At 37.5% G+C, this 288358-nt stretch overlaps 1 protein-coding gene across 10 annotated transcripts; it reads left to right on the top strand.

Moving 5' to 3' along the window:
• The first annotated feature begins 17085 nt into the window (after positions 1-17085).
• On the top strand, positions 17086-228418 carry PDLIM5 (PDZ and LIM domain 5). 10 transcript variants are annotated; one of them, XM_030914721.1, is made up of 17 exons: positions 17086-17234; positions 20499-20636; positions 84315-84466; positions 133136-133178; positions 135732-135823; positions 144834-144851; positions 145421-145593; positions 146249-146285; positions 167709-167828; positions 169385-169528; positions 170281-170412; positions 178243-178430; positions 200845-201019; positions 215052-215232; positions 218002-218122; positions 222577-222692; positions 224163-228418. In XM_030914721.1, the coding sequence occupies exons 2-17, from the start codon at positions 20541-20543 to the stop codon at positions 224250-224252; spliced, it is 1878 nt and encodes a 625-aa protein (XP_030770581.1). In that variant the 5' UTR covers positions 17086-17234; positions 20499-20540; the 3' UTR covers positions 224253-228418. The 10 variants fall into 10 exon arrangements, with proteins under 10 accessions (XP_030770581.1, XP_030770532.1, XP_030770548.1 ...); XM_030914672.1 differs by lacking the exons at positions 167709-167828; positions 169385-169528; positions 170281-170412 and adding an exon at positions 142271-142285 and having other exon boundaries at positions 135405-135823; XM_030914688.1 differs by lacking the exons at positions 167709-167828; positions 169385-169528; positions 170281-170412 and adding an exon at positions 142271-142285.
• Positions 228419-288358: the final 59940 nt, after the last annotated feature.

Genomic DNA, 288358 nt, shown 5'->3' on the forward strand with positions numbered 1-288358 from the left:
ACCATTATTGTTTATTATTTCTCTTAAGCCAGCTATGTGAAAGCTTACATAGTTACCCTGAGAAACACATATGTTTTCTTATAACATAAATATTTAGTGAATACCTACCATGTGTCCATCACTTCCTGGTGCTGGGGACATATTAGTGAACAAGACAGACAAATTCTGCCTTCACAGTGCTTATGATCTGAAAGGTAAATTGACATTAAACAATAATTACTCAAATTACCATGTATTTACTAACATAACAAGGGCTGTGAAGGAAAAGTGCAGGTGCTATAAAAGTATAAATACAGTGTGTGGAAATAAGTTTTTCTGAAAAATCAGAGAAGGCTGCCACAAGGAAATGACATTTACACTAAGATCTAAGATCAACAAGACAAATTTGTAGGGGTGGCACTGATGGAATATAGTGAAGTAATTAAAATGTGTAAATAAAACCACACAAAGGATCTCATTTTCCTGAAGACATTTTTATTTTTTGAAAATGGTAAGGATTATTTGTAAAAATTTCTAAGGGTTCTTACAGATTGAAACTATTATAGGAGTTACTGAGTTGTTAGATTCAATATAAAAATTTTAAAAATTAATCTTACTAAACTTTAGCTTCAATGATGTAACTTACGACATGGAAATGGATAAGGTGTTACTTTCTTCGGAGAGTTTTTAAAATTCATTTATATTTTTAGGCATCATTGTGAGGTGGAAAGAGCATTGAATCACATGTCAGGAGGTCTGGGTTCTATTTCTGACTATCATTGGTTCACTGGGAAATCACAGGCAAGGCATTTAAACTACAGTTTCCTGTTTCATGAAAGAGGGTATTACTTTCAAAAACCTGACTTACAGAAGCTAGGTAGAGGAGCACTGACAGCTTAGGTGACAATAGAGTGGGTTGGGGTCAGAGGGTTCCTGATACCTCATTCTTTCACCTAAATATTTGTTTGCTTTTCTTTTCCAGTTTTGTGACAAAAAAAGGACCAGGAGTCTCACTAAGATTGAAAGGAAAGAAAGGAAAAGAAAAGATCAGCAACTTTTTGTTGATAATAATGGGACAGATTAAAACCAAAATGAACAAAACAACCAAAGCAAAGATCTATCATAATAAAAGCCTTAAAAATAGCCTTAAAATTGTGATCAGTTGTTATAACAGTGTAGTGCAATAGCAAATTTACCAACAAATAACACCCAGAGTTTCTTCCTCATGTCAGTTAGTACTACTTGCAGAGTTTTCATTTGTTAGAAAGTAATATGCTAACCACTCAGATGTTTGTACTTACAATTTTTTCAATGGAAAAATTATAAAGAATGATAAGCATTGCATAGATGTTCAATGTGTAGGCCACTCTGAGCTAAATATAACATGCTATGATATTGTCAGATAATTTTATTGTCACTTTGTAGGTGGGCTCTACAAAGAAAGTACTTTTCAATTGGCTTAGCCAAAGAATTCATGACTAAGACCCCGAAAGCAAGGGCAACAAAAATAAAAATAAACAAATTGGGACCTAAATAACTTAAAAGCTTCTGCACAACAAAAGAAATAATCAGCAGAGTAAGCAGAGAACCCACAGAGTGTGAGAAAAGCTTCGCAAACTATGCATCCAACAAAGGACTAATATCCAGAATCTACAGGGAACTCAAATCATCAAGCAAAAAACAAATAATCTCATCAAAAAGTGGGCAAAGGACATGAACAGACAATTCTCAAAAGAAGATATATAAACAGCCAACAAACATATTTAAAAATGCTCAACATCATTAATTATCAGGGAACTGCAAATTAAAATCACAATGAGATACCACCTTACTTCTGCAAGAATGGCCATAATTAAAAAGTCAACAAACACTAGATGTTGGCATGGATATGGTGAAAAGGGAACACTTTTACACTGCTGATGAGAACGTAAACTGTTATAACCACTATGGAAAACAGTATGGAGATTCCTTAAAGAACTAAAAGTAGATCTACCATTTGATCCAGGAATTGCACTACTGGGTATCTACCCAAAGGAAAGAAGTTTTTATACGAAAAAGATACAGGCACATGCATGTTTATAGCAGCACAATTCACAATTGCAAAGATATAGAACCAACCTAAGTGCCCATCAACCAACAAGTGGATAAAGAAAATGTTACACACACACACACAGACACACACACACACACACACACACACACATACACACACACACCATGGAATACTACTCAGCCACAAAAACGAATGAAATAATGTATTTTGCAGCAACACGGATAGAGCTGGAGGCCATTATTCTATGTGAAGTAACTCAGGAATGGAAAACCAAATATCATATGTTCTCACTTTTAAGTGGGAGCTAAGCTATTAGGATCCAAAGGCATAAGAATGATACAATGGACTCGGGGACTCGGGGAAGGGGGAGAGGTTGGGGGGTAAGGAATAAAAAAATTACATATTGAGTACAGTGCACACTGCTCGGGTGAGGGGTACATCAAAATCTCAGAAACCATCACTAAAGAATTTATTCATGTAACCAGGCTGGGCACAGTGGCTCACCCCTGTAATCCCAGCACTTTGGGAGGCCAAAGTGGGCAGATCATTTGAGGTTAGGAGTTTGAGACCAGCCTGGCCAACATGGTGAGACCTCTATCTCTACTAAAAATACAAAAATTAGCTGGGCATGATGGCACATGCCTGTCGTCCCAGCTACTCAAGAGGTAGGAGAATTGCTTGCTGAGATTGTGCTGCTGCATTCCAGCCTTGGTGGCAGAATGAGACTCCATCTAAAAAAAAAAAAAAAAAAAAAAAAAAAAGAACTTATCCATGTAACCAAAACCACCTTCTTTAACCCCAAAAACTGTTGAAGTAAACATAAAAAATTAATTATAAAAGAAGGAAGTACTTGTCAATCCATAATGATAGTTATTACGTAGAAAAGAAAACAGGCCCGGCAGAGTGGCTTACACCTGTAATCCCAACACTTTGGGAGGCCAAGGTGGAATAACTGGAAGGATGTCCTGAGTACAGGAGTTTGAGACCAGCCTGCACAAGGTACAGAGAACTAGTCTCTATCAAAAGAAAACAAAAGAAAAGAAAAGAAATTAGCTGGACAGGACGGCCATACCTGTAATCTCAGCTATTAGGCGGAAGAGTGAGGGATTAGGGAAAGGGTATTAAGACTGGAGGATCTCTTTGAGCCCAGAAGATTAGGGCTGCAGTAGCTGTGGTATCACCACTCTGCTCCAGTCTGGGTGACAGAGCAAGACCCTGTATTAATCAATCAATCAGTCAATCAACCAACCAACAAACAGGTAAATCAGAATTAAAGAAGATTGCTATCTGAGTCTATTTTGTGCTGCTTTTATAACATATACTTATATATATATATATAAAATATAATAACAGAATATCTGAGACTGAGTAATTTATACTGAACAGATATTTATTTGGCTCACAGTTCTGGAGGCTGAGAACTCTAAGACTGAGGGGCCAGATCTGGTGAGAGCCTTCTTGCTGCATCATCGCATGGCTGAAAGCAGAAGGGCAAGAGAGCTCACGAGAGAAAGAGAAGGGAAGGGAATCATGCTCATCTTTTTATCAGGAACCCAGTCCCTTGATAATAATATTAATTCATTCATAAGAGTAGAGCCCTCATGACTTAATCATCTCTTAAGTCCCACCTCTCAGCACTGCTGGATTGGGCATTGTTTCAACATTTGGACTTCGGGGAACACATTGAAACCATAGCAATTGCCTTAGAATTTGTGGAACTAACCAGTGGATTTTTTAACTTCAAAGCTAAAAAGTGAATTATTTTTGGTGAGATTATTTATCTTCAACATTATATTTGTAAATAAGACAACCAAATGTCATTATTTCAGAGATGTTACTAATACCTAAATTCTACAGCAAGAAAATTCTTCTACATCCCCACCATTCTGTCACTACATAGTCTTCAGTCGACTGTCTTGGAACACACAAGCAGAAGAGGAAGCTATTCTTTACAAATGCGAGAATCAAAATGCGTTGGCAATCAATAAGGGTATAATAAAATGATCTGTAATATTATTCCTTTGGATAAAATTAATTTTTAAGAATTTGTGTTAGTAGACAGTGATGGGGTTCAAGACAGAGTACCCCAGTATATGGCACCTTGGCATTTAAGAAAGCAGCAGAAGCAAGAAGGACTCCTTGATCTTCTCCACACTCTTCTCCCACGAAGCAGGCCATAAAAGAATCATCTGACCTTCCTCTGAAGCAGGTTATAAGACCCTTTTGTGAGAGGTACCCTCCCTAAACCTAGAGGAAAGGAATGTCCTTATCTCTGAAGACACAGGGACACAGAGAAGAATCTGAACAAACAGGCCTTGCTAAGTTTCCCCCAGTTTATTACCATTGTATCATACCCCTTTTGTGCAGTCATCCTTCTCTACAACTATCCACTCTTTCATCAAACTTATCAAAAAAAAGTACTGATTTCCCTTTTTCTTTGGTTCTTCATTTCTGAAGGCTCTTGAGTCACATAAAACTTAAATAAATTTGAATGCTTCTCTCTTGACAATTTGCTTTTTGTTACAGGTGCTTCAGTCATATTTTAGCCACTGGTGGGAAAAGAAATCTTTTCTCCTTCAGAACAGAGTGGTTGATCAGGTCAAATTCTCATGAACTGGTGAGGGTTTGGCTAGAAAGGAAGCCACGTAGAACAAATGAAGGAAGTCATGAAACCTCCGGGCCTGTTGAAAGCTTCTCATTTATTCCTGTTCACAGTATGAGAGAGACCTAATGAAACAGAAATTTTAATACTATGAGAAGTCTTGAAATTGTTTCAATTTTCAATCCTTTGATAAAGAAAAGCTAATATATAAAAATAAATTGATAGCATATGCATGCACAAAGGCAAGACAGAATCTGTTTTTTTTTAATCTTATAGAGAAACAAATATTAATAGAGTCAACAAGCCCGGAAAAGATGAAAATGTGTTTTTCTGGTGTTCAACCTGAAAATCTAAGGAGGAAGTTTGATTCTTTGGAAGCCATCCCTTACAAATTGGGTTACAGCCTAGTCTTTCTTTAACCATCTCATTAAAAACAAACAATCAAACAAACAACTGGGATCTTTTCTCTGAAATCTGGAAAAACAGGAAAAATCTGCGTTTGTGTTTTGCCAGCGTTCAAATCTAAATGACTTGAGGTGTGGTAGATAGCACACCAGGGAGTCAATAGTTGTTCAGTCGGTTGCTTCCTAACCTTCAACAAGGGGCCTGGGAGTTTCCCTGAAGATGGACGACTTTAATTTAAAATGCTACTCGTGGAGGAAAGCTACAACCTTGGAAATGGTATCTCTGGCGGGGAGCGGAGGTTCATGCCTGTAAGCCCAGCACTTTGGGAGGCCGAGGTGGGTGGATGACCAGGTCAGGAGATGGAGACCATCCTGGCTAACACGGTGAAACCCCGTGTCTACTAAAACTACAGAAATTAGCCAGGCGTGGAGGCGGGCGCCTGTAGTCCCAGCTACTCGGGAGGCTGAGGCAGGAGAATGGAGTGAACCCGGGAGGTGGAGGTTGCAGTGAGCAGAGATCGCGCCACTGCACTCCAGCCTGGGAGACAAAGCAAGACTGTCTCACCAAAAAAAAAAAAAAAAAAAAAAAAAAAGGAAAAGAAAAAGAAATGATGTCTCCTCACAATGAGGTGTTTTATTAATAGAAATAAATAGAAATTAGGCATTTCGACAAGGAAGAGTTTGAAACTAAGCCCTTGTTAGTGCTCTCCAACTGCAGCCTGTAGAAGGTGTGTTAGCAGCATACTAAATCACTTGCTGAAGTCATCACCCTACAAGTGAATAGTCTATTTGGTTATCCAATGGGATGAGGCTTCTCCTTAACTTCTTGCGCCTCCTTTTACTCTGATTCTACACTCACCGAGCAAACTTCTGACCTAAATTTTATTTTTCAACTAGACTTCCCTCCTGGAAGTAAAATGACATGAAGGTTCAGATTGCTTCACAGGTAACCTTTTAGTGTAAATTAACAAATTCAACTTCTGGGTTTTGTTGTTGTTGTTGTTGTTGTTGTTACAGAGCCTTGCTCTGTCAGCCAGGCTGGAGTGCAGTGGTGTGATCTCGGCTCACTGCAACCTCCGCCTCCCGGGCTCAAGAAATTCTCCTGCCTCAGCCTCCCCAGTAGCTGGGATTACAGGTGTGTGCCATCACGCCTGGCTAATTTTCGTATTTTTAGTAGAGACAGGGTTTCACTATGTTGGCCAGGCTGGTCTCGAACTCCTGACCTCAGGTAATCCTCCTGCCTCAGTCACCCAATATTGTGGGATTACAGGCGTGAGCCACCGCGCCTGACCATCTCTGGGTTTTTTACAAGCTTCTATCTAGCAAGTTTGATTTTTAACGTAAATGAGTCCCTGAATGTCTGTCTATTTAGTAGTTGGAGTAATAAAAGTGAATTTCTGAGCATACTCAGTTTTAAACTGATGGAACTTCACCAAGATTTACTTGCCCTGAGAATTTCCATTTGGAAAAAAAAAAAAAAAAAAAAACCTGCCAAACATTTTTTTTTAAACCAACTTTTGAACTGCAATATGGATGAACTGAAACTCACATTCTTTCATTTAACCTGAAAAATAATTTGTGAAATCTTCACATGTGTAATATTTACGTTTGTTTAAAACTATGTTTAAAACTTTAGTTTAAAGTAATACCGGCACGATTACTTGAAGCCAGGAGTCTGAGAGTAGCCTGGGCAACCTAGTGAGACCTTGTCTCAACAACAAAAAATAAATAAAACAAAAATAGCTGGGTGTGGTGTCCCATGCCTGCAATTCTAGCTACTTGGGAGTCTGAGGTGGGAGGATTGCTTGAGCCCAGGAGATCGAGGCTGCAGTGAGCTATGATCACACCATTGCACTCCAGCCGGAGTGATAGAGCAAGATCCTGTCTCAAAAAAAAAAAAAAAAAAAAAAAAAAAGAAAAGAAAAGAAACCAAACAACAATAACAAAAACCCAAAAGTAAATTATATTAATGATGGTAATTATTGAGGCTATTCATTATATTATTCTTGAGTGTTCATTATATTATTCTATTTTGTGTACTTTTGAAAATTTAAAAAGTAAAACCAAAACAGAAAACAAACAACAAGACATACCAGGAGACTTAAAATCCATCTTCAAAATACTTTCTAAAATGGAAGTAATGTGATTTGTTCTCTGCCTGGATTTTCGGTGTATTTGTCTCCACAACAAGTAAAACTTTAGCTCCAGTTACTTGGGTAATGCTATCAGGTGTCCACCAGCTCCGCCTCTGGCTCTGAGTTCTTTCTGTGCCAGAAGGCACTATATTTGGATCTGGGTATAACAGTTGATACTTTGGCTCCAGTTGTAATGAACCAACTCATTTCTTTTCTAGGAGGGATTGTTACTCATTTGCCCTTGCTAATCATATTGAAGTATTTTTAAAGAGATAGCCTTTTTATTTTCCTACGGGGAATGTGTTTCTGCTGTATTGATGAAAGAATAAGACGCTGGATTTTTTTTTTTTTTTTTTTTTTTATGCAAGGTCTCTATCCCCTTGCATGCCAAGGGGAACTCTTCTTCAAAATTTATATATATTTCCATCTTTGGGCTAGAAACACTTTAGTGTTACAGGGTCTAAGTTCCAAAATGATAACACACTGATTTAATTGCCACTATATATACACATTTAATAATACGTTTCTAAATAACAAATTTACTAAATAATATAAATTATAAATAATATAAAACTATATTAAATATAACAAGACAACAAGAATTTGTCAAGCAATCTGACCAGATAAATATAAGGAAAACTAGAAATGTCTTTAGTTTTTTTCCCCCCTAAAGATTAAATCTTCCAGAGAGACTTACCAGTCCAATACATGTTTCAATTGATGTTAATTTGGAAAACGTGGTATTTATTTTGCCTATGTTTTTCACAGTACTCTTTTTGTATTACTTTAACTGGTGTGTTCAGGGTGTTTGTTTAAAAAATTATCAAAATTATCTTTTACCATTTAATATAACTGATTAAGACTGCTCTATGAAGACTAATTAAGGTGTGTCCATATCAAGTACTTGGGTTAAATTTTAAAATAAAATAAAATTACATAATTAAAATGTCTTGTAGTTTGGTTTTACCTAGACCAGAACTGTAAATATTTTATTTTTTAGATTTAATTCTGATGATTGGTATTAATGGAACAACCATATATATGTCCCCATATTTTCCTTCCTAGAAGAAATTCATAGGGAAAACCAAACATTCTGTGAAGATTTAAATTTGGTTTTCCTGCTTTTTCACATACTGAAAAATAAGTTATTATTATCGAGAGCCCCCTTTCTGTAGGAAAGGCTATAAATCTTAAAAGAAATAATGATTTCAGCTTAAACTATTTGAGAAAATATTTTTCACAATCAGGTTTGGGGATTTATCTCCCAATCCTGAAGTGACTTTTATTATAATTAATTTTTATAAAACCCTATTTTAGTTTACCTGATGCTGTGTGTCACTTCTGCAAAACATAAAAACAGTCAAGAAAGTTTATGATCCTGAATTAGATCCTGAATCAGCTACTCGGGAGGATGAGGCAGGAGAATCGCTTGAACCCGGGAGGCAGAGGTTGCAGTGAGCTGAGATCACGCCACTGCATTCCGGCCTGGTGACAGAGCGAGACTGCGTCTAAAAAAAAAAAAAAAAAAAAAAAAAAAAAAAAAAAAAAAAAAAAAAAGAGAGAGAGAGAGAGAGAGAATTCCAGAGATACAAACTTCCATAATATACTCTGTAACAGCAGCCATGTATTTTAGTTAAGTACATATTCATATAGGCAGATTGTCTGGCTTTAAAACCTGGCTTTGCCTATACTAGCTAGATGTACAACTGTGGGCAAGTTACATTAACCCTGTGTCTTCATTTTCTTATCTGAAGAAACTAAAATAATAAGTACCTAGGTTGCTGTTAGGATGAAATAAGTCTATATATATGAAGGATTCGGAAGAGTATTTAGCTTTTATTAAATGTTATAAGAAATTGTTATAATTCAAAATTCCCATTTGTTCCACAGGTATTTGTTATGTGTATATGAATGTATATAACCAAAGTATGTGTATATAACAACATTATGTGTATTGATATGCACTAATACTGCTACTCCTAATTTTTAGTTTATTATAAAAGTAAAATATTTTCATAGAAAATTTGGAAAGTATAAAAAGCAAATAGAAGTATAATAAAATGACAGCAAGTTTCACCACCTACAGGACAACTATTGATAACATTTATAGTTGCATTTTTCCATGAATTTTAAAATGTAAGCATTAATGAGTAAAATAATATTTAACTGAAAATGGTTATATTTTGTTATTCATACCTAGCAAAACTCCTGTTATTTTGTTCATACCTTTAAATTCTGAGAAGAAGCAGGCATCAAACTTTGGCTAGAGTATTGCTTAGAAAACATTTTGTCATGTGGAATAATCAGATCGTGAAAATATTTAGATTCCAGTTTCATATCCCATAGTTTAAAAAATTGTCTTGCTTATTTTCTTCATCTGTTAACCTTTTCACAGTTGAGAGAAAGTGGCTTTGAGAATATTCCCAGAATTAATTTTACGAAATTAAATGTTGATAGGTATGTGCATATTGCACAGACTGGCAGAATTTGCTGTGATGTGTAAATTAAATATTATCAGTGGGATAGTCTAGTTTTAGTATATGTTATTGATCCACAATCATTCTTTCATAGTACTCCTTATTTTAGAAACAATTCTATGCTTTAATCAGATTTTTAATGCATTGATTCATCACTCTTAGGACTATATCCCTTACATTTTGGCTAGGAATGACATGCCTTAATGCATTCCACTATGACTATAAATGTGGGTACCTTCCAACCAAAATATTGGTTTCCTTGCTTTCCCAGAGTATATAAATGGATTTTAAAACCAAAAATAGTAGAGTTACTATTTTTCAGGTGGAGAGATTTTCCTGTAAATAAAGCATGTTAAGATTAGGTTTCTCCAAGGATCTTTCTAATCCAAAATGCCACTTTCTTTAAGACCTATTTGTACATTTGCCTTGTTAATGATTATGTCCTCATAGCTCTACTATTGATGGAAAGATTCACGGAAAAGCTTCAGAAATTCTAAACCCAGACATGAGAAAGACTATCTAATGAATCAGCAGAGATTAGATCAGTAGTTCAGGACCAAATACCAAATTGAGATTTAAAAGCCAATTAATGGCTGGGCGTGTGGTAGCTCACGCCTTTAATCCCAGCACTTTGGGAGGGTGAGGCAGGCAGATCACAAGGTCAAGAGATCAAGACCATCCTGCCCAACATAGTGAAACCCTGTCTCTACTAAAAATACAAAAATTAGCTGGGCATGGTAGCACACATCTGTAGTCACAGCTACTTGGAAGGCTTAGGCAGGAGAATTGCTTGAACCTGGGAGGTGGAGGTTGCAGTGAGCTGAGATCCGCCACTGCACTCCAGTCTGGCGGCGGATTGAGACTGTCTCAAAAAAACACATTTGCGATTCAGAATATTCACAGTCAGTACTAGCTCTTTTATTGGTTAGAAAGTTGATGATGCAAAAAAAGAGAAGACATTTATTTCAAGATTTTAAATAATGGTGGCTTATACCATACCACTTCAATGAAAATGCTTCTAAAAACAATAAAGTGCCTAATTTTAAAAGTCAGCAATTTAAAAAATCCAAAAAGCAAAAATTTCAATATTTTTCCAAAAGATGAATTTGCTTTTGACATCACTTATATCTTTGGTGCATGATAGACATTAAATAAGAGTGCATAGCATTTTAGTGATTTATGCAAAGATGTTGATAATTAAAAGAATCACTCATAATGTGTTAGGGTCTTGAGAGGAAAGCAATGGTATACTCAAATGTGTTTAATTGAAAATAATTTAATAAAGGACTCGGTATAGTGGTATGGGCAGGGTGTTTTCTATTACTACCTTTTATAAGTGAGATCTTTCTAACTGAGCATTAGCACAGTGAGCATTCTCTCTCCTTTTTTTTTCACGTTTTCCTTAACTCCTTAGTAGAAATGACGAAGGCCTTATGATGAGTACATAATGCTAATGAGATAAATGAAAAGCTAATGATCTTTTCATTTGTCTCTTTTTGATATCCTAATACAGTGCTCCTCAACTCTTTTCACACCAAAGCAAACTTGGAAACTGGGGAAATGGATGAGGCTTCCAATTCCAGTCTGCCCCACCTCCCAGGTTGAGAAGATTAATTTCTTGGCACAACCAACTAACTGGGAAATTCTGCTCCAGGTCCATTTCTTACTTTAACATTCTTAAAATACAGTAGTCCCCCCTTATCCATGTTTTTACTTTCTGCAGTTTCAGTTACTCATAGTCAACTGCAGTCCAAAAATATTCAATGGAAAAATTCCATTAGAAAAATTCATGTTTTGGCCGGGCGCGGTGGCTCAAGCCTGTAATCCCAGCACTTTGGGAGGCCGAGACGGGCGGATCACGAGGTCAGGAGATCGAGACCATCCTGGCTAACATGGTGAAACCCCGTCTCTACTAAAAATACAAAAAAAAACTAGCCGGGCGACCTGGCGGGCGCCTGTAGTCCCAGCTACTCGGGAGGCTGAGGCAGGAGAATGGCGTCAACCCGGGAGGCGGAGCTTGCAGTGAGCTGAGATCCGGCCACTGCACTCCAGCCTGGGCAGCAGAGCGAGACTCCGTCTCAAAAAAAAAAAAAAAAAAAAAAAAAAAGAAAAATTCATGTTTTAAATTGCATCGTGTGATGAAATCTCACACCGTCCTGCTCCATCCCACCCAGGACATGAATCATTCCTTTGTCCAGCATATTCATGCTGCATAGACTACCCACCCTGTTAGTCACTTAGCAGCCATCTTGGTTATTAGTTCTACTGTCCCTGTATGGCAGTGCTTATGTTCAAGTAATCCTTATTTTACTTCACAGTGGCCCCAAAGCATAAGAGTAGTGATGCTGGCATTTCAGACATACCAAAGAGAAACCATAAATCGCTTTCTTCAAGTGAAAAGGTGAAAGTTCCCGACTTAATAAGGAAATAAAAAAATTGTATGCTGATGTTACTAAGACGCATGAAATTATGAAGGAAAAGGAAATTCATGCATAGTATATGTAGGGTTAGGTACTATTCTGGTTTTACGCGTCTACTGGGGGTCTTGAAATGTGTCTTCTGAAGATAAGGGAGGGGTTACTGTAATGTCTTCATATAACAGATTTTTACAATTATTGACACGCATGTTAGTTTCCATCTCATCTTCGAAATTACTCCCACATATTCTCTATCCTCTCAACCACTCACCAGACTTCTCAGTGAACTGACTTTGAGTAAAACATCTTATGAGGAATATTCCTTTACTTCTGAAATCTCAAGTTTGGGACTCTCTGATACCTTTTTTCAGTGTCCACCCTATCTATCCTTCTTTATTTATACCCCTCACTAACCAACCAATTGCCTTTTTTTTTTCTTACTAGAAACTGCCAGTAAAATGCATAGTTCCTTGCTCCTCTTCATTCAGTCAGTATCAGTTATGAATACCACCCACCAAACTGAGACTTAAATCCCTGAGGCTAGTTTAAACTTTGCCTTCTTCCTCAATTACACATTTACTCAGTTACCCTAGGCTTCATGGATCTGCTCTTACAGTCTTTCTCATCCATTATTCCTTTCCACTCTCTCCATGCCTGATTTAGTTCTGCCCTTCTCCCAGGATTCTTTAGTAAACTTTAGAATGACACTGTGCCTTCTGTCTTTTCTCCCTAAATTACAAAATGTGTCTTTAGTTATTAGAATAGTTAATGCTTCCTTTCCATTCCAGATTTTAAACTTTAAGTGCTCATGAGTGGTTTATTTACCTTCCAGGATTAGGACTTAAAAGATAAATTGACTCAGTAATATAGGAACTTTAAAAAGACTGGCACTTTATAGTTTATTGGGTGCAACTGTAAATCTTGTCACAGCCATGCCATGTTGTAATTAAGTTTCTGTTATTTTTGAAGTGCTACAAGAGGTTCTGAGTCATAGATTGGATAATAAAATGTTAGAGAAAACATTTATGTGCTTAAGTAAATACTGTGTTTACATGGAATATTCTTAAAAACTCGTCTTGCTAAATAAGTTAATCTTTTGATCTCCTCCCACGCCCCCCCCCCCCCAGATTTTGTTTTCCTGGTTATGATAAAATGAAACTTTTCATATGGTTTCCTTTGTGTTCAGTGCCTCATTACTTAGCCCTGTAGCATTAATGAGGCCAAGGACATTGGTTTGATTTCCCAATGAACCAGTAACTTCTGATCGTCTGTAGTTACAGGCTGTCCTTCAAACATGGCCTACCATTTCATAAATGTTAGTTATGAAGGAAACAGACAAGGGGAGTCAGAATGGCCCCGTGGCAATTCATTATAAAACAAGTTAAGGCACATGCCCTCCTGGAAGTGACTCAGGAGTTTCATCTTCCCTTATATACAAATTACTCAGCAGTTATTTTATTTCCATAATTTGCTATGGCTTACACCTCTATGGCCCTCAGCAGTGTTAGTTTCGAAAACATTCCATCTTCCCCAGGTCTTTGAGCTGGATGGCTTACTGAATTTACCAAGAGACAGTGTGTTGCGATGAAAATAACATGGTTTTTGGAATCAGACCTTTTGCTCTACTACCATCACTGATTAGTTGTGTGCCCTTGGTTAAATTTCTTAATCTCCAAGTTTCTATTTCTTCCTTTGAAAAAACATCTACTTTATATGGTTGTAAGAATTAAGTAGAATAATGTACATAGGGCACTAAGAACATAGTACTTGCATAATGAATGTCAAAGTTCTCTACTTGTTTTTTATGATACATTCATGAATCTAATCAATTGGTTAGGGAAGTTTTCATATGGCTACCATTTATTTAATCCTTACTTGGTGCCAAGCATGCTGTGCAGTGTTTTATATATATTATCTCTATTCCTCATGATAATCTCACAAGGTTATTTACAATTATCGTTTCTTTTAAGATGAGGAAACTGAGATAAGTTGCTGCCATCTGTAATGCATGGTTCTTACCTGAGCACAGTTCACAGTAAACCGGAGACATAGCACTATCTCTAGGGAAGTAGTTTTTAAGCATTGCAGTTCAATAATTACCTGGAGGTGGGGAGGGAGTGTTTGTTAAAAAGATTCCAAGGGCTCACCTACAAGGATTCTGAGTCCAGAGGGGACCCAGGAAAATGCAATTTTAACCAGCTGTCCATGTCATTTTTATGCAGTCGGTCCTTTGGAGGACACTTGGATAAATATCAGTCTATGAAAGATACTTTAATTTGGTTAATTTACTCTATAGCCCAGGATTTAAACTGCAGTAGTAGGAGGAGTTTCAGAGACAGGCTAGCAATTGTGGGGTAAAGTGGAATTTGCATAAGTAAGCAACAGTCTGCCCATTCTCAGCTCTTCCTCATCACCTCAAGAGGCTTTTCCTCCAGTGATAACTCCATAGGCTATCTGCAGTTGATGTATTTAAATTAATCTTTTTTGATCCAAGCTCAATTTAACTGTATCAACAGCAAATAGAAGAGGAGGGGCAGAGTTGGGACGCCTAGAGGTTAACTCCAGCCATGGCCCTGTGGAACTGGCGCAATCTGTAATTGCTTGCAACCTAAATTTTATTATCTATAAATGAGGATGGCATTCACTTTATAAAGTTATTATAAGGACTATCACACTTCATAGCACATGGTAGGTATTTGTAAATGGTAGCTATTGTTTTTTTTTTATTTTTGGGTGAGATGTCAAACATGATAACATATATTAGACTCTCTAAATCAGCTCTCACACTAGGAAATACTTTCCCCCAAAGCCATCTTTTGAAAAATGTGGTGAAAGCTATGAACTGGTGCTGTCCAAAGAAAATATAATGTGAAGCACATATGTAATTTTACTTATTTTATTTTATTTTTTAGAGACAGGATCTTGCTTTGTCACCCAGGCTGGAGTGCAAAGGCAAGATCATAGTTCATTGCAGCCTCGAACTTCTGGGCTCAGCAATACGAATAGCTGGGACCTGGGACTACAGGCGTATGCCCAGCTAATTTTTTGAATTTTTTGTAGAGATGGGTCTTGCTATGTTGCCCAGCGTAACCTCAAACTCCTGCCCTCAAGCCATCCTCTCACCTCAGCCTCCCAAAGTGCTGGGATTATAGGTGTCAGCCACTGCACCCTGCTTACATAAATAATTTTAAATTATCTAGTAGCCACTTTTTTTTTAAAAAAAAGGTGAAATTAATTTTAATCAAATCTTATTATTATTCCTTTTTTTGTTTTGATGCAGAGTCTTGCTCTGTCGCCCAGGCTGGAGTGCAGTGGCACAGTCTCAGCTCACTGCAACCTCCACCTCCCAGCTTCAAGTGATTCTCCTGCCTCAGCCTCCCAAGTAGCTGGGATAACAGGCATGCACCACCACCCAGCTAATTTTTGTGTTTTTAGTAGAGACAGGGTTTCGCCATGTTGGTCAGGCTGATCTCGAACTACTGCCCTCAGCTGACCCACCCGCTTCAGCCTCCCAAAGTGCTGGGATTATAGGCGTGAGCCACCGAGCCAGGTCATAATCATGTATCATTTAACCAAACATAAAATATGATGATTTCAGCATATAATCAATATAAAAATTATTGAGGCATTTTACATTTTTTTCATACCAAGTCTTCGAAATCCAGTGTGCATTTTATACTTCCAATGCATTTCAATTTGGGCATTACATTTTCAACGGTAAAGTGAAATGTAGTCCTACATTTCACATCACTTTAGTCCTTAAATGTAGTGCTTAAAGGAAATGTTAATGGCCTGGAGCGCTGGCTTACGCCCGTAATCCCAGCACTTTGGGGGGCCGAGGCAGGTTGGTCGTGTGAGGTCAGGAGTTCGAGTCAGGCTGGCCAACATGGTGAAACCCTATCTCTACTAAAAATACAAAAAATTGGCCGGGCTTGGTGGCGCAAGCCTGTAATCCCAGCTACTCAGGAGGCTGAGGCAGGGGAATCGCTTGAACCCGGGAGGTGGAGGCTGCACTGGGCCGAGATCGCACCACTGACTCCAGCCTGGGAGACAGAGCAAGACTCCGTCTCAAAAAAAAAAAAAAGTAAAGAAATGTTATCCTGCTTCAGTTGTAAATGTTAAATTACTTAAAATTACGTAAAACAAAAAAAAATTAATGGTCTCAGTTACGGTAGCTACATTTCAACTGTTCGATAGCCGCATGTGGCCAGTGGCTACCGTTAAGGAAAGAGCAGCTATGGATCTTCACCTTTAGAATTTTGCTTGCACTTCCAGAGGCCGGGGGGCTCACAGACCTCATTAAATTCATCCTTGCTTTATATGCTCCTTGGTTAGGAATTGTCCTTTTCACGTTTTATAAGCCAATTCACAGTGTAAGAGTCCAGTTACTTTCCGTATGTTCACTGAACCTTATTCAAGTTTTCTTATGAATGAATTCCTCAGGCGTATCAAGCAACCCTATAGAAGGCTGGAAGGTGGACTATTGATTTGGATTTAGAAAAATAAACTGAAGATTCAGTGGTTGAATCACTTTTGGCCGCTGTTATCACTGTCTTCTGGTATGATGGACAGGGTTGACTTCCATCTGTTAGGGTTATCGGTTTTCACCTTCCTGACACGTAAACTTCTGGGTCTGCACTTTTCAGAGCATGTAAAGCTCTTTCAAAAATAAATAAATAAATAAATAAATAAATAAATAAATAAACGCAGGCAGCAACCGCTGAACTTGTATAGATAGAGATTTATCCAAAGTCCCCTTCTATTTTTAGGCAGAACAACTGCTTGCCAATTCAAATTTCTGGAAAGAAAAATGCACCCACTACAAAACGGACGCGCGGAGCGTTAGACCTTTGCCAGGTGGCGCTCAAAATCCGCTAAGCCTACTCCCACCGAAACTCGGTAGCGCAATTGTCTTTCCGCAGCTGCTTCAGCCAGCCGTAGCAAGCCCGTGCGCCCGGCTCCGCCGCCGCCTTCCCCGCCCTCGCGCGGCTCTGCTAGGACGGGCCCAGAGGCGTGGCCGGGAGCGGAGGGGCGTGTCCCGGGCCGGGGGTGGGGCGAGGGAGAGCCAGGAGGCGGAAGTTCCCGCGGGCGGTGGGGACTGCGCTCGCACCGCGAGTCACTTGTCAGCCCTTGTCTGAGGCGGAGGCAGCTCCGCGCCGGACCCGAGGTGAGTGGCGGCCGGCCGGCGATGCGCCTCTCGGATCTCCGGAGGGAAGAGAGAATGAACCGGCCTCTGTGCGCCGAGCGCGAGGAGGGAAGCCCGGTTGGGGACGAGGAGGGAGCGCTCCTTGAGCAGGGATGGCTCCTCAGGTGCTTTCTGGGCGCGGAGCGGCTGAGGTGGGGGAGCAGCTTGGGAAAAGGAGCGCCCTGGAAAGGGCAGCGCTGGAATCCGCGTGAGGCCGGAGGGCGAGCCCTGGGGTCCCCGCAGCCCGGGCCGACCGGGACCAGCGTAGCGGAGACGGGGACGCGGGAGGGCGCCCGGAGGTAGTGAGGGCCGGCGAGGACTGGCTCCGGGGCACTGCCGCTCCCACCCACCCGGCTGCCGGCGTCGCCGGGCACCACCGTGGCGTCTGGGTGCCCCGTCCTGCGCCAGGCTCTTGGAGGGTAGGAAGCGGGACTCAACAGAAAAGGCGCGTTAGTTTTTCTTTGCTCTCAGGCTACTGAGAAGCATTTATTTCTCTCCCAGATATTTACAGTTTTGTGTAACCTGTTTGGAGAAAACTTCTGCGCTTCCAGAAATAAAGCTTGTTTAAGAAACACATCTGTCATGAACACGAGTTTTGTTAACACTTGAGTACTTGTTGGGGCTTTTGTAAGACTGTGCGTGCCTTCAGTGCGTTTGACAATAAGTGGAAAAAGGAAGGGCGTGTGGACAGGGCAGAGCTTGGAAAGAAAATTCGTGGCGGCGCTGGGCAGGGCAGATTTAGGGTGTGATCGCCAGATCCTATCCCAAGTCCGCCTTCCTGACGGGGAGGACGTCTGAACCCGCCTGCCACGGAAACGGCCCGTTCGGTAGCCTTATTTGGCAAACAAGGCTAGGCGTGAATCGCTCCTGGAAAACTGTCCTGTCGGCTGCTTTCATCCTGTGCCTGTGGCTTTAGTTCTTCAGCTCTACCTACATTCACTCTCCATTGCGGGGAAAGAGAATCTCAAGATATTTCTCTTTAATTTCAGGCCTTTTTTTGGTCACTCTCTGTAGTTCATCTTGAGTTCTCCTTTCCCCCGCTCACTAAAGAAGCTGAGATACAAGTATGGGAAATACCAAGCTTCCTTCCCTAGTACTAGAGCAAAGACATTGTTTAGACTTTCCCTAAAATAAAATCCATAACTATACAGAAATTCCAACCTTTTCTACGTGTTTGAAAGAGTATGCTGCTATTTCCTGCCTGCTTGGTATTTGAGGAAGGGCTTGGGCACTAATAACCAGATGGAGGAGTCTTGGAAAGGCCAATAAAAATATTGCCATTGCTTGGGGCACAGACTGTTTAAAGCCAAATGAATTCCAAATGAAGCTAGCAGAAGAAGAATCTAGAAATGAACGAACTAAAATGACTAAAGTGACTAAAAATGAAACGACACTGGTTTTGTAGTGTGGCTGTGACCTTGCCAGTGCTAGGAATTTTAATAACAAATAAGAGAAGTTAGGAAGGGAATTCCCAAGTAAAGGGAAGTTGCATGTACGTGGGTTGATAATCTAAATGAAATACATTTTCTTGTAGGGAAGAATGGGGTCAGAGGAAGTTGAACCTAACTTTCATATTCTTCCCCAGACACAAGTTAAAGATTAATAAAGGAGGGCAGGCTGGCTGTGAAATACCAGTTGGTTTTATACGCTTCTGATTTGTATTGTGTCAATATCAGGACAGTCCTTCTATACGTTTTCTGAAAATCTTCTCTTTTTATAGCGGGAAAGCAATTGAATGATGTGTGGCTCATTATTAGCTTCCCACTAGTAGTTTTTCACCTATATATACAGTTTGACTTCCGGTTTGGCCTTTGGCTCTTTTTTAGTGCCCTGTGCCTGTTACTTCAATGCTTAAGTAATGTGTTATTGCCTTGTAGTTCAGTATACTACCACGCCAGTAGAAAAGCTTTTTCGGTTTCTGATACAATTTTCTGTAATTTTTATTTTCCCTGACATAATTTTTCTTTAAAAACCAGGTTTATTTGGAAGATTTGCCCCATTTTCCCTTTGTGAGAAGAAGGAATGTTTGCTTTAAATATACCTATGGCTCAAATATCTACGTCTGCGACTATGAATTTGGGGTGATGGGCTAGAAATTTGAATGGGTTAAAAAAATTTTAAGACAGGTAATATTAGGTGGTGATTTGGTTGAATAGCTTAGATTTTTCCAAGGAAGGATGTTTTTAAAATTATAAAATTACATATCTTTTATGTTTTTAATACTTCTTAGAATTATTGTTTCTTAGTATTCCATTAAAACAAAATAAAACTTCATTCCTCTCTCTCCTGCCGTTATAACAACCAATAGGAAACTCGAAGTTTTTTTTTTTTTTTTTTTTTTTGCTTTTTAAAAATTATGTGAAAGTGCTACTAGGAGAGTCATCACCACACACAGCAAAACAGGCAAAAGAAAGCACCGAAGCACTGGTTCTTTTCTGAACTGCCAATTCCATTTGAATGCATTAAGGTTAACCCTGCACTTCTGCCGTATTTAGTCATAATCTTATTCACTGAGTAGCAAATGCTTACTCTCTGCCTGGTGAGGTGTGTGTATAAAACAAAAAGCAGATTGTGACTGACATATCACTGTACTAGAGTATTGCCTATCATTGACTATCTGAAGGAAAAGTAGATATCACTTTAAGTGTGGAAAATACCATGTACCTATAGGAGGAAATACAAGTTGTAGTTCTTGATTGGAGAGAATAGTTTTGTGCATTGAAAAACAGCTTCTCATTGTAAATAATTTAGTATTTGGAAAGCATGAATGGGAGCCTACTGGTTTGCAGTCTCTTTCACATATTGGAGTAACTTAGAATTTAAGTAAGTGCGGTTGAAAGACTCTTGTCAATTGCAGACACAAGAATACATGAAGTGGAAGGAGGGAGAAAATCATTTTGAATTCAACCTGAAATAAAATCTTGCTACATTAGTGAAGTATTGTAAAGTACTTTGAGTTAAAGTTTGCAGGCAAGAAGCTGCAAAATTGGATTGTAGCAGGTTGTGAAACAGGTTAAGTATCTAGAAATGTATTCTGATAGGGAATTTTTAGACCATGGAAATTGCCATGAGTGTAGAAATTTTATATTAGCTCACAGATTGCTGTTCTTAAACTGAAATTAATGAAGAACTTAATTGAGACTTATTTTCTATATCCTCTCAGCCCCCCAACAAAATACTAAACATAATTTATGTTCTAGGGTTTCAAGTAAACATTTTTGCTAATCATCTGATTTTCTTTCACAGCACATTTCATTTTCTGTCATTGGACTTTAAGCCATTAGAACCATGAGCAACTACAGTGTGTCACTGGTTGGCCCAGCTCCTTGGGGTTTCCGGCTGCAAGGCGGCAAGGATTTCAACATGCCTCTGACAATCTCTAGTGTAAGTAAACTTTACAGATTTTATTATAGATGTTCATTCAGTGCTTAGTCCTGGGGCTGAATTGTTTAATTCTCTGTTGACCTGTACTCTACTTACTGTCATTGTTCCTGGGATGTGACCTTGGCAAATTTGGTTATCTATAATAAAGGATGAGGGGAGTGGATTTAGCAAGGATAACTGATTTCAATTTAACTTCTTTTCTGTTTTCCCCCATGTTATCAATAATACAATGGAAAAAGCATTTAACTAAGAACAGACTGTAAATTTTTGAGCTGTCCCTAATTTGGGGAATTCTCTGAATCTTAGTTTTTTCAAATATAATTTTCGAAGGTCGTGCTATGGGATTTTAATAATCTCTTTCAGTTCCAAAAGCTGTTTATTAAAAACTGTTGATCAAAATTGAATAAAATGATTGTTTTGGAATTATTTCCTCAGCTCACTTTCTTGTGGAGGTGATAGCCAACGGTAAGATGGCCAAAAGCTACTTACCCTTGAAGAGGAAATGAAGGACTTAGAGCTCCAACTAGATAGTCAGCCTATGAATAATTGAGATTTGTCTTTTTACCTCATAGATTTAGTTTGAATATATTCTGTGTATATATTTTAAGGATGTGTTTTCATGATGATGAAGATAGCACTAATGAGAGGAGTAATTACAGCTTCTATTTATTGAGACTTGACTGTATGTCAGGTACGGTTTCACTTTCATCACCAGTAGGTAATTATTACTATTAATTACTTATATAAGTTTCTAAAAGGTTTGTTTTTGCATATTCACATAAATATGAATTTCCATTCTTCTTTTACTCAAATGGTAGCATATTATACACACTGTTGTTTTTGTTTTTTTTTTTGAGATGAAGTTTTGCTGTGTTGCCCACGCTGGAGTGCAATGACTTAATCTCAGGTCACCACAACCTCCACCTCCTGGGTTCAAGCAATTCTCCTGCCTCAGCATCCTGAGTAGCTGGGATTACAGGCATGTGCCACCACGCCTGGCTAATTTTGTATTTTTGATAGAGACGAGGTTTCCCTATGTTGGTCAGGGTGGTCTTGAACTCCTGACCTTAGGTAATCTGCCCACCTCGGCCTCCCAAAGTGCTAAGATTACAGGCGTGAGCCACCACACCTGGCCCACACTGTTTTATACTTTGGTTTTTTTGCAATAATTTACCCTGGAGATCATTTTCTATTAATATATAAGGAGGTGTGTGTGTTTTTTTTAAGCAATTGTATACTTTTCTTTTATAGGGAAAGTGACATTTAACCAATCCCCTACTGAAGAGTATTTATGTCATTTCCATATTACTGTTACAGTGGTGCAGTGAATACCAAATATAAGTACATACATATATATGTGAATATATGTATCTATATCATTTTGAAAGGTTGTGCCAATTTACACTTTTGTGCAATGCATGAAAATACTATTTTCGTGCCAGTCTTACCAACAAACTTTTGGATTTTTATCAAGTGTTATGAATGCATCATCTCATTTAATTATCATACCAACCTACAAAATAGTGATATTATTCCCATTGTATATAACTGTGCTGTGAGCTCACATGGCTGGTATGGAAGAGCTGGCTTTCCAGCAGTTATGCTGTGCTGCCTCTTTAATAATTCACTTTACCTTAAATTTAGTTAGGTTGTTTCTTTAATCAGATATTTAGAAGATTGTCATTTTGGTTAATAGTATACATGTATGTATAAATATATATACACACACATACTTCTGCATCTTATATGTGTATCCAACTTCATTTTGAAAGATTAAAAATAAGTTTTTAATGCCTAACTATCCTCATTAAAATACTGCAGATCCCATTTTACTAATGGGGTTTCCTTTGTTTCTTGGCTGTGGATTTTTTTAAAGGTGTCTTTAATTTATCATCAATTTCTGCCTTGATTTCAGTTAATTAGATTTTATAAGGAAACATGTATGTGTAATCCAGCCTGCAAGTTTTAACACCTTTCATGGTTGGATGAAATTTTAAATATAAAGCATCCATGTGAAAATGTGTCATGTGATTTATTCCTGTTTGAATGAGTTGGTATTTTGTTTCTTCTACTGATGATCTATTACGGGACCAGAAGCAATCTTTGAGTATTATTGGTTTTTATGTTTTGTTAGCATTTTTATGTTTTAAATATTCTACTTTAGTTATCTAAATAGAGTTATTATTTAGTTTAAATGCTTACTTTTTTGCTGAAAAAAAGTTCAGAAACAAATTGACACCTAAATGAGCCAAACTTAATTATCACTTTGTTGTGTGGTAATAGAAATGCAAATAGAGTATATATGTGAATTTCGTGGTACTGTGCCTTTAAAAAAAGTTTCATGTGCTTCAGTTTCCTGGCAGACAGTTTGAGGTACTACTCCATGTTGTGATGCTGATACAACAGAACACTGTGTACATACATACGTGCCCTCCCCTGGCACAGAAGAAATGCTTTCCTTGTGTAGACAGAGTGCTAATTAAAGGATTTTGAACATACTGATTAAAAGAGACTATGGTAACAAAGCTGCTGAGTTATTTCTGTTCTCTTACAAAAGTCTCTGCCATCTACTGTGACCTTTTTGGGCCTTGTGCAGTGGGGCATGCAATTCATTCTGGACTGGAGAGGATTGGAAGGGGAGGGGGAGGAGAGAAGGGAATGTTGGCTCAATTGGGCTGCTAGGCTCTTGGCCTTTCATTGTAGTTATTTTTAACCCCTTGTGTGGTTTAAATATGCCTGGTAACATTGCCTAATAAAGGTTTGTGTTTAATAACTAATTTATATTGTGGTAAGATTGTTAATGTTATAAATTTTTAACTTACTCTCATCTTAATTAGTTCTTTGGTTATACTTTTTCGGCCTTAATTATGTAAAATTACTGGGATATTACTGGTCATTGGGTTCTTTAATTAATAATATCAAGAAACAATTAAAACCTGAAAGTGTGCTTAAAACATGTAATTTAATGATTCACTTACTTTAATAATGCATATGAAATTCCTAGCAAGGTCTGGCAGTCTCTCAATTATCTTTTATAATATTATAAACTTTAAAAAGAAAACTATTTAGAGACTTGGAACATTAAATATTTAACCCCCATAGTTGTAGGGAACATAGCAGTTATGTTTTTTTTTTAACTTACTGTCCATTAAAATTAAGAAAGGAAAAAAAAATTAGAAGTTTGTACTTAGCTAGGAATCTGCATCTTTAGAGTTCAAAACTACAATTTTTCCTCTGATTAGGTATTATTATGTTGAACTCCAAAGGGTCATTTACATTCCTTTATAACATTGGCGCTCTGGTGTATCAAATTGTGTTTTGAGATAAATAAGCCACTAGCAGGGACTTGAACATTCCATTTTCTTTAAATTTTGTTGTATCAGCATGTGAATATGCTGAATACAACTTGTATCCTAAAACATACGAGCTATAACATTTTCACGTTGTACTCAAATTTCTTCATCATCTGTATTGTATGAATTTTGTGTACTGTTTTGTGGGTGGATTTCTAAGATAAGATTGGCAGTTCCTACTAGGTTTTTAAAAAGATCCTCAGGTTGCTGTAGCTGGATGATCACATGTCATTTAATTTCCGATCCTTAAAATGGAGTGCTGGCTACATAAGTTTGCAGGCTGTCTTTTTATGACCCTGTGTTTATGGAATTGCCCTGAAGCCGTGGAATGTGAGGATGGGTTTCAATGTAGCAGTGTGGGTTTGTTGGGTTTTGCCAGTATATTTTATAACAAGAAATAGGAGACTTGTTGGATAATTCAAGGCTATATTTTGGCCAGTTGATACTCTTCATGATGAAATTATAAGAAAGATTATGTATTTGTGAGTAACATCTTTTAAGTTGTTATATCCTAAAGTTGAAATACTCTACTGTGTGTTACTTTCTCATTATGTTTGGGCTCTTTTCTTCACTGTCAATATTTGGATTACCTGAAGATGGTCTCCCAATTCTCTGTAAATGCATTTTAGATGTTTCTTTAAGAGATAAGAATTAGGTCAAACTTTTTAACATCTAAATAACAATGACTTTGATTCTCAAGAGTTAGGGGAGGATAAATTGTTATAAGCTTGGACAGAATTCTAATTGGATTTGAAAAGCAGAAGAAACTTATCATTGCTTGGATTATGGAGTCCTGTTTGGGAGTCTAACACAGAACAAAGAAAGACAGAATTGTGAAACACTGCTGTGAATTCATTGATTCAGTAGTTATAGTAATACTTCCTAGAAGCCACTGAAGAAGATACAAAGTGGGGAGTACAAAGGTTGGATGGAAAATAAATAAGCACAGTGCTATAGAACTAGACAGTGTCGTAAGACCTGTCACAAGTCAATATTCTATGAAATGACAAATTCTGATAAGTGTTTCTCAGTTTCAGTGGGTGTAAATCTGTTGTTCGTGGGGGTTGGTTTCCTTTAGGAGAAGTTAATTGAACTGATGCTCAAAGGATGAAATTTAAACACCTCAAAGTCAGCTTTTCTCCGTGTTGTCCAGTGCATAGTGAAGATGAAGACTTTTCTTGCCATCGCTTGACTCCAAGAAAAGCTGTGAATATATTTGAGTGATTCTCCAGACCTGCCAGCTGCAGAGTTTCCCTCCTAGAGGAAGACAGAAAGACTTTGAGTCCTTTCAAGCTGAAATGAGAGAGCCATCCTACCTTGAATAAATGGGCTCATTGTTAATTTTAAGCTCAAGTATTTTCTTTTATATTCCCTCCCAGCTACCCTGTCATTATGCCAAGTTAGAAAATTAGTTTGTATAACTATATGATGTATATTTCACATGTATGTTCACTTTGCTTTAAAAATATTAATTACTTTTTGTGTGAGGTTCAGAGACCTGTCTTTTCCCATGTGGTAGTTTTATATGTTTTGTGGTCACAAATGCTAGGAATCTCAATATAATTCTGGATAAATTTTTCTGCTCTATGATTTGTAAAGAAATGAAAATCTTATATTTTTTAATTGAAAATTAGTAGTTTTAGAAAAAAAGGGGCTCATTTGATTTTAGTAAACGTTGGGCATTTTGAAAAGTTATTAAGAGAAATGTTACTGGTAGGCAGGACTTTTGTATCTTGATGGAGGAAACCGCTGTAGGGTTAGGATAAAATAAGACTAGCAGGCTGGGTGCAGTGGCTCACACGTGTAATCTCAGCATTTGGGGAGGACAAGGTGGGAGGATTACTTGATACCAAGAGTTCAAGGTTACAGTGAGCTGTAATCATGCCATTGTACTCCAGTGTGTGTGACAGAACCAGACCCCGTCTCAAAAAAAAAAAAAAGAAAGAAAAAAAATAGCACTTTAGACCTTGGGAAAGAACGTTTTCGTATGACCTATTCATCTACTCATGAGTTAGGTATATCTACCTACTTAAACTAAGAATAGATAGACTATAGATAATGTACTGCTATATATTGGAATGACCTGGATTTAAATATTAGCTTGAAAATCAGTTCATTAATTTGACCTTCTGATTTTCTTTGATGTATGGGAATGCTTTGTAAATTAAAAAGTATTATACAGGTAGATATGATTATTATTAATAATTTGGAGCCTATGGGCTTTCAATTTTTTTTAGAATTTTTGAGGCAAAGAGCTTTTCTTTATGATAGTTGCTAGTCACACTACATTTGAATACACAGTTGAGCAGTGGTCTTTGTCTGTGACATCCTGTTAGCAGTAGTTCTTACCCAGATTCCCCTGTACCCCAGGACCAGTTATGTCTTTTTCCCCCAGTTACAACTGTATGGAGGACAAATCAGTTATTATTATTTCTAGAAGCAAACATTGCTTTAGATAAGAAAGGAGTTATTACTTTGGCATCTTGTGAGAGATAATTATGTTTCAGGTTTGGTAGATGAGACTCTAGGCCTTTATCTCAGTATCTGAGATGCAAAATATATTGAGTATTTGATATAAAATTTGACAAAACTAGACATTAGCATGTGAAATAACAATATGTGGATCTGTTTGCAAATAAATGACCTAATGGGAATGAAAAGAGAAAACACTAAGTAACTAAAGAGCAGTGACCATAGTGTCTACTGATTCTTTAGGTACTCTGTGTGTTGGGCCACTCTACAGTCTTGTTGAGAGTGCAGGTTTGGTTCCTTAATTAACAGAAAGGGAAAAATCACTTTTCTAGCATACTCTGTTTTTATTAAGAGATTTTTTTAAAAGGTAATAAACTAAGAATGAACAAAGCAGAGAATATTGAATGAGTATTCCCTTATTCCATCACCTTCTTTCTTATTTTTTTCTTTCCCATTGTTTAAGTATAGTTATCTACCCTTCTGTAAATACTTAGATTTCTTTTATAGATGATGTTGTCACCCATTTTTTATGACAATTACTAGAAAAAAGTTCACCAACCTTGTTGGCATTTAGTAACTGGGCTCCCAACTGGGCTAAGCAGTTGTAGTAAATGTCCCTAATAGGTGTAAATAGAGGAGAGTAAAATGAACTGGAAAAGTTAATAGGAGGGAATGAGAAAGAAAAAGTTAGATGAGAGAAGAAAATAAAGAGGACATTTTAAAAAGTCTGCAGTGTTTCAGATTTGTTACTTAAGAAATCTTATTGATTAAGCCTTCACAAGCTCTCTTCCCTTTTAAAGTTTCTTTTCTTTTTCTTTTTCTTTCTTTTTTTTTTTTTGAGATGTAGTCTCACTGTTGGCCAGGCTGGAGTGTAGTGGTGTGATCTTGGCTCACTGCAACCTCCGCCTCCTGGGTTCAAGCAATTCTCTGCCTCAGCCTCCTGAGTAGCTGGGATTACAGGCATTCGCCACCACACCTGGCTAATTTTTTCATATTTTTAGTAGAGATGGGGTTTCACCATGTTGGCCAGGCTGGTCTCGAACTCCTGACCTTGTGATCCATCTGCTTCAGCCTCCCAAAGTGCTGGGATTATAGGCATGAGTCACTGTGCCCAGCCTAATTTTCTTTAGGTAAGACATTCATATGGTTCGAAATTTAAAAGATACACGAGCATATGGGGGAAATGTCTCCTGGTGCCCTACTGTTCATTTCCTCTTTTTGGAAGCAACCTGTGTTAGTAGTATACTTCCAGAGATAATCTATATAAGTATATCTCCTCCACACCCTCCTTTTAACACAAATAGTATGCTTAATAGAAATACTTATTTTTTTGGCGTTTTGTTCACTGAACCCAACATCAGTAAATATATCTTCATTCCTATTTTACTACTACACTATGTTTGGATTTGTCATAATTTTTTAAATCAGTTCCTATTGATAGATTTTTTTCTAGTCTTGTGCTTTCACTGACACTGAAGTGTAAGTTTTGCCCATATGTGTGTGTGTGTATATATATATGTAGACATTTAGATTTTTTTCTAGTCTTTTGCTTTAACTGACATTGAATTTAAGTTTTGCCTATATATGTGTGTATATATGTATATTTGTCACATAAATTTCTTGAAATGGAATTGCTGAGTCAGAGTGTGTGTGCATTTGTAATTTTGACTGATATTGCCATCTTTGTAGAGACACTCCTGCTCACAGTATGCTAGCCTGAGTTTCAACAGACCTTGATCATTTCCAATCAGACGGGCCGGTTTCCACCTGTTTTCTTTTTACAGAGCTCAGTCACAAGTATTTTACAAAGGATTTTCTGTGTTTTTAAGTGGTTTGTTTTCCATTTTGCAGGGGAATCTAGGAAATAAAAACATGCTGCTCTTCTTTAAATGATACCATTTAATTTCTTAGAGATGCCATTTTCTGAATTCTTTCATCCAAAGCTTTTATTAGTAATTATCTCTATCATTTGTTTCCCATTTCCAAACTAACTTCCTCTCTATCTTAACCTATTACTCCCAATTACGTGGCAAAAGATTTTGTGTTTTTGGCATAGTGCCTCGTCATAGACTTTTTGGAAAATTAAGCAAATCACATTTAATAGATTCAAAGTTGTTACCTTTGGAGTCTGCTCAGTAGGCTGATACGCAATCGACCCTTGAACAACACAGGGTTTAGGGGCACCAACCCCCTGTGCAGTCAAAAATCCATGTATAACTTTTGACTTCCCCAGAACTTAGCTACTGATAGCCTACTGTTGACCAGAAGCCTTACCCATAATATAAACAATTAAGGCATATTTTGTGTGTTATACATATTAAATACTGTATTCTTACAATAAAATAAGCTAGAGAAAACATTATTTACAAATCATAAGGAAGAGAAAATATATGTACTATTCATTAAGTGGAAGGGAGTCGTCATAAAGGTCTTCATTCTTGTCATCTTCACTTTGAGTAGGCTGAGAAAGAAGAGGGAGAGGAAGGGTTGGTCTTGCTGTCTCAGGGGATGGCAGAGGTAGAATAGGTGGAGGTGGAAGGGAAGCAGGAGAAAGCAGGAGAGGTGGGCACACTTGGTGTAACTTTTATTGAAAAAAAATCTGCCTGTAAGTAGACCCGTGCAGTTCAAATCTGTGTTGTTCAAGGGTCAACTGTATGTGTGGTTTTGAATTCCAGTCTTCTCTAGCTCCTTTTATATGATGTGACAAGGAGACTGACCATTATGAGGTGTTCACTATGGTCCGAGGAATGACAGATTTCACCCTTATGAGCCTCAGTGTGTTTTTATTATCAATCTTTATTAGCTAATGGAAGTGAACTGAAATCAGGTGGGTTTATAGAGTATTCTGTAGCATGATGAGTCAGGTATTGTGAAGGTATACTAATGTGTGGCACAAGGTAGTTACTCATTTTAGCCCAGTGTGAGCAGTAGAGTGTATGTGTTGGTAACCATAATAACAGAAAGAGTAAGGATGCCATATTATATTATATTTTTTTGTGGTAAAGGTGAGGGAAGGAGGAATTTCCCTTTAGTGTGTTGCTGTAAATGTTAAATATGGTGAGAAGAGTTTTGAATTACAGAAGAATTTGCAACACTTGTTATTTGAATTCTGTGAATTGTTAAGCATTTTTTTCCCCCAAGGTCCAGAAATTGATTTAACAATGGCCACTGTACTTCATGATAATTGTCCTGGCTAAATTTTAATTGAAGAAAAGAGAAAGTAGTTATTGTAATGACATTAACAATTCAATGCTGTTTACCATTGATTGGATCAGGAATTTAAGTGTTGTGATTCAGTTCCATTGAGATCTAATTAACAGTCTGGTATTTTTCAAATGATTTCTGGGATATTAACTTTTGGAAGTGGTAAAATTAAGAGATTTAATAAGGTTGTATAACACTAGCCAGAGCAGACTACGAGTATGTTTGTTCTGAAAGTATTTTTCTTCTGAGAAAACAGTAGTGAAGGACAAATGTCCTTTAGAAAACAAATGTTTTGTCCCTTAACTAGGACCCTTTAGAAATGTTCTGGAGAAAGAAATTGTATCTAGCTAGCTAGCTATCATGTTACACATGTAATTTTCATGATTTTGGTCATTCCTTTGAAGTATCTTTATGCTACTCACTTGCAAATATCCTACAAATGGTTGTTTTGATCTTTTTAGGGTAGACGTCTCTGTTTTGTTTATCTGTACCTCTATCTATTCTGGAAGATTCTGTTTATTTGGTGTCCAGTTCTCTGAGTGATTCTTTGATATTTTAGCAGGTGAAAGTGTTTCCAAAATTCTTGAATGGCTTATCCTTCTTCAGACTGGTTCCTTATCCTCAGGCTAGCATCTTGACGGCAATAATTTTAGAAACCGCTATTTAATATATTACTGCCTTATTTAAGAACTGTATGAGCTTCCCATTATCTTTTGAATTATTACTTAAATTTCTTTGGTTGGTTTTCAAGTTGCATATAAATGGGCCCATTTAATATAACTTGATAAGTTTATAGTCCAGAATGCCAATTTTGAACCCTGAAGTCTTTAGTCTTTTTATTCTTTTTGCATACTACTTTTGTTTATTCTTACCATCCCTAAAGCCCTATCTCTCCCTCGAGGAACACTCATGTATCCTTTGCTCTTTGAAATGTTTGACTATTCCAGTTCAATTCTGTCTCTTTTCTTTCCTGTATTAAATAATAACAATGATAATAATGAAAATATGCTAATGTTTATTGAGCCCTTGTTACTGTTTAAGTCCTGTTCTAGATGTTTTGTACATGTTCAATTATTTAATTCTCATAACAGCCCCATGGGGAAGTATGATTTTATTTTATTTTATTTTTGTTTTTTTTTTTTTTTTGAGATGAAGTCTCGCTCTGTCACCGAGGCTATAGTGCAGTGGCATGATCTCGGCTCACTGTAACCTCCACGTCCCGAGTTCAAGCGGTTCTCCTGCCTCAGCCTCACAAGTAGCTGGCACTACAGGAGTGTGCCACCACACCTGGCTAATTTTTGTATTTTTTTTTTTTTAGTAGAGACGAGGTTTCACCATGTTGGCCAGGATGGTCTCAACCTCCTGACTCCCACCTCAGCTTATCAAAGTGCTGTGATTACAGGCATGAGCCACCTTGTCCGGCCAGGAAGTAGGATTTTAAATCTCTGATTTAGAGATGAAGAAACTGAGGGGCAGAGAGGTTAAGTAACATGCCCAAAGTTACACAGCTAGTAATTGGTTAGGCTCAGGATTTGAAACCAGCCAAACTGGGTAGTAATAATGCATTTACCTATTATGCTCTTATTTCCGAGGAATAGATGACAGCTTTCACTAGGGATAGCCAAATTTGTGTGTGTGTGTGTGTGTGTGTGTGTGTGTGTCTGTCTGTCTGTCTTTTTTTTATCCCCCCTTTGTTTTAGAGATGGGGTCTTGCCCTGTGGCATGGCCTGGAGTGCAGTGGCACTATCACAGCTCACTATATCCTTGACCTTCTGGGCTCAAGTGATCCTCCTACCTCTACCTCAGCCTCCCAAGTAGCTGGGACTGCAGGTGCATGCCACCATGCCTGGCTAAATTTTTAACTTTCTGTGGAGGCAGGGTCTCATTATGTTGCCCAGGCCGGTCTCGAACTCCTGACCTCAAGTGATCCTCCCATCTCAGCCTCCCAAAGTGTTGGTATTATAGGCCTGAGCCACTGGGCCAGGTCTGTGTGTTTCTTAACCGGAGAATAGATCCTAGAGAATCGAAAACTTGTATGTATGGGGGTAACTGAGATTATTAACAAACAAACAAACAAAAAAACTGGTTTCCAGACTGACGTAGTCAGAATCATCAGTGAGACTTTAAAAGTGCAGATTATAGGACTTTGACCCAGACTTTGAATTTAGGATAATTAGGGATTCATTAGTTTCCACATTTTTAACTTGCTTTCTAGATGTTTCTCCTACACCAGTTGGGTTCCATTTTGTGTACTTATGTTTGAGGACCATATATAGCTTTGTTTTTGTAAAAACGAACAAAACAATTTTATTATAGAGCTTTTGTTACTTAGATCATTTCAGCAAAAAAGTTAAGGGTAAGTTGCTTGCAGTCTGAACTGGAGTTGACTAAATAATGTGACAGATCTGCTTTTCTCCAAATGCCAGCCTCTTCCTGGTTTTTCAGAGTTCAGTCACCATAGGTCAAATCTGTTTTAGAAGTAAATGGCAGTTTTAATAATAGATGACATCAGGTGTTAGTTATGTTTATGATGCTGTAAACACCTTTATGACAAATCAAAGATCTGGAGGACTTTGAAATTGGCATGCTATTTATAATATTTTAATGGTTTAACACTTAATACTGAATGTTAGATTTACCAAAGACTTACAGAGAAATCCTTGGCTATACTAGGTTTTGTTTTATACCTAATGATAAAGTAGTTACATTAAAGTTAAACAAGTTACAGTCTTTTAAGGCCTTAAAACAAACAAGTTACAGCCTTTTAAGGCCATTGCCAGAGAGAGCAATTCAAATATTTGTACTCTATATTAGATTTCACAGCAGTACAGTTTAAATATAATTAATAGTTCATGTATTTTGTTAGATCATGAGCCTCTCTTATCACTCAAGAAAACCCCCAAGTCTTATTTATTTGAGATTACTTTAAATTCCTAGTACATGTTCAGTAACTATTGATTAATGATCACAGTGGTAATAGAGGACGAATGGGAAGCTGGATTGTGGTTGCAATCAAGTTTCTTCTAGATTTGTTAAGGTGCCTGATTGATAGAATTAAAGTTGTCTTTTTTGTTGTTGTTGTTGTTGTTGTTTTTTTTTTGGAGATGAGGTCTTGCTCTGTTGCCCAGGTTGGAGTGTGGTGGTGCAATGTTGGCCCACTGCAACCTCCGCCTCCCGGGTTCAAGCAGTTCTCTGCCTCAGCCTCCCGAGTAGCTGGGATTACAGGCACCCGCCACCACGCCTGGCTAATTTTTGTATTTTTAGTAGGGACAGAGTTTCATCATCTTGGCCACGCTGGTCTTGAACTCTTGACCTCGTGATCCACCCACCTCAGTCTCCCAAAGTGCTGGGTTTACAGATGTGAGCCACCGCTCCTGGCCTGATGAAACATTTTAATGAAATGTTTTGGTTTTCCTTGCTTTCAATCCTAATCAGGATTTTAAGTTTCTAGGAAATACCCTGGAGGTTACATTATGTGATAGACCCTTACTTCCCAAGGTGGTCTTCCCATGTGTCAGCCAGGATTTGTTTTTTGTCTTTCTGACCCAACAGTTCTACTTCTGTTCTTTAGTGCCCTGCACAACGAACATGCCTGTTTGCACATTATAGCCTTTCAAATAGGTGAATGAGTTATATTTCCCTTTGAGTCTTGTGGATATTCTTTAAGAAGCCATTTCTTCAGATGTTTCTCTCATAACAGGTTCCCTGTCTTCACATCCCTTAGCATTTACCTTTAAGAGTAGTTTAGGTTTTAATTGTCTCTTTAAGTCAGCTCCCAGAACTGAACCTAATAACTCAGATATGTTAAGACCAATGCAAAGTTTTAGTTATAAAGTAAGGAAACTGATTTTTGTATGACTCGGTAAATGGGATTTAGAAGCTGTTCTGAGCAATGGGCTTGATGGAACTTTCACTTTTTTCCCTCTGTTCACTGTTTTTTTTTTTTTTTTGGTGATGGGGTCTTGCTCTGCCACTCAGGTTGCAGTGTGGTGGCACAATCAGAGCTCCGTGCAGCCTTGAACTCTTGGTCTCAAGTGATCCTTCTGCCTTAGCTTCCCAAGTAGCTGGAGCTACAAATGTGCGCCACTGTGCCCAGCTAATGTTTTACATTTTTTTTTGTAGAAATGAGCTCTCGCTTTGTTGCCCAGGCTGGTCTCAAACACCTGGGCTCAAGTAATCCTCTGGGATTACAGGAATGAACCATGGTACCTGGCATCTGTGCACTTTTGTACTGCTTGAAATTTTTACAATTTCTATGTCTTTTGTTTAAGAGAAGACATAAAAAGAGAAAGAAAACTAAACCTAGTCTATGCTCTGTACCTGTGCATATTGAGGCTTGTCTGGATATAATACGGAGATTAGGAGAACCTAAGAGAAGCAGGTGTTTTTGTTTGTTTTGTTTTTAGGTATGTGTGTGTGTGTGATGTGTGTTTGGATGAGAAATCAAAGGCTCATGAGAATAAATTTAGGGAAAAGATAATTGAGGTATAGTCAAACTTATTCCTTGTAGATTTTACTGTTACTACTTACTATCTTTTAGGAGAAGTGGGTAAATTCTCAGTATGGCAGGTTATGTCCTGTTGGTATGGTTTTCTGAATGACACATGTCAGAGCCTTAAGAAGGGGTGTTAGTCAACATGTATTTATTGATCTCTTACCATGTTCTGGGCCTTGGATATAGAGTATGCTTTTCTATTTTCTGACAAAGGTCACATGGAACATGATATGAAATGTAGGAAGGAGACTGGGCATAGGAGAGGACATAAATGTCATCAGATCTAGGAAAGGAAAAGATGAGCGTTGATCACACAGCCTATGTCAAGATTGCCAGGAGCTTCTAGACTAGGATTTATAGAACCCATGGGGCAGACACAGAAGTAGTAGTGGCAGACAGAATCATTTATTCTGTGTCTTTATTGAGTGTCAGCTATGTGCTCTGTATTGTTGTATGCATTGAAAATACAGCGATAAACAAAACGAAGTTATGTACCTTATAGTCTAGTAAGGGGGAGTGGTAACTCACAAGTAAAAAAAAAAAAAAAAAAAACACACAAGCAATGTAATTTAATACGGTGATGTGCCAGAGAATAACTGGAGGAAAGGGATGGGTGTTTAGGGGTAAGAGTTTCATTTTAGATTGGTCAGTCAAGACAGGCCCTCTGACGAGGCAGCATTGACCTAAGAATGAGAACTAATCATGCGAAGAGCTGGGAAAACACATTGCAGGCACAGAGATTAGCAAGTGCAGGGGCCTTGAGACAGGAAAGAGCTGAATGTGTTCAAGAAATAGAAAGGAAGCTAGTGTGGCAGGAATGCCGTGAGCAAGGAGGAAAGTGTAGTGAGAATAGGAAGTATGTCCGGTGCCAGGATGAGAGATAAAGAGGTTCCTGGTAATGAGGAGGGTAACACTGGAGGCCATGGTAGGACAACACCTGGGGATTTTAGATAGATTTTGATTCCTCTGGATTAGAGCTGGGCTAGAGAGAGTGGGTTGCTATTACTGTGATCTTACCGTATCTCCAGGCTGGCATGTTTCATAAATTGCTTTTGATAGAAATTCCAGGTCAAGAATTTAAAATTTTTTTTTGAGCAAAGGAATAACTGTGTAGCCTTTTGAGGTGACTATTTGGGAGTGAAACACTCATTTTAATATATGTTTGTCTTGAAAATTGTTATAGTTCTAATACATACATGATTATTTGTTGATTAGTTGCACACTGATTACATTTTTCCTATTTTGTGTTCTTTTAATTTTTTTCCTTTTTTTTTTTTTTTTTTTTTTTTTATGAGACAGCGTCTCACTCTGTCACCCAGGCTGGAGTGCAGTGGCATGATCTCGGCTCACTGCAACCTCCACCTCTCGGGTTCAAGCAATTGTCCTGCCTCAGCCTCCTAAGTAGCTGGTACTACAGGCGCGTGCCACCACGCCTGGCTGATTTTTTTTGTATTTTTAGTAGGGACAGGGTTTCCCTGTGTTAGCCAGGATGGTTTTGATCTCCTGACCTTGTGATCCGCCTGCCTTGGCCTCCCAAAGTGCTGGGATTACATGCATGAGCCACTGCGCCTGGCCTAAATTGTGTTATTTTTATTGTAAGATGCAGCTTGTCTCCCAGATGGCTTCTGTTTTCATTTCCTTGTGATGTTATGACCTTTTCTACTTTAATAAAGAAATGTTGCATACACATTCAGGAGTTGTTTACAAATTATGCTGGTAACACATTTATTAGAATTTGCCTCAAAGACAAAGTGAGTGTTAGGTTGTTTATTCTAGGTCAGATCTGTTGAGCTGAAAAAAGTTTTACAATATACCTATTTTAAAAAAAAATATTTTAGCCAATTGGTTGGTTAATATAGCCAATGCCAAGAGTTACATTTTGTATCTCTTTTATTATTTCTAGTGGAGGGTGTGTATAAGTTTTAATACGTTTTTCATTTCTGAACTTTCAGAGAGATCACTTGCTTAGAGTTAATGTCTGGTTTCAGTAAATTCAGATTTTCAGCCTGAAACATATTGTAATTGACAAAAATGTCATCAATATCATGTAGTTCTAGGTCCTCAGTAGTAGATAATGTCTACATTATGAAGTAGTAAATTATATAACTTCATACTTCATATTTGTATTGGTCTGTTCTCACACTTCTAATAACGTACGAGAGAGTGGGTAATTTATAAAGGAAAGAGGTTTAATTGACTCACAGTTCCACATGGCTGAGGAGGCCTCACAATCATGGTGGAAATGAAGGAGGAGCAAAGTCAATCTTACATGGCAGCAGTCAAGAGAAGAGATCATGTGCAGGGGAACTCCCCTGTATAAACCTGTCAGATTTCATGAGACTTATCCACGGTCATGAGAACAGCATGGCAAAGAACTGCCCCCATCATTCGGTTACCTCCCACTGGGTCCCTGCCGTGACGTGGGAATTACGGGAGCTGCAGTTCAAAATTTGGGTGAGAACACAACCAAGCCATATCAATATTCAAGATGAGCTTTTTATAAATTCAGGGTAGCAAGTTTTTCTGTGAGTTTTAGGGTATAGTTGCAAAATACTACTTTAAAACCAACTTATAAATTACATGTTATATTTAACATAACATAATACACCGTAAAGTCTACTTGAGCGATAGTTTTGTAAAAGATTTTATCTTAGATTTAAAGTAATCTAATAGTACTTAACTTTCTAGCCTAAAAAAAAAAAAAAAAAAAAAAAAAACTTCAGTTAACCATGATTATATAGTGATGGTCAAATATCTGTAAACATTATATTATCAAAGCTCATATATTAGTATTGTATTTTGTATTACTTTTTTCATAGCAGTCTTTTAGGATTTATATTTTCTCCCAACATACCACTTTAGGATTACATTTTTAGTGAACTATATTCTACATGCTCTTGATTGTAGTTATTACAAGTGCCAGCCCTGGAACAGAATGCCTGTGTGTGTGCATTGTGCCTCTGTAATTTACCAGCTGTAATACCACTGGTCAAATTATTGAACAGTGCCCCAAGTTCTTTACCTGTCAAATAAGGGTAAAAATATTTACACTATAGGATTGTTGAGAAAATTAAATAAATTAACACTTGTAAGGTTTTTAGAAGTGCCTGGTACATGGTAAGTATTCAGGTAAGGTTACCTAATAACAATGTAAGTTACCTTAAAAGTATTTGATTATAAAGGCCTTATAAGTGTTAATACTTATAAAGACTTTATGTAGGATTTTCTAGAACCAGTTTTTTAAACACACACACACACACACACACACACACACACACACACACCCTGTAGTTTGGATTGAATTAATTAGGAAGTCTCTTCTTTATAGTCAGTACATAGTAAATATTTGTTGAATGAGTGGTCCATTTCCTTCTTCCATCTGTCATGGTCTGGCATAAACTCTCAAAGAGATTTGAAGGAGAGTTGGCACCAGTAGTACCGCCAATTAGACATTCTTTCCACAGTGATTGCCATTCAGTGTAGTGTTTTTTTTTTTTTTAGATTCTTTTAAAGTAGCATGATATACAATATTGCTGGTGTTAGGCAGTTGCTGTAGGGAACAGTTTTCTTCTGTAGTGAAGGATGAATTCACAAGAGACAATATGTAAGTGGAAGGAGTGTAGACTATATGAACTAAGCAATGTACCTGCCATTTGTACTATTGCATTCTAGGTGTTTTTGCAACATCAGCTGCCTCTGGGTAGAGGTCACCATGCTCCTTATCTTGCCATCTTGTATCCCTGGTGGTGGCCAGCTGGACTAGGATGAGTGCCTCCCTAAATGCAGCATTTATAGATAAAGTTGGGAGATTTGTATGTTGTCACACTAGTTACAACCTCTGTGAATTTTATGAAATAAATTATAAAATTTAGCAACTCTGAACTTCAGTCATACAAATGTAAATTGTTAATGCTCGCTCATTGATTTATTTACTGATTCTGCAAATATTTATTGAACATTTATTATATGCAGGACATTGTCCTAGGAACTAAAGATGCAGCAGTGAATAAAACAAAGTCTGTATCCTCTCAAATCTATGTTTTAGGGAGGTGAAGAAGAGAAAATAAACAAATATAAATGGTGATAAAATGGTATGGAGCAAAACAAAGAGGTATAGGGAAAGAGTGGCAGTTGCATGGAGGTTACATAATTTGCAGAAGGTGAGCAAATAAGGCCTCACAGATAAGGTGACATTTGAGCAGAGATCTGGATAAAGTCCGGGAATAGTATTCAGGACAAAGGGTAAAGACCTTGAGGCTTGTTCAAGGAACAGCAAGGCTCCAATGGCTGGAGTAGACAGAATGAGGGTGAGAATGGCAAGAGATGATTTTATTTTTTGAGACGGAGTCTCACTCTGTCGCCCAGGCTGGAGTGCAATGGCAGTCTTGGCTCACTGCAAGTTCCACCTCCCGGGTTCAAGCAGTTCTCCTCCCTCAGCCTCCTGAGTAGCTGAGATTACAGGTGTGCGCCACCACGCCAGGCTAATTTTTGTATTTTTAGTAGAGACAGGGTTTCACCATGTTGGTCAAGCTGGTCTCGAACTCCTGACCTCGTGATCCGCCTGCCTCAGCCTCCCAGAGTGCTGGGATTACAGGCATGAGCCCACACCCGGCCCAGATGATTTTAGAGAGCTGAAGGTAGTTAATTCTCAAAAGTAGTTGTGTTAAAATCCTGCACTATGGTTAGTGGATGGGACAGAAGCACTTTTTTCTTGGATTAAAATAAGGTCTTGTCAACATAGTGAGTGTTTTGTTTGTTTTTGGTAAGCGGTAAATATTTTCTCTCAAGTTTGAAGTGTCTGCTGATGGCAATGTTGTTTTATTAAGGACTGATGTTAATTATTAATAGTATTTGAAGTTTTAAAAGGTAGTCAGTGGTGATACTTCCATTCTTGGTACTGTTTGATATGTAGGAAGAGTGATTATGAATGAGAAGTGGAGTCACATTAAATACATAGTTCAGTGATAATTTTTATGGAGTGGTGACTAATTTATTTTAATTGCCATCATGCTAACAATAATACTCACTTTAAAAATTAAGGTGAAATAAAATTATTTTTGTCTTTACACCAAGATTTCATCTTGAAAATGGAGGCTGAGAAATTTTACTATCTTTTGGGTAATCACCAAAGTAACAGGCAGATTATTCTAAGCATATTAGCATATCGAATGTTTTAGTCTGTTTAGGGATTTGTCAAATAACATTTGAAATTGCTTTTTAAATTTTTCTTTCAGAAGCCTTTCTTGGGAAACTCTGGTGTCATTCAACAGATGATCATTAAAACATTTCATTTACACTTTTTTTTATTGTTGTTGTTTTTCTTTTTGTTTGAGACAGATTCTTGCTCTGTCGCCCAGGGTGGAGGGCAGTGGTGTGATCACGGCTCACTGCTACCTCTGCCTCCTGGGTTCAAGTGATTCTCCTGCCTCAGCCTCCCGAGCGGCTGGGGTTACAGGCATGCACCACCACGCCTGACTAATTTTTGTATTTTTAGTAGAGACGGGGTTTCACCATGTTGGCCAGGCTGGTCTCAAACTCCTGACCTCCGGTGATCTGCCCACCTTGGCCTCCCAAAGTGCTGGGATTGCAGATGTGAGCCACCATGCCTGGCCCATTTACACCTTTTGAAGACAGCTGATTTATCTGGTGAACTGGTAGCCACAGACCAATTGTCTTGACTTCTGTGGTAGTCATTAGACTATTTTTATTAAAATTTTATTTCTTATTTTTATTTTTTAGAGACAGGGTCTTGCTCTGTCACCAAGGCAGTCATGACCACAGCTCACTGTAATCTCCATCTCTTGGACTCAAGGGATCCTCCCACTTCAGCCTCCCAGGTAGCTGGGATTACAGGCACATGCCACCATGCGCAGCTAATTTTTTTGAAATTTTTTTGTAGAGATGGGGTCTTGCTATTTTGACCAGGCTGGTATTGAACTGTTGGACTCAGACTCTTCTCCTGCTTTGACCTCTCAGAGTGCTGGGATTACAGGCATGAGCCACCAAAGCAAACTGACATTTTCAGTAAAAATAGCTAAGTATTTTCTTGGGAAGGGGCAGTTTTTCCAAATTATTTTTCTTATCAACTTTGATTCCTTAAGTTTTATTATTGTTAGACAATTATCTAAGTTATCCCATTGAAAAGGTTTATAATCAACTTTATTACCCTTTGGGTCAATGAAACTTCTGCCCTCTCCTGACTTTTTTTTTTTACCTAAAGGAGGGGCAAGAAATGCAAGAAATTTTCTCCTCAAAGGAGGTTCCTGTATAAAGGAGGGATTTATTCTAATGGAGAACTACTTTCTAAATTCAGTTTAATGGTAGTGCTCTGAATGCCATGCAGATGATATGCCTCTCTAGAGTTGGTAACAGTTTTAAAACTTAATTTTCAGTAATTCTGTTAAGGAAGTACTTTCTTCAACACAATTTGAGAGTTGATTTAGCAGGCTCTTTAAGGTCTTGCATTGGGTTTTTAGATAATTCAGGTTTTTTGCAAATAGACAATGGACTCTTGAGTTTCATGGTCAATATGCCCTTCCCTAGAAATGATGATGCGTATTTGCATTAGGGTTAGTTCTTTTCAACTTCAAGTTATAGTCTTTCTTTAAATGAAAATAAAAGTAAAAACTAGTAGGAAAAATGTAGAATGATGGTTACCAGGGTTAAGGGGCAGGGGGACACAGGGAGTTGTTTAATGAGTGTAGTTTCAGTTTTGCAAGATAAAAAGTTCTGGAGTTCTTTTGCACAACAATATGAATATACTTAACATTACTAACTATACATTTTAAAATGGCATACATCTAAAAATGGTTAAGATGGTTTAAAAAATAGGAGAAAAAGTAGTATCATATTTACCTGGAGTTTTACAAATTACCTCGGGGATTTGTTTAATTATGGTAGTATGGTTTTTTAACTAAATTGAACAGATTTACCAGGACATAGCCTCTATATTTCAAGACAGTGTAAAGTTTGTCAGAATTGGCAAATCACCTCCCAGTTCAATAACTATGAGGCAGTTGTGTTATGCCTTCTCTTAAAACATACACAATCACTGTAAAGATTTGGTATAGATTGCTCTTAGGTCATTTCAACTGTTAGGTAACTCTTAAAGTTGTATCGTTTCTAAACTAAAAACAAATATGTCATAAATATAATTCATGCCTACATGTCTCATGAGAATAAAGTATGGATGCACTTGATAATTTAGTACTAACTGTTGAACAAACACCCTGAAACCTGATTCTGCACACACATTATTTCTGATTGTGTATTATTTATAATTACATATTTTGAATATTTTATCTTGGGTGGATAGGAATGTGACTTTGTTTTTAGTTAACCCAAACCTTTCTGGCCACCTAACAGTAAAGCCTAAAGAATTGTTTTATTTTTATTAAGAGTTAGTCCCTTTCTCTTGCTGTCTTTTTTTGTAAATAATAATTTATAACTAGAGGAAGAAAATGTAAATTTACTTTTTGATTATAAAAAATTACACATGTATATATTCCAGTTGAAACTGCATAGGAAACAATGACAACAAAAATGCTGAAAACAAAACAATGAAACTCCCTGCCAAACCTGAAATCCAACTACTGAAAAAACTACTGTGGACATTTTTGTGAATATTTGTGAAAACACTTTTCTGACATTCTTTATGTAACAGTACACCTTGGATCTTCCTCCATCATGAGTATATAAAGACCTTTATCATCCCTTTTTTGGTTATATGTTGTTCTACAGTGTTGGTTTCATACCTAAATTTTTCCTGCTTATGTGTTGATAGTTTAGAGGAGAGGTAACAAATACAGTGATACAAAGGCAGGATATCCCAACTCTTGAGAGTTTGGATTCTGGAGCCAGCCATTGTGGGTTCAAATTGCAGTAATGACACTTTCTTGCTGTGTAACCTACAGTAAATTATAAAACTCAAGGTCTCAGTTTTCTTATTTCTTATTTGTTAATAGTTATTAATGGTATGCCTATATTATAGAGTTCCTGTGAATATTGAGTTCCTTTTTTTTTTTTTTTTTTTGAGATGGAGTCTCGCTCTGTCGCCCAGGCTGGAGTACAGTGGCCGGATCTCAGCTCACTGCAAGCTCTGCCTCCTGGGTTTACGCCATTCTCCTGCCTCAGCCTCCCGAGTAGCTGGGACTACAGGCGCCCGCCACCTCGCCCGGCTAGTTTTTTGTATTTTTTAGTAGAGACGGGGTTTCACCGTGTTAGCCAGGATGGTCTCGATCTCCTGACCTCGTGATCCGCCCGTCTCGGCCTCCCAAAGTGCTGGGATTACAGGCTTGAGCCACCGCGCCCGGCCTGAGTTCCTATTTTTGAAGCACTTGGAACATTATCTGACAGACTATGCAATGCAAATATAAACTGTTGTTAATGTTATTATGGATTCTGTGATTGTTAATATTTTAAGATAGAGATTTAGTGTTTACTTCAAGCATCTATACATGCCCCCTCCCAGCTTCTATGTCTTCAAAGGTTTGTGCATGATATTGTTTTGTGTCTGTTGGAAGGAGATGGGGTGAGGGAAGAGTGGTAGAAAGGAAGTATTAGGTTTAGTGATCTGGGTAGAGTTACTGTTGGCAGTTATCCATTCTCTTCTGGCCATATTGTCGTTGGGGTATCTTGGGTGGCCTTTGACTATAGCTGCTCTCAGTAGAGCCAGCCTTGCTATGTCCTGGTATTTAGGAAATAGTTTTAAAGGTTTTCAACCCAGAGGCAGTAAAAGGGCAATTTAAGTTAATATGAGTTAGTAAATTTTGGCATGCAGTCCAGCTTGGAGATACACTTCTGTAACGTTACAGAACATTTTCTTGATTTGTGTGTTTAAATGTTCTTCAAGTATTGAAAGTGACCTGTGTTATCTGAGAGACACTTCCTTTTTTGGAATTGGCCTTTTTGACTTCTCTCCATGGTTTTCTTTAAAAGTTGAAAGTTGGAGGAAAAGAGTAAGACTGTGGCTTTTATTTTAAAATAGTTTTTAAAATGGTCAGTAATACAAGAAATGTAATGAAACAAAAAAGTTAAGAAATTTTGGCTTATGGTTTTATATATACAGCTGACTCCTGAACCACGTGGGTTTGAACTGCATGGGTCCATTTATATGAGGATTTTTTACAATAAAAGTTACACCAGCTGTGTTTGCCTGTCCTGCCTCCCCTTCCACCTCCTCCACCTCTTTTGCCTCTGCTACCCCTGAGACAGTAAGACCAATCCCGGGCCGGGCGCGGTGGCTCAAGCCTGTAATCCCAGCACTTTGGGAGGCCGAGACGGGCGGATCACGAGGTCAGGAGATCGAGACCATCCTGGCTAACACGGTGAAACCCCGTCTCTACTAAAAATACAAAAAACCAGCCGGGCGAGGTGGCGGGCGCCTGTAGTCCCAGCTACTCGGGAGGCTGAGGCAGGAGAATGGCGTAAACCCGGGAGGCGGAGCTTGCAGTGAGCTGAGATCCGGCCACCGCACTCCAGCCAGGCGACAGAGCAAGACTCTGTCTCAAAAAAAAAAAAAAAAAAAAAAAGACCAATCCCTCCGTTCTTCCTTAGCCTACTCCACATGAAGAAAGATGACAAGGATGAAGACCTTTTTGATGATCCAGTTCCACTTAATGAATAGTGAATATTTTTTCTCTTCCTTATGATTTTTTAAAAATAGAATGATTTCTTTAGCTTACTTTAAGAATATAGTATCAGCTGGGCGCAGTGGCTCACGCCTGTAATCCTAGAACTTTGGGAGGCTGAGGCGCGCGGATCAAGAGGTCAGGAGTAGACCAGCCTGACCAACATGGTGAAACCCTGTCTCTACTAAAAATACAAAAATTAAACGGGCATAGTGGCTGGTGCCTGTAATCCCTACTTAGGAAGCTGAGGCAGGAGAATTGCTTGAACCTGGGAGGCGGAGGTTGCAGTGAGCCAAGATCATGCCATTGCACTCCAGCCTGGGCAACACAGCGAGACTCCGTCTCAAAAAAAAAAAAAAAAAGTATTTATATATGTAATACAAAATACATGTTAATTGACTGTTTGTGTTACCAGTAAGGCTTCTGGTCAGCAATAGGTCATTAGTGGTTAAGTTTTTAGGGAGTCAAAAGTTACACATGAATTTTCAACTGGGGTTGAAAGGTCAGCATATCCAATCCCCACATTGTTAAAGAGTCAACTGTATTTATAAAATTTTATTTTAGTATAGTCTTTCATGAACCTCCTTAAAAGTCAATGTAAAGTTATTAATCAAGGAAATCTATATTCTACTTATGGCATCAATTCTTTTGTAGTATAATTTAAAATAATATTTGATTTTGTGACTGCTAATTTTTATGTCTACTTATTTTACTTTTGATACCAAGTTAGGCACATAAGCTAAGGGAAGTTATTGTGACCAGCAGAAAATGGTTTTTTAAGCTACTATTACAAATGTACAGGTCATGGCTCAGTTAGGCTTGAATTAGGTTATTAAGCAGAAATGGTAGGCTACTTGCTGAAATATATCGAATCAGTGATTTTTTAAGACAGTGCTGTTTTTCATTAAAATTATTTTTTTGGTTTAAATGAATCTGGGTTCTATCCAGAAGAGGGTAGGTGTGCTTGATGTTTTGTTTTTGTTTTTGTTTTTTTAAGACAGGGTCTTGCTCTGTCACACAGGCTGGAGTGCAGTGGCGCTATCACAGCTCATTGCAGCCTTAACCTCCTGAGCTCAAGTGATTCTCCCTTCTCCGCCTTATGAGTAGCTGGGACCACAGGCATGTGCCACCAGGGCTGGATAATTTTTTTTTTTTTTTTTGTAAAGATGGGGGTCTCACTGTGTTGCCCAGGCTGGCCTCAAACTCCTGGGCTCAAGCAATCCTCCCACCTCGGCCTTCCAAAGTGCTGGGATTATAGGCATGAACCACTGTGCCCAGCCTGTTTTTCATTTTGTTAAACACACCAAAATCACTATTTCAGTATTTTTTTTTTCTTGCTCAATTTATTTCCTATTATTGTTTAGACAAAATGGCCCTTTTAGGAATTTTTGTAAGGAGATCTTTGAGATTTTTTTTTTTTTTTTTTTGAGTCAGGGTCTCACTCTTGCCCAGACTGGAGTGCAGTGGCACAATCATGGCTCACTGCAGCCTCTACCTTCCAGGGCTCAAGTAATCTTCCCACTTTAGCCTCTCAAGTAGTTGGGACTACAGGCACATGCCACCATGCCCAGCTGATTTTTATATATTTTTTGTAGGGCTGACATTTTGCCATGTTGCCCAGGCTGGTCTCAAACTGCTGAGCTCCAGCGATCTGCCGGTTTTGGCCTCCCAAAGTGCTAAGATTACAGGCATGAGCCACTGCACCTGGCCAGAGATCTTTGTATATTGGATTGTTTTAAGGCAAACCATGATGAGAAACGAAACCATTCTTCGATTATTCCATTTTAAGATATATGTGAAATATGGACATAGGTAAAATATTCTATCGTATCTTGTGATTTTTTTACATGCTGCTTATTTATCTCTTCTCACCCATATTGTCATCATTTTATGGTGTTTGTCTTTGCTTCAATCCTGATTTTTTATCTTGGCAGAAGTATACTGGCAAAAGTTGATGTAAATCTAAGTTTCAAGGTTCTGTGTAACAATTTCCACCGCCTTTCACCAGCTTTCAATTATTTTTGCTCCTGAAGAAAATATCACTAGGGGAAGGAGAGAGAAGGAAAAAGTTAAGGGTTTGAGAGGAACCTAGAGCTAAAGCTTATTTAATAGAAGATCACTAAATCAGCAGCTGTCTTTTTTTGATTCTTTGAAAAAATGTTTTAAATATGACTTCTCTTACCATGATTCCTTTTTAGATAAATGTGGACCATAGAGAATATACATAAGATGGTTAGCGTTAAGTAATTCTAGATCATGGTAATTTATACATCTTAATTTTCTTATTTTTTTCTAAAAAATAAGATGTGGTAAACATTACTTGAGTTGCCTGTGTTTTCTATTGAAATTTTTATAAGGAGATCTTTGAGACTTTTTCCAAATCAAGGACTTTTTCCAAACCATTAAGGTCTTGATTTGGAAATTAAATGAGTCAGAGTCCAGTTTGGAAAACAAAAACACTAGATGTCAACAGGAAATTTTATTACAAGGCGTTGGTAAAATTGGTTTTGGTAGAACAGAGAAATCAAACAGGATATATGGGTATATGGTGGGGCAATCTAGAGATGAGCAACAGCAGGTAACCACTGCCACGCTTAGGGACCCAGAGAGACGATGGGAAGAAGTGGTGTTCCCAGAGCCCAAATGCTGGGTCTTTCTGGCAGGAGTGAAAACTGCAGAGAAGGCATGGGTCTGGAACTGGGTCTACAGAGCCAGGAGCTGACTGATGAGAGGTAAAACCTTAGGGAAGATACCGAAAGGGAGAGAAATATCAAGGCTTTCCCCCTCCTTCTACCCTTCAGACCTCTGCCATTGCCTTTTATTGGTGGGACCTGTCCACAAACCAGAGAGAGGAAGGGAGCCTGGGGAATGTAGTTCTCTGTCATACAGAGAGGGCAGAGAAAAGCAGGGAAAACATGCGAGTGAGGAGACAACTGCCAGCACAGACAATACAGAAAAGGTTTCCTTCCCCCAACCCCAAAACCGATCGGCTTAGTGCTTTTATATTTTAAACACTCCTCTTCCCTCAGGGCTCAAGATCCCTTGTGTAAGAAGGAAATAATTGTACTGTATGTGGTTTTGGTTTTTATGAACCTTGATATTAAATGATATTAAGCTGTTATTATGTAGTATTTGCTGTGCATATTTCTGCTGCTCTCTGTATTTTTATTGTTTATGTATTTTTGGATATGCAAAAATTTATTGTTTTAATTTGTTCAAATCTTTTCCTTTACATTTTAAAATATCTTAAAAGATTAGGTAGTCATTTCCATTGAAATACTTAATAAATACCCTGTCATTTGCTTTTTCTAAGTTTTCAATATTTTCAAACTCTGGAATTCATCTGTAATTAATTTTTATATGGGGTTTAATGCATTATCTTGATGCGGATAAAGACAGCTTATTCCTTTTTTTTTTTTTTTTTTTTTTTTTTTTTTTTGATACGCAGTCTTTCTCTGTTGGTAGGCTGGAGTGCAGTGGCAGGATATCAGCTTACCACAACCTCTGCCTCCCTGGTTCAAGCGATTCGACTGCCTCAGCCTCCGGAGTAGCTGGGATTAAAGGCACATGCCACCATGCCCAGCTAATTTTTGTATTTTTAATAGAGATGGGGTATCACCATGTTGGCCAGGCTGGTCTTGATCTCCTCACCTTTTGATCCGCCTACGTCGCCTCCGAAAGCACTGGGATTATAGGCATGAGCCCCCGTGCCTGGCCATTATTCTAGTTGTTGTTGTTGTTGTTGTTGTTTTTGAGGCAGAGTCTCTCTCTGTCGCCCAGGCTGGAGTGCAGTGCACTCTATTTTTAATAGAGATGGGGTTTCACTGTGTTAGCCAGGATGGTCTCGATCTCCGATCTCCTAACCTCGTGATCCGCCCACCTTGGCCTCTTGTGATCCCCCTACCTTGGGCACAGGCGTGAGCCACTGTGCCCGGCCCATTATTCCAGTTTTTAAAGCTTACTTATGCTTTGAGATATCTTGGTCTTTTCTCTGTAATGCCTTGTCTGTGCTAGATTTCTTTAAATTTGGTACCAATCTATAGTAATATTCTAAATTTTATTTAAAGTGTTACATTTTCTAGTTCCTTAATAGGATACTTCTATTTTTAATAATCTGTGAAGCGGCTATCCTAAGATATTTTACCTCCTTTTTTTTAAAGTAAAAAGTCTAGCATGTCATCTTGTGATTTGGGTTATTTTTTATTTTTTTAAAGAGACAAGGTCTTGTTCTGTCACCCAGGCTGGAGTGTAGTGGTGCAATTATAGCTCACTGTAGCTTTGAACTTCCGGGGCTCAAGTGATCCTTCTGCTTCAGCCCCAAAGTGCTGGGATTACAGGTGTGAGCCACTGCACCCAGCCCAATTTTGGTGATGTTTAAGGCCTTTTGAGATTAACTAATTAACATCTCTGAGTTCAATATTGGTTCGTGCATCTCTGTTATTTGCTTTTTATGTGCAAGTCTGCAAAGAGCTGTCATCATTTTCGCTTTTTTATTTACTTTAGTTTTGGGAGAATGAAATGACTGTTGAATAATGAGTGTCTAATAATGAGTTTTGGACTTTGCCTTTTAAAATTAGTTACTGTAATTAACCTGGTAATTGTGATGTGGATCATTGTCTAAATTTAGTAGATGGGCTGGGCATAGTGGCTCGTTCCTGTAGTTCCTTGCACTGTAGAAGGTCGAGGCAAGAGAACTGCTTGAGTTTGAGACCAGCCTGAGCAACACAGTGAGACCCTGCTTCTACAAAAAATTTAAAAATTGAGAAATTTTTTGTAGAAGCTGAGCATGGTAGTGTGCGACTGTATTCCCAGCTACTCAGGAAGCTGAGGTGGGAAGATCACTTGAGCCCAGGAGGTTGAGGCTGCAGTGAGTCGTGACCGTGCCACTGCACTTGAGCCTGGGTGACAGACGAAGACCCTGTCACTAAAATAAAATAAAATAAAGAAAGAAAAAATGTACTAGACAGGGAAGTGAAAGCCAAAATGTTAAGATTAAAAATTATTAATTCTTTTTTATTCCTTGGTGAATTTATTGACTTGTGTTAAGGGTGTTAGAACTCTGAAAGGATCTAAATTAGAGAGGAAATCACTTTATTTGCTTCTAAAGTGTAGTATATTATTATAACAGAATGGTTAACTTAGCCCTTTTAAAAAGTTGAGTTGTGTGGGAGGGTGAGTGAGGAGAGAGGATGTGTTTAAAAATGGCTTATTTATCAGAAAAAGTAGCCCCTCAAAATTAGTTTCAAAATAAGAGACTTGTTTTTAATGTTCTTCTGATCATAATTTTAAATTCTGGTATAATTAGTATTAATTAAAAACATACTAAAACCAACTTAAAAATTCTAATGTGAAAATTTTCAACATTATATAAATAATATATAATAAACCCAATGTACCTATCACTGAGGTTCGAAAGTACATGGCCAGTTTTATTTTCCAACATAAGATACTCAGTGTTCTCATTTCCCTGTTTGTCATTCATAAGTATATACATGTATATGTTTATAATTATTTTTAAAAGTTTGTTTGAATCAGGACCCAAATAAGGTCCATACTTTTGGATGGTTTGTAAGTTTCTTAAATCCATTTTAATCTATAAATTTCTCTTCCATAGTACTTTATTTCTTGCAGTTTTATGTTAAAGAAACTTGGTCATTTGAATTAGATAAAATAATTTTCTGAGGGATAATTTTAATGTAGAAAAATAGAGATGGTTCGACATAATGTTTTATAGATTTGTCTTTTGTTTACTCTGTTCTTGATTATTGCCATATCCCAGATATGTCATTTGCTTACTACTTTCATGATTATTACCCTGCTTTTAAAGTTAAAATTCATACTTGATTATCTTCTAATCTTCACATTTGCAGAATCATGGATTTGATGTCTTTGTTATATTTATCTTAGTACAATTCTTTATTTATGTACCATCTAAAATAATCCTGACCACATATTAGGATACCCTGATTTAGTATTAATGTCTCCTCTTCTTTTTATTCCCTCCACTTACCTCTCATGTTGAAATTTAATCAGTTACCCCAAGAGAGACCAATTTGAAACCTTAGATACGTTTCCTGTGTGTCTCCAGAAACAAGGTACATTCTGTGCAAAGTATGGTTTTACTAGCACCCTGTTAGTGAAGTGTGTTGCCAATCTGAGATCATGGTTCAGCCAGCTCAGCATTTTTATCTTTCAGGTTCAAATTTCATTACATGTGACATGTAATTTTACAGGGGAGCAAGTAAAAACAGGACCCTGCTTCTGGATTCCCATTGAAATAATCAGTTTTTTGTTGATAAATGGAATTAAGTAATAGCTGGAAACATTTTTCTTTCTTTTTTAGGGAAAGTTAAATTTGAAGATGATAAAATTAAGAAGGAAGTGAGTTTCTAAGAAGTTTTTAAGAATTTGTGAGGAAAATACGAACTTTGGAGGCAAATAGAATTATTAATTTACTTTGCATGGATCACTATATATAACTATGTAACATATGGATTATCTTTGTTTATATGTCAAAATAAATATACTGAAAATAACTTGAGAAAACTCTTTTACATGCAGTCTTAGTTGAATCTCATATCACTCTGCAAGGAACTATCATCCTCATTTTACAAACTAGGAAACTGAGGGAAGCCCAGAGAAATCATGTGGTTTGACCATAGATATACAGCCAGTCAGAGGAGATATTAAGAACCATGTAGGAGTTTGTCTTATACTGTAGTAAAAGGACACTGGGTTTGAAGTCGGATGTTCTGGACCCAGTGCTATTTACTACCTTAGTTATATAAGCTTGGATAATTTATTTCAAATCACTGGGCTTCTGTTATGGAAATGCTATAATAAAGGATAATAGAGTACCATGGAAGTTTTGAGGAGAGTAGTTACAATTGTTTGATATTATATACAGAACAAGACCATATTCCTAATATTTGTCTTGACATGCGGAGCCTCTATATTGGAGTAATTGGACAATAAGTTGTCATGGGTAGCTTTATTGAAACCTCATGTGACTAGTCACATGACTACATAAAAGAGAGTGTAGGTGGGTATGAAGGGACTTTCCTCTATCATGTGTGTTTCTGGTATTAAGAGGAGGGGTGTTGGGAAGGAAAGGAGGGGCAGGGGAAACTAATGTCTTGCGAACAGAGTTACAAGTCAAATATATGCCTAATGGGTATCTGTTACTTGATAGACACTAATTGCAATAATCTTTATAAGAACAGAAGAAGGTACAGATCTCTACTTTTGTCTGTTTGGCTCTTGCCAAATTCTTTCCTGTTCACCCACCCTTTCTAGTTTCTAAGTTCATTTCTTTTATACTTTCACCATTTACTCATGTTAGCACTGTAGGAGTCTGACTACAGTATGTCTCTCTTTGATTATATATTTTTATTGTGCTGCAGCTATGTCATCAAGCAATATGATTAGTCTATAAATGAAAGTATTTCACACACTGCATGGCCAATGTAATATATATATATAGTTAAAAAATTATGTGAAGTGAGTGAACCACATGAAGTTCTGTTTAGTTCATAAACCTTGTTGATAAGAAATACTATCGGCTGGGCGCGGTGGCTCACGCCTATAATCCCAGCATTTGGGAGGCCAAGGCGGGCGGATCACAAGGTCAGGAATTCAAGACCAGCCTGGTCAATGTGGTGAAACCCTGTCTCTACTAAAAATAGAAAAAACAAACAAACAAACAAAAAAACCACTAGCTGGGCATGGTGGCGTGTGCCTGTAATCCCAGCTACTCAGGAGTGCGGCAGAAGAATCGCTTGAACCTGGAAGGTGGAAGTTGCAGTGAGCCAATATTGCACCACTGCACTGCAGCCTGGGTGACAGAGTAAGACTCTGTCTCAAAAAAAAAAAAAATTCTAATGTCTGCCACCAGGATATTAGTTAAAATTCTTACGTTCCCACCACTCAGTACAGACCTGTAGGTTATCATCTGCGGACATCTAGCTTAGTATTAGCATTTCTTTCCTCAAAATAGTGTATGCATTTTTTTTTGTATTTGGAGATATAACCAAATAATAAAGGATACTATTAAAAATCCTTTAGCTTTTGGTAAGTTAGGCAAGGTTTTATATGTAGCCTCTACATAAACACTCTCTTCTTATTTATAGGTTTAAGTCTTAGGAGATAAGATAAAGATCTTTTGTGAGTAGGATACATTGAAGTATTAGACTATAAGTGAGCTCTGTAGACCGAAATGCTAAAATGGCTTTTCTCATAAGAAAGTTTTGTGTGACAAACACTGCAATTTGCCAGATACTTTTTATCCACTTTTTTCTTACTAGAAGTACTGTACTTTTTTGAGGGTGGCAGTGTGCCAGCCTAGGAGGTTTGCCTTTGTAGACTCCTTGAGTGCAGTCTAAGTGGTATTTACTAAGGAATATTTCTATTTCCCTGAGTCAAGTGTTCTTCCATTCCCTTTTGATTTCCTTCTTCCTTTCTGGGAAGTGAACATGATGCTTGGAATTTCTTGCTACCATATGTGAAAATAAAAAAATAGATAAGGCCAGGCGCGATGGCTCACGCCTGCAATCCCAGCACTTTGGGAGGCTGATTCAGGAAGAATTGGTTGGGGCCAGGAATTTGAGACCAGCCTGGTCAACAGAGCAAGACCCTATCTCTACAAAAAAAATTTAAAAATTAGCCAAGTGTGGTGATTTATGCCTGTAGTCCCAGCTACTTGTGAGGCTGAGGCAGGAGGATCACTTGAGCCCAGGAGTTCAAGACTGCAGTGAGCTATAATCATGCCACTGCACTCCAGCCTGGGCAAGAGAGTAAGACCCTCTGTCTCTCTTTTTTTTTTTAATTTTATTTTTAAGTTCTAGGGTACATGTGCACAACGTGCAGGTTTGTTACATATGTATACCTGTGCCACGTTGGTGTGCTGCACCCATTAACTCGTCATTTACATTAGGTATATCTCCTAATGCTATCCCTTCCCTCTCCCCCCTCCCCACAGTAGGACCCGGTGTGTGATGTTCCCCTTCCTGTGTGCAAGTGATCTCATTGTTCATTTCCCACCTATGAGTGAGAACATGCAATATTTGGTTTTTTGTTCTTGCAATAGTTTGCTGAGAATGATGGTTTCCAGCTGCATCCTTGTCCCTACAAAGGACATGAACTCATCCTTTTTTATGGCTGCATAGTATTCCATGGTGTATATGTGCCACGTTTTCTTAATTCAGTCTGTCACTGATGGACATTTGGGTTGATTCCAAGTCTTTGTTATTGTGAATAGTGCCACAATAAACATACGTGTGCATGTGTCTTTATAGCAGCATGACTTATAATCCTTTGGGTATATCCCCAGTAATGAGATGGCTGGGTCAAATGGTATTTCTAGTTCTAGATCCATGAGGAATCGCCACACTGTTTTCCACAATGGTTGAACCAGTTTACAGTCCCACCAACAGTGTAAAAGTGTTCCTTCCTATTTCTCCACATCCTCTCCAGCACCTGTTGTTTCCTGATTTTTTAATGATTGCCATTGTAACTGGTGTGAGATGGTATCTCATTGTGGTTTTGATTTGCATTTCTCTAATGGCAAGTGATGATGAGCATTTTTTCATGTGTCTGTTGGCTGTATGAATGTCTTCTTTTGAGAAGTGTCTGTTCATATCCTTTGCCCACTTTTTGATGGGGTCGTTTGTTTTTTTCTTGTAAATTTGATTGAGTTCTTTGTAGGTTCTGGGTATTAGCCCTTTGTCAGATGAGTAGATTGCAAAAATTTTCTCCCATTCTGTAGGTTGCCTGGTCACTCTGATGGTAGTTTCTTTTGCTGTGCAGAATCTCTTTAGTTTAATTAGATCCCATTTGTCAATTTTGGCTTTTGTTGCTGTTGCTTTTGGTGTATTAGACATGAAATCCTTGCCCATGCCTATGTCCTGAATGGTATTACCTAGGTTTTCTTCCAGGGTTTTTATGGTTTTAGGTCTAATATTTAAGTCTCTAATCCATCTTGAATTAATTTTCATGTAAGAAGTAAGGAAAGGATCCAGTTTCAGCTTTCTACTTATGGCCCCAGCACCATTTATTAAATCGGGAATCCTTTCCCCATTTCTTGTTTTTGTCAGGTTTGTCAAAGATCAGATGGCTGTAGATGACCCTCTCTCTTAAAAAAAATAAAATAAAATAAAAAGTAGATGAAAGCTATGTACATGGGTGGCTGAATAGAAAGAAGGGAGTCTGTGACAATAATGTCATTGTGGAGGTGCCCTGAGCTGGTTTCTTTTATTTATACTTCTCTTTACTTGAAGAAAATTAACAACTATTCTTTTTTTGGGTTTTTTTTGCTATGGGCAGCTGAATGTAGCCCTAATTTTGCTGCCTAAAAAATTTTTTTTACATTATCTCATATCACAGCCTTGTTATTAAAAGGTATCAGTACTGCCCCTCGGCCCCCAGTATAGATTTTGTCAGTAGACTTGACCAGTGAAGAACTTGACCAGCTGGAATGAAGAAGTTATGAGGAAAAAGCATAATTTCAATGTAATCTGAGCGTAAGATATCATCAAGAATCAAGTGATTCAAGACCTCTGTCCTCCTGAGCAGTAAGTTGAGGAAAACCTTGCATCCAGATATATTCTTACATTTACAGTTAGGTTTCTGTGTATAGTTAGCAACTTTCACACCTATTGCAGCCTGGCCATTCCTTAAGAGATGGAAGGCATTGAGACAGATGGCATATTACATATATCCAAAAAGTTGCTGTGTTTCTCCTTGACAGTGTTAGCTTGCCTGTACTCCCTGTAAAATATTCATTAGTAATGGAGACTCCATTGTGCTTATTGGTAACATGTTACAAGTGTTCAAGAATTGTTTTCTTGACTTGTGTAGCACAGAATCATTCCTACAGTGGTGGTGGGAGTATTCAGGCATTTGTGTGCTTGTGGATAGGCCATTTGTGTTTCTTACGAAACTTGAGAGGGTGTAGAGGAGTCTCTGCAACAGCGTTACTTGGTTTACCTGTATCGGAATTACCTGAATATCTTAGTAAAAACACAGATTCTTGTGCTTTATTCAAGATTTACCCGATTAGCATATTTAGGACTAGGGAGTGGGTCTTAACAAGCAGTACACATGATTTAAGGACACAAATGTTTGAGAAATACTGTTTTTGAGCCTTCCTAGATTCCCTCAACTTCCCACCCAAGTTCTTTAAGTTGTGTGTTTGTGTTAATATTATGGTGTTGAATTAACCTATTCCTTTTGGTGAGTGCATCTTTCACTACAGGCGTTTGTTGTTGACACTGATGCAGTCTAGCTTGCTGAATGGCAGTTCTGCATGTGAAATCAACATTTAGATTGATTTTATGTGAGTGTTTAATGTTTGTGGAAAGTACTTTTCTTCGATTAGTTAATATTGTTGAATTGAAATGATCTGTTTTTTAATAAATAGCCAAAGAGGTGTTGTTCCCTTAGTGGTGCTTATATGACTTATAAGATTCATATTCAAGCTTTCCAGCAATTTTTATTACTTCCGTTTTATTGGGAAAATCTTTTTTTCTCCTTTCATAGGTGTTAACTTTTTAGTCACACTTTCCTAAAGCTCTTTATAAATGGAAAAATAATTTTTTAAAGTAAACTATGATATTCTTAAAATAACTTGCTTCTACTTTGAATAGATTTAAAAAAATGAGTGTCACTTCTAAACCATACCTTTGTGTTGAAATGCATACCATAAGTAGCCGTGGAACAAACATCTTTTGTTATTTTTTGTTACAAAAATTTCACTTCCAAGTAAAATACATGAGAAAACACATATTTATATTAACCTAATTCTGTACCTGTTTAAAATAGAACACTTACACATTTTAAAGTGTTTCTACTTTTCGAGTCAGTTATTTAGCAATGCCAGTTGCAGTTTAGCCTGAAGGTGTTTTTGAGGGTTCCTGGTTGAGCATGTGTTTTGCATTTTCCCTCTCCACCCTCTTTGTTTATTGGACTGTTTTAGTCATCATAAAGTGCTTCAATCTTTACTAAAGCAAATGCCATAAAGGATCTGCCTTACAGGCAATTATTTCTCCATGAGTAAGGTGAGGTAGCAGTACTACGGAAGTGAAGTCAGTGGGGAGTACAGCTCATCTCCTTTTATGGAAAGTAATTTTGCAGGAAGAATTACTTTGTACGCCACCCATTAACAGGCATTCCAGAAGATACTCTTTTTGGAATGGCCATAAAGGTGTGTTTTCTTCTTTTGATGAACTGTAAGTAGCCCTAGAAGATTTGGCACTTCTTCATTCTTGGGTAGTATATGGGCCCTCTTTAATAGTATATTGTCTCTCTTTAGTCATGGGGGAATAGAATGGCTAATTGAGACAAGTAGCTGTCTTAGCAGCTGTGAACCAGGCCTATGTCAGTCTGGAACACTCTGTCCCCAGTTCTGGAACTTTATAGGGTGTGGAAATGTCTGATGAATTATCTTAGGTTACACAACATGCAGTTCTTTGGAATGCATATACATGTATATTATAAATACTTCAGATAGACACTTGTATTTGAATACTGAGTAGTATGTAAATGATGAAGTCATTTTAGAGTTTGACTGTCAGGCAGTTAAAATTTGTTGCTTTATGGTTTTGTCATAATATGATCCTTATTCATTAGGTACAGAATATTCAGAATATTGAGTAGTATCTGGTAACATCTCTTTTATGACATATATAAAAATATAAAAATATTTATCTAAAACTTAAGGTTTAATGATATATATACAATATTAAAACAGTATAGGAGTATACAAAATATAAGGCCTGGCACAGTGGCTCACACCTATAAACCAAGCACTTTGGAAGGCCGAAGTGGAAGAATTGCTTGATCCCAGGAGTTCAAGACAAGCCTGGGCAACATAGGGAGACCCCATCTCTACAAAATTAAAAAAATAAAATAAAACAAAAACAAAACATAAAATTTCCTCAGCCTCTTCCAGCCTTCTTCCTTCCCGTATGTAATCTTTCCAGCATTTTTGTCTTCATTTGGATGCTCTGTGCGCCAACTTCCCCCACAAATACATGTTGTTCTGCAGCTTTCTTTTTTTTCTTGAATATATATCATGGGTATGTGTCCAAGTCAGTATATATAGACATTTATCATATTGATGTAACATATTTTATGCATCAGAATTTCTACTGATACTGTAATTATTCTTTAAATCCAGAAATTTTTAAATGAATGTTTTTGTGGGTTTTTTTTTTTTTGCCTAATATATATCTTTATGTGGCTGTAAATAAAAAATCAAATATGAACTGTGGTATAATCTTATTGAGTGTAATAATTTATCTGTAAATTTTAGTTAAAATTAGTAAACAATTTGAAAATAACCTAAACATTTTTGTCAACAGTGACTAAAATATTGTAAACTCTGTTTATGAATGTTTTTTATATACTTGTTTCTGCATAAAATAATATTCTAATGATTTTAGATTGCATTATAAATATTTTAGTCCTTGACATCTGCAAATGTGCTTTCTATTCAATTCTTCTCAAAGTTAAAATAAAAATAAGCTTATTAAAGACTTATAAGTAAAATAACTAGAATTATATTCCATACACTATATATTATTTATTCATATTTCTGAAAATTACTGATTATATTCTTCCATATAATAGTGGAAAAAGAATTGGTTTGGTAACTCAAAGGACTTCATGGTCAAATTAATTGATTTTGGATATTGCATGTATTACCATTTTAAAACTTTTCTTTAGTTTCTTATTTATTATCCTGTTTTATGTAGGCTGATATTAAAATAAGTCAGCATTTCTGATAATTGTGTAAATGTTAAATGATGGCAGAAGCCAATTTAGGATTAAACAAAAATTGTTGTGGCTGATCTGCTAATCACATAATCCAAATGTGAATTGAGAGATGATTCAAGAAGTTAAATAATAGTTTTAAATGATGATTTTTATAAATTGCAATGTTAAGTAATTCAATAAATTAATTTGGGTTTACCCGGAAGAGCGTAGGAGTGCTTTCTTAATATACTTTCAGTTCCATGACTGGTTATTTTTATACTGTTATGTGAATGTGAATTTTATACTATAATATAAAATGGCTGTATACCATTGTTTCTTATAAACTTTATTTGTCAAAAAACTCATTATACCCTACCTTTATCATAAAGCAACATATCTATTCCCACCGGGAATTTTCATATGCTAGTGTGGACCTTGTTTGTGTTTACTAACAGAGGGAAGTTCAGGAAGCTCGTTATGGTGGGTGAGCAGCTCAGCGCTTAGATAAGATTCCTCAGAGGTTTTAGTTGCTCTTCATTTATTTTAATCTTTGATATATTAATTGAGAGATACAGTCACTGTTTCATTGTGGGAAAACTGGTGATCATCACCTTATGCAGAGCAAAGCCAAACACTGATTCTGACTGCTAAGGGGATTGATTTAACTGGCACCTAGCATTTGTACTTTAGAGAAGAAACTTAACCTTCTTCTAAGCTTTTGAGGTATTCAGGTGTTTGATTAAATCATTTCTTTACAGAGATTTTTTAACTCTGACATTGATTATCCTTATCTAATGTTTTAGAGTTGACATTATCATATTATAGAACCTTTACTATTTCCGGTTCTATTTAACTCCCGGGACAGTTTCCTTTTCTTTTTGGACTGAGAACAAATTGAATAGTGAATAATCTCTTTGGAATGTATCTTTAGGGCCTTGTTAACTTGATGAATTCATCACTTTCATATTATATTGCTATTCTTTCATGCCTTTGAAGATTTTCAATGAAAAGTAAGTTTCACAACCTTTACAACTGAGAAGCATCAGCTGTGTTTGTTTTTTTTTTTTACAGCATTGGTAAGGTGAATGTGCATTTTATCACCTCTGACTCATTGAAGTTAGGGGTTTCTTGTGCCAGAATCAGATAAAGGAAGGAATATCATTTTTATAATATGATAGAAATCTTTAGCCTACTATAAAATATTCTCACTTTATTTTTAAGTAATATTTTTAATTGAGATATCATAATTCTATACTTATGGGGTACAATGTGATGTTTTCATATATGTAAACAATCTGGAATGATTAATGCAATCTAATTAACATATGCCTCTACCTCAGTTACATTTTTTTGTGGTGAAACATTTGAAGTTTATTCTAGTTTTTTCAAATGTACATTATTAATATTGTAGTCATCCTGCTGTGCTATAGGTCTCAAACTTACTTCTCCTGTCTGTCTGAAACTGTATCCTTTGACCAATAACTTCCTATTCTCTCCCCTCAATGTCCTCCTTTAAATGTAATTTGTATGATAGTTAATGCTGATACACTGTTTTCAGCTTTAAAATTTGTTTTTCTTTTCCTATTTCCCATTAGTTAATGGATAAGAGAGAGGACCAATTTAAATTTATGAAGCAGGATCTTCAATGTGTTTGCTAGCTTGAAAGGTGCTCCATATTTTTATTATAAGAGAATGTGTTGGAATTAACTGAGTTTGTGTTGAATTATGCTTTCCCTCTTTTTTTTTCTGTCTCCCCATCTTACTTTCTCTCTGAAATGAATTTATTAGGATCTTCCACATGCAGTGTGTACGCATTGTGGTAGTTTTTAAAATTTAGGTGAAGTTTACGTAACATAAAATTAACCATTTTAGTGTGTATAATTCGGTGGCATTTTGGGATTTTCAGTATTGTGCGACCACCTCTATCTGATTACAAAACATTTTCATTACTCCAAGAAGAAACTTGGTACCTATTGAGCATTTACTCCCCATTTCTTCTGGCCAACATCAATCTGTTTTCTGTCTTTATGGATTTACCTATTCTGGGTATTTCGTATAGATGGAATCGTAGGTGTCCTTTTATGTCTGGCCTTTTTCACTTGCCATAAGGTTTTTGTGGTTCATCTTTATTACAGCATAATACCAGTTTCTTACTCCTTTTTATTGCAGAATAATTTTCCATTGTGTTATCATATGTTTATTAATTTATCAGTTGGTGGTCATTTAGGTAGTTTCCACTTTTTTCTTGCTGCCATGAACATTTGTGCACAAATTTTTGTGTGGACAGATATTTTCATTGCTCTTAGGTATAGACCTAGGAGAGGAATTATTGGGTCATATGGTAATTCTATGTTTAACTATTTGAGGAACTGTGAGACTATTTTCCAAAGTGGATGCACCATTTTACTTCCCACCAGCAGTGTATGAGGACTGCACTTTCTCCATATAAAATGGCAACACTTGTTATGTCTGTAGTCGTCTTGGTGAGCATGAAGTGGTATCATTGTGCTTTTGTTTGCATTTTCCTGATGGCTAATGATATTGAGCATCTTTTTATGTGCTTATTGAACATTTGTATATCTTGTTTGGAGAAATTGCTATTCAGATCTTTTGCCTATTTAAAAATTATGATTTTTTAAATTATAGAGTGGTTTTTTAAAACTGTGTTGTAGATACAAGTCCCTTTTCATGTACGTCCTATGGATTTTCTTTCATCCTATGGATTATCTTTTCATTTTCTTGATGGATTTTTTTTTTTTTTTTTTTGCTTTTTGAGGTAGAGTCTCTCTCTGTCACCCAGGCTAGAATACAGTGGCAAGATCTCAGCTCACTGCAACCTCCCTCTCTGGGCTTACATGATCCTGCCACCTCAGCCTGCGAGTAGCTGGGACTACAGGTGTGTGCCACCATGCCTGGATAATTTTTTTTTTTTAACTTTTTGGTAGTGATAGAGTTTCGTCATGTTGCCCAGGTTAGTCTTAATGACCGTTTTAATCACTGAATAATAATTTCTTGAATGTATGATAATTTTTAAAACTCTATACCATAAAGATGATAATTTAGTATTATAAAAGCTGCTGCTTTAAGTATTCTGCAGTCTTATTTGTTAATTTCCTTAGGGTAAACCAAGTGGTATAACTATTGGGGCCAAAAGTGTATGTATTTTTATGTTTTTTGATAATTATTGCTAAAATGCCCTCAAGAAAGATTATACTCCAACAGTGGGAGCATTTGAGAGTCAGAAAAATGTTTAGAAGTATACATTTTTCATAGGCTACTGTAATCTGCTTTCTCACTGTATACATTAGGTTTTGACTACATACTTGATCCAGACTACTTTTTTTTTTTTTTTTTTTGAGACGGGGTCTCGCTGTGTTGCCCAGGCTGGAGTGCAGTGGCGTGATCTCGGCTCACTGCAAGCTCCGCCTCCCGGGTTCATGCCATTCTCCTGCCTCAGCCTCCTGATTAGCTGGGACTACAGGCACCCACCACCACGCCCGGCTAATTTTTTGTATTTTTAGTAGAGACGGGGTTTCACCGTGTTAGCCAGGATGGTCTCAATCTCCTGACCTTGTGATCTGCCCACTCGGCCTCCCAAAATGCTGGGATTGCAGGCATTGAGCCACCATGCCCGACCAGAATACTTTCAAATCTTGCAGGTTGGTGTAATTTTTCTCTCCCTGTAATACATGTTCCTCGTGTATTGCTAAGACTTTTTTTTTCGTTTGCGCAGACAGGATCTCACTGTGTCACCCAGGCTGGAGTGCAGTGGTGTAATTGTAGCTCATTGTAGCCTCTACTTCCTGGGTTCAAGTGATCCTCCCACTTCAGCCTCCCGAGCAGTAGGGACTATTGGCATGTACCACTATACGTGGTTAATTTTTGTTTTTGTTATTTTTTTGTGGAGATGGGGTCTTGCTCTGTTAGCCAGGCTGGTCTCCAACTCCCAGCCTCAAGCACTTCTCCCATTTCAGCCTCCCAAAGTGTTGGCATTATGGGCTTGAGGCGCTGTGCCCAGCCAAGACTTTTATAGCTGCATTTCTTCATGCTTTTCTGCACATATACCTTGAAATTTCTATTTATTTTTTAAGGCTTCAATCAATATGGCCCTTCTGAATGAAATCTTTCTCAATTTCAACATCTAAATACAAGTTTATCCTGAGCATTCACAAATTTTTTCTTTTTTTTTGGTTTGTTTTTTGAGATGGAGTTTCACTCTGGTCGCCCAGCCTGGAGTGCAATGGTATGATCTTGGCTCGCTGCAACCCCTGCCTTCTGGGTTCAAGCGATTCTCCTTCCTCAGCTTCTTGAGTAGCTGTGATTACAGGTTCCTGCCACCATGTCTGGCTAATTTTTGTATTTTTAATGGAGACAGGGTTTTACCATGTTGGCCAGGCTGGTCTCAAGCTCCTGACCTCAAGTGATCCACCTCCTTCGGCCTCCCGAAGTGCTGGGATTACAGGTGTGAGCCACTGTGCCTGACCACATTTTTTTTTGTCGTTGCTTTTTGAGATGGATTCTCATTCTCTCACCCAGGCTGGAGTGCAGTGGTGCAATCTTGGCTCACTGCAACCTCTGCTTTCCTAGTTCAAGCGATTCTCCTGACTCAGTCTCCCGAGTAGCTGGGATTACAGGTGCACGTCATCACACCTGGATAATTTTTTTTGTATTTTAGTACAGATGGGGTTTCACCGCGTTGCCCAGGCTGGTGTTGAACTCCTGAGCAATCCACCCGCCTTGGCCTCCCAAAATGTTAGGATTACAGGCATGAGCCACCGTGCCCTGCCAGACCACATTTTATATATTTGTCACTGAATTCTAGAACTGACCACTGTTTCTGACATATAATAGTGATTCTCCTTAACACTGACTTAATTATGCTTGGACCAAATCAGTTTTCCCATCAGTATTATATTCTACAGTATATCTTTCATAGTAATACTGTATTAAACTTTTAAAAGCTTATTAATTGTGATCCTGTTCCTACTAGGATTATATTAAAGGTTCTACTTGTGTTTGTGATTTTACATGACAACAACATACATATTAAAATAATTTGTTTCCGAGTTTTATAATATCTAATGACACAACTGTATAAGCATGGTATTTTACTGTTTAAAATTGTAAAGTATCCTGTTAAATTTTACTTTTAAATTTTTCTTAAGACTTTGTAAGTTGCAGTAACTGTCTATCATAAATTGACCTTAACAACATCTCCTGGTAGAATGACAAAATTAAAATGGAGCTTAGTTAAAAAAAAAAAAAGGTTTGGCCACTTTGAAGATGAAGTTGCAACAGGGATGGTATACTCTGTGGTCAGGGAAGGCCTCCCTGCAGAAGTGACTTTTGAGCTGTAACTGGAATGGTAGGAAGATCATGATGCATATTACTAAGGACAGAGCCCCACTCCCTTAAACCGTTCCAGGAAGGGAGGAGGTCCTCAGTGTGGAATGGTTCATGCTTTCCAGGGAGGTACACCCCAGAAGCAAGGCTTGCAGGTGCAGAAGTTCCTCAACTCATATGTGATGTAGTTGCAGAGAATTTCCAATTTTCATGGAGCTGTGTGAGCTTGAAAGATGACAGTCAATTTGAAAGATGACCATGGACCAATTGCCAGAGGGGTCTTCCTGAATAGCCTGCTGTGCGGAGGAACTTCAGGATTTTTGTCTGTCCTGGGGAGAGGGAAGAGAGGAAAGAAAACGCTAACAATGGCTAACATTGAATTTCCCTCAATTCAGAGGAATGGGGACTTCACAGTTAGCTTCATTAAAGAATATGTGATATTTCTTACCAAAAAAAAAAAAAAAAGGTTTGGCATTGTAGTTATTTGTCCATCTACTCTAGGTTTACAGATTCATTCATCAAGCAGCAAAAACAGATGATTTACATATAACCAGTTGTCTAGGAAATTTTTAAAAATTTGAGTCATTTGACTGTTAAGTAGAAATGAGGTGAATGTATTACTTACTTTGTAGGTAAAAACAAAAATAATTTTGGAATTCTTCTGGAAGTCTTATTAAATTGATGAATATATTAGAGGTCATTTTAATGATGATCAGTACAACTTTTTTTCCAAGTGAAATCTGGGGATTGCTTTATTCCTCTTGCACCTTGAATAGCACTAATACATTAGGTTGAATCATTTGGGGGCTGCTTTGGCTGGCAGACTAATGCCCAGGAAATATCTGGGTGAACAGTTTGCCAGATTCACACTTTATTTATTTATTTAGAGACAGGGTCTCACTCTGTTGCCCAGGCTAGGGTGCAGTGCTGGATCTCTGTTCACTGCAGCCTCTGCCTCCCAGGCTCAAGCAGTCCTCCTACCTCTACCTCCCAAGTAGCTGAGACCACAGGTATGTACTATCATGCCTGGCTAATTTTTATATTTTTTGTAGGACAGTGTTTTGCCATGTTTCCCAGGCTGGCCTAGAACTCCCAGGCTCACGTTCCAGTCTGCTCGCCTTGGCCTTCCAAAGTGCTGGGATTACAGGCATGAGCCTCCCCGCCCAGCGCAGATGCACATTTGACCTAATGAACTGACAATTCACTGCCAGTTTTAGGTTCCATTTGACTTAATCCTAAAAATGAGAGCATAAGTAGATAACAGCTTGTACGCTGAAGTAGTTCCAGAAATATTGGATTTATCTAAAGTTATTTTTTATCATAGTGTAGTTGCCCTGTAAATTTTTATTGATGATAGTACATAAAAAGGCATTAAAGTTTGAGACTTACTGATTTTAGGTTTATGCCAAGCAAGTTTGACACTTTTAAGCTCATACCAAATGGGTGAATTGTAATCTAAGAATTGCTTAAGACTGTACTTGGGTGCAGTTTTCATTTTTTGTAGGCTGTTTTATGTATGATTCTTTGTCCTATGTATTGTCTGTCTCAAAAGAAGGCATTGTAAATGGATGGAATTAAATTAACACTTTTCCTTGATGGCTTTTGTATCCCTAATGATGTTGCTCAGCATTATGAGGGCATGTCTTAACAGTAATATACTTACAATCAGTAAAATCTTTCTACTTAGTATTTTAAAGTTGAGAAGATAATTAATTGATTTTTCATCCTAATAGTAATGACTACTTTTTATTTAAAGAGGTGGAAATAATAATTCAGACACCTAATATAAGTATCCTAATAGAGGTAAAACGTAGAGGAAGGACTTATACTCACTGAACTATATAAAACATGATATGATTATTGATTTTATAATATAAAATTCATTTTGGAAAAGTAAATTGATTATGCTCATCTTTTAAGATGTCTTTTTGAGGCTTCCTTGACATTGCTATTGCAGAGAGAAAGGGAAGAAACATCTACATGAAGTATTCTATCTTAAAGCCTGTTTGTAATTTGGTTTGTCTTATGTGCATATCATCAAACAGATTTATATAGACAGAGTGAAACAGCTTCATTTAAAAAACTGAAATGTTTTGTGTTGACTGTGTGTGAACAATATATTGCCCATTAGAATGTATATCTATCTAATGGGCTATCCTGTAGTTCAAATCTTAGAAGATTTTGGGCCACTGTGAGCTACCAACATTTTTCTCTTTAAAACTGCGAGATCGAATGGGTAGCTACGTGCTGGACAGCATGTAGCTGTTGAGAAAGCTTTGGATGCTGAGAGAAGGAACTCAGGATACCTGTTTGTAAGGGAAGTTTTAACTTGTTCCATGTCCTGAGAGGAAAAGCTACACTGTTACATTTGTTGTTGGAAAGTCCTTTCTGAAGAACCAAAAGAGTTATTTTCCCACTCTTTAGCTAAACCTAGATATTCAACCAGTAATCCAAATGAGGATTGACCTGGGCTTTCGGGTCAGGGCTGAGCATTGAGAAACCAGTTATTTGTGCTTATAAAGCAGGCTCCTTTGGACTGTACCTTCTGAGGGACACAGGTGTAACATTTATTCCTCATTCAAATTCAGTGGCTAAATTTACATATACTTCCCCAGGAGTGATTGCAGAAGTCTTTCACCCATGGCTGAAAATGAAAAATAAATATATTTAATAGAGATGCTTTTGTGTTTTCATGTATTTCATTTACAAAAATTTTCCTGTCATAATGACATATTCACAATTCAGGACCTTCACACATATGGATCTTCTTTTTGAAATTCTTTCTGCCTAGCTAACACTTGGACTTTCTGAGGAACTAGACTGGTTGACTCCTAGACTAGTTGAGATATGCATGTCACTTCTCAAAATACCTTGCATTAAAGAAGTAGCACATTTATGAGAATTGTATTTATATACTGAAATTTTATTAATTCTTTCATTTACTAGTGTTATCACAGTCTAATAGAAAGGTATTTTAGTATTTTCTTTTGAAATTAAGTTTGTTATTCATTTTAATAATGTAAATCCAGGCTCCTATTAACTAGATTGAAGCTCACATTTCATTTTATAGCATTTTTTACCAAAAAGCAAAAAAATGTTTGTGATCTGATTGAAATTACTATGATGTGTAATGAGAATCAGAACTTCATGGTTGAGCGACTTTTGTTTTTTTTTTTTTTTTTTTTTTTTTTTGAGACAGAGTGTCACTCTGTCACCAGGCTGGCGTGCAGGCTCACTGCAACCTCCACCTCCCGGGTTCAAGCAATTCTCCTGCCTCTGCCTTCCGAGTAGCTGGAATTACAGGTGTGCGCCACCATGCCCGGCTAATTTTTGTATTTTTAGTAGGGTTGGGGTTTCGCCTTGTTGGCCAGGATGGTCTCCATCTCTTGACCTCATGATCTGCCTATCTCAACCTCCCAAAGTGCTGAGATTACAGGTGTGAGCCACTGCGCCCAGCCCGTTGTACTGTTTTCATGGAGTAAGACTACCATACGTAGTTGAAATTGTGTAATGGTGCTCTTGTGACTGGTCATTTATGCACCAGTAACTTGTTAAGTACATAATCTGTTTCTCATTTTCAGATTCATATGTCTCCTATTCAGTACTCAGGGCTTGTGGTTGTCTGCCTTGTGTTTAGACATAACCAGTAATCTCATTACTTTACAATGAAGACATTTTATTTTTGGAATGTTCTGAATGTTTCCAAACTCTGAACTGTGCTGAGTATTGAAATCTTCCTTTCTGGAACTTGCATTCATGGACCATTGTTCTTACCTAGAGGATTATGAGATTCCTGGATCCTCACTGAGACTTTCTAAACCAGGATTCTTGTAATGAGTTTGCATATCCATTTTATAACAGTGCCCTGAGAGATTTTAAAGAGATGGGCGGTGGGGTGGTGGGGACAGAAGCAAAATGTTTTTCCTATTTTCACACCATTCAGCACAACACTTCTGACACTAGATGTGTGGGTATATTTCCCCACACACCAAGCAGTCATTTCTCCAGTGGACACCAGCTGGGTGTGCTGCAATTCAATTCTGACACTGCCTACCTGGAGATAGCTTTAGATCTTACAGATTGAGGGTTCAGTTCCACAAGACTGCTCCACATTTCAGATGCCAGTCTTAAGTCACTTCTATTTTTTCCTTTTGGAAACAATCTTGCTCCGTCACCCAGGCTGGAGTGTGGTGGCGTGATCTCAGCTCACTGCAACCCCTGCCTCCTGGGTTTAGCCGATTCTCATGCCTCAACCACCCAAGTAGCTGGGATTACAGTTGTGCGCCACCACCATGCCCAGCTAATTTTTGAATTTTTAGTAGAAATAGGGTTTTGTCATATTGGCCGGGTTGATCTCGAACTCCTAGTCTCAAGTGATCTGCCCACCTCAGCTTCCCAAAGTGCTGGGATTACAGACAGGCATGAGCCATCATGCGTGACTGGAAGTCACCTATATTTCTGATCAACTGGCTATCAACTGGTGGATCCCACGACTCCTTCCTTGGGTTCGATTAATTTTCTAGAGATGCTCACAAAACTCAGGGAAACACTTTGTTTACATTTACCGATTTATTGTAAAAGATATTACTAAACAGTATAGACGAACAGCCAGATGGGAGAGATGCACGGGGCAGGGTGTATGAAAAGGGGAACAACGCTTATATGCCCTTTCTGGGAGCCACCCTCCAGGTACCTCCATGTGTTCAGCTGTCCAAAAGATCTCTGAATCTAGTCCTTGTGGGTTTTTAAGGAGGCTTCATTATGTAGTTATGATTGCTTCCATCATTGGCCATTGGTGATCAACTCAAACTTCAGTCCCCTTCCCTTCCTGGAGGTTGGAGGTGGGGCTGAAAGTCCTAACCTTCTCATCATGCCTTGGTCTTTCTGGTGACCAGCCTCCATCCTGAAGCTACCTGGGGCCCCCAGCCACTATCATCTCATTAGCATACAAAAGACACTTATCATTAAGGGATTTCAAGGATTTTAGGAGCTATAAGCAAGGAAAGTGGACCAAACACAGTATCACAAATTTTGATCAGCCAAGTGTGGGAAGTACTGCTCTGTAAAATACAGTATTTCAGTCTTTTCAATGCCATCATATTTAAAGTAATTCCTAGTATGATATAATTTATGGATCTTTCTGTGTTTTGATGATGATTGCTTCTCTGGTACTGAATTGCAGATAGTATTCTTGATGTCTCAGCTAAATGATTGACAAAATACCTTAGACTGGGTAATTTATACATGACATTATTTTATGGCTCACAGTTCTGGAGCCTGGGAACTCCAAGATCAATTTGCCAGCAGATTCAGTGTCTCATGAGGGCTCACTTTGCTTCAAGATGGTACCTGTTAGCTGTGCCTCACATGGAGGAAGGGCAAAGAGGCTAACAAGCTTCCTCAGGCCTCTTTTACAAAAATTACTGATTTTATTCATGGGGATGGAGCCATAATGACCTAATCACCTCCTAAAGGTCCCACGTCTAAATACCAAATTTAAGATTAAGTTTGAATTATGAATTTTGGAGGGAATAAACATTCAGAACATAGCATTCTGTCCCTGTGTTATGGTTAATATTAGGTGTCAACTTGATAGGATTGAAGGATGCCTAGATAGCTGGTAAAGCATTGTTTCTGCATATGTTTGTGAGAGTGTTGCCAGAGGAGACTGACATTTGAGTCAGTGGACTGGAAGAGGAAGACCCACCCTCATTGTAGGTGGGCACCATCCAGTCGGCTGCCAGCACCACTAGAACAAAGCAGGCAGAAGAAGATGGGATTACCTGTCTTGCTGAGGCTTCTGGCTTTCATCTTTCTCCCATGCTGGATGCTTCCTTCTGTTACTCCTGCCCTTGGACCTCAGACTTCAGGTTCTTCGACCTTTGGACTCTTGGACTTAACGCCAGTGGTTTGCTAGGGCTCTTGGGCTTTTGGCCACAGACTGAAGGCTGCTCTGTAGGCTTTTCTGCTTTTGAGGCTTTTGAACTCTGACTGAGCCACTACTGGCCTCTTTCTTCCCCAGCTTTCAGATGGCCTATCATGGGACTTCATCTTGTGATCATGTGAGCCAGTTCTCCCCAGTAAACTCCCTTTCTCTCTCTCTCTCTCTCTCTCTCTCTCTCTCTCTCTCTCTCTCTCTCTCTCTCTCTCTCACACACACACACACACACACACACACACAAATATTTTTTTTCTGTCCCTCTGGAGAACCCTGACTAATACACCCTGGTCTCCCAAAATTCATGTCCTTGTCACATGCAAAATACATTCATTTCATCCTGGTAGCCCCAAAAGTCTTAATTTGTTCCAGCATCAACTCAAAAATCTGAAATGCAGAGTCTCATTTAAATATCTAAATCGGGTATGAGTGAGACTCAAGGTATGATTCACCTTGAGGCAAATTGCTCTCCAGCTGTGAACCTGTGAGATCAAACAGGTAATGTGCTCGTATATATAATGCAGTCATTAACCATTTGCTGAAAGAATGGAATCTCATGGCAAACTAATCTAATTCAGACTTTTAAGATTACAGTAAAATATTGGTCTCAGCATTCAATAATTATCAACAGTTGGTAGTACTGATCATTTTTGGTGTACACAAGGAAAGCCCTGTATGGATTCTAGATTTACCTGCAACTTCTGGTAGTGAATTCTTGTTCTCTCTAACAGAAATGGCTTTAGCCTTATCGTTACATTTGAGTGCTTCTGGGCTGTTACTTTGAAGGGCAGAGGTGATTTGATTCATCAAAGCACTAACGTAATGAGTGGGAGAGGATGAATCAGCAGACAGTGTGCTGGAGAAATACTCTGCCAGGCAAACCAAAATCTTGCTCCTCTGCTCCTTCACTCTCTCCTTGGTATGGACTTTGCTCAACTGGGAACAGTGACATTGCTTAATAGATTTTCCCTAACTGCTGTCAGCACGCTGCCCTCTGCCAAGCCCAGCATTACCCAGAGCACAGGAACATATGGTCCACCACTTCAGTAGAACAAGAATCTTCAGTATTGCTTCAATTTATTTTACTCTTCGTTTTAAAAAAGAAAACTAAAAAAAAGGGGCACTGACATAAGAACATTTCCTTTCCATTTCTAGCTGCTGTTTGTGATTGTACATTTGATTTCTGTAGGGGAAGTAAAACAGCTAGAGTTAAATCAATGCTTTGTGGCGAGAGACCAGAGAGCTAGAAGTGATCTACTAACATTTGGTGCTGTCTTGATAAAAGCCAATTTTGTAGGCTGGCTTATTGGGCAAAAAATAAATAAGTAAACTTAGGATTGCGAAAAAAGGTACAGGAAACTTATAAGTGGTATTGGTAGAAGTTCTAACCTAAACAAAGAGCTGGAAGAAAAAGGCTTCCTTGGAGGTCAGAAACTTGGCTCCTTGGGTCAAGTGTTGATGAACCTTGGTTTTGAAAGGCTACAGCTGTATAAAGGAGTCTGATGCCATACGTCCTGGGGCTGGAATGGGCTGAAGACTTCGTCATCTTCTCTAAGGGCTAGGAGAACATACTTAGTAGAAAATGCACTGATAGGAGGAACCAGAAGTTGGGAAGCACGGAGTCTGCCTTTCCCGTACCACTGACTCAAATGTTAATCTCCTTTGGCAACACCCTCACAGATACACCTAGGATCAATACTTTGAATACTCTGTATCCTTCAGTCCAATGAAGTTGACACCCAGAATTAACCATCACACCCCACTAGTCTAATAGATCATTCTTATAGTCATCGGCATCTGGTACTTATGTAATCACTCAGTAAATATATAGTAAATGAATAAATGTGTAGTTCAGTATTAAATGTAAGAGGGCTCAACTGCTACCAGTGGAAAGAAGATTCTTGCCCTTTAGATGAATTCTTTCTAAAGCAAAAATAAGGTCTGAAAAAGTAGGAAAGCTAGATTATTTCCACTCCTAGTTTTATCTGGAATTTTCCACTCCAGTTTTTGGGTTTCTACTGGTGATGTGGTTTTAGGTTTTTGAGAAATACCCATGTTTGCTGGAAAAGACAAGAGGAAATTATTTGTAAGATCTGTATAAATATTTGCACACTTTTTTTTTTTCAAATTCTTTGATGACATCCTAGATTTTTTTTTTTTTTGTCTGTCTTCCTGTGTTTGGAATGGTTCCCCAATCTGCATTCTTAGTGATGTCTGTCTGAAACATAGTTTACCATGCCCTTTTTTTTCCTTTCTGTATATTAGATTATTATACCAAAACCTAGACCTTTTAGTAGTTTCCAGTTTTACTTCTGTATGTTCAAATTTGATTATTGTTCATCTGATAGTCCTAATTTTGTTGCTGTTTTAATCAGTTTTGCAATGATCTTGTCTTTTTCGTGTTAGACCCAGAACTGATTTTAATCATTTAATGCTAATTTCAAGAATTCTCTCAGTTATTTTAATATTTTAAAATAAAATAGGGAAATAGGCCGGCTGCGATGGCTCACACCTGTAATCCTAGCACTTTGGGAGACTGAGGCAGGGGGCTCACTTGAGGTCAGGAGTTCAAGACCAGCCTGGCCAACATGGTAAAACCCCATCTCTACTAAAAAAATATAAAAATTAACTGGGCGTGGTGGTGCAAATAAAATAAGCAAATAAAAATAATATATATGTAGCAACTGGAGAAGAGTACAAATTTATTGCCCATATGAAAAGTGAGTATTAGTGTTAATAACTGTTTAGACTAATGAAAAATTGTAAAGTCTATGTAAATATTTATCACCTCTTAGAATTGAAAAGGACGCTAGAAACATTTGATCTAACCATCTTGTACAGCTAAGCGGAATGAGGCCACAGATATAAATGGCTTGCCCAAAGTCACTAGATTTGTTAGTGGTAATAGTGCTAGAATTGCCCTCAGGTTTCCTTTATAATACTAAGGGTTGCAAGGGCATGGACTGTCAGGCACTTTCATACATAGTTTGTGAAACTATAAATGGCCACAAATATTCTGGCTAGCAACCTAGTATCATAGAACAGAAATTTTAGTGTGCATACCTTTTTATTTGTTTTTTTTTTAATTTTTAATTTTTGTGGGTACATAGTAGGTGTATATATTTATCAAGTACCTGAGATGTTTCATACAGGCATGAAATGCATAATAATCATATCATGGAGAATCGGGTCTCCATCCCCTGAAGCATTTACCCTTTGTGTTACAAACAATCCAAGAACACTCTTATTTTAAAATGTACAATTATTATTAACTATAGCTACCCTGTTGTACTATGAAGTAGTCTCATACATTCATTTAAACTGTTTTTTACCCATCAACCATCCCCCCTAACACACACACACACACACACACACACACACACACACACACTCATCCTCCACTACCTTTCCCAGCCTTTGGTAACCATCCTTCTACTCTCTCTGTCAATGAATTCAATTATTTTGGCTTTTTTCATTCCACAGATAAGTGAAAATGTGTTTATCTTTCTGTGCCTGGTTTTTTTAACTTAACATGATGATCTCCACTTCCATTCATGTGGTTGCAAATGACAGGATCTCATTCCTTTTTATGGCTGAATAGTACTCCAGAGTGTGTATGTATCACATTTTCTTTGTCCATTCACCTGTTGGTGGACACTTAGCTTGCCTCCAGATGTTGGCTGTTGTGAACACTGCTGCAACAAATGTGAAAGAGTAGCTATCTCTTCAGTATACTGATTTCCTTTCTTTTAAGTATATACCCAGCAGTGGGATTGCTGGATCATATAGTGGCTCTATTTTTTTTTTTTTTTTAGATGGAGTCTTGCTGTGTCACCCAGCCTGAAGTGCAGTGGTGTGATCTCAGCTCACTGCAACCTCCACCTCCCAGGTTCAAGCGATTCGCCTGTCTCAGCCTCCTGAGTAGCTGGGACTACAGGTGTGCCCCACCACACCGGGCTAATTTTTGTAATTTTAGTAGAGATGGGGTTTCACCATGTTGGCCCAGATGGTCTCAATCTCCTGACCTCATGATCCACCCGCCTTGGCCTCCTAAAGTTCTGGGATTACAGGCGTGACCCACTGTGCCTGGCCAGTAGCTCTATTTGTAATTTTGAGGAGCCTTCAAACTGTTCTCCATAGTGTTGTACTAATTTACATTCCCACCAACAGTGTACAAGGGTTCCCTTTTCTTGTATTTTGAAGCGTTTGTTATTGCCTGTATTTTGGATAAAAGCCATTTTAACTGGGATGAGATGATAGCTCATAGTTTTGATTTGCATTTCTCTGATGATCAGTGTTGAGCACCTTTTCATATGCTTGTTTGCCATTTGAGAAATGTCTATTCAAATCTTTTGCCAGTTTTTAAATTGGATTATTAGATTTTTTTTTTCCATACAGAGTTGTTTGTTAGAAGGGTAGGTTGCAATTTTTTTCTCTTGTTCTGTGTTTTGTCTCTTCACTTTGTTGATGGTTTCCTTTGTTGTATAGAAACTTTTAAAGTTGATGTGTCCCATTTGTCCATTTTTTGCTTTGGTTGCCTGTACTAGTCGGGTATTGCTGAAGAAATTTTTGCCCAGACCAACGTCCTGGAGAGTTTCTCCAGTGTTTTCTTGCAGTAGTTTCATAGTTTGAGGTGTTAGAGAGTTAAGTCTTTAATCCATTTTGGTTTGATTTTTGTATATGTAGGAGATAGAGGTCTAGTTTCATTCTTCTGCATGTGGATATTCAGTTTTCTCGGCACCATTTGTTAAAGAGACTCTCTTTTCCCCCAGTGTATGTTGTTGGCACTTCTGTTGAAAATGAGTTTCTTGCAGGTGTGTGGATTTCCTTCTGGATTCTCTATTCTGTTGGTTTTTATTTTTGTTTTTTATCGGTACCATGCTGTTTTGGTTACTATAACCCTATAGTGTAATTTGAAATAAGATAATGTGATTCCTCCAGTTTTGTTCTCTGTGCTAAGGATAACTTTAGCTATTATGGGTTTTTTATGGTTTCATATAAATTTTAGGATTGCTTTTTCTGTTTCTGTGAAGAATGTCATTGGTATTTTGATAGAGATTCTATTGAATTTATAGATTGCTTTGGGTAATATGGACATTTTAACAATATTGATTCTTTCAATCCATGAACATGGACTGTCTTTCCATTTGTTCCTGTCCTCTTCCTTTTCTTTCATCAGCATTTTATAGTTTTCATTGTAGAGATCTTCTTTGGATAAGTTAATTCTGAGGTACTTAATTTAATTTGTGGCTATTGTAAATGGGATTACTTTTTTGGATTGTTCATTTTTGGCATATAGAAATGCTACTGATTTTTGTATGTTGATTTTGTATCCTGCAACTTTATTGAATTTGTTTATTAGTTCTAAATGCTTTTTTTGTGTGTGTGGGTTCTTCAGGTTTTTCCAAATATAAGATCATATCATCTGCAAATAAGGATAATTTGACTTCTTCCACTCCAATTTGGATACTCTTTATATCTTTTTTGTTTGTTTGTTTGATTGTTCTAGCTAGGACTTCCAGTACTGTGTGTTGAGTAAGAGGGATGAAAATGGCCATTCTTGTTATGTTCCAGATTTTAGAGGAAAGGTTTTCAGTTTTTCCCCATTCAATATGATACTAGCTGTGGATCTGTCATATATGGCTTTTATTATGTTGTGGTATGTTCTTTCTATTCCCAGTTTTTTGAGGGTTTATATCGTGAAGGAATGTTGAATTTTATCAAAGGCTTTTTCAGCATCAATTGAAATGATCATATGGTTTTTATCCTTCATCTTGTTGATATGATGCATCACACTGATTAATTTCCATATGTTTAACCATCCTTCCATCCCAGGGATAAATCCCACTTTGTCAGGATGAATGATGTTTCTAATGTATTGTTGAATTCAGTTTGCTAGTATTTTCTTTTTCTTTTTCTTTTTTTTTTTTTTTTTGAGACGGAGTCTCGCCCGGTCGCCAAGGCTAGAGTGCAGTGGCGTGATCTCGGCTCACTGCAAGCTCCACTTCCCGGGTCCACGCCATTCTCCTGCCTCAGCCTCCCGAGTAGCTGGGACTACAGGTGCCCCCCGCCACCTCGCCCAGCTAATTTTTTGTATTTTTAGTAGAGGCGGGGTTTCACCATGTTGGCCAGGATGTTCTCAATCTCCTGACTTCGTGATCTGCCCTCCTCAGTCTCCCAAAGTGCTGGGATTACAGGCGTGAGCCAATGCACCCGGCCTCGGTTTGCTAGTATTTTCTTGAGGAGTTTTGCATCAATGTTCATCAGAGATATTGGCCTGCAGTTTTCATTTTTTGATGTGTCTTTGTCTGGTTTTGGAATCAGGGTAATACTGGCCTCACATAATGAATTTGAAAATATTCTCTCCTTTTTTACTTTTCAGAACAGTTTAAGTAGGATTGTATTAGTTCTTCAAATGTTTGGTAGACTTCAGCAGCAATGAAGCCACTGGGTCCGAGGCTTCTCTTTACTGGGAGACTTTCTGTTATGGCTTCGGTCTCATTACTTATTATTGGTCTGTTCAGGTTTTGGATTTCTTCCTGATTCAGTCTTGGTAAGTTATATGTGTCTAGGAATTTGTCCCTTCTTCTAGATTTTCCAATTTATTGGCTTACAGTTGCTCATAGTAGCCACTAATGATCCTTTGGATTTCTGCAGTATCAGTAGTAATGTCTCATTTTTAATTTCTGATTTTATTTTTAAATGTGCATACCTTTTAAGAAAGAATTTCTGAAGAAAAAGATACATATGCCAAAATAGAAGTATAATATTATTCATTACTTTATGTATAAGAACAAAAAAATTAGGAAGTAACTTAAAAGACTAAATAGTAGCCTGTTTATTAAATAACTTTGATTTGCAGTGTGATAGTTCATCAGATGTTTATTGTGTTTTGTGTTTACAGCTGTGTACAATATACCTAAATGGAAATATAAGATACAGTTAGTTTGAGGAGCATTGTCTTATGGAGAGCTGTGTACACATTTGAAAAGTGAAATAGTATAAAACAGTAGATGAGAGAAAGAACCTTGCCTCTTCTTTAATCTTTTCTTAGAATTGAAGGTAATGCCTTATTGGAATAGGCCCTTATTAAATGTTAATGATTAACATTTTGAAGATTATAGAGGTTTTTAAAAAGCGAATCCCTGTTTTTATAAGCTATACTTACCTTAGCATGTGAAATCATGATTTTGCACCATTTGGAAGAAGCATTCTGTTTTAAAAGTTCTGAAATTTTCTTGAGCTTTTGTTTCGAAAATCTTTAGCTTATGAGTTTTGAAAGGCCTGTGATTTTTCCTCCTATCATAGAAGTATGCTGGCGTGGTGGTTACCAACCACATTTAGAGAAACTCTGTTCTCACATTTCATTAAATCGTAAGTTCTTAACATTTTTTTGGTTATAGACGCCTTTGAGAATTTGTGGAAAGTTGTGGTCCCACTCAATGGAAAATACATGCATGCTTGCACAGAATTTGCATACAATTTCAGAAGATTTGTCTCATCATTGAGGGAGAGTTGAAATGTATGATTATCATTGTTAATCCATTCCCATATATAGTAGATTTGACTAATTTGCTTTTAGTCTTTATAATTATTTGTGACATTTCCTATCATTTCTCTCACTATTCCAGAGTAGACTACACAGAAACACTGATTTCTCTGTAATTAACAAATTTGATTTTCAGATGTTTATGGATGTGTTCTTTTTACGGACTATCATACTTCCACATTTCTAGTAGGATATTCACACATAAACACTTTGGATTTAGACATATATAGATTAGCTATAAGTCAAAATTGTTGATGAGGCATCTCAGTAGTAAATCGCGGTTGATGAAGACATGTTTCTCTTTGTTTGGCCTTTGGTAGAGTAGAATAAGATGCTGTTTTACTAAATAAGGGCTCATCATAGGAAAGAGACTAGTAGAGCAGACCATGCCATATCAGCAAAAGTCCAGTGTTTGAACTAGATAGCTCCATGGCTACATAAGGAAAGAGACATAATTGCCCTCTTCTGTTTGGTTTTATAAGGGATGATGACACATACTTTGAGGTATTCTCCTCATTGCTACCATATAAGGTGTATTCTCTAACTTTTGAGTAAAATTGGCATAACCAAAATAAGACCCACTGTTAAAGTAAGTACTGCTCATATGAGTCAGGATTATACATTTGCTCACAGAGAGACATCAGTGATTGCTTGTTTTATTTCCCTACCATTCTAACCTACAAAAAGGCATATCGTTTTATTTCACAGAAAAAGGTAATAAATCCAAAGCAGTCTCTTTCTCTCTGTCTCTCTCTCTCTTTCTCCTTTTTTAAAAAATTGATATGAGGTCTCACTTGTTACCCAGGCTGGAGTATGGTAGTGCAATCATGGCTCACTGCAGCCTCGATCTCCTGGGCTCAGGTCATCCTCCTACCTCAGCCTCCTGAGTAGCTGGGACTACAGCTGCACATACCATGCCCGTCTAAATTTTTAATTTTTTGTAGAGATAGGGTCTCACTGTGCTGCACAGGCTGGTCTCAAACTCCTGGGCTCAAGGGATCCTCCCACTTCAGTCTCCCAAAGTGCTAGTATTACAGGCATGAACCACTGTGCCCACCCCAGCCTTAGATTTTAAGAGGGATGTTCACATTAGACATCTAAACCACAGATTGACCTTTTAAATGTAGTTGAATAGCATTTGTAGACTGGTCAAAGTGCCAACATTATATAGCAACAAATAGTGCAGGACAGAACAATGTTCAGTGCTGAAGTATAGTATTATAAGGTAGATTAACAAGCACTAGGAAGATAATAAACCAATTAGGATTTGAAAAAAGCTTTAATGCATACATTTGGGGTGAAAATCAGGCCTTCACACATTTTCTTTACTTTTGCTCACTTCACTAGTCCCTCGTTGCTAGTAAAAATTTCACTGGGATTTTCTTTATGTGTGTTATTGAGTGGGTTGAGTAGTACCTATTGTTGGTAGGAAAGCAAGTTATGTGAAAGTTCTCTGTCATAGGTGTAATGCCCACACATTCTTATGTAGGTGTTTTGCAAGGGGATGGTGATGTAAAAAAAAGTCATATAGTCACGTTTATGGTATCCTGGGAAATATGTGGGAGAGAGGTAACTAGAAACTGTCAACTGTAGTCTCATATGTCCAGATTCAAATTTTTTATTTAACAGCAGGTACTGGAAAATACATTTTAAAACAAAATTCAAGATTGCTTATTAATTAGATTTTAAGAAAAATAACACTTTTCTCAGTACTTTTTCTGCCTCAAGAAAGTCTTGTTTTTCAGACTGATACAATTTTATTAGCATAATTCTTCAAATTTTGGTAGCAGCACTGTTAGAAAAACAACAGCTTCCATTTTCCCATGGTTTGGTTCCCAGGGTTTTTGGACATGGGAAATATCTGTTAGTGTTTCTTTCTGTAGCTCTCATGTTTATATGTTCCTTTTTTACATTTACTATGTCTGACGGCATTCCTGCCATACCCATGGTGTTAGGGTCATGTGTTTCCAAGCATTCCATATTTGTTGAAAATATGCAGAAGATTGAAACTTGCCCTTTGATAGTGGCTCATTATATAGGTACACGTCTCCTACTTGTTGCCTGTAGTACATTATAGGATAATCACCAAAGTAAATTTCTTTTGAATCAGCATGAATTGTTCTACTTAGTAAACATCTGACTATTAAAATGGTGTTACCTGTCTATATTATAAATAATTTCTATTGCTGATGCCTATTTTCTTAGTTTGGCAACTGCTGGCTTATTTCCAAGGAAAAGCAAATAGAGGTTTTTGTGTACATTTTGAGTATTTCCTGCTATTTAGAAGGATAAATTTTATATAGAGAGAATTCTAAGACATTGGAGTCACTGTTACGGTTAAACATTGTGCCTCTTTATGGAAAAGCTTAGGGCATATAGGAGCTACATTGAATGATCATATTAAAGAGAAATCTTAGATGGTTAGACTTATTTAAAATGATATCTGCCATAATGGGTTATAATTTTTAAAACTGAAAGCTCTATTGGTTTGTTTGTGATGGAAGTGCTCTCAAGAGGTAATAGCTAAGGGGAAGAGTTAGTGTAGCAGATATATCTAACTCCTTATAAATCCTAAATAACATACTTGTTTGTGAATAAGTTTTCCATTTAGTGCACTTTTGAGTTCCTTGTCTAAGTGATCTGCTGTCTTGAGATACTAATATTTTATTTTCAGTATAATTTTATAGAGACACAGTACTACTTTTTCTCTTATTGTTAAAATGATTAGGAACAAATACTGGAACACTGCATGTGGTGGCTAAGCATTTTGGGTAATTTTAGTTATAAATTTTATTTGACAACAAATTAATGAGATGTTTAACAATACGCAAGTATTACGGTGAGAAAATTTACTCAAAATCATAGTTACTAATTATATTCATGTGTATTATTTTAAATGCAAATCAGAACATAGAATCTTCTCTCTTCTCTAATTGTTATTTTGATGTTCTGTTCAGTTTAAATATTATTTTGTGCGTATGTACTTGGATGTATATCACACCTAGAGATAAAGCCTGGATCTTGCTTTCTAACACCTGGGACATCTTTCTTTCCTCATGGTCTTGGTTCCCTCCTCTACCTTCTGTACCAATACTCTCCTTTGTTTCCCTCTCTTCTCTTTTTTTCTTTTATTCCTGTCCTTCTCTGACCTCCAACTCAAGAGTTCTTCACCAACATCACTTTATTGATTTTTAGCCTTTGGCCTTTTGGTACAGTGGCAACACGTAATGCTTCTGAGAAGTGACAAGAGGCTACCATTCTTTAGGAATGGATTTTGGGAAACTCATAATTGGATAGTAGTAAGCAGGGAAGGGGGATGCAGTGAATTATACTCTGAATGTGTGGCATATTCATTTCTTGTTGCTGAGTGAGGGAAAAGTTAGGCTTAGAGAAGCAGAAGGAAGTTTAAGGAAGGAAGTGAAAAGCCAGAAGGAGGTCTGACCAGTCAGTTTGAAACACTGTCTTCCCTGCCCTGTATTACCTTGAAGTAGGCTTCCCGCCTATGTGAATTTGTGACATCGTGTAAGAATAAACAATAATATTGAACATTTCCAGTGCATTTTGTGGTACATGCTGTCCTGGTATTTTATTTAACCTGCTCAGCAGCTCTGTGAGAGGCAGGTGGAATTATAGTCCTCATTTTCAAAGAGCAGAAACTGGGACTTAGAGAGGTCAAGTAAATTCAGGTCACACAACTAGTAAATGGCAGAGCATGAATATGAACTCCTATTTGCCTGACCTCAAAGCCTGTGCTCAGTATTGTGGTCTTATTGTTGTATGGACATAGACAAGTTATTTGATCACATTGAAGCTCTGTTTTCCCATCTGTAAAACAGACTACAAGTGCCTTACAAAAGAGGGGAATGATGAAGCATCCCCAAAGTCCCCGATTTGCTGTTCATGCTTGGTAGATATAGTACTGATTACTTCTTCTGGGTCATTTCTTTCTTAGGACAGTAAAACACTATGTGAGAGGAGCTACCTTCCTCAACTGACTGAAAAAAATTTACCTTTGGGTCTTTCCTAGTAAAGTAAGATGGGCAAGCTCAAGGCTCTTATTCCATTTTCTTTTACATTCTCCCCCAAACTCCCACAATCTTTCCTATCTGCTTGCTGAAGACTGGACTTCCTTTTCAAGAGAAGACTTCTTGTAATCCATGGTTACAGATAAAAGGGTTAAAATGCAGCTGTCCCTAGGGATGAGTTTTAATCTGAGTACGGATAACTGATATTAGATCCTTTTGTAGTGAAGTTAATGGGGAGGCTTAGTAAAGATAACACTCTCTTCAGGAGCATACAGTTTTCTGGTTTTCCTTCATTTCAGCATCAGTGAACAAACCGGAACTCAGAGGCAGTTCCAACATGTACAGCCATGTGTGCTTGCAACTAAAGTGAGACCACAAAGTAATGTTTTTGAAGTAGCACACCGCTGCAATGAAGTTTGTGGAAAATTGGATAGCAGTACTGAAAAATGCATTTAAAGATCAAAAAGGAAGCATTTGCTTGTGATTAGTTTGATTTATACTGAGCTCGACCTAGGAGCCTCCCACAACTGCTTCCTTCCTACGCTGTGCATTTATGAAATACATACACACGGCTGCGGTGTACAAGATGTACTGATGACAGAAAGTTACTGCTGCTTTAAACAAATGGAAGCTATTCAGACTTGAAAAACAGTGAAACAAACAAACAAAAAAAGAGCTGTGCAAATAATGAATGACTTTGTAGTCTCTCCTTGGCTGCTTAGATTGATAATGCTACATCCTACCCAATTAAGAGAAAGGCAACATTTATCTTTCTAATGAGTGAACAGATTGGGGAAGTGGTTCTGGAGATAAATGAAGCTCATAGGAGTATTTAGTTAAGTGTTCGTTTTTACAAGTCCTAAATTTGTTTTTCTGTGTATTGGGCATTTCCCACTATATATAGCATTAGTTCAAGCTCATCACGCCCTTAAGTTTACATCATATGAGTGGGAAGCCTGGGTAGAGAATAGTGAAGACGGTTAGAGATTCCAAAAAGACATCAGTGTTGAAAACTCAAGATGATTCATATTACCAAGCTGAAAAACTGTAAACAAAAAGGAGTTTGTATGGCATTTTAAATATATGAAAGATTGTTAAGCTCATGATGGACATTTGTTTCCATTTGTGCTAATTGGTTGAGAAAGAATTAAGATTCAGTACAGTTAAGTTCTTCCTAATACTTGTTAACAAAGTTACCAAGGAAGTTGTGGAAGTTTTAGAAAACCTACAATATTCAAGGCTCTCAGAGAAGAACAAATTATAAAACATGATCGCTGACCTTATGGAGCTTGTTTTGAAGCTGGAAACAGATTGATGACAAATTATAGATGGCTTGTATTTTCTTTACATTATAGGAAGCAGAAGACTCTCATTTCTACTCTCATTTTATAAATAGGGAGTTGATATGATTAGAACTTTCCAGTGCAAGAGGTAATGGGGCCACCATTCGGAAATGTTAAAATGGAAGAAAAGGAGACAAATATGGAGAATGTGAAGGTAGGAAAGGTCTGTAAAAAACTCTAGTGGAAGGCAGGTAGGCAAGAGCAAGGTGAAAGATGATCAAAACTTGGACTATCATAGGAGAGGAATGGAAGGATGGACAGATCACATTTACATTGTTACATTTAGTAATTTTCCTAGATGTGGTACTTAAGGAAGAGGCAGAATCCATGTGGCTATAGGATTCCTGTGCTCCATGATTTGAAAATAAGGGTGACGGAATAAAAGCAGTCCTAGAAAGGAAGGTAATTCTAAGAAATTGGTTTTGAACATCTTGAGATGATAGACTCTCAAGAGATCTAGTATGTCAAGGGAGCAGAATAAGAAAAGTTATCTGGTTATGACATTGTCTTTGATTCCATTATTTTCTCTCTACATTGTTCATTACCTTTATATTACTACTGAACTAGGAGTATTTAAGTTGTTTCTGTTGGGTACATTTAGAACAAATGCCCATAGATTTCCGTGTTTCTGTTTTAAGGCTACTTTATGTGAGGGTGGTGAGGTAATTTAGCTGCTTTCTATTTCTAGTTAATTTTTTGTTTAATACCTGTCCTTCTTTGCTAAAATAAAATCTAGGATGACTTATGTTTACTTTCTCTCTTTACAAAGATTTTAAATTTTAATTTGTTTGTTGATTTTAGTAGGGAATAGATATCCCTTTGTCTCACAGAAGCCTTCTAGATTTCACTTTTATTGTAGGATCAAACCTGTAACTTTGTATAGGTAGCAGCTCACAGATAAACTTTTAAAACTGGCAGGGACCTTAGAAGGCCTCTTAGATCGTCTGGTGCAGGCCCCACATTTCTCAGATCAGTAATCTGAGATCAAGGGAATGATAATACAGTGAGAGCTAACATTTATCCAACTATATTATCTATGTGTAATCATTATGATAACCTGATAGCGTAAGTGGAACAACCATCCCAAAGTCCCAAAGAAAGTGGTGTGTAGCTCGCTTGCTTTCAGAACTGTTTCCTTTAAATGTTTTCTAAAATCATTAGTGTTTTTTAAAACTGTGATAAAATATACATAACATAGAAGTTAACCATGTTTATCATTTTATTTTATTTTTTATTTTTGGGGGGGATGGAGTCTTGCTCTGTTGCCTAAGCTGGAGTGCAGTGGTGCAATCTTGGCCCACTGCAACCTCTGCCTCCCAGGTTCAATCTATTCTGTCTCAGCCTCCCGAGTAGCTGGAAGTACAGGTGTGCGCCACCACACCTGGCTAATTTTTGTATTTTTGGTTGAGATGGGGTTTCACCATGTTGGCCAGGCTACTCTGAAACTCCTCACCTCAAGGGATCTGCCTGCCTCGGCCTCCCAAAGTGGTTTATCATTTTAAAATGTGTAATTCGGTTGCACTCACTGAATACAGTCACGGTGTTGTGCAACCTTCTGACTTATCTATTTCTAGAACTTTTTGATCATCTCAAACAGAAACTCTGTATAAGATTTTAGTTTCAAGTACTAGAGGAATACTGGTTATTTACTTGCTTTTTCAGGCCTAGTATCTCCCATCCTCCAGCAACTCAGTATTCAGTATGATCTACTTGTACTTATTGAATGCTGAGTTGTCATTTGAATTTGAATGGTTTCTTTAATTTGTACTTGTTTCATATTTCTAGGTATCTATGAAAAGTTCACTGTCACTTATCCCAGCGTAATATATCTGCTTCTTTTGGGGCAATGAAATATATACACACAAAATTTGGAGGAGATCAAACTAAATAATGTAAACACATAGAAGATTTTATTGAGCAGGGGAAGAAAGACTAAGGATTAAGGACTGTGACACACGCAAAAAAGTTGAGTTGTCTCAGATACAAAGAGTTTCCCTTCTGCAAATGCCTAGAGCAGGAAGCACACCCAGTATAAAAGATATTTGGGCTTGGAATCTGAAAGAACTCAGTCCCCAAACCCTGCATATGAACTGGACTCGACTGGAAGGATTGTTTAGCAGATCTTCCCTCTCTATTCGTCTTTGTGCTCAAACAAAAATACAGCTGTTAAGAGTTTTAAAAAATTATTTCCAAAAGAGTATAAAAACCCCATTCAGATTGCATTCTTTTTATTCTGCTAATATATGAAGTTTCCTTGGCTGCTTCTCTTCCTGATTCATAAAAATCGCACAACTACTGTTGCACAATAAAGAAATGGAGAAATGATCAGGGAATCTTTCTCAGAAAATTCTTTTTTTATATATATATAGAACAAATAAGAATTTAAGAAAATAAACATTTAAATCATTTGAATTTTAACTTTACATGCTAAAATTCTTTACATGTTAAACAAGATAGTTTTGTGTTACTTCAATAGTATATTAATATGCTTTTGGTATAAGCAAAAGTATAATTTTTATCAGCATTTATTATTCTTTTTCAGAGTGACATTCCTAATGAAATGTATTTATTACAGCTAAAAGATGGCGGCAAGGCATCCCAGGCAAATGTAAGAATAGGCGATGTGGTTCTCAGCATTGATGGAATAAGTGCACAAGGAATGACTCATCTTGAAGCACAGAATAAGATTAAGGGTTGTACAGGCTCTTTGAATATGACTCTGCAAAGGTAAGTTGCTTTCTGTTTGTCCCTGAAAGAGAAAACAACATTGAGGAATGTGTTTTTGTGTGTCTGACTCATGGTGTTAACTAAGACTCAGTTTCTGCTGCCATTGTTTCAGGTAAATAAAAAACATAATGGCTCTTAAATTGGATAATTGAGCAACATGAGAATTGCTGAAAGCTATGAGTTATTTCCCCATCAAAAGGCATGTATTTCCATACTAATAAAAATTGTGTGGGCCTGTAATCCCGGCACTTTGGGAGGCCAAGATGGGAGGATTGGTTGAGCTAAGGAGTTTGAGACCAGCTAGACCAATATAATGAGTGCTTGTCTCTACAAAACGTAAAAAAATTAGCCAGGCATGGTGGCATGGGCCTGTAGTCCCAGCTGTCCAGGAGGCTGAGGCAGGAGGATTGCTTGAGCCCAGGAGGTCAAGGTTGCATAAAGCTCTGATTGTGCCACTGCACTTCAGCCTGAGTGACAGAACAAGACCCTGTCTCAAAAAAAAAAAAAAAAATTGTGTATACAGCTTCAGAGAATTCAGGAATTCTTGAAATTTCTCAATGGAGTGCAGGCTAAGAGTTCTTTCTGTTAGGTAAAATTCTGAGCAGTATATTAAAGGATATTCTTTTAGGATATGATTTGGCTTTCGTTAGTTTGTCTTTTTCTCTCTTTTTTTCTGAGTAGAAAAATAATTTTTAATAGAGTCCTTTGAAGGCTGGACTTTTTGAACTTATTGCTTTCTAAAGTCACTCTGGCCTCAAATTATAAAATAATTAATCATCACATTGTTTATAATGTATCAGGTATTTTGAGGATCCCATCATTTGAAACCTGCACCAAAATCACCTGGAGTGCTTGTTAAAAATACTGATGTCTATACTAAATCCGAATTTCTGGGAGGAAAGACCAGGAGTTATATTTGTTGAAGTTCTCTGTGGTTATTATGACTTACAAAGTTTGATCACAGTAGTATCCTGGGCTGAAGGCAAGGGAGGAAAAAGAGGGAATGGAGAGTGATGGAAGGGTAGCTATGAACCTTCAGCTTTATAATGAAGGTAGTTTGATCATATACGAGGTAGTTATGGAGGGTTTTAAGCAAATCTTGTTTTTGATGACTACAAAAAGTATTCTGAATTCTATCAGATTTGGAAAACACCACTTTTTCTGCCTCCCCAATCTCTTCCATAATTATATTGCATATAATTATCTAAATCTTCCATAAATTATCATGTATATTATGAATCCTTAAGAGGGAAATAGGCTGGGTGATGTGGCTCACACTTGTAATCCCAGGACTTTGGGAGGCCAAGGTGGGTGGATCACCTGAGGTCAGGAGTTTGAGACCAGCCTAGCCGACATGGTAAAACCCAGTCTCTACTACAAATACAAAAATTAGATGGGTGTGGTGGCACATGCCTGTAATCCCAGCTACTTGGGGGCTGATGCAGGAAAATCACTTGAACTCTAGACGCAGAGATTGTAGTGAGCCGAGATCGTGCCGCTGTGCTCCAACCTGGGCAATGGAGCGACACTCTGTCACTGCCGCCCCCCCCCCCCCCCCCCCAAAAAGTAAAATTGAAAAGAAAGAGGGAAATAAAACCTGGTACCTTCCCAAAGTATTTGTCTATGGAACCTTTTTCTTGGAGCCTCTCCTAGTAGTCGTGTTTTGTGAAAAACACTTAGGCAGTGCTCTCTGTTTTGCTACTGCTGTCCTAGGGATTGCTAGTGAAAGAATTTCTACAGGGTAAATTATATTTACCTGTCTGAGTGAATATCAATTTGGTATTAAAACTGAAAAGGAAATTGTTTTTACAAACGTAGACTGACTTGGACATACAGATTTATTGTGAGGTATCATGACTTTCTAACCAGTTTCCTCTTTAGGGTCTTTTTAAAAAACTTAGAAAAATTCTTTTCAGTGGGACTGCTGAATCAATGTTTATATGTATTTTAAATTTTGATAGGCTATTAGCTATACATTTTTTTTTTTTTTTTTTGAGACAGAGTCTTGCTCTGTCGCCCAGGCTGGAGTGCAGTGGCCGGATCTCAGCTCACTGCAAGCTCCGCCTCCCGGGTTTAAGCCATTCTCCTGCCTCAGCCTCCCGAGTAGCTGGGGCTACAGGCGCCCGCCACCTCGCCCGGCTAGATTTTTGTATTTTTTAGGAGAGACGAGGTTTCACCGTGTTAGCCAGGAGGATCTCGATCTCCTGACCTCGTGATCCGCCCGTCTCGGCCTCCCAAAGTGCTGGGATTACAGGCTTGAGCCACCGCGCCCGGCCAGCTATACATTTTAATGCATAGGAAAGTAGTCAATAAGAAAAGTCATTGGTTATAAAAAAATTTGTTTCATTAATATTCTTCTGTTCTCTATATTGAGACATGTAACATGAAAGTTGTTCCTAATCAAATGAAAGTAGTCATTTTTAATTTACCAAGTATGAATTTTGAAGGGAAATCAAGAGGTCAAGAAACTTAACTTGTTTGAGATACCAAGAAAGCACAACAAATAGAGATGATGACAGGCTGTTTTACACATTCAAAACTGAAAGTTTATGAGCTCTTTCATGGGCTGTGTACAATTTCTTTCATACCAGCCTGCTTGTTTCCACATTGTGCTGCTTATTTTATGACCCAGGAACCAGTATCTTATTTTCTATTGAAAACACTTTGGGCCCCATAAGAATAGATAAAAACCAGATGTTGTCCTGTTTGAATGCCTTTCCAATTTATGTAGTCTGCTACTGATTCTAATAAAGATTCTTTTAGGCTGCTTAAATACAGAATCTAACAAACCAACTTACAAAATCGACTTGTTATAAACATTTGAGTATACTACTTAATCGTATCTTTGTATTTCTAAGTAATAGACATTCAAGGACCCAAACTGTTGGGGAGTATTTTAGAGTCATTGTTATTCATTGACATTCTCTTCAAGTTTTTGAACACTTCTTAGGTTAGGTAATGTCAGCCTGCTTAGATAGTGTGTGTGGTTAACAAAATTCATAGTATAATATTGACAGTGCTACTGAAGAAATACTTTTGCCTTTTAAGGAAAAAATACAACTTTGAAGAGTTATCTTTGATTCTTCTCTATACCAGGACCATTCTCTCTTTAAATTTTTTCTCTTATATCAAAGTAAGTATGTTTTCCGAGTTTTAACAGCTTTTTTTTTTTTTGAGACTGAATCTCGCTCTGTCGCCCAGGCTGGAGTGCAGTGGCACCATCTCCTCAGCTCACTGCAGCCTCTACCTCCCGGGTTCAAGGGATTCTTCTACCTTAGCCTCCCGAGTAGCTGGGATTACAGGCGCATGTCACTGTGCCTGCCTGATTTTTTTTTGTATTTTCAGTAGAGATGAGGTTTCATCATGTTATCCAGGCTGGCCTTGAGCTCCTGACCTCAAGTGATCCACCTGTCTCGGCCTCCCAAACTGCTGGAATTACAGGCATGAGCCACTGCGCCTGGCCTGAACAGCATTCTTTTTTTTTTTTTTTTTTTTTAAATTGAGACAAGAGTCTCACACTGTCACCCGGGCTGGAGTACAATGGCACAATCTCAGCTCACTGCACCCTCCACTTCCCAGGTTCAAACAATTCTCCTACCTCAGCCTCCCAAGTAGCTGGGACTACAGGCGCACGCCACCATATCCAGCTGATTTTTGTATTTTTAGTAGAGATGGGGTTTCACCATGTTGGCCAGGATGGTCTTGATCTCTTGACCTCGTGATCTGCCTGCCTTGTTCTCCCAAAGTGCTGGGATTATAGGTGTGAGCCACCTTGCCCAGCCCTGAACAGCATTCTTAATTGTCCTCTGGTCACTTCTTCATTCCACTTTTCACCAACCAGACTACTCTGAATTCTTCCAAACTGAGTTACCTACAAGAATACTTTCTCAGTGAACTCTTTTCTTCAAAAACTTGAAGTTTTCTGCATAAATATGTACTACTGTCATTTACAGACTTGTCTTAGTCCAATTTCTTAGAGCAGAGTCTGAGATGGGGATTCTTGTCCAAGTGATACAGTAAGGGATTCCTTTAAGTAAGGGAGTGAGTGAAACATGCTTGGGAAGCAGAAGAAACTGAGATGAGCAAAGGTATGATTTCAGGGGATATCCAGCTTCACTTGATCCAGCAGGAAACCTGGGAACAAAATTGCACTACAGAGTGAGTCTGTCTTGCCTTGAGGCAACGAAACTGTGCTTTTGTACCCCCTTCCTTGTATTTATTAGTTATTAGCTGTCAGCTGTCCTGGAAGTATGTTGTGTGAGCAAACAGAGAAGAGGGCTAGGAGGTAGCTTATATTGCTTCCAAAGAAAGTTACTGGTGTGAACCATTAGCAGCAATGGAAGAAACACCTGGGGAATGGGTGTAACAAACTGTTAGAAGGGTTCCAGGAGATCTAAGCTGGGCATAGATAACAGCACATGCTATGAGATTCTATTGAGACTAATCCCTCTGCTCAGAAGGTCATGTTCTTTGTAATCGAGTCCTCCTCATATTGTCCTCTCCAGATCACCACCACTCATCACTGAATGCCCTCTCTTCCATTTAGGATAGGTTTCTCACTGTCCTTCTCTTGCCTTTATGCCCTGTCATGAAATTCACTTCATCTGAAATGCCTACCACCTGTTCACTGCCAGTGCATGCCTTCACATCCACTAAACCCAAATCGAGTGTCTCCTGCCCACAGTCTGTTCCTACTATTGCACCTCATTCCTTTTTCCCCTTCTGAACTTCTATGAAATAGTTTATGCCATTCAGTTCAGTGTTTAATTATACACTAGGTATAATCAGGAATAACAAGGGCAATTCCATGAGTCTTATACAAATAAACCTAATTAGCTAATAGTCATACCTAGCACTGCCTATGTTATTTACTAATCACTCCATGTATTATTAGTCCCGGTTCTCTAAGAAGACTCTTTAAGAGCAAAGACTATGTTTATTTGTATTTGACAGCATCTTGTATAGTCTATTTTTGACAGGCACTGGTATTATTTCCCAAACTGGGAATCATTTATCTATTTCACTAATACTTCCTGAACTCTTACTATGTGCCAGGCACTCTTGTAGATGCTAGGGACATAGCAGTGAACAAACCAAACAAAAATCTCTGCTTTCATAGTACTGACATTTTAGAGGACTGAGACAGATAATAAACAAGTGTACAGAATATGTAATATATCTTGTGTGGATAAGTGTTATAGGGAAAAATAAAGCATATGAGGGACATAGGGAGCACCTTCTCACTTGGGGTACTCATGCCAGATATCCAATAATCTTCTCACTGTGGCTTTCTTTACCACCCCATTTTAAACTGCCATTCCCCAGGGAATTGCATGAATATCCCAAGCAGAGGGAAGAGCCAGTGTGGTGGCCCTCTGTCAGGGAGGCTGGTGTAGCCAAACAGAGTGAGTGAAGGCAGACCGGTTAGAAGTAAGGTCGGAGAGGCAGCAGGAAGGGAGTAGAAGTGGCAAGAACTTGTAGAGCCTTGTGGGTCATTGCCTTGTTTGTAATCAAATTTAAGTTTTCCTGGGCCTATGAAAACATTGTGAGAAAGCTCTGGGAAGTTATAGCTGGTTGGCCAGGGATCTAGAGCAGGGTTTGGGAGATAAATAACTTACAGTTATGGAAAGGAAGGCCAGAGGAAGGAACAGACCAAGTCTCTCCCCACTCAATAGTGGTGGTGCTGCCCTTTCCTGCTAGCACTATAGAAACACTGGATGAGGACCACTGCTGCCCAATTCTGCTCTCCTGCACCTAAGAATTCCCAGGGAGAGAACATAAGAGAGAAAACCCATTTTTTGTTTTCGAAAAGAAAATTACCAGTAATTTTGTTTTGTTAATTTTTTTGCATTGAATATTATTGTTATATATCTACTAATTTTTAAGAAAATGTATGTGTATATTCAAAATTTGGTTTCATTTTTAGACCCAACCTCAATATCTTAAAATAGGATTTAGATAAGAAAAAGTAGTAAAGATGCTTGCTTGAGTCAGGTGGTTTTGTAACTGTTATTTATGTCTACTTTAATTTGGGGGCATATAATAAAGCAAACACATTTTCTTTCTATGATATCCTAAAAAATAAGACTTGACTCAGTATACTCTGGGTTTCTAATGAATATAGAAGTGTGAATGACTTTATTTTGATTTGTCTTTTATCATTGAAAAAAAAATGGAAAATATATAATTTTTTCTGCACCTGAAACTAATTCTAGGAGTACTGCAACTGGACTATAAAACATTCTATTTAAAATTATTTTTACTCTTCAGGAAGTCAGGCAAATAGCAATGCTTATTTTTAAATGTCAAATGTGTTTTGCCTATGATTTTGATCCAAGTCAAAGTGTATCATTTTTTAAATTATTTCAGTTGATACAAGAAGAAAATTACTTTCAAAAGCTTTGATGTCTAATAAATATTAACTATATTAGAACTGGTTTCTGTGAATAAGATTTTTTTTTAATTATTATTATACTTTAAGTTCTAGGGTACATGTGCACAACGTGCAGATTTGTTATATATGTATACATGTGCCATGTTGATGTGCTGCACCCATTAACTCGTCATTTACATTAGGTATATCTCCTAATGCTATCCCTCCCCCTACCCACTCCCCACAATAGGACCTGGTGTGTGATGATACCCTTCCTGTGTCCAAGTGATATTGTTCAATTCCCACCTATGAGTGAGAACATGCGGTATTTGGTTGTCTGTTCTTGTGATAGTTTGCTGAGAATGATGGTTTCCAGCTACATCCATGTCCCTACAAAGGACACGAACTCATCCTTTTTTATGGCTGCATAGTATTCCATGGTGTATATGTGCCACATTTTCTTAATCCAGTCTGTCACTGATGGACATTTGGGTTGATTCCAAGTCTTTGCTATTGTGAATAGTGCCGCAATAAACATAACGTGTGCATATGTCTTTATAGCAGTATGACTTATAATCCTTTGGGTATATCCCCAGTAATGGGATGGCTGGGTCAAATGGTATTTCTAGTTCTAGATCCTTGAGGAATCACCACACTGTTTTCCACAATGGTTGAACTAGTTTACAGTCCCACTAACCATGTAAAAGTGTTCCTATTTCTCCACATCCTCTCCAGCACCTGTTGTTTCCTGATTTTTTAATGTTAGACCTAAAACCATAAAAACCCTAGAAGAAAACCTAGGTAATACCATTCAGGACATAGGCACGGGCAAGGACTTCATGTCTAAAACACCAAAAGCAATGGCAACAAAAGCCAAAATTGACAAATGGGATCTAATTAAACTAAAGAGCTTCTGCACAGCAAAAGAAACTACCATCAGAGTGAACAGGCAACCTACAGAATGGGAGAAAATTTTTGCAATCTACTCATCCGACAAAGGGCTAATATCCAGAACCTATAAAGAACTCAATCAAATGTACAAGAAAAAAACAAACCACCCCATCAAAAAGTGGGCAAAGGATATGAACAGACACTTCTCAAAAGAAGACATTCATACAGCCAACAGACACATGAAAAAATGTTTATCATCACTCGCCATCACATGAATAAGGTTTTTAACTGTTCCATTTATTTCAGTAGTTAGTTACGTAGTAGGACATAGATACACTTGTTACATGCTTATTGTATGATTTAGGGCCAGTGGCTAAACTACTGGGCCTTAATTTTCTAGACTATAAAATGAGGTCATGGGTGATTTCTAAATTCCTTTTTTGTAATAAAAATAGTGGTTCTTGTTCTGGTTTTTCAACTGTAAATAGATAAGTTCCCTAGAGTTGCTGTTAGATCAAACCAACTTAAGTTTGCTTATTTTGGCTGAGAGAATCAGGAAACTGGACTTTCTTCATTGGAGTTATCTTAAACTGTGCCAGGTTAACAAAGTGACTTGTACTGTTCTGCTCACTTCAAGGTGAAAGGTAGATCAGATGGATATGCAAGCATCATTTATTCATCAGAAAATATAGTACTATGTATTTTTATTCTTATTTTATATTGTTAAATTAATCCTCTTAGAATCACAGAATATATATAGTTTTTCTACCCTTCCTTGTTTTTATATTACTAGTAGTGGCATGTTGTGGTTTTTTAAAATTTTTGTTTCTTGTTCTTCAAACTTCATTTATTGTATAACTTGTTATGATTGGAAGTGAGAGACCGAGAAGAATTGAGTTTTGAAAAATATTGATGTACTACTCTTTCTGCTTTCCCCTTTTTCTTCATCCTTCAAACAACAAAAAGATTGCCAGAGGTCCAAATACTACTGCTAATGAATGACAGATTGGAGTAATTTAATAGTTACATTGGATTATAAGAGAATAGAAGAAATAGCTGTTGTACCAGACTGAAGCTATTAGCCATCTTTTGTCTCATTTTAATGGATTGTTTAATATCCCATTACTGTTAGCTTTATGGATTCAACTCTGATGTTTCTGTCACCAATAGAGTAGAGGCAGGAGTTTAGAAAGTATTTTTTTTCAATCGAAGTTTTCAGTTCTTTGTCTGGGATATTTCAGTTCATGTGAATTAAAAGATATTTAGTTGGATTTTTTTTCTTTTAACAATTGGAGTTTCACGTCATCCTATTTGAAGTTACTTTTTTTTCTCTTTGGTATTTCATGTACTTTTCTAGTGTTCATTCTTCAGTTTAGCTTTTACTACTACTTCTTTGCTTATTTGTTTTTAATTCTTAGGTTGGAGGATGACAATTATTCAGAAGGACTAAGTCTGATTGATTATATCCCCCATCCATCATTAAAATTAGAAATGTTGCTTAGGAAAGGGAAAGAGGACAAACATGTATTGACATGCTTTGTGATTTTTATTTTTATTTTTTTACATATAACATTAAATCCTTATATCAATTCATTGATGAAGGAGTTAGCCTATTTCAGGTGAATATATAATGGCTTAGAGGTATCCAATCTTTTGGCTTCCCTGGGCCACATTGGAAGAATAGTTGTCTTGGGCCACACATACAATACACCAATACTAGCGATAGCTGATGAGGTTAAAAAAAAAATCACAAAAAAAATCTCATAATGTTTTAAGAAAGTTTACAAATTTGTGTTGGGCTGCATTCAAAGCCATCTTGGGCCATATGGAGCCTGTGGGCCACGGGTTGGACAAGCTTGGCCTAGAGAGTTTATGTGACTTGCCTAACAAACTCAGATCAGTTCAAAGCTTATGCCCTCCTTACTTTCTTTGCTCTGGCAAAGGACTTAATGACTAGTTTCCTTGTATATATTTGATAAGATGAGATAGATGCATAATAGGGGTGACTCTTCCTCTACTTATAAGGAACTGCATCTCTATTAAAAAGTACTTTTCATTTTTTACTCTCCCCTGTCAGTACTCTGTAATAAAAATTATACCTAAAATTTTTCTGTGTGCTTTAAAAAGACCCTGTATATTAGAGTGAAAGGAAAAGCGGGGGAAGCTAATAGGTTAATGAGCCACTAGATAGAAACATTCATTTGGATACTGACTTGTGTATATGGTTTCCCTAAGTCAGAAAGTCATCTTTTATTATTCTCTCCCAAATTTATAACCCTGTTGACTACATTTGCTAGTTCATTCCTATGCTTCTGTGTATGCATTCTGTGAGTAACTAAAGATTCAGGAATTTTTAAAAAATATGTTTTACGTGGCTGACTGCCACAACTACTACTCGAGATCATCATTACAGCAGTTACTACTGTTACTACTTGAGACCTTCATTACAACAGTTACTACTGTTACTCCTTTAGACCATCATTACCAGACTGAATGAAGGGACAGACAAACCTAGAAATGAAAACTTTAGACAAAAGTAACTGTTTTAAAGGAAAGGCTACAATGGAGAAGAAGAGAGAAGAAAAGGGTTCCCTGCTTTTAGTGAGTGAAGGCAGCCGCCTAAGCTTCTACAGTCCTTGGTTTTTATTGGGTAACAAGAGTAGGCAGGAGGAGGTAACAATTGGTTAGCTACTTAATTGATCACAGGTTCATATTGTTACTAACAGGCTTCAATTATGCCTAATCATAAGAAACACTTGCGCCTGGATCGTGACTGCCCTCAGCAGCCCTTCTGGGTGGCAGACACAGTTTGTCAGTTTGCCAACATTCTGCATTTATGAGAAACAGTTTGCTGCTTATTCATATGGCCGCCAGTGGTATACTGAGTTGATCACGACCTAACTCTTTCGGCCTCCAACAGTTTTAGGGACCAGGCACTGTGGCTCATGCCTGTAATTCCAGAACTTTGGGAGGCCGAGGTGGGCAGATCATTTGAGGTCAGGAGTTGAAGACCAGCCTGACCAACATGGTGAAACCCCCGTCTCTACTAAAAATACAAAAAAATATTTAGCTGGATGCGGTGGTATGCTTCTGTATTCCCAGCTACTCGGGAGGCTGAGGCAGGAGAATTACTTGAACCTGGGAGGCAGAGGTTGCAGTGAGCCAAGATCACACCACTGCACTCCAGGCTGGGTGACAGAGTGAGGCTCCATCTCAAAAAAAAAAAAAAAAAGAAAATATGTTTTAGGGACTGTTTAGTCAACATCACACTCACTGGAAGAGACCATAATTGTCAATCAACAAATCAGTCAGCAGACATAGAAAAGAAGTATTTGTCTATCTCTTTTTCTTCAATTCAGTAGGGATAAAGATTGTTGGAAATGGACTGGAAGGCTCATTTTAATTCTGAGTAGTCTGTGGTAGTTTGACAATAAACAGATCTGATAAATATGGGTTGGTTAGGGTGTATTTTGTATTGTGAAATTCTTCACTTTTACTTTACATCTTGAAAGTTTTTTTTTTTTTTTTTAACATATGAAAGTCTTATTTATTTCTGTGAAGGAAAACTTACTTCAATCTATAGTCCTTTGGGAAAACAATCCTAGGAATAATATGTTTAAACACCTGTTTAGTTTTAAATCTTAAAAAATTTTTTTGGATCACACCTAAAATAGTCTTTGCAAAAGAAAATTTTAATATGTAGAATTTTTAAGGCCCATGAAATAGAGATGTAAAGAAGGTGAATGGCACCAGCATTGGCTTTGAAATTAGGCAAACTTGGTCCAAATACTGGTTTCACCATTTCCTGGCTATGTCACCTTAGGCAGGTTATGTAACTGAGTTTCAGTTAACCACTTGTAAATGGGCACAGTAATACCTGCCTTCTAGGGCTTTTACACAGGTTGAATGAAATAGCCTATGTAAAGAACCTAGGACATACTAAAGATGAGTTTTCTCTCTTCCTATTTCTCTCCTCAGTTAGTAAGTGAGTATTAGTATGGTATCCATAGTAAAGTACTTCTAGAAGATCATATTTGTTTTGTTTCTTGGCAACAAATATGGGTGTGACTGAGGGAAAGAGGGAGAAACAGAGAGAGGGAAGTCAGTAGGTCATTACTTGACAAAGTCAGAAAGATAGTGATGCAAGTTTTAGATGAGAGATTGCTTAGTCAAATGAGTGATTTTGGGTCATGTAGATGTAATTAAAGCTTTTTCAAAGAGTATAGTGGATGCAAACATGTTTACTGCCAGCTAATTACTGCTTTGGTTCAAAATTATTGTCTAAACCAATAATTTATGGCCCACATGGCAGGAAAGATAGTGGCAGCAAAGAGAAACCAGTACATACCTAGTCTTGTTTATTCTGCTAACTTCTCAAGTTCATCTTAGAGAAACAATGCAAATGTAATTCTTCTTTGCTGTAGGTTAAGTCAGAAAGACAAGCAGAAATGTGAGTTTTTCTCTCATTTTGTTTTCATGTATATTCCCTTTAAAGTAATTTTCTGAGTAACATATTACAATCAAGTAAAATTACTAACTTTTTGAACGTGTTTTTCTGATGCTTTTAGAAGAAATTTTCTTTTAAAACCCTTCCTCAGTAGTATCATTAATTACTGAGGTTTAAAATTGCATAATGTTCATTAAATTTAAACATTTGGACTTTTCCTTCAGATTTACCTTATGACTAGCAGCCATAAGAGGTGGATATAAAGAGATTTATCATCTTTGTCTTTAAATTATTTATAATCTCTTCATTGGGATCAGATGAGACAGAATATGCTACAGGGGTTCAAAGGAGAGTTAAAGATCCCATTCTAATGGAAAGCCTTTGTGGAGATGCAGAAACCTGGACTAGGCTTTGAAGAATGAAGTTAAATGAAGTAGCGTATGTAAAGAACCTAGGACGTAATAAAGATAAGTTTTCTCTCCTTTCTTCCTGTTTCCCTCCTCAGTTGATAAGTATTAGTATGGTATCCATTGTAAAGTACTCCTAGAAGATCATATTTGTTTTGTTTCTTGGCAACAAAATGGGTGTGACTGAGGAAAAGAGGGAGAAACAGAGAGGGAAGTCAGACTTCCCTCTCTGTTTCATACTCAGATGGAGGAATATCCTCTGAAGTAGTATGGAGATGACAGATCCCCAAGCAGATGTTGGGATAACCATGTTGACCAACTGGAAATAGAGAAAATAATGAAAGAAAAGTGAGGTCAGAATACTAAGCCTTGAAGGGTCTTAGACACTGAAGTGTTATCAAAAGCTTTATCAGAAAAGTGACATTTTCAGGACCATATTTTGTGAGACTGCTTGGAAGGAGGTGGAGAGAGACGAGAGGCAGGGAGACTAGTCAGGCAAGTATTGCAGTAACCTGGCTTAGTGAGGGCTTGAAATAGAAAACAGGAGGAATTAGAGAAGTGAGAACTGACCAGTACTTCTGTAAGCCACAGTTGTGTTCTGGATAGATTGTAGAATGAGGAAAGAATCAGAAGTATCTCAGGATTTTAGCCTGCTTAGGCCCAGGCTCAGTGTTCTGTCCCTTTCACCTTCCTCTTGCTCTTCTGCTCACTGAAGTCTGGCTTTGCTCCTGTCATGTTACTGAAACTGTTTCTCACTAAAATGTATTACAGATTCTGCAAGTTCAATGTGGTCAAAAGTAAGCTCTATGCCTTGTCTTACAAATTTGTGTCTCCTGCTGCTGCACTTGTCTTGGTGAATGGCCCCACCATCCACCCCATTAACCAGATCAAAAAGATACCTTCCTCGCCTGAACCTCCCACTTTCATCTGTAGCCACCTGTTCATTAGCCTTTGTATATATGTCTCAAAACAGACTAGGAGTAGAGGAAATTAGTATGGCATCACAGCATGGTGGTGGAGAGAGGCCCAGTCATTATGCTTATATCTTGAACGAAAATGTTTAAGATTCGTGTTTCAGCATATACTAATTAAACACTTGCTGTGTAGATCACTGGGGATAGAAAGGAAATTCTCATACCTGCTCTGGAGCTTACAGTGCTGGGCACTGGTTTGTAACCTTACATAAGGTCCTCTTTTTTTTTTTTTTTTTAAAGTCAGGTGTTTTATGGACAACCCTTCCCCCATTACATTAAGATAATAATTGTATTTTTAGTAGCTGGAGATTTTATAAATATTGTATTGCAGTTTTAAATGAAGATGTAGATTTTCTACTTTGATAGACAAGAATCTACATTTATTTAAAAATCCAAATATATTGAATATTTGTTCAGACTTTGTTCATGGATAACTGGTAAACACTTAAAACCATGTGCCAGTTACCTCTAGCTGCCTCAGATGTGACTTTATATGAGTTGGGATGCACAGACCAAAAATATTTTAAGCAATCTGGGAGTAGAGACAGGGAAGCAGAGATACTCGCAGGGAGGGAGAGACTGAGGAGAGACAGCAAGAGGGTGAGGAGTGTAGCAGAGATAGAAAATCCCAGGCCGGAAGACAGCTGAAGGAGTAACATGAGAAGATTCTCCTGGCCATATCTGCGTATTAGCAGATTAAAAGGAGCATGATTCTATGACATTGGATTCCACCAAGTTAACCTCACCTTTATTGTCATTTTAAAAATAAAAATAGCTTAATTTCAGTTTTAAAGTGAGAAGTACTCCATATTTCCTTGATGAAAAGGAATAGCTGAATAAAATGCGGCGTGCTCACTAATTCAGTGGTAACATAGTCATACTCAACTCTTCAAAAGCAGAAACAGTGTGTATTTATTTGTTACCTACTCCAGTGCCTACCACCATGGCTTGGATGTAGTCATAGAAGATACCAAATATGTATGTATTGCCTTGAATTGTAGAGAATGCTGCTTTTATAAATATGGCACTTTTTACTACTTTTGCCTGGTAAATTTAGAAATCATTAACAAGCTATTAGTGAGGTAAATAGTGACAAGCTGGTCGTTGTCCTGTAGTTAATGGCAGCAGTCTCCTTAGAGTTCCACATAAACATTTTTGTCCATAACTCCAGACATTTTTGAAAGGATTGAAATTCAAGTCATTCCCAACTGTTTTCCAGTGGCTGCTGTTGCTATTATAGTCTCAAAGACTGAAATAGCTTAGGCTTTATGTGAGTTGAAAAGTACATGGGAGTGGTTGGCCATGCAAAACACAGCAGAGTATTTACACTGTCAAACTCTTTTGTTTAATGTATTTTAAAGCCTGCGTTTTCACAGTAAATCAGCTTTAAAATAGATTTTCAAATGTTACTGGTCCTACCTAATAATTTATTTTTACCTGCAGTGATCCCTGTTAATACTCTTTCTCTGAAATTGAAATGCAGATGAAAAATGGTCTCTCATTCATTTTTGTTTGTTTGTTTATGAACTTTTAATTTCTTGGGTAATACAGTAAGGGTTCATTTCCACATCACAGTGAAATTCACAGGGAATAATCCTGCATTCAGATACCTCTCCTACAGTCAAGTCTGCCTTTATCTTGGCTGTTTTGGCTGAAGTTTATAGCACTTTTTCCTGTTACAATGAATGTGAGGGACTTTCCAGATTCTTTTGTTTTACTGGAATTAGGCTTTGAAATAATAGGTTATTTATTAGTCCAGAATGTTTTCTTATCCTGAGAATGTTTCTGGTTCCCAAATTATTCTTAAAACAGAGGTATTTTTATGTTTTGAAAGAAATATTTTACCTTTGAAGAGGATTTAAATAAATAAATAAATTATAACAATATTCTTGATTCTAAGAACTTTAGATAATAGTATTTCTTCTGAGATATGAGGGAAAAAGTGTTCAAGTTGTTAGGGAAGCAACTTGTTTTTTAGTACATAGTTGGAATTTAGTAAGTAAAGCATATTAAAGAAAAAATAACTTAAACACTTTAAATTGTTACCTCTAAGAAGTTACTGAGGTAGGAACTTTATGTCCATTAGTCATTTAATCTTCATAGCAACTTATTATGGCAGATATTATTGTCCTACTTTACAGAGTTAAATAAGTACTTCAGAGTCACACAACTTGTAAGTAAATAAGTCAGAATTCAATCTCAGATTTGTTTCTCTCTTAATGTAATGATTTGTCTGCACATATCTTTTTAAGTACAGAAATTTAAAAATATTTTTGTTGCTCAGTAATTATAAATACTTCTTCTCTAAAAGTTGTTTTGCTTTTCCAAATACAACACAGTAAGAATTTTCGCCATTAAATGTATTTCATAGGAGGCAGAGAAAGAGGCAGTTATGAAGACATTTGTTTGATATTCCAGTAATTTCAAATGCCATGGAAACTTCTAGCAAGGAGTCAATGTTCTTTGAAAATTTTTGCTTTATTAATAGCTTACAAAATCTTCCAGTATCAGTATTACCTCATTCGTTTCCTTAGCAGCTTCAGTGTGTGCATTCTCTGCACACTAATACTAATTAAAGTAGCTTTAATATGATCTTCATCTGTGAAATAGTTTGTTAGTTGAATTAAAATGCATGGTTAAGTTTGAGTATTGATAACAAACTTCATAAATTCATAGCATTTTAGAGTTTGAAGCAACTCCAGCTATTAACCAGCAGAGCCCTTTGTCTTTATTTATGATTCAAACTTTCATTTTGATTTGTGTAAAAGATTGCCTACTGTGACAGCTCTGTGACAACTCTGTCACAGTAGTGACACAGGAATTGGAGTTGTGTGGTAGAGGAGGGAAGGAAGAACAGATTGGTATTAACCTGTGATCTTAACCTTTCCACCCTGTTGACCTTGCTTTACTGCTTTCCCAATCTATTTTGTGGACTAATTACAATATTCTTTTAGGTATCTCATCAGTCAGTATCTTATGCTGAGAATGGGAAATTCTGGATTTAATGGTAAATTGGTTTATAGCAAATACCATAACTGTTAAAGAAACCAGCATGTTTTCCATTTGCTGTAACCTTTTCTTATACTTTCTTTAAGTTGCTTATTTTCCTGAATTTCTTCTTTCTTTAGAGCCTCAAAATCCCTCCACTTGATTCTAGGGTACCAAAATGTCCTCTCTCAACTATGTATATGTAGAGCTTGAATAAACCTTATGTAACTGAATTACAGAAATTGGAAAAGTGTTAATGTAACAACAGATTGGGATGAATGATGATGGATGATGATAGAACTCTGTGAGGCATAGATGCTACTATTATTCTTCTAATAAAAATGAGGAAGTAGAGGAGCAGTGTCTAAATAATTTGCCAAAGGTCACACAGCCGGGATGAAAAACACAGGTATTCTGGCTGTGTAATATGTGTAGGGAGGGAAAAAAGAGACCGGTTAGAGGAGACTGTTTCACAAGTGTAGATGGGAACTAATGAAGGCCTGGGCGCTAGGAGAGAGTTGGGGTGGAGGAATGAGAGTTCCAGTGATGAGTGTTGAAAGCCCTAAAACTGGTTGAGTGACTTTATTTTGAGCAGCTGTGCTGATCCATGTCTTATTGTCTCCTTTCCATTGCTTACCTTCCATTTAAAACTCTGTTCTGCTCCTTTTGTTTAGTATTTCCCTTTTCTTGCCTCCCATTAGCAACATAAATATACTCATTCATTTAAAACTTACTTGTCAGTTTTCAGTTGGTATGAGTCTGCATTAATTGTTGTGCAGTTACAAAAAGAAAAAGATACAGAGTACTCATCTTTCAGGAGTATTTGCTATAGTATGACAGCTAAGTCAAAACCTGTAACAGAAGTCAGTATGAGAGAGGTCATCAGAATGATACAAACTTCTAGGAGAACTGTGTGTCATTTGCTTGCATACTTCATCTTCCTTTGTATGTCTAAAACTGTTTGAGACAAATTCGTGTGGGCTGGTGAGATCCCCAGCTTCCTGGTTTCTCTAAGGTCAGAGCTGGAGCCTCCTGTGCCATTATACTTTCTCTCTTTAGGGATGTAGAATACTAAGTATCTGCTAACATACACCACCACTTCCCAGTTTTCCAATGTCTTGGCCTTAGGAGAAAAAAAAAAATGTCATCCTTGTAAAACCTCATTCACACCTGCCACTGGACTGTAAGTTCCCTAAGGCCAAAGACCATTCCTCTTTTGCTTTCAGTAGTATGCTCTGACATTTTCTGCAAACTTACCACTTGATGTGTGCTAAAATATGTGTTAAACTGAGTATTGTACCCAATGGATGAAAACTTTCTAAAAGTGCTTTTATCAAGAATTAGGAAACCAAAGTATAGAAATAAATGAAGTTGATAAGCATAAGTTAATATAAATGAGAAAAATTATTAAAACAAAATTACTTCCTAAAAACAAAGTTTAATGATTATAATTACTAATTTAAAAAATATACTTACTAAGGCACTAAGTACATTTTTGTAATTCATTTCACAAGGAAGAAAGAACTATGTGACGTTTTCCACCCTGGGAAAATGCAAAAGTGGACAGAATGGTCAGCCCCTCATATATTTTCATTCACTAGTAGTCATTACTCCGATGAAGGTGCTTTGCATACACTGTTTTATCAGATCCTTTTAAAACTCTTTTTGGGTACGATACTAGTTTCCTGTGACTGCTGTGTAAATTACCACAAACTGGGGGATTTAAAACAACAGAAATTTATTCTCTCCCAGTTTTGGAGGCAAGTCTCAAATCAAGGTGCTAGCAAGATCACATTCCCTCTAGGAGAATCCTTCTTTCCTTCCTCCATCTTCAGGTGGCTGTTGGCAGTTCTTTTTTTTTTTTTTTCTAATTTTTTAAATTTATAAATGAAAGTTGTATATGTTTATCATGTACAACATGATGTTTTGAAATATGTATACACTGTGGGATGCAAAACCTAGCTAATTAACATAACATATGTATTATCCCACATACCAATTTTTGGGGGTGAGAGCACCTAATATCTATTCTCTCAGCAATTTTCAAGAATATACTACATTGTTATTAAGTATAATCACCATGTTTTACGATGTCTTCTGAACTTATTCCTCCTAACTGAAATTTTATTTTTTTTTTAATTTATTTATTTTTTTTGAGACGGAGTCTCGCTCTGTCGCCCAGGCTGGAGTGCAGTGGCCAGATCTCAGCTCACTGCAAGCTCCGCCTCCCGGGTTCACGCCATTCTCCTGCCTCAGCCTCCCGAGCAGCTGGGACTACAGGCGCCCGCCACCTCGCCCGGCTAGTTTTTTGTATTTTTTAGTAGAGACGGGGTTTCACCGTGTTAGCCAGGATGGTCTCGATCTCCTGACCTCATGATCCGCCCATCTCGGCCTCCCAAAGTGCTGGGATTACAGGCTTGAGCCACCGCGCCCGGCCTAACTGAAATTTTATATCCTTTGACCAACATCTCCCCAGCCCACCTCCCTCAGTGACCACCGTTCTATTCTGTGCTTCCGTGAGTTCAACTTTGTTAGATTCCACATAGGAGATCATGCGTTATTTGTCCGTGTCTGACTTATTTCACTTAACATAATGTCCTCCAGGTTCATACACATTTTCACAAATGACAGGATTTCCTTCATTTTTAAGGCTGAATAGTATTCCATTGTGTGTGTGTGTGTGTGTGTTTTCTTTATCCTTGCATTTATTGATGGACACTTAGGTTGATTCCATATTATGGGAGTATAGATATCTCTTCAACATGCTGACTTCATTTCTTTTGGATATATACCAAAGAGTGCGATTGTTAGGTCATATTGGTTGGTTCTATTTCTAATTTTTTAAGGAACCTCCACACAGTTTTCCATAATGGTTGTACTAGTTTACATTCCCACTAACAATATATCAAGGGTTTCCTTTTCCTCACATCCTCGCCAACACTTGTGATCATTTTGGCATTCCTTGCAGTTGCATCACTCCGGCCTCTGCCTCTTTGGTCAGCTTGTCTCTTCCTCTTAGTCGGTCTGTGTCCTCTCCTCTTTTGTTTCTTATAAGGACATTCATCATTAGATTTAGGGTCTACCTGAGTATAATCTGGGATGATCCTATCTCAAGGTTTTAAACTTAATTACATCTGCAAAGACCCTTTTCCCGAATAGGTAACATTCACAGGGTCTGGGTATTGGGATATGGACACATCTCTTTCGGGGACCACCATTCAACCCATATAGGTACATATTCTTTTTTGTTTTGTTTTGAAGACAAAAGCATGGATTTATTGAAGCAAAAGTACACTCCACAGAGTGGGAGTGGGCTCGAGCAAGTGGCTCGAAAGTGGTACATATTCTTATTTTCCCAATTTTATAGGGATACATTGAGTAAGCGGTGAAGCTGGCACTGGCCAGGCATTATGACTAGGAGCTGTGCATCTCCACCACCACACTATTATGCCATGCTGATTTATTCTGATTTGTAGAGGATCTGTTTTGAGGCATTTTCTGTATGAAATCTAGTCCTTTATTTAATTAAGGATGAATTCACTCACTCTGTTGCCCAGGCTGGAGTGCAGTGGTGCAATCTCAGCTCACTACAACCTCCGCCTCTCAGGTTCAAGTGATTCTCATGCCTCAGCCTCCTTAGTAGCTGGAATTACAGGTGTGTACCACAACAGCCAGTTAATATCTGGTCAGTTTTTGCTACTGCTTAGATAACCTCTGTTTTGGGAAGTATGTGCATAAGATTTATTGATGAATCTCTTGATGCAAAGATTAGCAGTACCTTGCCATGGTTAAATTGAGCAGAAGAAAAGGCAGTTCACTAATTTGACAACAGCATAGACTTGTTTTTCTGGTTAATGAGACGAATCAAATATCAGAGTTCTAAACCTGACTTCATCACTTACTGGCTATGAGGAAGTTACTTCAATTCTGTGGGTTTATCTACCCATAAATTAGGAATTCCTATTTTGTAGTTAGTTTACTTTAAAAGGTTAAGCCTCAGAATTTGAGAGTTTGCCTAAATTAAGCATGTAAGTATTTTTAAAAATATAACTCAAATGTCTATGATTTTCTTCAGGCTTATATACACCTCTAATGTAGCAATAAAACTCTTAAAACCGTTTTTTACATCACAAATGATGGTGCTTGCTCCTTTAAATTTTTACAACTCTAATATGTCAGCATATTTTGTTAACCGTATACTCATATGATATCTTTTTAGAAGCCCAAATAATATTTGCTTTGCCTGTTTGTGGTATCTCTCTCAACACACAGTGGTTTCATTGTTTGTGTATGTTTTTCTGGGGGGAAAAAGGATCATTTCTCTTACTTAGTGCCTGACACACATACCAAAAATGGAAAAATTATGAGAAAGAATGTTGCTCAGATCACAACATCGGATTATTGTACTTTTGACATTTTGTGGCTGATAGCCCCTTCCTAAGAAGATATTCTTGTTAAGGTTGGAGGTCACTGTTTCTTCTTAAGAGCACTGTGTTCCAATTGTGAGTAATATTTCCTAGACAGGAAACAAGATCATCTTTCATTTTTATAGTCATTTTTTAGTAGATGATTGTTGAGATGGCTGGGTGCTGAATAAAACAAACTGCCCTAGTCTAGTTGTTCTCTTATTCTTGTGTGCATTTCACACTTGTGTAAGCCTGTTTGTTAAGATCATGGTAGTTAGATGTATTTTTCATCTAATTTCTCATGAAAAGCCTAATATTTTTTCCCAATATATTGTGTTTTCTTGTCCTGTTAAATCATTGACAACTGAACAGCCTTCAAAAGTATATTTTCATAAAAGTGTTTTTTGAAATATATCTTATTTCACGACATTTTATAACAACTCTTAGACTGTTGTCTATTCTATTTGTCTTAAGTGGAGCTATTGATTACATAATGCAAAAAGCTGTGAGGTTGTAACTCAGTTCAATAGTATTTATAAATATTTGTTTTCCACTTTTGTGCAGATTATACAAATGATGGATATAAAATTTGACCATTTATGATGCTTGCTTTGGGAAGAGGATATCCTCATAGAACTGAACATTATGATGGATTTTTAAAATATTCTGACCCAAATGATATTGCATTATCAGTACTGTCCCTGGTATTAATTTCTCCTGGAGTAGAAAATGCTTTGTTCCTTACTATGTCCCATTTAAACCTTACTGCGTACCTTACCCCGCCCGGCCCCACACATCTATATACACACAACCTCACTTCTGTTCCAAGCAGAATAGTTTCGCATTGGAAGTAACAGTATAAAAAAACAAGGTAAACTTTATCTGGAGAAGCATATGTAAGTAGTTTTTTTTCCTCTTTACATTCACTTTTAAATTGTTATCAAACAAAAGCTATTAGGAAATCTTTGGAATTTATTACTTTTAAGAAGTTCCAAACAGATTCTTTTTCCTAATACTCTTTAGGGAAATACTTTAATGTGGCTTAATTATCTATCTGATACTAAATACAAATTAAATTTGCTGTCATCAATAGAATATATTTTTATTCATAGGTGTTCTTGATTTTTACAATACCTCTTCTATAAACTTGAAGTATTTTTTAAAATATAAAGCTAAATCTACAGTAAGTAGTGCAAAAACACCAGTGATATTAAATTTTTTAACATTAGTGTTTTAATATATATATTACTTAAAATTTTTACTTAATATGTTCAACCCTAGCACTCTTTTGACATTAGCACCCCCCACCTTTTTCAACCTGAATATTCAAGGGATTTAAGGTATTTGAAATTGCATGTGAATTATTTTGTGGTTATATTAATTAACATTGTAACATCTAGGTTTTACACTTAACTGTTAATGATCTTAGAGCTTAAGGGAAAAATATATATATATCTAAAGTGGCAAAACTTCAGTTATCCCTGAAACCCCAGGACATGGTTAATTCTGAATAACTGAATTTGCTAGGTAAATTGACATCAATTAAAAAAATGCTTACTATAACATTTTCATAAAAGTTTTCCAAAAATTATTTACCTGTGTATTAGTTTCTTTTTGCTGCTGTAACAAATTACCAACTTAGTGGCCAAATCGCACCCCCAAACCCCCAAATTTATTGGTTTACAGTTTTGGAGGTTACAGGTCTGAAATGGGCTTCACTAGGCTAAAATTAAGGGGTCGATCTTCCTTCTGAAGGTTCTTGGGGAGAATCATTTCTCTTGCCATTTCCAGTTTCTGGAGACTACCTGCATTCCTTGACTTGCGTTCATTTTGTCTTCAAAGGCAACAGTGACTAAGGAGCCTGTCTCATATCACATCTAACAGTGACTCTTCTTTCTCCCTCTTCCACATTTGAGGGCCCTTGTGATTACAGTAGGCCCACTGGATAATCTAGGATAATCTTCCTATTTTAAGATCATCGAATTAGCAGCCTTAATTCCATCTGGTACCCTAAATTCCCTTCTGCATGTTAATGTAACATATTCATAGGGTCTGGGGATTAGGACAGGGACATCTTTGGGAAGCCATTGTTCTGTCTAACACATTTTGTCTTCTGAAAGGGTAAATTATGCATACTGAACTAACTATAACAGGGTAGATTATGTGAGATAGGAGGTCTGACTGATGTATTTTGTTACCACCTGTTTGCCAGAATTATATGCAGACTCCTTTCCAGACTTCTCATGTTGGTTGGTTGGTTGGTCTTGTAGTTTCCTAGTACTTTATGCAGGTGACTGTACTCCTACATTGTAGAGATTTTCTGTACCAGAGTCATTCAGGACTACTATTGAGAAAATGTCAGTGTTTGCCATCTCTTCTCACTCCTGGTAAGCACAGTGCTATTAAGTGATCTTTTGGTTGTTTGTTTTTTACCAAAAAAAGACCTGTTCCCATCCTTATCTATCATCAAGTCTCTCACCATTATCGTAGTTGATGTATCTTAACATCTACTCATTGAGGGTGCTGTTATAACACTTTTAATTTTACCCTGATTTTCTTGATGCTGACTGTACTCTTTTGTTCTTTCACACGTTGTTGTGTGTGCTAGAAAACTTTTTTTTTCTTAATAAAGAAATGGAAGTTTGAGTAATTTACACAAGGTTACTCATCAATAACTGATTCAGCATTTGAACCCAAGCTACTTAATCCAGAAGAGCCCATACCTACCACTCAAATGGATTGCCATCCAACATTCATTCTAAACTCTAAGCCTTTACTTTTGAAATCCATTTGTCCTGACATTTTTGAAAAGAGGTCTTTAAGACTAGAAGGAAAATACTTTGAACATAAATTTATTTACTAGCAGGAAGATAGGAGTTAGATGAAATATTTTCATTTTGCCTCACCCTCTTAGAGGTCTACAACAGGAAATTGGAGAGCTATTGCTGATGTTTTAGTAGATTCAGTAGAAAGTTCATATACATCCAATTTTCAATTTAGAAAGAGATAAGGAATTGGATTGTTTTCATGACATTTTTCTAAGGGAAGATAAGAGAGGAAATAAAGGGGTGAACCAAAAGACATCAGATATAAAGTGCCTGTTTACTCCCTCTGACTGACTCACATTATTCTACTTTAAAAACATGTTAGGAATTCATCTAATCTTCTTTAGGGCACACCCACTTCCCTCTAAGCTTAGTATAGTTCACAGATAAATTGGTCTTTCTCAGCTCACCACTTTTGCTATGTAGTTACCTTGCCAGTGGTGATTTGATGTCCTGTGGCTGGCCGTGCTCTTCCTCTTCTGTCTCAGTTTCTTCCTTATATGTATAAATAAATACCTGACTCACAAGTGTTTTGCCTAACCCTATGCTTTCCATTGCCTTGGCAATATTTCTTGAGTTGAAAAAGCCATCTAAGGTGCTAAGTTAAAAGAAAAAAAAAATAAGCCATATAAGGTACTCACTAAGTTAAAAGAAAAAAAAAATAAGCCATATAAGGTACTCAGTATCTACATGAGGTTGTTAGTTCATGATTTGCTTTAATTGGTTACTCTTAAGTTTCCTACATCCTTGGTTTCTAATACTTGTTTGTAGAAAACATCAGTTTTGTGTGTATTTGCTCTTGGTCCTAAAGTTAAGAACACTATACGTAGAGTTAATTGACCTTCATTTGTGTGCTAGCATTCTGGGGTAACATAATGCCTGCCAAGCGTCATATTCTTGTATGTGAGGAGGTTCTATATGGAGTAGAGGGTTAGTTGCTAATTAACCTCTGTACCCCTTTTTCTCTGTCTTGATGTATGCATTCTCATTCTCTTGTAGATTGCCTATTTGTATGCATTCCTAGAAAAGGCCTTTGATGGACAGGATGTCTGTAGGGTTGTTCCCTTCTGAAGGGAATGGTTATACCCTCTGACCTATCAATTCCATTTCTATAAATGTATTGGATAGATATACTCACAAATGTGTAAAATGAAGTATATTTGAAGTAAATTATTAAAGGATTAACAGCAAGCTAAATGTTCATCAGCAGGAAATGGAGTCAATATGTCTTCGTCTGTCTGTATAATGGAACAATATGTATTATTTTTTAAATGAACAGTTTTTGAGCAAATAAAAAGCTCAAGTTTAAAACGTTGAGTTAAAAAAGCAAAATGTAAAACAGTATGCATAGTATTTGTGTACATTGGTAGATACTGTACACACATGTTAGAGTGCAATTTGGATAAAGTATTCTGTGCTCAATTAACATAATTTCCCTTTGTCTCACTGGCTCTACTGGCTTTTTTACCAGCAGTTACTCGGGAGTTACCCAACTGCTCAGGAGGCTGAGGCAGGAGAATCACTTGAACCCAGGAAGCAGAAGTTGCAGTGAGCTAAGATTGCGCCACTGCACTCCAGCCTGGGTGACAGAACGAGACTCCCGTCTCAAGAAAAAAAAATTTTTATGTTCTGTATAAAAATCTTCAATAAAATGATGATACCAGTACCTCATATTTGTATAATGATTTACGGAATCATTTTATATACTTCCTTATATAAGTCTGTGGTATAGTATCCAGCATACACATAAATACACATATTAAGTATATGGAAGTTATATGGTAATGTAATTTTATATAATTACATAATAATTCAGTAGAATTGTCATCTGAATACATTTTTGTTGTTTGCTCACTTTATAAGGTTTGCTTCAAGACATCTCCCTTGTCTTAAATATTCTTCTCCTAAGCTATGATTGCATATGGATTATTTTTCTATATAAAATACATTTTATTCTCACTTTTTAGATTCAAAGTTAGGACATTTCTGAAAGATTTATGTATTATCTATTTAGTAGAAATCTTTCAATTACTTCCCAATGTGTAAAGAGTAAGTGAATAACAGAAAATGAGAAATTTCAAAGACTTGGTCTCAAGCATTTAGCAAATGCCATTGTCCTTGTAAAATTATTTTAAACTCTATCTGTTGTCACACACTGAAAGATGCAAGCAAACAGTGTGGCTTTGGCTAGAGCTTATCATCACTTCTCAGAATAACTTTGGTGTATTATCTCTAGTAGCATTTTAGCTTAGTTGATACAATTCAAAGTACCCATTAGACACACCACAGACTGACTTAAGCTTTGATGACTTGCAAGTCTATAAATATCTCATTTTGGAACTCTAAAAGTTTGGAATTCTAAAACTCCAATTTTGGGATTTTGTGGTGGTCAACTGTAATTCTCCATACTTGAGGAGCAAAAGGAACAGTTCTGATATCTGCGGTTAATGATGGTTTTATTTTTCATATTGAAAATTACTGATCATAGTATTTTGGCATCTTCTTGTACAAGCATTGCTAGAAAGAAGGTCATGAAAATAGTATATAACTTTTCTTTGAAATATACTCACCTGAACTGAGGTTGAGGTCCTTATGGCAATAAAATTAAATAGATGCAGAAAGAAGTAAGAGAATAGGAAACATGCTAAGAAAAAAGAATAACAGCTTGAACTTAATATACCAATTGAAAATTCAAAAGGAAAGGCAGAGGCCCAAGAAGAGTTTAGAAAATTTTGAAGAGCAAGATGAAAAGATACCCAATTATGTATCAAAGTATAAAGCTAAGGACAGTATGTAACTGGTAACATGAGGTTATAATCATTGTAATGCCTCTGCTAAAAAAAGGTCGTTTCTATCTCAGGGTTTTGTAGCCAGTCTGGTTCTAACTCAGTTAAATCCACAGTTATTTTCAGTGAAGCAATATTATTTATTAACATTATTTAACAAATGTAGCTTATTGTATACCTGTTTAATGCCAATAGTGCTGCCAAAGGCTAAGGACAGAAAAATTAGTAGTCTGAAACTACTAGATTGACTCTTTGCAAAGAGCCCCATAAATGACTTGTGCTAAAGCTGGACCTTAATAACTTTGTTAAGTTTTCAGTAAATCAAAGGGTGTCCCTTGGATTCTCCCAAATCAAGACCCTGAGACTTTATTGAGTTTGAAACGCATGAAACAGATTACTGGGTTTCATTGTGAGAGATTTTTAATTCTAGAGTCAAATTTTTTTCACTTCATAGCCCGTGTTTTTAACCACAGCCCTGTATTGCTTATTCATTTCATCTCCCCAAATAAATGTTAAGATCTTTGGAAGAAGGAGTCACTTTTTATTTAGCTATGTAGTATCTCTTTCAATACATGAAAAACTCTTGACACACAGGCAATGCTAAAATATGCATAAACATGAGAACTTAAATTGAGGCAAAATAATGATTACCTAACCAGCTACTGTGTCTGGTATATGACCCATAAAGGAAACAAGTGGTCACAACTGAGGTCATCTCAGAAAGAATAGTTTTCCTGTGCAGTTGAGCATAAATTGTTCTCAAAGATGGTATGGAGAGGTGGAAGAATGTCTTTTTTTTTTTTTTTTTTTTGGCTTTAGGAAATATATTATTCATTCTCTACAGAAGGACCAATTGACTTTTTTTCCTGTATATGATGAACTGATTATTAGGCAAAGATATTATGTAGTAAAGTTTACTTAAACTAAGGTAAGATTTTGGACTGTGCCTAATGATTTTGAAGCTTACTTAATCACTGTTCTCAATAGCTACTTAGTGCCTAATAAGAGTGTGATTTTGTAGCTAGGATGAGCTGTGGATATATATACAATTTTTTATTACTGCAGTTATAAAACAAAGACTTTGATGGCTATTTTTTATATATCATCACAGTTAACTATTTTCAGAATTTTGAGAAGTTTAATTTCCTAAGTCTTCTATTCCATTTAGTGACAACTGTTTTTTGACAATGTAATATATACTCTAGTATAATTTTAAAACATCTACAAGTTGTCAAGTTGAGTGGCTGAGAGATTTGTTTAAAGAAATGTGGGCAACATTCTTGTGGTTGGAAAAATAAGGGAAAAATTAAAGGATTGCTTAAAAGCTGTTTTCAAAGCTTGCGTTATGAAAGGGATTATATGTGAGATTTAAGAGTCTTTTTAAAATAAAAAAGCAATAGATTAAATTCCAACTCTATAAATATTGTCTTTATGTTTAAGAGCCTGTAAGAGGCTGCATTAAAATTAATTTCTGATTATGCATATGATCCCAGTAGAGAATCCATTGACCAATTGAATGCAGATAAATATAAAAATCTCTTTATAGCAAAGTCTACTCTTGGTAAAATTATATATACTAATATATAAATATAAAGCCCGAATATGAATTTTTTCATAAGAAAAAAAATATAAGAAAGTAGAATCATAGAGAAGGAAAAGACCTTTTCCCCTTAGATTTTGCTTCATAAAACTGTGGTAGTAGAAATTGATTAGAAAAGAGTGATCTAGTTTTATATGGTGGCAGCAGAAAAAATATGCATGTCAGGGTAATATCAGGCACATCTATGACATGGTCAGAAACTCTAGAAGGGGCAGGGCAAGATAAAAGTGACTTTAGTAGTCTAGGTTGATTAGTGCATCTGAAGCAGGAGAAGAATAACTAGAAATATAGTGTCAACTAATACAAGAAAAACCCCAGTCATTTCTTTTTTGCCCCTCCCCTTACCTGGTCTCTTTTAGCAGAGGCAACCAATGACTTCTCCTAGTATTTATCTTTATATTTCTAAATACTAACCATCTGCTAACTTTTATCAGTTTTATTATTATTATTATTATTATTATTATTATTATTATTATTTTGAGACGGAGTCTCACTCTGATGCCCAGGCTGGAGTGCAGTGGTAAGATCTCCGCCTCCCAGGTTGAAGCAATTCTCCTGCCACAGCCTCCTGAGTAGCTGGGATTACAGGTGTATGCCACGATGCCCAATTAATTTTCGCATTTTTAATAGAGACAGCGTTTAGCCATCTTGGTCAGGCTGGTCTCGAACTTCTGACCTCAAGTGATCTGCCTGCTTCGACCTCCCAAAGTGCTGGGATTACAGGCGTGAGCCACCGCACCTGGCCAAATGATCAGTTTTGGTTATTAGCCTCTGACTTCCTTTTGTGATATGTGAAGATTTTACCTTACAATTCTACTTCTATTGCCATCTTCTCAGTATCATCATTATTTAACAATAAATTTTAAAAATCCATATTCAACTTTTTTATTCTTATGACAGTGTAAATATTCAGTGCTGAGCCAAATTATGGGAGAATCCAGTGTATCAGAATTCAATAGAGAATCCACAGGGTCCATAAAGAGCACTTGTGGTTATTGTGGGCCCTAAAGAAGTGTGTGAACCACTGCCCCACTCACTGTTTGGATTACCTTAGTGTGTCATGTGGATGATCCTGCAGCCCATCCCTCCTTGCCAGATTACAGAGCTCTCCATGTGTTATGTTTACCACCTGCATGATTGAAATCCATTTGTTATCAAGAAATTCAGCTTTCTACAGAGAGTATTATATGGCCATGTCATTGGAGGATGAATAAATTTGGTAAGCTTGTGGGAAATGTGAAAATATTTTCTGAAAATACATTTTTAAAAAATCTCTTCTTTCACATTATCAGTATATTTATTTACATTGTTCCAGTGTTATCTCCACAGATAATTTGTCTTTGAAAAATGACTGTATCATAAAAGTCTTTGCCAAGAATGAGCTATTCATCCTGTCTTTTGTTGTTGGACTTTATAATCTTTTGTTGTCTTCATATAATTTTAATTTTATTATTTAAAACTAGTTAATTGGTTTTCTTTGCATTGTGCTTTTCCTGAGTACATGGAGTAATCCCTTTTGAGGCCATCTTCAATCCAGAGACAATGAAATCATTTGAGTTTAAGTAGCTTTTCAAGCTAGTGCTGTTGTTTTCCTTGTTCTCTTTTACCTTTTAATAACATTTCTCTTTAAGAAAATATTTAATAGCTATTTTCTGTTTGCAAAACAGTTACACATATATTGAAAAACATTTGGAAGATACAGAAAAAAAGAAATTCATCTGCCCTTTAGAGAAAACAAGCATATTTTGGTAGATATCCATCTAGCCGTTTTTTTCTTCATATATACTCATTTATATATGTATATACATTCATACATACATACATTCATACATATGTATATATAAAGACACAGATTATACATTCTTTCAAAACATGCTTCAGGAAGATAGGTGTGAACAAGAGAGAAATGGTACCTGCTGCCATGCAATTGCCACACTAGCTAATAAAGGAGCTATTCAGTATACAATCACATAATTCTAATTTTGACAAATGCATATGATATAAGAGCATGAACAGTTTTAAGGAAGGAGTAGCATTATCAAATTTGTGAAGAGGTTTTATCAATTGTTTTTAAAGTTTACTTTAAAATATAATAAAATACCTTTGGTATATGCAATGTGTGTGTATAGATACATTCTGTATCTATATATACCTGTATCTATGTGCACCAAATGGTCCTCAGTTTACAAAGGTTGACTTACGAATTTTTGACTTTACGATGGTGTGAAACCATTTTGTTTTTCACTTTCAGTACAGTGTTCATTAAATAACATGAGGTATTCAATACTTTATTATAAAATAGGCTTTTTGTTAGATGATTTTACCCAACTGTAGGCTAATGTGAGCACATTTCAGGTAGGCTAAGCTAAGCTTTGATGTTTTGTAAGTTAGGTGTGTTAAATGCATTTTTCTTTTTTTTTTGAGATGGAGTCTCGCTCTGTTGCCCCAGCTGGAGTGCAGTGGCAGAGATCTCCGCTCACTGCAACCTCTGTCTCTCAGGTTCAAGTGATTCTCCCGCCTCAGCCTCTTGAGTAGCTGGGATTACAAGCATGCGCCACTATGCCTGGCTAGTTTTTGTATTTTTAGTAGAGATGGGGTTTTGCCATGTTGGCCAGGCTGGTCTTGAACTCCTGACCTTAGGTGATGCGCCTGCTTTGGCTTCCCAAAGTGCTGGGATTACAGGCATGAGCCGCCGCACCATCCTAAATGCATTTTTTACTTATGATATTTGCGAGTAAAAATGAGTTTATTGGGACATAACCCCATCGTTAGCCTAGAAGCATCTGTATATAAATGGAGAAAAACTTATTCTGTGATGTGTGTAAATTTGTCAAATGTTATTTCATTATAGAATTGTGGTCTGGTAGAATTGAATATTAGTGTGAAGAATCCTTGTGCTTTTAACTTTAGTTTATAACCTTTTTCATTTAAATCTTTTATTTCAGCCACTACTAAAGTGCCAGAATAGTGAGATAAATTGTTAATAATTAATTTCCCCATGAAAGTACCATATAATGATTGTAACATTGAAAAGATTCATATTGTAAATACATGGATATCCTGTACCAATTCTATGTTATTTTATTAACTACAAGGTATAGGTATAGGTATAGGGTAAGATAATTTTCATAGATTTCTTCATTTAATCTTTGGAATAACCCTGTGAGGTAGGTGGTATTAACCTCTTTATAGATGAGGAAACTAATTTAAAGAAGTTAATTAACTTGGGCAAGTTTATTGTTGAGGCCTAAGTCTTGCTTGGCTCTAAGTAAAATTCATGCTGTTCTTTATTTTCTTGATATTATGCTGTCTCTTTGTAATGGTGAAGTAGATGCATGGAAATCATTATAGCCATCTCTCAAATGAGCAGACCTAGGCATAGAAAAAAAAGGCTAGCATTTAAGTGTGGTAGAATGGGCAATAAAACAGTAGTCAACCTATTCTTGCTGAATTTCTGTTTTTCTGTCTATATATATGAGTGTTCAATTATATCAGAGTCTGTCTTGAGGTATCCTAAGGTGGTGGTACAGCAGCCTAGTAGAGTACATTCTGAGTTTTCTGCCTATACTTGTATTTTAACCAGAGAAGCTTTGCTTTTATTTGTGTTATATACTGAACCTTGAATTACATTCAAGTATGACTAAGAATTATAATACTAACATTGTTGGGGGATAAAAATGTGGGCTTTCTGGTTTTTCTTGTTGCTTTATTTTTTATTCTAGGTGAATTAATAAATCAGTTCCCTATTCCATTGTTCTGTAAAAGGAACTGTCATGGTCTCTTTTGTGTGTGTGTTGGGGAGGGGTGGTTAGTAAACAATTTAATCAGAACTAAGTTATGTTAAGTAGATGTTGATCTTAAATGTTTTTAATGAAATCCTGTGTTGGGTCACCTCTGAAAGTAGTTATGATAATTTTTTTTGTCTAAAGCATTTCAGCTATAGGAATGATAGATTTAAGTTGACTAAGTTTTTATGCTCATTATTTTTGGTAAACTAAAGAAAATATAGGATAAGGATTTTGATTAGCCTAGTAAGAAATTGTGATTAGTTTCACATCGACCAACTTACTGTTTTTTGTCATGAAACCTGAAAAAAATAAAAAAGATTTTATTATGATCCTTTAATTTCTCAAACCTTTTCTGAGAATTTTGTCAAATTTCAGAAACTAGTCTAGTTTTTTTAGTATCCAATTTTATTGAACATAGGCTACTAGTATCTAGGTTATAACAGATATTTTTGGTGGCTCTGAGATGGAAAGTTGTAATTATCTGAACGCAACCTTCTATCTAGTGCTATTTTTACAAGGCTGCTCTACTGTCAAACATTTCTTCTATAACTCTGTCTTTTTCTACCCATACTCATCAATATTCTAGCACATTTAACTGCTGATCTCTTTAGAACTCACATAAGGCACAGATTCAACAAGAAAAGCAGTGAATCATGCTACATCTTGTTTTCATTGGAACACTGAAGCATCAGCATATGCCAGTGTTTGCTTTGGGGTAGTTTCCCTGGAAAACAGAAGATCAGCGAGATGCTAAATTGAAATTTTATGTGACAGACGGCTGAAAACAAGGCCATGGTTGAAAGCCAAACGCTTAGATGTTATGCATGTTGAAACAGGAACAAAGATTATAATGCAAGTCCAATTTTCCTCAAATATGGATCTCAACATTAATTGTGGTATGCAGCTCAACCACAGCCTTGGGTGTGGTCCATGAATGCAGCTACTACTCTGTTCTGTAATTATTGTATTTTATTGCCATTATGACTAGGCCTTTGGGTTATAACCATTGATGCAAATGAAAAAGGAAGAAACATGTTGGATACACAGTAATATACATGTTTTTGGCACTGGCTATTTGTGTCATCATAACTTTTTTTATTCATAGAACTTAATAGTTGGAAGCACTTGTAGAGAAAATTTTAATATGTTGGATTTTTTAATGGGGACTAGGAGCAAAGCTTCTTTGGCCAGACTGTGACTGTTTCTTATCTACGTGGACTCCATTGCCAATCATTGTGATGGCTCAGAAGCATCCAAGGCCCACATTGTCCCCCAAACATTGCCTTTGGGGACAAATGCATGTAATTCTAGGTCATGGTGAGCCTAGGTGTTGTCCTTGTACCTAGGATTCAGTGAAGGGCCTGGGGGGAATTCAGAAAAGGAGTCATTGAGTTCACCTTGGTGATTCAGCATATAACTGCTTTCTCTTTGATTGAACTTTACAGAAACTAATGTAGCTGCCACCAAGCCCTGGTTGTTGCTAATTGGGAAAACTGTTTAGAAGACAGGTGGACTTTAGTTTCACTCTAGGAACTTAGGGGTGATTTTATACATTATGGATAATTTGGACCTGAGTTGTTTCATTTCTCATTATTACCATACTCTCCCATTATTATGGCAGCCAAGAACTGACATTTTTTGAAATAAGTCTGGTGAGGTGGCTTTCACAAAACAATATTGGGTTTAGTGTCCTAAGTACCTTATTATTATTATTATAAGTACCTTGTTATTACTGTTCCCATCTTACAGACAAGGAAACTGAGAGAGGTTAAGTAACTTGCCCCAGGTTGAACAACTAGTAAATGGAGGAGCTAGGGTTAGAATCTGGGCAGTCTGCTTTTAGCTCTGGAATACTGGACATTTTTGAGGCTGTATTATGCTTCCTATCAAATTAACCTGGCTAAGACTTAGGTGTTTGTTTTGTTTTGTTTTGTTTCGTTTTGAGTCTTGCTGTTGCCCAGGCTGGAGTGCTCACTGCAAGCTCTGCCTCCCGGGTTCATACCGTTCTCCTGCCTCAGCCTCCTGAGTAGCTGGGACTACAGTCGCCTGCCACCACGCCCGGCTAATTTTTTGCATTTTTAGTAGAGACGGGGTTTACATTGTGTTAGCCAGGATGGTCTTGATCTCCTGACCTCGTGATCCGCCCGTCTTGGCCTCCCAAAGTGCTGAGTTTACAGGCATGAGCCACCGCGCCCGGCTGACTTAGACGATTTTTTAAAAATGTACCTATGATTTGCTTGTCTTTGAAGTCAGTATTAGTGTTGGGTTTATTTGCCAGTCTGTGCTGAGTTCCTTCCACCTTGTTACAAATAATATGCTCCTGAGAAAAATAAAATAATTGACTAACATAGACAGATTTTCAGAATGAGGAAGAACACTGCATGATACAGGCTTTGTGGTAGTGCTGTTATTCAAGTTCCCTTGGGCTTCAAGAGATCTTATGGGCCAATTCATCCTTCCCCCTCCTCAAGAACCCCTGATACAGTGATACAACTTATCCAGTTAGACGATGCTAATTAAGGGAAAGTTTTTTGAATTAAAAACTCACCATTGGTATTCAGCAAGAACATTTTAGAAAAGCAGCCAAAAGAGTTACAAAATAATTCTGGGAGAAACGGATCATTATCTTGAGAGGAGTCAGTAACTTTGATGCTAGAGTTATATACGTGCTTTTTCATTTATCGTAATTTTTTTAAAGATCACAGCATGGAACATGTGTCTTTTTCTATGCACTGGTTGTTATCCTTTGCAACGTCTCAGATCTTTCTGTGACTCTAATAAAAGAGGAAATTAATATGACAGGAATCTCCTAATCCCATTCTCTGGCAGTCTTTTAGGAGATCCTTAGAGCCAAAGTAAGGAAGACTCGGATTAGAGGGTATGTTTTTCTCCTACCAAGGAATCTAATACTTTTCAGATTATTTATCTTAAGAGATAGGCATCAGTGTCTTCACATTTTTACTCATTGCCAAATAGGGGAAATCTCTCTTGTCTAGTTCAGTTTTATGAGCACTTGCTACAGGATGTTATTGTTGGCACAACACATATAGTAATCTATGGTCAGCATTTCTATTCTTCTCAGTAATTTTGATTATGTCAAAAGCAAATTTGGTGGCGATGAGCTTTACAGACATGTCCTAGCCAGAGCTCTGTGTTAATTGTTGTGTTGTTGGTAGATCTGCTTATTTTATGTCCTTGAGGATATTATTGCATGCATAATTTTTTAAAAGTTAAAATAGTTTAAAAATAGTCTAATAGTATTTTATGAATGGGCTTTTTCACTGCAATTCAGTGGACATTTGTTTGTGACCCCTATTAGCCAGTCATCATGTTTATTATGTGACCTTTCAAGCCTCCACACCTTTCTGAGATCTCCACCTTTGAGTCAAGGTTGGTGTTTATTAAACTGAGGCTTATATATTCAGTTTTTTTTTTTTGGGTCAAGACCAGCATCCTCTGCCCCCAGCTAGTTTGTTTTGTTTTGTAAATAAAAATAATATACTTTAACAGTTTCCACAGGAAAATATGTATGTTATTGCTTCATACTTGTATTAGGTAGATAAATGATACAAAATGTATTTCTGATGCCCGCTGTGATAAAAGTGTGAAAACAGTTTTCTAGGTCAGTGCTGTTTAATCTGTGGGTCCTGGACTGCTACTAGTCTGAACTGTTTGTTCCTGGTCTGCAGGGAGATAAGCACTGAAATTGAGAATAAGCATTTAGGAACTTTTGTAGCAATTTCACATTGCCACGGTTTTCAAGCTTTTTGCTTAGTGGATTTGTCCCATTGAGTAAGTATAGTCCAGTTTGGGTGTTGAGCTTCCATGATGAGTAACATACATTGTGACTTGTGTATGTTTAGCAGCATTTTAGGTCATTTCCTAATCTATTAGACTCAAAGAGTGGTGGAGAGAGGGTGCATTAATTCTCTTGGGAATTTAAGAAGCTTACCTTTTGGTAAATTAGACATAATGTGTTGCTAATTTTTTTTAACTGTGGTTTCAGATTTTTTTAACTAACATAGAAAAGGTATTAGAAGAAGAAGAATATAATTTATGTTTTCTGTGGTTCCCTTGTTAGAGAAAAAGGTACTAATACTTTGTTAATATTGAAAAGCTTTGGAATTCTAATTTAGCTTAAATTTTCAACAACATCCATTAAATTATCAACAATAATATAAACAAGTCTTCTATTGTAAACAAAATTCAGTTTTCTATAAACAAAAATAAAGAATATTAATAAACAGTTGAATGAGCTTCAGTTCTGTGATGGTACAAATGTGAGATAAATCACAAATAATATAAGAAGTAGTAAAAATAAATATTTGAAAATTTAGCTGGCTTTTAAATTCCTATTTTTAGATGTAGATATTATCACTTTGAATGCCTTGACTTAATTTAATAATATGAGATTTAGTGATAAGGATGTTGGACAAGATTCTACTTTTTAATGAAGGTGAAATTTAAGGCTCATCTGAAGTTATTAAACAAGGATAGACTTGGCCTATCTATGGCTAAAATAACCACATTTGGTCACTAATTTTTAAATTCCTTGACTCTGAATACATCCAGATTTTTAAAAATATCTAAACTCACCCAAAATTATTTTTTAAGTGTTACATAACTGGAAAAAGCTAAGTTGAGATTATGAAGAATCCTCATTTCATGTGTTTGACACACAAGATAGTAGACTGACTTTATTTTCCTAATAAGGCTGTGTTGAATGCTGGAATACTTATCCCCTTAAATTTTATTGAAATACTTAAAAATATTCACTTTACAAAAAAGGTTTGCCATTTAACATGTTTAGCCTGGACAGGAATAGAAAAAGAGATGTGTCTCTGGTGTTAGCATAGGACAGGGTGCATATAAAGGTGAACATCAAATAGCATGTCTCATACTTTGAAAAGATGGAAGACAAATTAGATATTTTGTTGTTTTCTCTTTGTTCATCACAATATATTTAAGATTTGGGGCAGTTTTTATTCCTTCTTCTTTTCTTTTAGTAAGTAGGCTTTTACAGATCATATATATATATATGTGTGTATGTATGTGTGTGTGTATATATATATAGGCTAATTTATTGCTTAACACTGAGATTTGGATTTAACCTTCTTCCAAAATGAAGTACTGCATGTAGCAATACTTTCCTCTTTTTTTCTTTCTTTTTTCTTTTCTCTTTTTTACTTTTTATTTTGAGACAGAGTCTCACTCTTGTCGCCCAGGCTGGGATGCAGTGGTGCAATCTCGGCTCACTGCAGTCTCCACCTCCCAGGTTCAAGCAATTCTCCTGCCTCAGCCTCCTGGGTAGCTGGGACTACAGGTGTGCACCACCATACCCGGCTAATTTTTTTATTTTTAGTAGAGACAGGGTTTCACCATGTTGGCCATGATGGTCTAGATCTCCTGACCTCGTGATCAGCCCACCTCAGCCTCCCAAAGTGCTGGGATTACAGGCATGAGCCATCGCATCCGGCCTTAGAAATACTTTTCTATCTTATTCAGAATAAAAGACCAAGTTCTTGTAGTAATGGGTTCATGTACTTTATGTCTTCTGGCCCCCAGCCATCTCTGCAGCTTTATCTCTCCCTGCTTTCCCCAGCTTTTCCTGGAACCATTCTAGCCCCACTAGTACATTCCTGCCTCAGGACTTTGCACTCAATATTTGGGCTGCCAGGAATTCCATACTTCAGGTTTCTGTTCAGAGTTCACCTCATTAGAGAGGCCTTCTCTGACACTTTTGTATAAAGTAGTGTGTCCTTTCCTGTGTCTTGCTTTATTATGGCCCATGGCACTTGCTACCACGTGAAATATTTTGCTTGTTAGTCTGCCTCTCTCAAATGGATGATAAGCACCGTCAAAGGAGGAATTTTGTCCTTTTTTTTTGAGACGGAGTCTTGCTCTGTCGCCCAGGCTGGAGTGCAGTGACGCCATCTCGGCTCACTGCAACCTCCACCTCCCAGGTTCAAGCGATTCTCCTGCCTCAGCCTCCCAGGTAGCTAGGACTACAGGTGCGTGCTGCCATGCCCGGCTAATTTTTTTGTATTTTCAGTAGAGACGGGGTTTCACCGTGCTAGCCAGGATGGTCTTGATCTCCTGGCCTTGTGATCTGCCTACCTCGGCCTCCCAAAGTGCTGGGATTACAGGCATGAGCCACCGCGCCCAGCCCATCTGTTTTATTACTGTTGCCCCACCTCCTACAATAGAGCCTTCTGTATCATGGGTTTAATAAATATTTGTGGAACTAATTAATAAATTAATGAAATAACAAATTATTTTAAGGAAAAGACACAGCACGAGTGTTGCCCTTGAACTTGAAGTGATGATGCTGAGTAAAATAATTATCAGTCAGGAATGATAAGTTGATTGGTTAAATAGTTTCTGGTAATGTAGAAGGCCATAGTAATCCTTACAGGATTAACAGGTTGACAGGAGCTGGATTCTGACTGTAACATAAGAGTGTTTGTTTGTATGTTTATGAAAGTACAGGCTGATTCAAAAAGAGCTGAACAGGATAAAAAATGTATTATTCAGTGATTAGGTATATATGCAGTTATATGAATGTGTAGTCAAAACAAAATTAGAAAGGAGCCATCGTAGTTATTTCTGCAAATCTTGCATGCTCAGTATGCAACGCCCTGTATCGTGGGGCACACATCAGTCCTAAAATCTAATTTTATTCTGTTATTGGTAGCACGTCACCATCGATAGTTGTAATGGGGACCATGATGCCACTTCCTTTATTTTCTCAAGACCCACAAGAAGATTATGTGATGTGGTATCTTGCGATCTGCATGACTACTAATGTCAGAAGCTGGTTACTATATCAAATAGAACACCCAATTTAGCACCAGAGAAGATACTCACTAAGGAACCTCCAACCCCATCCCGCTGAAAAATGAAATTATTAGAGATTTCCCGTTGCTGTGGGGAAAAAGTACTCCTCTTTTCCGGAAAAGTAAAGAACAATGGATTGAAACCAGTTCTTTGTTTTTGCATCTACTTACTGAACTTTCATTGGGAATTTTCTGAAGAACTTACTCTCTTATTTATATGCATGTTGTACAGTCTGTAAAATGTTCAGTCTATAGATAGGTAGATATATTATGTATCTGTATATATTGACGACACAAAGACATACATATATATTATATACAATGAGTAACTTCTGTGTTTACTTGAATTAAACTGAAAATGACATTCTGTAAACATGTCATTGAAAATGAATAGCTGTTTGTTAATAGAAAGTAGTTATTCATTGTTTGAAGCCATTACTCTCTGAAGTTCTTTACCAAAGTTATTTTATAACTTTCTCTTTGATGTTATTCCAGAAGGCAGCTAGAAGGTGGAATGTTAGGGCTGCATATAGGCTTCTGGATGACTTGGGTTCTAATCCGACTTCTGTCACTTTGATATTCTAAGTTTTGGTCACATTAGCGTATTTGAGCTTCTGTTTCCTATATTTAAAATGAGAACATACTACTTTGTCAGGAAGAATAAATGAGATAACTTATATAATGGGTCAAGTGAAATTATTGACATTTGGTAGGTACTCTTTAAGTGATATTTTCTTGCTTATCTCTAGGGTTTTTTTGTTGTTATTGTTTTCCTTGAAATTGATCCTGTTAGTGATTTGATTCTAACAGTATATAATCAGCCACAGAATAATTTCCAGAACTCCAGAGTCAGGTCATCTGCTTACAGGGAAGGTGCCATCTATCACTGCTTACTTTGTGTCAAGCACTCCACTAGATATGTTACATACATTACCTCATTCCATCTTCAAAAAGGTTCTGCAAGGGAGGTATTATGACCCTCGTGTCAACAAATAAACTATGTGGTGCCTAATGCAACCTTAGTCAGCTATTTGTTCTATTCCTCAAAGAATTCCTGTATCAACATAGAGCTTCATAAGAAAAGGCCTGAATATGAAAGGCAGGAACTCTGTGTCTCTTTAGGGCTCTAAGCTTTTCTGGAAAGGAAGGAAAAAATAAGTAGTCAAACTTGAGGTTATGAACTGTGCTTGCTTATACTACTCTTATCCTGTATATGACCGTCACTCAACATCTGACCTTTATCAAGTTTTTCCTGAAGCAGTTAATTTTATATACATTGTTTAAAGCCTGTGAAATAGAATTTTGAATATGGTTCTGTTATTGATGCTTAGTCTCCTAATACGAATCTTAACTATATGTTTTAAGGACATTTTAGTAGTGTTACGAAAAGGCCAATAAAATGTAGACTTTTAGTTTTTCAGAGGCAGATAATTTGCTTTGCAAGTTTTATTATTTTTATATTAGTAATGAAGTACTATGTTGATAAAAATATATTTTTTATCTACCTGATTGAAGTTGGAAGAGAAAATCTATCAGGTAGAAGTAATTACCTACCATTGGACCTTAGTAAGTTTTTAGAGAATGCAATTCTAGTACAGTTTGCTGCTGCCTTTTTTTTTTTTTTTTCATTCCTAAAGGTACTATAGTTCATGATTGTTAAAAAATAGAGAGTTTTGGTAGAAAAGAATGGGAAAGAAGGGAATTATACTTGTCAGTCTCTTCCCTTGCGTAAAAATGCAGGGTGCATCCTTTTCACTTGTTCTTTTAGGATTTTTTAAAAAATAATTACTAGTAGCTCCATTTATAGTATGTAGAAGCAGAGATGAAAGACGTTTTTAGCAATCTTTATCATTTATTAGCAAATGAACTGAAGTGCTGACTAGCAGAGTTAAAAATAGTGCTTAAAATGTTATTCTAGTCCAATAATACTAAATCTGACCCTTCACCAACTTCAATATCAGTGCTGTGTGGTACGAATTTCATTTGAATGGGTGATATGGAAGTTCAGATGGATCATCTAAACAGTTGTAAACAGTGTAAACATTTTAGGTAGAGGAGATAAGAAGAATTTAAAGGTAGTGTCCTGCAACCACAGAAGGAATAATACATTTCACTTTCATTTCTTATATCAGTGTCTGAATATATTATAATTAGGGCTTTGCATTGTGCAGAATGATTACGAGGTTTAGAGACCAAAAGAGCCATGGTCATGTAGAATTACTTACTAGAAAGTTTGTTATAATCAAAACCTTAACATGATCTAAACTAGAGGCTGTCAAATGATGGCTTACAGGTCAAATCCTGCCCACCACTTGTTTTTACTGCAGTTTTGTTGGAACACAACCATGGTCACTTATTTAGGTTTTGTCTGTGTCTTTCTACAGTGACAGAGCTGAATAGTTGAGATCATTTGACACACAAAGACTAAAATATTTACTCTCTGGCCCTGTATAATAAAATTTGCCATTTCTTAACAGTGGGACATATAAAATAGATTGTTTGTAGAAAACTCTTTATTGAAATGGTGTTTTCACTGTAATGAAATTTTTTCCATAGTAATAATGAATTACTCTTAAATTTGAAATTTCTTTTATTCTTGAATACATCTAAAATTATGCACTCTCTTCATTCTTTTGATGTAAAAATTTTATAAATACTCTTTAGAAAAATGGATTTTTTTCTTTAAAAGATTCTGAAGTTATTTTTGAGTGTGGAAGTGAGGCACAATGGGCAAATGAAATTTTTTTTCCCTCATAAAACTGTTACTATGGAAATAAATGTAGAATTACAACAATAAATTTTCTCCCTCTGAAATCAAGTAAAATATTGTGAAATTTTGCGCATAATTTGAAAACAGCTTTAAGAAAGATGTATGGAAATAAATTATAGGATATATAAAACACTTATTCTTAAAAATATGTCATATACTAATATTTTAAAATAAATATACCTATGGAGATAACAAATTGTCGTATTTTTGTTGGAATACTTTAGAAGATTGAGGCTTTGACCAAATGAATTTACATGGAATATCACCAGTTCACGAAGTCAATTTGGGGTGTGCCCACAGTGAATTTTGTTTTGGACTTCTTTTTTTTGGCACATTGAGTGAAATGACATCTTTGTTGATTCTTTTTCTTCCATGACATAATTCTATATAATTTTGGATTGTGGTTACCTTTAGAGATGACCTGTACCCATATGGAATAAGTGCCCTTCCCACAAAATGGCCCCCTCCATGGTGAGGGATTAGAAGAGAGGGTGATACTGGAAAGCCATTTTGCTTGGGTTGACACTGATTTTAGAAATTCAAACAATTTGTGCTGAAGAGCAAAGTCTTTGGAGAACATTTGGGATGTTAACTAGTCTCCCACTCCAAACTGGATGGATGACTTGATAAAGTCATTCTACCCCTTCGTTCGTTCGTTTTTTCATTTATTTATTTTTTGAGACGGAGTCTTGTTAGAGTGCAGTGGCACGATCTCGGCTCACTGCAACCTCTGCCTCCCAGGTTCAAGCAATTCTCCTGCCTCAGCCTCCTAAGTAGCTGAGACTACAGGCACACACCACCACATCCAGCTAATTTTTGTATGTTTAGTAGAGATGGGGTTTCACCATGTTGGCCAGGCTGGTCTCAAACTCCTGACCTCAGGTGATCTACCCACCACAGCCTCCCAAAGTGCTGGATTGATTACAGGCACGAGCCAGCATGCCTGTCCAGTTTTACCCCTTTGTGTTTGAGTTTCTCATCTGTAAAATGAGAAAATGATGCCTAAGTCATGAGATCATCATAAATGAAAAATATAGTATATTGGTATGTGGTTGAGTGCCTGGCACATAGAGTAAATTTAAGGTAGCTGTTAGTCTTTGTTTCCACTTATGCTACTTAAATTTAAATTTGCTTGAATTGCTTGCTGCTTGACAAAATGCTTGCTTTCTTAGTGATTTTCAGGTATTTAGGTATTAATCATTTGAACTTTAAAATAACAAATTGGGGTGATATCACTCATACTCTGCCCTAATACCCTCTTATTTCTCTCTTTCTTCCATCCATTGGTTCTCTGGCTTGACTTATATCTGGTTGATGAAAATTTCTTCTCAAACCCTAATAAACTTGCATGGCCACCTGAAAAGGATTATTACAAGAAAAGCACTCACCCTACTTACAGAATTATTATAATTATAATTCTTAGAGAATTATTATAATTATATATATTATAATTAGATCTACTTAGAGAAGTATTATAATTATGAAATGGTAACTGCCTGTTCTGGATATGTATCAGAGCCACACTCAATTTAAAATCAAGCACAGGCACAGAGGGCCACTGGTACTCATGTGGGCTAAAGCAATTCTGCTGCTTCGTCTTTTTTCCTTCTTTCTTTGACTCTTCAAAAAGCCTGACCAGCTTTGGGTTATTTCTTTCTCTCTGTAGGAAAAAAAAATGTACATATTAGTTCCTATAGTAAGATAGAGAAGATGCAAAGATGGAGCAAAGGAGTAAGAGTGTGTGTGAGTGCGTGTGTATGTGGAGAGTACAGTCTTTTATAAGCCACAGACTGTTAGGTTGATATATAACTATTTTGTACTTTTGTTTATAGGAAATAGAATCTTTACATAATCTCAAACCGTTTAGAAAAACCTACTAATACATTGCCATAGTGATTTAAATGTTTAAGGTTTGAGTATTTGGGACAGTAGACTGGCTGAAGATGCAAGAAAGTGTGAGGAAACTGTTTAGAAAGACATCCTTCTGCACTCGAGTGCTCACTTTTTTCCTTCTAGAGTTGCTTTGTTATTACAGATTGACAACTTTGCAATTAAAGTGATTAATGATGTACCCTAGTGTTTATGGGTCCCAAGGTCAGTGGATCCAAAGATGGCCATGGTGTGGGAAACTTAGATAAGAGCTCATCTCCAAACACCCTCCTTTTTTTCTGTATGATTGTTTATGAGTTAAGTATATTAGATGCTTGAGGGAGTCACCAAGACATAATGAGTAATGTGCATAATCTTTATCATTCTAGTTCTGTTGTCTAGTTCCTCATTCTTAAACACTAATGTGAACATTCAGAACCTTATTAACTAAAAAACGTTATTTTATAAAGCAGTTTTAGGAAACTACATTAATTAGTTAAAAACGTAACTTTAGTATAACACTGCATTGGGTATTCAAAAGATGCAGTTTAGCTTGATTCATTTGCATCTAATTCTTGATAAGACTGCAGTTTATGGCATAATTTTTCCTATGTGTTATTCTAACCGGTACATCACAATTTTAGTTTTTAATATAGTCAGTTAGCACTTAAAACTCCCTTCAACTGTTCAGGTAGAGGTTCTGAAACTGGTTATAATGTATCAGGGATTTTTATTTTGGATACTACTTTTACAGAAGTCAATCAACTTCAAATAGATTGTTCTAGCCACATTGATGGCTTTGTTCTTTGAATTTCATGAACTGAGGCTAATACTGGGCTAAGGCGCTGGTATCTCACCATCATGGCTTACACCTGAACAGTGGCTTCACACCAGGAGAGTGAACAATAAGCAAATTGTTGAGCCCATAGCACAAAGCCATTGACAAGATCTCTCTCTGCTGGTTTGAAGCTCACACTACACAAAAGTGACTTGTGATGATCACTGTAGTTCAAAGGGGGTCTGTCATCCCATTGTATATTTGCCAGGATTTGAAGAGAAAAAGGTAGGAAGAATTTTTTTCATAGTTATACCTCAATTTTTTAAACATCCTTTAACAATTTTTGTTATGTAATCTATGACATTGTTAAAGTAAAAGATGCTCAATATTTGTCAAAAGAAAAGGAAGACAATTACAACAATTCTAATTTTGAGAAATAAGTTTCCTTATTCACATACTAGGATTTTCTCCCCGAGGAATATTAGAAATAGATATATTTCACTTCGGTGAAGGAAATAGGATTTTCCTCCTTAAGCATTGATTAAATTATGCTCTTGGTCTTTTAAACATAAAGTTCAAGAAAGTACTAGTTTGATAAGAAAGATAATTCATATAAGAAAAGGGTTTGAGAATTTTAAAGATTATAACATTTCTTTCCCTTAATTTTAGCTACTTGTAGGAGACTTAATAAACATTTCAGACTTTACAAAGATTTACTCTTTCTTTAAATATTTTTTTTAAAATAACATTTCCCAGAGGGTTTTTCTTCTCCTCCTAACTCTAGTCTTGAGAAATGTTTCCTAAATAATGAGTTCTCCTTCAAATGAGCGTGGGCAACAATCCACAGTATTTTCTTCTTTAGGCATTTAAAGACTTTGAGAAGACCTGTAGCTAAGATGCTTTGTAACTTTAACTCCATATTTTCCAGATACATTTGATAACAGAATCTTTTACGTTTTTGGAAAGTACTTTTCCATGAAATATACTTTGAGAAACACTCTTTTGTATTATAAAAGTAGTACACATACATTGTTTTATATAAAATATGGAAAACACACACATGAAAGAGAAAAAAGTAGCTTTTCAGAGAGAACCTCTCCTAAATGTTCATGTATTTCCATCCATTTTTTTCCCATTTACCAATTATGTATATATGTCATTTTATATATTTTTTACTTGATATCATAAAGTAAGCATTTTATCATTCAAGGCAGAATTCTAAGTTATTTTAATTATTGCATAGTGTTTCAGCGTATTATATTAAAATTAACATTTCCTCTGTTGTATATTTAATAGATGTTTCTAATTTTGCACTATTATACTGTGGCGAACGAATACCTTTATACGTTGTATTTTTCATATTTCAGATTTTTTTTTTAATAGATTATTGTGTTATTGTGTCAAAGGACATGATCTTTCTTCAGGGCTTTTAACCAACAAATACCGTTTTCCAAAAGAGCTGTATTAATATATAGTTCTTCCCCAATACTGGAAGAAGAATACATTTAGAAGTATTCACAAGCATTATGTATTAACATTAACAAAATCTGTACACAGTTGTAAGAAAAAGGTGGTATATTTTTATATTTTGTTTCTTGAGAGTTAGTAACAATTGCTTTTTAAAACCAGTGTCTTTGTTATTCATCTGTTTTATAGATTTCATTTGTTATGTATTCTAAATTATCTGAACCACAGTAGTTGTAGTCTCATAAGAATATGTAATTAGGCCGGGCGCGGTGGCTCAAGCCTGTAATCCCAGCACTTTGGGAGGCCGAGATGGGCGGATCACAAGGTCAGGAGTTTGAGACCATCCTGGCTAACATGGTGAAACCCCGTCTCTACTGAAAAATACAAAAAGCTAGCCGGGCGAGGTGGCGGGCGCCTGTAGTCCCAGCTACTCGGGAGGCTGAGGCAGGAGAATGGCGTAAACCCGGGAGGCGGAGCTTGCAGTGAGCTGAGATCCGGCCACGGCACTCCAGCCTGGGTGGCAGAGCAAGACTCCGTCTCAAACAAACAAACAAAAAGAATATGTAATTAAATATAAGATTTTTGTAGCTTACTGATCTTTTAAAGTGTAACTAATACATGTTACAATTTTTTTTTTTTTTTTTTTTTTTTTTTTTTTTTTTTTTTTTTTTTAATGGAGCTTCACTCTTGTCACCCAGGCTGGAGTGCAATGGCGCCATCTCGGCTCACTGCAACTTCCACCTCCCAGGTTCAAGCGATTTTCCTGCCTCAGCCTTCTGAGTAACTGGGATTACAAGCGCCTGCCCCCACGCCTGGCTAATTTTTGTATTTTTAGTAGAGATAGGGTTTTGCCGTGTTGGCCAGGCTTGTCTTGAACACTTGACCTCAGGTGATCCACCTGCCTCAGCCTCCCAAAGTGCTGGGATTACAGACGTGAGCCACCACACCTGGCCTAGATTTTATATACATATACCGTGTGTTATAAATGTTTTTCCCAGTTTTTTAAATGTAATGTGGATAATTTGATTTCTTCTGTTTACTTCAGTAAGCAAATAGCACACTAAGATGAAGACCATTTAAGCAGAAGTTTCAAAATTTATGTGGCCAAAATTGTGAGCTTCTATAAATATTCAAACATAAGTCAGACAACCCCCTGATTAGCATGTAATAAAGTAACTCTAAGGAACCTTCTTTTTTAAGTTTCAAATGATTTTTGACTCATTTGGTGGTTAAATAATTAAACTAGAAGAACTAATTTTTATTGCATCTAATGTCAATTATTTTATCTGACATTTAATTATAAGCCAGTCCATTTTTTTTTTTTCTCTGCAAAAAGGTGTTTGGGATTTTAATGTGCAATGGACTCAACCCTGGGATTTTGAAGGCATGTTGCCCCTCTTTCCCTGCTTGTTTGTCTTAATTCATGTCATTGCACTTCTGAGACTTTATCAGAAGGCAAGCAGGATAAACATTCAAATTTTAGATTTAGATTTTTATATGTGAATTGAAAATTTCAAGTAGTATTTTTATAGAGCTTTCAGTTAGTAAAATATATTGGGACTCATTTTATGATTTCTCAACAAAATAAAAGGTTAGAATCCAAAATTAATGAAAACTAATCATTCTAATGCTTTTGTTGTTGCTAACACTCTAAATTAGCCCGACACTTATAAAAAACTTAGGGGTTTTTTTTAGAGACATAGAATATATGCATTTTATCTAAGTTTAGTAGCCCAATGACTGTTAAATATCATGTCCTGTTTTTACAAATTGCTTTTATTTTACAAGAAGCACCCCTTGCACCTTGGGGTGCAGATGGAAAATGGATACCATCCTCCCTATTGGCAAACTTTCTGTAATGTCTTGGTGGTTTTAATGAGTAGATCCTTTGTGATTATATCTTACTATGAAATTTCACTGAAAGGAGGATTCCACTCTTCTTTACTTGAACTTGTTTCCTTTGCTCATTATAATAACCCTACAAGCCAAAAGAGAAATTTTCTATTAAATAGTACACATGGAAGGTTAGGCAACTTCACAGAGTGTAATCTGTATTGCAGTAACTGAATATTAACGTCCATTACTACCTCGCATTAGGTTAGCCAATTCTCAGTGCTTGCCATAGCTAACCAAATTAACTGTTTTTGGAAAATTCAGTTGCTAAAAATGTTGATCAGTGTTCATTATTAGATGATACTCATAGAGACCGAATATCCTGTGCTAGTATATTCTGTTTGTGATCTGTTGTCTTTAAAGTAAAACAAGCTCATGGTTTATAGCTTAAAATTAGCATCACTTAGTATTTACCAGCTATACTTCCATTTCTTGAATTCTGTGCTTGATGTGTTATCCTCCAGCCGGTGTGGTATGAAAGGAATCAAATTGCTACTGGCATATCAAACGTAACATATACCTTAACACTAAGTAAATAGGCTTTAAAACGTTAGAGGCTTTCCCAGTCATTTAGTTCATGTCCTTGAATACAACCAGTATATTGTTATATTTAACAATTGTGGACCTCAGCTCCATCTTAAGCAATTTACCTACACTTCTTTTGAAGTTTCTTCTCTGAAAAATTAGAATAACGATAGCTTTTACTTGGGTATGGTTAAGATTATAAGAGATAATTTCTCCAAATTAATTATTGTTAGTGTTAAGCCCTTGCTAACCAAAGGCACAATAATAACATATAATACAAAAGCATATATTTAAAATAAAAAATTAATTTGAATTTGGAAATAGTCAAGTTATATACATGAATTTTTGTCTTTTTCTTCACTCTCTCTTTTCCATACTCATTACTGATGACCTATTACATTCCAGACACTATGCTGATACATATACAGATGGGACATGGTCATTGCCTTTACTGAAATTATAGCCTAGTAGAAGAACTTACAGTTTACTTTTAGCAAAATAAATGTATTAACTTGCATAAACACTTAAGAATAGGAATACAGAATAAATATTCATTCATTGACCCAATTTAACCAGAATGTATTCAGCATCTTCACAGAAACCCAATATCCTGTGGATGTTGTTCATGGATGTTAGGAGAAAAGACAGATACTATTGGAGATAGGAGTCTGATTAGATGGTTGAGGAGCCACTCAAAGATCAGAAGGTCATGTTTATTATACTTTACCCTTTTAGATAGGGGATAGCCTTAACGATTAAACATGGGTGCACTCACAAACAGGATTGATGTTTGTCATTCCTCAGTTGAATTCGTAGAGAACCAGAGACTGATATTGAATAGCTAGTGTGTAAAATGTTGAATCTTGCAGCATTTGACTAACATGAACAAATTAGAAGATTGTGAATAGTAAAAACTATGAATTATGAAACTATAAATTCCAATGATTCAGTATATTAAGGCTTATAATAGTAAAAATTCCATTAAGAAGTCTGCAAGTTTATAAAAATTCATGATTTTTTTTTCTTTTTCTTTCTTTTTTCCCCAGAGCATCTGCTACACCCAAGCCTGAGCCAGTTCCCGTTCAAAAGGTATGTTTCTAAGCTAGCATCCAGGGTATCATTTGATTGTCCTTGCTGAGCTACTGTAATTCCCATTTCTGTCTCAGACCATACTGACATTCATTTAATTTATAGTCTCAGTGCAATTTTCCTTGTAGTTCTTTTCCTTCAGGGATGAGGAGGAAAATGGAGATCAGCACATACCATTTGTAATTATACATGTTATAAAACATTATTTCCAAAGCCATATATTACAATAACTTATGTCAGATTTCCTACATTTCTGTTCACTTTTGATGTGCCCATCTTTATCAATATCCATATATTTTCTAAAGAGAATAAATAAGTAGTTACTGAAAATTATTATCACAATAAGTCTTTAATAATATTTTATTAATAAGCGCTTAATTACATTTCAGAATAGTATTCTTAGGTTATTGGCAAGTGTCCATTTTCTTGCATATATGTCTTCAAAATAATTTCAAACTACTATTCATATATATCTGTTTTATGCTTTTGGGTACTTTCTCCCTAATTTTATTTGTGCCCATTTATTGAACTACTCATTATACAGATTGAGCATCCCTAATTAGAAAATCCAAAATGCTCCAAAATCCCAAACTTTCTGTGTACTGACATGCTCACATGACCATTGGAGCATTTCAGATTTTGGATTCTTAGATTAGGGATGCTCCTGCATTCTACAAAGATTCAAAAGTCTGAGAATATCTGAAATCTGAATGCTTCTGGTCCCAAGCTGTCTAAACAAGGGATACTCAACCTGTATTGATTCGTGTGGGCACTAAGCTACTTATTTTTCTCAATTAGTTTTCTTCTTTCTGTAAGATGAATTGAGGCTGTGCACGGTGGCTCATGCCTGTAATCCCAGCACTTTGGGAGGCCGAGGCGGGAGGATCACGAGGTCAGGAGTTTGAGACCAGCCTGGCTAACACAGTGAAACCCCGTCTCTACTAAAAATATGAAAAAATTAGCCGGGCATGGTGGCGCACACCTGTAGTCCCAGTTAGCCAGGAGGCTGAGGTGGGAGAATTGCTTGAACCCGGGAGGTGGAATTTGCGGTGAGCTGAGATCTCACCACTGCACTCCAGCCTCAGTGACAGAGCAAGACTCCATCTCAAAGAAAAAGGATGAATTGAGATTACCTTTTTTCTTAAAATTGAACAGTAGAACCACCATTCTATGATTTTTCAAAAATTTGATTGATTTTCTTTTGATATGGTAGGGTAGAGTAGGGATTTATTCTTGATCTGAAATCTAATGCTCTACCTTAGAGTTATCCCCCCCCGAGATTTATTCTTGAATGTTGTAGAAGCTTAGTCTGATTTTAACTTTAAATGTGTTTTGGAATAAGGATTTGCAAATACAAATTCTGGTAATTTTAGGAAGAGTTGACCTTTCTTACTAGTTGTTTTTTCTTTGGCTGCTGACAATGAGGAAATATTGAAGATTTTTTTTTTCTTCATGTAACTATTAAATATTTATTTTGGAAAAGGAAAAGAATTTTATTCTGTCTCTGAATCATATCTTAAAACATTCAGAGAGAGAAACAGAGGTGGATTACAGGAAAGAAATGATTTTGTTTTGTTTATTTGCTTGCTTTTTAAAGTTTTTTTTTCAAATTCTTTAAGATTATTAATTAGAGCTTGCACATTACTGAGTGAGGTGAAACCTTTTCCCTGTTTTTTTTTTTTTTTTTTTTTTTTTTTTTTTTTTTTTTTTTAGCTTAAAGAGTTATAAATGTGCTGATTCTCCTGCATGAAACAAATAATTCCACTCTGGAGAGAAATTAAACATGTTTGAAAAATGGAACTATGGGCTTTGAAAGATGGAAAGATGGGCTTTGGATATTTTAAAATAAAAAAACACCTCAGTTAGCAATGTTTTTTTAATCGTAGGGTATTTAAAATTTTTTTCTTTGGAGTATGCCTAGGTTGATGATGGGCTTTACGCTTTCTGATAGTTTTCCTGCTGTATTTCCGAAATATTTTGAAACTACTTTCATTTTTATTTTTAAAAATTATACTTGGTGTGTGCATCTGTGTTATGCATGTTGGGACTAGTTAGCATGCATGCTGTGCTTTATCAGCCCATTGTTTTTATTTGGAAATGTGATGTTTGAGCTGCTAACCTGATTGTGTTTGTCTTTTAAAAAATCAGCTCTGTGTTCTTTTTAGTGAAATATATTTTGCATGTGTTTGGTGTGGTTTTGTGTATGTTTATTTTTGTTTTACATAGGGAGAACCTAAAGAAGTAGTTAAACCTGTGCCCATTACATCTCCTGCTGTGTCCAAAGTCACTTCCACAAACAACATGGCCTACAATAAGGCACCACGGCCTTTTGGTTCTGGGTCTTCACCAAAAGTCACATCCATCCCATCACCATCGTCTGCCTTCACCCCAGCCCATGCGACCACTTCATCACATGCTTCCCCTTCACCCGTGGCTGCCATCACTCCTCCCCTGTTTGCTGCATCTGGACTGCATGCTAATGCCAATCTTAGTGCTGACCAGTCTCCATCTGCACTGAGCGCTGGTAAAACTGCAGTTAATGTCCCACGGCAGCCCACAGTCACCAGCGTGTGTTTCGAGACTTCTCAGGAGCTAGCAGAGGGACAGAGAAGAGGATCCCAGGGTGACAGTAAACAGCAAAATGGGTAGGTGGCTAAGGGTGCTTTCTGCTCTTACCAGAACTCTTCTTTCAGGTAATTTCCAGGAAATAATCTACATTCCCCTCCCCCAAAACCAGCTTTCTTTGAAGGAAGGGAGATGAAGTGTTATTCGCCTCATTAACATATGGCTTTTATATACATAGGGTACTTTTTGCAAAGCAATTATCACTTATTCGAAACCTACTTGTGCATTTTGACATGTTTTGAACCATGTAACATCTCTGTAACTCATTTTCTGCAAGTCCTGACACAGCATTGAGCAGCTGGCAGTTATAATGCAAGGCAAATCTTGAATCTTTCTTCCTCAATTTTTTCATCCTTTTAAACAGGCCACCAAAAGTTCAAACAGTGATTACAGTTGTTGTCACTTTATGCAGCTCATCCTAAGGAGAGGGTAAATCATGAATTTGTAAGTTTTTTTTTTCTAGGAAGTAATCTTAGGAAAACCAGTCCACTTTTGACTCATGTCTATATATGAAGCATTAGCTTAGAGCAGAGAGCTAGCAACATTGTTTTCAGATAAGTTTAAGTTAGAATTTATTCTTTAAAAGCAGACAGTAATGAGACAACAAGGCATGCTTAGAAAGCATTAATGGATGCAAATTATAAAATACTTTCATTGTAAAGATTTTTTAAAATGAGTAAATTTAAACCATTGGACACTAAATATATAATGTTAGCAGAACATTTTGAAAATCTGTTTCATATCATTTTTCCCTTTTGGGGGTATGTATTTATAAAAAAAATTGGTTGAAGTTATTAACTTATTTGAACTACACATAGTAATAAGATCACACATCTCTCTTTCGGCAACCTTTAATTATTTGTTTATTTATTTTTTTTAACAGTTCCAGTTCAAATATAATGTTATCAGATAGGAATTTATGTTGAGGAGCAAGGATTTAAGTTGGCCATGAGAGGTCATGTACAGTATCTTTTTAAAAAATAATTCTTTTCTATAAAATAATCCTACTTGCAAAGAAAAAACTAAAGAAGGAAAGAGAGAATAATGATGGTCTTTCTATTCCTTTTGGAATTCAGGGGTGATACTTTAAGGCAGTCATTTATTTAAAATCATTTTGATCAGATTTATTGTGACAAAAATGTACCTTAAAAGGAAAACAAAGGAAAATAGTCTACAGGCCTGATGATTTTTACCAATGCCAGTTCCCAGGAAAATATAATTAAAATAATTGTGTGGATAGGTCCATTCTCTGAGATAATCCCTTCCAAATGTTAATTCCTGTAATGAAGAGGCTGTGCTTTCTGTAGCACTGCTGCCATGGCAACTTTGGGGCTTTGAAAGAAAAGGTGGCAAAACTCCAGGCTGCTGCTGAGAGAGGGAGAGCAGGAGCTCTGGAAGAACAGCTCCTGGCTGTACATATGGTCTCGAGGTTGTGGGTGGCTTTCTAAAGTCCTCTCTCTCTCTCTCTCTATAAATGTATGTATAGATATATATATTTAGATTAGATATTTAAATATATGTATATATATATTTAGAAATATATATATATTTATAGAGAGAGAGAGGAAAACTAGTATCCTTCAAAACAGAATGTTATTTTTTCTTTCATGTGAGGAAGAGAAACAGTACGGAGTGTTCAGGAGTGTTTGGTTGTAATTTTTTTTTTTTAAAGTATGTTTAAGACAATAGATTTTCGAGTAATCAGAGTAGATATCCTGCAAAGAAAGATGCTGTCCGTTAAATGCAAACCACACAGAAGACTAAAACAGAAGTTTACTACGTTTATTAAATTCCAAGTTCAGTAGAAAAACATCCATTGAAGGAAGTGTCTTAACTAAAATCTTTTCTACTAGCACTTCTTGAAATCTCATAAAAAACTCTTCTTAATGGAAAGTTGTAGAGGTAAAAGCAAACTGAGGTTATGGAAAAGTACTGCATTTAAAACATCTGAAAATACCAAGCTTAAGTTTTGTGTTTTATAAGCACGGCTTTGGTGATAAAACTTGAAATGATTTAAAGCTTATTATTTTTAAACTGAAACTAGGCAGTATTATAGAGCCTTTATGATGGCTTCTTAATCAATTGACCATGTTTATTAAGCACATGCCTGCTGTCCAGCACTGTGCAAAATTCAGGAGAAAAGAGATTACTACATATTTTGCATCATTTTCAGGCAAGTTACTGCTTTGCATTTGCAAACTGGATATATTTAAAAATAGCTTGATTTTAAAATGTCTAGATGTTAGGACAATAAAAACTTGATTACTCTGAAACTAAAGTGTGTTGTCTGTGAAACTCTGAGACACATTGGTAGTGCCCTTTCTCTCACAGTATTTAGATTGCAGAAATAAAAATAAATTACACGCTTGACTAGTCAGTGATGTGTCATTTTGAAGAGTAGGTGTTTTGTGCTGTTAATGGATGCATTTTTTGCATAAGTTGTCAAACTTTTTCTGTAGTCAGTGTCAAAACTTGTTACTATTATATTTCCCAGATTTTTATAATGTTGCAAAATACCTACAACAAAACTCTTTTAAAGTCGAGAGTTGTTACTTAATATTAGTTACTTTTTAATTTAAAAAATAATACATACCAATGACCAAAAATGGTAAGAGTTCAGAAGGATGTAAAGTTAAATGCTTAGGTTGTCTTTTTCCTCAAAGCACCAGGAGGACTATCAGTTTTTAGTTTTTAAGCTAGTTTGACAGCTATTCCACACAAATTTGTATAGCATTGATAAACGTAAGACATAAACAGATGCGTATTAATGAAGCATCATCACAAAGAAATAATTAGATGTTCATCCTAATAGCATGAAATCTGTACATAATGTTGATATTTTTAGACTATTTTAAATTAATAGTATGTAAGCATTCCTGTTCCTTCCTATGAGTAAGGATTAAGGCATGTTAAGAAACTTTAAACCTTTCTTCTGTATGTACAAATTATTGGTCATGACTGGCTATTTTCTTTACTACTCTACTAAGAGCAAAGTGGGACTTCATATTTCAGACTGGAAGGATTGCTGTTTTGCATCAAGTAGTTTAAGTGATTTACGTTTTCCCTTTCCATATATCCTTGCATTATAATGTGCCACTGCTTTCAAGAGGTAAGTCTTTTAGTCTGTTGTAATAATTTTAATTTTGTTGGACTGAAATTTCTTCTAACAGCTCCTGTATGGTATTTTGAAGAACCTGGCCTTGGAAGATTAACAAAAATAATGATATAGTAGTAATATTTTAAAATACTTTTCTCTTTGCAGAAAACACAAGTGACAAAGTTAGTATCCACATTACTGGAGAGGAAATATGGTGATTTATATATGAGTAAACAGCATGAATGCCTGATTTTTGCAAAATTAAGTTAAATTTTGCAAAAGAGCCATAATTTAGAATAACCACATTTAGTATTTTCAGTAAGCTTGGTTTGTATTGCTATGTTGTGGTGAATTGCTTTATAGTAATAAATAGTAGTGTTTAACGTAAGTCATAAAATGTGTGTGGGTTTTGCTATGTATTGGCTTAAAAGAAACAGTGCTTGGGAGAATGTAATTTATATTAGTCAAGACTGGTAGAACACAAAGACAGAAGAGAAAGCATAAACATTTATACAACTAGTGAATAACATGTAAAACTGAGTTGATGTCCAAATCAGTGTCAAAAGCCAATGGTAAGGTCTCTTAAGAACTTCTATGATTTTTCTAGAGAGTTTTAATTCAATGTTGCTGACAGGTTCAGACCTCTATATGTACAGTTGTGTGTCAGTGGATAGTAGAAAGTCCACACCTTTGAAATTTGTTAAGAGAGATAAATACCAACTGATTAAATGTCACTATTGGTGTAGATGTTGGGAATCACTGTGGTATAACTTTCAAACCTCACTTTTGTGTTCCATTGGTATTGACACTACACTGGCTGATGATTACTAGCTTTAAAAATAGGTAAAAATCACATTAGATAAGAACCAAAAATAATTTTTATTAGTTAACTTATAGTTATTCTGAACGTGTACTAAATTTTTTTTTTTAGCATCATCCTATAAAGTAGAATTGGACGTACGAATTATCTCTCTTGGGACACATCCAAGAGAATCAACTACTGAATTATCAGAGCAACTTCATTCCAGTGTGGCTATGGTCTCACTAATTGAACAGTTTTACGTTTTATATGTATAGGAATATTGCATACCAGTGTAAACATCCCCAAACCCTGTTTTTTTTTTTTTTTTTTTTGTCCATTTAAAGTTAAATTCTTCTGGATGGAGACTTAAGCTAGTTACTAGATTCCAGTGTAAAAATGTTTGACTTGTAAAGGGGGAGAATGGGATTTGGAAAAACAAGCATTTAGGTTAGATAGAAGTTTTTTAAATTCAGGATTAAGATTCATTAATCCGTTAGGTATTGCTATGCATTGTTCTAGGTGTTTCTAAATGCATTATGTGATTTGGTTCTTTACACTCTGATGCCAAGAGATTACATACCTTTCTCAAGTCACACATCTTATAAGTAATAAAGCTAAGATTTGAGCCTAGGTCTTTTGAAGCCAAATTTTGATGTGCGTTTCCCTATGTCACCTGCTTGTGACTGGGCTTATTTCTGTAACTTTGAATTAGTATTTATTCTTAATGATTATAGAATTGAATTGAAGCTATATTAATCAGTTGATGTGCATATACTACAATTGGGTTAGATACTTCCCCCCCTTTTTTTTTTGAGCAGTTGGGGAATCTTTTCCAACAGTAAACCTGTATTTGTGTAATTTTCAAAGTGTCTTCAAATATGCTAAACATAAACCTTTAGAGGAAGTCTGAAACACAGAGAAATTGTCATTGATTTCACTGTTGAGGAAAATGAGGCTTCTGTAGATTGCAGTTTGCCCAGGGCACGGGGGAAAGTGGGCAGCACAGCCAGAATGAGAAACCAGATCACCTAGCTATCATGTTAGCACATTTGCCACTGCTGTGTATTTTGGACTGTTCCATGTGGGCACTTTTTCTAAAATATGTAAAAATATTTGTTTGGCATACTCAAATTGTCACCTTTAGGTTGAAATCAGTCAATCCTCCACTTGCTGCCCCTCCACCACACCATTGAACATTTACCCCCACTTAATTTCACATTCATGTAAAACATTTTTCCTAAACTTTAAAATGTTTAAATATACATCTAAAACCCAACTCGGTTCAGGATGAGATTATTTTGCAAACCTATTTCCCTGCTACTTAAAATAACAAGGCAGAGGAGAGAATACTGTGCATTGTGGCTACAGAAGAGTAAATACAAGCAAACTATTGAGATCAACTTTATCCTGCATCTTACCCTCGCTCAGTGTAATTCAGCCCTCTCTTGAGTTTATGAAACTGATTTTGATATGTGGAAATATAGCAACACTGACCAGCCTTAGCATTAAAACTGGTAGGCAGTTTTTCTTACTATGTTTGTAATGAATTGTCACTTACTCTGACTAAACATCATTGCAGAATTGAAGAATGCTGCAGTGTGTTATTTGGCAAACTATACAGTTTATACTTTAGCCTTTTCTATCCCTACTGTAATATGAATGTGTTGTTAATGATTCTGCACTGAAAAAATAGGCTATGTGAATGAATTATATTTTGAGGTTCTCCTGCTTCAGGTGTTACTAACTTAGTTCCTTTACCATCAGACATGCCTTCTGGGCAATAATTGTGTCACTGATAATACAGAACTACGGAATTCCCACAAATCACTTCTAAAGTTACTGGAACTTGCTTGCGAATGAGGGTGGTATTAATGAGGGACAGGAGAGAGTAAGAAAATTGAGTGATAGCTCATTATTTGTGATCCATTGTGCTTCCTACATTTTTCATTATAGTCACGACTAAGAAACAAGAAAAAATTCAAATGACATATTATTATTCTGTAACATATGATTCAAGATAATTCATGTGAGAAATTACACTTGCTATTAATATATACTTATATTATGTGAGACTGAAAGATTTTTCTCTTATTCTTTTCTGATTTTAAAAGTGATTCTAAAATGATCTGTTTCTGTATTTTACATCTGATTGTTTTCTGTCCTTTGTTAAGAACATAAGAATTTGGATTCATGTTTAAATGATTTTTATAAAACCTTGTGCATTAAAAAAAAATAGTGGATCTTTCAGTCACTTGATACTTGAATTAGCATTAATACGTAAAATAGTTTTCAGTGTTTTGTGGGATGGGGGGACAAAAGTGTTGTCTTGATTATAACAGTGTAGTAGAATTTTTACTAACATTTGTTCATTTTTTGTCTATGTTTCCATGATTATTTTGAAGCATGATGTTTGTGTAACATCTTCACTGAAAATCATTGTGTTATGAATTTCATTTTCTTTTCTTTTTCTTCTTTTTTCCCCTCTTTGTCTGTTGGTCATCTTCCGGGGAACATCAATGTCTTCTCTTCTCTATCACATCTTTTTTGTGTATATTATTCTTCCCTCAGTAACCCTGGCACTGTGTAAGTACTTAACCAATGATTCAGTTTGTAATTGTCTCTGTAACTTTCCTTCTTGCTTTCAATTTAATACTACCAGCAAATTTTGTTAGGATTTTCTCATAAGAATTTTCAAAAATGTTAAGGAATAAGAAGCATTTTTTTTTTTTTATGCTAGAGAATTTTGTATGCATCAGTGGTATGTTTAGAACACCCACACTTCTGTAACGAAAAACTTAGTAAGTTAACCTTCATTGAGATAGATGAGTATTATGGACAGTGTATACCAGAGTTAGAACTGTAGTTTGGGCTTTCCTTTAGTTTATTATTATTATTATTATTATTATTATTATTATTATTTTAATCTTCATATTTTGAAATAAATTACTTGCCCCTGAGAGTAAAGTTTACATTCTATACCAAATGTATTTTTTAAAATAAAATTATTGAAAATTTTCTTTCATCATAGTTATCACACTCTGGAGTTTCAGAACCAGAAAGCACTAAATGTTTAGAAACTTCATATCATTTGACATAAGACCTTAAGGTGTGGTAAACAACACAAAGAATCTAAGGGGTAGTGTACTTTTTACAAGTGTGTCATAGCTAAAAATGCTACTTAGGTAGTGTCGTTCTATTATTCGTGATATCTTTTTTTTTTGAGACGGAGTCTTGCTCTATCCCCCGGGCTGGAGTGCAGTGGCCTGATCTCAGCTCACTGCAAGCTCCGCCTCCCGGGTTTACGCCATTCTCCTGCCTCAGCCTCCCGAGTAGCTGGGACTACAGGCGCCAGTCACCTCACCCGGCTAGCTTTTTATATTTTTCAGTAGAGACGGGGTTTCACCGTGTTAGCCAGGATGGTCTCAAACTCCTGACCTCATGATCTGCCCGTCTCGGCCTCCCAAAGTGCTGGGATTACAGGCTTGATATCTTAGCTTGACACCATTGTTTTGTTTTTAGAGATCAAACCTTTTATAGAGGATAAAATAGTCTTACACTTGAAATTAACATCATTTAAGAGCAAACTACACTCAATACTTGTGGAGAAATTTAAAACTATAATAAGTTTAATAGCTGAATATAAAACTTTTCGAGTACTTGCATTAGATAAAGAGTTATCTGTTTTATGTCTGCCAAAGGCAGTGTGTTTATGAAGAAATCTATGCTTATTTCCTAATTTTAAAACATTTTGTTCATTTTTAAAAGAACTAGGTTTTGTTCAATATTAGTGGAAGGTCTTTTAGATATTTTATTTGTGGAATCATATGATATTACCATATTACCACAAGTTATAGTATTTTTTATGATTTTTTGCATAAATATTACTGATTTGTTATTTTGTATATGCAGATTATTCATAGTCTTAAACATGTATTGCAGTTGATTTTCTAGTAATCATAAAAGGATACATTATGATAATCATTACCTCATGTTATGTACTGCAGAAGGCACCTTACATACGTTATCTATCTTACTTGTTTTTAAATAACCCCTTAAGATGCAAGTCTTATTTTTCAAATGAGGAAATTGAGCTTAGAAAAATGACTTGCATAAAGCACACACTGAATCTGACTTTAAAGCCAGTATTACTAACTGTAATTCTATCCTGTTCTTCACTGGAGAAAAGCTTTTCCAGTGTGCTGAGACAGTTTTGGTTATGTAGCTATTAAAATGATAACAGTCATGTGGCCTGCGGATAGCACTATGGTTTTCTCACAGTGAGTTGAACCTAGCAGGTGTTGCCACTCACATCTGACCACATTTATAACACTTTCTGTACTCAGATCTTGTGCCAGTAGTCTGCTAGTCCAGAACATGTTCCTTTTTCTCTTTTGAAATTAAACTCATAGCCTCCAAAAATTTGCATTTGCCCTATTTTGAGGGGGGGAGAAGTGGAGACTATTCATAATGCTCAGTATATCATACAATGTTAAAATACACATTGCAAATTCCTTTGTATTTATGCCCTTTTAAAATAAAAATGAATATTCATAGCAAACTCAAAGTTCTTGAGCTCTGTAGTTTACACATCCTCAGAGCAACACTACCTTGTATGTGATATTCAAGAGACTGACTTTCTAAAGAGTCTTAGAGCCAAGCTTTAAATTCTGATCTTTTAATACCTATTTCAGTAGTTGCTCATATGCCATACTTCTTCTTCACTATGCTCATCCCACACAGCTGTCTTTAGGATAAGGAATACCTGTACATATGAATGAGAAAACTGTAGAAAGGAATAGTTTGGACTCTTTTCAAAATTGTATTTGGAATTGCTAGTTTAGTCTCTACTAAACCATACTTGGTTCCTGGGCCTAGTGAAGATTTGATCATTTAATTTCATGAAAGCCAGTACATTCTAGCAGCATATTGATATTAATGGTCATTGTGAATATAGTCCACATCTATGTTTCATATGGCATACAATGGACAATACAAATAATTTCAGAAAGTTTGATTTTGACTACTATGGACTTTCATTTTCTGGTTGTTTTCTTTTTTTCTTATAATTTTCCTTTCCTTTTTCTTCATGTTGGAAATCTTTCTTCTGCTGCCTTCCTCTGTCAATTAAAAGGAAAATCCCACCTAAACGGTAATCTTTCTGTTGAATACATTCTAATAACATTATTTTATATTAACATTGTAAGTGCAGTTTTTTACTTATAATTTAAAAGTTTTTTTTGTTTTCTTTTGCTTTTTTTGTGAGACAGAGTCTCACTCTGTTGCCCAGGGTGGAGTGCAGGGGCACGATCTTGGCTCACTGCACCCTCCACCTCCCAGGTTCAAGCAATTCTCCTGCTTCAGCCACCCCAGTAGCTGGGACTACAGGCACATGCCACCATGCCCAACTAATTTTTTGTACTTTTAGCAGAGATGGGGTTTCACTGTGTTAAGCCAGGATGGTCTCGATCTCCTGACCTCATGATCCGCCCACCTTGGCCTCCCAAAGTCCTGGGATTACAGGCGTGAGCCACCACGCCTAGCCTATTTTAGATAGATCTTTTTAAAAAATTGAGACTGAATATACTTGCAAAGCAAACTGTTTATATAAAAGGAACATTGAAGATTAATCATATAAATTATAAATAATTTAGTAGAAGATAGTTTCTCCTTTTAATATAATTTTACAATTAAAAAATTTTTTTTTCTCCTTAACCCTAGCCCACCAAGAAAACACATTGTGGAGCGCAATACAGAGTTTTATCATATACCCACTCACAGTGATGCCAGCAAGAAGAGACTGATTGAGGATACTGAAGACTGGCGTCCAAGGACTGGAACAACTCAGTCTCGCTCTTTCCGAATCCTTGCCCAGATCACTGGGACTGAACATTGTAAGTGAACTTCTAGGTGTCCTAATGGATGAGTGTTTTTTTGCCACAGAGAGTAGCATTGAGAGTGATTGGTAGTTGTCAGAAAACAACCCCGAGACAGTTTGCTTTTAAATTATGCTGTGCATAACATGGGTAATATAAATAAGACCCCAGGCCGGGCGCAGTGGCTCATTCCTGTAATCCCAGCACTTTGGGAGGCCGAGGCAGGAGGATCATGAGGTCATGAGTTTGAGACCAGACTAGCCGACATGATGAAACCCTGCCTCTATTAAAAATACAAAAATTAGCCAGGCATCGTGTCAGACACCTGTAATCCCAGCTACTTGGTAGCCTGAGGCAGGAGAATCGTTTGAACTGGGGAGGCAGAGATTGCAGTGAGCTGAGATCACGCCACTGTACTCCAGACTGGGCTACGGAGGGGCTCTGTCTCATAAATCAATCAATCAATCAATCAATCACCAGCCCATGAAAAGTATAGACGTAATAGTAGTTGTACTAACTATAGTTTATAGCCAACAATGGGCTACTGTGGAATTTGTTTTAGTGGCTCAGTGGAAGTTGAACATTTGATATTGATTGGTGCAGGTAATTGCTTAAGTGATTTTGAAGTTAAACAAAACAAACTAATATTTGGATATTGCTTATTATATTTCAGTGAAAGAATCTGAAGCTGATAATACAAAGAAGGCAAAGTAAGTTCTCTATCTTTTTGTCAATTGAATGTTTTCCTTTCATGAATGGTCTCAATTTGGTTTTTCAGATTGTCAAGTGTAATGGTATGGCATTTCGTCTTTGAAGCTAGAAGCTAAGCATTTAACTTTGGTGCCTTTTGTGTGACCTAAATGTACAACTTGCAGATTTTTAAAGTAGTGGATATTGTCTGGGTTTTAAGGCGTGTTTTCCTTAGTATTGAAATAAGAAGTGGGCAGAAGGGTGTATTTTGGGGTGCTTTGCTAACAATACATATGTCTGTGAATGTGCTTGTGTGTTGTCTTGCAGTCACTTTATTTTGAGCATAAAAATATATGTTTCCAAGAGGGATCTATGGATTAATTTCTGTATTTCTAAAAATGCTCTACCCTTAAAATCTTTGCCACTTAATAAAGCAGCAATGTGAAATTAAGCTTTTATAAGGCATGTTTTCTGCATGATGGAATTAGTCTAGAACCTTTTTCCTTCTATTTCTTATGACTCTTCTATCACCCTTTTTTTTTCCCCCCCCCACAGGGAAAAGATACCCCTTCACGTCTTTAGTCCCAAATACACAAAATTACGTGACTGGCACCATGAAGTTTCAGCACGTGCTCTTAACGTACAGTGATTTATGAGCCTTGTCCCCCAAGCAGCCAGCACATACTGTTTCATTTACCTTTTTCAACTTCATAGCAAAATCTGTATTAAATTTGCCTTACGAAAAAATAGAATTTTTTCTGTACTTTTCTAACAATTTCCTATAGTTGTGAGAAAAGGAAGATGAACATGTTTTATGCTAGCTGGTAGCTCACAAATGTAAAAAAAAAAAAAAAAAGAAAGAAAGAAAATTAAGGGACTAGATCTGTTCATTGGATTTGTATCTGTTTTTGTTGTTATTAGGGTAGTAACCTTGGAAAATGAATTATTTTCATAAGTTGAATTTGGTTGGTTGGTTGAAGCAGAGGATAATGAGCAAATAATGTCCTTGTCTAATTTGGAAAATACTTCCTTTATGTTATTAACATTTCCCAAGATTACTTTTTAAGTTTATTATTATGTAACATTCAAGGTTGATTGTAAATTATTCTAAATAAGTAAATATAAGGAGGCAAGAATAAACAGAGAAGACTTTATTAAAGAAGAGTGCATGCAGTGTAGATTTAGGTATCTTTTAAAGTAGGTACTATTCAGGATGGCTCTATGAAGAGGAGGAGGTCCAGATTTGGCTCCTGGAAAAGGAAAGAAGAGAATTTTACCCCATGTGCAATGGAGAAATACAGTATTCTTTGGTTTGGTTGGATTTTCAAATCCTATTTCCTATCAAAGGAAATATCTCTAAGCTAGTGGATGTTTTTAGAGTATAGACAATTTCTAGGTATTAACTAATAAGATATAGAAAAGATAGCTTTGCTTTTTTGAATCAGAAGAACATAAATTATAATATGAATGATTATGAGACATCAGAGAAATATTTTACTTAGTGATATTAACTACTGTGCACTGCTGCTATTCCTAGGAAGCTGTGTTTTGGGCAATACATGGAAGCTAGATATATGACCAGAAACGCTTTCTGCCTTGTAATATAGTGTATTATATATTAGAGCTAAATTTAGTAATAAATGCATTTTGAAGTTTGGAAAAGTATTGTAATAAAGTTGCCTTTAACTTAGCTTTGTACTCGTTCTGTTTCCTTGAGGCTAGACACAGTGCCATCAGGACTTGTTACAGTATAACTGGGTAAAATAAACAGTTCTCTGACATTTCATTTGGAAAACACTTTTAACTTTGTGAGGTTACTAAAATAGGGGTATAAAACATGGCAGGCCAGGCGCAGTGGCTCACACCTGTAATCCCAGCATTTTGGGAGGCTGAGGCGGGCAAATCACCTGAGGTCGGGAGTTCAAGACCAGACTGACCAACATAGAGAAACCCCATCTCTGCTAAAAATACAAGATTAGCCGGGCGTGGTGGCGCATGCCTGTAATCCCAGGTACTCGGGAGGCTGAGGCAGGAAAATCGCTTGAACCTGGGAGGTTCACTAGCGGAGGTTGCAGTGAGCCGAGATCGCACCATTGTATTCCAGTATGGGCAACAAGAGCGAAACTCCATCTCAAAATAAATAAATAAATAAATAAATAAAACATGGTAAAGGATCATGTTTGATTTTTCCCCCTGAATTACTACAATATGTAGTATCCTATGTGAGTAACATAAAATCAGTTGACTGTTGTGCAGCATAGAATTATTATTTGTGTGAAACTACTGCTGAAGGACCTTGCCTGCATTCAAGGGTCTATTTTTATTTTTCCAGGTAATCTTTCACTTTAGTGACATAATAGTCTAGTACAACTGCCTGATAACTTGGAGAAACTAACATTAATTTTAGATAGTGATTGATAAAATTTGGCCTGCCAAATGCATTTTAAAAATAATTCTAGGATTTATCTATGCTCATTTCTAGTATACCTCATGATATATCTTTCTTTTGTCATATCAGTTCTTCTTCAGATACTAAGACAGATGTCCTGCCTGCTTGTGTTTTTATGATGCTGACGTCAATCCCAGTTATAACTGTGTCTCTGGCCTCTGTAAGAAAATCTACTTTCTTAGACCAGGCTTTCCTATACCCAGTAATTCTTCCAGGATCCCAAAAGATGATGTTTGAGAAACTATAGAATTAAAACCTCGTAAAAATAAATGGTGTGGTTGAGTAAACATGGTATTTTCCACCAAGAATCCAATTTCTAGAATAACTACAGAGTGGACAGAAAGAACAACTCAAAAGAATTTTAGGTAAATGGGAAAAATTTTCCCTAATACAGACAAGAGAACCTGTATAGAGTTACAACTTAAAACAGATGTAGTTAAAATAAAAATTTAATACCTTGCTTAATTAAAAATGAAGTATTTAGTGTTTCATTGAAAGCATAGACTTATATAAATGGAATGATCCATACTTGAGTATGAGGATAAATATTCAGCCAGGATCATAAAGGACATTCCATTTGACCCTGTCAGAAGATGAATTCCTGAGCTCAGTGAATCTCCTGGGACATCTTATATTCCTAGCTTAAACACTAGCCAAAAATTATAAAAGCTTCTTGCAAAAATATTATTGTAAATCTGGTGACCTAATTTATGACTTGTTTTTGTTTGTCTCTCTTATACAGACTCTTCATGTTAGGCCTGTTTTTAAAGTGAAATTGGGAAGTTGCTCTTAAGAATGTTTTCAACGTTTTTTTCTTTCTTTCTTTCTTTTTTTTTTTTTTGAATTTGAGACAGAGTTGTGCTCTGTCACCCAGGCGGGAGTGCAGTGGCGTGATATTGGCTCACTGCAGCCTCCACTTCCCAGGTTTGAGTGATTCTTCTGCCTCAGCCTCCTGAGTAGCTGGGATTACAGGCTTGCACCTCCATGCCCAGCTAATTTTCATATATTTTTTAGTAGAGACAGGGTTTCGTCATGTTGGCCAGGCTGGTCTCAAACTTCTGACCTCCAGTTATCCGCCTGCCTCGGCCTCACAAAGTGGTGGGATTACAGACGTGAGCCACCATGCCCGGCCTCAACATTTTTTTCTTACAGTGTTTTATTCAGAAGACTGAGTGTCTCACACATGGTCTAATGTATTTTTGTTACCTCAAAAATTATAGTATTTGTGGAAACAAAAGCATTCTTTCATGCATCATTGTGCCCTTTAGGAAGGCTCAGATATATAGACATCTTAGAGTTTATTTAATACAAATTGTCGTGTTAGGATGCAGAGTAGCAGTTCCTTCTTTTTTTCAAAATTATTCAAAAATATAGAATGAATTGATTTTCCCTCCAGGTATGTAATTTTGTAATTTTGTGTTTCTGATGTGTATTTAAAAATCATATAAATCATAAATATTTACTCATTGCCAGCATTCATTCTTTCAAATGCATAATTGCTGTATATGTAAATGCCAGGCACTAATCAATGTACTAGGGATACAGTAATGAATAACAGATAAATGTATAAACAAGATGAGCTAAGGTAATTGTGTTACCAAGATAATAAGTTAATATAAAATAAGTATGGCTTAGTCAGGGAAGGATTACTTTAGATTATGTGGTCCTCTGAAGAGACAACCTTAATGCCAGCAGCTGGGAGAGAAAAGGAGTCAGCCGTGTGATGACTTGAAGGTGGGGAGACAAGTGTGGAAAGGAGCATGCAAGAACACAGAACAGAAAGGTCAGTGTGACTGGAGTCCAGGCTAGGCAGGGAAGCGTGCTAGAACTCCTGTACATAGACAAAACACTTATGTTCCCATTCCTATCCATAACATTTTAAATGGGAAATTATGATATCATATCTAACTGCTTGCAAATAAAATTAGAAAATGAAGAAGCAGGGAGGTTAGTCAGGAGGCTAATTGCAGTGCACTCACCTAGTTGGTGCCAGCCCTGATTATTAACAATTTAATGTTTCCTGTTGAGACCCAATGAAGACCTAGAAAAGAGAGGCATAAATATATGTTGATAACATGTATGTAGGGAACACAAGCATCATATCCTGCAGAGCATACATGAAACCATACAGAAAATACGAAAACACTTTGATGTATTAAATTTGACATATGATGCTCTTCATAATAGTGATGAATTTGAGGATTTAGCTGCTCTATAAAATCTTGGCTAGAATTGTCTGGACACTTTCCTTTTGTTTATCCCATTCCAGAAAATTCCTTAAAGCAAGTAAATGTTTCCTTGCACATTCTTTCCAAAGTAGGAATTATAGTAATTTTTTTCTTGGTTAGAAGTAGTAAGAAGCAGCAAGTGGTAAATTCTGAGTTTTAGACTGAGATTTGTAACTCACTGATTACTTTCTGCCCCCAAGTTTCCACTTCTCTGGAGTTAGAATCTGTGGTAGACACTGTGCTGCCCACTCAGATACCACTTCAGTGGAGGACTTGATACCTCTGCTGATGGGAGTGTGGTAGGCAAACAGCTTTCATGTGCCAGCCCCTTCACAAATCATCTCAGCTGCAGACAGTCCCTCTTCAAGATCCTAGGCTTGGTGGGTCTGCCCACATGCAGTGAACTGATTGATAAGTGGGAAGAGAGGGAAGTAAAAAACCTGGTTATTTCATCCTAATTAAGACCAACTTGAAGGGACCGTTCTAGCTCCAGAGCTGCTGTGGAGTCAGCTGAGGCTGTCCTAAGTTTTGTTTGGCAACTCCACCTCTCCTGCCCACTCCTGCTTCCTTTTCTGTCCTTTCCCCTTCACAGTTGTTGACCCTAGAGACATTTCTTAATAAGCATCCTGCATGCTAATAAGCATCTGCTTTCTGGAGAACCTAATCTGCAAAAGAATCATATTTTTGTAGACCCCAATTTAGACCTCAGTTGCACAGGTTCTCTTTTATTCATCTTCTCGTCACTTTTTTCGTCTATGCCACTTCTCATCTTTTCTCCTTAAGTCTTCAACCCAGATCACAAACACAGCATTTAGAAGTCTTCAAAGAAAAGATCAGTTAAGGGAAGATTGAAAGGCATGTGGAAGTCAAAAGGAACATGCATTTACTTTATTTTTTTGCCTCAAGTTAAGGATGTTTATTTGTTGACTTCATCACAGGCAGCCTAAGAGTAATGAGCAAGCAAATGTATTTAGAAATAAAATATAATCAGAGATATGTGAATGAAGCAATGAAATGAGAAGCTTCAAAATGGGAAATTAGGATTCACCAATTAAATATAATGAACACTTAAAACAGGAAAGCAGAACTTAGAATATTATGATTTTACGTGTTCTAGTCTTCCATATATAGCATTTGGAATCTTATGTATTAGCCATTTAATTTCACTTAATAAATTTTGTGTGAACACATCTGCTGTTTTCTTCACATCCTTAAAAGTTTACTTCTAGTTCTCTTCTGGGGGGATTCTGTTGCCTTTGGAAATGTGTAGGGTAATGTACAGATGTTAAAAGGAAGGAGGATGCTATTGGTGGCTAAGGATACTAAATATCTTGTAATGCACTGAAGAATCCCACAGACGGAAGAATCATCCAGCCCAATATGCCAGTTGTGTGCTACTGAGAATGACTGGATTGAGTGTAAATATTCACTTTTCCAAGTTAGTTTTTGTTGTTGTTGTTGTTGTTGTTTTGGTTGTTTTTTTTTTTTTTCTTTTTTTTTTTTTTTTTGAGACAGTCTCGCTTTGTCCCCCAGGCTAGAGTGCAGTGGCGCTGTCATGGCTTACTGCACCTCGACCTCCCAGGCTCAAGTGGTCCTCCCACCTGAGCCTCCCAAGTAGCTGGAACTACAGGCACACACCACCACACCTGGCTAATTTTTTGTAGAGGCGGAATTACGCCATGTTGCCCAGGCTGATCTTGAACTCTTGGCAATCTGCCTGCCTTAGCCTCCCAAAGTCCTGGGATTGTAGGTGTGAGCCATCACGTCTGGCCTAGATTTTCTTATTCCTTGCCACAATCTTGCATTCTTACCTATAGAGCGCCCTCTCCACTGCCCCACCCCACAGTAGAAATAATCTTCTCACCTCTGAACTTACATGCTATATAATTTTTACCTCTCATTTGACACTTACTTTTCTAATTTGTCTTATGGATATTTGTCTACATGTCTTGAGTTTCCAACTAAAGTTTGAACTCTTTAAAAATAAGAATCTTAGTGTAATAGTATAAATTGGAAGGAAAAGGGATTCTAATAGTCATGGTATTTCTTCCTGGATGCAACTGCAGCTGCATAAGTAAAGGCCTAGCTATTCAATGAAATGACTCATCTTGAAGATGGTTGTTAAGATTATAAAATTCATCTCTGGTGAACTGTTTCTTCAATTAGAAATACACTATTGTCAGTCAGCTTAGGCTGCCACAACAAGATACACAGACTGGTTAGTTGGGACAGTAGAAACTTATTATCTCATAGTTCTGGAGGCTCTTAAGTTCTAGATCAAGGTGCCAGCAAGGTTGGTGTCTGTTGAGGCTTCTCCTCATGGTTGTAGATGGCCACTGTTTCACTGTGTCTCCTCACGTGGCTTTTCCTCTGTGGGGGCACAGAGAAAGAGTGAAAGCTCTGGGGTCTCTTTTTCTCATGAGGACATGGTCCCACTCGCATGACCTCATTTAACCTTAATTACCTCTTAAAAGGACCAATCTCCAAATAGTCACATTGCGAGTTGGGCTCCAACATATGAATACTGGGATACAGTTCTATCCATAACATACACCAACTGTCTTTGTATACTAATCCTCATTTTGACAGATTATCATTTAAGAAAAAGTTATTCTTTTTTTTTTTTTTTTTTTTTTTTTGAGACAGAGTCTCGCTGTGTCGCCTAGGCTGGAGTGCAGTGGCCGGATCTCAGCTCACTGCAAGCTCCGCCACCTCCCGGGTTCACGCCATTCTCTCGCCTCAGCCTCCCAAGTAGCTGGGACTACAGGCGCCCGCCACCTCGCCCGGCTAGTTTTTTGTATTTTTTAGTAGAGACGGAGTTTCACCATGTTAGCCAGGATGGTCTCCATCTCCTGACCTTGTGATCCGCCCGTCTCGGCCTCCCAAAGTGCTAGGATTACAGGCTTGAGCCACCGCACCCGGCCTAAGAAAAAGTTATTCTTAAGTAGAATAATTGACTTGAACCCAATTGGAAGTATTGTTGTCACCTCTCTTTTGGTGCTTCCTTTTTTCCTTTGGATGACCGGTATCTGTCTCCATGTTCTCTTTCCTCAACTAGAGTATATGCTCTTTGAATATAAGAATTTTAGTATGCCCCACCATGTTTGGTACTAAAAGTTACTAATTACATATAATTGCATATTTCTCCAATTCTCTAATTGTTGAATTTTAGGGAAATTGTTTACAGCATGGCACACACTATCTCTAATGGAATATAAGTTCAATAAAAATATCAAGACATTAAAATATCAAAACATTGATACCTATATTGAAAGTAAAGTGAAACCATACCTAAGTCACTTGAAAGGGGAGTTGTACTTTGTTGGAGTAATCTCATTGCCAAAAGTTGACATTTTTATCTTGATGTTTTCTGTTTGTTAATTAGTTGTGAAAGACTTTTTTTCATTAAATGAACATTTGTTTTTTAATGTCTTCCTTTGTGTTTTTGGTGTGTTTCAACATGAAGAGCATGGTGATTCCTGTGAGGAGAGAATAACAATTTTAAAAATAGGTACATGAAATGCTTAGTTCGTGCTCTGAATAGAAATACTAATTGAGAAAATTTTATCATTAATAAGGAAATGTTTAAATTTAAGAATCTAATCTACAACATTGATTTAAAAGAGGCAATAGCCATCTTATCAGTAACATATTAATAATAGAAAGTGACTAATATATGGCCTACCAGAATAGAGAATTATAGGAGACCATAGAAAATTTTATTTAGAGATAATTATGTTACACACGCACACACACACACACACGTTTATGCCGAAAAATCATATTGTCAAAGTGCAATTTAAGTTAAAAATGTTTTTCTTGATCTCACCATATTCTCATTTTCTACTGTATTATAATATTAATATCAACCTATGTAGTTTCAAATTTGTAATGCTATATATAAATAAAGTGGCATTTTAGTTTAGCAAAAGGATATCTAAAATAATGATCAAAACATATTTTTATCAGTCTTTCCTTTATCTCCCTTGCTTAAAGAATGATGGGTTCTGATTTTTCACATATTTATTATGGTTGTATTAGTCTGTTCTCATACTGCTATAAAGAACTATCTGAGACTGGGTAATTTATGAGGAAAAGAGTTTAACTGATTCATAGTTCCACAGGCTTAGCAGGAATCATGGGTGGGAGGCCTCAGGAAACTTATAATCGTGGTGGAAGGTGAAGGGGAAGCTGTACATCTTCACAATGGTGAGCAGGAGAGAGAGAGAAGGGAGAGGTGCCACACACTTTTAAACAACCGGATCTCATGAGAACAAACTCACTGTCATGAGAATAGCATGGGAAAACCACCCCAATGATCCAGTCACCTCCTGCCAGGTCCCTCCCTCAACACGTGGGGGTTATAATTTGACATGTGATTTGCGTGGGGACACAGAGCCAAACCATATGTGGTGGCTCACGCCTGTAATCCCAGCACTTTGGGAGGCCAAGACGGGCGGATCACGAGGTCAGGAGATCGAGACCATCCTGGCTAACACGGTGAAACCCCATCTCTGCTAAAAAAAAAAAAATACAAAAAACTAGCCGGGCGAGGTGGCGGGCGCCTGTAGTCCCAGCTACTCGGGAGGCTGAGGCAGGAGAATGGCGTGAACCCGGGAGGTGGAGCTTGCAGTGAGCTGAGATCCGGCCACTGCACTCCAGTCTGGGCGACAGAGTGAGACTCCGTCTCAAAAAAAAAAAAAAAAAAAAAAAAAAAAAAAGAATTATAAGGTATGATATGGCTTCCCAATTGTCAAAGAATTAAAATGTTCATTAGGAGAGGAGTGACTGCTACTGACCCTTTAGTAGAAAAACAATTCAAACTCAGGTTACCAGTTACAATACACAAACTGAAACAGTTATGTTGAGGCGGGGAAACCATCTTCTTATAGACTATCTTCTAGCATCAAATAATGTCCACGTGATTTCTGGCTGAAGGCCATCAGAATGAAATTTTAGAACTGGAAGAATAGAGTTAAAGTTACTTTTTAAGGAGAAACCTATTGCCTTTGTACATTCATTGAAAATTTAGGAAACATAAATTACATATTTCTGAACATACTGTTTTGTAAGTTTTTTAAGAAAACTTTGTTAATATTCGTTGACCCACACAAAATAGATTAATGAAGAAACAGTTTACTGACCTATCCCATGTCTTCATTATTGCTGTGTTTCACAAACATACTGGTCTCTTGTGACATATCCTTATTAAGTAAGACAACATTAGTTGAGTATATTACCTAAAGCTGCTATTCTTAATGAGCTATGCGAAGAAAGCAGGAATTATTCCCTCGCCTGATACTTGCACATATTTTCATGAGGTAAGAATTAGCAATTGGATTTACCCCAAAATACAGAACACCAAGATACATTTCCACAAAATATGTTTGCCAACCTGTAAAAAAGACCACGGGTCAAAAAAATGGGTATATGATGAAGTAGTTTTTGTCTCTTGCAAAATAATGGAATATTTCTAATTGATCTTTGATTTTTGCTGGTTGAGTATACTGTTTTATACAAATACTGTTTTGCTGACTACAATGTAAAGGTCGCCATCTATTGAACATAAGTAATTACTACACTTTGGTTCCTTGTGAGACTAGTACTTAAAAATTATTGAGGCAAGGAACATAGTTCCTATGTATTTTCATATACAAATTGTTTAATTCTCTGTTAATGCTGGAAATGTCTGTTGTTGTTGTTGTTTACCAAATTAAACTTGTACTATTAGCACTTACAAAGGTCTGTTATTTATAAAAGTGTTCATAATATGCACAGTTGACTTTCATAATCCCAGAATATTCACCAAGTTCCTTAGAGGCAGAATTTTGTCAGACCAGTAATTCTTCTCTTGTAATGCTGTTTGGATAAGTTGTTTTCCATTTCACCTTTAGAGAAGTAAATTACACATAAAATTATTTTATTGAATTAAATCAGAAAATTAAAGAAACTTATCTTTACTAAAACTCAGTATTGAAGAAGACTCCTGCACTTTAGTTTTTTTTTTTTTACTTCAAAAGAAATCACAACTGTAAAAATTAATTACAAGCATTGATAAAAGGCAGTCTTCAAAATAATGGAAGGCTTAATTTCTATCTTTTGCTGTTACTCTATTTTATGTATTGCAGTCACATTGAAGGTTTAAGAAGTCCGAGTTTTTCTACTTTTATATTATGTGAAGGTTTGTTTATTAGAATGATATGATTTTATAAAAGAAAATTGAATCAATATATTACATAATATAGTATAAAGCATATGACAGGTAAGGATATTTAGACATCTTCATTTTCCTTTTGGTCAAATTAAAGAACTATCTACAAATTGCATTTATCTTAAAATTAGTCTCACGTGTCCATGTATTCTCTTTTGTGTTTCTCTATTTTTGTATCTATTAAAGGGTATTGTTTGAATGCTACTTCTGTGTCCAACTCGGTAATAAGTGTTCATCTCACAGATGCACCTAATTGACTACTCCCAAAGATTCTGAATTTATATCTTTGAACAGAAGAATGTGTTAAAACTAAGGTGACACCTGTTGCATAATTTTCAAGTTAGTGGTACACACTTATTTTGCCTCTTCACATACTTCATTCTTTATCCTGAAATGCTAGTACTTTTTAAGAAGAAAAAAATTGAGAATAAATTTCTGAAAGATTTTAATGTCTTAAGGTAGTTGCATATCATTGGTTAGACAGTGAGTGAACTTGAAGCATTAATACAGAGAAGCAACACTTAAACAAATTTGATGGAATCAAGTTTAACCTTGGCTTACAACAGTGGAATCACATACTTGTTAAAATCAGCAAAGCTCCTATCAGGGATGTTGGAGCAGCATCACAGGTATGTTTAAAAAAAGTACACCCACCAACAGTAAAACCAAAAATCCTTTATATATGAAAGGTACAATAATCAGATAGCATCTATTCAAGGGATAAGTAAAAAAAAGAAGTGATGTTGTCAAGGGTGATTGTGAAACTAATAAATGCTCTGTGTTGAAAGACATAGCAAATAAGAATAACCGAAATCCAGACGTTTATTTACATCCTGGAGGGATTTGAAGCCCCAAATAGAAAGTGATTCTAAATGGTTCTCGCTAGACTCTTTTCCTTAATGACTTACAGTTCAGTGTATGTAGACAACTTACAGATGAGATTCACTGAGTACTATCTGCGTTTGTTTCAAATCTTGTAGGGGAAAGAAAATAGAAGAGTGATAAAAGGAAAGTATAGTACTGATTTTCAAAAAAGAAAAAAAAAGTGAACGTTTAACCATAAACTAATTTGAACTTGAGATCATCTGGAAGAAAGTCAAGAAGGCATTCTGAAAAGCATAGCTAGTGAGCACTGAGAAGAGGAGGGCAGAATTGCCAAGACCTAGAATAAGTTCTCAAGAAACACATCACATCAAACTTAACACGTTTTGGATAGATTGGGGGGAGATGTTAATTTTAACAATTCATCAAAGAAAGGCCCTTAAAATTCTTTTGAATTTAATAATGAAATGAGGTTGATAAGTATCATGTTTGTAAATGCATAAAAGGTTGAAGGAGTTTAGCCAAAGAATATTGTTTAAAGGATTAGTGACTTGGATGAGGAGGTCCACAACTTACTGCCCATATTTGTGAGTACCATGAAGCAGGGAGATATAGCATACATGTTCAGTAACCAGTAAGGTTGGCAAAACTAAATATTAAAGAAGGATTTTTAAAAGAAAATAAACCCAGTAAGAGTGAGTCATGTCGTATGGCTCCTAAAATGATAAGCAATAGTTCTGTTCTGCACTAGTAAATCCCACCTGGTGGCATATTATGCCAGTCCTTGACATTAATCTCTGACAATTACATAGATAATCCCAAGAAAATCAACTGAAGACTAACTGAGACAATTAAGCTGTCTTTGGGTGAAAAGCAGTTATATGAATAGTTGATACTAGATGATAATCTGGGCTGGATCTTTGACCTAAATCCAAGCAGGTCTTTTTCCCTAAACATTCTCCTTTACTCTCAGGCCTCACTTATTAGCAGTGGCCCCTGCTCATGTTTAGCATATATTATATATAATAAATACATCCAACAAATGTTTATCAGGCACTTACTTGTGCTAGTTTCTAGGAAAATGAAAGTGCTATTATGAACTTAGTCTAGTAGAGCAGACATGCAATGAAAAAGCAAAATAAGGAAAAATAATAGTTTTAGGTTATGATATATTCTATAAAGTAATATAGTACAACATGAATATAATGAGGGGAGGGGAAGAGTAAGGTCATTAGACTCTAGTTAGAGAAAAAGAAGATAATTTGAGCTGAAATGTGAGTGCCCTGAAGGAGTCAGTCATGAGGATATGGAGATGTCCTCTCCAGGCAGAAGGAAGAACAAATGCAGAGTCCCTGAGACAGGAGTCAGTTGGTGTGTTTAAGGAACTGAAAGAGCCATTATGAATGGGACGTAGTAAATAAGAGAGAAAATGATAAGAGAGTACATGAAGTAGTCAGGGGCCAGATTATTGATTGCCTTGTAGGTTGTGTTAAGGAGTTTAGATTATTTTCCTAATTAAATGAGAGAACCAATATAGGATTGTAGTCATAGGAGTAACATCTGATGTGTATTTTTAAAAGATCACCCTGAATACTATGGAAAATTCATTGTAAGGGAGAAATAATGAAAGCAGGAGACTCTTATGAGTATCCCCATAGTTCAGGCAAGCATTGTAGTGGCTGTGGAGATAGAGAGCATTGGATAGGTTTGTATTTTAGAGGAAGAGCTGATAGGTATGTAGAAATATTGAGGTGGAGGGTAATGGAGAGTGGAAAATTGGTAAGTCAGTGAATTTGTAAAGAACTAGTTCAGTTGATAAGAGTTAATGAGAATGGTCAGAGTCAATTTGGTACAGTAAAAAAAGCTAATAGAATTGAGAGATAGCAGACTGAGAAAAAAGGGTCCTTAAAATTTAAATTTCAGACATGTTGTACTTGATGAAAAATTAAAGGTTATGAATTTTGGAGTGCATGCTGATGTATTCCAGGTGTAAGGCCTAGCCTTAGAGGAATATATCATTGAAGTGGTCAAAGAATTTAATAGTAAGATTATTTATTCAGCAATTTTACATGATTATTGAAATAATCATGAAAGATTGTTGGAATGGGGTAAAGAGGAAGGCAGTCAGGAGCTAAAACAAACAGTAGGTGAAGTAGAGACAAGACAGTAGGAAGGCCATATAGTGAATGGTGTAGTGAGCCTCCAAGGACTTGGGATTTTGGAGGATCGAAGATGACTGATAGTAGTTAAAACAGTAATGAGGAGCACACTTGCTCTATCTCCGGGTTTATAAGAATAAGGCATATGAAAGAAAAAGCAACCTCTGTTTGAAGAAACTGCAAAGAAGGTATAGTAAAACAGTAAAGGGTTTATGAGGGCTCTGATAGATGGTGAAGTGATTAGATTAGGAGATGAACAAAGCAGTAAAGAAATAGGAGTCCAGGAGATGCTCGGTGACCCAAGGGATTTGAACTTCTGGTTGTGGCAGGTAAATAAGGTTAAGTGGGAAGCATGATGGAATTAATCCTCAGAGTCCATTACAGGAAAATGGATACTGGAATGTAAGCTTCATGAAGGCAGGAAATTAAAGTGGACAATAGGATGTGTGAAGGCGCCTGACACAAAGTGGGAATTCAAGTAATTGTTTTTTGTTATTGAATGAATGAGTGAACGCAATGAGGGATTGAATGGGTGCGTTCAGGACATATGATCCAGAATATTTGGTTAGTGAGTGTGTAGCCACTTAGCTATTGTTCTGTAATGCCAACAGGACACTCTCACTGGAGCGTGAGGTACTGTGGTGGCTTTCTCAAGAAATGTGGCCTCTTTAAGGATTCACTGTGGGTGGCTGTTCAGTGGTACACATTCAGACATATTCTTTTATATTTTCAAACAGCTAACTTGACTCAACACTATTCATTAAATAATACATGCCTTTCTCCTCTTTATCCCAAATCTGAAAAATACCTTTATTGTTTATAAATTCTTTTTCTAATATTAGAATTATGTTAAAACTACAAAATGGCAGATTTTTGTTGCATATAAGAAGCTATTTCTTACTAGTATAAATTTCTGAAGTCATGGATCGGAATGATCCAGTGAAGAAATTGATGATGGAAAGTGAGAGGGCCTAAGGTTAGTGGTAAGTGCCCTGCAGTTACTGAGGAAGTCAGGCTTTTATCAGGGGATTGCCCCAAGTGACTTTTAAGTTGTCATTACACCTTAAAATCTTCATATTATATTTGCATTTTATATAGATATAATACATGCTCATTCTTTACCTGGCTTTAGACCCTATAGAACATTTTCTATGTAGAGATCAAAGAATACTCTAGATAACTAAAGAATTTACAAAATACTAAGTACTGAACACTTAATAATGATAAAATCCATTATGGGGTGGCAACAGCAGAGAAATGTGTACAAGTTAAGGCAGAGTTTGAAAGATGTGAGAAAATGGAAATTGTCATCAAAGAGCAAACTCTTCCCCTAATACAAATGTCTTAGTTCAAGCTTTTAGAACAAAAATATGGACTGGGTGGCTTAAACAACGGTTATTTCTCATAGTTCTGGAGTCTGGGAAGTCAAGATCCAGGTACCTGTTTACTCAGTGTCTGGTGAGGGACTGCTTCTTAGTTCATAGATGATGCCTTCTCACTGTGTCCTCACATGGTAGGAGAGAGGGAGCTCTCTGAGGTCTCTCTTATAAAAGGGACCCCATTCATGAGCGCTGTCTGCCTGTGTGACCTAATCATCTCCCAAAGGCCTCACCTCCTAATACTATCACATAGGGGTTAGGATTTTGACATATGATTTGGGGGTGGGGGGACACAAACATTCACTGTATAGCAACAAATGGTAAGTTCCAATTCCTTCAGCAATATCCCTTTTTTGTTTCCTTTTCCTTGCTTAAGTGGGAAGCTCCTAGAAAAATGATTTCTTTGAGTTAGTCCTTGTTTGCTCTTACAAAAAATCAGCCTCATTTATATATTTTTTTAGTAGGGACGGGGTTTTGCCATGTTGATCAGGCTGGTCTCGAACTCCTGACCTCAGGTGATCCACCTGCCTTGGCTTCCCAAAGTGCTGGGATTACAGATGTGAGCCACCGTGCCAGGCCCCTGCAGTCTGGTTTCTGTTCTCCTTATTCCACTGAAGTTATTCTAACCATGGGTGCTAGTACAGTAGCTCCACCATATACCAAACTACTGACTTTAGCATATTACCAAGGATAATTTTAATACCAGCATTGTAAGATTATTGGGAAGGATTAAATATTAAGCGATGAAAAAATATTTGCTTTTATTATTATAAATTATCGTTTATAATTTATTATTATAAATTATCATTAATGACCAAGAGCCTGAATTATGAAAGAACTTAGTTTGTTCAAGACATTGAACAGATAGTCTAATGTGACTGGAGTTCAGTGAATAAAGGGGAATTCAGTGAATAAAGGGAAAGTTGGTTGTAGGTACTTGAGAGGTTGATCATAACAGGTCATTTGGGGATTTGTAGAGCATGTTAAGCATTTTGGGTATTATCCTAACTGCGGTAGGAATTCATTGCAAGGTTTTAATCAAAAGAATGATTTGATAAAATGTGTTTTGTTGTTTTTTCTTAAGGCATGTGGGCTATACTAAACCATGCCAGAAAACACAGGGGCTGGATGGGGCAGGATTTGGCAAGAGAGGAAGCAAGAGAGCAGTTAGACAGTTCTTAAATCACTAGTATAAGTTAGTGCTTATCATAGTCTAGATGAGAAAGGGTGGTAGCAGAGAAGTGGGATAGATGGATGGTGTAATGAGAAAAACTTGGGACTGTAATGCCCCCCCCAACCCCTGCAAACTGGGAAAACTGGGAAGTTGCCAAGAGACTAAAGAATGACTCAGACAAGTCCAGCTTGATGAGTAGATGAGTTTATGAGGACTTACATACAGGGCACTACTGGACAGCAGCAGTATGGCTCCAAGAGATCCACAGCATCTCCCATCTCTAGGCTGCTTTTTTTTTTTTTTTGTGACGGAGTCTCGCTCTGTCGCCCAGGCTGGAGTGCAGTGGCCGGGATCTCAGCTCACTGCTAGCTCCGCCTCCTGGGTTTACGCCATTCTCCTGCCTCAGCCTCCCGAGTAGCTGGGACCACAGGCGCCCGCCACCTCGCCCGGCTAGTTTTTTGTATTTTTTAGTGGAGACGGGGTTTCACCGGGTTAGCCAGGGTGGTCTCAATCTCCTGACCTCGTGATCCGCCCGTCTCGGCCTCCCAAAGGGCTGGGATTACAGGCTTGAGCCACTGCGCCCGGCCTCTAGGCTGCTTTTAAGCTAATTTTCTGGCTCTTTGCCGTGTGTATGTATGTGTGTGTTTGTGTGTACGCCGTGTGTGTGTGTATACACCCGCGCATGTGCGTGTATGCATATAATGGGACTTTTTTCCTTGGTATGTTCCCAGCCATGCCTCAGGATGTTTGGGTTCTCAGGGACACCTGCTCCTTGGCTAGGCACCATGGCCGTACCTAACTGCCTGGCCCTCAAGTTTCAAGCATTGAATATAACACCCTTAAGTAACCTGGTAGGGGACCCGTCACACCACTGATGGATTAAAAATATAAATTTGGAAGTAGAGTCATTGGGACATGGTGAAAGATGATTTGAGATAGTGAGAGAGATATTAGAGGTATTAATAACTAAAGGGCAATTCAAAATATGGGCTACTGCTCATAGGGGAGAGCTGGGCTAGATATAAATCTGGACATTAGGTGGTGTTAAAGCTACAGGAGAGAGTAATGTCACTAAGAGTACAGAGAAATAAAGCCTAGGACAGAGAACTCTCAGGAAATGGAATAGCCAGTGAAAGAATAATAAAAACAGGCAGGTGAATAGGGTTGAGGCACAGATGACAGGAAAAGAGAAGCAGTAGTCAGTTGAGCCAGACACTAAGTAAAATGAGAAATGTACACACAACGACAAATACTGTATGATTCCACTGATAGGAGGTATCTAATGTAGTAATCTTTGGGCCAGGTGCAGTGGCTCACGCCTGTAATCCCAGCACTTTGGGAGGCCAAGGTGGGCAGATCACTGGAGATTGGGAGTTCGAGACCAGCCTGACTGACATGGAGAAACCCCGTCTCTACTAAAAATACAAAAATTAACCAGGCGTGGTGGCTCGTGCCTGTAATCCCAGCTACTCGGGAGGCTGAGGCAGGAGAATTGTTTGAACCAGGGAGGTGGAGGTTGCAGTGAGCCGGAATCGCGCCACTGTACTCCAGCCTGGGTGACAGAGTACGATTCTGTCTCCAAAAAAGAATTAAAATAAAGTAGTCATCTTCATAGAAACAGTAGAATGGTGGTGGTTACCACGGGCTAGGGGGAGAGGGTAGGGGTAGTTGTTCAAAGGGTACAGAGTTTCGAATATGCAAGATGAAAAACTTCTGGAGATCTCTTCCACAATAATGTGAACATACTTCACACTACTGACTGTGCACTTGAAAATGGTTAAGATAGTAAGTTTCATGTTACGTATTTTTTACCAGTTTTTAAAATGAGGAATGCAAATTGTCCATTGAATTTAGCCACAAAAAGGTCATCAGTGACCTTAGCAAGATGCAGTTTCATAGAGTGTTGGGGATTGGAGTCTAGTTGAGATGACTGAAGACTGACAGTCAAGTGAGTATACTGTTATTTCAGAGTCTGGCTGGTAAGGGGAATAGGAAAATAGAAGGTAAAGATGGTCTGTTGTTTTTAAGAGAAACTACAGCATTTTAAAAGAGGACTCAAAGCATCCAGTAGAGAAGGAGAGATGGATTAATTGAGGCCACTGAGATTAAGGGAGGAGATAGAGTACACAGCATAAGAATGTTGCTATTGGGCAGTTGTCAGGACTAGGGGATAGAAAAAGAATTCTTCTTACTGTTCCTACAGGATGGTAAGGATGGTAAATTAGTAGATGGACAACTCACACCTGATTTGCTGGACAGATTGTTCACAAGGGTCCATACTGAACAAGTGCAGAGATTGTGCAGAAAAAGACACAATGCATCAATAGCTCTTTGTTCTTGTATCCTGAGAAAAGCAAGCCAAAAGGGAAAGACTTTATCTGGGAAAGAGAAAGTCTTCAAAACCTCTCTGTGGTGAGAAATGAAAACTCATTTAAGCAAGACAAGGTCAAAAATTTGGCTGCTGCAGATATGCTGTTAATCAGAGCTTCTTCCAACCTAAAAGGAGTAAACATTGGGGAATGTCAGAATGAGAACTGACACTGATGTTTGTTCCATAGTAAATAGGGTAGTTTAAGATTTTGTCTTAAGTCAACTTTTAAGAGTTTGGCTAAGCAATGAAGAGATAATCAATATGTGTAACACATGGGAAACCTCCCAAGTGCATTTGCTCAAAAACATGGAGAGCATCTCCAACGGTGTTTCATGATTTATATGAAATTTATTCTCAAATAGCACTCAGCTTTTTCCAGTCAGCATATTTCATGGAGATGTTGGAAGACTCAACTTCTCCAACTCACTCCCTTTTCTTTTTTTCTTTTTAATCTGTCCTGTGGTGGTAATATGTAGATATTGATAATAATTTATACCCATATTTTCTTTTTTCCTGAAACATTTGTAATTTTTTAATATTATAAAGGACATTTCTTTAAAGGTATTTTTGGAACACTATCCATTTCTTTGAAGTTATCATGTGTCCACTTATGCAAAAATCTGTTTAGTCAGAATTGTGACACAGTCTTTAGAAGGTACAAATATGTTTCAATATACAAATATTGTGAATTCATTATTTGGAAAAAATGAATTTCAACCTTTTATTCACAAATATTTGTTAACCTTATGGTAAGCATTTTGTTACACTTCATGTATATTAGTAACTATTGATGTCAGGAAACTTCTAGTCTACTGAGATTGTCTGGATTTAAGTAATGACACACATTGTATAATAATAATAACAAATTCTATGAGTAAAAAGTACAGACTGCTATGACAGCACATGACAGGGGCAGCTAAGGTGGCTTGCGGAATCAGGGAGGCTTCTGGGAGGAGGTGACGTTTAAACTGAGGCCAGAAGGATGCTTAGGAGTTATCCCAGTGAAGGTGTGGTAGAGCGAGGGCTGTAGACAGTGAGGAGTGGGAGACTGTGCAGAGGCCAGGAGGGGGAAAGAAGCAGGGCCTTTTTCAAAAAGAAATGGAAGGCCCAGTGGACTGGAGCAAGCCAAAGAGAGTGGACAGGCTTCATGACATAATGCTGAAGAACAGGTAGCCCAGGATCACTTAGAGCAGGACTAGAAGGTCTAAGCAACAAACATGATCACATTTGTATTTTTCAGAGTTCACTCTGGTAGCTGCGTGGAGAAGTTATTTTCTAGGACAGGGGTCGCAAATTTTTTTCTGTAAAGGTCCAGATAGGAAATGTACTGGATTTTTCAGGCCATATGGTCTGTCACAATTGGTCAGTTCTCATATCATATGAAAGTAGCCATAGACATATGAAGAATGAACCTGGCTATGTTCCAGTAAAGTTCCAATAAAACCTTACTTATGGATGCTGAAATTTGAATTTTATATAATTTTTGTGTGTCATCTTATTATTATTTTGATTTTCTTAACCATTAACCATTTAAAAATATGAAAACTGTTCTCAGGCCATACAGAGAGAGGCAGGGCCTGAATTTGGCCAGCACGCCATGGTTTGCTGACCCGTGTTGTAGTTCTTATGTTTCTTATTCTCTTAACCTTTCTGCTCTATCTCTTAAATAATGTTTTAGTTCTAACATGACATTTTTCTTCAACTGTCTACATTTTTTCAACACTCTGGTAAAGGTATGACTAATGTGGAATAAAAAACAGAAATAGAACCTCTCCTTTTCTATTTTTTAATTCATTTGAAAATCAGTGTAAAATGACTGACCATTCTATTTTTTTATCCACAGACTTTAAAAAAAAAAATGGCTAATTTTGTATTTTTCCTGTTTTATTTTTCTTCCCAAAGTTTTATACTTGGTGCTTTCTTTTCATTGAACTTAACATTGAGTTCTTCATTTTTTCTTTACCTGGCAATAGTTCTTCTAAAATTTAATTCTGGCATTCTAAATAAAAAATAGTACAGATAACAGAAAATCAAAGTAAAGAATACTCAAAACAAAACCCTACGATTGCATGCCACCATGTGTTGTACAAGCAGATAAAATAGTTTGTTTACATCAAGATAAACAACATCCATATAACTTCAGATCTACAAACACAACATTCTGACGTGAACTTTTTGGTTGCTTTCTTATAGGACACTTTTAGGCAGCTGCCTCACAATGTGCTGGAAAACATTATATAGTGGAAATAGTACAGACAGACCTGGTCCAAATTCCACCTGACCCTTACTAGATGTATGGTATTGGGCAACTTAATTAACTTCTTGGAGCCTAAGTTTTTTTAAAGCATTCAAAATACATAGTCAGTGAATGGGAATTTCCACCTTCTTTTCGCCTGTAAGCATAATATTTTATTACATAGAAGTAGTCATGTTAAAGAATTTGGGGGAAAACAGCCCATATTTTGTGGTGGCAGAAGTGTTGGTTTTTGTTTTAACCATTTGTAGATGTGAAGTAAAAAAAAAAAAAAAACCAATAGTGTTCCCAAAATTGAACTAATAGACATTTAAAAGATGGTATAGATGATAAATGTCTTTTGTACTTTTCATTACCATTTCCTTTGCCTTATATATTTTACTTCTGAAAACTTAGGTTTGACAGTTCTCTGGAAGACCTGCCTAAGAGTGGACCTCACCCACCTGCAACTCCTCAGGTGTTAACCATTGGTAGCCAAGTGGCCACACTTTCTAAAGTAGCAACTACTTATTCTAGGTAGACTTTTCCTTCCTGTTTCCAAATTTCAAAACTAGTAGTGAATTTAAATATACTAAACTGTTTGAAAAAGAAAAGATGATTGTTGATTATAGAACTGACATCATTAACATATAGACAAGAAAGTTTAGCACTCAGCCTCAAAACAGCACTTCTCACTGCTTTTATATTTTTATGTTTGTTTAGTTTATAACTTCTAATATAGAATCAAGAAATCTCTTTTATTTATTCACTTTGTGATTGGGAAAGTTAACTTGCTGGCTTTGTCATAAGTCTCCTCTTCTGAATTAGAGCATTTGCCTCAAAGACAGGTAAAGATCATCACAACAGTTGTCAAAACTTAGCCATACAGTTTAATTTAATGAATAGACTTAGGTAGATCAAAAAAATTACTTAATTCTGCATCATTTTGAAAACATAGCTTGCAACTATTAATTTTTTTTCTAATGGTTTTTGTAAAGTTATAGCCTATGGAACTTGGAAGAATGACTCATCAAATTCTTCTGACAGGAAAAAGAGACTTATGTCAACCCTCATAGTTTCAGACATCTAAGCTCACTTTAACCAGAGGTTGAGTTTGCCACATAATGACTTTGTGTTGGAGGTGGCCATTGAAATAAGTGGTCATACTGTAGTGATGATGCTCATTGATAACTTGCACCCATAAATGAAGAAGAGAGACTACAAGTTTCACACTATGCATTTTAGACACTCTTTATTTTACTTAATAACCAATTTGAAAATCATTACATTTGTAATGATAGGATGTTCATTCCTGTCCAGGCATTTGATCTTTTCTGAAAGGCCAAGGGAGAATTATTATTTTAAGTAATAAATACTTATTAGTTCTGAAGATAAAATGCCTGCATTTAAAAATGCTTACATAACTAACTGAAAATAGAAATATGGAACTCAGCAAAAAAGGTGATGTTTTGATCATATTCACTGGAACATCTGTTTATTTTTGCAAAGGTCCTTTGCCTCCTTAAATAGCTTTACTCTCAATATTTCAAACAATTATCTCTTTTCATGTTAATACATATTGCTGCTTCTCAGTAAGCAGTCAGTTGTACCTGCTTCTCCTGAAAACATAAGCCTTATTAAAATGTCATGTTGTCAGTGTATATCGTCTCTAACGTGTAAAGCTCGTTATATAGAGGCTTTTTGGGGAAAAACAATTTTTCTTCTTTTTATGCTTATAGAAATTCAGACTTCATGTTTAGATTTATTTTCTGCTAAGTTGTTGGCAAGTCAGTCTTCAAATGTGTGATACAAGGTAATTTTAAATAGGAATACAGTCAGTGAACTTAAATACATTCAAAAGTATTTGTATGTCAAAATCAGCTTTATGGAGGATTATACATCAGCTTTTATCTTCTGAGAGAAATCATAGCATCAGTAACTAAATGACCTGAACTCCTATTACACTTCTGACACTTCACACTTTTATAATGCCTACATATTAATATGGAATGGTTGCTCTCTTGTATTTATTATGCTACCCTTTCTCACTTTCCTTTTTGTTCCTCTCCTGTTTTTCTTTCCCTACCTGTCAGTTTAAGCAGCTCCACAGGAAATGTGGAAGATTCTTTCGAAGGTTTTCGAAACTTTTCTACCTTCTCTTCTCCTGCTAGATACAGTGCTGCAGTTCTGAGCAGTGCAGCTGCTACTGTGTCTGCTGTTATTGCTGCAAAAACCAGGTAGAACTACACATGCAGCATCTGTCTGATGCAATCTCAGCGCTCTTCACTGTCTTACAATTCACCTCAAAGAAAACATATCTGTTTGAAGCAATCATAGCTCTATTGTGAGCTCTTAATTGTGTAGTGGATATTTTATCTAGGTTGTGGATAAATCTCACAGTATTTGATACTGTTTTTTTCTTAAAAATCACCTTTTAATCTCTCCATTGCTGCCATTTATGTATGGTATTTCTCAGTTGCGTGGATTATTACATGTTGTGTGCTTATTGGCACTTGGATTTTTGTGATTTTCAGGTTTTATATTTGAAACGATAAAGTATTAATGAGTATTTTAAGTTTCTATTGATTTTATCTTCCCCCACGACCTTTAAAGGGTGATCTGAAGACTACTGTCCCCTAAAAAAATAAAATTGCATCCTTTCCCAAAAAGAATAAATTGGTTTTATTTTCGTGGTTTGGGGATTTTAGATAATTTCTATAGTCTTTAGAGCTTCAAATGCTTTCTAAATGATGGCTTTGACCATTTTGGTGAAAATCTAATCAATGTTATATTAATGAGTAAAGTGATAGAATAAACTCTTGGCGCTTCTTTTATCCTCCTTTGCTGCTTTGTGCTTCCCCTCCGTCTTCCCCTCTCTCCCCACCGTCTTTCTCATAAAGGAAATGTTTCAAATCACAGACCTTAAAAACTACTGTCTTCTATTGGTAGTGCGATTTTTGACTTAAAACTCTTTCTAAATGCTTACTAGGCTCTACACTCCTGAAAGATATCACTCGCTCTTGGATGCACTTTGCATCAGTCCTGTCTCCAAGCCTTTAGCTTTTTCCTTTCTGCAGTCCTCAAGGAAATCAACTGGCTCTATCCATGTTAAGAAAACAAGGTACTGTGGGAGCAGATATGGCAAGTGGTGGTTTGCTGTTAAGGATACTGCTTTCTCTAACACGTCACCACTGTATTAACAGGCCAGGTGACAACATGCTAGAGCTCTAGGGATTTGCACCCAATTTTGAATTAACTGTAATGTCAATGCCATACTAATGCACAAGCACAGTATGTCCTATGATTATTAACTTACCTTTTAACCTTTTGTGACATCTTTCCTTAGCATACTTGATGTTTGGTGTGCAATTCCACGTAATTGTACAAGTATTTAAATTGCAGTAGAATTTCTGTCTTTTATTGCATGGATATAGCTGTATTAGAATCCTCACCTCAAATGTTTAGTAAGACATACCTTTTGGAAAAACGAAAAATAATAATGCTCAATTTTGATTGACTATGTATTCTAGTTCTTAAATATGAAAGTTTTGCTTGGAAAAGCAGCTTAATTTCCACTATTTGGGAAATGCTAAACACCAAAATAGATTTTTCTATTAAGCTTAAGGATTAAGCCAGAAATTTTTAGGCATAATATAAAAATAAAAATATCACAAGTATTTACTAAAGATATAAACTCAGTGAAACAACTGTATACAATGATTTTTGACAGAACATAAAATCAGTGGCAAAGTGTACAACATACTTAGTGAAAACCTGATATAACTAGGCTGTCTATTGATTAGATGTTTGTATTCTAACTACTGTTATAGAGATTTTTCAATATATTTACCTGGGCCAGGTGCAGTGGCTCATACTTGTAGTCCCAGCACTTTGGGAGGCTGAGGCGGACAGATCACGAGGTCAGGAGTTCGAGACCAGCCTGGCCAACATGGTGAAACCCTGTCTCTACTAAAGATACAAAAAATTAGCCGGGTGTGGCGGTGGGCGCCTGTAATCCCAGCTACTTGGAGACTGAGGCAGGAGAATCACTTGAACCCAGGAGGCAGAGGTTGCAGTGAACCGAAATTGCGCCATTGCACTCCAGCCTGGGCAACAGGGCAAGACTCTGTCTCAAAACAACAACAACAATATATATATATGTTTATTCTGGGTAACTTTTAAGGGAGGTGTTTAAACAAGGGAGAAAGATGATAGTACATTTTTCTCTAAGACAGTACCTGAAATTATTTATTTGCAGAATTGTAAGTGTTCAATGAGCAGAAGTCTTTCATTGTCAGAGCTGAGATTATACAGAGGCAGGTTACTGACCTTTCTTAGAGTACACTTTGAGTACTTGAGTACACTTATACTACATTTTTAGAACCTGGTAAGAGCTATAGTTCCTCTCTCCAGAAAAGTGCCTGTGTGCATATACATGCAAAAGTGTGCATACATTTATGGACTGACTGTGCTATCTGTGGCCCCACCTCTAGAGCAAGTATTAGTAGTCATCACCATTGCTTATTAACAGTAGGACACAGACAAAATATAGTTTGATATTGAGAGAGGGAAATGGTTTCTAAAAAGATAGTCTAGTTGGCATTCTGGGGTTTCCTGAGGAGACCCTTGCTAACTTAGTGAGGGGTACCCAAAAGACCAGATACATTTTATCTTGTATGAGAGTAATCATAAAATGTGTCAGAGACATTTTATCTTGATTTTTACTTTTGTGTGATAGTAATCTTTAAAAGTATAAATATAGTATAATACCAAATTTATTTTTTCCATTAAAATATATTTTTCCATTAAAATATATTTCCATTATAATATGTGTTAGTATATCATATTTTAAATTTTGGTTTACAAACTCTAAGTTAAAGAATTTTGCTTAGGAAAATATTAAAAATTTTCTTCTAAATATGGAATTCTGGAAGGAAAGACACTCGGTTACTCTCTCTACATGTCCAGGTCCTTTAAAGGAGTCCTGACAGAGGAATTCTATAAAATAAACAATTGCTCGTAACTAAGGCCTTTCCAGAAATATTCCTTTCCTGCCATCTCAGAATCTGTATATTAGTATACCATTTTTTGGTAAGACTTTAGCCAAAAACTGTTTAACTTAAACATCGATAACTAAACCTGTGATGTACAGTTGTCTTCTTTAAAATGTAAACATGTAATTAGAATAAGTTACTCTCAAAAGTATTCTTCAAGCAGAGTTTTTCTTTTGAAAATAGATTTAAAATTCCCAAGTGTTCTTAATCTGTATCTGAGCTTTATTTGTTGTAATAGTTAAACAAATGTGGGAAAGGAATGTAAACTCAAGATAAATCAGGTTGCTGACACTGAGAGTTAGCTTTTCTTCCTTTTCTTTTTCCTCATTAGCTCCATCTTGAAAATAAACTTTTGCTCTATTAGTGTATTTGTCTCTATTTTCAGTTTTTGAAAAAATGAAACAAAAATCTTGGTATTCTTAAGATAGAAGTCATATCAATTTATTATTTCATTTCAGTCCCTGTTTATTTGGCAGATTAGTTAAAATAACCATATTTTAATATCAGTATCTGTGGTATCAGCCCAGGGTATTTATGGACTTACACCAATTTCCTCATTAGAATTATTTAGAAAACATTTAAATTTTATTTAGGATTTAGGTACACCTTAAACAATTTAGATTCAGAAAAAATATTTGAATCATGAGTTCAGAAATAAAATAGCAATCTAAGTAACAATGCCGTACTATATTAATACATTAATCATTAATTTTAGAAATGTGTTGCTAGTGATTATTGGTGATATTTTATTCCCACATATAAAATAATATGGCCAATGACTTTTAATCCCTTTTTTTTTTTTTGAGATGGAGTCTTGCTCTTTCACCAGGCTGGAGAGCAGTGGCGCGATCTCAGCTCACTGCAGCCTCCGCCTCCCGGGTTCAAGTGATTCTCCTGCCTCAGCCTCCCAAATAGCTGGGACTACAGGCATGCGCCACCGCGCCCAGCTAATTTTTGTGTTTTTAGTAGATACGGGGTTTCACCATATTGTCCAGGATGCTCTCCATCTCTTGACCTCGTGATCTGCCCACCTCAGTCTCCCAAAGTGCTGGGATTACAGGCAGGAGCCAACACGCCCAGCCAATCCTTTCATCTTTAGTACAATGTTTGTTTTTTTATAGAGACGAGGTCTTGCTGTGTTGCCCAGGCTGGTCTCGAACTCCTGGGCTCAAGCAATCCTTCTGCCTTGGCCTCCTAAAGTGCTAGGATTATAGGCATGAACTACTGTGCCAGCCAATACCAAATGTTTATGTGTTCTTGTTAAATAGTAGCTAATCATTAAAATTAGGGAAAAAATGTTTGATTTTTAGAGGATTGGGCATCATATATTCAGATATGTGATTGTCTAGATAAACCCTAATAGTCTTCCATTACAACATTAAATGGTTCAATTAAATTCTGTCCTCAGAGGAAATTGAACTTCAGATCAATTCTGGATTTAAGCATAAATGGAAAAACTGCCTTAGTAATAACTTAGATTTCTATGAATTCTTTATAGTCTACTCCAAGCCCTTTGTAACTAAAGTACTGTTTAAGATTTAAAGATCTTAGGCCTCTGAAAGAGAATGTATACAAACCTCTGTACAAAAGATATCAAAAACTGAAATTTATTTAGCTTATATGATACTTATCCTGTGGGAACTTTAAGAAGTATTGTGTGTTTTTAAAACTGAACTGAGTGAGGAAGCAAGATTTTGTCTGGAATCAGTATCCTGCCCCCAAATGATCCACAGTACATCCAAGAAGCAAATTTCTGCGTGCAGATGAAGGATGCTTATTTTGTAAATGTACTTATAGCTAATTTTATTATCACCAAACCAGATATTACAGGATGTAGAAGTAAGAATCTCTTTTATTTCCTGAGCATATACTCTGTGCTGGGCACTGCGCTAAGTAATTTGCATGTATTATCTCATCTCTTATTTAATTCTTAACGGTAACCTTGGGATAAAGGTAGTATTTTTATACCATTTTACAGGTGAGGAAATTTACCAAGTTTAAATAATTTACCTACAGTCACAGTAAAGTCCTCAACCTCAGGTACTTTATAATGTAGAGGAGGAGACAAGATGCATAAAGAAGTGACTATTAATAGTAATTTTAAAACAGCTATTACAAATCGGTATAAAATTATATGCCATGCAGGTAACAAATGTCCAGAATTAAAAGGAATGTCTCTACTGCTGGAGGTTTGAATAATTAAACAAAATAATGTATGTTAATTTGAACACAGTGCATGATGCATATTATATTTACTTCTATTATTATTATGGATAAGATGTGGATGGGTGTAGAGAGAGAGTAGGAAGAGGTACCTCATATGTAGAATCTGGAAAAAAAATGTAGAATTGTGGACAGATAGTAGGGGTGGCCAGAATATAGTTTGTATAGCATAGTGATACAATCTAGACTGGTAGATTGTAGTTTTATCTTAGAAGGCTTTGTGTGTCATGCCGAAACATAACTGAGCCTCCCACAGGCTAAATGGCTAAATTCATTCTGCAGCATTCCATCCTCTGCTTAAGTAGCTTCTGGTGACAGGACTCTCACAGAAAGCCTCATTAGGCACAGATTGTTTTCCTTTGGAGGATTTTTTATATTAGGAAGCACCTTTTATTGAAGCAAATCCATCCCACTGTAGATTTCACTCCTTGAAATTAGGCAAACAATGTAGTCACATAGAGTGAATCTGCATGTCAGGCATTTGAGGATGGCTGTCATGCTTCTCTAGGTTTTTTCATAACCTGGGCTACTATTACCAGTTCCTTCACCCAAACTGTATTAACCTTGACACTGAATTCCTCTCTTTTAGTCAGTTTGTCTGGCAGCTCTCCTGGAATTAAATTTTAATTCTTTCAGATGACTACACATTAAATGGTGATGGATTGGGTTTTGTTCTTTCCAGACTATATATTTTTGTTTCATCTATAATTCCTAGCATTGCTTGGTCATAATTTTTTTTCTTAGAACCATGATTATATACATTATTAATTAGTTTTAAAAATCAAATCTGCAAGAGTAATTTAATCCTAGAATGAAAATGACCTATATATAAGTATTTCAAAAATCATTTATTTGTAATGAGTAAAAATGTTGAAAATAAGGCTTACTTTTATTTTTCAATATGGTAATTATCCTTTTCATATGTTAAGGTTATATTCTGTGCCTTGGACTTTATGCATAATTATCATATTTAAGTCTCATAGAAATCTTATGAGCAAAATGTTACTCCCACTTAAAGTATAGGTAACTGAGGCTTAGAGAAGTAAAATAATTTGTAAAAGATGCTCATAACCACTATACTATAATGTTCAAACCCTGATTCCATTAATGCTTTTTGTTGTGTTGCCTTTACTGATAATCGTGTTCAATATTCCCATGAGGGAGGCAGTCTTTGACTTTTTGTTTATGATAAAGATTATTAAAGTGCTTGAAGTTTTTTATTGTATAGCGTGTTTTATTATCAAGCAGGTTTTAGTTTTTTAAATTAAACTGATCAAAAATAATAAAAGCTGATGGCTCTATGATGCTTGATTTAAGAGAACAAGAATAGGGAGCAATATTTCAAGAAAATCATTTGTATAGTTTTTCAAAACTGTTTAGTGTCAGAGGTGCCCCAAGACTACTCCCAGGTTTATTGTTTCACTAGAAGGACTTACAGGGCTCAGTGTATAGTTGCACTAATGACTAAAATTTATTATAGCAAAAGAATACAAAGCAAGATCAGTAAAGGAAAAAGGTGCATGGGACCAAATCTGGAGGAAATGAGGCTCAAGTTTCCAAGAGGCCTCTGCCAGTAGAGTCACATAGGGAATGCACAATTCCTCCAGCAGCAAATGTGGCAAGACATGCCAAGCGTTGCTGCCATAGAAGCTCAGTAGAGACCACATACCCAAGGTTTCTTGAGGGCTTGTTACATAGGCACCTCGTGGTGAGTTTCTACCAGGATTCTAGACTCTCAGAAGGAAAGCAGATGTTCAACATCAACCATATTGTTTATCCAAACAGTTAAGGCACAGAGAGCTACTCTTAGCATTTAGAGAAACTTTTTTTTTTTTTAGATGGAGTCTTGCTCTGTTGCCCAGGCTGGAGTGCAGTGGCATGACCTCGGCTCCCTGCAAGTTCCGCCTCCGTGGTTCAAGCGATTCTCCTGCCTCAGCCTCCTAGTAGCTGGGACTACAGGCATCCACCACCACGCCCAGCTAATTTGTTTGTATTTTTAGTAGAGACGGGGTTTCACCGTGTTAGCCAGGATGGTCTCGATCTCCTGACCTCGTGATCCTCCAGCCTTGGCCTCCCAAAGTGCTGGGATTACATGTGTGAGCCACCGCTTCCGGCCAGCATTTAGAGAAACTTTTATGTCACTGTTGGCCACAGCTTACCAGCTAAGTTTCTAGATGCCAGTCAAGGGCCAACTTTGCAACTAAGTCTTCTATGGATGGGCAGTCTGGGGCTTACTATGTTAGGTTTTACGTAAGATTTAAGAGTTACTGGGGAAATTATAAACTACTGTTCACTTGATAATATGGACAATATTTAATTTGAAATTTATTTTTATTAAAATAATTTCTACTTAATTAAGGGTATTTTACTGAATTTGTTAATATATTACTCTGTCTTTATCAGTCTGTTCCTCCAGCTATTGATTTCAGGTATTGAAATAATTTGAATTTCTGTGCATGGAATTTTTTAAGCAACCAGCATTGAAAAGTTAAGTAGTAGAAAGGTTTTTTTTGTTTGTTTGTTTTTTGTGTTTTTTTTTTTTTTTTTTTTTTTTGGAGATGGCTCTGTCAATGACACGATCTCAGCTCACTGCAGCATCCGCCTCCCAGGTTCAACCCATTCTCCTGCCTCAACCTCCCAGGTAGCTGGGACTACAGGCATCCGCCACCATGCCCAGCTAATTTTTGTAGTTTTAGTAGAGACAGGTGATCTGCCAGACCCAGCTTCACAAAGTGCTGGGATTGCAGGTGTGAGCCACCACGCCCAGCCTGAAAGTATTACTTTTAAGTATTATTATTATACTTTACTTGATAGAAATAACCACTGCTATTGTATTATATCATACCAAAGCATATATTTTATAATTTGGGCTACCTAGAATTATTATTTTTTGGAAATGATGTTATATATAATTATAAATAACAAATGACTTGGTAATAAAGGCCATATGATCTTCAAAACCAAACTGGAGCTAGCATAGATAAGCCCTCCTGTTTAAACAGGTAACTCTGGTTGAAAGAAGGTAATGGCAGTCTTGTCTCTTTTTTCCCTTTATTATGAATGCATAACACTGGATGTTCTGTTAGGCAAGGGATGTTGTTTCTTGTTTCTTGTTTTGTGGCCAGTGCATAGCATAACCAACATTTGGCATATAGTAAGTGCTTAAATATTTATGAATGAGTGAGTATGTGAGTAGAAGGAGTAACTGGACTGGGCATGGTGGCTCACACCTGTAATCCCAGTGCTTTGGGAGGCTGAAGTGGGATGATTGCTTGAGGCCAGGAGTTCAAGACCAGCCTGAGGAACATAGTGAGACCCCTGTGTCTAAAAAAAAAGAAGAAGAAGAAGAAGAAAAAGCGTAACTGGGAAGGGGTGAGGTATCAGGGAAACTTTTATCATTTAAAAGATTAACTGTGTAAATTTTCAATAACCTAATTTCTCATGGTAGGCCTTTTAGAATTTTCAAAGTATAAAACAAATGCAATCTGACTCCCTTTTCTTTTTTTCTGTTTTAAAGAGAGGCAGTCCCTCAGTCATGACTTTAAAGATTTTCTTTTCTAAAACATTGATTAACCAATGGATTTTGATTGATGCATGGATTTTGAAAAGAAAGGATTGTTGCTAAGTTATGTTGCTACCACTTCACCAAAGATGTTTCTTTATTTCCTTTACAGTAACTCTCAGGAGCCTTCTCAGCAGTTGACTTCCTCAGTAGCTTCCACACGGAGCATGCCTGAGAGCCTGGACAGCCCAGCCTCCGGCAGACCAGGAGTAGCCAGCCTCACAACTGCAGCTGCCTTCAAGCCTGTAGGATCCACCAGTGTCATCAAGTCACCAAGCTGGCAACGGCCAAACCAAGCAGGTAGCCCAAAAAAATATCTTACTTCTTGCTTTTCATAATGAGTGTCATTATGAAAATGTGTTCTGGGATATATGGTAGAATTCACTGGTAAAACCCATTCTCAATAATCTAAGATTTAGAAAGGACTGTCAAGATTAACTATAGCTATTTTTCTCTCTGAGACATCTCATAAACATTCTTTGTGTGTATTTGATACAGTTGTATTTGCTATTCATAATGGTAGGATTGGGCATTTCCTTGTTTCCCAGAATACTCAGGAAGCATGTGTTGAATTGTAAATTTGGGTCTTATTTAATAACAAAGTATATTGTTGTAAGGTTATGCTTGGAAATACAACATTTTAGTTTTGATGATGCGTACAAATAACAACCACAGAAACATTATTGCCATCAAACAATTACTGAAGAAAGCATCTTCCAATTCTTGTTCTCACAATTTATGTAGCATAGGGGAAGAAGGACACAGCACTAGAAAGAGCATTTGAGCAGCAGGATGGAAAAGCTTGACCTCAGTCTGGAAACCTGAGTTGTCATTGACTTCTACAGATTAACAGCTTTAAATAAAGTCACATAACCTCTTTGATACCCTCAGTTTTCTGGTCTACAAAATGAAGAAAAACTAGCCAGGTGCGGTGGCTCACACCTGTAATCCCAGGACTTTGGGAGGCCAAGGTGGGCGGATCACGAGGTCAGGAGATCAAGACCATCCTGGCTAATATGGTGAAACCCCGTCTCTACTTAAAAATACAAAAAAACTGGCCAGGCGTGGTGGCGGTCACCTGCAGTCCCAGCTACTTGGGAGGCTGAGGCAGGAGAATGGTGTGAACCCGGGAGGCAGAGCTTGCAGTGAGCCAAGATCATGCCACTGCACTCCAGCCTGGGCGACCTAGCGAGATTCCGTCTCAAAAAAAAAAAAAAAAAAAAAAAAAGGACTAAGTCATTTCCTATTTCTCCCAACATGAACAAAGTTTATGATATTTCTCCCAACATGAACAAAGTTTATGATTATGTAACAAAAGTACCCCTTTTAATGGGAAAATTGGACTGTACTTAAATGTTGCTAATCTCAGACTTAGCCTTCATCTCTTCTCACTCTTTATGGTCTCCCTGGGTGATCTCTCATCCATGTTCCTTCCATTGCTTAGTCATCGATAATTTACAGATCTTTTTCTCCAACTAAGTGACCTGTTTGCCATCTTCTGGTGGCACCTCAAATCCAGTATGTCTGAATATACCATTTCCTATCTCTGGGAATTGCACATCCACTCAGTCACCAAAGCTAGAATGTAGACTTTTAGACCCCACGCCCCACATTCTCACAGTACCTAACATCTAATGGTTTTACTTTCTATTATTTCTCAGATTTCTTCTCTGTATCATCAGAGCCATTGCTTTGATTCATGCCTTCTTCATTGCAAATGACTTCTAATTTCCCTGTCTCCTTTCCACTCCTTCAGCCTGTGCTCCATACCTCCATACTGCAGCAAGTGATTTTTTTTTTTTTTTAAGAGACAGGATCAGCCAGGCGCGGTGGCTCACGCCTGTAATCCCAGCACTTTGGGAGGCCGAGGCTGGCGGATCACGAGGTCAGGAGATCGAGACCATCCTGGCTAACACAGTGAAACCCCATCTCTACTAAAAATACAAAAAATTAGCCGGGCGTGGTGATGGGCACCTGTAGTCCCAGCCACTTGGGAGGCTGAGGCAGGAGAATGGCATGAATCCGGGAGGTGGAGCTTGCACTGAGCTGAGATCACACCACTGCACTCCAGACTGAGTGACAGAGTGAGACTCCGTCTCAAAAAAAAAAAAAAAAAAAAAAAAAGAGAGAGAGAGACACAGGATCTCACTGTCGTCTAGTCTCCCAGGCTGAAGTGCGGTAGCACAATGATAGCTCACTGTAGCCTCAAACTCCAAGGCTCAAGTGATCATCCCACCTCAACTTCCCTAGTAGCTGGGAATTTTTTTTTTTTTTTTTCCAATAGAGACGGAGTGTCACTATATTGCCCAGGGTGGCCTCAAACTCCTGAGCTTAAGTGATTCTCCCACCTTGTCTTCCCAAAGCATTGGGATTACAGGTGTGAGCTATCATGCTTGGCCAGCAGCAAGTGATCTTTCTCAAACTCTGATTTGCTGCTTTACTCCCCTGCTGTGGATGCTTGACTATCTCACCCTTCCTTAACATAATCATTTAGGACCTTTTATACTTTGGCCCCGCCTGACTTCTCAACCTCATCTCCTGCTTCACCCAATTTATAATCTGTGCTTGGGTGCACTAAACCATCTTCAGTTTCTAAGACATGGCATATTACTATGCTTTTGAAAGTTCTTACCCCTCTGTGCAGAATATACCTCTTCACCTAGCCCTCTAATTTCTAGTCTTCAGCAGTTTTGGGATGAGTGCTGACTGAGTACCCAAGGGCCACTTTTCACAATGTGATAGCTTTAAGAATTTATCATAGCTGAGTGCGGTGGCTCCTGAGGATCACTTGAGCCCAGGAGTTTGAGATCAGCCTGAGCAACATGGCAAAACCCCATCTCTACTAAAAATATAAAATTTTAGCCGGACATGGTGGCACGTGAGCCTGTAGTCCCAGCTACTTGAGAAGCTGAGATGGGAGCATCATCTGAGCTCAGGAAGTTGAGGCTACAGTCAGCTGTGATTGCACCACTACAGTTCAGGCTGGGCAATAGGAGTGAGATACCTTGTCTCCAAAAAAAAAAGAAAAAAATCACTCATTATTCTTTTAAGAATATTTTTGAGATTTGTAAGAGTGAATTTTTAGTTAATTTAACTAGGAATCCATCTTTGTTTTTGTAATTTTCACGGTGTTTAAATATATTAGACACTAAATAAATTCCTTTGTTTATAAATTATTTTTAGAAAACATTATTTATACAGTCTATTTTATAGTGGCATGTGTTACATGTTACTAATTTTACTAAGAAGCTAGAAGTGGCCGGGCACAGAGGCTCACGCCTGTAATCCCAGCTCTTTGGGAGGCTGAGGCGGGTGGATCACGAGGTCAGGAGATTGAGACCATTCTGGCTAACATGGTGAAACCCCATCTCTACTAAAAATACAAGAAAAATTAGCTGGGTGTGGTGGTGAGCGCCTGTAGTCCCAGCTACTCGGGAGGCTGAGGCAGGAGAATCACTTGAACCCATGAGGCAAAGGTTGCAGTGAGCCAAGTTCATGCCACTGCACTCTAGCCTGGGTGGCAAGTAAGACTCCGTCTCAAAAAAAAAAAAAAAAAGAAGCAAGAAATATTTCTGTTGTGTTGGAAAGAGGACAGGCCATGGCATATGAGTTAGACTATTTTAGAGGAAAGACTTATTACTTCTAAAAACTTAAAATATTTAGTCTAATATTATTAGTCTCTGAAATTTCTGGACTATTAACTGACTTAGCATAACCTATTCTCTTGGGGGAAAAATGCCAAGCTCAGCCCCATACATTTTTGAGTTATTTCTATTTATTTAAAGCCTATGTATGATGATAAAGATTTTCTGTAATTATTTTGTGCATTTGAATACAGAAAGTAATTTTCAGAAAAATGCTATTGGTATGGTAATTGGAAGCTAACAGGAGAATGTTTTGTAAAAAGCAATGAAAAGATTAAATTTCTGAGGTAGAAACTGAAGAGAAGGCACAAAGTATATGGACAGTGGAGGACAGAAAGTTTATATATGGCTTTTGGAAGTTCAGAAGTTTATGGTTAAAATACTGCTCTGCCTCTTAAGTGGAAAGAAAAAATTCATTTCTTTTGAACTCTTGCCGAATGTATAGTACAGCAAAATTACCACAAGAGGGCGATGGAGTGCTTTCTCCAAGCCTAATTAAATTGGTGAGAATAATCAAAGTAGGCCAATATTAGCAAATATAATAATGAGTCACATGGTTAGTATTTAAAACATTATGCTTTTTCTAGAAAATGTAAATGAATTTTATATGAGCAAAACTACAACAGTATAAAACATTATACATTATATAACATTATAAAGCAAAATTATAAAAAGATTGTTTTCCTGTTGTGAAGTCACAGTTGAATTACATCATAATTCTTAGCTCAGTTTTGAAAATATTTACTGAGCTCTTACTTATCTTGCTCCAGGTGCTATAAGCAGGCATTTAATCAGTTATTATGTTGTGGCAAAGTTAACTTATTTTGTACTATTTTGGACAATTTAAAAATAAATACAAAATTCCCAGCCACTCAAATTCTGCTGCCCTACACAATGGAATACCATAGTTTGAAGGCAATAACAACAAAATCATCTCAGAATGTACTCTTAGTCCTAGATAAATAGTTTCAAAAGCTTCCTGATGCAAATGAAAAAGTCTTGATTTAGAAGGTGATAGCAGATTCATCATGTGTTCATGCGTTCCTGTTTAAGTTATGGATACCAGCTTAGGTAAATTTGGTTCATTAGATACAAATATATGTATAAAATATTACTGTCTTACAAATGTAATGAAATGTTTTTCAAAAATTCAGTCATAAAGTCATGAAGAGCCTTTCTATGTTGAAACACATCAGTTTTCTAATTTTAGTTTAATCATATACAAAATGAGAATGATTAATTCATTAGAATATAAGCAATGCTTTGAAAAATCTGGACCCATTGTTAATTGAGCCAGTTTTCTGACTGGTGGTGGCCTCCCAAAATAGAAATGCCTACCCTTTGCGGGTATGAATTTCAGAAGGTTAGCATTTTTGTGAGCCTTTTCCCTCTCTTCATCCCTCCTTTTCACCCTTCCCTCCTTTCTTCCCTCCCTCCCTCACTCTGTCGCCCAGGCTGGAGTACAGTGGCAGGATCTCAGCTCACTGCAACCTCCGCCCCCTGGGTTCAAGCGATTCTCCTGCCTCAGCCTTCTGAGTAGCTGGGGCTACAGGCACCTGCCACCACACCCAGCTAATTTTTGTATTTTTAGTAGAGACGGGGTTTCACCATGTTGGCCAGGCTCAATCTCCTGACCTCATGATCCACCCACCCTGGCCTCCCAAAGTACTGGGATTACAGGCATGAGCCACCACGCCCGGCCTCCATTTCTTTAACTATTAAAATAAAGACCTTAAAAACTTCTCCTATAGCATTCTTGTGAAATCAAATGATATAACTAGGCTGCAGATACTTAAAGGATACTCAGAGGTTAACTTTCTATGCCTTTATTCCTTTTCTTAATGGCATTAATAACTTACATTGTTACCGTCCAAAAACTGGTTCTCATATGACATCCCTGCTTGAAAATGTTTGGGGCTGTCTGCTGCCCACGGTCAAAATGCTTAGCTTCTTAACAGAACTTTTGGTCCCCTTGCAATCTCAGGCCAACCTTCTCCTCCAGCTTCATTTTATAATACTGTTCCCTATAGTCCACTCACACTGAAGTTCATGAGTTCATATCATTCCTTGGCACACACTTTTCTGCCTTGTACAAGCTGCTCCTTTTGTTTGAAATGCTTTTCCATCCCTTCTACTCCTGACAAACTTCTCTTTACCCTTTAAGACCAGTTGTTCCCCCTTTGTGAAGCTTTCTTGAGCCCTCTTGTTACCTGTTCTTTTTCAATGCTCCTACAAAATTTCAATAGTCTTTATTATAGCATTCATGTTGTTCATTTTAATTGTTTACATAGGTGTCTTTTATGACTGTTTTTAGATTCCTTTCAGGACAGGGACCAACTCATACTGATCTCTGTTTTATGGCACCTAAACAATGCCTGGCACAGTTTATAGGCCCTCAGTAAATATCCCCGAGAAAGTGAGTGGGTAGAGAGGTCAGTTGTCTTATTTAGGACATCATACGATCTGAAGGATGCAGAATTCATCTGCCAAGATATTGTTCTGTCCTCTTACCAAACTTGAAATTCCCACAACAGTCATTGAAAAGGTGGGAGCACTGTCTGCCAAAGGCTGCTATTAGAAAAGAAGCATGTTGCTAAGCAGAAGAGAGCTCCACTCTCCTTGAAGCATTTAACTCTCTTCAGAATTAAGATTGTGAACATGAGCAGTACTATAACTAGTAATACATTATTTATTTTCAGAAATTAAAAAATAATAATAGTTGTAAAGCCCTATGATAGGAACTTTTTTTTTTCTCAAAAGTATGAGGGCTGGGCACTGTGGCTCACACCTGTAATCCCAATACTGTGGGAGGTTAAGGCAGGAGGATTGCTTGAGGTCAGGAGTTTGAGACCAGCCTGAACAACATAGTGGGACTCCCATTTCCACAAATTAAAAAAAAAGAAAGCAGTTGGCTGGGCATGTTGGTGCACGCCCATGGTCCCAGCCGCTCGGGAGACTGAGATAGGAAGATCTCTTGAGCCTGGGAGGCAGAGGATGCAGTGAGCCAGGATTGTGCCACTGCACTCCAACCTGGGTGACAGAGCTAGACCCCCATCTAAAAAAATGTGATAATTTACCGCATATAAGGAACCAAGCAGTGGAATGCAGAGGAAATATTAGGAATGTGGGATCGCCTATTTTGTCATTGTGGACGAATTAACTCAGATGCAAAGCACCAGTATATAATATAGAAATTATCAAAAAGGTGCAAAGAAGAGTCAGATCAGACTATGAGTCCCAGGTCAGAGGCATGGAGGTGCGGATCAGTGGAAAGGGAAGAAAAAGACTTAAAGTTCTGAGGATAAAATCTTGAGGTAAAGTATGTGTTTGTTTATAGTGAAGTCCTATTTTATGCAGGAATAATATTTTAATGTTTGTGCCTAAAACAAAATCGCATGTAGTCAACGATGCTTGAACATTTTTAGGAAGAGGCCAGTTTGTAGAGGGAGTAACATAGGCAAAAACTGAGAGACTTTGGCTTCGGGTAGGAAAGGCAAGTAGTTCGGTATGTTCAAGACTGTCTAGTGGCCCAGAGAAGATTGGATGGATTAATGGGGGCTTTGAATGTGAGAGTGTGGACTTGATGCTGAAAGGAAACTATTAAAAGATTTATAAGCCAGAAGTGGCAAAATCAGACTTGCATTATTAAAAGATTATTATAGCATTAATGTGTTTAAAAGATCATCATGACTTTATTGTAGAGATTAAGATTGGAGTCCTGGAGACCATTTAAGAAGTTATTCAGGTAATCCAATCTGGAGATATGATAATGAATATTGCGCTGGGCAGTGGCAGTGTTTTGGAGACAATTCCCTTGGCAGGGTGACTGCAGGGTATTTATACTTTAACCTAACTGGGCTGCTGGTTTTAACCATTGCCCTCCCTGGGAGCTTGACTCCCTATAGAGTACCTGTGTATCCTCTGTTAAAACACCAGTGGAGTATTGTATTCAGTTTATAGCATATTAGAATGCTACCTTCATACTTTCTTTAATTGTGTGTACACACAACTCCCAGTTGAGGCCTGTTTACTCTCATGTCCCTGGTGTTGACAAGAAATTAGTGGATTTCTTCTTATTATTAAAGGTGTCCATGGAGGCAGGCATTCTACTGAGGAAAATAAAAGCGTATATTGATATTAGTTGATATGATATTATGGCGACATACTCAAGGCAGTAGTGTTTTATTTAATATTAGACTTTTCTTTTTTTTGAGACAGAGTCTCACTGTCGCCCAGGCTGGAGTGCAGTGACTCAATCTTGGCTCACTGCAAGTTCCGCCTTCCGGGTTCATGCCATTCTCCTGCCTCAGCCTCCCAAGTAGCTGGGACTACAGGAGCCCGCCCCCACGCCCAACTAATTTTTTTGTATTTTTAGTAGAGACAGGGTTTCACTGTGTTAGCCAGGATGGTCTCGATCTACTGACCTCGTGATCCGCCCGCCTCGGCCTCCCAAAGTGATGGGATTACAGATGTGAGCCACCATCCCCAGCCAATATTAGACATTCTTAACCTCTGATAGTCTGTATTGAACATATACCAATTTCCCTATAGTCTTGTTAAGGCACCATTCCCTTTATGTGAATTAGGTGATAGTATATAAGCTTTATCTTAGTGATTTGCTTTTCTCTATGAAACAGTTTGGATATGTAGTAAAGACAAAGATTCTTAATTGACAAGAATGTAAAAACAAAAGTTTATGATTCTTTTTTAGAATACAAGTTGTTTTGTGTTTTGAAGAAGCATGATACAAGTAAGCTATAAATATAAAAGTTGTGACCTTTTGAAGGTCTTTTGGGGACAGTGTAAATTTCTTTTGATCTAACGAAAAGGGGGAAGAACGCAAACTTGCTTTTCAAAATGAATAGTTAGTTAATTTTTGCTTCTGTTGTACCCCATCTGAGGGGTTCTCACCATCCCTATTTGAGGATTAGGAACTCATGAATACAATGGGCGGCCTAAAAGGAACAAACATTTGACATTTAACAGTAGAATGGTGACTATCATTGATTAGTAGTAATCATTGTTTTTATAATACTTTCGGTTGTAACAGATATTTTTATAAGAATGCACAATAAGGTAATGTCATTAAAATTTTAAATGTAAATAGGCATTATTTATCTAATGAGGTAACAGCCTCTGAGAAAAGTCAAAAGAATTGTTTAGAGTTCTGTAGTGAGTTGAACCCAGCTGTTTGACTCTGAATACTGTATTTTCCTGAGTCACAAGACAGTATCAGTGAACATATTTAAGGAGGACTATATCTGTTAGGGATGGGATAGAAAGGATTCTTGCCTTGGATAATAGGGAGCTTCAAGTGACTGGCAACTGCTAAGATCTGTTTCAAGTAACATTTTCTTTGCATCTAAACTCCATTTTTGAAATTTAGATCATTTGGCTAAGATTCTAGTTAATATGCTTTTTTTTTGTTTTTGATCATACCCTGCTTCTGGTATGTGCTACATTTAGCAATAAAGAAAAGCTTATTTACTTCATTATGGATTGAGCTTTGGAGAGATCTGATATGTTGTTTTGGTGGTTTTTTTTTTTTTTTTTTTTTTGAGAAAGACTCAAATATATTTGTGAGATTTGATTAGATCAAAGACTGAATGATGTACATCTCAGTTATAAGTGGATATAAATTCTATCTTTTATTTGAAGTCTAAGGGAGATAGGGGTGAGAAAGGAAATTACTGTTTCTACAACCATCCCAAATTTCATTGTAGGCTTTGCACTACAGTAATAAATCGAGATAACTAGATTTGCTTAGCTAAGATGGATAGATTTATTGGTTCCATTTTAAAATTTTTATATGAATAAGTAAACTGCTACCAGTTGCGTGTATTTCATCTCTTCTAATAATGTTTTATTGCCATCTGCTCCCCTGCATTTTGACATCATTAAACTAAACATCCCACTTGCTATAAAGCCCTGACTGGAGCTGTCCATTGTCAAAACTGGGGTGTGAAACATGTAAATATGCCCATCTCCTTACATAACAAGTAGATTTTTGTTTCTGATTCTCAGGAAAAAATAAAAGTAACAACCATTAATTGCCTGTTTTCTTTTCTTCTAATTGTTCCTTCATTGAAATTTGTTTCCGTGTTGGAAGCTTTCCAGCACTGATGCAAGGCCTCATCTGTGAAAGCTATTCTTTCTCCCTGTTTTCTTTTCATTCTGAGACTAAAATATTAAACCTTTTATAAGGCAGAGATCTATATTTGTTCATATATGCTTTTCATAAAGAATTGTTATTAACTGATGCATATGGCCTAAACCAAGGTTTGGCAAACAGTGTTCCTTGGTCACATCTGGCCCACCACTGATTTTTGTGAATGAAGTTTTGTTGGAAAACAGCTATGGTACAGTTGTTTACATATTGTTTATGGCTGATTTCATGCCACAGTGGCAGAGGTGAATAGTTGCAAGAGTCTGTAAGGCCCACGAAGCCTAAAATATTTACTCTGTGGCTCTTTACAGAAAAAGTTGTTAACACTGGTTTTCAAACGCGTGAATAAGAATAGTGATACTTGATAATTCCTCATAGTAGTTGCAGACTTTATTGACAGCCATCAACACCCTTGGTAGCACTAGTCCTGAGATACTATGATTGCCTATTTGCTTGTCTGTAGTGCCTTTAGGAAGATAAACTCTTTCTGGGCAGACATCTTATCCTTAAATGTATCTTCCACACCAGAAGACTTCTTATGTCTAAAACATTGTATGTACTAAGTAGTTGTTGAATGAGTGGATGTTTTATTTTTTAACTATGTAAGATCTTATGTCAGAGTGTAATAATAATTGACACTTATAAAGCATTTCTTACCGATTCAAGGAAGTGTAAGTAAACACTTTTACTACTTCATTTAATCCTCTCACCTTTTGAGGTAGTTATTATTGCTGTTTTACAGATAAGGTAACTTAAGACCCAGAATGCTGACGTATCTAACATCACAGCTAGAAAGCCCAGAACTAGGAGCCTGTGTATCTTGAAATTTAGATTTTATGCTAGATGTAATTCTTCTTCCACCATAAAATAGCTGACCTACCAACTCTGCTTTTAAAAGATACTAAATTAAAACATAACTTTGAAAAATGATAAAGTATCATTTATTTTGGAGAGCTGATGACTTTAATTGAGAGATATCTTAGGGAATTAGTGATAGTAATAGAAATGTAAGGTGTATCCCAGTTTTTATATTTTGCAGTAACTTGTATTCATCATTAGAGATGTTGTGGATATTGACATAGAGAAATCTTAAAATTTCTCTCTTTTTTTTTTTTCCTGCTTCATTTTTTTCCCCTACATGATTGGAACTCTATTTATATGGTCAACTTAAGCCATAGGTACCTTTCTCCTTCATTTCTGAAATTAAGCTGCTTTCTCATTTATATAAATGGTTGAAAATTGGTGGGAAAATGGTAAAAGCCAAACCCATTTAGCTTTCATGTGACTTTGGAAGTAAGACATGTCAGAACTCTAGACATAATATGAGTATAAAATGATTTTAATGTATGTCCTTATGGTTTTCTCATCCAAATATGAGCAAAATTTTACAAATTTAATATTTTAAATATATTTTAAGCTTACAAAGTCTGTATGAGTTTCCCATTGATCTTTAGTATTCCTGAGGTCATGAATTATGTCTCAGTTTTGTTTTTTTTTTTTTTTTTAATATTTTAATTTTATTCTTTATTTCTTTTCTTAGTGGCCCATGCCTGTAATCCCAGCACTTTGACAGGCCGAGGCCGGCGGATCATTAGGTCAGGAGATTGAGACCATTCTGGCTAACATGGTGAAACCCTGTCTCTACTCAAAATACAAAAATAAGCTGGGTGTGGTGGTGCATGCCTGTAGTCCCAGCTACTTGGGAGGCTGAGGCAGGAGGATCACTTGAACCCGGGAGGCAGAGGTCACAGTGAGCCGAGGTCGTGCCACTGCACCGAGCAAGACTTAGTTTCAAAAAAAAAAAGAAAGAAAGAAAATTCTGTGTATATTGTGATAAATAATTTGTTGACTTAATTGAATGCTGGTAGAACCAGATATGTTAAGATCTCATATCTTTATCTTCAAGGTACATACTGGGTCTCTTTTACTTGTGTCTCTGACCAAATGGAAGTTTTCTATATAAGATCAGCTAGGACAAAAAGGCAAGTCGATGTGTACTGAATTTTGATTATGTATGATATAAGAAATTAAAAAACTGAACATAATCCAAGTCCTCACACTCACTTTAATTAAGATATTGTAGATCCAGCTTAATCTGGGTTCTTAAAGTTGAAAGGCTGCTTGGCTAATGGAAGAAGCTAGCCTCCTGAAGCCTCCTGAAGATGTGGACATATTTGATACTTAGCCTTGGTTGCACCTGTTCCAGTGCTTTCTAGTGTACATACCAGCATTCTCCACTGCTTAGAGAAATGGTAATAGTTTAATCTGTCCAATTTGCTTTTAATCACTGAGTAAAAAAAAAAAGTCCTTGATTTCATATTTTAAAAATTGCACAAACGTCTCCAGAATGTGCTTTCCTCTGATCCCAAATCTTGGCTTAACTTTCTCCATTTCTGTTGGATATGATGTCATGCCTGGATTATGAAGAGTACACTGTTGTTTAGGCTTTCAACATAAGGAGCTTGACAGACAAAATGCACATATTCTGTGCTTCTCTTGGCCACCATCTGTTTGAGATGGCTGGGGAAGGGGCAGAGAAGAAAGCACTTGCTGCACACAATAGTATGCAATGCAAGCATGTTGCCATGACTGCTACCCAATTTAGTATGTGTAAAATTGCTACCATACCATTGAGAACGTATTTCCTGAGATGTTGAATTATAATACTTTATCTCCCCAAGAGTGCCACTTTGATGTAGCCCAGTTATTTATACAAGCACAACATTAGCCTCAGTGTTTTTAGCAAGAACACCTCTTGCAGTTGAGCCAGTTGTTTTTCACACCAGAAAATCTCACGTATGATCTCTGCCTTGTTGGGGCTGTCAACATTTGTCTTTTATCAGGGGGAGTATTAGTATCCATTGAATTTTTTTTTTTTTTTTTTTTTTGAGACGGAATCTCCCTCTGTCACCCAGGCTAGAGTCCAGTGGCGCGATCTGGGCTCACTGCAACCTCTGCCTCCTGGGTTCAAGCAATTCTCCTGCCTCAGCCTTCTGGTAGCTAGGATTACAGATGCACACCACCACATCCGGCTAATTTTTGTATTTTTTCATAGACACAAGAGTTTTGCCATGTTGTCCAGGCTGGTCTCAAACTCCTGATCTCAAGTGATCCGCCCACCTCAGCCTACCAAAGTGCTGGGATAATAGGTGTGAGCTACTGTGCCCGACCTAGTATCCACTGATATTTTCAATATCAGCCTTTCTTCTGATTTAATGAGAATGAAGTATTACAGGATTTTTAAAATAAGGAATCAAAATGTATTTTATGGTTATTCCTAGATTTGTCCCCATAACTTTCTTTGCTGCTTTACCTTAATCCAAATGTAGTAGTTGAAGTATTCACACTGATATGAAGTTTGTACAATAAAATAGATATAGTACTTTAAGCCTATTTGTCCTTAGCAAAAGTATTAGATCTATAATTATGTTTCTCATTCTGTTGCCCAGGCTGGGGTGCAGTGATGTGATCGCAGCCAACTGCAACCTTGAGCTCCTGGACTCAAGTTATCCTCCTGCCTCACACCCCTGAGTAGCTAGGACTATAGGTGCGTGCCACCATGCCAAAGTTTTTTTTTTTTTTTTTTTTTTTTGGTAGCGATGGGGGTCTCACTGTGTTGCTGGTCTCAAACTCCAAGCCTCAAGTGAGCCTCCTGCCTCAGTTTCCCAAAGTGCAGTGATTGCTGGTCACATTTCTCTTCTAAAGCAATTTATATAAATTCTCCTAAATGTTTCTCAAAACGTGAAGAATGCAGCCTTTTATCCATATGTTTTATTTCAGGAACTTTGCAGCCATTAATTATAATGGCTAAAAACTTTGGGCAGTCAGGTTTATGGAAATAAGTAGTATTTCTCTAAGAAACTCATATTTTACAGAATACATGAAGGGCTTAAAAGTGATAATCTAAGCTGTTAGAGACTTCAAGGAAAATAAAAAAATAACGCCTTCATACATTTTTCCTACATTTGTCCTAGCAGGCTCGGTAAGAAAATTAAAATAGCAGAAATAAATCACCTCACCTATCACTATCCCCTCCTCCAAACTGGTCCAGAAGTGAATACTACCAGATTTAGATCACATTTAAGGAGCTCTGACTTCATATTTTAATGGATCAAGACATTAACTGGCAAAGAGCTTAGCACACAGTAGGTACATAATAATTATTGATGAATTAATGCGTAAGGACATAGTGTTTGGAGTCAAATAGACATGGTTTTGGATCCCGTATTCTCTGCTCCCCTCCACTGGCTTCCATGACATACTCTCCTGGTTTTTCTCCTGCTTCTCTATCAGTCCCTAAGGTGTTTGTGTTACTTGCTTTCTGCCTAAGGAGCTCTTCTGTTTTTATGCTGTACTTTCCCTAAAATAGTCTCGTTCACCCCCACAGACTCAAATGTTGTCAATATGTTGGTGACTCTTGAATCAATTCTTTTAGCTTAGTTACTTCTCCTGAGTTCTCATATTCAATAAATGATCTGTACTGGATGGACCACAGGCGCCTCCAACTTGAACATACATGTGCTGTCCTCCACTGTGAGTACATGCGTAGAGTAGCGTCTGCCTCATTACAGGCTCTTAGCATAAACTTGTGAGTGAAAAATATCTATAGGTAAAGTCAGCATTTTTCCACTTTTCTAGCAGTTATCCCACTATAACATAATTGACTGTTTACTGGCTTATAACCCTCTTTAAACTCAGTAAGGGCAGAAACCATGTTTGTCTTGTTCATATTGGTAGAGCCAGTGCATTGTTTGGTACATAGTAGTTGTTCAGAAAACATTTGCCTTATTTCATGATTCTACATGTTTTGGGCAAGTTAGTTATCCTTTCAGAGGTTTATATTCTTGATCTGTTAAATAGTTGACAGTACCTTGAAATGTTGTAAGCATGAAACAATTCAGTTATTCACTCTTCAAAACTTTTTACTATAGAAAAATATTCAAATGTATGTATCTACACTCCAGCCTGGGCAACAGAGTGAGACCTTGTCTCTAAAAAAAAAAAAAAATTAAAGTAGAAACAAACAAAAAAATTACTGTATTGGGAGATGTGTGGTAGGCAGAATAATGCCCCCTCTACAGATGTCCATGAACACAGAACTTGTGACTGTGTTATGTTATATGGCAAAAACGAATTAAGTTTGCAAATGGAGTTAAGATCGCTTATCAATTCACCATAAAAATGGGGAGATTATCCTGGTTTGACCCAGTGTAATCACAAGGGCCTTCAAAAGTGGAAGAGCAGGGAGGCGGAAGAGAGGATCAGAGTGATACTATGTGAAAACAATTCAACCTGTGCTTGCTGGCTTTGAAGATGGTGGAAGGGGCTTTGAACCAGAAAACTAGGTAGCCTTAGTTTCCCTAGAGCCTTCAGAAGGAAAAACAGTCTTACCAACACCTTGATTTTGACCCAGTTATATATGTGTAGGATAACTGTTAGGTTTAGTAATAAACTTGTGTTGTTTTTAAGCCAGTAAGTTATTAGTAATTTGTTACAGTGGCAATAGAAAACTGAAGATCAGATAATCAGAAAAAAATTGGAAATTGGGTGTTTTGTGATATTAGGGAATATTTTTAAGTGTGATAATGGCATTATGATTATGTTTTTAAAAAGAGTACTCTTTTAGAGATTATATTACAATATAGATTAAATAGCGTATCTTGAATTTGTTTCATAATAGTTCAGAGATGGCAGGGGAGCGAGTGGGATATTAGGGAAACGTGATCAATTATGAAACAATGATTAACAAAGCTTGATTTTTCCATTTATTAAGTTGTACTAGTTTTTCAAATAATGAATTGGTTCCTTAGCATCCTCTACACATAAGCAATGTGGATTTAAAAAAAAATTCTAGAATCATTGTAAACTCATAGACTTAGCTATATTTGAGGTATTTCAATCCATTGTAGTTATTATTTTTATTTTTCTTAATGCTCAAACTGTCCCATCTACTTATTCAAGTTATTTTGATGCAACTCTATGAGTCTTTAACATTTTCCTTGCTTTCTAATTTGACAAGACATTCCAGACTCTCCCTATTCATTTTTTGCCCCAATCCTAGAATCAGCAATTTCCCTAAGACTTCTGGTTCCCTTTAGTAGAAAGATAATAATTCTGGTGCAGGAGTCATTTTTTCTCTGAATAAAGACTTATTGAGCAATATGCCAGGGACTGCTGGGTGGTAGGGATAGAGCAATGAACAAAATAGATGGTGTCCCTGACCTCAAGGTATGAGAAGACAGAATAAACAATAAAAAGAATATAACATGAGTGCTGTAGATAAAGAGAAACTGCTGAGGAATATAGGAACTGCTGCTTTGTGGGGAATGGGGTGCTGTTTTGTATAGGATGGTCCAGGAAAGGTACACTGATAATATGGCCTTTGAGTAGAGACCAGAAGGAAGTAAAGGAGCAAGCCATGTGAACAACTGGGGAAAAGATTTCCAGGCAGAGGGAACAGAAAGTACAGAGGCCCTGAATTAGAAGCACGCTGGCCAGTACAGAGGAATAATCAGGAGGCCAGCGTGTCTAGGATATAATGGGCCAGGGACAGAGTGGCAGGAGATCAGGTCAGAGGGATAGCAGAGGTCACATTTTCTAAGACCTTTGGTTTTAGTGCTGGGTTAAACGGTCACTGTTGGAGAGTTTTGAGCAGAGGAGTATCTGTTCAAAACCCTCCGATTATATACTGACTTCATTTTTACTGACTTTTGTGTTGGTGGCAAGGGTAGAAGCAAGGAGATCTATAGGCAGTCACTGCTCTAATCCAACCACGAAATGAAGACGGTGGCTTGGACCAAGATGTACTATGGAGGTGGTGAGACGTCATTATGTGATGTGTTTTTTGTATCATCATGAGCAGTTCATCTCCCAACACCAAACTTTCTCTCGTACTGATTAGGTTTAGCAATACAGAAGCACTACTTCTAATCAGAGTAAGCTGCCTTAGAAGACACTAGCAACATCTGTTATTGTTTAAGTTTGTTCTTTGGGATATCTTCCCCCATTCCCAGCTGACTTATGTTAAGTTTTCAAGTATAGTTTGACAGAATGTAGTATTTTTTTCACATAGTGTATGTCGGTAGTAAGAATATTTTACTGGTAGTTGGATAATTTTATTTGAACCAAAGAATCAACTGATTAATTTCATGCCTATTCAGGTACAGTCTGACCAGGTGCTTAATCTATGCATTATAATCCTCACTACTGTCTTTTAAGTGTGTCGGTTTAGAATTAACAGCCGTCATGAACAGGAACAGAGACCAAAAATATCAAATAACCCCCACTTTATTCTTAATCCAGTGAGAAAACATCTGTTTTCAAAAAATTCACACATGTGCTACCAGGAACTTGATTGATTTTAATTAATATTTTCTTACTGGAAACTCTAGCAACTCTGTATATTGTGGATTAGGTATATTTTACTGGATTAACTTAACAAATATATATACTGTATGCTGAGAAAGTTTTCTAATATGTTGCTAGGTTTTCCAGTAAATTTATGTTTATTTATTTAATGGTAATTATTGTAATCTTAGGTTTGACTATCATAGTGTTGGAAATCCAAAGAAAAGATTAAATATGAACGTTATCATTCTGAACCTCTAGAAGACTCATAAATAGCAATTCTAAAGTTAACAAAAGAGATTCTTACCAACACTATTGGTTTGGAGAGAAGCTAATGGATTTGAATTTCTAGTTTTCTGGTGGTGAAATGTATTTTGTACAAAAGAAAAAAAAAGTAATTTTCAAACGAACTCCCAGGGAGTAGAGATTAGCCATAAAAGAAGCCAATATTTAATGAAAGTTGCTTAAGTTTAAGGTTAAAAAGGAAATCTTGAGTCAAGAACTAATTTCCTCCTAATGTTCTCATTGTGACAGTTTCCTGACTTGCTCATTATTCAGTTCGAATAAGTCACAGTTTCTGTGACTTACATTCCTAGATTGTGAAATAGGGCTGATTCAATGCTCCTGTTTAATGTTATCATTAGAACTTAAAAGAAAAAAAAAAACTATATTACAAACAAGTAGATTGTCATCCTTAAGCTATCTCTAAAGAGGTGTATTTTTTTTTTTTTTTTCCTACATAGAAGTAGATGGTTTTTGCAATGGGTTCAATGCATTTGGAGCATTTTAGAGGCCAATGTAGTACCCATGGAAGACTGGTTTTCTTTGTATGGTAGTATAGTTCTCTACAAAATTATAATGGAAGCTGGGCTCATTTATGGTGCTTTCCCTCTCCCAAGACCTCACCCTCTTACACTTCCCTCTTCCCCATAAGCCAAGTGAGTAGAGACTAGGAGGCTGGCACTTGACTGCTCAAAGGTTGCCCATTCCTGTGCTAGAGCGGTGAGAAATTCAGTCTGAAGAAATGAAACATCACTTTATTCATACGGGAAATAACTGTGCCTTGGAAATGTTCAGGACTTGGTAATTAATAGAGCTTGTGTAGCTTTGTGTGCGGGCCAATGTGCTAGCAACGCAGAAACAAATGGAGGTGTGAGAATTTGTTTCATATCCAAAGTGGTTAAAATGGGGCAGTAATAGAAAGCAAGGCTTTTCTTCCCAAGAAAGGAATAGTGGTAGAGCTTAGAGCCTTTTTATGTGTGTTTGAGATACAGTCACATGTTTCACGTTTAAGAATGGCTTCTCATGCTAAATAAGTTAGTTCCCCATATACCCTCTCCTTGAGGCATGGGCCAGATGGATTATGTCCCATTTTACAATGACTGATGGAGAATTACCACACTCTTTTATTGCTGATAGTATCTCAGTGACTCAGTACTTTAGAGCTTATGCATAGATAATGTGATAAAATAAAGGCATGTGGTAGATGAAAGAGTTTAGCTTTCTTTGGGGTCTGATTTTCAGATTTTCCAATTGGTTACTTTCCCATTATTTGAAATCCTGAACCTAATCCACATTTTTAAAGTATCCATCTCTATATTGTCTTCTTTAAAAAGGCAAAAAAAAAAAAAAAAAAAAAAAAAAAAAAAAGAGAGAGAGAGAGATTGGGAATATTCCTTTTTTCATTTAATTTCATCATTTATTTGTAAGGCAATTTTTGGCTTTGGATAGAAAGAAGTATATAAAGTTTGTACTCATTTTTAAATAATTAATAATTAGGGAGGAAAAGATATTGACAGGATATTGATAAATAACTAATAAATTATACACGTGAGGGGTGTTACTTCTAGCTGGGGTGGTCAGAGACGACTTGGGAGAAGAAAATGAAACTTCTGTGGGCCTTACAGAATGGGAAAACTATGAGTAGCAGTAGAAAAAGGGACAGTTCCTTGGCTAAGGGTCACAGAGGCAATGTCTGGTCTGGCATGTTCAAGGGATAGTGAATAAGCTATAGCATAGTTTAAGAGCAGACTCTGGAGCCAGACAGCCCAAGTTCAAGACTTTTACTTGCTATGTGACTTTGGGCAGATGTTTAAACTTCTCTTTGCCTCAGATTCCTCATAAATTTAAAAAGTGGTACTAATACCAAAATCATAGGGCTGTTGTAAGGACTTATTAATAGTGCCTTCAAGACAAGGCTCATGCCTGTGGTCCCAGCACTTTGGGAGACTGAGATGGGCAGATCACTAGGTCAGGAGTTCAAGACCAGCCTGGCCAACATGGTGAAACCCCATTTCTACTAAAAATACAAAAATTAGCCCAACATGGTGGCAGGCGCCTGTAATCCCATCTACTTGGGAGGCTGAGGCAGGAGAATCGTTTGTACCCTGGAGGCAGAGCTTGCAGTGAGCAGAGATCATGCCGTTGCACTCCAGACTGGGTGACAGGGCGAGACTCTGTCTCAAAATAAATAAATAAATAAATAAACAAACAAACAAATAAATAAAGACTATTGCCTTCAAATGGAATTAAATAATTGTACAAGTTAGATATTAAATAACTGATTTAGTCTAAAGATGATGGCAGTGATATGTGGGGAAACAGCAAGGACAAGATTTTACAGAAGATTGGAGTGGGCTCATTGAGGGACTCGACTTTCAGGACTACATATAGTTTGTAATGAGTTACAAAGGCTTTATTTTAGAAGCAGGAACATATGATCAGAGTAGTGTTTTTGGAAAAATAATCAGCAGAATAGGTAGAAGAGGAGGCTGGCCTCAGAGAGTGGTTAGGAGACTTGCAGTAGTCCAGATTTGAGGAATTCAAGACCAGAATTCAAAAGATAGAGTATGGGTTTGAATTAGAAAGGAAGGACAGACCTGAGAAAGAAACATTTTCTGTGAAACAGTTCTTAAGGTCTAGGGACTAACCCTTGGGGACACAGGAGGCCGAGTTCTGTGCCTGTGTGAGTGAGAGAATGCAAGCATCTAAGGAGTTCGTGGCAAGAGCTGGTAATATGTACAAGAAGAAGAAATATATTTTACATGTCTTGAATTTAAAGATAATAACTGGTGTTAGAGTTGAAAATGCCCTTGAGAATACGTATTTCGTGCTCCAGAAGAAATCAGGCCTGGATATAGAAATTAAAGATGCACAGAGGTAAGAGTTGGGCTGTTCTAGCAAATTAGGTAACAAGAAAGAAAGTAGTGTACTAAGTGAATATTACAGCACTTTTCTGTCCCATTTCTATAAGAGAAAGTGTGGGTCTAAGAGAATGGAAGCATGTTCCTAGTCCAGTTGACTTACTTGAAACATGGGCAATAGTAGAGCTCTCTAGCCTGAAAGTGTTGTTTCATAGATCAAGTGCCAGGCAGCGCACTGTAGAAGATGTGCAAAGTGTCTATAAATGCTGGGTTTCTGGATCTGTAATTGCACATTATTGCAAACAGGCTTTATTCTAGTGAGGGAGAATTATATCAATTATCCTAATTAATCTTTCCCAATTCCAACTACACTTTAATATACTGTCAATGTGTTTTTATATATATGTATATTTATGTAAATACATTCATCTGTATAAATACACTCTTAATTTGTATTATTTGTATGCTTTTCTTAAAAGCTGTTCCTTTTAGGCTACTTTCATGTGTACCTTTTCTATTCCGTTAGATTTTATTTTATTTATTTATTTTTTTTTTAGAGACGGAGTCTCGCTTTGTCGCCCAAACAAACTGGAGTGCAGTGGCGGGATCTCGGCTCACTGCAAGCTCCGCCTTTCGGGTTTACGCCACTCTCCTGCCTCAGCCTCCCGAGTAGCCGGGACTACAGGCACCTGCCACCTCGCCCGGCTAGTTTTTTGTATTTTTTAGTAGAGACGGGGTTTCACCAGGTTAGCCAGGATGGTCTCGATCTCCTGACCTTGTGATCCGCCTGTCTCGGCCTCCCAAAGTGCTAGGATTACAGGCTTGAGCCACCGCGCCCGGCCTACCGTTAGATTTTAATAGGCCGTGTGTTGGTTTCAATCCTCACTGTTTTCTCATTCATTCACTTTTGTATTGATTCCAGTTTATTTATTCATTCATTCATTCTCTCCGGACACTGTTAAGTTGCTAGGGTGCTGAATAAGACATAATTTCTGCCCTCAAGGAGTATACTATCTAGTTAGGGGAAGGAAAGGCACAGAAATAATATAGCAGAAACAGTAATAAAGACATTAGCAGAAAATTATGAGAACACAGAAGAGAAACATTTAATCCAGATTATATGGAAAGGGTTGGGGAGAAATGTAGTTCAGGGAGAGTTTTTGTAGTAGTCAACTTCTGGGCTGAGACTTAAACAATAAAGTAGTGGTTACTAGGTAAATAGGAGGAAAGGTAGAAAATGGCATTACTGATGGTGAAAATAGCCTGAGCATACATAGACCCATTCACAAGAAAAAGTGAGGCAGTTTAGTGTTACTGGAGCATAAAGTGAAAGGCAAACAGCAGTTAAGATGAAGTTGTGGGGCAAGCAGAGACGGGGCATTTGTATGCAGCACATGTAAGCAGAGACTACATTCAGGGGTCAAATAGGGAGATCCTTAAATGCTATTGGGTCAGATTTTAGTCTTAGGTGGCAGTTGGGAGGATGAATATAAGGAGGACAAGACATTTTTGGTAGCTGGTCGAGGTTGGTGACATTGAGGATCTAAATTAAGACAGTATTATGAGAATACGGAAGAGGAGGCAAAGTTAAGAACAGTGTGGAATATCAAAGCAGCGGGACCTATTACTACAAATGAGAGGGAGGAAGGACCAAGGATGCTTCTTATGTAGCTGCCTTCTATTCCTGGGTGACTGGTTGCACAGTCTACTTAGAGAATCCAGGAACAGAGAATATAGTGAGTTAATTTTTGGTTTTGTTATCTTCAACACATTGGGATTTTTAATATATCTATGACTATATTTGGAATTAAATCTAATTAATGGTTAGTAGAGATGTCTAGATAATTAGAAATAACTCACCTTCAATATTTACCTTAACCATATCTCCTCATAGAAGCAGAGGTATGGGTCACCTGAGGTCAGGAGTTCAAGACCAGCCTGACCAACATGGAGAAACCATGTGTCTACTAAAAATACAAAATTAGCTGGGTGTGGTGGCACATGCCTGTAATCCCAGATACTCGGGAGGCTGAGGCACGAGAATCGCTTAAACCCAGGAGGTGGAGGATGCGATGAGCCAAGATCGTGCCATTGAACTCCAGTCTGGGCAACAAGAGCGAAACTCTGTCTCAAAAAAAAAAAAAAAAAAAAAATGCAGAGGTAACTCTGCTTTTCTTAAAGCATTCTGTGCATATATCTGTCATAATTCTTTTACTTTGTTGGAATCTTTGGTTTTCTTTCCTATTACCTACATAGTCACAGCCTAGTGTTTGATTCATAACCTCACTGTAAATGTGAGTGAGTGAATAGCAAGTGAATAGATTATTGTTAAAATAATAATTTCTATTATTTGATTGTTAGGAAAAGTTTATTTGTGGCTTATTCTCATTCTGATTCTCTGTTTTAACTCCTAGTGCCTTCCACTGGAAGAATCTCAAACAGCGCCACTTCCTCAGGATCAGTGGCACCAGCCAGCTCAGCTTTGGGACAACCCCAGCCAAGTGCCCAGGACACTTTAGTGCAAAGAGCTGAGCACATTCCAGCAGGGAAACGAACTCCAATGTGCGCCCACTGTAACCAGGTCATCAGGTTGGTTGTTTTTTGAAATTTTCTTGAAAGTGCTTAATATCAATATTAGGTTTTTGGATTTTTTTTGTTTTTTTTTGCATTTTGAAATATGTGTAATGTAATTAGTGAAAATTTTCTTGCCATAATCCTATAGAGTACTAATTATTGAGTAGATAAATATGAATATCTATCCATTAGAATCTATTTTAATGAAAGGTAATACAGAGGTCTGTGAAAATAAAAGTACTAATTGCATTAGTTATCAGTTATCAATTCCTATTAGAACTAAGGAAAAAGTGATTAATGTGGCCTTTCAGAGAATAATAACATTTTAAGACTCAAAGGGACCCTGAAAGTCATTTATCCTAATTTTATTATTCTACAAATTATAGAAGTGAGGACATTCATTTAGATGAAAAATAACTAGTGACATTAAATAACTGTGAGCCTTAGAGAAAAAGAAGATTGGAATTTTGAGTACACGAGCACTGAAAGGTACCTTCAGACCTATTCATAAATGTTTTGAATGTTAGATTAGGTAATGACCTGCTTCTTTAAAATATGTTTTATCCAAATCTATTTATTATGTCTTAATTACAAGAAGAAAAAGTCTCAGATCTTAAGAATGCACTGTACTGCACCTTATTGGATCTCTCAGTATTTCTGAATAAGGGGCTTTTAGAATGTTAGGCGGTGTAGGCACCAATGCTGATTGCAGGCATCCCACCCAAAGGACCTTGTTGCACTTCATGAGTTGCCTTGTTGGCAGTAACAAATCGTCCTTTGAAGTGATTTCTCAAGCTCTCTTCTTTTTAAATTTATCCTACTTTGAAATAATTGAAACAGTGACTTCTCTAAAGTTGAATAAGGTAAAACTTAATTACATTTTCATCTCTTCTATTACATAATTATAGCATAATGTTTCTAGGTAATATTTTAAATGGAGTCAGGAAACCTCAATACTTCATTTAAGAGTCAAATATAAACACCCCTCTCTTTAGCCTACTAATAATTAAATAATATATGTATCAAGAACATAGCACACAGTATGCCACTCAAAATTGAAGAGTTTTTTTTTATTTTAAAGGTAGTCAATGTTCATTGTGACATTTAAAAAACATAGAAACACAGAAAACAAAAAACAAAGTTCACACATAATCGCACCTCCCAAGGTAACTGCTATTACTATTTTCTCTCAGACTTTTAAAACATTCACACATAAGGACAGATATTATTTTACAAAAATGGAATCTTAATACAGTATTTTGTAAGCTGTTATTTTTCCTTTAAATGGTATTTTTCAGAGTGAGTACCTGCTTAGTAAGAATTAGCCAGCAGCAGTGGTAGTGGTAGTAGTGGTTTTGGGGAGAAAGGGAAAATCAGTAAAGGTTTCCAAAGTTTAGAGCAGTATTCAACACACAGAAGACATTCAGGAAATGTTTAACTGCATAGATCACGCATGACTCTAGACCCATTCATCATTTAGGCCATAATGTCAATTTGGTTAGTCATTTTCCTGAAAGTATTAGTATGGGGTCCTGTCTTATAGAAATATTTAAACTAATATAAGATCTAGTATGTTGCTCCTTTATCCTAATAAAGAAAACAATGTTTTAATACTACCTGCATTTAGCTGTTATATTTTTGGTTTAATATCGATAAAATAGAAACAAACTCTGACTTGTAACATGGCTTCTGTAAGTTACAGTACTTGGTTGCCTAGACTTATGCTTAGGGATACTATATTCTGGATAAAAACACCCTTTGTGGAGACAGGAGTCACTGCTGTTATTTGTATGCTATTGTAAGCAAGTAATTACTGGGTGAGTTAACAAAATGTCATACCACATCAGTTGCTGATTCATGTTGTCTAGTTATCAAATTCCGTGATATCATGTAATCACCACTTCTGGCACTTCTAAAAAACTTAATATGGAGAAAATGAAGATCAAAGTAGAAATTACATTCACCACCCCTACCTGCCTTGGTTTTAAATTTAATGCCAGGCTAGGATGCAATTTTAATGCACAATCAGCCTGCCGTGTAAAATAAATATGTGTTATGTTAACATGAGTAACCATCACTTATTGCTCCCTCATCTGTTAAATGTTATATTGTTCTGGATTATCCAGTACTTGTTATTAGTTAAGCATTAAAACTTCATTTACTAAGGAAGTTAATAGGAATGGGGATTAGTTCATGTCAAGATCATGTAACAGTAATTAACATAGCACATTTGCCTGGTGCTCAAATGCTTAAGCAGCTTGAATCAATTGTGGTCAGTTCAGAGGCCTAGTCAAAGCATAATTCTAGTTATTGGCCTCAGTGTCACTATTACTTACCAAAGCAAGAAGGCTTTAGATCAAGTGACATTCTCTTGGACACCTGTTTTAAAAACGAGCTGCAGTTTCAGGCTTGATACCTTCAGTGTAGACTATTATACCCTGGCAAGCTTGGAGAAGTTTAAATTTATAATTTATATTGTGAGTTTTCTACCATATATTTATATTGTTTGTACTAATTTATATTGTTTTGTTTTATATTTGCTTTTCAATATTTCAAATTTGCCAAAAACCATTTTTTATGTAAAGGCAAACTAAAGCACATTTTATGTTGTATTTTTTTTTTTTTTTTTTTCAGCAGAGTTGATTGTTTTAGAAAACCTCAGCAATCTGAGTGTTAGAACTGAACTGGTTGTCTCTTTATAGAACACATTCAGTTTAAAATTCCGTAATCTTACTTGGATCTAAAGTTTGAAAATTTTTTGGTTTATTTGAATTGTGAAAAGTTTATGGATATTTTGCCTAAATTGTATGATGGAGACATTACTTTAGCTACAAATGAATAGGAAGTTACATTTTAGGAACTTCTGTTAAAGCCTTAAGTTTGCTATGGGACATTTTCAGTCAAATTATGATAGAAGCATCATTTATTTGACTCATACTTGTGAATAAATTGACTGTTGGAGTGCTAGGATAATAGAGAATCATAGAAAATCAGGCAGTTGTAGCCAAAACCGTATTTCAGTTTCCCTGGTAGAATGGGGTTTTGAACAATCTAGCTTATTTCTTAAGTGTTACATGACCATTTGTATTACATGGAGTTAACTGAACTATTTATGTTCAGCTTCTTGACATCTTTGTGAAAGAAGTAAGGGGCTTATAGTGCTTGAATTTATTCTTAAATATGGAATGCTTAAATGGCCACATTACTATTGTTTTGTCTGCCTACAGTACATCACCAGAAAAACCATATACAGCCAATCCATTGTTTGTTCCAGTGAGAAAAAAAAAATTAACTTATTGATTTGTTTTTTGCTCAGTGGTTTTCAAACCTGCTCTGAGGAGCACCATCTCAGTTTACCAAGGAAAAACATGCAGAATTTTTTTGCTTGTTTTACCATTTATTTCAGTCTCTGAGCACCCCTTTATTTATAGGTTTTATTTATCATCCCCACTGATTAAGATTTGACTTGAAAATAAAAGGCCTCCTGGCAATCAATGTATTAGCCCTTGTATTTAAGGAAACAACTAAAGACATTGACCAAGACTCATAAGCAAGGCAGAGACCAAGATTTCACTATTTACTGTTGTGAGAGATTAGAAAGAACATAAATGTGCAGCATCTATATAATGTAATTTTCAGATAATAATTAATGTTAAATGTGTTTTTAGCATATTCCAAATATTGCACTAAGAATTTTGCCTGAATTTTCATGACAACCCTGTGAGACAGTTGCTATGATTATTCCACTTCAAGGTTGAGAAAATTGAGGCACAGAGAAGTTATGTATTTGTTTGAAGTTACATATATAGTAAATAATAGAACCTGAATTTGAGCCCAGATTTGTCTAACTTTAATTTTTTTTCATGCTTTTCACTACCACTACATAGGAAATGTTTATAGTATCACATTAATATGGCAAAAATGAAATAAGGAACTCTAAAGTATGATTCCAATTTTGTATAAAGAAACTATACACCAAGATATGTATTTAAGCCTGATAACAATAAAAATAGCTATTATATATTGAACATGGTTGGTATCATACCACGAACTTTTGTTTTGTTTTGTTTTGTTTTGTTTTGTTTTGTTTTGTTTTGTTTTGTTTTGTTTGAGACGGAATCTCCCTGTGACACCCAGGCTGGAGTACAGTGGTGCGATCTTGGCTCACTGCAACCTCCACCTCCTGGGTTCAAATGATTCTGCTGTGTCAGCCTCCCAAGTAGCTGGGACTACAGGCGCTGCCACCATGCCTGGCTAATTTTTTGTATTTTCAGTAGAGATGGGGTTTCACCGTGTTAGCCAGGATGGTCTCGATCTCCTGACCTCATGATCCGCCCACCTCGGCCTCCCAAAGTGCTGGAATTACAGGTGTGAGCCACCACAACTGGCCCATTCCAAGAACTTTGTTAGTATCATTCTACTGGATCCCCAAAATACCTCCAGAGAATTGACATTATTCTTTTTAAAAAATTTTTTATGTCCATAGGTTTTTGGGGAACAGGTGGTATTTGGTTACATAAGTTCTTTAGAGGCGATTTGTGAGATTTTGGTGCACCCATCACCTGAGCAGTATACTCTGAACCTAGTTTGTAGTCTTTTATCCCTCACCCCCTTCCCATCCTTTCCCCCTGAGTCCTCAAAATCCATTGTATCATTTTTATGCCTTTACATCCTCATAGCTTAGCTCCTACTTACGAGTGAGAACATACGATGTTTGGTTTTCTATTCCTGAGTTACATCACTTAGAATAGTAGTTTCCAGTTCCATCCAGGTTGCTGTGAATGCCATTAATTTATTCTTTTTTATGGCTGAGTAGTATTCCATTGTATTTATATACCACAGTTTCTTTATTCATTGATTGATGGGCATTTGGGCTGGTTCCATATTTTTGCAGTTGTGAATTGTGCTGCTGTAAACATGCATGTGCAAGTATCTTTTTCATATACTGACTTCTCTGTTAGTAGATATATTCTTATGCCTGTTTCACAGATGGGAATACAGAGACTTAGATTAATTTACCCAAAGTCACAAAGCTGGTTAAATAGTAGAGCCAGGGCTGGAACCCATCTGTTTGATTCTGAAATACATTCATTAATTCATTAAATATCTATTGAGGGTCCTATAATGAACCAGACACTGTTTTATCCCACTGATTTTAGAAATATAATAGTAAACAATACATATAGCGAGTGTGCTTTAGAAAAAGACCAAAAGAGAACTATACCCCAAAATTAAGAGTTATAATCCCCAGATAATTGGATTTGATGTGATGTTTATTTTCTTCTCTCTCTGACTTCAGTCTTTCTAATTTATTGCACAGGGGTGTGTGTGTTCGTGTGTTTGTGATTAGTAAATATACACACAGTGATATATATTACTGTATTAAATCAGAAAAACACCCTCAGTAAACCTGCCATAACTGAAGAGTAAGGCAATGTACTTTTATTCATAGTGTTTGAATGAGAAAGAAGAAAATAGATAATAAACAAGTTGAACAGTTAAATATTCTCATCTCCCCTCTAAAATTATTTTGTACCGCATATAAGTAATCGTAAACTCATATAGGTGACCTAGGGCTCACTTTTCTAGTTTCTCATCTAATATAGGAGTATAAGCAACATTCGTTGAGTATTTTGTGTGCCGCTCTCCTTAGGTATCACTGGCACAGAAATCAAAGACATGCTCTTTTTCCTTAAGAAGGTTACTGTTATGAACTGAATTGTCTTCCCAAAATTCATTTGCTGAAATCCCAAATTCCAGTACCTCAGAATGGGACTATATTTGAAGAGGGCATTTGGTCTTTAAAGAGGTAAAATGAGGTCAGTAGGGTGGGCCTTAATTAAATTTAACTGGTGTCATTATAAGAGGAAATTGAGACACTGACACATATTGAGGGAAGACCATGTGAAGACACATGGAGATGGTGGCCATCTATACACTAAGGGGAGAGGCCCTCTTGACATCTTGATCTTGAACTTCTAGCTTCCAGAACTGTGAGAAAATAAATTCTTGTTGTTGAAGTCACCCAGTCTGTGGTACTTTGCTAAGGCAGTCCTAGCAAACTAATTCAGTTTATAGTCTAATCAAAAGTACAGACAAGCAGATCAACTAACAAATTAATATGGTAAGTCGAATAGAGATACATCTAGGATTACATCGGTGCAAAAAGGAGAGGTGAGGATTATCCAACTTCAACAAACCAATTTATTTTATTTGAAAAGAATGGAAAGCAGTAAGGTTCAGAAGTCTATTCATAATCAAGTCAATATTTTGTACAACAAATGTCCATTGAAAACTTCTATACAAGTTACCATACTGGCACCATGCTATATACCCCATGCTCACACCCAAACAGATGGGTGTGACTGGAAGGAATCCCACAATCACACTTACCAGTCTCCTTTTAAATTCATCACTACTAATCTCAGGTATGTTCCTTCTTTTCCCTGGGTATATTCTTAATAGTAACGAAAGACTGCTGTTTCTCTAATATGCTTACTTTCCCACTTTCCCCAAAAAACCCATTTCACATCTTCTTTTTCCTCAAACTTCTAAAATCTCCTTTCCCATCCTCACTATTAGCTGATGACTTTGATTCCTCTTTCACTTTTTTATGTAGGAAAGGGAACAAAAAAGACATACAACATAGAGAAAATGAATAGCAAAATGCCACTAATAAATCCTACTTTATCAGTAGGTTACATTAAACATAAATAAATCACACACCAGCTAAAAGAGAGAGTGAAAGGGTAGATAAAATTACGATCTAACTATAAGTTGTCTGCAAGAGACACAGTTTAAAATAAAAGATACAAATATGTTACAAGTGAAAGTATAGAAAAAAAATTATGCAAATAGTAATCGTAAGAGAGTTAGAATGACTGTACTAATATCAGATAAAATCGATGTTAAGACAAAAAAAATTACTAGAGACAGAGTAGTACATTTTATGATAAAAAGTTCAATCCATCAAGAAAATGTGAGTTATAAACATATATTTACTAACAGCATCAAGTGAAATAAAAACTGTCAGAATGGAAGGGAGTAATATATATAATTCAATAGTAATGGTTGGAAACTTCAACACTCCACATTAATTAATGGATATAATTGATGACTAGTCAGAATAGCAAAAAGAATTAGAAAACTTGAACAACACTAAATACCAAGTAGACTTTAACAGGTATCTATAGAACATTCCACTCAGCAACAGCAGAATCCAGCAGAATTATATATTCTTCTGACGTGTATGTGGAACATTCTTCAGAATAGACCATATGTTAAAACATAAAACAAGTTTCAATAAATTTAAAAGGACTGAAGTCATACAAAGTATGCTCTCTGACCAGAATGGAATGAAATTAGAAATCAATAACAGAAGAAAATATGGGAAATTCACAAATATGTAGAAATTAAAAAACACACTCCTTAAACTGTCAATGGGTCAGAAAAGAAATGACAAGGGAAACTAGAAAATACTTTGAGCTGAATGAAAATGAAAATATAATATACCAAAACTTATTGAATGCAGCTAAAGCAGTGGTTAGAGGGAAATTGATAGCTGGCAAATGTCTGCATTTAGAAGGAAGAATGATCTCAAATCAGTAACATTGCCTTCCACCTTAAGACTCTAGAAAAATATCAAACTAAATCCAAAACATAGAAGGAAGGCAAGAACAAAGATTACAGCAGAAATGAATGAAATCGAGAATTTAAAAAAATCAATGAAACTACAATTTGGTTCCTTGGAAGGATCAACAAAATTGACAAACATTGGCTAAACTACCAAGAAAAAAATAAAAAGAAGACTCAAATCACTAAAAATAACACTAAGGTGTCTCACAGGTTTTTGGTTTTTGTTTTTTGTTGTGAGGCCAAGTCTCACTGTGTTTCCCAGGCTGGAATGCAGTGGTGGGATCTCAGCTCACTACAGCCTTCGCCTCCCAAGTTCAAGGGATTCTCCTGCCTCAGCCTCCCCAATAGCTGAGTCCACAGGCCTGCACCACCATGCCTGGCTAATTTTTGTATTTTTAGTAGAGACAGAGTTTCACCATATTAGCCAGTCTGGCCTCAAACTCCTGGACTCAAGTGATCCACTCGTCTTGGCCTCCCAAAATGCTGGGATTATAGGCATGAGCCTCCATGCCCAGCCAGTATCTCACAGTTTCTGTGTCATGAGCCTATGGGTTATCTGAGTACCCTGCTCAGAATCTCACCAGGCTGAAATCATGGTGTCAGCTGAGCTGAAGTTATCATCTAGAGATCCAGATCTTCTTCCAAGCTCACTCAGGTTGTTGGGCAAATTCAGTTCCTTGCAGCTCTGGGACTGACGTCCTTATAGGCCGTCACCACCTTAGACAGTTCACAACATAATTGCTTTCTTCCTCAGGGCCAGCAGTAGAACCTCTCCTGTTGCTTCTTAACTTCTTTTAAGGGCTTACCTGATTAGGTCAGGCCCATCCAGGATGATCGGTCTTTTGATTAACTCAATATCCACTGATTAGGGGATGTAATTTTTTTTGGTTTTGGTTTTGTTTTTTTGTTTTTGTTTTTTTGAGACAGATTCTCACTCTGTCGCCCATGCTGGAGTGCAGTGGCGCAATCTTCGTTCACTGTAACCTCCGCCTCCTGGGTTCAAGCGATTCCCCTGCCTCAGCCTGCCGAATAGCTGAGACCACAGGCACGCGCCACCATGCCTGGCTAATTTTTGTATTTTTGGTAAAGACGAGGTTTTACCATGTTGGCCGGGCTGGTCTCGAACTCCTGGCCTCAAGTGATCCACCCGTCTCAGCCTCCCAAAGTGCTGGGATTACACGCGTGAGCCACCATGCCTAACCTAGGGGATGTAATTGTATCTGCAAAACCCTTTTTGCCATTTAAAGTTATCTAATCACAGAAGTGGTACCCCATCATGGTCACAGGTTCTACCCACACTCATGGAGAGGGTCTTTACTCAAATATCAGAGTGTTGCTGGTCACCTATTTAAATTCTCTGGTTTCATCCCTACTTACCGCATATACTATCTTCCTCTCTGCCCTCCCTGCTTTATTTTTCTTGTCAGCCTTTAATATCTAACATGCCATATATTTTATTTATCTTATGTCATCTCCCTGTCCTATGTTAGCATGTAAGTTCCATGCAATCAGGGCTTTTTTTGGCTTTGTTCCCTGCCAGATTTCCTGTTTCTAGAACAGTGCCTAGCACATACTGCATTTAGTAAATTTTTGTTCAATTGATAGATGAACTTTTACATATTTGTAGAGTGTATTAGTGTTGCCAATTTGAAATTATATCTCACTTGTCTTATTATTGAATTACATTTATCCTGCTTTGCAGAATTTTATAATAATCTCAATAAAAAGAATTGACTGTAGTTGTCTCCAGTAGACTTTTAAAAAATTTTCAATTAAGGTTACCTCCTTTAGAACCTGTTCTCTGTATTCATTATTATGTTTAAACTGATGTTACCTGTGCATTTATTTTTGAAGAGCAAGTCATTTATGCCTTTCAGATATAAAACTATAGGTAGCCTCACAACGCTTTAAAAGTAGTATGTTAAAGGACCAAAAGTTAAAGTTGACATTCAATGAAAGAATTATTTTTTTAATGTTCCAAATTGGAAAGTTTGGGTATAAGCCACTGGAAATGAAGAATTAAGAGTGACAAATACAGTGTTTCCAAATTTTAGGAAGGACTGTTAATGTCTGCAGTTTTGAGTATTCTAAGACGATAGTCACTGTGTGTTTAATTTTCTTTTACTCTCTTCCTGCTTGTGTCTTTGTGTGTAAATGTTTGTGAATGTATATATGTGCACTTTCTCCCAATTATCTTGTTTCTATTTCACTCTATTCCTGTGGCTGTGTTGTTCTTTTGCTCATGCCAGGCCCTTCCTAATGTTGGCAAAAACAAAACAAAACAAAACAAAAACATAAAAGTGGTTTGTACGTTTGTATTAGTATATTTAACTAAGTAGAATATCAGATTCTTTTTTTATTCTTGAGCATGTCAGTTTTTTTTATAGCTTTGGGAAACTTTTGTTTTTGACTTCTACTGATACAGTAATTTTCAGTCGAATAAAATCTGTTGTGGTTGGGCTTTGAAAAATTCCAGTTTTACAGGTAGTTCGTCATCCATATGATCTTAGGAAAGTTGGCTGATTTCTCTGATGTTTCCATCATCTGCATGTGTATGAAAAAGTTAATTTCTATCACTGGGGTTATTGTGAGAATTAAATAACAAAGGCAAGCAAAATATAAGCATCGGATTTTGAAGCTAAATCCCAGTTAGGTTGTGCCTGTTGAAATCTGAGTTCCTTTCACCTTTGTATTTGTAAACTTTCCTTTTTCTCTGAACTCTTCCTTGGCATCCTTGCCTACCTTTCCTTTCTTCTCCCCAGCTGCCCCCACTTTTTGGATAGGTCTCACAGAAGATAAACAGGGTGAAAAGTTTCATGTCATAGCTCTTCTCTGTCAGCCAGCCAAATGCTTTAAATCCCTCCTTGCCCTCCATTTGTCAGTCAACATGTACTTAGTAAGGGCTCACAGGACATCGAGTATTAGAAGAGATAGCTGAATACTTAATTCCACTTTGCAGTTATCCAGGTCTGTCATTCCTGTTCACAAATGGAAACCCAATCCTACCTGGAACAAGAAGAACTTATTTAGTGTTAATCCTGTGTTAATGAATTTGTTAAATGAGTCTTTGCTGACACAGAGAAGAGAACACTTTGCTGTATGTAAAAGCTTCATTTTATTGTTTAATCTATACTTAATTTCAAGGGCATTGATGGGGAAAGATGCTCTTTCAGGACAGCCAAGAAGTATCAAGTTAGGCCAGTAGTTGCCCTGAGCATGCTTGTTTAAGAGAGCAGATCTGACAGGAGCAAGCGTCATTTTCAACTTGTTTTTTAAAGATGCAATGGGAATTTCTTTACTGTCTAAAATTCCTTTTGCTATTTGAAGAGAACTAATGAAATACTTTAAAGTCATCCTTTTAATTGACTATAGTTTTAATTTATGTATTTATAGTGAACTCTATCCCAGCAAGTTTGTAGAAAGACTTTTACAGGTATGTGAAATATAAGATAATCTTATAAATTACAAAAGGGGAAAAAGAATTAAATTCATGGATAGGCTCATTAAAAATGAAGCTAATGTCCAGACTGGACAATACTAAAATAATGACTTGCCCACTTACCTCTGGTTGGACTGTAAATTTGACTTTAGGCCTTCTAGTAGTCTACCAAAAATGAAAGGCAGTTTTGCAATTTACAGTAAGATAAAAATAAGACTATTGCTGAGGAGAAAAGCATAATAGTTCTTGCTACAAAAATCAGAGAGGAATTTTTCTGAATGAGTCCATGTGAAAATGATGCTGGGTGATCTAACAACACTCCAGCAACAACTTGCAGGAAGAGCAAGGGTGAATTTCATAGAGCTATGTCCTGTAACAACTATCAGTACAGGCTCATGTATCACATCAAGCACTGTTCATAAAAGGAATAATCCTGTGGGGTGCACCAGGCCCAATATGCTGTGATTCACAGAACCCAGTTTTCTGATGATCTGACTTGAATTCAGCACATATTTTAGAAAATCTGGCAAATGGAATGTATTTTTCTTGGTCAGTTATTCTTAAATGTCTTTTTTTCTTCTCAGATGAACTTTGTCAAATATTTGATAGCATTGATAGACATGTTCCAGGAGCAGAGCTTTTCATTTTGTTCCAGGTACATACCAACACTTATGCTTTAACAGAATGCAGTTTGAAGTTGAATTGACTTCTTTGAAAACTGAGAAGCCAAATAAGAATACTAGCCTCAAGAGTCCTTCAGCCTTATGGATGAGCTGAAGATGTGCCCTAGTAAAAAAAAACTCACCCTAGTAAATGGTTTTGAATCTGTTTTAATGTGCACCTAGAGAGTAGCATGAAACCCCAAGGCTCTACCATGCTCTGTGTTATGGTCACAGTAAATTGAGCCTGGAAGATTTTTCATACATATATAACCAGTTACCCACCTGGTGGAAGAACACAGGACACTCATCAAACTTTGTCTGGCTTTGAGCAGTGTGATTCCTGGTTTATCTTTGTTGATAAACTACTTGCCAAACATACCCTGAGAAAATCAGATGAAGGAACTCGTTGAGTAGGATTGTTATTTTATAAGTCAGTTAAAAATGACCAACCACTTACCAAAAGTAATATATTCGATTACAGAATCGGTGATCTTTAGCCCTTATTTTCTGGCAGGAATTAGTAAACAAAGGCATTCCTTATTAGTCATAACAAAATTATGGTACCCTAAAGTTTTAAAAATAATAATAATTAACTGCCTATCTCAAACTTAAGAGAATGATATATACTAGTTTATACAAAATGGCATCATGTTATTAATAAGAAACAAGTTAACAAAAAGTAGGGCTAGAAAATACCCTCTTACACCCCACTTAAAATTTTTAATCACTCATCAAGAGCCTTTCTCCTTTTGTGACTCTTGCAGAATTAGGTGCTGATTCTGAGTAAACATCAATCTGTTGACAAAGAATTTGCAGTAGGAGATAATTATTGAATAGCAAGGTTTATGTTATTGTCAGAATTTTAAAACTGCTCTGACTTTGTGATACTCATTGCTATGACTTCTCCTAATAATCTGCCTAGAAGTCTGGTATCTGATGCTTACTAACAATTGCCATGCGGTCGCTTAGGGATGATAAGTGATGTTAATGAGGTCAAAGGCAGAATATCAGTTGACTAGAGTGGCATACTAGAAATCAGGAAATTCAGCTTCTAGCCTTGGCTTGGTCAGTGATTTTATGATATTTGTCATATCTTGTGAACATTCTGTACCTTGGCTTCTCCATCTGTTAAACTGAATTCATAATAACTGTCCTGGTCTATCTCACAGGAATGTTGCATGGACAAATTAGATAAGTGTAAAAGTGCCTTGGAGGTAAAGCTGCTCTATGAATATAAATTAGTGTGATATAGCTACTGAAAAGTATGTTGCAGAGGCTAGAATGGTTAGTCTCTGCAGGCTTCATGACTAGATAAGGCTTCATAATGGATTCCTGCCAAGTAAACCAAGCCCATCTTATCAGTTCATGACCATAAAGTATTTAATGGGGGAAAAATAATCTCTTTACAAACATTTGTTACCTTGATACAAATGTGTGTTAAAAATCAGTCATTGTGGGGAGGGGGAAGAGGGAAGTTGGTGCACAGTGGGTATAAAATTTCAATTATGCAAGATGAATAAGTTCTAGGGATCTGCTGTACAACATTGTGCCCATAATTAACAATACTACATTGTACTCTTAAAAATCTGTTAAGAGAGTGGATCTCATTGTAAGGGTTCTTACCGCAATAAAATTAAATTTTTGAAATAAATCAGTCATATTTGAATGAAATGAAATTTTTCCGAGTAGTTTCAGACAATCGATAATATCTAGTTTACACTTTCTGTAGTCATTTTGGAGGGTGAGGATTTGATATGTTTAGTAAAGTTGAGAAATAAGTATATGAAAGAATGTGTGGGGAAAAGAAATTGATTGTGGGGAAGAAAAATTGTCTCAGGTAATAGTTACTACTATTTTTAGCACTTTTGACTTACCAAATTGAGATTTTTGTTTGTTTCTTTTATAGAAATGTCAAAGTCTCATCTCTGCCTAAATCATATATTTTTTTCTGGTTGCCTCATGTTCTGTCAGTCACAGTTAGCATCCTCATTCTCAATCCTACCCGTGGTGCAGACAGATTGCCTCATTTCAGCTCAATAAAACATATCACCAGATACCCTTAGACAGAAAAAAGGGTGGGGAGTGCCCTTTCTTGAAGGAATCCCTTAAGTACGCCTCTCCCCTTTTCTCTTCACATCAATGCAGAGTCCCACTGTGAATTTACAACACCCAACACCCATGAGTTCAGTCCTTAAGAATGAAAATTGAGCAAGTATTTAATTGGTTGGACACTGCATAAAAGAGGTCCTATCCAGGCTAACCCTAGAAACTTTTATTCTCAAACTTAGTTGGCCTCTTTTTCTTCTGTCAGAGGACCATTCTTAGTGGCTCTGGGGAAATCTTGGCACCCAGAAGAATTCAACTGCGCTCACTGCAAAAATACAATGGCCTACATTGGATTTGTAGAGGAGAAAGGAGCCCTGTATTGTGAGCTGTGCTATGAGAAATTCTTTGCTCCTGAATGTGGTCGATGCCAAAGGAAGATCCTTGGAGTAAGTAATGGAAACGTTTTTATTCTCAATGAGTTTTAAAGTAGAACGATTTTTTGATAAGAAACTCTTCTATCATTTTAACTTTTTATTTTCTTCTTGCTTTATGCCTTCTCTGCTTTCATCACTATTTATTATTGTACAGCAAAACTAAATAGACCTTTGTGGAAATACATCGGACTCATGGGGTTAGGTTGTCTTTGGTTTTGTCTCACTGAGTGCTGGCTTGTCTGGTGAAAGTCTAGCCACTGTGGGGAAAAAATAATTTACTGTGGGTGTGCTTCCTCAACAGGAGCCTGTTTGCTCAGGAATGAAGAGGTCGCATAGGACCACACACATCTGAGTTCTCAGAATTGACACCTTCACTGTTTTAAATTAAATTCCATAGCTTTTATAAGAGCAGTATTTCCCCCACTTGTCAGAGTTCAAGCACAGGACACTGATTTCATGAAATATATAAAACATGAGGTTTATAAATGATATATTTTTCTTGAATACATATAATGTTTAAAAATATAATCTCAGTTTTATGAGAGTACACATGTGATGGAAAATTTTTTTTTCCTTTTTTTGCAAAAAAAGGAGTAATTTAGGAATCAGAGACAGTACATAATAAATAATGGTGAATACATGAATTTCTTGCTCTGAAATACCTGGTTTCTAATGAAAAAGTAAGGGCCAGGCATACTTTATGGGTGACTAGGAGCTGGAATCTGATTTCAGAAGAAGCCAAAGTACGTGGCTTCACACAAAAGTTGGAAATGGCCCTGCTGAACTCTAATATACTCTCAATGTGAAAATATGATAATGAAACTCTAATTATTGTTAATTGAGAGAATAGGTAGTATGAATTATTGAGTAGTCTTAAGATATCTCTTAGGATATCCTTAAATATGTCTAAAACGTTGAAGACACTTAAAATTATATATATGCCACCTGAAATATTTCTAGATTATTAATTTGTATAATATGTTGGGAACAAAGAAGTGGAAATGGTTCAGACTGTACCTTCCCAAATGATAACAAATAATTAATAGAATATTCATTAATATGATTTTAGTGTATCCAGGTATTCTGTGAATGCTAGAATAATAAAACAAAGTGAAGTTAGAGTCTTAGACCCAAATAAAGTTCTAGGAAATGGAAATCTCATACTCATTGCTTTGGAGATGGGCCAGAACTGCGATAGCTTGTCTAGATTGTTTTTTAGTTATTTGATTACCTGTTAAAGACTTGCCTCAAGGATGGAAAGGGAAGAATATTCTGGAAGACTTGGGAGATAGTTTGATTCAATGTACATCTTCTACAGATGTTCATGGTGAATTTTTTGGATCTAAATGTCTGTTTCTTCCCATTGTCCTTCAGTAGTGAACTATGACAATTTCTTTGGCTAATAATTCTATTTTATTTCATTTTATTTTGATATTTTTTATAAAAGGAAGTAGTTCATGCAAGAACAATTAGAAAACATAAAAAATTTAAATAATAAATTTAAATGACCTAAATATTTACCAGTCACAGATAATTACTGTTAACCTTATGATGTGTTTTTTTCCAGTTTGCTCTTTATCAGTAACTTGTTTACAAAATTGTAACCGTGCTTTATGTATAATATTCTTTTTTGTGATAAATATTATGAAAGAGTATTCACTATTCATCAGAAATTATTTTAATGGCTCCATCTGTCTCTCAATACAAAGAAATGATTTCTTGTAAAACCAACACCCCAAAACATCTTTTACTAATTAATTTCTGGCCCAAATCTTTTTAACTTGGTATATTTAACCATTGGGCCATTGCTGTCTAGAATGTCTTAGACATTCGAGTCTGTGCTTAGTGCCATCTTATTAGCTGATTTCCAAAAGCCTAAACACATGGTAAACTGATTGGATTACATTATATTTTTATTATATTTGATTACATTGTATACATGTATATACATTATGTACGCATAATATATATATAATTTTATATAATTATATACATTTTATTTTATTTATTTATTTTTTTTTTGAGACTGCGTCTTTCTCTATCGCCCAGGCTGGAGTGCAGTGGCTGGATCTCGGCTCACTGCAAGCTCCACCTCACGGGTTCACGCTATTCTCCTGCCTCAGCCTCCCGAGTAGCTGGGACTACAGGCGCCAGCCACCACGCCCAGCTAATTTTTTGTATTTTTAGCAGAGACGAGGTTTCATCATGTTAGCCAGGGTGGTCTCTATCTCCTGACCTCGTGATCCGCCCACCTCGGCCTCCCAAAGTGCTGGGATTGCAGGTGTGAGCCACTGTGCCCGGCCCCATTATGTTTTATTGTTATATTATATATAATATTATTGCTTCTAGAAGGCACCAAAGTATAGGTTTGTTTTAATTTTTAAATGCTTCCTCCTTCCCCCAGAACTTTTGCAGATAATACCATAAAACCTTTGTAAGTTAATGTTTCCTGACACCCTTTGAGAAGAAGCAGAAAGTTTTGCAGGAAGCATTTATGAAATGCTTATTCACTGTACATATAATGTATAAATAACATAGTGATCGTTGTTTAAATTTACTGATTGGCATTTGTAAAGGACACACATCTAAACATGCATCCGTTTAGATGATTTGTGAGTCTGTTCTTAAGTATCTCCTGTTACTTTGAGGGAAAGCTCAAGACAAAAATGAAGTACGTGTGCCTACTTTGGATTAGCTTTACAGGGATTTACTGGTACAGATATTAAACATTTATGTATTTATTGTCATCTTTTTTTACATCCAATTATCTTTCTGTAACAGGAAGTCATCAATGCTTTGAAACAAACTTGGCATGTTTCCTGTTTTGTGTGTGTAGCCTGTGGAAAGCCCATTCGGAACAATGTTTTTCACTTGGAGGATGGTGAACCCTACTGTGAGACTGGTAAGATCAGGGAGCCATTTATTTCTTGAATTTTGAATAAAGGTAAAGCATTAACCCTTATATTACTATAAAGCTCATGAAAATATTAGGCAAAGTTATTTTCTTAATTGTTTTGGGAGCATTTAGTGTTACTCTAAACATATAGAAAAAACTATGTAGTTTTTTTTTTCTTTTGAGACAGAGTCTTACCCTTGTTGCCCAGGCTGAAGTGCAATGGCGTAATCTCGGCTCACTGCAGCTTCCACCTCCCAGGTTCAAGCAATTCTCCTGCCTCAGCCTCCCGAGTAGCTGGGAATACAGCCATGTGCCACCATGCCCAGCTAATTTTGTATTTTTAACAGAGATAGGGTTCCATCATGTGGGCCAGGCTGTTCTCAAACTCCTGACCTCAGGTGATCCACCAGCCTCAGCCTCCCAAAGTGCTGGGATTACAGGCATTAGCTACTGTGCCCAGCCCTATATAGACTTTTTAATGTGACTTTGTCAAAACAGATATTCATAACTTTATTATTAGAATTGAGAATGTAAGCATTACTTAGTAGGAAAAATATTTTGCTTGAATTCCCAATAATTTGTGGATGTAAATTCTACTAAATCGTGTACCTTAAGGCCACTTCTTATAGTCCAGTAGTGAATTTTGTAAACATCAGAAATGTTCCACTTTAGAATATGATATTGATTTGCCCTTTAAGACAACTGCCTTGAAAATAAACTTGAGATCCTTTTTTACTTTTACTGAATGAGAAGGTAATCCTGACTTGGATTTTTCCCTTGGAAAATGATTTTTAATAAACTGGGCTATAAGGACCTATCTACTACATTTGTCTTATCACACAAACTCAGAACGTTTCCTTTTCCTTCCCAAAGTCTGTAAGTGAACTATAATAACATTTATTTATTAATATTGCCCTTACTTAGATATTACTACCACATACACATTTCAAAATGTAGAACATGTTTCCTTTATTATGCTCTATTCACTACCACTGCATTCTCACTACTTTTATTGTTATTCTACCTCACAATTCAAAGCTCTGTGCTGAAAGAAGGGGTTATTCCAGAATAATGGAGTTAAAGGAGCAGTCAGCTTCTAAGTTGAAGCTGTACCGTAATCATTCAGCCCTTCTTTGCCCACTCAGTATTCTCTTATTTTCATCTTCCTTTCAGTTCTTAGTTTGAACCAACCTGGATATATTCCAGACTGTCTCCCAGGAACCCCAGAAATTCCAGTGAAGTACCCCATGGGCTGTTTTGGGACAGGTTGGCCACAAGCTGCCTTCCTCGATTCAACCAGAATACTCCATATTTTGTAATTCCACTTAATTTTTCTGAAGAAGGAGTTGGGTTTTTTTGTTTGGTTTTTAGTTTGATTTGTTTGTTTTAGCAGCTTTGGAAGACATTTTGACTAACTGGCAGGTAGCCCCTGTCTAGCCAAAACACAAAACAGTCTAGCCTTAATACCATATTTAATGTATTTGAAGTCATATTTTAAAAGCCAAATAATTATAGAAAAGGAAAAACATTATTGAATATTTATTTAAATGTCACGTCTAATGAACTTGGTCTGTTTTTGTTCTTTTTCTTCTTTTAACCCCCAAACCATTTCTTAACCCAGTCTCCTCCATCTCAATAAATAACCCACCGTCCACTATCCAGAAACCTGCAGGCCGTATTGGATTCTGCTTTTTCCCTTGTTCTTTCCTTATCCAATCTAAATAGTAAATCCTGGAAGCTCTACCTCCAATGTATATCATATTCATTTATTTCTCTCCATCTTAGCTGTCAGTAAACCTAACTTGCTTTCACCCTTTGGGCATTGTAATTGGCACCTAAATGGAATAGCCCCTCCCCTTTCTTCCAACCTCCAAACAGCAGGCACAGAGCAGCTATAGTAATATTTTTTGAAATGTGAATTAGATCAAACTTAAACCTACACTTTTTTTTTTTTTTTGAGATGGAGTCTCACTCTGTCACCCAGGCTGGAGTGCAGTGGCTAGATCTCCGCTCACTACAACCTTCGCCTCCCGGGTTCAGGTGATTCTTCTGCATCATCTCCCGAGTAGCTGGGATTACAGGCACCTGCCACCACACCCGGCTAATATTTTTGTATTTTTAGTAGAGACGGGGTTTCACCATGTTGGCCAGGGTAGTGTAGAACTCCTGACCTCAAGTGATCCACCTGCCTCGGCCTCCTGAAGTGCTAGGATTACAGGCGTGAGCCACCGCGCCCGGCCAATTACACTAAGAGGGCCTGTTTTCCCATCCTCATCTCCTCCCACCTTACCTTCTGTCACCAGATTCTACCCATAGCCAGCCCCAGGGCCTTTTTTTTTAACATGCCGAGACCCTTCCTTCTTTGGAGCTTTTGTGCTTACTGTTTCTTCTAACTTGAATGTTCTTCGTCAGCTTTTCTGTGGCAATTCCTCTTTATTCACGTTTCATTGCAACTATTAACCACTTCAGAGAGGCCTTTTCTAATTTTCCTTAATAGTGTAGTGACCCCCAATTATTTTATATTAAATTACTATTTTCTTTCCTTCGTGGTACTTATCATACTCTGAAATGATTTATTATCATTTATTTTTTAAATTCAATAAATTATGACATCCTCTTTCCAATGAGAATATGAGCCCCATGAGGAAAGCAACCTCAACTGTCTTCTTCACCACTGTACCCCTGCAGTGCCTTGAACAATGCCTGGTACACAGTAGACTGCATGAATCTATGCTGAGCAAATGGTGCTAAGGAATACTAAAGATTGACAATTGCTAAGTAAGGTTAATCAAGTTGCAAATTATAGCCTGCCTTTCTCTCCAGCTGAGGTTGGATTGGCAATGTCAGAGGCCAAAGGCTGAACCATGAGTCAACACAGTAGTGAGAGGAGCTGCATAAAAGAAAATTAGGGCAACCAGCCTGGGCAACATGGTGACACCCTGTCTCTACTAAAAATTCAAAAAAATTAGCCAGGTGTGGTGGTGGGCGCCTGTAAGACCGACTGAGGCAGGAGAATCACTTGAACCCAAGAGGTGGAGGTTCCAGTGAGCCGAGATTGTGCCACTACACTCCAGCCTGGGCAAGAGAGTGAGACTGTGTCTCAAAAAGACAAAAAAGAAAAGAAAATTAGAGCCAGGCACAGTGACTCAATGCCCTTAATCCCAGCTCTTTGGGAAATGAGGCAGGAGGATCACTTGAGGCCATGAGTTCAAAACCACCAGGGGCAGCCTACCAAGACCCTGTCTCTACAAAAAAAAAAATTTTTTTTAATTAGCTGGACTTGGTGGCTGGTACATGTAGTCTCAGCTACTCGGGAGACAGAGGCAGGAGGATGGCTTGAGCCCAGGAGGTGGAGGCTGCGGTGAACTATGATCATACCACTACACTCAAGCCTGGGTGACAGAGCAAGACCCTGTCTCTCTAATGAAAAAAAAAGAAAAGAAAATTCTAATTTAGTAGTAGAGAAACATCTTTTCAAAACTGCTTTCGTTAGAAGGAAATCCTGTTAGTGTTCTTGTAACTGTAATCTATGTCAAGTAAATGGTCTTTTCTGGCTAAGGGTTTTCAACATGAAGTCATAAAATTGAAAGGAAAATACAGCAAAATAAATAGTGGCTAATATTGTTGTGATACAGTCTAGCTAGAAACTCAGTCATAGCACTTGTTCATGATAGTTTCCTGTAACATTTCTTTTTTCTTCCTTGACCAAGTCAGATACGCTATGAAGTTTGCCAATATCAGATTTTGTTTTTGATCTCTGTTCATTAGTCTTATTGTTGCTAGTTATTAGAAGTCCTTTGTATTTCTTCAGAACAGTCTTGTCTACTGATAACTGGACACAAAATAGTTCTTTTTTTTTTTTTTTTTTTTTTCCTTTGAGACAGAGTCTCACTCTTGTCACGAGGCTAGAGTGCAGTGGCACGATCTTGGCTCACTGCAACCTCCGCCTCCTGGATTTAAGTGATTCTCATGCGTCAGCCTCCCAAGTAGCTGGGACTACAGGCATGCGCCACCGCGCCCAGCTAATTTTTGTATTTTTTGTAGAGATGGGGTTTCACCATGTTAGCCAGGATGGTCTCGATCTCTTGACCTCGTGGTCTGCCCACCTCAGCCTCCCAAAGTGCTGGGGTTACAGGCGTGAGCAACCACGCCCGGCCAGAACAGTTCTTTATATGTATTTAGGCAATTAAGTAGTTGGTGAGAAGTGAGAAGTATTACATGGAAAATTATAATCAAGAATGTTAGGTTGTATAAATAATATTTATACCAAGGGAATCCTGAAACGTGCTAAACATATCTTTCAAGCCAAATGTTATACCATCTCCTGAAATTGTTCAAATTCCTAATATCTTTATCTTCAGCATCTCATCTAATCCTGATTTTGTTGCTGCCGTCTAGGAATGATCATTCTAAAACTTCATCGTGTTTAACTTATGTCTTTCTGCCCTGCCTCTATACAGATTATTATGCCCTCTTTGGTACTATATGCCATGGATGTGAATTTCCCATAGAAGCTGGTGACATGTTCCTGGAAGCTCTGGGCTACACCTGGCATGACACTTGCTTTGTATGCTCAGTAAGTAATGTCTTATTTCCTAATTAGAGGAGTAAAGTATGGCCAATTCTAGCTTTAGTATTTAATGGAAACATTAGCTCTTGTGTCTTTCAGTCCTTCAAACCTAAAGAAAAATTATTTTTACTTTTTTGTAAATTTCAAAAGTTGTTTATTAAATTTTTTGGCATTTTTTAAATTATTTGGCACACAGTGAGATCCTTAGCCCTTAGAGAAAATATAATTTTAATATATTTTTGTCTATAAGGAGAAGCTATGTATTTCTTAAAACAGTAAGATTCCTTTACTTAAAAAAAAAAAAAATCCTCTGTTACTAGAGTATTTGTTGTAATTTTTGGAAATGTTAAGTACTTCTTAAAATATAAATAAATAATTATAAAAATCGATTATTGGATTAACACTGGGAATAAACTATATGTTGAGTCATTTCTTTTCTTAGCAATTACCCCTGGATATTCTTTTCTTTTTGAGACTATGGTCCAATGAACATGTAATAAAGTATTTGCCTATTCATTTGATATTTTAATATGTTTGGTTTTATGTTTAATGATTAGATTGATTTAAAGATCAAAATATATAGTTTTTAAATGTAGGAAGTGCATATCCAGTAAACGTGCTCTGTTCAGGTGTTTGCTTTTTTTAAAATTAGATTTAACATATCTACAGTTTTCAATACCCTTTGTACAAAGGGGGCAAAAGTAATGTTAATCGACACCTAATGATTTCCCCAAACATTACCATTGAACTTTTTCTTGTTTACCTCATCCATCTCTTAGACTTCATAAAGTCTATAAAAAGCAAAACTTTTAGCAGATTTACCTTTTCTTTTCTAATAAAGCTGTTCATTCTAATTAACAAAGGCAATAGGAAGAACAAGGAGCTGTAAATGTAGATAGTGGACTGACTGTATAATCCTCAGCAGCCAGATATTGGCCTGGTTTTTTGCTATAAGAAACAAAAGATATCTCAGCTTGAACACAAGGCAGCCCTTAAAAAAAAAGGTCTCAGGTATTCTGTGCCTGTGTTAACTGGGGGCAAGCTAATGTTGGGCTTGGGAGGGTTTGGTAAAGCAAATGAGTCTCTACAACACGAAGCAAAATTAAGACGTTGTTTATAATTTGGGGAGATAAAATATATTTAACGAGCCCTCTTTCTATATTGATTTTTCAGTTAGGGATAAATCTTCCCTCTGGATAAAGAAAAGTGATGATCAGTGCTTTCTATAAACTAGAATACATTCTAGGAAAAAGCTATTTTTCATTGCTTTTGAAAGATTATATCTAATGTCATAGTAATTGTGAAATATTTGGGAGTCTAACTTAACCAACTAAAGTGTTTTGTCATATTATCCATTGGGAGAAAAAATTACTTTCTCCTTCTCCAGCATACTTGATAAAATCCTCTTAATATCCTCTTAAATAATGCATACTATCCTCTTAAATAATATCCTCTTAAATACTGCTTCTTTTTCAGGTGTGTTGTGAAAGTTTAGAAGGTCAGACCTTTTTCTCCAAGAAGGACAAGCCCCTGTGTAAGAAACATGCTCATTCTGTGAATTTTTGAAAGTCAACAGTTCAAGAGAAGAGAAGAAATTTGAAGAGAAAAAGGAAAATTAAAATTACTAATTTTTAGATTCAATATTTATATGGAGTTTTGAAAAATAACAGTGGCCCTGAAGGAATAAATTCCAGCTTTAAAAACCAAGTCTGAGGAAATATGTGGCTTCATAAAGTAAAGAGACAGTTTGGCATTTATTATTACTTTTTCCTGTATTTTATGCCCATAAAAAAACTTTTATAAAAACCAATTTCCTGATGGACTATTAAATTCATCTTAGAATAAATTAGTGAAGAATTTAATTTTAGAATAAATAATCCAATCTGAAATAATTATACCTTCTTTCCTTGTTAGGTAGTTATGAGTAAATCTGCAAAAGGCAATGAAAATGCCTTAAATTTTATCAATAAGAGAATCACTGTATTTTAAAAAAAAAACTAATACTTATCTTTAAAATAGTAAATAGGATTTTAAACAGAGAATTTTATCAGTAATAGGTGTCAGTTTTTTAAAACTTGCTTGTAGGCCGATTGCGGTGGCTCACACCTGTAATCCCAGCACTTTGGGAGGCTGAGGTGGGTGGATCACCTGAAGTCAGAAGTTTGAGACCAGCCTGGCCAACATGGTGAAACCCCATCTCTACTAAAAATACAAAAATTAGCCAGATGCGGCGGCATGTGCCTGGAATCCCAGCGATTCCCAAGCGAGAATCGCTTGAACCTAGGAGGCAGAGGTTGCAGTGAGCCAAGATCATACCACTGCACTCCAGCCTGGGTGACAGAATGAGACTCCATCTCATTAAAAAAAAAAAAAAATTGCTTGTATATTATTTTTGCCTTACAGTGGTGGATCATTCTAGTAGGAAAGGGCAATGAGATTTTTTATGAAAATGTGTCATGCCAGTAAGAGATGTTATATTCTTTTCTCATTTCTTCCCCACTCAAAAATAAGCTACCATATAGCTTGTAAGTCTCAAATTTTTGCCTTTTACTAAAATGTGATTGTTTCTATTCATTGTGTATGCTTCATCACCTATATTGGGCAGATTCTATTTTTTCCCTTCCCTGTGCTAAGATAAAGATTTAATTAAATAATGTTGGCCTCTAATAGTTTTCTCTCTCTTTAAAGATAATACATAGAGGGCTGGGTGCGGTGGCTCATGCCTGTGATCCCAGCACTTTGGGAGGCCAAGGCGGGCGGATCATGAGGTCAAGAGATCAAGATCATCCTGGCCAACATGGTGAAACCCCATCTCTACTAAAAATACAAAAATGAGCTGGGCATGGTGGGGCGTGCCTGTAGTCCCACATACTTGGGAGGCTGAGGCAGGAAAATCGCTTGAACCCGGGAGACAGAAGTTGCAGTGAGCTGAGATCGCACCACTGCACTCCAGCCTGGTGACAGAGCAAGACTCGTCTCTTAAAAAAAAAAGAGAGAGAGAGAGAGAGGGAGAGAGAATAAGTAGAAAGAAATGGAGCTGGGAGTTGTGAATCAGAAGATTGTACCCCCCAATTTTTTCAATCCCCTTTTCTCAAATAATAAATTAGTTGAATCAGTTTCTGAATTATGCCACTGGCTGACGAAGAGTTGAGAGCTCTTTGCAGAATAATCTTTTTGTTTCGTTTTGTTTCTTCTTCTACATTTAAAATTTAAAAGATTGGCTTGAGGATGTGATGAAATTGAGACTTATTGTGGTTTTCTCGCAATAATAAGTGAACCAATTTCAAATGTGATCACAAAGGTTGAAAGCTGTTATTCACAGAGGTTTGGTAGTGTTGGGAGGGATGTTTAATTACTTAGATTGGCCTGTTATTTTATTTCCTCCTTTGGGAAAAGAATTATGTAGATACCACATGGAGACAGGGAACAATTGTGGTAAAACTGTGGATCCTGTTGCTATTTGCCCAGTGAGAAAACAGATTCTGGTATTTGATTTGGTTTTTCTCTTTGTTTTCTTTTTGTTTCCAGAATGGATGAAAGTCCATGAACCCCCTAAGTTATAATTTAAATTTGGTTGGGGCAAGGTGCTTTTATAGTTGAGACAGAGCCCTAGGTCCTTCCTGCCCCATCACTCACTTACGACATCACTTCCATTGTGTGCATGTTTGTTATAGAGGAGGTTTTAGGCTACAATATTTGTTTAACCTCCCTGAGAACTTTCAAGGCATCTGTCCTGAAAGCTGTTAATTTATGGTCTAGCAGATTTATATTATATGCAGATAATAATTAACTGGGGATAAAAGAATGGCAAGGGGTGACACAAAGTAGCAAACTGAATACTTCTCCAATAGCAACCCCAGGCTACCTCCTCACCTTGCATCTTGGAGGGAGGCAGGAAATTTCTTTTGAAATAAAGTGCTGGAACTGAATTCTGCATTATTTATCGTTGCTGCTGAAACCACCTATAAAAGACTTGCTGGTTAATGTGCGTTGTCATATAATGTACAGTGTCACATCTTTACAGTCTTTTACATTATAGAATACAAAATAAGTTGATGGTTTTGTTTGGTGTGAGTTTTTTTTGTTTGTTTGTTTAGTTTTGCCTTCATAGGTTATATGCCAAGATAGTATTTGGTAAGTGAATGGCATTTGGATGTTTTCTTCAAAGAATTTTATTTGACCCAGATTTCTTATAAAGTTATCTTACATTAAGGATGTCATTTTCATTAGACCTTCTTTCTACATATTATTCATGAAGCATAATGTTGCATTTCTACAAATTTTATGCCTGAAAGGGTAGTATTGCTTCCTAAGATATCATGTTGTCTTTGTGCTTTGTCCGACTCTTCCGTGGTGAAGCTTTACATCTGTTCCTAAAACAGTTAATCCTGTGAAATAAATATTGAACATAATCCAGAAGAATCTCTGTATTTCCAGTAGGGAATGCCATATTTAATTCACCAGCAGTAATCCTTTAATAACTGGCAGAGCACTTTATTCTTCTGGTGAGCTCCCTGAATATTTATTTTTCTGATTATAAATTTTCTATATGAGTAGCATTTTTTAATTATTACTTCTTCACTATAGAGCATTTACTTTTAGTCTCTCTAGATGTATATTTTGGAATGCTGTACTTGGCATATCATAGATTAAAATCATAATGCATGACTAAAAACTCTTTGGATTTATTTCCCATTTTAAAATTTTTAGTGATAAGTTTAGATTTATAATCTTTCTCTGGACTTACATGGACTGAATGTTGCCTGCTGAAGTAGCAACCTAAAAAGTAGCCCCTGCTTATGCTTCTGCAGTTGGCCCTCCATGTCCATAGGCTTCGCATCTGTGATTCAACCAACTGTGGGTCAAAAATATTTGGGGAAAAAAATAGATGGTTGCGCCTTTACTGAAAATGTACAAACTTTTTTTGTCATTAAGCAATATAGTATAACAACTATTTACAAAGCATTTACATTGTATTAGCTATTATAGGTAATCTAGAGATGATTTAAAGTATGTGGTAGGATGTGCATAGGTTATATGCAAATACTACACCATTTTCTATAAGGGACTTGAACATCACGGACTTTAGTATCCTAGAGGGTCCTTGGAACCCATCGCCCATAGGGGTACCATAGGACCACTATAGTACCATGTTTATGTCCTATTAAATCAGGTTCTGTTTAGAGTCTAAAACTAAAACCTAATCATTTGGTCACAGTGTAAAAACAAATGGAAATAACAGTTCAGATCTTCAAAATATTAGTGTACCATTATGTTTAAAATAATCTACAACAAAAATGTACCATTTTCAAGCAGTACTACATTAGGAGCCCTTTTATAGAAAATAATTTCTTCTTTACCCCGTTCCAGTGTGAATCTAGTATATTCTGTTAACATTTGTGTGGCATTTGAAGTTTGTCATCGCTATTGAAGGGGAGAGACTTCTCAGACATGAAACAAAAGAAACATACTGAATAGTTTTACACAAATTTGATCTGGCTTCCATTTGTCCCCCTCATTTCCCAGATGTTTAAAGCTATTGGATTTGGATTCTCAGTATATAATTTGCCTTATCTGTTAATCTCTATCTTCTGTCTCTTTAATTTTGTCTATCTGCTGTTTTGCTTTTTGATATATTTTCTAATTAGAAGTCACATGATAAGTATAATCAGTATAGTAATAATACCATAATGTGCACATACTCAATAAATAAATGACTGCATTGTTGTAAATGAGCTCTCCTTTTTGTTGTTTTTGGTTGGTGAGTGGTTTCCATCAAGTCATCATGGGAAAAAAAATCAAGTTCCATATTCACAGGTTAGGATAGGATGTAATAATTCTTGGAAGAACCCTTCTGGTATGATATTTGCTTATCAAAATGTCTCAGAAACGAAATATTTGAAAACACTGTCACATTTATTGTATTTCTCTCTGTTTTTATGCTGTGCATGTAGAATGTACCCAGTGTTTATGAATTAATAGATAAGTAAGTTCAATTGTCTTTTTAAAATATTTATTGCTGAAATGATTTATTGGAACAATCTGTCATATCAAACATTATATTAGAACATAATCAAAGAACATAAATCATCCATATTTCCACATTTTGCATTGGGATGCTTAACTCATCTCAATCTCAGCTGAGTGTTCCACAACTAGGTAGGCTCACCTCTTCCTCATTTGTTTATTAGTTTGAGTAAGATTTTTTTCCAACTGTATAAAGACAAATGTTTCTGTTGCACGCTGTATGTTTGGAATAAAAGAGAAATTCAAGTCTATTTGCTCACAGTATATTAAACTCCAGAAGCCAAACTTTTAAGGGCATCAAGTCTGCATCTGACATTTTAATAGCTGCTGTTTGGTTTCTATCAATCACGTCATTGCACATTAAAATGCACCGACAAAATAAGAGATCTGTCATTCCTTCGTTAAGAAACAGTAATCCAGTACAAGATTTATAGGCTTAAGTCTCAACTGTGTGTTCACAATAAATCCCCATTCAGTGCTCAAACCAGAGCAAGCCTCTCTGTCGTTCAGTGTTTTCTAGTCAAAATGTCCCCAATATAAGATTATCAAAGGTTTTCTTACAGAACTACATATAAAATCCTTTTGCCAGCAAAAGCTTAATTTGGGTTGGCGGTTTCCCTTTTTGAGTAGTCTCAGACAAGATCTTGGTTATATCAGAAACACATAGGTACTGATGTATTATTAGCAGGCCTGGTGTTAATTAGGGAGAATTACCAGAAATAGTTTGCTTCGTGGAAATTTATTGCAGAATCACACTTGACTGATGGCAGAATAGGAGTTGCTGAGAGAGAGCAGCTCCCACTCATAACCGCTAATTAATAGGGTGCCAAAATTCCGCAGAGAAAGTTTCATCCCAAGTGTGGGAGCCTCCCAAGGAAAATGGTTCCTTCGCAGTACTTAAAATTTAACAGAGGAAAGGGGCTAGGACACATGGCTACCTAACAGAAATCTCAGACTGATACGGTTTTGTGCTGTACATATGAATGAGAGGATTTAACTCGGTAAGCACCGAGCCCAAATGTTGCCTGTATATTTATTGTACTAACGAGATATGCATATTATTTTTAATGTGGCAAGTGCCTGATTTGCCAAAGTGTTCATTTTCTGAGGAGAATTTACAGCACTGTATACCATTTGTCTGTAGTATTATATTACGGAACTTTTGAGTCTGTGATTTAGAATCTGTCTGGGTAGGTGGCAAGATTGCATCAATAATTAATAAGAAAGGTGTGGCTAGCCTTCATACCTTGAACATGGGGTTGGGGAAATGTGAGATGCATTTTGTGATTTGCGCGAAAGGCAGAGCACTAGGGACGGCCCCCCCACCTCCCTTTTTTTTTTGAGGCGGAGTCTCGCTCTGTCGCCCAGGCTGGAGTGCAGTGGCGGGATCTCCGCTCACTGCAAGCTCCGCCCCCGGGTTCACGCCATTCCTCCTGCCTGAGCCGCTCGAGTAGCTGGGACTACAGGTGCCCGCCACCACGCCCGGCTAAATTTTTGTGTTTTTAGTAGAGACGCGGTTTCACCGTGTTAGCCAATATGGTCTCGATCTCCTGACCTCGTGATCCACCCGCCTCGACCTTCCAAAGTGCTGAGATTACAGGCGTGAGCCACCGCGCCCGGCCGGGAAGCCCTCTTAAATAAAAGTTCGCCAAGAAGGCAATTTTTATTTTGTCCTATCTGTGACTGCATGTAATAACACACAATATAGCTTGGAGCTGTTGTTTAGTGTAGAATGGAATATTTCCATGTCCGAAAACCACTTGTCTGACCTTGGGGAGATAAATAAAGCAATTTAGAATTCTCAGGGAGTATAATTTTTCAATTTCTCAAATATGGTAAATATAGTTCCCAAGGAAAACGACTTCTATGCCGGGTCCTTGAGTTGGTTGACACGGTCTCTTATGCATCTGTGTTTCAAAGGACAAAGTTTCTGTTCTTTCTGTCTGAAGTTTCCTTAGTTCCAAATTATTTTTCATCTTCATATTCTGAACTGTCATGTTCGCTTTCTAGTTCAAATATAATGGGTTTTTTTTTCTTTTTTCCTTTTTTCTTTCTTTTGTTTGCAAAGCACACACAACTGGTGCTATTCTAACTTACTCAAAAATACCATTGTTTCTTTGTTTAAAGTATTTTAGTAGACTTATAATACCTTCAGGTGTGTCTTGAATTTTCTACCCTAGTTTAGTACTAATATGCCCATTTGTTCCCTTGGTAAATGAGAAAGTAAATGGAACTCCAGTTACATCACAGCAATATTAGTTTTGGCATAATAAAACTGCTTACTTAACCTATATTGATGTCATCTAACCCCGGAAACTTTCTCTATCCCTGTTTCCTTGAGAATCCGGACAATTTTAGTCTCCTTAATTGAATGAAACGGAGAGCAGAGGAATCCATGGAGCTTTTCAAGTATGAACTTTGAAATATAAGTTAAATTAATTCCAGCTTAATCAACTGGAACTTACCATTTATTCTGCTTTGCTCGATTATTATGCTACTGCTTAGTGATTTTTCTAATACCACTATAAATGCTTTGAATTCTCCTGCCCCTAGAAAAGATAAATTAATCTGAGTCTCTTATAGTTTGTTTGCGCCTGTATCTGGGAGGTTCTGGATGACCTTTGACTGTATCAACATAGATTATAATCGAGAATATAAATTACAACTGAGGGGGAAAAGTGGTTACTCCTGGTAGATCAATCAGAATGCAATCAGGAGGACAGAAATCACAAAATAACTTAGAGTCTAGTATAAGGAATTATTCAGCTGTGATAGCAAAGTAACTAAAAGTATAAAGTGACTTCTAAAGGATAGCCTGGGGCTGAGAGAGGACCCAAAGAAGACAAGTTTAGAAGGAGATGCCCTCCTCATGGCTGGGGGTAGGACCTTGTTGGAGAAACTGGTTTCAGCCCACTAAATAACCGTTCTCTGGGTTGCTGAGGTTCTGCAGACAAGGCAAGAATCCTTGGAATGCAGACGAGATTGATGGGTGAGTGCACAAAGAGAGCTGGGTGCTGCTGTGGGCACAGGCCCGGAATACACTGTACCCATGTCATGAAGCAAGGTGATGTGAAGGCCCCAGCCCAGGATGTGAAGTTTCTGAGGGACTGTGCACTCTGGAAGCACAGCTGGGGCAGAGCTCCACCAGTTGTCTCCACACACGTGCGCTCTGATGGTCCACACAGAAAAAAACAAATGCAACACCTAGACCCAGGAAGAGAGGCCCCTTCTGCAGTATTCCTTCTGCTCCCTTGGGACAAAGCATCCTCATCACTGTCAAGGAGAAATGATTAATATCACAAAGCTGGTACTGAAGAGCAAAGGGTGCAATTTGGACGTACAAGTCAGTAAATTGATAATTGGCATTCTTGAATGCAAAATAGAAACTAGATGCTCAACTATATTGAAACTTCCATTATCCAGAATGTCACTGCATATACTTGGTGAATTATAAAGTTAAACAAGAAATTCTTCTAACTTTGTTCTTGTCAAAAATCCTCTCATTAATATGCTTTCAGTGTGCAAAGTTAACAATGTTGCATTGGTTGTGTTTTTCAAGGTCTACATATTCAGTGTAACTAAATAGTTCTGAATATTCAAGAGATTTAGTTGGATGTATACTAAGATATAACTGAAGGTTTGTTTTGTTTTTTTCTTTTTTAGTTCATTTTCTTTTACTGTAATGCTTTTCCTACAGTTAAAATGAGTAAAACATTCTTAATTGAAGGCTTATGTTAGTTAACTGGGATTTCAGTTTATTGAAGCTTTTCTGTATAAACTCCAATCCTTGTCATATAGAAAAAAATGAATGATTTTCATATTTAGCAATAGAAAGCAAGGAGATGAACAAGTCCCCCTTCTCAATAAACTAAACCATGAAGGGCTCAAACCCAGCAGATCTATAATAACAGCTTACATTTGTTGTATCATCTGTGTAATTTGTGTGCTATATTACTTGGTACACTAGTATACCGTAAAGTTCTAATAATTGGAGAACTCTGAAAGTCAAGTATTTTTAAATCTACATTTTACAGATGAGAATATGAAAACTCAGCGAAATGAGTCTCTAAAAACAGTTATTAAAGCAAATCTGAGACTTAGACTTTCTAATAGCCCAGGGAGAAAATGCATTACTTTATCCACATTCCCTTAAGGTCCTTCTTATTAATAAGGGACAATTCCCATATATTAAGTTAGTAAAGGATATCGTTAGAAAGTATTTAGTTTTACTACAGTATGTAAAACTCAAAGACTGTCTCTATATGACTTGTGCAGTTGCCTGCTACACAGATGTCAATATCTGTGAGGTTTGCAATTGGACCATCTGTTCTTCAAGGGTATTTGTGAATTGATAGTGCTCTCTGCAATGCACCATTTGCTGTTCTTTGTGTTTTCACTACATTTCACAGTCTATACACTGGATATAAAACAACCACAGAAATAAGAAGAGAAAGTTGATTTGAAGTGTGCATAATACCAAATGTGGTATCAAACAAATTAGAAGACTGTAGGAAATGCAATTAAAATTACTTTCACACAGCAAGGTCAATAATACCTATTTCTAAGATGTTGGAAAAACAGGTCAGAATGGTTGACACCCAGTTAATTGTTACGTTTTCTGTTTGATGGATTTAGTTCCAGACTGTGAGTCTGAAAATGAAGGATGGAGAAGGTGAGACCTCCATGAGAGGGGAAAGAAACTGCATGTATGCCCAATTATATTGACAAGGTTGTATAAGATTCTTGGTTTTATTCAATTGAAATAAAATCTCTCTACTATTTGGTAATGACAGGCACCACTGCTAAGTCCACTGAAGCATAGCTGGAAAATCCAGCTGCCCTCACATCTGTTTTGCATGACCTTTTAATCATCAGCAAATACTTCTGCCACTAGGAATGGAAGTCTGGGTAGGATATGGCTATGTGACTTTCTAAGCTATGGCTATGGAAACATATTGAAACAAAATTCACGCATGCCATGTACTGTGCCCAGAAATTGTAGACTAGTCTGGGTGGTGTTAAGGATCTGACCTATTGAGAGTACTCACACCTGCTTCTTACATTCAAGTTGTTAATCCTTTGTTCAGAAAATGAGACATATTATGAAATATGTGAATGGACTGCTGTGACTTGAATCTTAAGTGTTTAGGCTCTTAAACTGGTTCAAACTAAAATAACATTGATGAAATAGCGTTTTAGACTTCTATTACATTTATTATATTTCAGAAACCTGTATGAGTTGACTTTACTCTCATTTAAGACCTAGGACTTTGTTGGAATGCTTGCCTGAGTTCTGAGTTGTAACAAAGGGTCCTGAAAATATTTAGTTACCCAAAATTTTAAAAACAAAAACAATCACTAAAGAATCTCTCCTGAAAGCATTGTAACAAAGTTCACTCTCCTACTAATAAATTTCATTCTCACACCAATATGATGGGTAGCCAGTGGGATATGTTCAGGGATTACAGTTTATCTCAAGACCAACTTATATTGCTATTAAAGTAGAAGCATTAACCAGTAGTATTTGAATATAGCAATTATATGTAAATATAACAGTCAAATTCTTAAAAGGAAAAGATCTTGTTTATGAGGAACACAGGTACTGGCATTTAAAAACCCACCTGAGCATGAATCTTGATGATACTCAGGTTGAATTTGTATGTAGGAGTGCCACAGACTGGCTAATAATTTGGACCCCTTTCACGTCAATTGTGTTGCTTTTTTAAATCATTATTCCACATTTATGTAGAGGTAAGACTGAGCACTTTGTCGTGAGGAGGGAGGACATAGCGAATAACTGGGAACAAAGATCAGCCTGTTAAATACTCTGATCACCTAGGTGTGCCCCACACTTACCCCTGCCACTCAGGAAAGCGGCCCTTGGCCAGGAGAGATTGAGGTGCTGCTCCAGAATCTCTCTTAGGAGTCTCAATCCCTGACTCTAGGCTGCTTATCAGAATAGCACATGCAGCCCCACACAGTTCTCTCACCAAGAGCCCCCCTATCATCTCCATCTTGTAATGTTTCCAGCAATGTCTGAGAGTTTCTCGTGGACTGGCACCCTGGGCAATTGTCCAGTTGATCAACTCTAACCAATATTCCTTCACTTAGGAGTCTTCTGGCCTTGGAAAAACTACATAACTTGGTTGAACCTTCATTTCTTCATTAGTGCGTTCCCTCATCCTCTTAGAGGATAATTCTCAGTCTCGGAGAACCATGGTGACACAAATGAGACAGTGTGTGCGAAACTACCAGAGCTTCAGACAACATACTCAGCCCTTTTTCCTAGAATACAGATGAGGCATTACTCAAAAAACTAATTCAAATTGTTAATCTTTTGTTCAGAAAACAAGACGTATTAGGAAATACGTGAATGGATTGCTATTGCTTGAATCTTAAGTGATCTCAAATAAATTGGGGATTACCATCAACTGTCTTATCTCAGAGACCCATAATACATCTTTAAGTTGAATAGTCTTGCACAGTTTTGACTACGTATTTCCAAAATATATTTGACCATGAACTCTTTGCTTAAAGAACACCTATTCTGCATAATGCAACTTGGGAAACACTGGTTCATCCCTTCTGTTTGTTTAGGGTGAATGTCCTGAGTTGTGCCTCTCTTCACATTTTGGACCAGTGGTTCTCAAACTTTGGTGTACATCAGAATCTTCTGGGGGGCTTCTTAAAATTGGATTGCTGGGCCAACTCCCAGAGTTCCTGATTTAGAAAGTCTGGAGCAAGATGAAACTGTGCAGCTCCAACGAGTTCCCAGGTGAAACTGATCCTGCTGGTCTGGGATCACTGTTTGGGAAGCACCTGTTCTAGATTTAGACCAACACGTCTCACCTTAGTATGCAAACAAAGAACCTGGGGATTGTGTTCAATGACTCGCCTGGGGCCCACCTCCAGCGATTTAGGTTCAGTGGGAGTGGAGTGGGGCCAATACATGTGCATTTCCGACAAGCTCCCAGATGATGCTGGTGCTTCTGGTCCACAGACCACACTTGAGGTTCTGGCTTAGATGTCACAAAACAGAATGCTGAGGAACTTTGTGAGCCTGAAGGTAAAGCCCAATGTTCTCTCTCCTCCTCCTCCATGATTCTAAAATCAGGGAATCATGCTTTGATTTCTGAAAATTAGATACACAGAAAAATATGATCTCCTCTGAGAGCTTTTTAAGGTTTTTTTCATCTTTTTTTTTTCTTTTAGAATTTCTGTGACACTGGTGAAAAGTAAAACTGGTACAAAAGATCCTGCATGGGCTGTTGCCAGAGCCAGAACACTAAGTGCCAGCAATGGATGTAAGCCCTGCAAGGGAATTTGGAATTCAATTAATGGTAGATTTTTTTTCATCATTCCAGATTAGGAATGCTAATTTCACTAATATTTAACAATAATCCTCATGGAAGTATGGCAGGGATAAGTTACAGAAGAGCATGCACTGAGCCGGAGGCAATGAATTTGTGTCTTTGGCCGGCTGGTCACTTAATATTTTTCCGATACTGCAAAAGTCACTTGACTAGGTTTGAGCAGAGCTTTCTTCTCTATACAAATCCACTAGATCGGAGGTCTTCTACAGTTTGCTTTCGTAACTCTTTTGTTTTTAAAATTAGTTTCCTTTTAATTTTAGGGAGTTTTTTCCTTTTTTTTTTTTTTTTTTCTGAGACAGAGTCTCGCTGTGTTGCCCAGGCTGGACGGCAGTGGGGTAATTTCAGCTCACTGCAACCTCCTCCTCCCGGGTTCAAGCGATTTTCCTGCCTCAGCCTCCTGAGTAGCTGCGGTTACAGGTGTGCTCCAGCACACCCAGCTACTTTTTTTGTATTTTTAGTACAGACGGGTTTTCACCATGTTGGCCAGGCTGGTCTCAAACTCCTGACCTCAAGTGATCCGCCTGCCTTGGTCTCCCAAAATGCTAAGATTATAGGTGTGAGCCACCTCACCCAGCCTCCTTTTTATTTGTACAAATTTATGGGGTCCATGTACAGTTTTGTTACATGCATAGTGGTCAAGTTAGGACTTTTAGGGTATCACATCGTCTTCCCCGCTCCCACCCTTAGCCCTTCACCCTTCCAAGCCTCCATTACCTAACATTCTACTCTCTATGTCCATGTGAACACATTTCTTTTTAAGCACAGAATGGCTATTATTGAAAAGGCAAAAGTGACTCTTTTAAAAGCACCTTGAGAACTCAATACAAGAAACAAGCAGGAAGTAAGCATTGGGCACTTTCATGTCTTCATTTTTTAGCAGGAGATACTTCTAACTTGCAAAACCACCGGAAGGCCTCTGAATTCCTCCAGTTCTCACAAGCAAGATTTGCAACTGACTCAGCTGGAGGCTTCCTACATTTCTTCTAATCGCACATTCAACCAGCTGTGGGGGATTGAGGGTCTGTGCTGTTTGAGGCATATCCAATCAAACTCCCCACAATGGCTTTGGCTTCTCCTAAAGAAGAGTTTTGTTTTTGTTTTAAGTCATAATCCATTTCTTCAATGCTTTCCCCCTTAAAACTAATAGGCAGATTTTTTTTTTTCTTTTCAAACTATTGAAAACTGCTTCACCCTGGGAGAGGAGGTAAGTGGAAAGGTTGTCTTGCAGCCACAAGGGGAGGTCTGGGAGTTGCTTTGTTTTCTTAGCTGTGCTGTGCAAATGAACTGAAGGTTTAACACTTAGGTGCTGTTTGAAGATATAATACAACAGAACCCAGAGTAGGGAGTCCAGGAATGCCATTGCTGGCCTTGCCCAAGGCCCCTGCTGTACAGCTGTTCTGAGAGCTGCAAAGCTAAAATTTGTTGCCATGGCTTATACCTAAACAAACCCATGCCTGTTCTGGTATGTAGATTATGTTCTCCAAGGGCAGTCCTGCTCACTCATTCCATGTCCATCTGTGGGACGCATGGGTTTCAATCATTCCTCCAGCATCTCCCATTCTAAAGCTGCAGTTTGTTATATGATATAGTGCCTTGTCACTTAGCAGCAGGCTCTGTGGTATTGGGATCAGCCTATTCCTCCTGCCTTCCCCAGCTATACTGGAACCTCTGTCCTCAGGGACCTTGCTGTGGGACCACCTTGCAGGTGTTAATACTTTTCCCACTAAACCTGCTTGGACAGAGGCCAACGTGAGTGCTGTACTCCACTGAGTAATGGATATTTCAGGATACCGTTTGGTTAGTTTTGAGGCCATAGCATGCAATCTTCCCCTACTTCTATCAGTACTGGTCCTTCTCTTTTAATTCCCCATTTCTCCCCCCCAACCCCTGCTCTCTCTCTCTCATCTGCCCATGGTCTGGCAGATGGCTCTCCTTTTGGTTTATTCTAGTACAATGATATTTGGTCTTATTTTTTAGTTTCTTCCATCTCAGGGGGTTCAGAAGCAATTTCAAAGACCAAGAAGTCTCCTAGGAAACAGCAAAATGACATTACTTCTAATTCTGTGTAACATCTTGGAGAGGTAACAAATAGATATACATTCTTGTGTCAATATGAAGTCTAAGCAGCAAGTGCAAAAGCACAGGTCATTTTAATTAGAACAACATCCTGTGCAGGCTCATGCACACACACACACACACTTTCCATGACTTAGTAGCAACAGTGGTATTAAATTATTTTCCTGGCAGCTAAGCTAAGAAAAAAGTGCTATGTGGTCTGCACAGTCAGTTTCAAAAGATGCAAATAAGTGTTACTCTGGAGAAATCGCCAAGCCCTGGATTCTTGAAGGAATTTGTTGTGTTAATCCTTCTGTGAGAGACATTGGGCAACAAAATGGCCCATGTTTTCAAACTCTGAATGGGTAGGGAAGACCGTTATTTACATAAAGTCATGTTTTTTTAATCAACGCTTTCTAAGAGCAGAATACTGTCATCTCACAACACGTTTCTGCAAGGGAGTTGAAAGAATACGAACCACATATGTTGGTGCCTCATTCACCCTTTCACACATTCATTTATTGAACAAAGATATGTGGAGCACCTAGAATTTACCACGCACTATATTTGTCACTGGGGATCTAGCAATAAACAAATCACAAGTCTCTACCCTCTTAAAGCTGACATTCCAGTCAGGAGAGAGACATTCTGCTACAATAATATTTAGTCTTTTTTAAGGACCATTTTTAAGGACCAAGAGGTCTCCTAAAAAACAGCAAAATTACATGACTTCTAATTCCATGTACCATATTAGAGATGTAGCAAATGCACATACATTCCTGTATCAATATAAGGTCTAACCAGGAAATGCAAAAACACAGGCCATTTTAATTGGAACAGCATAAACCAACTAGAATAAACCAACTAGCAACTGAATATACAGAATATCAGATAGTAAACGGAGCACGGTGAAGAAGGGTGAGGAACAGAGTATAGGAATGGATAAACCAAAGGAAGTGAGGGAGGGACCCATGTGGATATTTGGGCGAAGTTTGTTTCAGGCAAAGTAGAAAGCTTGGCATGTTCAAAGCAGAGCAAAGAGCCAGGGTGTCTGGAGGAAGAAAGAGAGCAAGGAGGCTGGGGAAGAGAGGGGCTTGGGGACGCCAGACAGGGCTTGGTAGGCCATTTTAATGGCTTTCACTTCACTCTTAATGATAAATAGTTTAACAAGGTTTTTAGGTTGGTTCATGTTATTAATTCTGTCTGTCTCTCTCTCTCTCTCCACTTTTGAGGCAGGTCTTTGGCAACTAGTGGACCACATTCCAATGTCTGAACGAATGAAGGCCCAAGTGTCTGTAACATTACTAACCACCTCTGACTTTTACTGTGACTTGCTCACAGGGCAGGGCTTCCTGAACACTCTATTTTTGGCTTGTAAGAAAAATTATGTAGTTCTCATCTTGATGAAATTTCACAAGTCTGAACTCCCTATAATTTCCGTAATACAAAATTTAGTAGTCTTCAGTTTTCCTTTTCTTGTTTTTTGTTGTTTCTATGCCCAAAGGGAGTTCATTTCCACAGGGTTAGCAGCACAACACGATGAGCCTTTGACATACCCTTGCTTAAGTCTCCTCTCAGGCACAGGAAAGGGGCTTTGCAGAGAAGAATTTTTTTTCTTTTAATTTTTTTGAGATGGAGTCACCCAGGCTGGAGTGCAGTGGCATGATCTCAGCTCACTGCCACCTCTGCCTCCCAAGTTCAAGCGATTCTTCTGCCTCAGCCTCCCAAGTAGCTGGGACTACAGGCACACGCCACCACACCCAGCTAATTTTTGTATTTTTAGTGGAGATGGGGTTTCACCATATTAGCCAGGCTGGTCTCGAACTTCTGACCTCATGATCCACCTGCCTCAGCCTTCCAAAGTGCTGGGATTACAGGCGTGAGCCACCGCACCCCACCCAGCAGAGAAGAATTCTTATGGGTTGAGATGATCATGGAAATAGGTATAAGAACCGGATAGCAAACACGCTGTCAAAGAGCACAGGAGATTGGACCTGCGTGCTCAGATGAAGGGAATCATCTCTGCCTTTTCCCACACAATGCTCCCAAAAGGACTGTTGTGGAGCTTGAGTTGAAGTTGAAAATAGAAGACTCTTATACTTTGTCTATTTGTTTGGTTGATTATCTTAAAGTGATTCTCACCCACTCTAGAAATCTGCAGAGTTTTTGGGAAATCACTGTAATCCTCACCTGACACATTTTTGTCCAGAAAAAGTAACTCTCAGGAGCAGTTTAAAAGCAAAAGAGAGTCCTCAAAACATCATGAATGCATTCATGTTGAGAGTGTGGAGACTACGGAGACAACTGCCTTGGTGTGCTGGGCTTGATGGAAATGGAGAAAAGAAACTGAGGGTGTGTGGTGCCCTTTGGGCTTTGCTGGACTCCATTGGTGAGGGGGCCTCCTTGGCTTCCCTCCTCCACCCTGCCCAGTGCTTGTCTTGAGTTGTTGTCCAGCCAGACAACATTCGCTTTGTTCTTCCAATGACTTTCTGGCCACATAACAAAATTCTCAAAGCTTTACAGACAGTTCCCTCTAAGCACACATAAGGATCCTTTATGGTAAGACAGTATTTGTTCCTTTTGGACTCTAGGTACACCATGTGCACTTGCCAATTTGTGCAGCTAGATTTTATGAGCTTTGAAAGATGATGGACAGTTGGCAGTCGATCATTTATCCGAAGTAAGAAAGGCCCATTAGGATTGTGTTCCCCCTTCACCATCCTCCCGGACCAAACATTTATCAGAATAATTCCCCCAAACACTTCTCTCTAATTCTGTTTCCAGATCACCACCTCTATGTGACATCATGGGAACTTAATGCAAATAAATCTCCAGAGAAACCTCTGGTGGACAGATATTGAAATGGATTGCTGCAGGAGGACATTACTTATCTCCTTCGAGAGCAGGGTTTATCACTAGAGCAAGGCTTTGACGAGAAACACTCCTGAGGCTTCTGTGTACCTTAGTGTTTCCAAAGCATTTCACCATCAAGTCTGAGCATAGCCCAGAGCAAAATTAGTGCAGGATCTCTTAGCAGCTTAAAACCAAGGCCACAAATTAGGGTATAAGAGGAAGCTGCTGCGATAGTACAGGCTAGTTATTATTATTGATACTATTTTTGTTGTTGTTTAACTAGCAGGATAGAAAAGATGCCTGAAATTGGTCTTTGTTGGCACTGAAAAAGAAACCATCCAAAAGATAACCTTTTCCAAGGCTCGGAATTATCCTATGTGGAAGTATTATATCACTGTAGAAGGTTATATGATATCATATATGGGATGGTGTTTAAGACTCATCAAAATGTGGAACTTAGTATCTAAGAGTGTTTTATTTTCAAATCACTTCACTCTTCCTAACTCAGGTTAGAATTTGACAATGGGAGTTGATTATTTGCAGTGTATTCCTTGTAATCCCGAATAAGACAAGGGAATGACAGAAAGACTCTGGGTGATGGCAAAACAAATGCTTCTGAGAGGATAAGATGGAGAAGCTGCTTCAGACTGAGCTGGTTTAAAACGGCCGCATATGGGACTAGGATGTAAGTCAGGCCTTGAGGTTTGTGTGGAAACAAGGCAAGTGACAGGCAAAGAACAGTGCAGGTAGAAGACTAAAGATGTATGTATCCAAAGACACAGACTGGCAAGAGGAAGGGAAAAGAGGGGGAAACCAATTCACAATGTAGTGCTTAGGAATTCTGAACTTTATTTATTTAAAGACAGGCTCTTGCTCTGTCACCCAGAGTTAGTGCGGTGGTGCGACCATGGCTCACTGCAATCTTGACTGCCCAGGTTCAAGTGATCCTCCCACCTCAGCCTCCCATGCCACCTCACACAGCTAATTTTTAATTTTTTGTAGAGACAGGGTCTCTCTGTATTTCCCAGGCTGGTCTTGAACTCCTGGGCTCAGGCAGTCCTCCTGACTTGGCCTCTCAAAGTGCTGGGATTACAGGCATAAGCCACTGCACCCAGCCCTGGACTTTATTTTAAAGCTAGGAAGACAGGTTCAAAATAGTTAAGTGTATTTCAACAGGCAGCAAATGGCAAAACTGGAATTTGTATCAAGATTTGTCTGTTTTCAAAGTCCATATTTTTTGTTCTCACTTATAAGTGGGAACTAAAGCCAGGTGCAGTGGCTCACACCTGTAATCCCAGCACTTTGGGAGCCAGAAGCAGGTGGATCACTTGAGGTGAGGAGTTTGACACCAGCCTGGCCAACATAGTGAAAACCCGTCTGTATTAAAAATGCAAAAAAAGGCCCGGCGCGGTGGCTCACGCCTGTAATCCCAGCACTTTGGGAGGCCGAGGCTGGTGGATCACGAGTTCAGCAGATCGAGACCATCCTGGCTAACATGGTGAAACCCCGTCTCTACTAAAAAAATACAAAAAATTATCTGGGCATGGTGGTGGGTGCCTGTAGTCCCAGCTACTCGGGGGGCTGAGGCAGGAGAATGACGTGAACCCGGGAGGCAGAGCTTGCAGTGAGCTGAGATCGCACCACTGCACTCCAGCCTGGGCGACAGAGTGAGACTCTCTCTCAAAAAAAATAAAAATAAAAAAATTAGCTGAGTGTGGTGGCGCACGCCTGTAATCCCAGCTACTCAGGAGGCTGAGGCAGGAGAATCACTTGACCTCAGTAGGTGGAGGTTGCAGTGAGCCAAGCCGGAGCTTGCAGAGCAAGACTCTGTCTCTAAATAAATAAATAAATAATAAGTGGGATCTAAACATGGGTACACACAGACACAAAGATGGGAACGATAAACACTGGAAACTCCAAAATGGGAGAGATGGGGAGGGAAAATGGCTGAAAAACTATCGGGTACTACATTCAGTTGGACTTGGGTGACAGGATCATTAGAAGCCCAAACCTCAGCATCACACAAAAAACCTGTACATGTACCCACTGAATCGGAAAAAAAAAAAAAAAAAAAGCCTGTGTTCTGTGCCCTCATCTGAATATTGGGAGTGTTGGACTCAGTTGCTGATTCTAAGAACAAAATGAAAAGAAAAGGTGTGTGTATTGGAGGCCCAGAGCTAACTCACAGCTATGTGAAAGAGTCTTCTTGGTTCTCAGAACATTGATCCCTTATCTCAGAAATTCTGAACAAGTAACCTGTCCACCTGTCATTTGTGATCTTCATGTAGCCATCAGGTTTAGGAAATTTTAAACATAATTATTAAATTATGTTTGATATTAAAATTCTGAAGATGATATACCCAAAGGATCAGATTTCTACCTTGTTTCAAGGAAGGGAGAGATTTGGCAGCTTTTGGCATCCTTTAGGGTTTAACCCCCCGAGGCTGGAGTTGAGTGGCCACAGTCCATTTTCTTTCTTCTTTCTTTTTTTTTTTTTGAAACGGAGTTTCGCTCTTGTTGCTCAGGCTGGAGTGCAGTGGTGCAGTCTCAGCTCATTGCAACCTCCACCTCCAAGGTTCAAGCGATTCTCCTGCCTCAGCCTCCCTAGTAGCTGGGATTACAGGCATCTGCCACCACACCCGGCTCATTTTTGTATTTTTAGTAGAGACGGGGTTTCACCATGTTAGTCAGGCTGGTCTCGAACTCCTGACCTCAGGTGATCCACCCACCTTGGCTTCCCAAAGTGCTGGGATTACAGGCATGAGCCACTGCGCCTGGCCCTACAGTCCCTTTTCATGGGCAGGAACGGGCTCATTTGCCTCTGTGTCCCTAGAAGCTCTTCACTAATTTTTTTTTTTTTTTTTTTTTTGAGATGGAGTCTCACTCTGTCGCTCAGGCTAGAGGGCTAGAGTGCAGTGGCGTCAGCTCGGCTCACTGCAGCCTCCACCTCTAGGGTTCCAGCAATTCTCCTACCTCAGCCTTTCAAGTAGCTGGGATTACAGGTACGCGCCACAACACCCAGCTAATTTTTTTTTTTTTTTTTTTTTTTTTTTTTTGTATTTTTAGTGGAGATGGGGTTTCACCATGTTGGCCAGAATGGTCTCCATCTCCTGACCTCGTGATCCACCTGCCTTGGCCTCCCAAAGTGCTGGGATTACAGGCGTGAGCCACTGCGCCCAGACTGAATTTCATTTTTCATTCTTCCCTTTTCTATTTCTTTTCTTTTTTATGTTTCTTGAACGAAAAATAATTGTAAACTCCTTCCCAGTGTGTTTCCGTGTGGGGGATTGCAGCTGTCTATGCAAACCTGTGTGTTTGCACTGAGATTTGCCTGAGAACAAGCGTCAGGTCTTGCGCCACCCACCCCACCCGATTCCCCGCCCTGTTCTTTGTTAGGATGATTGACATGAGAGCAAACCAGTGGCCTGGAAAATAGAAAACGCAGTCAGTTTTTGGTTTGGAGGCTTTTTGATTTCATGTAGCATTCACATTTCCAAACGACCAATTTCAGAGGTTGACAATTTTAAAACTTTCCACAGATGGACAATTATCTACTGTGGAAAGTATTAATTACATAAAGAAAGAACATTTTAACATCAAAGCAGTCAAAAGGGCACACTCAGAATAACTGGCAACTTTTCCTGAATAAGGATTGTTGGTAATGTAACCCTGACATACGTATGTACATTTGCTTTTCCATGTGGGAATGTTGCAAATTTGTCTGACCTTGCTCTGAATGAACGAACTTTTTAACACTGTCTGGCATTTGGGAAACATTTGTTCTAAACAGCACCCCCAACCCCACTACAAACTGAAATATTTCTATTGCCACTGTGAGTGACTTTTGATTATTGCTTTGTTTTCATGTCAAACCATCTGCCAAGTTTTTTTCAAATCTGAAACAGCCTACAAAATCTATTCTCACAGCATATTACTATACTTGCAGAAATCAACGTGTAGATATTTATAGTCTAATCTCTGTGACACTTCTGAGTATATTCCCAAGTCCTTGCAGGAAAGGAGCTGTCTGCCCTGTGTTCTTGTCTTCCCAGTTCTGTCTGTGGTTGTAGTTCATTTCATTTTAACATAAGCTGTGCAGTGGAGGTGATTTTTGCCTGCTGGTGGTCATGGGTAAGGCAATTATGAAGTCTGACATTATTCTTGGAATGATTTTAAGCAAAATATCGTAGTTCATCAAAACCTGTCTGCAAAACGCCAACAAGTTAATAGTCATTTATGTTCAGAAGGAAAAAATTATGGCTGCCAGACCACCTTCATGTGGGAGATTTGGCCATAAATTTTAAATATCCATTGTGAGAATTATACTATGTGTAAGGAAATCAGCATCCTGCAGTTTTACAAGTGGGCCTTAGAAGGGCATAATGCACAAAGGCACAGTAAGAACAGAAAGACTTGAGAAATGCAAGCAGAACAGGCAAGTAAAAAGGCATCTCTAAAACTTCGGGCGTCTCCTAAAAGCTTTTAGGTATGGGCACAGTTCCTAAGGCTTTTTTCTGTTTTGTTTTGTTTTGTTTTTTTAGACAAAATGGTGGTGTGGCGTCCTGAATGTTTTAAACACTTAGAATTGCCACCAGTTTTGAGCTCTTTCTATGTGCTGTCTTACGTGGGTCATCTAATGTCAGCTTTGGAAAAGCCCCATGGGATGTAGATACTGATGAGGAAACTGAGATTTAGTGAGATGTTGGTACCTGGCCCAGGGTCGCAATCTGGCAAGGCTTGGCTATCCTTTATCTGGTCCTTGTGCCAAACAGAAACTATTCCCTACTGGGCACTGGAGTTAGAAAAAGGTACGTGCCTACCACAGCTACTATATGATGATTATACCAATTTGTTTAGGAAAAAGGTGGTGTGGGTTTTGGGGTCAAATCAGACCTAATTCCAGTTTCTTCCTCACTGCTTACTAGCAATGCAACTTTAGGAAAACTTAGATTGTCAATTCATTTAAGCCTCAGTTTTCTTATCTGTCAAACAGAAAAAATAATATTGCCTTACCTCATGAGGTATTGAAATTTATAGACAACAGTATACATCACTACCTGTACCTAGTAAAACAGTTTTAAATGTTAGCTATTATCATTGTTAATTACTTTTCGTTGAGCAGGCAGTCATCATCATCATAATGAATGATTCTCTTTGAGTCGGGGGAGATTTTCAGAAGTTTACATTGGTACATCATTTTCTTAAAGTTTTTTTTTTGTTTGTTTTTTTGTTTTTTTAAGACAAGGTCTTGGGCAACCCACTCGATCCCCTTCCATGCTGTGGAAGCTTTGTTCTTTCGCTCTTCACAATAAACCTTGCTGCTGCTCACTCGAAAAATAATAATAATAATAATAATAAAAAGACAAGATCTCCCTGTTGCAGGGTTGGAGTGCCAAGTGGCGTGATCATAGCTCACTGCAGCCTTGAACTCCTAAGCTCAAGCAATCTCCTGCCCCAGCCCCCAGATTAACTAGACTAAAAGCATGCTCTATTATGCCCAGATAATAGTTAATTTTTGTAGAGATGGGGTCTTGCCCTGTTGCCTGGGCTGGGCTGGTTTTTTGTTATTAACTTGAAATGTTATAGTTTTTGTAGGAAATTACAGAATATTCAATAAAAGTAAGTTCTGAAATTGTCACTGAGAGCAGTATGAAATTTCAAAAACTGCTTTTAATTTCAACAAGAACTTTGTTTAATTTAGGAACTGAGTGTGCTCTCAGAAATATTTTGAGAGTCCATTGTTCCAGTATCAATGGGTTCAAGGATCCCATCAGCCTTGGGTGCTTGTGCTTGTGGTCTTTATTGGAATCAACTTTCCTTTCTCTCTTGAACCTTGGCATAAACTTCTAGACTCTTACCATGAAATCACCATGACTTATTTAGGGCTAGCACTGGAAATTAGACTATGCACACCCTACACTCACTAAAGCTAAATTTCCATAGAATAAGGTTAATTTCCTGCTTCTTCCTTCCCAATTGACTTTTGTGCAATCAATTTCCTATAAATTAAAAACAAGATGCCAATTTGCTATAAACATTTTAAGAAGATCCTTAACCGCAGCCTGAACTAGCCCTAAGGCAGGTTCTGTTCTATCCCTTCATTTCCTCTCTCCTCCTTATCAGGGAGCTGGTCCACCAGCTGCGGTAATAGCCCTGTTCTCTGCTGACTACTGACCCTAGTTTCAACACAAACACTTTGATCTATGGGCAAATTTTGAAAAAGTTGAACAGGAAAACAACTTGAGAATGACAAATGCAATTGTTCCCTTTCCCCCACCCTTTTAGCACACATTTACACATATGCTCACATACATACAATATACACATTCAAGAATATACAAAGAATTCCTTAAAGCCCAGAGCAAAAGTGAATTTCCAGGACACAAGGAATACCGTCTTTATTGAGGCCATTCCTAGAAGCTCTGAGCTTTCAACAAGGGCAATTCTTAACTTACACACTTTAATCTTAAGAGTTAATAATCTAAAGTACAATTATTAAGTAATAAATTTGGTATTTAACAAACATGCCAGAAATTCTACATCCAATGATTATTGATCATTCAGTCACTGCACTTGTAAGTATTGAGTTCAACAGATATTGTTAAATGATCCATTTTTGTCCAGGCGAAGCAAATATTAACCCCAATGACCATGCGGTAAATGTAGTTTTATGCTTTTGTAGAATAGATAGTTCCTGAGTTGTTATATGAGTTAGACTTCTTAAAAACTAAGTTGTTATTAATGTCCTAAAATATTTTAAGTGATTTAAGTTTTCTTGCGGTAAACCTTTTATATAACTATTTGCCTTAAAGCAGAAATGAAGTAGTTTTTTGTTTTTGTTTCTGTTTTTGTTTGAGAAGGAGTGGAGTCTCGCTCTGTCACCCAGGCTGGAGTGCAGTGGTGCGATCTCGGCTCAGTGTAGCCTCTGCCTCCCAGGTTCAAGCGATTCTCCTGCCTCAGCCTCCCAAGTAGCTGGGATAACAGGCAAGTACCCCCACATCCGGCTATGTTTTTTTTGTTTTTGTATTTTTAGAAGAGATGGGGTTTCGCCATATTGGCCAGGCTGGTCTCGAACTTCTGACCTCAAGCAATCCACTCGCCTTGGCCTCCCAAAGTGCTGGGATTACAGGCATGAGCCACCATGCCTGTCCAGTTTGAAGTAGTTTTCACTTAGGGATAGACATATAAATCAATAGAAACAACTAGAAGGTCCAGATTCGAAACCCTGAACACATGAAAATTTGGTCTATCACAGAGGCGGCTTTGCAGATGAGCTGGAGAAAGTCATCTTTTCAGTCAATGGTGCTGCCATGATTGGTTGCCCATATAGGAGGGGGAAATGGGACTTGTAATTTATATCACAAACAATAATTTATTTCAAGTGTATAAAGTTGTAAAGGTGAAAAGGAAGCCTTCAAAAATGTTAGAATAAAATATAGGAAATTTTAAAATTTCTTTAAGGTAGCATAAGAGTTTAAAAATACACACACAAACATACACACAAGCACATACATAAAGGAAGGTATTAATAAATTCTTCCTCATTAAGATGTAAAACCTAGTTTCAGCAAAGATCATTTTTAGAAAGTGAAAGGGGCTGGGCACAGCGGCTCATACCTGTAATTTCAGCACTTTGGGAGGCCAAGGCGAGCGGATCATCTGAGGTCAAGAGTTGGAGACCAGCCTGGCCAACATAGTGAAACCCCATCTCTACTAAAAATACAAAAATTAGCAGATGTGGTGGTGCATACCTGTAATCCCACTAATCAGGAGGCTGAGATAGGAGAATAGCTTGAACCTGGGAGGCAGAGGTTGCAGTGACCCAAGATAGCGCCACTGTGCTGCAGCCTGGGCAACAAGAGTGAAACTCTGTCTCAAAAAAAAAAAAGGGAAAAGAGGAGGCACAGTCTGGGAGAAGATATTTGCAAACCATAAATCAACAAACAACAAATCCATTGGAAAGAAAACATGTTGTGCATAATAGGTATATAATAGAAATGTGCAGATGTTGCAAAAATATAAGAGACAGGATCTTGCTGTGTTAGGCTTGACTACAGTGGCCTGAACATAGTTCACTGCAGCCTCAAACTTCTCGGCTCAAGTGATCCTCCCACCTTGGCCTCCCAGAGTGTTGTTTGTGATTACAGGTGTGAGTGACTGCACTTGGCCATAGGCCAAATATTTTTAAAGAAAGTTATAAATGCTATCGTTCTCTAGAAAGTGATTTATTATATATGAATTAAGTCAGTATTAAACTCCACCTTGTTTTTGTTGATCTGTTGCACATGAAACACAAATATTTTTGAATCGTGATTGTAAGAAGCATTTTATAACACTGAGATTTCATTCAAATTTACTACACAGAAAAATCATGATTTAACTTTCATAATTGCTGCGACTTCCTCCTTGTTTTATCCACATGGGCTCAAATTATTTCCATTGACGTGGGACTTCCTCATCCTTTTCTTCCAATTGATTTCTGAGCATACTGTTGAACAAAACTGATTCAAGGCTCTGAAACCCACAGTTTTATCATGAATCATTATAACAGCTGTTTTTAAACCAGTTCCTATGTGCTTGGCATTGTGCTAAGCACTTTGTATACTGTCTCCCTTTTACTTCTTACAAACCTGTGAGATAGGGACTATTTTTAACATCCCCACTTTACAGATAAGAAAGCTGAGACACAGAAACTATGTAATTTGCTTGCAATTAAACATCTAGTAAGGTTCATTTTTTTTTTCAATTATTTTAAATAATTAATTGTTTTTATTTTTATTTTTATTTTTATTTATTTTTTTTTATTATACTTTAAGTTCTAGGGTACATGTGCATAACGTGCAGGTTTGTTACATATGTATACTTATGCCATGTTGGTGTGCTGCACCCATCAACTCATCAGCACCCATCAATTCATCATTTATATCATGTATAACTCCCCAATGCAATCCCTCCCTCCTCCCCCCTCCCCCCTCCCCATGATATGCCCCAGTGCGTGATGTTCCCCTTCCCGAGTCCAAGTGATCTCATTGTTCAGTTCCCACCTATGAGTGAGAACATGCGGTGTTTGGTTTTCTCTTCTTGTGATAGTTTGCTAAGAATGATGGTTTCCAGCTGCATCCATGTCCCTACAAAGGATGCAAACTCATCCTTTTTTATGGCTGCATAGTATTCCATGGTGTATATGTGCCACATTTTCTTAATCCAGTCTGTCACAGATGGACATTTGGGTTGATTCCAAGTCTTTGCTATTGTGAATAGTGCCGCAATAAACATACGTGTACATGTGTCTTTGTAGTAGAATAATTTATAATCCTTTGGGTATATACCCAGTAGTGGGATGGCTGGGTCATATGGTACATCTAGTTCTAGATCCTTGAGGAATTGCCATACTGTTTTCCATAATGGTTGAACTAGTTTACAATCCCACCAACAGTGTAAAAGCGTTCCTATTTCTCCACATCCTCTCCAACACCTGTTGTTTCCTGACTTCTTAATGATTGCCATTCTAACTGGTGTGAGATGGTATCTCATTGTGGTTTTGATTTGCATTTCTCTGATGGCGAGTGATGATGAGCATTTTTTCATGTGTCTGTTGGCTGTATGAATATCTTCTTTTGAGAAATGTCTGTTCATATCCTTTCCCCACTTTTTGATGGGGTTGTTTGTTTTTTTCTCGTATATTTGTTTGAGTTCTTTGTAGATTCTGGATATTAGCCCTTTGTCAGATGAGTAGGTTGCAAAAATTTTCTCCCATTCTGTAGGTTGCCCGTTCACTCTGATGGTAGTTTCTTTTGCTGTGCAAAAGCTCTTTAGTTTAATTAGGTTCATTTTTTTAAAAGGATTTTTGGTCCAGGAAATATAAAAACTATCATTGTTCTTCTTTGTGACATCTTTAAGTTATGAAGCTAAGAGCAACAGTTATAAATAATGCTATTTTTTAATGGCAAAACCCACAATTACTTTGGCACTAACCTATTACATTCTAAAATGCATCTGTTTGCTCAGTTTATTTTCTTTGAATATCTGTTGAAGGGCCCTAAGACACAACGAAACATTTCTGAGTTTAAAAAATATATAAAGTAAAACAAAGTTTGTAAAAGTTGAACTCCTGCAAATAGTCTATATTTCAGGTGACACTTAGCCCGTGAACTACACGGGTCTGAACTGTGTAGATCCACTTATATACAGGCATTTCTCAATAAATACGTTTAAAAATGTTTGGAGACTTGCAACAATTTGAAAAAAACTTGCATATGAACTATGTAGCCTAGAAATATCAAAAAATTCAGAAAAAGGTATGTCATGAATGCATAAAATACATGTATTTTATCATTTACTAAAAATATACACAGTTCTATTACAGAAAGTTAAAATGTGTTGATACTTAAATACACAGACACCTAGAGACCATGCATGGCACCATTCACAGTCCAGAGAAATGTAAACAAATGTAAAGATGCAGTATGAAAATAACTGCAGAAAATTCACTGTGTATATACAGTGATATCATTGACAGATAAGACAGCCGAAACACAGAAACTATGTAATTTGCTTGCAATTAAACATCTACAAAGGTTCATTTTTTTTTAAGGATTTTTGGTCCAGGAAATATAAAAACTACCATTGCTTTTCTTTGTGACATCTTTAAGTTATGAAGCTAAGAGCGACAGCTAAATAATGCTATTATTTACTGGAGTAATTTCACAGCCATCTCCCATTGCTATTGTGGTGAACTCAAGTGTTGCCAGCATTGCTTGAAACGCTGTGTGAGCTCACCATCTCCGAGTGAGCAGTGTGTCTCTTCAGTAAATTGTGTATCACAGTGCAGAGCAATCTCTTATGGTCCCCCAGTCTTTTTCATCGTGTTGAGTACAAATCCCAAACCTTGAATAACACCATGGGATCCATACAGAGTGCCACTAGTGATGCTGCAAGTGCTCCCAAGAAGCAAGGATAAGTCGTGACATTACGAGGAAAGGTCGGATTGCCTGATTTGTGCCACAGATTAAGGTTTGCTGCTGTGCCTGCCATTTCAGATAGATGATTCATCTTGTAAACAAACTACACAAATTTACACTATCTATGCAGTACAGTAGTGTAAATGTATTTTTTCTTCCTCATATTTTCTTAACACTTTCTTTTCTGTAAGGATACAGTATGTAACACAAATGGCATACAAAATTGTATTGATTGACTGTTTGTCATCAGTAAAGCTTCCAAGCAATAGCAGGCTGTAAGTAGTTAAGTTTGGAGGGAGTCAAAAGTTCTATGCAGATTTCGATTGCCTGAGGGTTCAAGGGTCAACTGTACTCCTCTGAATTGACCACAGAAATTACAGCAAAGAATAAAGGTTTATCTGAGTCCTCCCTGACTTCTCTAGGTGGGCAGTCAGATCAGCTCTCTTGACACCAGGCATTTACAAAAGGAAAAAGGCCCATTTGTGAGGTGCTGTAGATAAAGAAGAATGAAGAAAGTGCCGTGTACCTTCCATCCTCGAGGTGTTCTCCAATGGACCAAAGTTCAGCTGACAGACCTCTATGTGGTTGTGCTTGTTGCTAAATTATACTATTAATATTGGTTTATACTGATTGGAAAATAGTCACTGCCCTGAGGCCTACCCCAACAAGCCAGTGCTTTCTGCTGACCAGTCAGGTAGTAAAGAGAGCTCACTAAAATGCTAATTAGGCAAAAGCAAGAGGTAAAGAAATAGCCAATCATCTGTTGCCTGAGAACACAGGTGGAGGGACAATGATGAGGATATAGACCCAGGCACTCAAGCCAGCAACAGCTACCTGCTTTGGGTCCCCTCCCTTTGTATGGGAGCTGTGTTTTCACTCTATTAAATCTTGCAACTGCACTGTCTTCTGGTCCATGTTTGTTATGTCTCCAGCTGAGCTTTCGCTCGCTGTCCACGCCTGCTGTTTGCCGCTGTCACAGACCCGCCGCTGACTTCCACCCCTCTGGATCCGGCGGGTGTCAGCTGTGCTCCTGTTCCAGCGAGGCACCCATTGCCTCTTCCAACTGGGCTAAAGGCTTGCCATTGTTCCTCCATGGCTAAGTGCCCAGGTTTGTCCTAATCGAGCTGAACACTAGTCACTGGGTTCCACGGTTCTCTTCCGTGACCCACGGCTTCTAATAGAGCTATAACACTCACTGCATGGCCCAAGAGTCCATTCCTTGGAAATCTGTGAGGCCAAGAACTCCAGGTCAGAGAACAAAAGTCTTGCCGTCATCTTGGAAGTGCACCACCACCATCTTGGGAGCTCTGGGAACAAGGATCCCCTGGTAACATTATCTCTGTGCTCTACCCAGATCCAGGCAGTAGGTCTTTTACTTCCCCTCCTTATAAGAGTAGATGATCATAGACCACATACTTGGAGAAACTCCTTGGTCTCCTATCTCCATCTCTCATGGTAAAATCTTTTTTTTTTTTTTTTTTTTTTTTTTTTTTTTTTTTTTTTTTTTGAGACAGAGTTTCGCTCTTGTCACCCAGGCAGGAGTGCAATGGCACGATTCTGGCTCACTGCAACCTCCACCTCCTGGGTTCAAGTGATTCTCCTGCCTCAGTCTCCCAAGTAGATGGGATTACAGGCGCCCACCATTACGCCCAGCCAATTTTTGTATTTTTAGTAAGATGAAATTTTGCCACCTTGGTCAGGCTGGTCTCAAACTCCTGACCCAGGTCTCCGATTTCTGTTCCTTTCACCCAGCAAGGCCATTAAGGCAAACATTTACGGATATAAAACTCTTAAAGGAAGAGGCATCAGCCATATTGCTAGAGCTATATAGATGTTGAGGTGCTTTTTATTCTTCTATGCTATTTAAATACTTTGCAAATTTTGTTTGGAAGCAATTACAAAAACAGTAGACAATAGCAATGAATATGCTTGTGTCATATTTTCCAATTACAACTACAAAATAATTTTTCAAGATGAATAAATATTTGAACAAAATGAGGATGCTGTATTTAATATTGCAGAATGTGTCACATAAATCAATATTCTTTCCTGATTCCCAAAGCATATTTATATTCTATACAACATGTTGCATTTGAAAATGATTTCATTTTCTTTTCCGAATTGTAGTCCTTCTTCAAGAAACTACAGTAGATATGTGCTTCATGAAGAACACAATATGTGTCCTCTTTCCAACTTTGTTTAAATAAACTGTTCATCAATTCTTAGGTCTGCATATTCTTAGGTCTCTGTTAAGGAATTTGAAAAATTTCCAAGTTCTTAATTTAATCCTGAATTAAAACATCCTATCTTCAACTCTCATCTTCTCGTGATAATTATTATGCTTATGATGCACAATAATGGATGTATGTATAATGTTTAGACTATTAAATACATTTATTCTTGCATCTATGACTAAGCCATTTTTATAACTTTTCAGTAATTTCATCCTTTAGAATTTTATCCCCCTCCCGCTCTTTTTTCTTTTTTTTTAATTTTGAGAACTTTGGTACTATTGGCTCTTGATTTTATGCTTACAAGAGAATATTTAATGGGTTGGTGGCAGTTTTATTGTCTCTTAAACATTTAATAGGTTTTCTGCATAATTTCTTAATCTGTTCTTATTTTTTTTTATGTTTTTGGTATAAAATTGAAAACTTATGGGACTGACTTTTATGACATTGGCACAATTCCTCCTCCACAGTTGTAGTATATACTTCTATTATACTCTTATTTCCAGGGAGTAAAATATGAATATAATAGTGTCACATGGCCTTGATACATAAAGTTTATGTTTGGGTCAGTATTACAGATTGGAAACTTTTTCTTTAGTAAACAAATAAGATTGGAGATCTTGTAGATTATTTTTATTTTAATTGTTATTTATCATAAATATACTGGCAAAATCTGGAACTACGTTTTATTACAATTTTTTAAGGTTCAACATCAGTTTGATCAACTTTGTTTTACTTGCCTAAGTATGTTCTGATGAAAATAGCACTGGGGTGGAAGTCAGGAAATTCAGATTCTAGTCATAACACTGCCATTTAGATGCTCTGTGATCTTGGGCCTCAGTTTAGACTAGGTCAGAGGTTTCCAAATTTTTTAAGGCTAACATTCTATGTTTAAACAAAATTTTACAATGTGAAAATCAAAACACATCCTTTGAAAAAGAGTGGAATATATTATTTTTATTAAGTTGCTCCACAATTCTAGGACAGTACTATTCATTTGATGAAGCAAGTCAATCTTTTTTTTTTTTTTTTGAGATGCAGTCTCACTCTTGTTGCCCAGGCTGGAATGCAATGGTGTAATCTCGGCTCACTGCAACCTCCGCCTCCCGGGTTCAAGCGTTTCTCCTGCCTTAGCCTCCCAAGTAGCTGGGATTACAGGCATGCACCACCACATCTGGCTAATTTTGTATTTTTAGTAGAGACAGTATATCACTATGTTGATCAGGCTGGTCTCGAACTCCTGACCTCAGGTGATCCACCTGCCTCGGCCTCCCAAAGTCCTGGGATTACAGGCGTGAGTCACCACACCCAGCCCGCAAGTCAAGTCAATCTTTATGAGAGACTGGAGAGATATTTTTCAACTGTTTGAAATGGCTATTTTGCTCCCATTGCTATTTAATTTACAAATACAGAAATTATAAGTTGAGTAAGCAACTTATAAACAACTTTTGCAAGTAGAGTTATAAAAATGACCAGTATGTGGACCACTGCCATCTCTATGGATGCGTGTATTAACAGTTTAGTAAAAGTAAATTTTAAAGATGCAGTTTTCAAAAGTCCCTATGTTAAACAAGAATAATCCTGAATGATAATACTGTCAGGGAACTTTTAATCTGTTATTTAGACTTTGTACAAAGTGAACAAATGTAAATATTTTAATTTTCTTCTTAAATTCTATACATGAGAAAGTTTATTACCATTTCTTCTTTTGTCCTTTGGGAAATCCTCTGAAAGATCCTGATTGTGCATCTACAGTTGATTTTAGACAAGCCATTTCATGCATAATTCAAAACCCATTGTCAAGAGACAGAATGACATTCCTCTGTGTTACAGATGAACTGAGTGTGAAGAACTACTTTATCTTTTGTGCACACTCTCTGAAGTCTAGTTGTGACCCACTCATGTCTTCAAGTACTTCCCCTTTGATGACCTAGCTCCACCCTCCATCCTCCGGGGACCTATGCACATTCCTAGCCTGTGGCCCTGGGGCTGCCCTCCCTCCTGGAACAGCTCCCTCCATCCTATTCAACTGTTGCCTGGAAACTTCTTTATTCTTCTCTCCTGTTTTCAATTTCTTAGCAAAACTTGTAAGTTTTTGGTGCCTGACCCTTCACACTGAAATTTCAGGCCCGGTCTTGCTCCCTTCCTTGTTTCGGTGATGTTCCAGGGGCCCAAGCCTTGGCCTAACATTGCTCTCAGCCAGGCCTTCCCATCGCCTTGCCCTCGACCTGACCCTAAAGAAACAGCCCATCCCTGCTCTAGCCCCTCCATACCCAGGAAGGGAGTCCCTACCAATGTCCGATGTCTCACTAAGTCAGCGCCACTTATAATTATGGCTTTGCTTTGTTGAATGAATTTTAAATGAAAGATTGAGTTTACAAAATCTGTTTATAGTCATTTAGGCTTGGCGTCTTCTTTTCATAACAAAAAAGCCACCAGAAATCACGCCCCAAAATTATTTTCTTTTTTTTCCCACTGCTGGCCTCTAAATTAGCTAAAATCTTATAAAAGACTTGCTTTTCCATGACCACTTTGTACAAATCCTCTTTGGAAGAACTTGACCAATGCTCAGGTAACAGCTTTGGACCCTATTTTATGTATATACTGAATTAATTAGTACTTAATTTAAAGTTTTTTATTCTTGATGCCTTAATGAATAATTCATGTACCTTGGTAATACTGAAAAGATCTTTGATTCACGTAGGTGGGCAAACATCTGACTATACTGAAGTCATTATTCCTTAATTTATTTTTTCATCATTTGATGAAACATTTATAAGGCATTTACTCTTTATCTGATTCCATAAGAGAAAAGTTTACAATCTACTGAACAAGTCAAAATAATAAAATCCCATACAAATTTGTATTTTTCCCTCCATACATGATTATCATATATGCTTCTGTTTGTCTTCTTGCCGAAAGGACGAAATCCTTTTTAAAGATACTATTTATTTTCACTAAATCGTGAAAAGTGTTTTATGGTATAATTTCACATAAAAGCTTTAGTTCTGACACTGTAAAATATAGTATTATACCTTAAATCCTAAACATTCTTGCTTGTGAGCTGAAAATTAAGAATCAGGATCCAGTCAAGCCCTTTCAATTGCTTTTGGAACAGGTGCTGGGGCAAAGCTGTGAAAACAGAAAACTGAGCGCCAAGAATTCCCGTGGACTTCAAGAATGGAACAGACAAAACCAAAGGGTGGTCCAACATTCACAGCCAAATGACATAGCTCACTCTAATCACTGTATATTTTGAGAGCAAATGCACTGGAATAACAAAACGTTTTTCCTTTTTTTTTTTAACATTTTGAAAAATAGGAATGATGACAGTTGTGAGAGTTTTCTCTTTGGAACAGAGGAACTATGGAGAGGGCTCCGAAGCGGCAACTTTTCATAAGGAAAGCAAATGAAGGGCCCAGGTCTCTGCGGCTTTTTGTGCTGAGTCTCCCTGGACTCGGCTGCCTGAGGGAGGACGGAGCTGTGGGAGGCAAGTCTCACTGGCTGCTACACAGGGCTGCTCCCCACGTCTGCCTTCACCCTGGGGCAGTGCCCTTTTCTGGTGCCAGGACCCTGTGGCATTGCTTTCCAGTGCTACTGGAGCCTTCTAGGTCTCACAGCTGGAGGGGCTCCCAATCTTGTTTTTCTCCTTTGAGCAGTCAGTCATCTCTGTGACCCAATTTCTTTGTCTGAATACAGGATCAATGGCAACAGAGCCACCTACTTCACAGAGTCAAGTAAAGAAATGTGTACAAATGTCCTTTTTTTTTTTTTTTTTGGGACAATGTCACTCAGGCTGGAGCGCAGTGGACAATTGCAGTGCTCACTGCAGCCTCGACCTCCCAGGCTCAAGCAATCCTCCTGCCTCAGGCTCCCACACAAATGTACTTTTAAAAGCAGAAATCAAGATGTGAAGGTATTTTAATGGGCTGTATGAACTGCCAGCTGATACAATTGGTTATGATTAGAAGTGTGAGGGAGACTTAGAGATACCATGAACACAGGAGAGGTATTACTTAAGAATACAAATATGAGAGATAAGATCAAAATAAAATAAAAATAACAGGAAATTATAAGAAAAGATGGACGAGAATTCAGAAATGTGAGGCTAGCTCTAACTGTTGGTCTATGTGCAGGTTGTTGGCTATGAAAGATAAAAACAAACTCTGAATGTCTATGCCGGGTGAACAAAGTCAACAACACGGAGGGGCTGAAAGGGTGGGAATTTACAAGTGATGGAGTGGGCACACCACGCATATTGTAAACTCCTAACACAGGAGCCATTTTTCTCTATTCACCTTGTACAGACAGATAGTACGAGTGCAAGACACTGACCCAGCTCAGTCTGCTATTTGCTCCTGATTAGAGGAAATTGAAGAGGAGAAACAGCCCAGAGATTTTATTCTTGGAATTCCATGACTTCTTTTAAACTTTTATTTTGAAATAATTTAGACTTTACAGAAAAATTACACAAATAGGAGAGTTCCTGTATACCCCTCACTCTGCCTCCCCTAATGTTAACAACTTCTATGACCATAGTCCAATGATCAAAACCAGGAAATTGACATGGATTCAATACTATTAAATGGCAGACGTCATTCAAGTTTGCTACTTTGCTCACTAACGTGTTGTTCCCATCTAGACTCTAATCCAGGATCCCTTAGTCTCCTCCAGTAGGTTCCTCAGTCCTACTTTGTCATTCAGTACCTTGACACTTTGAAGAGTACTGGTCAGTTTTTTTGTAAAATGTCCAGCGATTTGGGTTCATCTGAAGTTTTCTAGGATTAAATCAAAGCTATGCATTTTTAGAAAAAAATAAAATACAGAAGGGGGTTACAGCACATCAGAGTTTATGTAACATCAGTAGGTTTTCTAACTAGGGATGGTAACTTTGCTCATTTGGTTAATGGGATGTCTGCCAGGCTTCTTCACTGTGAAGTTACCATTTTCCCCTTTGCTATTAAAAATTATCTAGTGAAACTGGGCCTGGTGCTGTGCATCTGTAGTCCCAACTACTCTGGAGGCTGAGGCTGGTGGAACTTTTGAGCCGAGGAGAAGGAGGCCAGCCTAGGTGACATGGCAAGACCGGGTCTCTACAGAAAAAGAAAAAAATAATTATCTGGTGAGGAGACACATTCCAACAATACAAATATGCTGTCTCTCACTGTGCTTTTGCTCACTAATCTTGACATGCACCAAGGGCTCTTGCCTTATGACGTTTGCCTAGTGGTGATTTTCTATTTTTCTCATTCTTTTTCCATTTATTAAGAATTCTATGGGCTGGGCATGATGGCTCATGCCTATAATCCCAGCACTTTGGGAGGCCGAGGTGAGTGGATCACCTGAGGCCAGGAGTTCAAGACCAGCCTGGCTAGCACAGTGAGACCCCATCTCTATTAAAAATACAAAAATTAGCCGGGTATGGTGGTGGACACCTGTAATCCCAGCTACTCGGGAGGCTGAGGAAGGAGAATCACTTGAACTTGGGAGGTGGAGGTTGCAGTGAGCCAAGATTGTGTCACTGCACTCCAGCCTGGGCAACAGAGTGAGACTCCAAACCCCCCCAAAAAAAAAGAATTCTATGATTTCTTGGCTGGGTGTGCCCACACCTCCATACCTGGGATCCCAACACTTCAGGAGGCCAAGGTGGGAGAATCCCTTGAGCTCAGGAGTTTGAGACCAGCCTGGCCAACATAGTGAAACCCTGTCTGAAAAAAAAAAAAGAAAAAAAGAAGTAAAGGGAGAGAAGGTGGGGGAAGGGGAGGGGAGGGGAAGAAAGGGGAACGAAGGGGAAGGGAAATTAGCCAGGCTTGGTGGCATGTGCCTGTAGTCCCCGCTCCTCAGGAGGCTGAGGTGGGAGGATCACCTGAGCCTGGGGAGGTTGAGGCTGCAGTAAGCCGTGATCATGCTACTACACTCCAGCCTGGGTCAGAGAGTGAGAGCTTATCGCCAAAAAAAAAAAAAAAAAAAAAAAGAGAGAATTCCATGATTTCTTAATCAATACTTGAGCAGGGTGGTGATAACAATACCTACGTTAAGCAAAACAATATTTTTACGAAAAGTAACAAAAATGTGGTTATTGATATTTAGGTTGAATTACTAAGGCTTTTCATAGCTAATTGCTCCCAATTAATGTCTTATTTACTAATACTGAATGCCTCCAACTACTTCAGCCTTATCAAATTCCATTAAAAAGCCTTTTCAGGCTGGGCACGGTGGCTCACGCCTGTAATTTCAGCACTTTGGGAGGCTGAGGTGGGCAGATCACAAGGTCAGGAGATTGAGACCACCCTGGCCAACATGGTGAAACCCTGTCTTCACTAAAAATACAAAAATTAGCTGGGCGTGGTAGTGTGCGCCTATAGTCCCAGCTACTTGGGAGGCTGAGGCAGGAGAATCCCTTGAACCCAGGAGGCAGAAGTTGCAGTGAGCCGAGATCGTGCCATTTCACTCCAGCCTGGGTGACAGAGCAAGACTCCATCTCAAAAAAAAAAAAAAAAAAAAAAGGCTTATTGAAGCTAGGAAAATTAGAAAATTATTTTGTGACAATTCAAATATCTATATAGCTAGGGTAACTTGGTATAATGAGATATAACCACACAATTAGAAAACTTATGACAGAAAACTGTTATGACTGAAGGATTCCTCATGGAATCAGATGATGCGTGTTTAAATCAGTTAATCGTTCAGAGTTGGTTGACATGATATGAGAGGAGATATATGTAAAATAGACATAAAAGGGATGTGGTCCCTTTAAGAAACCAGAGTTCAAAATACAGCAATTGTTTTCTGTGAAGAAGCAGCTCTCCTTGAGCGTGGGCACAGCTTTACAAAATGATTTGCCACCATTTTGATAAAAGCAGAAAGTGCACAGAGGCTCAAGCTCTAACCTCTTAAGTCAGGAACAGCCCTGGGGGAGAAAAATTAAAAGCCTAGAGTAACCAGAGGTGTTAAGGAGGCAATAAAACCTTTTCCTCTACAAGGCAGCCAGGAACTGGCTGAAGGAGAAGGTGCCAGGGGCCATGAAAAGGTCCAATAACTTGAACCTGTGGCATTATTTCAGATCATATAGTTGGTATAACTGATAAAATGCTACATAAAATGAAGAAAATATCCTTAATTTATAGGATCACGGGGAAAATGAAATAAAATAAATGTGTAACATACTTAGCAATGGCTGGTGTTCAGTAAACAGTGAATAAATAGTATTCATTTTCCAAACAAACATTCATTGACTTTTCATGGATTTCAACTTTTACACTTAACTATTTTGAGCCTTAATTTTTTACACTCATAAAAGCAATTGTACTAATGAATTCTAAAGTGTCTTTTAACTCTGAAATGCTATGACTACTCTGCCATAGTGGAGAATTCAAAACAAAAACTGCACACTAGATTTTATAAAGTCAACTGCCTTTATTCATTTATTTATTAAGCACTGGTTTTGTAGCAGGCACCATGCTTAAGGCTAAACATTTTAAAACTCAGTAAAACCTGTTTCCTGAATTCATTCAGGCTCACATTCTGTTTTGACAGATGACCATGCAAATAAACTATTAACATGTGATATTGTAGAATAGTAGAAGAAAGGGTTAGTTCTCCCTGGGTGAATAAGGGCTGGTCTCAGAGAAGAGAAGACAGTAGACCTGGTCCACAAAGAAGGAAGAAATTTAGCATGCAGAGAATAGTACATGACCAGAAAGCGTGTTTGAACAAAGGTATGGAAGTAAAAAAGTGTATGCTGGTAGGGATCAGTGTCATACTTTGGTGTGTGGAGAAGAAAGTGGTTGAACATAAGTCATGTTATGTTGGGAAAAGACTAGAGTGTGGCCTCCATTAGGCATCAGGGAGCCTATATTGTTATTTTTAAGTAAAGAAATCACATGATAGATAAGTGTTTTACAAAGTATTTGTCAGCAGAGTAGAAAAATAAATTAATGGTGAATGATTGGAAATGAAGAAAACTGTTTAGAAGACGATTTAAACAATTCAGGTAGGAAGCAGTGACTTCAACTAGGGCAGGATCCATAGGAATAGAAAGTGAGAAGGGATTCAACAAATACTTTTGAAAGATGGTAGCCTCTATGAGTCCCACATTTCAAATGTGGCTATCAACGTATTTATACCAACCTTCTTACTGAAAATGACTACAAATGCCGTGTGTGTGTGTGTGTGTGTGTGTATTTGTGTATGTGTGCGCGTGCGTGCTTAAGCATCAAAATGCTGAAAATATAGTAAGGAAATAAGCCAAAATTCATGTAAAGGGAATAACCAGAAACTAACTTAATGTATCAAGGCTTGGTGGAGTGTGAAGGACAGGAAACAGAGCCCATCTATCATAACACTGGGCAGTTTAACAAGTAAACTCCGAATATATTTTGGGACCTCAAAGGTTCCACCACATGTGTAAACCTGTAAGAGTGAACTGATAATAAACCTTTCTGCTCCTTCCACTCCTCCAACCTCAAGAGATTTCAAGAATTGAAAGGAAAGTTATCTTGCATTGGACAAAGCAGGGTATGGGGAAAAGAAATAATACAGCTATCCCTCAGGAATTGTACCCTCCAGCCTGTCCTGAAAAAGATCTTCTAGGCAAAATTCACATCTTTTGGGAGGTTCCCCCCCCCCCCCACGAATTCAAGTCTTGAATTTAGCCTAAAATATTCTAGGACTGATAGTAACCCTGTATAATAACATGGCAGAAGTAAACACAAATCCCCTGTGGAGAAACCCACCTACATCTCATGCCTCAAATATTTCCCACATAGAATTTTTCAAAGGAAAACAGCAGTCAATGATAATCAAGTACACAAGGAAATACGGTCCCATGAGCAAGAGCCAGCAGATACAATAGGCAACAAAACCAGACCTGTCTATGTTTCAATGTTGATATAAAGACACTATTTTAATGTAAATAGAAGTTTAAATATACATGTTTAAAACAAATCATATTTAAAGAAAGAAAAGATAAGCTAAAAAATGCCTGCAGGAAACAGAAAACTATTTATTTATAGATTTAGAGAGCAGTATCATTTTGTTACATGGATAAAATGTCATGTTTGTTACATGCATAGTGGTGAAAGCTTGGCTTTTAGTTTAACTGTCACCTGAATAGTATACATTGTGCCTGTGAAGTAATTTCTCATCCCTCACTCCCTCCCTCCCAACCCCCTGACCTTCCAAGTCGCCAGTGGCTATTATTCCACTCTCTCTGTGAACACATTATTTAGCTCCCAGGTAATAAGCATAATAGCCAGTAGGTAGTTCTTCTGATCCTCTCCCTCCTTCCACCCTCCACCCTCAAGTAGGCCCCAGTGTCTGTTGTTCCCCTCCTAGTATCCATGTGTTCTTGTTTAGCTCCCACTTAGAAATGAGAACATGCAGTATTTGGTTTTCTGTTCCTGTGTTAGTTTACTTAAAGCTCTATCCATGTTGCTGTAAAGGACATGATCTTGTTCTTTTTCATAGCTGAATAGTATTTCACACAGAAAACCGATTTCTTTTCTGTTTTTTGTTTGTTTGTTTGTTTTTTGAGACAGAGTCTCACTTTGGCCTGATCTCGGCTTACTACAACCTCTGCCTCCCAGGTTCAAGTGATTCTTGTGCCTCAGCCTCCCAAGCAGCTGGGATTACAGGTGTGCATCACCATGCCCAGCTAGTGTGTGTGTGTGTGTGTGTGTGTGTGTGTGTGTATTTTTAGTAGAAATGGGGTTTCGGCATGTTGACCAGGCTGGTCTTGAACTCCTGGCCTCAAGTGAGCCACCCACCTTGGCCTCCCAAAGTGCTGGGATTACAAGTGTTCCTGGCCAAAAACCTATTTCTTAAGTAAGTTATTGGTTAGTTATTTGTTAAGAATATTTTCAACAGAAAGTAATGAAGTACTCAGCTAACTGTGTATTAAGCAGTAAGACGTGATTATGTCACACAACAAGAATAGTGAAAGTAGGCAGTCCCATGTTTTATGAAAAAAACAACAATATCCCCAAGGACCCTGGTTCTTTCTCCCTATCTATTCTGCCATTTCTTAACATCCCTAAGGCTTGTTGTAATCTCACAGTAACAATTCAGCTGGCACTGTTCTTCACTGAACTGGCTCCAAGCAGGAAGAAAAGATGGTAGAGAAAGGATGCCTCATGGGCTCAGTCTTTTCACCTGGGAAGAAAATGTTCCAGAAGTAATGGGCTATCTCTAACATTCTTTTGGCTAGAATTGGGTCCATACATGTTAGCTAAAACTGGGTCCTATGCCTTTCCCAGAGCAATCACTAGCAAGAGGAAACAGCATTGCTATGATTGACATATGTCGGTGTGTCTCAAACTTCGCTGCACACTAAAGTCACCTTGGGAGCCTTAGAAAGTACTGAGGCCTGAGACTTATTTCCAGAGATTCTGGGTGAAATTGCTCTGAGGTGTGACCTGGGCATCAGATTTGTCTGTTTGTGTAAGTTTCCCAGGTGATTCTAATGTGCAGCCAAGGTTGACAACTACTACCTGAAAGACCAATTATGGTCCCTCAGGGCTGAAGAAGGGCCTAACTTTACAAGCTCAAAGGGCCTGAGTTGCCAACCAAATGAAACTGAGGTAGAAAAATGGCTGCTGGTAGCCCAGGATTCATTTTTCAGCTTAGCCAATTCAATGGAAAAAAACTTCTCTTTCTCAGTATTTCCATTAAAAGTCCAAAATTGAGTCCCATGGATCTATTTTTGGGTATGTGCCATCCTTGAACCAATAATTATGGCCAAAAGGATTAAAAAAAAAAAAAAACCCACTAATGGACCAATCCTGGGTCATGCGCCAGGAAAGGAAATTTGCCCCAGTGGAGCCAAGTAGACTGTGAGTGGGAAAGGGGAGGGGATTATTCTCCAAAGAAAAATATAGGTGCCATTATTAGAAAAAGAGAAGAGAAACAGCCCAGAGGCTGACTAGTGCTCAATATATATTTGTTGAATGAATGAGTGGAAGAATGATACTTACTTCTCATTGTTTCCACTCCTAAGTGAGCAAAGGGAGTAACTAGCACACTTCACTCTCATTTAACCTGAGATTCATTCTGCAGAGGGGCTCTGTTGATTCTTGGGACAAGAATCTTTGAAATATGATTTAGTCTGTCTTCATGTATTTAGGATAACTATTTCTATTATTTGGAGGTGAACTAACTTCTACTAAACAGATAATGTGGATGGTTGTACGAAGAGGGTAAATATACTTAGTAGAAAATAAAATTGAGTATTGTGGCCAAATTTCACTTCTCTGCTCTCAATAGTGCCAGTTGTGCAGCTATAATTGTCAAATATTTAATATCAGAGAATATCATACCATCAGATTATTAATTTTTGGTAAACAAAAGTACTTTTACCTGAAATTTTTTTTTTTTTATCTTTACAACCAAATGGAAGTATGACTTTATTGCCAACAGTTTTAAGAAACCAAGTTAAGGCCAGGCACAGCGGCTCACACCTGTAATCCCAGCACTTTGGGAGGCCGAGATGAGAGGATTGCTTGAGGCCAAGAGTTTGAGACCAGACTGGGCAAAACAATGAGACCATGTCTCAAAAAATATAAAAACTAGTTGGGCATGGTGGTAGATGCCTGTAGTCCCAGCTACTCAGGAGGCTGGGATGGGAAGATGGTGTGAGCCTGGGAGGTTGAGCTGAGATCACCACTGCACTCTAGCCTAGGTGACAGAGCAAGACCGTTTCAAAAAAAGAAAAACACAAAATAAGAAAAAAACAAAACAAAACAGAAAAACAGTAGGACATAACGATGAATGTTCAAAAGACATAAATGTTAGGATGCCATAAGCATTTCATTCAATCTATACTCTGGCTCTGTGATTCTCCATATATAGATTTAACCATTAGCTCCACAATAATTGCTTCCGCCTGCTAAAGGTTTTTTTTTTTTTAAACAATTTTCCAAAAGGTATAAACATAATCGTTTTGGCCGGGCACGGTGGCTCATGCCTGTTATCCCAGCACTTTGGGAGGCCGAGGTGGGCGGATCACCTGAGGTCAGGAGTTTGAGACCAGCCAGACCAACATGGTGGAAACCCCGTCTCTATTAAAAATACAAAATTAACCACGTGTGGTGGCATATGCCTGTAATCCCACCTACCTGGGAGGCTGAGGCAGGAGAATCGCTTGAACCTGGGAGGTGGAGGTTGCAGTGAGCTGAGACTGTGCCATTGCACTACAGCAACAAGAGCAAAACTCCATCCCACCTCCCCCCCACAAAAAAGCTAATAGTCGTTTTGATGGCAGCAACTTACATGAAAGGGCAGTGGGGTGCTTCTTACAAATCTTAAGGAAAGAATGGAGGAAAAAAAATCTGTCTTCTCGATACCACCTGTGACTTTCAACCCAAAGCAGGCTGAGGAAGGAGAAATACTGAGACTACTGTTCTTTGGTTGGTTGGTTGGTTGATTGGTTGGTTGGTTTATTTATGTGTTAGTTGTTGCTGAGACAGAGTCCAGAGTCTCTCTCTGTCGCCCAGGCTGGAGCGCAGTGGTGCGATCTCGGCTCACTGCAACCTCTGCCTCCTGGGTTCAAGCGATTCTCCTGCCTCAGCCTTCCGAGTAGCTGGGATTACAGGCGCCCGCCACCTTGCCCGGCTTAGTTTTTGTATTTTTAGTAGAGATGGGGTTTCACCATGTTGGCCAGGCTGGTCTCGAATTCTACCTCAAGTGATCCGCCCCCCTCTGCCTTCCAAAGTGCTGGGATTGATTACAAGCGTGAGCCACCGCGCCGGCCTATGTGTTAGTTTTTGATATAACAGATTAAACATATTTTTGCTAGTTTGCATTGGCCTACTAACTCAGAGAAAACCACAAGAGAATTCAGAATTGTATTGCCTTGTTTCATTCTGGGTGTCCTTTAAGGGAAGAATTCTTTAGGGTCAAATTTCAGTACTTTGTAGAGATTTTTGTAGCAGCCATGGAGAGGTGGGAGGTAGAAGGAAAAGCAGACAACCTCCTGGGAGTACTTAGTAACAATGTACAAGACATAGAACACAGAGACTGAATTAGAAGGTCTTCAATTCCTGACATTAAAATATAAGCAGTTAATTCCAGTCAAGTACTTTTTACACATAATCCTCTGATTTTCTGTGTGAGAGAACATTAGCTCTATCTACAGTTCTATTACCCTTTAAAATTTTTTTTATTTATTGGAAACTTAAGAAAGACAATAGTATACAAGGAATATAATGTTTCACATTTCTAGCACCCAGACCTTAACATATTTCCTTCCTTCAACTTAATTACTCTTTTTTTAAAAAATGATACATAATGATTATAAAGAACTAATACACAAAAACATAAACATGAAAGAGAAAACCCAAAACTCAGAACTAGAAATAACATTATTAACAATCATCTATCAGTTAAATTATTTTTCAATGCCACTAGACAGACATAACTAGATATGTAAAACTTTTTGCATTAAACTACAATCATATACTAGATGCTACTTCTAATACAAAAGCAACAAATTTAACTTGAATGCTGACAAGAAAGAAAAGCTGAAATGGAAGACAACAAATTGTTACACACACACATACACATTTATGGTTTATACATACACCTCAGGAGACTACAAAAGGCTAAAAAATTTTTTTAAATAGCTTTTTAAAATCAGCATTGCCATGAGTTTTGTTTTGTTTTTTAAAGAACATTCCTCTTAAAAGCAGTAAGAATTGACTGGAAACAGTGGCTTATACCTGTAATCCAGCACCTTGTGGGGGTGAGGTCGGAGGACCACTTGAGGCCAGGAGTTCGAGACTACACCAGGGCAACATAGCAAGACCTCATCTCTAAAAAAAATTTAAAAATCAGCGGGTGTGGTGGTGCACACCTGTAGTTCCAGCTACTCAGAAGGCTGAGGTGGGTGGATTGTTCGAGCCCAGGAGTTTGAGGCTGCAGTGAGCTATGATCAATGCGTTACACTCTAGCTTGGCAGAGAGAGAGCAAGACCCTTTCTCTAAAAAACAAAATGAAGTAAAAATTGACCCTTTGTTACAAAAGATGGGACATGAGCACCCTCACAATGCCTCTTTTTCCCGAATTCATGTCTTGAATTTATTTGTTTTATTTTAATGCCTAGGTTTATAACGTTAACATTCTACTCTACCCGCCCAACCTCCACAGCTGCTGGCCCGGGTGCTAAGCCCCTCACTGCCCTGGGCCAGGGGCTCTAACCAGCGACTCCGAGTGTGGGGTCCGCCTGAGCCCGAGCCCGTGCCCATGCCTGCTGGAACTGGCACAGGCCTGTGAGCGCCACGTGCGGCCTGGGTTCCCGCCCGCGCCTCTCCCTTCACACCTACCCAGGAAGCAGAGGGAGCCAGCTCCAGCCTCAGCCAGCCCAGAGAGGCCATTCTTACCAATTTCTGTGTTTAAATTTACTTTGTGCCACCATCACCTTTTATCACAGCTCCCTATCTCTCTATTCTGTATTTTGCTTCAACTCTTAAAAGCTAGAGTTAAGTAATGTTTCTTTCAGAAGGGCCCGGAGGGCTGTATTTCTTTTCTTTTTTTCTTTTCTTTTTGGGTTTTTTTTTTTTTTTTTTTTTTTTTTGGAGATGGAGTCTCGCTCTGTCACCAGTCTGGAGTGTAGTAGCAGGACCTTGGCTCACTGCAACCTCCACCTCCTGGGTTCAAGCAATTCTCCTGCCTCAGCCTCCCGAGTAGCTGGGGCTACAGGTGAGAGGTGACAATGTGCTAGCAACCCTCACTCTCGGTGCCTCCTTGGCCTCGGCATCCACTCTGGCAGGCTTAAGGAGCCCTTCAGCCCGCCACTGCACTGTGGGAGCCCCTCTCTGGGCTGGCTGAGGCTGGAGCTGGCTCCCTCTGCTTCCTGGGTAGGTGTGAAGGGAGAGGCGCGGGCGGGAACCCAGGCCGCATGTGGCGCTCACAGGCTTGTGCCAGTTCCAGCAGGCATGGGCACGGGCTCGGGCTCAGGTGGACCCCACACTCGGAGTCGCTGGTTAGAGCCCCTGGCCCAGGGCAGTGAGGGGCTTAGCACCCGGGCCAGCAGCTGTGGAGGTTGGGCGGGTTCCCCAGCACTGCCCCAGCATGCTGCAGCTCTCGAATTCTTGTGGTGCCCCAGCCACCTCCCTACCGGACAGGGCTCCGGACCTGCAGGCCACCAAGTCCGAACCCCCACCCTGCGGTGGGCTCCTGCCTTGCTGCCGGAGCTTCCGCGAGGAGCGCTGCCCCCTGCTCTGTGGCGCAGGCACGGGACTGACAGGCAGGCACGGGACTGACAGGCAGCTGTGGCCTGCAGCTCCCTTTAGGGATACATGGGTGAAGCCCGCTGAGCTCCTGAGTCTAGTGGGGACTTGGAGAACTTTTATGTCTAGCTAAGGGATTGTAAACACACCAATCAGTACTCTGTATCTAGCTCAAGGTTTGTAAATACACCAATGGGTACTCTGTATCTAGCTAACCTAGTGGGTACTTGGAGAACTTTTCTGTCTAGCACTCTGTGTCTAGCTAAAGGATTGTAAACGCACCAATCGGCACTCTGTGTCTAGCTCTGGGATTGTAAATATACCAATCAGTGCTCTGTGTCTAGCTCAAGCTTTGTAAATACACCAATTGGTACTCTGTATCTAGCTAACTTAGTGGGGACTTGGAGAACTTTTCTGTATAGCACTCTGTGTCTAGCTAAAGGATTGTAAACGCACTAATCAGCACTCTGTCAAAATGGACCAATCAGCTCTCTGTAAAATAGACTAATCAGTAGGATGTGGGAGGGGTCAGATAAGGGAATAAGAGTTGGCTGCCTGAGCCAGCAGTGGCAACCTGCTGGGGTTCCTTTTCACACTGTGGAAGCTTTATTCTTTGGCTCTTTACAATAAATCTTGCTGCTGCTCACTCTTTGGGTCCACGCTGCCTTTAAGAGCTGTAACACTGTGAAGGTCTGCAGCTTCACTCCTGACAGTAAGACCGTGAACCCACCAGAAGGAATAAGCTCTAGACACGTCTGAAGGAACAAACTCTGGACATACCATCTTTAAGAACTGTAACACCCCGAGAGTCCGTGGCTTCATTCTTGAAGTCAGTGAGACCAAGAATCCACCAATTCTGGACACACAGGTGTGTGCCACCATGAATAACTACTTTTTGTATTTTTAGTAGAGATGGGGTTTCACCATCTTGGCCAGGATGGTCTCGATTTCTTGGCCTTGTGATCCACCCACCTTGGCCTCCCAAAGTGCTGGGATTACAGGCGTGAGCCACCATGCCTGGCTGGCTGTTTTGTTAGGTACCTTTCTTTATCTTTGAGAATTCTACCTGTTGCATTCATATTTGAATATCTTGCCTGGCTATAATAATTATGGGTCATGGTCTTCCTCAGAGCCTGATAAATGTTGCTCCATTGACTACTAGCATTGAACTTTGCTGTAAATTAGATTAAGCATCTAGACTGATTTTTCTCTCCAAGTAGAATATTTATATATTCTGAATATATACATATTCTTTTTTTTTTTTTTTTTTTTTTTTGAGACGGAGTCTCGCTCTGTCACCCAAGCTGGAGTGCACTGGCCAGATCTCAGCTCACTGCAAGCTCCGCCTCCCGGGTTCACGCCATTCTCCTGCCTCAGCCTCCCAAGTAGCTGGGACTACAGGCGCCCGCCACCTCGCCCGGCTAGTTTTTTGTATTTTTTAGTAGAGACGGGGTTTCACCGTGTTAGCCAGGATGGTCTCGATCTCCTGACCTTGTGATCCGCCCGCCTCGGCCTCCCAAAGTGCTGGGATTACAGGCTTGAGCCACCGCGCCCGGCCAATATATACATATTCTGATATTATATATATATATATTTGCTATAGAGAATTTTGTATTTTGCTTCAACTCTTAAAGGCTAGATTTCAGTAATTTTTTTTCAGAAGGGCCCAGAGGGTTGTATTTCTAAGTACATTTTTTATCTTTGAGAATTCTACCTGTTGCATTCATATTTGAATCTCTTTCTTGGCTATAATAATTATGGGTCATGCTTTTCCTCAGAGCCTGGTAAATGTTGCTTCATTGAATGCTAGTGTTGAACTTTGCTGTAAATTACATTAAAAGTCTAGACTGATTTTTTTCTTTCAGTAGAATATATATATATACACACACACACACACACACACACATATATATGTTTGTAACCTGCAGTTCAGTAACTACTAGGATGAGTGTCAAACTTAAGATTTCCATTTTAAATTTTACTGAAGAATAGTCTGTATCCTGCAATTATAGTTTTTCCCTTTATTTCAGAGACGTTTTCTTGTAATATACTATATTTGAATATATCTTCTGTTCGTTTTGTGGGGCCTTTGCTTCAGAGACCTCAATTATCTTTATTTTGGTATTGACTTCATTTGTTTTCCCTATCTATTAACTTTGTTTCATTTTAACCACCATATTTCTTCAATCTGATTTGGTTGTATAATCACATCTTTAAGATCTTTTTTTAGTTTCAGTGTTCTCATTAAGATGAACAATGCAAAAGGAATCTCCTGTGTTTTGAATTTTATTTTTTTCTGGATTTTTTTTTCCTTCGGGTGATTTGTTGCTGAAGTATTGCTTTATTTTGTCCGTGGGCTGTCGTTGTTTCTTGTACATTGCGGAGTTGCTATGCTGTTTCTTTTTGTATTGATCATGTCTAGGTGACTCTCCCCAGTCTGTCTATTTGCTCTGAGGATGTTTGAGTGATTTCTCAACTCTCTTTCTAGCCTATCTGAAGTTTTTTTGTTTGTTTGTTTGTTTTTTCCCCACTTCCCACCGACAGCTTGAGATTCTGTATGTTCTACTCTTTTTATCTGTACCTTAAGGAAATGGTGGGGAATGGGAGAAGTGTGCAGGCTGTGTCAGATGACCTGGGGTCCTGCACTTTTTTCCTGAGATTTTATTACATATCCTGTACAAGAGTTCACTCCAGCTAATTGGGGCTCAATACCATTCGCGATGGGGAGTGAGTGCTCTTGGGCTTTGGATTGTTTTCTGTCTCACCCACTTCTCCCCTTTAGTCCTTGTCACTGTTCTTCGGTCAGAAGAGCAACAGGGTAATAAAACCAACTCAATTTCCTTTCCTCCATATTTGGAAGTTTTTGTGGGAATTCTCAGATTTTTGTGAATTTACCAACATGGTTTCTGGAAAGCTGAGGGCTGGGATTCAGAGCCAAGCTATGTCTTTCAGCGTCACTTCATTCCAGAATCAGCCGCTTCTCTATTGCAATACATTGTGTCTCTTTCTTTATTTGGTGACTTGATGAATTGTTCTTCTTGTTGGTTTTTACTATTTTATTTTTTAGATGGAGTCTGGCTCTCTTGCCCATGCTGGAGTGAAGTCTCCGCGGCTCACCACAACCTCCACCTCCCGGGTTCAAGCAATTCTCCTGCCTCAGCCTCCTGAGTAGCTGGGATTACAGGCATTTGCCCCCATGCCCGACTAATTTTTGTATTTTTAATAGAGACGGGGTTTCACCATGTTGACCAGGCTAGTATCAAATTCCTGACTTCAAGTGATCTGCCCTCCTCAGCCTCCCAAAGTGCTAGCATTACAGGCATGATCCACCATACCTGGCTGGTTTTTATGTATTTTATTTTATTTTATTTTTTGAGACAGAGTCTCGCGCTGTCGCCCAGGCTGGAGTGCAGTGGCACAGTCTCGGCTCACTACAAGCTCTGCCTCCCTGGTTCACGTCATTCTCCTGCCTCAGCCTGCCAAGTAGCTGGGATTATAGGTGCCTGCCACCACGCCTGGCTAATTTTTCGTATTTTTAGTAGAGTCGGGGTTTGATCGTGTTAGCCAGGATGGTCTTGATCTCCTTACGTCGTGATCCCCCCGCCTCAGCCTCCCAAAGTGCTGGGGTTACAGGAGTGAGCCACTGTGCACGGCCGGTTTTTACGTTTTTGAAAAAAACATATGATAGGCAGCTGTAGTAAAATAAAGGCATAAACTCTAGAGCCACACTTGCTGGTTTCAAGTCTCTGCTCCTTGCTCAATGAGACTGGGCGTGAAGATATTTAGCTTCTATGTTAGTTTTCCAGTCTGTCAAGTGCCTTCCTCAAAGCGTTGCTGTTAAGATCAAAGCACTTAATGCAGATAAAGCTTTCAGAATCATCCCTGGCACATAGTAAGCACTTAGTGAATGTCAGATAATCTTTTTATTTTTAATGCAGTTATCTTTGTTAAGTGTTAAGCAGTAGAAAATTCTTTGCAATCTATCTCCTTAAGCCAGAAGTCTCCGGTTTTATTCTTTAGCTTAATGTTTCCTAATATTCTTGAGTCTATGTTATATATATGTAGCCTGACTGAATGGCACAATGAGGTTATTCAGAGGTAATATCTATTGGTCTAAACTTTCTACTTCAAACTCCCCAAATCATGTAAACATGCCCATTATTCTCCTTTTTCATTTTGTCTTCTTCTCACAAAAACTCTGTCAAATGTTAAAAGTGAAGAAATCCATGACTTTGGAGAGTTAATTAAGGCTTAACCTTCTCTGGTATATAGCATATGCCGCAATTGCTGTTTACGGAATAAAGATACTGAATCTAAGACTTGCTCCACAATTATTGGAATAGTGACACCCTCTAAGTATCATTTGAGAGCTCATGCTATTATTTCATGGATTATGCATCCTAAAAAGAACCAATTTATGTAGTTACCTGGACATCACCTTTTATTATTGCATAAGTTAACATATCTTTTAAAATATATTTTTGGCTCTACATTTCAAAATATCTCACCCATGCCAATAATCCCTAAGTGGTGGGCCCTACAAGTATACTGCAAATGGGTTACACATGGGCAGTAATATGGATCCCTCCCAGTGGCTGGACCGAGGCTGGAAAGCTGGAATGCCCTGCTTTTGGCCTGTTCTACTTAGCCCTACAACAAATGGTCATTTCCTATGTATCCATAACTTGGAATAAGTTGGGGGTGAATACAGGGATTTATGCAGTCAAGAGATCAATTATGCCAAAACATAGAAGCTCTCAAGTAGACCCATGACTTTGGAGAGTTTATTAAGCCTTAACCTTCTCTGGTGTATAGTATATGCTCCAATTGCTGTTTACTGAATAAAGATACTGAATGTAAGACTTGCTCCACAATTGTTGGAATATGGACAAATGATGGGTTTGAGAAGGCTTATAAAACTCTTACAATTGTGCGCAAAGTTTGTGCCTGTGAGTGTTTTTCTGAGGGTGTGTAACTTTTGTAAAATCTTTAAAACAGAGTTTTTTCAAAGTGCAATTTGAGGTCCAGAATTAACTGAAAAGAATGTTGTTAAAAATAGATTCCCAGGACCCATCTTACTGAATATTAAATCACTTTAAATGAGTAAAATAAAATCCTTGACTTATATCCAAACTTTTTATTACTGCATAAATGTCAATTATTTTTATTAAGTGGACATTGGCATAGTATTTGTGTCAAAATCAGGAAAAAAAAGAATTGATGGTTTTATTTGTCAATAAACTCTGGATTTATTGATAATATCAAGCCATCAAAACTTAATCAGATCTGGTGATTTACTGATAAAAGTTTTATATATAAAGTAAGAGAAATGAAAATTTCCTTTAATTCTTCAGAGATTATTTCACACTTAAGAGTATGTGCCTTCTCAGAAACTTTGGAAGAAAATGATACAATAATTTTAGCTCATATAAAGAATAACTTTCAGCTGGGCATGGCGGCTCATGCCTGTAATCACAGCACTTTAGGAGGCCAAGGCAGGCAGATCACCTGAGGTTAGGAGTTCCAGACCAGCCTGGTCAACACTGCGAAACCCCATCTCCACTAAAAATACAAAAAATTAGCTGGGCGTGGTGGCAGGCGCCTGTAATCCCAACTACTCAGGAAGCTGAGGCAGGAGAATCGCTTGAACCCAGGAGGTGACGGTTGCAGTGAGCCAAACCACTGCACTCCAGTCTGGGTGACAGAGTGAGACTCTGTCTAAAAAAAAAAAAAAAAAAAAAAAGAATAACTTTCTCTCAGTAAAAGCTGCTTAAAGATGAAATGGGTCATTTTGGGGAATAAGTTTCCAGCTCACTAGAGTGGTCAAACATAAAGGGCAAGTTCACTTCTAGGAATACCGTAGAAGGAACTCAAACATCAGGACCATTGACCTTCTACTGTTCTATTTATCTCGCCTCTCCATCGCAGTATGTTTTAATCTTGACAAAATTTTTATTAACTTGACAAAGGTAATAATACTCATTGTAGAAAATTTGGAAAATATAAACCAGCAGGGGAAAATAAAAAAGTTTAACTCTATGTTACCGCTAACATTTTATTTTAGACTCCTCTAGTCTTTTTATACACATAGATTTTAGAATTTTTTTTTTTTTTTTTGCATAATATAGTTATATTGTGCCTTAGCTAACATCCTACTGAATGGGCAAAAATCAAAAGGCTTTCCTCTATGATCTGAAACAAGACAAGGATACCCACTTTTACCACTGTGATTTGACATAGTACTACTATAAGTCCTGGCTAGAACATTCAGACAAGAGAAGGAAATAAAGGACATCCAAATCAGAAAGAAAGAAGTCAAATTAGCCTTGTTCACAGATGATCTAATATACTTAGGAACAACTAAAATTCCCACCAAAAAATTATAAGAACTGATAAACAAATTGAGTAAAGTTGCAAGATACAAAATCAACATATGAAAATTGGTAGCATTTATATATGCCAACAGCAAACAATCTGAAATAGAAATCAAGAAAGCAATCCTATTTATAATAGCTACAAAGAATATAAAATACCTAGGAATCAATTTAGCCAGAGAAGTGAAAGATCTATACAAGGAAAACTATAAAACACTGGTCAAAGAAATTGAAGAGGACACACAAAATAATGAAAGAGTTCATGCTCATGGATTGGAAGAGTTAATTTTTTTTTTTTTTTTTTTTTCTTGAGACAGAGTTTCGCTCCTGTTGCCCAAGCTGGAGTGCAATGGCGAGGTCTCAGCTTACTGCAACCTCTGCCTCCCAGGTTCAAGCAATTCTTCTGCCTCAGCCTCCCAAGTAGCTGGGATTAAAGGCACCCACCACCATGCCCAGGTAATTTTTATATTTTTAGTAGAGACAGGGTTTCACCATGTTGGCCAGGCTGGTCTCGAACTCCTGACCTCAGGTGATCTGCCTGCCTCAACCTCCCAAAGTGCTAGGATTACAGGCATAAGCCACCATGCCCAGCTGAGTTAATATTGTCAAAATGACAATTCTACACAAAGCAATTTATAGATTCAATGAAATCCCTTCTGAAACACCAATGACATTGTTCACAGAAATAGAAAAAAAAAAATCCTAAAATTTATGTGGAACCACAAAGGACCCCTAATAGTCAAAGCAATCTTGAGCAAAAAGAACAAAACTGGAGGCATCATCATATTACCTGACTTTAAAATATACTACAAAGCTATAGTAACCAAATTAGCATAGTACTGGCATAAAAACAAACACCTAGACCAGTGGAACAGAATAGAGAATCCAGATATGAATCCAGATATTTAGAGCCAGCTCATTTTCAAGAAAGGTGTCAGGAACATATGATGGGGAAAAAAACATTCCCTTCAATAAATGCCGCTGGGAAAACTGGGTATCCATATGCAGAAGAATGAAACTAGACCCCTATCTCCCATCATATATAAAAATCAAATAAAAATGAATCAAATGAATCAAAGATTTAATCTAAGACCTGAAACTATGAAACTACTAGAAGAAAACATTGGGAAAACACTCCAGTACATTGGTCTGGACAAAGATTTTTTGTGTAAGACCTCAAAAGCATTGGCAAAGCAAAAATGGACAAATGAAATCACATCAAGTGAAAAAGCTTCTGCACGGTGAAAGAAACAATCAACAAAGTGAAGAGACAAACCTATGACAAGGGATTAATAACCAGAATATTTAAGGAGCTTAAACAACTCAATAGCAAAAAACTCCAAATAATTTGATGTAAAACTGGGCAAAAGATCTGAATAGATATTTATGAAAAGAAGACATACAAAGGACTAACAGATAATATGAAAAAACACCATGAGATATCATCTCACCCCAGTTAACATGGGTTTTATAAAAAGGACAGGGAGCTGAGTACCGTGGCTCACACCTCTAATCCTAGCACTTTAAGAGGCCGAGGTGGGTAGATCACCTGTGGTTAGGGGTTCAAGACCAGCCTGGCCAACATGGTGAAACCCCGTCTCTACTACAAATACAAAAATTGGCCAGGCAGGGTGGTGCATACCTGTAATCCCAACTACTCTGGAGGCTGAGGCAGGAAAATTGCTTGAACCTGGGAGGCAGAGGATGCAGTGAGCAGAGATCACACCACTACACTCTAGCCTCGGCTACAGAGTGAGATTCTTTTTTTTTTTGGAGACGGAGTCTCGCTCTGTCGCTCAGGCTGGAGTGCAGTGGCCGGATCTCAGTTCACTGCAAGCTCTGCCTCCCGGGTTTACGCCATTCTCCTGCCTCAGCCTCCCGAGTAGCTGGGACTACAGGCGCCCGCCACCTCGCCCGGCTAGTTTTTTGTATTTTTTTTAGTAGAGACGGGGTTTCACTGTGTTAGCCAGGAAGGTCTCGATCTCCTGACCTCGTGATCCACCCGTCTCGGCCTCCCAAAGTGCTGGGATTACAGGCTTGAGCCACCACACCCGGCCTAGAGTGAGATTCTATCTCAAAAAAAAAAAAAAAAAGGACAGGGAATAACACATGCTGGCAAGTATGTGGAGAAAGGACAAGCCTTGAACACTGTTGGCAGGAATGTAAATTAGTGCAGGCACTATGGAAAACTGTATGGAGATTCCCCAAAAAAACTAAAAGTGGATCTACCATATGGAACTTACCATATGATCCAGTAAGTCCACTACTGGGTATATATCCAAAAAAGAAATTTAAAAAAAGGAAATCAATATATCGAAGAGATATCTGCACTCCCATGTTTATTGCAGCACCATTCACATAGCCAAGATTTGGAAGCAACCTAAGTGTCCATCGATGGATGAATAGATAAAGAAAAGGTGGTATGTATACACAATGGAATATTTTTCAGCCGTGAAAAAGAATGAGACCCTGTCATTTGTGGCAACATAGATGGAACTAGAAGTCATTATTTTAGTGAAATAAGCCAAGCTCAGAAAGACAAATACTGCATATTCTCACTCATATGTGGGAGCTCAAAAAGTGGATCTCATGAAGATAGAGTAGATTGGTGGTTACCAGAGGCTGGGAAGCATAGAGGGGTGGGAGAAATGAAGAGAGGTTGATTAATGGGTGTAAATATACAGTTTGATAGAAGAAGTAATAACTAGTGTTTGATAGATCAGTAAGGTGACCATGGATTACAGTAATCTATTGTATATTTTGGAATAGCTGGAAGAGAATAATTTAAATGTTTTTAGCATAAAGACAAGCATTTAAGGTGATGGATATCCCAATTGAGCTGATTTGATCTTTACAAATTATATGAATGTAGTAGATTATCACATGTACACCAAAAACATGTACATCTGCTATCTATTAATTTAAAAAAGAAAACAACTAGAAAAAAAGAATTATATTGTATCTAATAGTTTACAAATTACTTTTTCATTTTGTATTAATAAATATTCTCTATATTTTTTACAATATCATTTTTAATGTCAACCTCTTATTTTATCTTGTGGATATGTGATAATACTCTAATCACTTTCTCATAGTGAATGTTTAAATTTTTCTTACTCTTTGCTATTATACACATAATTGCAATAAATATCTATGAAATCAAAGTTTTGTATATTCTCTTGTCTATTTCTGCATTAACAACTTGCCCACACTTAATGGCTTAACACACAGTAAACATTTATTATCCTCTGAGTTTCCATGGGTCAGGAATTAGAGACACATATGAGGCTGGGCGCAGTGGCTCACACCTGTAATCCCAGCACTTTGGGAGGCCGAGGTGGGTGGATCACCTGAGGTCAAGAGTTCGAGACCAGCCTGGTGAAACCCTGTCTCTGCCTAAAAAAAAATACAAAAATTAACCAGGTGTGGTGGTGCATACCTGTAGCTAGTTGGGAGGCTGTGGCAGGAGAATCACTTGAACCCCCAGAGGCGGAGGTTGCAGTGAGCTGAGATCGCACCACTGTACTCCAGCCTGGGCGACAGAGTGAGACTCCATCTCCAATCAATCAATCAATAAATAAATAAAAATAGAGACACACATGATGGGGTAGTTCTGGGTTGGAATCTCCTGTAAGGTTGTAGTCAAGATGTCATAGGGTCTGCAGTCACCTGAAGTCTTGTCAGACACTAAAGACTTGGCTATCATGACTGGCTGGCTGTCATGACTGGCTAGTAAATGTTGATTTTGGCAGAAGGCTACAGTTCTTCCTCACATAGATCTCCCCACAGGCTGCTTGAGTTTTCTTACAACATGGCAGCTCACTTCCCCCAGAGAAAGTGATATGAGAGAGGGAAAGCCAGATAAAAGCTGTTTTTTTGTTGTTGTTTTTTTGTTTTTTTTCCAAACAATTTAGCCTTCAAATTCATATAGCAGCACCTCCTTCACATGGTATCCCTTAGAAGTGAGTCCTCGCTAACTCTGGTTAACATTCAAGAGTAGGGGAATTAGGCTCCATCTTTTTTTTTTTCTTTTAGACGGAGTCTTGCCATGTCGTCGCTAGGCTGTAGTGCGGTGGCGCGATCTTGGCTCACTGTAACCTCCACCTCCCTGGTTCAAATGATTCTCCTGCCTCAGCCTCCCGAGTAGCTGGGATTGCAGGCACCTGCCATCACACCTGGCTAATTTTTGTATTTTTAATAGAGATGGGATTTCCTCATGTTAGCCAGGATGGTCTTGATCTCCTGACCTTGTGATCCACCGGCCTTGGCCTCCCAAAGTACTGAGTAATTACAGGGTGAGCCACAGTGCCCAGCCTAGACTCCATCTTTTTTTTTTTTTGGAGATGGAGTCTTGCTCTGTTGCCTAGGCTGGAGTGCAGTGGCGTGAACTCGTAGGCTCCATCTTTTGAAGGGAGGAGTGTTACATATTTTATAGACACATTTTAAAAACCACCACCACAACTAATCTTCAAATAAATTTCTATAAGTGGGACTTGAAGTTTAAAAGAATATGGAACATGTGAAAGCATCTTATACAGTACGTATTTCTGAATTGCCCTTCAGATAAATTGTATTCGTTTATACTCCTCTAGCAGTGTATGTAGTTTTCTACTTCCCAGAGCCCTAGGAAGCACTGTGCATTGTTTTTAAACAGGGCCTTTGCTTCTTTGAGAATTAGAAAAAAGTGCCCCCTCCTCCGGGCAGACAGATGTACCCACTAGGGTATATGGCTTCGCAAAAGGACTGCCACCTGGATTCTAGCTCCCCCACGTCTGCTGGGCTGGGCACCCTGGTGCAGGCTACAACCCACACAGCTATACTCAGTGGCCTTACTGAAAGTCGCATGTTTTTCTTTTCTTCAGAACAATGCTAAAGTTCACATTTGTCCTTTTCTACTTATTAAAGCAAATTTTATTTTTCTTCCCATTCTAATGATTAAAAAGTGGCCCTAATTTTCCAGTTTAAATCTATTATTGTATATAATAAAAATGTACTTCCTTAACAAAATATCCCATACACATTTTATTAAATTGAGCTCTGTTTTTCATCCTTGCTTGCCTTGTCTGTAGCCACCTCCTGTATAAGGATAGGGTTGTGTCATTGCCTTATGACAAAACTGTCTGTAGAAGTGATTTTTCAGTTTGCTATGATACAGGCAAGGTTGTAGAATGCCAGCCAGGAATGTTAAGTGTGTACTTATAAGCATCAATTGCCCTTGACCAGATTCACAGCTTCTGCTTTTTTTTTTTTTCTTTTTTCCACTTTAATTTCCTGTAAGGGGAGATGTGATAAACCACAAATCTGGCTGTGAATCCTACACCTGCTAAAACTTGCCATTTGGATCCTGGCACTTCATTTCATAAAATATACAAGCATATTTATGCCAGTTTACATAAGAACACAAGAGCCTATTCACATGTTTTTCTATTACAAAAAATATTTAAATTATGATTTTTTTTTTTTTTTTTTTTTTTTTTTTTTTTTTTTTTTTTTTTTTTTGAGGCAGAGTCTCGCTCTGTCGCCCGGACTGGAGTACAGTGGCCAGATCTCAGCTCACTGCAAGCTCCGCCTCCCGGGTTTATGCCATTCTCCTGCCTCAGCCTCCCGAGTAGCTGGGACTACAGGCGCCTGCCACCTCGCCCGGCTAGTTTTTGTATTTTTAGTAGAGACGGGGTTTCACCGTGTTAGCCAGGATGGTCTCGATCTCCTGACCTCGTGATCCGCCCGTCTCGGCCTCCCAAAGTGCTGGGATTACAGGCTTGAGCCACCGCGCCCAGCCTAAATTATGATTTTTATGCTGCCTAAACCAGGCTCTAATTAACATCCATTTTAACATAACCCTCTCTTGTATATTCGACCTCAATTTCTTGGTATTTCTTGATATTTTCAATTATCACTCATTTTGTGTTCTTTTAAGTTTGAAAAATTTCTTCATGAACCGATAAAAAAAGATTTTATAATTAAAGTTTTGGGAACCTTGACTAATGTAAATGTGAACGATCCTGTTAAAAAGTTTGACTACTTTAACAGTGGTTGTTTTTTGGTATTAAACTGACCATTCAGTTTAATCATAAAAAGCAAAACTGTTTATGTGGTTAGCATAGTTGAAGCAAGAAACCTACTTGCTATTTCCACCTCCAATATTTGGGTATGATATTATTGTATGCAGTTCTTCATTAAACCTATACTTGGTGATAGGTGCTAAGAAGCAACAAGAGCTCAGATTTACTTCCATAAAGCTCAGGGAGGTATAATCGAAACATTACTTAAAATGTAATTGCTTTTCCATCATAATATTTGAAACTGAGAGATCACTTTTCCAGGTATCAAACAAGCATTGAGTTTTAAAAAGTGGCAGAGTCACTAACATTTATCAAAATGCATTATTTATATCAAATAATTAAAAATGAGTTTCACTATCCCCAAATCACAGAACCTCCTTCTTTACCAAAAAAAAAAAAAAAAAGTATTACCTCTAAACGGTACACAAGTTAAATTTTCATGAGAGTGAGCAAATTCTAATGTTTAAAATAGAAGGCCCACTAATGGGTTAGAATTCATTCTGACATAGTTTCATTTGATCATTAGATCAAGCAATACTATTTTAACTGTAATGAAAATATCAATTCTCAATATCATCTTTTTAATTATGGGATCTCAGAGATATTTTTGGCTCTAAAATGTCACTGTCTTTTCTTAGTTGTCAACCTGGACTTTACATCAGGACAGAGAATGGTGTGAGAAAAAGCTTTAAAGTGGGCCAAGAGTTTTGCTTCAATCAATTTCTGTTAAAGTGGTTTCTCATTTATCACCTCTGAAAGGACATTTAACAAAGGCCCTCTGATGCAACTTTTGTCAGAGTACCAGGTAAACTGCAGATTAAACATTAGCTTAGTCTAGAGACGGAGTCTTGGAGAGGGAGGTTCAGTCTTCAAACTTTAATAGATGTGAGGAAATGAATTTATTTTGTTAAGTAGTGAGCTTCTTTTCCTAAAATAAAAATTTGTCACTTGGAGCTTAACAGTTTCATGTCCAGGGTGAGAATTAGAGTGTGAAGCATGATCCAGGGTATTAAGATATTTAAAGGCTAAAAAAAAATAGATGGGTGGATCACTGGAAATATCCTTTCCAATGCAATAGTATAAAAAGTTTTATGTGTACTATGAACCTGGAATATTTGGATCTTGTGGGAAAAGTTGACTTTGCTGGCAGAGTATCCTGTTTTTTTTCTTCTTGTTTTTATGTTGTGTTGGTTTGTAGGGCTGAAACTGGACTTGAAAGTGAAGTAGAGATTTTATATATGTGGACAGTAATATATTTCTGTGAGGCATTTTCAGAGGTTTCGTTGTATCCATGTAAATGGTCAAAGTCCAAGGGCAAAACAAGAAGATTTAAGAAGATATGCCACCTGTATCAGATAATCTCAATACTTCAAGTTGTTTTGAGCAAAGAATGTATCTGAGTAAGACCGTCTGTTCTCAACATCACCTTTTTGGCAGTGACATTCTGTGGGTAGACCAAATTAGAGGTAGGCATTATGTTGGAACAAAAAGAAAAGGCTATGCCTCCACCAAAACTGACTACACCACCAATTTTATTGGAACTTTTTCTTTTTTAATACCACTTGGAATTTGGAAGGAAAGTAAGAAAATCTTTTCTGTTTTATCACTTATGCTGGATGTGGAGTCCCGAAAAAAGAGCACCCAAGGGGATTTTAGTATTTATTTCTGCTTAAACGAGAATATGAATAGGGTAAGAAAAACCTGTCTCTCTCTCTCTCTCTGTGTGTGTGTGTGTGTGTGTGTGTGTGTGTACCCCCAGAAGTGGCTGTTATTCATCATGAGGGAAGTGTTGGATGAGATGCTGCACAGAGGGAACTCTGTGATTTTAGACAACACTTCCAGGTAAAATACGTTGACTTTTATTTAGTTTTGAAAATGCTTTAAAAAATATATAGCATGGTACTGTGGCATATTAGGTGCTCAGTAAATGCTTTTGAATACATGACAGCCCAGCTTCCTTATGGCCCCTCATCTGTTACACTAACAGCAATAACTCACTCCTTTTCCCACCTGCAGGGCCTTCCAGCCCTCTTAAAGTGTCACCCAGCTATTTCTAGGAATTTGAAAGGAATGGCTTCTTTGTGCTGAAAAGCAGGTCCACCGTGGTGATTACTCCAGCCCCCTTTTGATTTTTACTGATTAAAAACTGCATGAGGAGGCCAACATGGCAACGCTACTATCTCTGCTCAGGATGCAGTCTTCTGATCTGAACAGGGCTGCCAGGAGGGCTGTGCAGGACAATAAAGATTATGCCCTGCACAACCCCAGGACCACCGTTTCCTTACACTCCAACAGAATGGCACCTCCTGGAATTGTGCCACAAGGTGGCTATGCTTGCACACACAAATACACATACCCTGGGTATCAAAAAATGGCATGATACTCTGTGGAGGCCACTATGTACCGATGCCGTGTGTGTGTGTAGAAATGGAGAAAGTACCCTCTCCCTCTCTACCTTGACTCCCTTGGACACCTGAGCACAGAAGTAGTATTGTTTGTGTCCTGTCCCTCCCCAGATAGCAACTTGACCATCTGGATACAGTCCCTCTATACATAAGACCCCATCAAATGTGCAGTGGAATCAAGAGTCGAGAAAAGTGGTTTACTGTCTGCCTTCTCCTGACCCTAATTTCATGTGCCCATGAAGAGTTTTTGCTCAACTTTAAGTAACCTAATGTGTCTATTTACTAGGCACGCCTGTTATGTTGGAGTTTCAGTTTGGGATCCAGCTGGGACCTTTGCTAGAAGTTGATCGAAGGAGTGAATGAGTGAGTGAATGGGTTTTTCTATCCATACATATATCTTAATTCTTTATTAAATAAACTTATTTTGTGGGGGGAGAAAATAAAGCCTATTTGTGGTACTAGTTGCCACACTGGAGTCTGAACCTTAGCTTTTTGATAAGTTAGTTATTCGTATGTTTTCTGTTTATTTAGACCCTCTCTCTGCCTGATAATTAAATGGAAAAGCTTTGAGTTTGATATACAATCCTCACAAAAGTTCCTAATAAACTGGTCATTGAATGGACAATAGGAGATAGTCCAAAGTGCTCTCTAGAGGAATGCTAATAATTTTCAGAGTTCTGCTTGGTTTGCTTTAAATGATAGAATACCTAATGGTCCCTAGGGCATCTTTAACATAAGTAATTTACTTTTAATTTAAAACAAAACTCGGGTTACCCTTAAGCCACAGAGGGAATTGTGGTTTTCTAGTCAGGGGTGAAATCACAGTTCAAAGCACCCTGTTGTTTCCAAAAGCTGCAACCTCCTTAAGGGAAGTGTCAGAACCTCCAGCCAGAGGCTGATGCGCATTCACACACCTACTCAGTACAAGGGCCTGTGTCCACATAGTCTCTGGATATAGAGGACACAATGGAATTTTGCTCGCTCAGCTTCCTTCCTTCCTTCCTTCCTTCCTTCCTTCCTTCCTTCCTTCCTTCCTTCCTTCCTTCCTTCCTTCCTTCCTTCCTTCCTTCCTTCCTTCCTTCCTTCCTTCCTTTCTTTCCTTTCTTTCTTTTTCCTTCTTTTCTTTCTTCTCTCTGTTTTTTCTTTCTTCTTTTTCTGTCTTCTCTTTTTTCTTCCTTTCTTTTTCTTTCTTCTTTCTTTTCTTTCTTCTCTCTTTTTCCTTCCTCTTTCTTTTTCTTTCTTCTTTCTTTTCTTTCTCTTTCTCTCTTCTTTTTTCTTCTTTGTTTCTTCTCTCCCTCTTTTTTCTTCCTCCCTCTTTCTTTCTCTCCTTTCTTTCTCTTTTCTTTCTTTCTTCTTTCTCTCTCTTTTCCTTTCTTTTTCTTCTTTCCTTTCTCTTCTTGTCTCTCCTTTCTTTCTTCTCTCTTTTTTCTTGTTTCTTTCTTCTCTCTTTTTTCTTGTTTCTTTCTTCTCTCTCTCTTTTTTCTTCTTTCTTTCTTTACTCCAGGGGAAGATCATCTTCCCACTCATTCCCTTTCCAGCTCCTCATCCATTCACTGAGAGCCACCTCCATCACCCAGTAAAATCCCTGCGTTCACCATCCTTCAAGTCTGTGTGTGACCTCATTCTTCCTGGACACCGGACAAGAACCAAGGTACCAAGAGGGCACTAAGCTGGTTAACTCTTAAGCCATCTGTGGACAACAGAGCTAAAAGAGCACTGTGGCATGCCCACTGGGGCTTCTAGAGTCACAGGCACCCACCCCTAGATGCTGCCGTGGGGCCAGAGCCCAAAAACACTTGCCTCACTTCCTGCACCTGCCTGTCTGTGTGCTCCCCATACTGTAAAGGGTTTGAGCATTCAGTGGCCAGACAGACAAGCCACACCCCTGTTGCACATCCTGCGAGGCGGTCAGGGAGCACTCCTGTTTCATCACAACACACTCTGTGACACTGTGCCTGCTATTCCTTCTCTTCTTCATGTAACACAATCTTGTTCATCCTTAATAACTGGTGATCTTTAGGGCCATTTACAAATGGTCAATTTATCCTGCTTTCAGGCACTTGGTAAGATTGCTCTTTTCCCATCCTGTTTTAAATTAGATGTAGTCATGTGACTTGCTTTTTCCAATATGTGGTGAGCAGATGTGCTATATTCATCAGGCCAAAATTTCCTGGCAGAAGTTTCAAAGGTGAGGGTTGCCGAGTTCTCTCCCCCTGCTCCAGCTATCATGAAGGGACCTGCTGAGATGAAGTTTCTGTCACCAGGGGCTCCTAGGGACTATATTGAGCAGTAGTTTCCTGCTAACTGGAATTGGATGTGTAACATGAGTGATGGGTAAAACTCATGCATGTATTAGAGCAACAGAAACATTGGTGGTGTTTGTTACCATGGCGTAACCTCGCCTAACCTGACAGAACACCACAACCAAATTTCAGTGTGACTTTATCTAGGAAGCCTGCTCCACATCTTTCCTACAATGACCTGTTAATCACAGTTTTCTTGGTGCCTTCATAATGCTTTTCACATAACTTCATTGTTATGCTTGCCACAGTGCTTAGGGATTTTGTTTACATGACTCTTTCCCCTATCATGCTTTGAACACCTCAAATGAAAGACCAGATCTTGGACACCATACCCACCCTTTCTCATTTTTTGACAGATTGGTTGGCACATGGTTGCTATTTAATGACTATTTTTAAATAAATGAGAAAAAGGATAATCAGGAAAGCCATTTTCCTTTTATGATTAGAAAAGATTTTGTAACAGCTTAAAGAAGCTGTTAAAACAGAGAAAATAAGTTCATCAAGTTATCAGACCAACCCTTTTGTTATTGTTCACGTAAGGTAAAGAATGTATTAAAATTATTTTAATATCTGTTTTGCCCTGAAATAAATTTCAAAGGATAATAGTTTGGTAGTCAATAATTTCATTGATGATGTAAAGATCATCACCCAAATCTCTCTTTTTTTTTTTTTGAGATGTATTCTTGCTCTGTTGCCTAGGCTGGTGTGCAGTGGCACGATCTCAGCTCATTGCAACCTCTGCCTCCTGGGTTCAAGCGATTCATGCCTGCCACCATGCCTGGCTAATTTTTGGATTTTTAGTAGAGACAGGATTTCACCATGATGGCCAGGCTGGTCTCAATCTCCTGACCTCAAATGATTCACCAGCCTCGGCCTCCCAAAGTGCTGGTATTACAGGCATAAACCACAGCACCCTGCCACCCAAATCTGTATGTTATAATTAAGTTACTCCTTACTTCACTCACATTAAGTTAATCATTAGTATTGTGGTTTCTTACGGATCTTTAATTCATTCGGCAAATATTTATTTACAGTTGTGCTGTGTCCAGTGTTGTGCTAGGCCCTGGGGATGTACAACTGAATAGAACACAATTCCTGATATCAGGGAGCTTATAGCTTAGTGCGGCAGAAATACAAACAGGTAATTATAATACAATGTGGCACAGGCAATGATTGAAGTACATGCAAGGTGTTATTTATGAACACAGAAGAGACATTAGTCCCGTCTGAAGAGTTTAAATTGGGAAGAAAACATGATCACATTTACAATCCAGCTGTTTTCTTCTGGTTGCTAGGTAACTGTTTTCTGTATGATGTGCAATGGTTATAGAATGGAGAGATGATGGCAAAATCAGAAGGTCTTACTGATTGGGTTGATGTGGGAGTAAGAGCTGGGAGGAAACAAAGATGATACCCAGGGTGCTAGCTTGCATGATTGAGTATATGAGAGTGGCACAGATTAAGACAACAGAAATATAAATAGATTTACATAAAAGTTAACAAAATGACTTGGACAGGTTGAGTCTGATGTGTGGGTGAGATTTCCAGATTCTATATCCTTCAGAAAATTGAAAATACACATCAAAAGTTTAAGAAGATAATAATGTGGGAGATATGGATTTGGGGTTACTAACAGACAGTTGATACCTTGAGAAACTAGCATGTAATGAGTGGCAAAGGAAAGAGGAGAAATTCAGACATAGTAGAGCTGTGGTTCTTATCAAGATAGGTACTTCCTCAAAGGGGGGCATTTTTGGTAATCACAATGATTGGAAGTGCTATTGGCATTTAGTATCCTTCAATGA

Source organism: Rhinopithecus roxellana, chromosome 2, assembly GCF_007565055.1.
Source record: "Rhinopithecus roxellana isolate Shanxi Qingling chromosome 2, ASM756505v1, whole genome shotgun sequence".
NCBI classification, from domain to species: Eukaryota; Metazoa; Chordata; class Mammalia; order Primates; family Cercopithecidae; genus Rhinopithecus; species Rhinopithecus roxellana.

Excerpts from the sequence above, each read along its gene's own strand:
- PDLIM5 (XM_030914721.1), top strand. The coding sequence starts at position 20,541 with ATGAGCAACTACAGTGTGTCACTGGTTGGCCCAGCTCCTTGGGGTTTC. Across the intron at positions 84,467-133,135 it reads TTGAATATGACTCTGCAAAG|AGCATCTGCTACACCCAAGC; the intron begins GTAAGTTGCTTT and ends TTTTTTCCCCAG. Across the intron at positions 218,123-222,576 it reads TGAACCCTACTGTGAGACTG|ATTATTATGCCCTCTTTGGT; the intron begins GTAAGATCAGGG and ends GCCTCTATACAG.